The sequence below is a fragment of the Aythya fuligula genome, chromosome 3 (genome assembly GCF_009819795.1).
Source record: "Aythya fuligula isolate bAytFul2 chromosome 3, bAytFul2.pri, whole genome shotgun sequence".
In the NCBI taxonomy this organism is placed as follows: Eukaryota; Metazoa; Chordata; class Aves; order Anseriformes; family Anatidae; genus Aythya; species Aythya fuligula.
In genome coordinates this window covers 69,855,276-70,063,581 of record NC_045561.1, presented here as the reverse complement: position 1 = coordinate 70,063,581, position 208,306 = coordinate 69,855,276, and the positions used below count along the sequence as shown (strand labels likewise).

At 41.5% G+C, this 208,306-nt stretch overlaps 4 protein-coding genes across 5 annotated transcripts; 3 read left to right on the top strand and 1 right to left on the bottom strand.

Moving 5' to 3' along the window:
• Window positions 1–15,475: 15,475 nt before the first annotated feature.
• Window positions 15,476–119,044, top strand: PDSS2 (decaprenyl diphosphate synthase subunit 2). The gene is made up of 8 exons (XM_032185262.1): window positions 15,476–15,778; window positions 58,493–58,624; window positions 80,239–80,437; window positions 94,714–94,788; window positions 103,721–103,894; window positions 105,584–105,715; window positions 110,078–110,113; window positions 118,811–119,044. Exons 1-8 carry the CDS (start codon window positions 15,555–15,557, stop codon window positions 118,967–118,969), a joined length of 1,131 nt encoding a protein of 376 aa, XP_032041153.1. The 5' UTR covers window positions 15,476–15,554; the 3' UTR covers window positions 118,970–119,044.
• Window positions 119,045–128,180: 9,136 nt separating this feature from the next.
• On the top strand, window positions 128,181–145,783 carry BEND3 (BEN domain containing 3). Of its 2 annotated transcripts, XM_032185289.1 has the most exons (4): window positions 128,181–128,232; window positions 136,401–136,445; window positions 136,913–137,136; window positions 142,214–145,783. In XM_032185289.1, exons 2-4 carry the CDS (start codon window positions 136,412–136,414, stop codon window positions 144,452–144,454), a joined length of 2,499 nt encoding a protein of 832 aa, XP_032041180.1. In that variant the 5' UTR covers window positions 128,181–128,232; window positions 136,401–136,411; the 3' UTR covers window positions 144,455–145,783. The 2 variants fall into 2 exon arrangements, with proteins under 2 accessions (XP_032041180.1, XP_032041181.1); XM_032185290.1 differs by lacking the exon at window positions 136,913–137,136.
• Window positions 145,784–151,257: 5,474 nt separating this feature from the next.
• On the bottom strand, window positions 151,258–154,790 carry MTRES1 (mitochondrial transcription rescue factor 1). The gene is made up of 4 exons (XM_032185773.1): window positions 154,747–154,790; window positions 153,572–154,010; window positions 152,714–152,786; window positions 151,258–151,611 (listed from the first exon to the last, which is right to left on the bottom strand). Exons 2-4 carry the CDS (start codon window positions 154,000–154,002, stop codon window positions 151,435–151,437), a joined length of 681 nt encoding a protein of 226 aa, XP_032041664.1. The 5' UTR covers window positions 154,003–154,010; window positions 154,747–154,790; the 3' UTR covers window positions 151,258–151,434.
• A 5,646-nt stretch (window positions 154,791–160,436) lies between these two features.
• Window positions 160,437–168,377, top strand: CD24 (CD24 molecule). Its single transcript, XM_032184458.1, has 3 exons — window positions 160,437–160,503; window positions 164,095–164,258; window positions 166,334–168,377. The coding sequence occupies exons 1-3, from the start codon at window positions 160,437–160,439 to the stop codon at window positions 166,514–166,516; spliced, it is 414 nt and encodes a 137-aa protein (XP_032040349.1). The 3' UTR covers window positions 166,517–168,377.
• The last annotated feature ends 39,929 nt before the right edge of the window (window positions 168,378–208,306 follow it).

Here is a 208,306-nt window from a genome sequence, read left to right as displayed (position 1 = left end):
ACAGTGAGAAGACCAAAATGAATGTCCTTAGGATCAAATCCATCATTCATTTTCCTAAACACTGACAGTTGCAAACTGATCACCTCTCACACCCCTTGCTGCCGATTCTGAACTCTGATCCTCGCTTCTGAATCACCAAAACCAGGGGCTTCCAGATTTTTCTTCCGATCACACACTCCAAAGGCTTTTGAGTGGAGATGTGAATTTATGCCTCCTGACAATAGGCTCACTTTTCTCAGCTACTTTTGGCAGGCTCCTCAAGAACAGCCCACAGTCCCCCAGTACCTCATCAACCCCTGGCCGAGAGCCACGGTCTCTGAGCACATCCTGTTTTTCTTGGTGTCTACTATAGGCTTTGGATGGATACAAAAGTTCTGCCTCTCTGGGTCCAAACAATAATATCTCTTCATCCGACAGCAGATTACATCTGCAACTGCCACGACTCCTAATTTTCTAGAGCTGTTATTACCTTTGCATGTTGCGTATTGGTTGTATTGCAAGTTCTGGGGAAGTTGTTCCTCCAGTGACAGCATATGGAGGGCCATCAGCTGTCAAGACAGACGTTCGTGCATTTCAAACGCTCAGACATTATCTGACACACACCGTAGGTACTGAAATAAGTTCTGGAAACTGTCTAATTATTCCACTTGCTAATGAGGAGAGAAAGACAAACAAAAAGGAACGCTTTCAGGTTTTAATGGTAGCTCGTGAACTTCTAGGAGGAAGCAGAATATCAGTCTAGGGAAGCCATAAATTTGTCAGTCATACAATGGCATTGATCTGAACATCTCTGAAAAGTTATGAGAAAATAAATCTGGTATTTACATTACAGAGACCCTAGCATTAAATACATTTGCTGAACTGTGACAGCACATATTTCTCCTGTGAAAACCTGTATTTTTGATAAAGAAACCTGGTTCGGCACCGCTCAATATGGATTCTGGAAAACAGCTCTTAAAGAGGTGAATAAGGGTGGCTGGTTGGATCAGTTCCACAGCTCACATTTGATCTGCCAGGCAGAGATACAGGGCTACATGGTATCAGTAAGCAGTTATCAGCCAAAGAAGAAATCCCAGCCTTGTGGAAATCAGTACAAGTTTTGCCCCTGAACTTGATGAGACCAGGCTCCTGGTGACATTTTCAAGGGGATTTTAAATCAAGTCTGTTGCGTCGTGTGGATTGTAAAGCAAGAATTCAATTTTCTTAAAAAAATATGCAAGGTTTCCAAATACATTTTCGTTCTAATTCAAAGCATAACTGAGATTGTTCAATCTGAGGGGAAAAAAAAAAAAAAAAAAAAGGTGACTAAGTAAATAATCCTCTTTGTAACTCCTCTTGGAGGGGACTGGGAACTTCACATCAGGCTTCCCACGCTGAGTGCTAATCCCAGTGCAATAATTTCTCACTGTCCTGCTGAAGGCTTTGGGGACTATTTTGCTTGGATCGTCAGATACCTTCGAAGTTGGGTAACAATAAAAAAGCCTTGGGATCTGCCTTTTGGTGGTCAGTAAGTCACCTGCAAGGCTGAGGTTCAGGCCTCTGCTGCATCTGAGTCCCAGCAAGAACCCCAGGTTTTTCTTCTGTCACTGGAGTGAGTGTTTTACACACACGGTGGTTTGCCAGGCTTGGTGGTTTTGTCCTATTGAGGCTTTGCCTTTCCAGCTCTAAATTTGCACTTAAAATTTTGCAGGCACAGTAATTTGGACTCCTGGAAAACGAACGCTGTTCATAAAACGACAGGTGCAAACGAGTTGCCTAAAATAACTCGCCCCAGGTTCAACTTATATCGCATTATTTATGTTCCTATGTATTAGTACTTACACACTTTCAAGGGCACCCTTTGAAAAGGGCTTTTTGGAGAAGACATTTGGCCTACCGAGATGTTTCGTCCCACTACTACCTACCAGGGAAGACGACTCAAACCAGCAGGCCTGACTTTCTGGCCAGTGCCCAGCAAGCGGGGCGGTGGCTGGAGGTGGAAAGCCTGTGGGAGCCCATGGCATCACCCAGGGCCAGCCCCACAGCCGTACTGCCACTTGGGGTGTTGTTGTCACCTCATCTGGGTGCTGTCCTCTGGCCAGGCACAGCCCAAACTGTGCTCATCTCACCTGTGCCTGAGGTGAAGCCCTAAGGAAGAGCAATTGAAATCAATGGGCTCGGTTTGCTGAAGTGTTCATTAAACAAAGGCATTTGCCCTGCCTGGCCAGAGAAAAGTATTACTGGGCTGACTTTTTTCATGTGATCTGGAGTGGAAACTTTCTTCTGACTTTTTGTATGGCACACAAAGGTGGTAGATTGCTTATGCCACCAGAAATTGCATATAAATATACTAAATAATTAAAATATCTGCTCTGTCTCTTCTCTTCTCTTCTCTTCTCTTCTCTTCTCTTCTCTTTTCTCTTCTCTTCTCTTCTCTTCTCTTCTCTTCTCTTCTCTTCTCTTCTCTTCTCTTCTCTTCTCTTCTCTTCTCTTCTCTTCTCTTCTCTTCTCTTCTCTTCTCTTCTCTTCTCTTCTCTTCTCTTCTCTTCTCTTCTCTTCTCTTCTCTTCTCTTCTCTTCTCTTCTCTTTGTCGTGGTTCCGCTCGAGTGGGCAGCCGAGCTCCACCACAGCCGCTCTCTCACTCCCCCTCCTCAAAGAGGAATGGGGAGAAAATATGTGAAAAGGGCTCAAGGATTGAGATAAGGACGAGAAAATCACGCAATAATTATTGTAACGGGCAAAACAGACTCGGCATAAGGAGATAGTAAGATTTATTGCCTACAACTAACAAGCGAGAGAAGTGAGAAAACAAAGGAAAAAAAAAACAAAAGCACCTTCCCCCCCCATCCACCCTTTTCCACCTCCTCCCCCCGAGCGGCGCAGGGGAACGGGGAATGGGGGTTTTGGTCAGTCTACGGCACTTCTTCTCTGCCGCTCCTTCTCGGTCACTCTCGTCCCCTGTGCTGTGGGGTCCCACCCACGGGATGCAGTCCTTGATGAACTGATCCGGCGTGGGCTTCCCAAAGGCAGCAGCTCTTCCAGAACTGCTCCAGATATGGGTCCGTACCACGGGGTCCATCCCTCAGGAGAAAACTGCTCCAACCTGGCTCCCCTACGGGCAGCAGCTCCTGCCAGATCACCTGCTCCTGCGTGGTTTCCTCTCCACGGGCTACAGGTCCGGCCCGGAATCTGCTCCGGCAGGGGTCTTCCACAGGCGGCAGCCTCCGTCGGTGCAGGGCCACCTGCTCCACCGTGGTCTCCTCCACGGGCTGCAGCGTGGAACCCTGCTCCACCGTGGTACTCCATGGGCTGCAGGGGGACATCCTGCTTCACCATGGTCCTCACCACAGGCCGCAGGGGACTTCTGCTCCGGCGCCTGGAGCACCTCTCCCCCTCCTTCTACACTGACCTTGGTGCAAGGCTGTTCCTCACTCCCTTCACTCTCCCGGCTGCTGTGTGGCGCAGCGTTTTTTCCCTGTCTTAAATATGCTCTCACAGAGGCGCAAAACAACATCGCTTATTGGCTCGGATCTGGAAAACAATGGGGCCCTTCCCAAACATGGGGCAGCTTCTAGATCTTTCTCACAGAAACCACCCCTATGGCTCCCTGCTACCAAAACCTTGCCACGTAAACCCACTACACTCTTCTCTTCTCTTCTCTTCTCTTCTCTTCTCTTCTCTTCTCTTCTCTTCTCTTCTCTTCTCTTCTCTTCTCTTCTCTTCTCTTCTCTTCTCTTCTCTTCTCTTCTCTTCTCTTCTCTTCTCTTCTCTTCTCTTCTCTTCTCTTCTCTTCTCTTCTCTTCTCTTCTCTTCTCTTCTCTTCTCTTCTCTTCTCTTCTCTTCTCTTCTCTTCTCTTTTTCAGTACAGCCAGCCATTTTCATGCAGATGGAAAACACCCTTTAGAACTTCTCCCTGGCTCCAGCACCATCAGAGCCCGCTCCCACCTCAGTGATGTTATTTCACCCATACCTTTCAGAAGGGCGCATTCCATTCATTCCTGAGCTGGGACGAGTGCCCACAGCATTACTCACACACAGTAGTGTCTGTAGATCCCTGTCTGCTAGGGATACTCATCTCAATCCAGAGTTTCCTTAGATGATTAAAGGCTGTTCTGCAAAATGTCGATCCGTAGCCTCTCCGAAGCCGACATGGTACAGCGGTTGAAATGGGAGTAGTGGCGGCTTTCCAAATGTGAGGGTCTGGAAATGTTTGGAGGTATTTTAATATTGATGAATATTTCAGAATTTTTCTCTTGCTCCAGGGTATCAGTGTCAAATCTGTGCAGATTAATGGCAAGATAGAGCCCTAATCCTGCTAATGTCTTTTAAAGTTCTGGCAAATGCAGAAAAACTATATTTAACTTACTGCTATTAATGATCCCTCTTCTTGCCTGAAACTTTGTGTAATTCAATGAATGGAAAGAAATTATTGATAAACAGAAGGAAATTAAATACTTCTGAGTCTTCTGTGAAAATGCCTTTCTTTCATCTTTGTTTAATTTCTAGTGTCTCCTACAGCAAAAGTAAGCAAGGGGACATCTTTTCCTTCCTCAGCATCAGAGAACACCCACATCATTAAAAATCAGTTGAGATTAAACCTTTAAAAAGCTTTAAAATGTAAAATCAAATTAGAAAAACATGCCCTGGACACCAGTATTGAGTTTGGGGAAAACTTGTTATCATGTCTGCTGCTACGCCCTATCTATCCTCTATGGTTATTCAGTAATTTCTGCTGTGATGGTTCCGTATTTAATATAATGCCAAGGATAGGGTACAGGCACACATCATACCAGACTTAAGCTTGGTGATGACAAACTAGGCATTTGCGACCTCTGGACTTCATTGCTCTTAAGGACTGTCCCTCTAAATGAAACTTGTGAGTCTTTGGAGAAGTTTGAATTGGTTCAATACCAAATCTGGTCTGCTTGCCCTGGAACACAGGTTGATAAGAGCCTATACCAAGCTCTGCTTTCCCTAGGGCTTGTCATTTCCTTGTGGCTGAAACACAGGAAGGTTACCTCCATTGCGTCCAGGTCTGGGGTACCTGAGAGACTTCCCTGCTCTCTGTGCCTCCCTTCCATGTTCCTCACACACCTTGAAACCAGGGAACTGTCAAACTCGGAAGCAAAACTGCTGAGAGGTGGAGACGTGGGCTCCCTGCAGCTGGTCCATAGCTGTAAGAGCTCCCCCTGAGGTGAACAGAATACTTAAAGGCAAGGCAAACTCCTTTCTTCACCTGTCATTTCTTGACAACAGCCAATTCCGCCCCTTCTCATTCTTTTACTTCTCCACGCAGAAGAAGGCAGGAGAGAGTTTTCTTGATTTCACTTTAATAAACGGGTAAGTCTCCCAGACACTACAGTGATAGGAGGAGGTGGGGAGAGGTTGTGTGGGATTGGGATACAGCGGAAAGTTCTCCCCTTTTTTAACTTCATTTTGTTTTAATAGAACAATTGTGCTCGTACGCTCCTGAAAATGTTATTACAGTAATCTACATCAAATTCTTCCTAAAAGGAATTCCTCCTCTCTTTGTCTTTCTGTGAAGAATAAAAGAATTTTTTACAATAAAAAATAGTGGTTTATACATTTTCTCATAATCCTGTATTTCCCCTGTGAGCTTTGTTGCATGATATAGTATGTCAGTTTAAGTAACATCTGTCAAGGGATGGAAAACAATTACAGGTTCTTTTCATTCATAAAAGTCATTCTGGAGTTTCTTCATCCTTAATTTTCTTGTCATGCTTTCAAAAACATTACCTCATTTTGTCCAAATTACCCCCTGCATTGCATATACACGATATATAACAGGAGGTTATTCATTTCTTTCCTGGACCCAAAGGAACACGTCAAGGTATCTATAGTGACACGTACTAAATGATTTAGACCTGGGTAAAGTTGGGCTTTGACATGTCATTATTTGACAATTACTCTTCTACTGCAATGCTTGCTTTCCTGCCAGCAGCTCACCAGAATCCTACATGACAAGTGATTCGATCTCTTGATCTTCTCAGTTATATTTACATGAATTTTACACGTCCTAATATATAACGGCAATGCACTCACGTCGCTGTGGCGAAAAGTCTGTCAAAAACCCAAACACATCTTGAGAGTACATAACAAATATATTCAGGACTGGGATGTGCCGCATCTCTTCAGCGTAGGAAGATGTTTGTATCAGAGAAGAGCTGAGATGGGAAGGCACCTCTGGAGACCATGTAGCCCAACCTCCCTGCTCGAAGGAGAGCGGCTTGCTCACGGCTGTGTCCAGTCCCATTTTGATTAACTCCACGGATGGACACCACACTGTGGAATTACTGCATTTCAATTTCAATGCTGCTTGTCCTTTCACTGAGAAGTGTGGCTCCGTCTTCTTTTCTCCCTCTTTTACACACACTGATGAGATCCGCCTTGAGCCTCCTCTTCTCCAGCCTGAGCAGCCCCATCTCTCCCAGCCTTTCCTCCTCCATCAGGTGCTCCAGCCTGCTATCATCTCCACGGGGCTTTGCTGGGCTTGTTCCACATCCCTCTCATCCTGGGGAGCTCAGGCCCGGGACACAGCACGATGGACACATCCCACCAGAGCTGAGCAGAGAGGATCACCTCCCGCGACCTGCTGGCAGTGCTCTTCCCAAGGCAGCCCAGACCTTTGCTGCGAGGGCGCGCTGCTGGCTCGCGTTCAGCTGGTCGGATGCCAGGATCCCCGGGGCCTTCTCTGCAAAGCTGCTTTCTGCTCGGTCCCCCGCCCGTATCGCTGTAAGGTTATTCCTCTCCAGGTGCATGACTTTGCATTGCTTTGTTGAACTTGGTTGGATCCTTGTCAGCCCGATTCTCCTGCAATTTATTCAATTTGCTTTGATTTATCATCTTTTAAGCAATTAGTATAACTATTATCTGGAAAGATTTTGTTTTCCCGAACTGTGTTGCTTTTTCTAATTAAATCATGCATATAACATTAATGATAATAATCTATGCCTACGACTGCCATAACCAAAAATGGATTTTGCACACAGTCCTGAGAATCCTTCTCAGCACAGGTAGGATTTTTCCCTTAGAACAGGCCAATATATGTTATGTATCCATCTCCAACCGAGACTCTTGAAGTCACACGTGGTCATCAATTTCTTTTCACGATGCTACTACTTAAAGCAGAATTGATGCTATGCTTTTTCAGATCATTGGAGGATGCCAATGGGAGGTGGTTAGAAGCAAATCCCATCCTACCCAGCTCACAGGGGAAAGGCTTGGTATAGGATTTCAGCTTTGGGTATCTCCTAGGAATTGAGGGCTAGGAATCCCATGAAAATCTTAATCGGCACAGCCAGTTGGCTTCCAGAGCCAAGGCTCTGGCTCGCTTCCTCTCACCTCTCAGGACACCGTGAGGAATTGCCTCTTGTGTACCACACGTGTGCCACAGCTAGCGCTTCTTAAGCCCCAGTGTGAGGAGCCATACGTGCAGGTTTATTGGCTTTATCTGACCTGACACCAACTGACACCAAGCTGTCCAAGGTCAGCTTCAAAACGCAGTCACATGTAAGATTATTTGGGGCCTTCTTGCCTCTTAACTAGTATTACAGCTACAGCTTAGTATTAGGGCTGTTTCACAGGTGAGAAATCATAGGGAGAGCGGCAAAGTGGCAAAGCACATGTTGGTGAAGTCTCATGGTCTGAACTGGAACCCAGTTCTTATGTCTTGCAGGACAGTCCTGTCGCCATCAGAACATGCAATCTAACCTTTTTTGGGGAAAAAATAAAAACATAACAAAACAAAATAAAAAAAGTGAGCCTCCCTTTGCACCACCTTGATTTTGAGCTCACTCATGAAACACCAATGACTTCTGAAGGAACACGGGGATGACGCCATTGACAGATTTTGCATCAGTTAGTGGCAAATAAAGTTATTTGAAATAAGTGCCAAAGCCTAATTTATCAGACTTTTTCACAGATTCCACAAAAGCAAGGAAATTTGAAGTTGAAAGGCTTTCTCCAGGCAGCGCATGCCAGGCATTTGTGCATGAATTGCAGGAGGGGAAATGATATGTTTCTTTTAGAGCTGTTGTTGCCATCATGGAAAGCGAACAAGCATCTGTGCCTCGGAAATCAGTGGAAGGAAGGTGTTCCGTGAAAGAGAGCATGTGGGAAAGCGGCTTGAAATGGTGAGAGTGTATGAAAGTAGCAGGAGTTCTGAATGCCACTGGGGAGAGGAACTGGAAGAAGGCTGACACATAGAAAGGTGGCGAGAAAGCAAAAAGAAATGCAAAGAGGAGCACACTGAAGGGGGGAGAGAGAGAGAAATTTGGCTAGAGAATTGGTCTGAGCAAATTCCAAAAGGGAGAGAGGAACAGAGAAAGAAGGAAAAATTATAGGGCAGATGGAAAGTTTCCCTATTGGATGACTGGGCAGGTGAATGTGTAAGTTAACGTTTTGGTGTGCTTTACTATGGAAACAGATATAAATCTGAAAATCAGATGTCCAGGAAGGATCCCTGATGCAGCTATGTTCTGTACATTTATCCTACACAAAGTCTGTAAGATGATTGTCCTCTGTAGCATTTGCCACTGATCCCGAAAAAAAATAAATGAGAAAGTTCATATTTGGCAATATTTGATTCAAGAGGGCTGCTTACCTTAAATCTCTGCGAATAGGGGCTGCACCATCAGCCCCAAGGTTCTTAATTTCGCTCCGAGGCTGACTATTTCCTGCGTGACAACGCTGTGGAGCTGAATCCGGAATACCAATTTAATACTTGAGTGCCCAGAGTCAGGCAGACACTCTGCATAAAAGTCTTCTCTTGTGAGCTCTGAGTGCCTGCAGCTCTCCGCGGGAGGTGCTGGGTGCTAAGCACCTCCGAAATCCAGGTCACTGTCACTCGGGAGCTCAGGAAGGAACCGAGATGCCAAAGTTGGAGACTAAACTTACAAGTGAGTGATGTCGTTGCAGAAGGGCTGCCACACTTTGGGTCAGTTGAATTTTGGGAGTAAATGGGTAAATGTTTTTAATATGTATGGCTGCGTAGCTTGCAAACCCTTTAGAGGTCGTAAGAGAATAAAAGAAAGAGGGAACAAGAGAAGAAAAGCAAGAATTAATAAACAGAAAGGGATGGGGATGTTGTTCAAGCCTTATTTTAGACTAGCTTGGGCACGCCTCATTGGCTCTGAATGCAAACAGTTAGTTAGGAGCTTAAAATAAACCTAATGAGGTGGGGGGGTCCACAAAACGCATAATGTAACTGTGGGACACATGTCCACAGGCTGGTCTGGGGAACAAAAGTCCAAACAGCTTCAAAGAAGAGCTTAGACGAACCAGACTTGGAAGCTTTGGGAAATGCATCCATTTTGGTTTATTAAACATGAGGGTCTTGACGGAGCATCTGGCTATCAAGTCTCTAAAACACAGATAGGTGGGATCTGGGTGGACGTGCCACAGGAAACACTTCTCTGTACTTGCCTGATTTCTCATTCTCCTCCACTAAGCATCTCACACCGGCTCTTACCAGAGGCACGACACTCTCGTATTGCATTTTGCATTAACAGCTTATGGTTTCCCTTCTATAGCTTCCATTTGCGTTGGCCTAGATGAATTGTTCTTCCTGCTGTACAGCAGCAATAACTATGATTGCCATGTTGTTAACATTTAAATCATGTTAGAGCATGCATTGAAGTGGCAGGCAGGCATTTTAATTACGCGGGTTAAAGGAGAGCAGATGCAGTGAATCAAGTGCTAGGTAAAAATAAATGCACGTCCCCTTGTACTGTGATGGTCACTATTCCTTGTCAAATTCAAAAGCAGAGGAAAGCATATTGAAAAACACCTATATTGATCAGTAGACCCAAGGGAAACATATAGGTAGTATGATATAGTCTGGATGAATACCTTTGTTTATCTTGTTTTAATTTCCCCAAAGTCATCTAGTTAGTGCTATTTAAAATCCATTGCTTCGTTCAGGCACGGAATTGCAAGGACAGATTTCAATGGCTTCGTTTAACTTGGCTTACCTAAATAAAATTTTTTAAACCATTTTATTTATCCTCTAGGTTGGCTTTCAGCTATCTGGACCCGGCTTCCAGAAAAAAAAATTACAACCTATATGTTAGTAAGGCAGTGGATAGGCACAGGGTGAGAGGAGCCCCTTAGTACATGCCCACTTCCTTGAGCGTTCTGGGCTTTAAAATTCATCAGCAAGCAGAAAGCTAGAGCCAAACCTCTGGTGCTGAGCCCTCACGCTGTGCCGCACTGCTCAGCAAGTAGGTAGTGGGTTTTTCAGGAGCTGGATCTTTCAGGCACACTTCAAAGGGGCGTCATAAATAGAAAGGTACAGAAACCGAAGGCACCGGTGACTTCTGCAAAGTTTACTTCAGAGGAAATGTCCAGCCAGCTGTGGTGGATAATATATAGCTCCCTGCGCAAGCAAAAAATAGACAAAGACAGAAAAAGGTGTACTGATCTTCTCCCCTCAAACTGAGCATTACCAGCAGGAAGAAAGAACATCTAATATTCCATCTATGCTTTGATTATGCATGTGAATAGCAAGCTGCAAAATATACATAACACTTCATAAATTACACATATTTAGTCCCTGTGAAATAAGCATTTTAACAGAGAAATGCTTCAATTTATTTATTTAAATCCATAGAAAATTTGCATATCGTATATGTTTGCCAGTTTCCTGCTCTACTCTGGCTTTAATCATCGGGTTGTATCACACTACCCACTAATTGTGGAATGGTTTAGGGAGTTTTCCAACCTATTTTTCATCTCAAAGACAAACTCCTGCTTTTTCTGCTGGACCCTCCCAAATCGCACCATCTCCTGTGATTTTAAAGGATGCTGGGATGGAAATCACTGAAAAAAAATAAAAAAATCCACCTGAAATGTACAGATTTGCGGGGATTGGAGTTGAAAAGTGGGTGTGTGAGTAGGTCTTTGTTCAGTATGGCTGTCATCTACTCTCTGCTGCATTTCACTTTCACCCAGACCATGAACTCCTCAGGCAAGGGACCATCTCCTTTGTTGTAGTTTTAAAATGAGTCTGATTGGAGTTTTCCACCGCTACCAGCGTGCAACTAAATATAAATCCTAAATAGTTAATAGGTTGTCGAGTTGCAGAGGCGGGGCTAATCAGCTGAGGCTTCATGGGGTGGTTAATGATGGATTAGGAATGGGGGAACTGATAAAGCTGAATACTTAAAGACTAATATTGTGCAGGGTGATGGATGCTTTGTCAGCTTCGACTGCATACAACCAGAATTAACATTGTGCTTATCTCACTCCTGCTTCTTCAGTAGATTACTCAGCTCCAAAACACTGCTGTTTTAAGAGTCTCTGTCCAAATTCCCCTGAGCAGAGAGCACTGCCAGGCAGAGGAGACGACCTAAGAGGCTGTCTGACGATTGAGGTTGGGTTGGGAGGTAGAAAACCGGTGACTCTCTGAAGGAGGGGTGTTATCAGCCACACACCTCCCTGCTCCCGTTCCCACTCAGCTTGCTGAAACGGAGGGGATTTCAATTGATTTTGTTTTCTTCGCAGCACGAGCTGGTGAGCCGGTGAGAATGGATCTGCGTGTGGTGAGTGTGCAGCACCAGAGGGGCACGTCCCATCCTCTGTGCAGTGCTGCCCAGAGCCACCGGCAGCTTCGGCTCCTGATGCGTGGTGTGTGCTGACTGCCTCCCCAGCCACTGTGGTTTGTGTGCAGGGTGAAAATGGTAACGTGCACCTACCCACACAAGGCGTCCCCATCTCTCACAGCTGTATTTGTTTACTTGCTAAGCGAAATCAAAATAATTATGCATTAATTATCATTTATTAGCCAGCAACAAATCTTTTCCTGATATTAGTGTCTCAGTAGGTATATTTAGGCTTAAAAATTAGTACCTCTTAGTGCCAAATTCTATCCGAGGCATCTGACTCCTACTGACACTGAATTATTCTGTGTTTTTTTCTTTTTTTTTTTTTTAGTGTCTAACTACAGGATCAATAAGCATTCATCCTTCTCTGTAGTCTCTAGGCTGGTAGGAAGATAGGCAGCCTTGTAGACAAGGCACAGACAACGAGGTCAAGAGAAGGGAATTCGTTTCTCAGCTTGCCTTAGGGGTTTTGTGAAGCCTTGGACAAATCACACAACCTCTAAGTTTAAACCTCCTGACTTCCAAAATGGAAATGATCATAACTGTCTACCTCCCCAGGGCGTTAGGAAGTAAATCAATTCTCTGTGTGTGAGGTGTTGGTTGTTGGCGGGGGGACTACTTGGGTGATTTGGAAGGAACAGACATATTTCTGTTAGCTTTCATTTTTGGAAATAGTCCTGGAGTGCATCCTGAGCTTCAATGTATTAAAAAATTAAACAACATCTAGGACAAGATCTGGTTACATAGTGTGTAGTTAGTATAATGTATTAACATGTCTAGTCTCATTCTCCTATGGACATTGTTTATTTTGCATAAGGCCGGCGTAACTATGAAAGACTGAAAGGTCAACTCTTCCTCAAGCAAATGAAAGTGCTTTGCAAAAGTTTTGCTTTAGATGGCAGTCAGGAAAGCGTTTTCACATTTCATTTGTTAGAACAGATATCAAGAGCTGGCATTAGCGCTGGCTTTGATGTGTTCTCTGGTATGTTAGTCCAGAGAATGCTGCTGTAAACAGAAGTGTCTCTTCACCTTCCATCTTTGTTCTTCAACTTTGATACTGGCCCCCTGCAGTGGCTTCTTTCTCCTCCTGGGGAGGCTTAACAAAGTCAATTGAGAGAGAAAAAAGAACCCTCAGTTTTCTTCTCTACTTAAGACTCAAAAAGAAATAGATACATCTATTGTACAGTCACTATTGAAACAGTGTGGGTTTTTCTCTTGAATCCTCGGGGGAAATGAACCAAGGAGATGGGAAAAAATAAAAATAAAATAAAATAAAATAAAATAAAATAAAATAAAATAAAATAAAATAAAATAAAATAAAATAAAATAAAATAAAATAAAATAAAATGCATGCTGTTTTGTCCACAACTTAAAATACAGTAGGTACATCGTACTTTTGCTTCTGACTTTTTTTTCTTTGAGGGGGAGAGAGAGAAAAACCAAGGAACTCTAAATTATAGTCAGTACAAGCAGCAATGCCTCTGGGTAAGACTGTCCATCATTACCCATCATAAGACCCTGGCTTTAGATGCTTGTAACTGTTAAATTTTAACTAATTTGTAATGAGTTTTTTTCCATGATTGGTGTGTCAGCCTAAAGTTGATTTTTAAAATAGTTCAGTCAGTTTGCAAAAGGTGGTTAGTGAAAAATACGCTATTTTGCTCATGTTAAAAATACTGTTGGGCTGCATAACAGAAACTTTTGTTTTCTTGTTTCCCATCTAATCTTGCATTCTGAAACTGAAATTTGGCACAGGATTTGCCAAGGGTTTAAAGACTAGGGAATTTCTCAGACTTTACATTAAAAAAATGTAGATACCCACCAGAACGGTCTTTCCACATTCTGTTGTCTGAAAAGTCCAACAGTAATGGATATCTGTGGTAGGCTTACCTAGGCTTTCCTGCCATGGCTTTCCTTAGCAATAGGGGCTTTTGGAGGTCACCACAAGAACTGAGAGGGTTCTGCTGGTGCTCCCACCTGTAAATGAAGAGTCTATGATTAGGATGCAGATCGTGCAGGCAAGAGGATGATTGGAACTTAATGAGAAAAAGATGAGGAGGCTGTGACAAGAATGAGAAAACACCAGCTAGCAGGGATGGTGTGTGGGACTGGAGCAAAGAAGTTAGGAGGCAGAAACTATGAACCTTGACCGGGAGTCAAAAATGGACTGTCCAAGCATGACTGTTACTTTGTTAACAGGAGGGAAAGGGATCAAAGCATTGGGCTGACAGTGAGAGGTCCTTGAATATTACAGAATAATCCTTTCAAAGAGTTTCAGTAAATAAATAAATAAAGCTGTGCAACTCTCTGACAAAATGCATGCTTTATTTCTCTAGCTGTTGCTGAGCTTAAAGAATGCCAACCTACTGCTGCTGTTTGTGAGTCCTGAGTAAGCTGTAGTGGCAGTGACTACATTACGGGTACCAAGCTTCTTGCCCTACTTCTAAACCATTTGGACTTGGGGGAATTCTGCATTAAGGGGGCAGAGATGTTCAATTTCTTAGAATAACATAATGAGCAGCGATTTTGAAAAGCTGAAGTCTCACACATTAGGAGACGGTAGGTTTACTGCCCATGGAACCATAATTCTCCTTACTCTGCCTATATGTATTATTTTAAGTAGACTTTAATTGCATAATCATGTTAGTTTTTCACAGAACACTTCCCACATTAAGTGCAAGAATGGCTGTGGCTCAGGAAATGAATCAAGGAACATGTCACCATTACAGGTTGAGGTGCCTCGGTAGCTCCTCTTAAGTGCGTCCCTCTGGCAATTTTCATTAGTTTAGTCTTTCTGCGCAGAAACATGCCATTGCATCCTGTCATTTTTAGACTGTTTATATGCTGACACTCACTATTTAGCAACAGCTTGTTCTGTGACAGGAGCTAACTAAGCTGACTCAATGGCATCTCCTTCAAAGCTAAGCCTTGTTCTCTCAGGGAAGGGTAGCACGGAGAGCAAAGTTCGCACCAGAACCGTAATTTGTAAGATTTTGAAAGATTTTGAAAGAATTTGAAAGATTTGTATAATCTTTCCTGTCATTGCAGGTTCTCTTTATTCTATTTTTTTTCCCTCTAATTTGGGAGAGGCTGCTTGATACAGATGTGCCCAGCTGTTGTCCACTCCACAGCCAAATCCGCTTCCTAGGAGAGTAATTTTTAAAGTTTTGGAATCCATTTTGAGTGTTGTCTGTAACCTAACCTGTGTTTATAAAGGTAAGAAATGTAACAGCTCCACTTCTCACGTGAATGTGGTCAATGGGACTTTTCTTATCAGAACTCATCTCATTTTTTGCCACAAAGCTCAGACATCACAGGTTAGCGGTTGGTTGATGCAAAGGTTAAGACAGGATTGTGCGAGACACCCAACTCAAGTTTCTGAAGGTGGCCAGTGAATTTTCCTTCTGTACCGGGTACAGAAAATACATTTTCTGCGTTCACAAAGGGTTTGGACATTCTCTGCCTTCACATAAGGTTTGGGCACATGTGGCTGCAGAGAGGGGTCAGTGATGGCTGTGGGAATAACAGGATATGAAATGACACACAGCAGACCACGCTGTGGAACTGCAGGACCCAGATATCTTTGACTGGGCCGTTAGTTGTTGCTTTCAGCATCAAAATTCGGCTGAAGGTGCCTCTTCACGAAACCCTCGGCGGCGTGACGGAGCAACAAGGGGAAAAGCCCCCGAACCCATCTCCCACACGGAGCGGGCTTCTGGTGGGGACCGGCGCTCGCTTCCCCCGTGCGCACCGCACACACAAGGGGAAGAGGAAGAGAAAAGAGAAAGAAAACGAGAAAGGGAAGGAAGGGGAAAGAAGGGGAAGGAAGGGAAGAAGGGGAAGGCGGGCTGAGGCAGCGCCGCCCTCGCTTTCCGGCGCTGTGCGACGCTCAAAATGGCCGCCCCCAGGGCGCCCCCAGCCCGCCGCCATCGGGCGCCGCGGGGCTGAGGCGGGATGTGGGGGGCCCTGCTGCGCCTGGGGGGGCGGCGGGGGCTGGCGGGGGCCGCCCCGCCGCCGGCCGCCCCCTGGAGCCAGGTGGTGTCGGAGGCCGAGAAGATCGTGGGCTACCCGACGTCCTTCATGAGCCTGCGCTGCCTGCTGAGCGACGAGCTCAGCAACATCGCCATGCAGGTCCGCAAGCTGGTGGGCACCAAGCACCCGCTGCTCGACACCGCCCGGTGAGCCACCGGGGAGAGGGGAGGGGAGGGGGGGGGATAAAAGGGGCTGTGCTGCCCCGGCGGGCTCCAACAAGGGGTCTGGGGTCAGGGAGTGGGGATGAAAAGGGTCTGGGGGCGACACAGGGAGTCCTGGCACCGCCGGTTCCCTGCTGCAACAGGTCTGTGGTTGGCCCCCCGGCCCCCGGGGTGTGAGGGCGGCTGCAGGCTGAGCCCCCTGAGGAGCAGAGAAACCCCTCGGGGGTGCAAAAAGCAGCGCTGCCCCTTCACCCTCTACTCCCCCGTACCCCCATCTCTCTCTATATATACTAGTTTTCCCATTTATATCGTGAGGAAGCCAGTGAAAAGCCGGAGAACCTCGTCAACTTCAAAGCTCGGAGTGACGCCGCGCTGCACCGTGGGGTTTGTCCCTAAAAGCATTCGCCTGTTTTGGGCCATCCCCTGGGAGCTGTGAGGTTTTTGTTCGTGCCTGAGGTGGTTCAGGGTGCCGAGCTGCTTGTCTACCCTTCAGTTTTTAAGGCAAGCTGGTGGCGGATTTATGTGCCTGCCCGTAAGCAGAAGTTGGATGGTTAGGCAGTGTTGTCCTTGTGCAAAGCACTAACCAACTGGCAGCACTTTTTAACAATAAAGCACCAGAAACTTAATGATTTTTTTCAAAAGTCTGATTTTGCCAAATGCACTGGGTTGTGTTTTCTTGTCTTTTTTTTATTGTGTGCCTAGAACCGTGCTTGTTAAAACTGAAAACAGTAAGTAGGACCCAGGCTTCACATGCAAAGTGTTTTTGAACAGGTGTAAAACAAAGCTTAGCATTTGTTCAGAACAAATGTTGTGCTTTTTATTTTTTCTTTTTCTTAAAGAATAAGAAAATACAGCCGTGTAGTGGTCCTTGGCAATACTATAGTTACGGTGTAACGATACCAAAAATCAGATTTATTTTTCAAGCTCTGCCTCTGTGAATCTGCTTTTCTTGAGTTGAATTAAGTACAGGGGACAAATACAGTTTTCTAAACAAAAATTCTTTTATTTGGGGGGTTTGGTGTAGATATTGCTCGAAGCAGACTTCTCTAGGAGAAACAAATCAACTTGTTAATGGAAGTGTAAAACACCCGACTTCAGAAAATGCTGCTGGAGGGGGTGTTCTCTGGATTTTTTGGAATCGCTTCTAGCTACAGATTGCAGCGTTATGATAAGCGTGGAAAAGTTTTCTTCTCTTTTGTAAGAGGGAGGAACAACAAGTGCTTTTTTTCTGCCTTCTTACAGCTCTTTTTCTGCCTTTGGTGGCATTTTTTAGGGTGGGTTGATGGAATACAGTTAGCAGGAGGATCCAAACGCAATATATTTAGGTTCTTAAGTTCCCATTACAATCACAGGAGTATCAGAGAGTCCCCGAGTGTTAAAGCTGGACTTTGGCGCTAGCCTGAAAGTCTGCTCAAGGCACAGTAGTTACTAGTTTATTTGTGAATTAAGCTAAAAAACGTTATTTTAGGGTATGGATGGATATTTCAGGAAAGAGCTGTGATGCTTCGTTGTGCTTTTTTGGAGTGATGCTCACAGGCTGCATTGGGCTTAACACTTACCAAGCCTGTGGCTTGTGGAACGCCATCAGGATTATAATTATGCACAGGGCCAGCTGGATCAACTCCATTCATTTTTTGTGTGTGTGTGGGGAAATTCATATATATTTCAGTGCACGCTAGTAACCTGATGCATTACGCTGGAAACAGTATTCAGTATTTACTTAAAAACAGCTGAATGTTGTGTATTGTTATATTTACTTCACTGATACTTCCAAAGGCTCTGCTGTACATGCATTTCCAGCGGTCTTGACCTCTATATCACAAGAAGAGCCAATTTCCTGCAGTAAAATTTTACTGCGCTTGTAGCGACGTTCAAGTTGTACGTTACCTCGTTTTATGGCCTGGTTTCGCAATAATGTGAATTTTGACTGTGTTCTTTCTTAATACATCCCTGAAATGTGGCTGTTGTTTGCTCGACTATAAGTATAATCCATGTCAGTTATGGGTCTGAGATCTATTTTCTGCCTTAGCACAGTTACTTAAGAAACAGGCTTTTATTTTTTTACCCGTGTTTATAAACCAATATAGGTTTCTTATTATGTGTTCTAGGCAGACGTTTAAAAGTATGGGTATCTAAAACGTGTTTTTGGTGACTTCTGAAAAGCTTTTGAGTGATGGATACGTTGCTCAACTCTAATCTTTCACACTGTGAGTGTTGTATACATCTATTAAGTACTCCAACGCTTGAAGAGATTTTTCTCTGTGTGTGAAAACTGCTGTAAAACTGATTGATTGCACGTGTTGTTTCTCAAGTTGCTACTCATTTATTTTGGAAGCTATATTATAAGTAGTGACAATCAAATTAGGATTACTTGCTGTCATTTCTGAGCCATGTTCATTTTCTTTGACCATGAGCTTTTTGTCCTCGGTGCTCCTTCCTTTGTTTCTGTCCTCCCTTCCTGTCCAAATGCTTCGTTACTCCTTGAAGTCTTCCTTACCCCGTTATGGGTTTCTTAAGCATTAGTAGAAAAACCTTGGATTTGTGGGGCATAGGTCCAGAAGTGAGACAGCACAGGGCATCTCTGCTACCACATTGAGAGCCTGTAGTGTTTGAGGAGTGCTAATGAGCATTTTTTTTTAACCTTTTTGCTGTGTTTTGGGCCAGCAGGCTGTTGCAGCGCGTAGCCAGTGCCGAGAGCCTTAAAGAAGTCAGCTTAAAGATAAGTCGGTGAGAGGCACGGCGTGTGGAGGAGCAGCTGTTGGGGCAGGATACATTTCTCGGGTGATCCCATCCCTTTCTTCCCCTGGTTTGGATGCGGCAGCTCGTGGGTTGAAGCGCCTGCCATGAATCAGGAGGGCAGCAGGTGTTCCTCGGGGATGGTGCGCGACCCCGAGAGCTCCGACCCAGCCTGCGCCTGGCCAGCAGCTCTAAATCTGCGAGCTATTGCTGAGTCTGCAGTTGCTGGGGGTAGAGGAGGGTAACTGACCCCAGCAGCGAGGGATTTGGGAATTCGGAAAACCACGTGGTAAGGTCAGCCGGGGGTTGTCTTCCCCTTCGGCTTTTGGTTTCTTAAGTCAGCCCTATGAAGAGAACGTCCCCGGTGCTGGCTTTGCCAGACTTCTTAGAGAGAGGGTGAAATGTGAAGGGGGAAAAATTCATTTCAGAAAGGCTAACGTTTGGTGGTTAACAGGTCATTGGGAGTTGGGGTGTCTGGATTATATTCACAGCTGTGCTCCTGGCACTCTGACCAGGGCAAGTCACTTAATTTTTCATGCTTGCGTGTACTTATCTGTGAAATGCATAACACAGCATCTGCTTTCGGGGGGTGCTACGCTTAATTTATTACAGCCCTCATCGATCACCATGATCTTTCAGTGGAAAACGGTGTATAAACAATATTAACAAAGAACGCTTTAAACAAATGCTACCATTAAAATATTCTCCTCTAATGGACGCTGTGGAAGCAGAATTGCTTTCTGACTACTGCTGGATCTTTCTTTGTAGTCCTGTGAATCACCAAACTGTTTGTCAGAGCTTTCATTTTTCTTTCCCTATAATGAAGTGTTTTCAGCAGCTACTCAGAACTAATGTATAATTTTTTTATTTATTTTTTTTTTTACTTTTTAGGTTTTGTTGTACTAAAGGAGTTTGTTTTTTTTTTTTTTTCAATGAATAAACATGTGACCTTCTTTTCAGATGGGAAGGAAATAAATCTCCACTCCTCTCTCTTCTCTCTGGCTGACGTACATCGTTTTTAATATAGGAAAGAATCTGTAATTGGCACAGCAATCTACTTTTCCCAAATACATAGTGCAAATAACATTTTCTTGATTATTTAATATCCCTCGAGAAGGGTATAGCTTGCTGCAGATTGTAAACAGTAAATGTTATGGCCAGTGCATCGCTTTTACAATACCAGTAAATGAAATGGAGCACTTCATGCACGTAAAATTGTTACGGGGTGCCGTTTAGCACTAGCCGTTGTGTCATTAGCATGTGGGAGGAATGGTTGTATTTCAGCTCTGTCAGAACTGTTTGTTGGTGAGGAATCCGTATGTAAATGTGGTTACAGTTTTCCTGGATTATTTCAGAAATAATAATAAAAATCGATGGAGTGGGTTTTGTTCTGTCGCAGCCTGCCCCGTGTAGATTTTTGGTCATTGTAAGCACTGAGCCTAATGTGCAATCCAGAGCAGTTTGCAGGGTAGGTGATTTGGGGTTACATTGTCTGATAATGTTGGATTCCTGGTAGTTGAAATGGCTTAGTTTGGTAACACCTATCTAAGTCACAAGATGTGGTGTGTGTTCTTTTCCTCCTGCGGGGATGACGGAGTGACAGCAGTGCTGGGGCTTTGTCCCAACCATGTATGGGTGGAATTGTGGCTAGTTTGTATTTCACCGTGATCTTAAAAGTATCATTTTTTACTGTTGTATGTGCTGTGATTGACTATGAGGAGCTTTTTAGCAACTTCTCTCAAATGTTAGTTTATTTTCATTTTCTGGGCTAGAGAAATGAATCTTCTGAAGCTTAGGGCTTCTGCCTGTAGCCTTCAAAGGCCAAAACTTGCTACAATCTTCTAGGTTTTACTGAAGTACTGAATCTCTAAAGGTCCTTGGGGAGTGACATCCCTCTCCTTCTGTTGCAGGGTAAGAGGTTAAAATGAGTTCTCTAAACAAGTGCTCTATAAGTTTGGTACTAATTGTCGGATTAGTGTAATACTGGTGGTGGTAACAAGGTTAACCTGACCCTGGGAAGACTTTTTTGAAGGGTACTACGTAGCTGATGGAAGCAGGGATGCTGGCAGGAGAGCTCCAGCTGATGCACTGAAGTGAAATTCTTGCTTTGGCTTGCCCCATCAAGAAGCTTCTCTCCTTCAGGAAAGGCCAGCCTTTCCTGGCTAAGTTGATGCTCGTGAATATGTTTCGGTCTGTTTTGGTGGACTTTAACTTCAAAGAAACTTGGTCGTGTCACATGTCTTAGAAATGTCGGTACTCCCTAGTCCTTTCTGTTACCGTACTCGCACTCAAAGAAAATTCTTAAACAGCGAAAATCATTTTATTTTGTGTTTTGGCTGAATTAACTCTCTAAGAGCTATCGTGGCAAACTTAACTTTGGCAGGTGAGAAGACATGGAGAAAATTGAACCAGTTATGGGTTCCTATATATACGGAAGCTACCTTCTATGATTCCTTCTGATTTTTGTTGTAGCTGTGGATTTCAGTATGGGGTTTTAGTTACTCATTTAATATTATCTTGTACAATTAAAGGGAAAAGGGAATGCATTTTTATCTGTCGTGCTCATCCCTTATACTGTAATAAGGTCAAGTGGGATGGATAGACATGTGTTGTTTGCTCTTTCTTCTGAGTCCTGTTGTTTCTCTTCAGCATATTTCACCAGTGTATATTTCATACTAGTTTGTTCCACCAGCAGCATTGCGTTCATATACAAATGGTCGTGCCCAGGAGTTATTTCTGTTCTTTCGAAGAGCTGTCGGTAGACTCGGGAAGGTAAGAGTTGCATCCAAATTTGTACACTCGTGCTTGAGGTTCACAGTTAAGGGGCCTTAACTTCTGTGGGGTTCTGTTTTAATATTTTTGATGGGTTTGGCAGTGAGAGACTCGTTCTTGAGGGTAAGGCACTTTATCCAATCGTGTATGTGTGTATATACACACTTGATAAACATCTGATACCCAAGACTTACAAAATTTAACATACATACAACAGTATTCTGAACAAGATCAAGGTGACAGTCTTAAGTTGTAGAGGCCTTCCTGGCTTCCACCTCTGTAGTGGGCAAGCTGTAGTATATATTACCAGAAATGTTAGAAAAAGCTGAACTGATGCTAGGTTTCATTACAGCTACTTTTCAGCTGAAATGGTGCTGAATTGAGTTCTTGTCACTTCCTGGTAGGAGTTGTGTGGAAGAGCATGTTTAAGGATGCAGAGGATGTTTAACTGCACCATACAATACCCAGTTTTGCTGAATATTTTGCTACCACAAGCAAAACATGATTGAGAGCAAGCCTACAGCATGGGTGTGTAAAAACTGGGCTGCAAATTAAAATTCTTTTACGTTCTGAATAATATTTTTTTTTACAGAGGTCTTCATTTAAATATTGAATCCAGGTTTCTGTGCTTATGAGGCACGTGTTATTTCACCATGCAGGTTGGTTTTGGTAAACAAAACATAATCGGTAGGTGATGTTGCTGCTTGGGATGCTCTGATAGAGTTATTTACAAGGAAAGCTAATAACCTGTCCCGATACTGGTAACTTCTAATTTTTTATAGGGAATATGTGTTTCTACAGGAGTGCTATCAGCCTTGTGAATGCTGAATAATAAGTGTAATGTGCTAGTGAATGGATGTGATGTTGGTGTTTGTTCTGTGCAGGGAAAGAGTATGGAGTAGTGGGAATAGTTTCAAGGTAATTCTCTCTAAGCCAGAAGACCACTACCAAATATTCCTCTGTGTAAAGCACAAATGAGAAGTGATGTCAGAGAGTAAGCAAAATTCATATTTAAGTCACTGGAAGCAATTTTCTCTTAATGATTTTTTTTTTTTGAAGGCTTACCTTGACTTTCTTGTCTTTCAGGGTAAAGCTACTTGTCTTGATTCTTCTACTCTTTCTGAAATCTATGTGTGCATTTATTTTTTGATGCTGCCTCCCAATTTGACTTTTCTCCTCGTTTTCAAGGTCTATACAGTATTGGAAGCCCTGTTCACAAATTGTGGTGATTGTTTTCAGACGTCTGCTGAGAACCATGCACGACACTGTCTCCTCTACGGTGCTTTGTGTTTTCTTGAATAGATTTATAAAGTTCACAAAGCACAAATATAAGCTAGGGAGCTAGATGTTTCCGTGCTTAGGCTATTGCTTTCTCCTGGGGGTGGAAGACCATTGTCTTAAATTATTAATATCTTTGCTTTACCCCACTTCTGACTCTCTTAGTTTCCCTCAGGGTAGGCAGACTGTCTACAGCACTTGCCCTAAAGGAAATACTGCTGGAGACAAACCTGACAGGCTCTAAAGGAACACCATGAATTTAAAAATTGGATCTGCTTAAGAAATTGTTTAAAATCCGTAGCATATGTTTTACTGTCCTTGAATTGTCCCTGCTAATTCTTTGGCATTGACAATCACTTCAGCTTAATTTTTTTTTCCTCCCCTCTTGCTGTGTGAAAGATTCATCTAGGGAAAGGAAAACTAATCATATATGGAAACTGGTGTGTGGCTCATAATACAGGAACTTCTGTTAAAAACACACTGCGACCTGGCTAGATTTTACTTACAATGATGCATAGGACTTAGAAATGTGACTCAAAACCTGACTGAACTGAGGAGCTCTAGGACCTGTTCAGGTGGATTTTCTTGTGGAAAAATAAAAAAGGTCCAGAGGTAATCTTATGTTTCTTAAAAGAATTAGTGTGTAGTAAGCATTGAGTTCTTTTTCTTCCCTTTTTGTCTGTCCCGGCCAAGGAAGGAAATAGTACCTGGGATCTAGGTACCTGCTAATAGTAGTACCTGCTATTAAGCATACTGAAAATTCACTCATTATATAGAATTTGCAAACTTATAAAAGAAAAACAAATCTCCCCAACAACTTTTGTTATGTTTTCCAAGGTCTCTGCACTCATGCTGCAAACTTGATGGAAGGACAGCTATTTTTTTCAGTAACCCTCTGTTGAGGACACACCACAAAATTTTGATCAAGGCATTAATACATCTATATTCTGTCATGGGTTTTTTTGAGTTGTCTTATGTTACATTTAAAAAAAAAAAAGTCTGTTTCCATCATAAAGCAGGTCTGTGTCTCTAGCAGCATGTGCTTGTGTAGAGCCATCCTACAAATGCCTAGTCCTGATTAAGGCAATTTGAGGCTAATGGTTGATGCCTACACGCTTTGCGTCTGGCTGTCATCTGAATGATTAGGCAGCAGAAGCACCCTAATAAGTTAATTTGGTAAGACTGCTTTTAATCAAACTTAGCAGAAAGTTTGCGTTCCTAAAAGCTAAATCAGATCTAATACTTGTTAGGTCAAATACACAAGGCAAAGCTTTGTGGTCACGGGTGAAAAGTCATCTGCATTTCACACACTTGAAAAAATGATTGTGCTAGAGGATGTTTGTCAGTGATTTTTTTTGTCCAAAGATGCATTGTGTTCCTTTTTTTATTAGTGTTGAGCTCTGAGGCTGAACGTGACATAGCTATCATGTTTTCATATTATGAAAATTCATAGATTTTTGTAGACAAAGTAAAAGTACCTATGATATATCAGTGTAGCTTGCATGCGTATTATACAAGGGGAAGATTTTGTCCCAGTTACCTTCCTGTCTCTGATTCCCAGCTGCTTTTGATTTAATGTGGCTTGTGAAGATGAAGACACACTGTGTGCATATTTTAAGAGAACTTCAGTAATGTTAATGCTCCATTATGAAGTTCATATTTGGATCGTGCTTTTAGGAGTAGACTTCTGATTGTGAATCTCTCTGGTATTACGTACTCCAGTAATTAAAAATGAATTTACAGGAGAAAGCACATCTTCCCCGAGCCTCTGCCTTGTGGAGGTGAAGCTGAAATGTAAAAGAAGAGATCATCATCTCTTGAGGACAACAAACTCATCATCTGTTCTTGACTCCTGGATGCTGGAGCCAGAAATACCATGGAGAGCGTGTACTCCATGTTCCATCGTCCACAGAAAGATTTTGCCACTTTCTGAGTATTTTTGTAAGTTTGGATAGTACGGGGCATTGTTGACAGGCTCTGCAAGAAATCACATTTCATCTATCAGCTGGAGTAATGATGTGCAAAGCCTGTTTTCAGAAATAAGGCTCAGAGGACCCAAGGAAGCTGGAAATGCAGACTCAGAAGGTAGTTGTGGGGGAAGCCCTTCTTCCAGTGTGTTTATTCAAGGAATGGAACACATTAAAGAAGTTTCTACAATTAGAATTTACAGTATATTTTATGTGTCTTTTGTCCATAATATAACTTCATAAACCAGAAACGAATCATCTTGCCAGTAGGAAAGTAGGAAATGAATCCATGTAATGAGTATAATGTGTCATAGCAACCAAGTTTTAAAATAGTCAAATTCCAAAATAATGTTATAAAAATGACATCAGAGGAAAAAAGAGCATTCTGCGTTATGTTATAGCAACAGAAACATAGGCTTAGTTTTTGTTTGTGGATCCCTTGGGATCATATTGCTGCCTGTGGACTTTTAGAGGAAGCTTATGTCCTAACCAAACTTGCATCCCAACCAGAAGTTGGGGGTTCCTCACAACTAGAATTGGTTCCTTCTCCATCCCTCTGCTGCTGCTATTGCCAGGTGACTGACTTGCCAGAAATACCAGGTTTGGGTTCATACATTGTCTCTGGGTGGTACCACTGGTTCGTACTGCCTTGGCATGCTTGGAGGTATTAAATATTGAAGGTTTTTTCATATTCTCATATGGTGAAGCTCTGTAAACAGGTCTCATTTACCAAACAGTTTGGGAAGCATGTGCTCCCTGGTATGTCTTAAGAAATTTGCCGTTTAAGCCTTCATGGTACTGATTTTTCTCTGGCCATGATAAAAGGAGTGCTAGATAAGGAACCACGTTACCGTGTTATTGAGAGGAAGAAGCATTGTGCTGAGATTGTGAAGAAAAGAAATTGTGTGAACTAACAAAACTTAAATGTCTACCAACTGCTGTCACTAGGCTTCACGAAACATTCCTAAATCTGTTTTTCAAAGGAACTTGAAAACAAAGATCTCTGTTATATAAAACTTCATGCTTTAAAGATTTGTTCTTCGTGTGTTGAATATGGAAACAAACACGTGTTGTTCTTATGAATGTAATTATTAGGAAAGCAAGAAAATGCATTGAAAAAGGTGAGGACGCTAATAATTGAAACCTACATGGAATGAATGCTGACGTGCTGTAGGCTGTAATGCAAATGTGTGAAACTTGTGAATAGTGTTGCTAATTACTGGAAGGGTGTAGTTGTATTCTTCCCTCCCCTGTGAATGTCGAATGGCTCTTTCATGAGAGATCTTGGTTATTTTAATTAATTACTTGGGGGTTTAAATCTTTAAGTTACAGGTGAGCTCAGCTCTTCCCTGTGGAGCTTTTACTATGTTAGCAGTGGAGAAGGGTAATATTTGCTGTGTGATTCTCTAATGGGCTGTTGTATCCTGCTCCGTTGAACAAGACTGCTGCTTTCCTTTGGATTTCTGGTCTGTGTCCAGCATTTCGGGGAACAGCTTGGATGGTCAGAAGGTATCACCAGAAACACATCTTCCTTTTAGCTGTAGAAGAGAAGATCAAGACCTACTGATATCTGTTGCTTCGGGAAGTTGTTGAGGATTGCAGAAAGTTGATGTAAAACTAAATGAGGTACTGATAACCAAACATGTGAAATCTTAGTAGAAGATAGACAAAATAGAGAAACAGATTTATTTGGTGTTAATTTCATATCCTTATTTCAGAAAGTATTCCCCTGGCTTTTAAAAACATTTCTATGTGTATAACTATATGCAATCATAAAATGGTAACCTTATCAGTTACTTATGGGCTGTGGGGACTGAACCACTGCTTATTTTCCTAGCCTGGAGTATGATTACTTGTTGAAGATGTGACAAATTTAGGTCATATTTGGCATGCATTTAAATTTAGCCTGGGACTGATACATAAAGAGGTAACAAACCTAAATTGTTTTCCCTTGTGTGGCTATTGCAGCCAGGCTGCAATTTATTTCGTACTGTGTTAAGTTACAATAAAAGAGACGTTCGTAAAATAAAGTAGGGTAAAGAGTTCAGTCATGGAACATTTTTTTGGTTAGCTTTCATCATTGCACCTTTAATTGTGTTAATTACTTCAAGGAACCGTCTGAGAGGCTACTTGAAGAGCAGAATCAAAGAGGAGGGGAAATAGCCTTCAGCAAACCTTTTTATGAGAACATTCTTACAATAACTTGCAGGATAGGCATCGCTACAGCAGCCGCTTTTAAAATCCTTCTGCTTCACACCTCTTTTTAAAGATCATAATATTTTTGGTTTCTTAATAATTGGAGAATAAGCATACTCCAATGCCTGCAGCTAGTGGTAGAGAGCAAAGTGCCTGCCCTGTAATTGCAACTTTCTCATCTATTTTCATTTTTGGTGTGTGCTGAGGAGAAGATTCTGAGCTGGATGAAGGTAGGTGTGCCAGTCACTGCTGTGAGGTGGAGGTCTTCCTGAGGAGACGAAACAAAAAGCGCTCTGTGCTGGGCCTGTGGCTTCCCAGCACGCAAGAGCTGGACTGTAAACAGAAAAGCTTGTGGAAAATACAAGTGTGGGGAGAATGGTAGCATCACGGAATGGTTTGGGTTGGAAGGGGCCTTAAAGATCACCTGGCTTCAACCCCCTGCCATGGCAGGGACACCTCCCCCCAGCCCAGGCTGCCCACAGCCCCATCCAGCCTGGCCTTGAGCACCTCCAGGATGGGGCACCCACAGCTCCTCTGGGCAGCCTGTGCCAGGGCCTCACCGCCCTCTGAGTGAAGGATTTCTTCCAAATATCCAATCTAAATCTACCCTCTGTTAGTTTAAAACCATTCCCCTTGTCCTATCCTACACTCCCTGACACAGAGTCCCTCTCCAGCTGCCCTGTAGGCCCCCTTTAGGCACTGGAAGGCCGCTATAAGGCTGCTGTAAGGCCTTCCAGTTTTTTCCTTTTTTTTTTTTTCCCTTTAAGTTATGAAGTCTTCCATTCAAACAATGCTTGCAGCTAATTTGGAAAATGCTTATTTTTTTTACTGCAAATGATGTAAGACTGATTTGGTCGTTACAAATGTATTGTAACTAAGTTATTACAACTGAGATGCAGCACTAATTTGATGTGTCAAATAGCTAAAACAGTACTTACAGAAAACGTTGAAATTCATGATGCCAAGTAAATGGAAACTGCTTATTGGTATCATATATTAAAAAAAAAAATAATAATAAATCTTTGGTTATTTCATGTGTAAAGAAGGCTACCCAAAACCTGATTTATTTTTTTCTTTGTGCACAAATAGTTTTAACACATTTTTTTAGACTGAGGTGGAAAGTAATCTCCAGATAACAATATTCTATGCTATTTTAAGTGTGTGTGCCCCACTGATGGTTTTTAAAGCACAAAATAATGATGACATACCGTGCAGAGGTCTCGCTTGCCTGAGGCTAGTGGTCTGCATGCAGTAGGTGCAGACGGCTGTTTGCTGATGAAAGTGTTGAAAAGGAGCTGGGTTTCATTGCTTCTTTTTTTTTTTTGGTGACAGTTGTCTTTTTTTTTTTTTATTTGCTTTTAATTATACTGCATTCAATTAACAGCTAAAATCTTTTAAACGATAAGAAAAGGATAAGGACTTCCAGGAAAGAAGTTTGAAGGTTAATTTTGGCAAAAATAAGCTTCAGCTGGTTGCCTGATAATGACAAGAAGAAGGCCAGGCAGTTGGGATGAAATGCAGCAAGCCAGAGGCAAGGTAGCTTTTCAGGTAAAGGACGAGGGCCCTGACAGACTTGCTAGCAAGTGAGGAAGAGGAGAGTGACCAGTAAATTACTAGAGAAATACCTAATGAGAGAGGGAGAAGGCGAAGAAATCCGGTCTCAAGAAGCAAAAGTAATAGGGGCACATCACAGAAGTGAGATTAAAGAGGAGGCAGGTGGGGGGGGTGTGCTGAGGGCTGATCACGGGGAGGCTGTCAGACACGGATGAAACAATTCCAGTCTGCATCCAGAGCATGCCAGTGGTTTCAGGATGTTTTCGGCTTCTAAAAGCGAGCTACCGTGTATGCCCTTTTCATCACTTTGAACCAAAAACAATGGGAAGATGTATTTCAGCAGGCTAACAGCTCCCCTTACAGACACCAGTTCGTGAACTTTATTTGTCTTGCGTGTTTATATTGTTCATATGCGGTCTGACAGCCTTTTTTTTGCCTGGCTGTACGCTTGCCAAGTAGAATAGGAAATATTTAGCATTTTTCATAACAATCTTTGGTATGATAAGCAGGGGATTGTAAAGGGACTTTACTTAATTGAAGAGGTATGTGAGTAATATACTAGAAGAGCTATAGGGAAGGAGAACTTTTATTAATTAAATTTTTGACATAATGCAGAAGTGATGGTGATCTCTGAGTGTGCAAGTGGCAAAGCATTGGTTTGTTCAAATGTATTTGGACACCGAAGAATAGGAAGTGCTTTCCTGTTCTGGTGGGACTTACAAATATTAGGTATAGGGGCTTTGAGTTATGTAGTGAAGCAACTTCAGCTTTAGTTTCATAATTTGCTGAAGGATTTAGTAGTGCATCTGAAATCCTGTATTGGCTGTTGTAGCAGCCTTGTAATTTGAATCTGTGCACCAGTCCTGGGTAAAGGTGTTACAGCTCTGTGAAGCTTCTCCTTTGTTCACGTACATCGGACCCCGGAGTGTTTATTCCTATTGCCTTAGTCATTGCCCTCTTGCTTCTCAATCTTTTGGTTTGAAAGGCCTCTATAGGAAAAAATAATAATAACAAAATCTGTAGGAAAACTGAAGAGGGGGAAAAAATCCCTAAGAAATGGGAATTCCTTTTTCCTAGAGGACAAGTAAAAGCTGTAATGAAATTGATGACTATTGTGGAAAATGAGGTTTGCTTATATCCGAGTAGTAAACAGTCACCGAGTTCAGAAGTAAACCAAATCTTTTTTCCCTTTTCCCAATTTGGCGTAATGAGCATTTGTTCTATATAGGATTAGTACCTATTATATATTTAGTTTCGCTATATTATTGCTATTTGAATTTTTATTGCATGTTTTGGGAAGAAAGTTTGTTGGAGTGGAGGAAAAAAAAAAGCAAACCCCAAACCCTTATACTTGCAAGAAAACAAGTAATATTTTGTGAGTTTCTTTAAATACTTGAATTTTTAACCGTTCAGAGAAAACTGCTTGCAGATAAACAGGTTTTATTAGTGTAACTGAAAACCATCTTTCTGGATTTACTAAACAGTTTAGTTCTTAAAGCATGCAAGAAATCTTTTTGTTTTGGTTGGCCGCTAAGCGATGCAGTCAGGAGAACTTGAAGTGGCTTAAGGCAATCGCGTTGAATGGGAGAAGTGCTTGAAAGGAATCAAAATTGGCTGGAGAGGTCTTGGACTGTGGTTTCACAAGCAGCTGGGCTGGTCTGAGGGCTCTCGCTGCTGGAAGGAGCTAGCACGCTCTTCTCTGGCCTGCGCTGGCCTACCTCCCCCGTGCGTTGGCTTGGGTGCTTGTCTGGCCTTTCTGTAAACTGCTTTAATTTGTTAATTCAGGGAAAAAGAAAACAGTAGGATTTTTTTTTTGTAATTTTGGGTTTGTTTTCTGTTGGGCTGATCTGGTTCAGTGATGGAAGCAGCATAACTGTCTTGCAGTGCGTGATGTTTAGGTTCCTTAGGGAGGCTTTGCTGTTGTGGAAAAGTTGAGCTTCCCTTTCTGTGTCTTGAATCTTTACGGGTGCTCTTGTCAGGGGTGTTGGAAGTAGCAGACGAGCTTCTAAACTCGGTGGCATCTCATGTTCCTCTGGTTCTATACCAGCCTCTCCTTTAGTTGAGATGAAAACAAGCTATAACAGTTCTTTTCTCTCCTAGATTCCAAAATTTGGATGAATGGCCTTGAGTATTGTAGGTGTCCTTTGCTGCTGCTACAGCTTGGTTTCGTTAACTAGTTCAGTTCTACGGACTGGCAACGAAGAGTAGCGTCACGCCAAGAACGCAGGCAGGTGCCTAGCTTTTCTCCATTCACCCCTTCGCTTCAGGATGAAGTTAACAGGGGAGCACAGCTGCTGGCATCCCTCGTGCACATCTGGCAGGAGCAATCCTTCATGATAATCCTTTCATGATAATTTCATTTTAATACAGAGCTCAGCGTAGGAAAGGATGTTTATCTTTCACAGGCTTCTGAGGTGAATAGGTGTCAAATGTGCCTTGAATACTTTAACAACTGGTTTTGCCTGGGCCACAGAAAGAGATCTGTTTCCCAGTTAATGATAGCCAACGTCATGCCCAGTCACTCACCCGTGTTTTCTGAAATTTATTTTGCAGTAACTTACTGCATTTCAGTGCTATTTTTTTTTAAATACCTTGTCTGAAGAAATCTCAGATAAGCTGTGCTGAGAATGGCTACCCTCCCAGACAGGGGAAGTGGGATGCTTAAAATCTTCCAGCTGTTTGTCAGCTCCTTAGCTCTGCTCTGAAACTGCTGTACCATCTGTCTAGCTAAAAAAGGTGCAACGAGCAAGGAGAAAAGCACGTTTCCAATTCAGATGAGTCTACTGCATCCTGTGAGATAATCAAGTCACAGATGATTATGGGAACAGCGAATTTTAAATTTTACAGCAATAGCTTCATAAAAGACATAGAAAGATGAAGTTTAGATGAATTCAGCTTCTGGGAATCTCAAAGGAGCAATGTCGTAACATCCTAAGTTTAAAGTAATATTTTTGTCCACTGTGTGAATTTATTGTTCCTCAACTTTGCTGGTAGGTAAAAGATATTTTTCATGTGTAAAATATCATTCTATCAAAGTTAACAATACTACCTACCCTTTATTTCGTATTAGGTAGTACTAATGCCTTGAATTTGGTGAATAAAGATTTGTGAAACCTCTGAAGAGATATGAAATGTGTGGCAGGAAGATGGAGTAAATTTTATAGATTTGAAATAATAAATTATCTCATGTTCACCGAATTGCCTTTTAATCTTCTTGGAGTTTAAAAGGCCTCCGACAAGAAAAGGGTGAAAGAAATATCTTATCTGCTGTTGCCATCTGCAGGACATCGTGGGAACAGACAGGGAGTAAAGGGGAACAGAAATTTGGACGGCAGTTTGCAGTATCTGGTAAGAAAACAGTGTTACCTCCAACAAAAAACAGAAGAAACAGGACTTCTGTCACGCTGAGCTTCATAACAAGATGTATATTAATTTTCAGCTTCTGTGCAGCATCAGATTTGTTAGGTAGGGAACATAACACCTCATGAGGTTTCTGCAGACATCTTTCTTCAGACTTCTTGAAAGAAATACCAATTACTTAAAATCAGACTTCCACCATGAGCTGTATTTGGGATGACTGGCCCTTTGGCTCTGCTTCCTTCTTGAAAGCTGTCTTCTCCTGTCAGAAGTAATGAATCCTAAATATTTTCTTTATATTCCTCCTATCATCGTTCCTGTAATGGCAAATCTTGGAAATAATGATGGAAATCTGCAGCTGCCCTGCTAGGTCTGTTTATTGTTCTACTAGAGATGAATAAGCCAAGGATAGAGAAGAATAAGCCAAGCCTGCACGTCTTCAGGAGCTCCAGCTGGTTTAGGGTGTCGTTGTGTGCCATCTCAGCAGCACTGGCTACAAGTGGGATTCTGACTTCTCGCAGACCAGCAAGACAAGGTATGGGGCCTTAACCTACAGAGGTGGGGCTCAGGATGCATGAAAAGCTGTGTGAAGTTCACGGGGGAAGCTGTGGCTGCTTGCTCTTCTTTCTGGCTTACCAAAGCCCTTTTGGGGTGAAAATTGTATGTGGTAGAACGTTTTCTGGAACTGGCCTGTTGCTGGAGAAGTAGCAGCCTTTGGGACTAAGGGCCTCTTCAGCCCGTGTTGGGCAGTTTTCTGCCAGGTGTCTGCATACGGTGAGTTAACGATGAGGGTCACTGCAGCATCTTGACTTGGGATCTGTATTTCAGCCCGTCTGTTGACATCTTTAGCAGGAGCTGATTTTTTTTATGTCAATGTCTATCCGAGATCGTTGCTGTGGACAGTTTTTATAATGTGCATCAGAAAACAAATGTTTTAAAAAGCACAATCTGTGGCATCCTGCACTGTGTTACTGAAGTTTGATGGATGTCTTTTTTGAGGAGCTATGCAGAAGGGAGGTGAACGATGCATGCTAACAGTGTGTCAGGTTTATAGACGTCCCTGTTTCAGCTATGTGTGAATATCTAAAATTCCCTAGTCATTTTATTTGAAGGAGTCCTTGGACCAATGTAGGAAAGTGGATGTGTGAAGAAAAGATTTCAGTGAGATCAGAGATCCATCGAGGACTTTGCTGCTGCAGAAGTGGAGATTAGATGTATAATGATGGCAAGTCAGGGCTGATCCTGTACTTTCATCTTGTTAAATCCTGAATCAAAAGATTCTTTTAATCCCAGAAGAGTGGATTTTTCCCAGATGCATACACTTCCGCAGAAGGGGCATCAACACTTGCATCAGAAGGTGGATTCGTGAAGCAGCGTCAGTACTGAAGAGTATCTTTACTCATGCTGCTGTTCTGGTGATCTTCTGAAAGCAAGAAGGAAACACTAATTCCTCCATGTCATAGGACCAGGAATAGGAAGAGGCAAAGCCCCTACTTGTAACAACTTGATTCCTAAGTAAGAAGTTGCTTGTTTAAAAAAAAAAAAAATCACCACCAAAATAAATTTAAAAAAGTAATAAAACTATTTGTACATGTGACTGAAAGACTGTGCCTCTCTGGCCAGGTTAACTTAGCATTATGTTCCAGAACATAAGAAGTTTGCAATTTCTGAATCAGTTCTTCTCTCAGACTTGACAAAAAACCAGTTTTGAAGCAAATTGTTGCTCCTACAAGCCCTCAGAGGAAAGAAAACAAATAGCAAACCTTAGTTCCAATTTTAAGTGTGCAGCGTTTGTCAAGGTGCACATTAAACAAGTAGGCTCCAGGCCTCGAGTTCTGGGAATTGGCTTTACTGTGTCCTTTTGTTGATTAAAAAATAAAATAAAATATGAAAGTGAACCTCAGATGTAGATCAGACATCAAAAAGCAAGGGTGTATGGAAATGATACTGATGGTAAATGAACAAATTAGGGGAAGTTGTTATTGGGCATCGGTCTGCAGATATGAAAGGCAAGTATCTGCACATAAGAGAGCATCTAGAAGGAGGTGCTTCAATACAGAAGCATCAAGTTGATTTCTTTTGACAGTATTTTAATCTGTAGGGTGCTGTTTTCCATTGTTATTTGATTGCATCTTGGGTTAGAATATTATAGGTGTCTAGAAAGCCTTCAGGGATAAAGAAAAGTCTCAAATAATTTGTAGTATGTAACGTCAGCCCTTCATTTAAAGAAAGTCTGTTAGTATCTTTTTTAAAGTCTTAAATCAGTACTTACTTGCTGTTGCTTATAAGTAGGAATCATAAGCAGTTTGAGATCAGCGGAGCTGTTTGGGCAGAACAGAAGATGTTTCATTATTTAAGAGTGGATGTTAACAGAAGTGCTGTGTGCTCTTGTTTAACTGAACTTCCATGGATATAAGCTTCCTCTCAATAATTGATTTCCAAGGAGCTGTGGCTAAGAGTAATTCCACTAGGTAAGTTCTTGTAGTGAAAATGTGTGTATTTCTGGCCCAAGGTCTTCCAAATTTAGGATTTGAATGATTTTCTTCAAAAAGAATTTGCCTATGAATGCACGTGCGGAAAAGCAAAGGTTGCCATTGGCTTGAAAGAGTAAAAGCAGACGCCAGAGTTGATCCTCGATTAGAAGAGATTTCCCCTTGGTTTTAAGTGCCATGGTCAGTCTTTCCCAGTGTGCAGGAGGGTAACGATGGGGTCCCATTAACAATGGGAATTTTGTGGTTAAATCCTCACGCATCCTGCCGAATGGCTGTCGCATCATGGCAGTTGGTAAGGTAGGAACCTACTGGGCAAACCAAAGAGCAAAACCGAAACCACTTCTCAGGACAGTATTTTTCCAGCTGTTAGGAACTTCTCTATTAATTAGCAGGGCTCCACATTTATGTTGAACTATTTGTGTGAATGTTTTTCTGTGCCCCTTTATAGAGGAGAACTTCAGAAGGTCGCTGTCCAGGTCATTTGGACCAATAATTAGTTTTGCCATTTGGCTGTACGTTTGTAATAATTCATTCTGCACTGTGCTTGGGTTGCAGTGAATAAAGAAACAATTAAAAAGCCATGCAGTAGGGTGCTTGTGTCCTTGCAGCTTGAGTAGTCAACATTTTGATATTTCTGTTCAAGAGGAAGAGCACAGAGGGAGATGGATAATTCTCTTTAACCCTTGTAAGATAACAAACAATTATTTTTCCTTTCATGGTAATGAAGGAGCCTGCCTGGACCATGGAAGCTCTGGATTCAGAGTTTTGGCTTCACCTCCTAGCTTCTTGGAGGCTTTTCTTTCCTCTTTGTCTTTTCTTCTTAAAGAACTAGCCAGCCGAGGCTTTTATTTTGGTTATGTTAACTTGATTGATGGCTGCAGGAATCCTGCTGGTAGTGAAAGTCCTGGAAGTGAACGTGTTTCCCTAACACAGGGCCGCTCTCCTGCCTCCTGAGCTCACACGAAGCTGAGGGAAGCCCCAGCAGACCCGAAGTGGAAGATTGCTGGGTCACCAAGTCAAGAAGAGCCCTGGAGCCAGAGGGAACGGGGAGTTTTCATTGTGTGGATTTCCAATTAAAATGTAAATTAAGGCACTCCCACTGCCTGTACCTTAGAGCTGTGACCTGATGGCAGGATGACTTCCGCAGTGTTGGGAAAAGAGGACTTCCATCTGAAGTCAAGTGCCTTCTGGAGAGGAGGAATTGACTCCCTTGGGAGACCTTTTACTCTCCCCTTAACACTTTTATTTTTGTTTTTATTGAATTTGTCCACCACTCAGCAATTACATATTGTTCTAAAGGTTTGTGAACAGCCTTCCAACAGGCAAAAGGAAAAAGGGAAGAGCTTCAACCAAGAACAGAGGAGATTTTCCTGATTGTGGACTACTGTGCTCATCTTGGGAACGCTGAAGATGTGTGGATCCATAGAGATTAAAACGTTTATAAAATAAATATTTGGATCTTGTAAAGTTGAAGGATGCTTTTTTGGGGAAAAAGTAATTGTAAGTAACTGGAACTTTCCAAGCTTTCATGAAATTAATTTTGGTGTTCATTTGAATGTGAGTTGGAAGAATATCTCACTTGAAGTGATAATCTACACTAACAAAAGTGGTGTCATGTTTGTATCCCACTTATAAAAAAAAATAAAATGAATAAAATAAAAAAGAGTTGAAAGTCTGACATGAGAGGAGGTAGGTAGATATTAAACACAGACTTGTGGTGGCCCTTAGAAGAAAAATTCTATCAATTCCTTTCAAGGTTTTATGGAGCATTTAGCAGGACAGTAGTGACTTTTTTTTGGTCCAAAACAACGTGCTAAATTTTCAGGATCTGTCTTTTGTGTTTCTAGCAGTTGCATGCTGTAACGGTACAGCTGTATCTCAACACATGATCTTTAGAAGATGCTTGCTTACAATGGGTATGCAGTCAGATTGCTGCTTGTAAAATAACCTGTGAACACTGAATAATGTGCATTCACCTAGCCCAGAGCAAATGCAAAATAATGCAATGTATCTTGACCTTTTCTCATGGCAGGTTAACCCGAGTCTAATTATCTGGGATTTGCCTCAGGCTAGGAGTGGACAGGAATCACAGCTTGGCTGATTTAGTAACTTTTGACTCTTCATCGCTTGCTTTTGTGTTTACATCCTGGGCCAGGAGTGAGAGGGTAAGGAATTGGGGGTAGGACAAAGAGAGACAAACCGAAAATGCTTGTAGCAGCAGTTCTAGGAGCCTGCTGGAAGCCAGCTGAAGTTCAGGTCCCTGCCTGGTGAGTGTGTTGCGATGGATGTTTCGGTGGCTTACACTCCAAATAGTGTTAGGACCAACCCTCAAATTAAAAATGGATTGGTGGAGCTGTTACTCTTATAGTTTTTTTTCCCTTTTTGATATTGTACATAAAATGAAGCTGAGTTTTAAATGTGCATTGTTGAAACTGATACAAATGTCTGCAGAAAAATTCTTAATTTTTAATTTTTGGGGTCTTGCAGTAATAGGGGAGCTGCATTGTAAGTAGCACGTTTATATCGTTAAACTTGTCATTTCTAGTAACAATTATGGAGGTGATTTAATATCATAATTGTATTTTCATCTGTCTCTCCAAATGTAGCCTTCGAATTGGAACCACAGAATGGCTTGGGTTGGAAGGGACCTTAAAGATCATCTAGTTCCAACCCCCTGCCACGGGCAGGGAATTAGGGACAGCCACTCATCTCCTGTGTGCTGGTAAATCCATCGGTTTTCTGCCTTGCTGTGAACGTACCCTGATATTAATGGGGTAAGCTATTGGCCACGTATGTGCTGAGCTGTTGCATTGCCAGCACAGCTCTCGGAACTTCCCCTTTCAAAATGCCAGTAGGAGAATTTATTTTTATTTTATTCTCTTGAATGGCAAGTGCTTCCATTGCTGCGTGCTCTACAGAAAGACCTTGGTCGTTGCAGCTTGAAATAACAGTTGAAAAATTTATAGCTTTTACCATCAAGTCACTCCTGAAGTTTGTACAAATTTGTGAAGTTCAGGTTTGTGCCAGTATAACAAAAAAAGAAAAAGCAAATAAAACCACAGAAATGTCACTACCTCATTGCAATTAATGTGTAAGTTCATGAAGCTGAGAAGTGTACAGCTACATTCTAAATTTGTGAGGTGCCATCATAGAGCTCAGCCTGAAATTGTATTTCACAAGATAAAAAAAAAAATAAATAAATCACTGTGTTAAGCTTTAAAAACCCACGCTTAGAAATAAGCGGAGTGTGTGATGGTGTGTGCCAGGTATTCTCAGTGTGTTTATGCCTTTATTTTGAGTGTAGCTGAGAATCTCAAACACTTCAGTCTAGTTTTTGTAGCTAGGCATAAACACACCAAAGAAGCAGCTTCCAAATGGGGATGGATTTATGCCATAGCTCTTACCGTAGCCATAGCAAAACAGAAAGCAAGGTAGGGAAGTCTTGACTGATGAACTGGGCTTCAGAACTACATTAGCAGGCTTCCCATGAACTATTTGAAAGTCTCGTGTTTTCCTGGTCATAGGAGACATTTCATGGCATGATGTGGACAATTTCATGCTACGCTTGCCATCCATGCAGCAGCTACGCCGTCCCCTGGTGAATCGTTGCGAAAATTCAGAAAAACATTCTAGCTTTATTTTGAAGAAACAGTGGTCTTTTTTTTTTTTTTTTTTCTGGTTAAGATCATGGCTTTCATCCATGTTATCCTGTTTCTTGACTTTGCTTTGAAAAAATAGTTTTGGTCTGGAAAATGACCAGTTTTACCCTGTAGAAAAATATTTCTGTAAAACTAGTAAGAAGGATGAAGTCTGAATTACGGTATGCTTGCAGTTTTGTTGCATTTTTTTCCTTTTAACTCAAAAACCAGTTTTGGTTTTCATCTGAAGCAGTTTACTTGAAACTGTTTTCAGAGTTTCTTTGGCCTTGTATAGGGTCAATATTTGAAGAAAAAACTATCATTTTTGAGCCGAATTCTTCTGCTTTTGATATTGGGAGAAATGTATCTCATACTTTGCAACTGGTGTACCAATGAACTGTAGGTCTACAAATACACAATATTTTGCTGTTGATCCAGGGAAAAGAAGTATCAGCCTGTTGGTCTCTTAAATTAAAAAGTAACCTATCCACAACCCCCACCCCAATACTTCTGTGAAAGACTTGTATCTTTAGGTTGAATAACAGAGTAAATATTCTTCTTAGGCCAAAAAGTTAATGCTAGGCGATGTGCAGGTTTTGATGATGGTGGATTTTGGTTTTGTTTTTGATAGGAACCTACGTTGGCTGGCACAGCTATAGAGCAAGAAGCTCTTCTGGAACAGCTCCCCACGTAGAGCCTCAAAGAGTAGAAGTGACTTGACTGCAGAACAATGCTGGCCTTTTCTGAACGGTGTAATTCCTTAAAATTGCTTTACGAAATGATGTTTGCCCATAGTTACACTGACAGGAACAATTTAAAGACCCATAACAGTGGTCCCCAAGCGGTATCTCGTGAACATCTTGTGTGTGTGACTGCGTGGCTCTAGGAAAGAAAGAGTCAGAACTGGTGCTGCCACTGCTGTGTTGACATGGAGAGCAAGTCCCTGTGATAACACTGCAGGCCAGCTTGCTGAGCATTTTCCCTGCGTTAGCAAATGGTTTGTATCACTGTGCCCTAGCTATTGGTGATACGCTTCACTCTTAAATGTGCTTTGTTTTCTTGTACGGGAGAAAACAGTTGTCATCTTTTCAGCTGATGCCTGATGATGCTCTGACGGTGAACAGATCTCTACCCTTAACTGAGTTTATCCTCACTGCATATGCTCACGTATAGGAAGATGAATGGTGGAGTCTGTGAAATGTGTTCTGGCTTCTTCTCGAGGAAGGAAGCACCGCAAGCTATTGAGCATTGGCTGCACCCTCTGGTAATGGATGTTTTAGTCTCCCCCAGAAAGAAATCCATTTACCCGACTCGAGCAATTCAATAGATCACCTCATCCCACGTGTCACTCCTGGAGCTTAAGGACACGTTTAACTGCAGCCCAGTCTCTAAAATTTTAATTACTTTGCACAAAAATGGGATTGCTGATTGCTGACCTGCAGTACCAGGCAACATGAGCCAACCTTGTTGGATACTTCAACACCCTCAGTTTAGATGAGGACGCACGTCTAGAGGCATTCAGAAGGATTAAATGGCTATGAAATCATGCAAGAGCTCAGTGCTGATAGTGCTTATATCTCTCTATAACTTTATAAGTGATTATTCAGCTTGTCTGCGGGGTATGACAGGAGTGAGTGAACCCAGGACTGTCATGGCTCCAATTCTTCTCCTTTAGCACAAGGAAATAATCGCTGTTACTCCCCTGCGTTGGGCACTCCAGTGGAGTGATGATGTGGGTCTTGGAGAGAAGTGTGAAAATAGAAACCAAGGATTGTTAGCCCAAGTGCTCTTGCTGAGACTCTTCTGGGACTTCAAGTCCAGAAGAGATTTAGGCAAATTTTTGTTGGTCCTAGACAACACTGAAAATCTTCTAAGATAGATGCTTCAACTAAAAGAATATTAGTAACCATCTTTCATTAACCTTAACAGCCTGTGAGGAAATTTTGCCTCTAAATCAGCTGAAGTTACAATAACTGAAAAAGGAAAAGTTTTTCTCTAGCTGGGTTTTACCCTGAAGTGTAACACATGACAGACTGAATGCTCCCATGTGAAATTTTGTTGGTTTTGTGTGACAGAAAAGAAGTAGTGACGGACCTCAGTCATTTACGCCCAGTGTTATTAAAAGAGAAGGATGTGATTTTAAGAGTTAATTAACATTTTTCCTTCACTTCTTGCCACATGCAATGCTTTTCCCTTCCATATATGCTTGAAAGAAGCACATGGACCATAAAATTTCACTGGATTAATGCAGGTTGGTGCAACCTGGTGCCACCTTCTCCTACATGAGGGAAGAGATGTCTTCTTCAGTGCTGCTCCAGCAGCCAACCTCATGGGCTTTTGGAGGACAGTGGTGATGGAAAACAGTTATAACTTCTAGAAGAGTGTGTGGGGAAAAGCCACACCTCGGTTAAACGCTGATTTGCATTCCTGGGAACAGGATCTCCTTGGTGTTGATGGCAATACTACTCTGGATTACACAGCAGCCATACACATCTCATAACCTCTTTTCAGTCATGCCGTATTATGTATGTGCTGTTGCATTGGATATGCTTCTTTTTTTTTTTTTAAAAAAAAAAAAAAAAAATTTTATTAGATGTAGATTGTAGATTGCTTTGAGAAGCCATGGCATGCTATTAGGTAAAAGAATAAAAAGCAAAAGACGTTTGTTCCTTTCCTTTTAGCTTGCAACCTACTAGTAGGATGATAGTACATCAGAAGCACCATGTCCACACTATTCGAGATGAGAGCTTATTTTTGGTAAATGATACTTTTTGTTTAGTTGAATCAGTCCTGCAAAGAAGTACAGGATGCAGATATTCCTTCTGCAAAAATGGAAGAAAATACAAGGTTAACAAGGGAATATTTGTTTCTGTTTGTTCATCTTATCAGTTACATTGAAAGCTTCCCTAAAAAGAGAAGATAATTCTGGGAGATTGACAGAAGAACTTCAGTTACACAAACCTTTTTTTTTTTTTTTTTTCTTTACATGAAATGGATGGAAGATCATGATTAAAAGGGAGAATTGTCTCAAGACAAGTTCTTCTTGCATTAGTACATTGTATGTTTACTACAGTGGTTTTAATAACACAATATAGTGCAGGGGTCAAACTCTTCTGTATATGTTCATAGCTGGTATTATATTGGAATATAATGAACATAATCCTGTAGGCATAGAAGTACTCCAGTTACTATATGATGAAAAAATGAAAGGCTCTGTGCTGGGTTATGGATTGTTGGCTTGAAGTAATTTAAGTCATCAGAATCTGACATTTTAATAACTTTGGATATACTTTGAATTATAAGTTATGTATCTTAGTTGTCATTTATACGGCTAACTTGAATTCCTCTGCTTGACTCACTGTCTAAAATGCTCTTCACCACACTTCAATTTAGCTCTGAAGGAGAATTCCTAAGTCCTAGGTTTTTTCTTTTTTTTTTTTTTTTTTTTTTTTTTGTAGATTTTGAAGATGTTTGGTGAATTTGAAGTGGCACTGTTGACTAACAAAAAAAATAATTCAGTGTTGTGTGGTTAGGTGTTACCTTATGTAAATGTTGCTATACCATTTTGGTATTTTATAGGAAGTATTCATTGACGTTTTGTATCTTACTCTGCCTGTAAGCATAATAGGTTGGATGAGATGAGAACACCAGTGCTACAAAATCACTGTCACATCTTATTAAGAAATGGCGAATTTAAGTTAAAAACACTAGGATATTGGGATTATCTTCATACATAGCATTTAAAAGAAAGAGGGTTTATCCTAATAGATGACTGCACACTGGAACCCTTATCAAGGACAGTATATTCTACTACATTTTAGTAGTAAAGTCAGTAGATGAAACAAGCCAAGAATTAAAACGTCTGTCCTCACTTTTATAGCCTGGAAGGCGCATTTCCATTAAATCATGACATTGTCACTCAAGTCTCTAGATGGCATTAACAGTGCTCTCGGATAAACAGTCACCAGTCAGAAGACTGAGTACACTGTTTTTGTTCTTTTATCGGAATAGGCTCTGCGGAGTCAATTCTAAAAAGGTCAATAAGGGGAGCTAATTAAACTTCACTTGTGGAGGATTTGCACCAGGATTGACATTTTCTATATACAGTCTATTAACATTTACAAGTTCTTATTTTTAGATTTCTGACTTATCTATAACTTTCAGGTGCACCCTTGACAGTTGAATTATCATTTTCAATCATTAAATCTAGAGGACGAGGATCTGATTACTTGACTACAGACTTCGGTTTGATCTCAAGTTCTGCTTCGTGAACAGAACTAGTAGTTACTGGTGTCTTTCAACTCAGCATTGCGTCCTTCCAGACCTTGCCGTAGGGAAGGAGTAAGATTGCCTGCAGGATTTGCTTTTCCAAGCAGTCGTTTCAGTACGTGAAGATGGAGGAGTTCTCATGAATGGATCCTACTGTACATATTTACAGTGGTTGAGGATGTGGAATACTTCTTATTACGGATACGGACATCACGCGTTGTCTTTTTGCTCTGTGTAACTTGTTGAAACCTTATGGTCTTGCCTATACAGGCTGTCCGAAATTTGGAGTTTCTGCTGAGGGTGCGTGGCAGGACAGTGCCTGGCCTGCTGACACAGCGAAGCTCCTCTACGTTTGCTTTTGAAGTGAGCACGTGTGTGAAGAACATATTTTGCTAAAATTTTGAGAAGTTATGATAGTAAGCACAAAAGCTGGAAGGAAGTTTCACAGCATCACAGTGTGGCTGAGGTGGGCAGGGACCTCTGGAGGCCTTTGCCTAACGCAGCCGAGAGTCCTGTTAGCAGGTTGCTGGTTTTATAGTGTTAGTGGTCTAAAATTAAAGTTGTACTTCAATACTTTTTAATATTGTGCTGGCTGAACTGAAAGCTTATCTCTCAGATTGGACAGAAGAGTTGGGCTAAGCCTCACTAAATATTAATGGCCTTTTTTATATCCCTGGCTATTGGAGGTTTATCTGAAAGGCTATCCACATTAAAGATTATCCAGGTTATAAACTACAGTATGTGTGCACTTGGTGTTTTGTTTGTTTGTTCATTTTGTTTTATTTTTCTTTGGAGAGATTGAGTAATATTTGTAGTGGATCCATACTTTCATCTCTACATAGAGACCTCTTCTGAGGTTTGGCTATTAAGGAGAAGCTTAGATGGGCAGGAATGCGTATACAGACCATTTTTCAGCATTATGTCTTGCCTCTGGGTTAGACTGTGTTACGTCTGGAGATTTTTGTATGATTTCTACTTTATTTTTTCCAATAGAGCAAGTGTTTTCAGTTTCCTGATCGCAAGCAGGGTTGCATGCCTCTGCTCAAAGTTGTGATGAGAAGGAAGACTTTTGTGATTATTTATTATTATTATTGGGGAGTGAGTAGCCAGAATAGAGGGGGATGGAAAAAAAAAAAAAAGAAACAGATACTGCTTTTTTTTTTTTTTTTCTTTTTCAGGGAGAACCCAATTTCTTTATTTTCTGCCTTTTCTTTATTTCAGATCGCTGACATTTCACCACAAAACACTAATCGTGTTTCATTTTAGAAACCTCAAGATCCGCTGTGGCTGACCTCGTGGGCAGAACGGAGACATTTGAGCACAAACACAGAGGCACCAAAAAGTTCTAGCATTCTACCCGACTGCTTCGTAGTCTGGTGAAGAGAGAAAACGAAATCTCTGAAATTTGTTTGGAATGGCATCTAACAATGCTAAAACAGTATTTGCCAACTGGCAAGAGCAAAGTTGATAGGTAAAGAAAAATTGTTGAAAACACTGCATTATAATCGTAGTGGTACCGTTTTTTTTTTTTAAAAGCAGCTCTAATATATAATTCCAATGACATGCTTTTAAGATATCTGTACATTTTTCATTTACATTTTGACATTTAAATTTACATCATTTCATGATCCTGTAATTTTACAGCTCATCTTACAGAGGCTTTTTTTCAATGGCAAATGGAAATCACAGATGAAGTGCACTTAACTCGAGTAAGGAAGGAAAAATGTTTAGTGGGATAGGGAAAAAAATGTAGCATACAAACATATTCCTTGGCTGCAAACTTGTATGTGCAAATCAGGCTCACTTATGAGAACGACCTTTTCCTTTTTTTCTTGTGCTAACAAATCCCAAGGAAAGTGCATATGGTTCCTCCAAGTATTAAAATGTATCCCGCTTTTGGCATGGTAGAGAACGCGTTTTGTTATACTCGAGAACTTGCCAGCACGCTACTGTAAAAATATAACTGGACTATTGGTTTTTTGGTGAAAGTTTAGCAAGTTTGCCAAAGTCCTTTGGCTGTGATCCAAAGTTATGATCCAAACTTAAGCTCCATCCTTCAAACGTAGGATAATATAGGAGGAGGAAAAGTAGTTCCTTATGCTGTGTCTCTGTCATGCTCTCTCTGTTAATTTTTATTAAATATCTAGTTTTATTTTCGTGAGGTATCTTGAAGGCATTTTCTGCTGAAACGTTTGTCTTAAAGTTTTATTTTAGAAGACCAATGCTTACATAGCTATACGTTAGAAGTAATAAAAGCACTGCTACATGCAGTGTAGTGGTAAGGAAACATAATTTGAATGCGTGGTTTTGTTTGAACCAAAGGCAGCAGAATAGAAGAATTCTGCTGAAACACAGCAGGCTAGTGCTGATTTTGAATTTAAAACCTTGAGCATGCAATCGTAAGGTTTTTTTTTTTTGTTTGTTTTGTTTTTTTCTCCCTGGACTGAAATTGTTCAGAGAGCTTTTCATTCATGATACCAAACTCAAGCTGGCTGTTTAACTATACTGAGGATCTGCTTTCTTCTGATACTCACTCATATTTACTTACAGAAAAATTTGTAGTTGCAGGTCATAAGCAGAATGTAGTTTAGCATAATTGTGGTGGTTAATCAATGTTATGTTATGCCACATCAAGAAATGTATATATACATGTTTGTTGTTTTTTTTTTGTCACCCCCCCCCCCCCCCACTGTCTCATGTCAACTAAGTGAGGTCAGGCTTAGTTGGTGTTGAGCTAAAGTAACAGCTGGAAAACAACTAGTGTGGTGAAAACCAGTGTTAACAGGTAGGTAGGGCCTTATTTTCTGCAAGTCAGCACTCTAATAATGTTAACAAAGCATAATTTGTGAAAAACTGTTCCATAGAAACTGCTATACATGGGCTGAAAGTTTAAGAAAGATCCTGAAATCTGGGATTTGATCTTCATGTAACTCTTTCTACAGATGAGATGTAGCGCTGCCAGTTCCGTGCAAGAGTTGTGGCAGGTTTTCTGGAGCATTTGTAACCCCTATAAGATAAAATAATGGAATACTGGAAATAAATGTAGCCTTGTCATAATTGTTTGATTTTTATTTTTCTGCAATGTCAGTACACTTGTGTGGACAAGAAGTCTGGGAATAGTCAACTTTTTTCAGTGAGTTATATCTTTACATGGATCTCTTTCACCATTGTAGTAGCTTACTTTTAATATAACTAAAGAATATTGGAAGTAAATTTAGAATAACTTTCAGAAGCATTTAGTATCTTTTGTTGGTAAGGTGTTGTTGGTTTGGGTAATGTCACATGGCGTGTATGAAAGATATATCTTGTGGCTCTTCCTTCTGAGCCAATTAGATTTTTTTTTTCCTAAGATAAGAATTCAGATATTTTTATCACAGTTGGATTGGAGTATTAAGCAGAAACATTCTTTCAGATCTTTAAAGAAGAAGAGGGTATTCTTCAAAATAAGCAGCTCTTCCTTATAGCAATTTGAGTCCACACTTTTTATGCAAGACAAATTCTATCACTTGCTGAAGATAAGCTCCTGCTGAAAATCCCAATTCTGTTCTGCATTGATGTCAATGGGAACTTTGTGCTGTTTAGAGCTACATAGCAAAATGTGTGTCAGGTTTTAAGAAAATTCCAGGTATGATTAGGTAAACTACATATTTTTTTATAAATCATGTAAAAATGTCAGTTACCTTCCTGCAAATCACAGCCAGAAATTTGTCTTCGTTCTCACTCCACCTTTTGCCTCAGCAAAGGTTTAAGATCAGGGCCGTGTCCCATTGTCAGAGCCGAGCCTTTCTTTTTTATTTGCTTCTGTATCTCTTGGAGGCAGGATCAAATCAGCGACTTCAAATTTCGTTCTCTGTGACTTGTAATTATAGGGTAATTTTGCTTCTGGCAGCTTCACCTTTAGCTCTGTAGAGCTAAAGTTTTCCCTAGGTGATGGACCTTGGAAAAATCTTGATTTTCAGGTTGCCTGAAGAAGATTCTTCTATTTCACCTTTCCTCTTAGGATATTTGTCTTGAAAGTTTTTCCAAGGCTGCCTGACTCTGTGGTGAATAGGTTTTCCTTGTACTGCAGGCACCTGAAGTGGTAAATAGGCTTCTTTAAAGCGAAGTGACAAGTCTGGCATGTCATTCATTTTTTCATTTTTCTTTTCATTCTTGATTCTACTCCAAGAATAATTATTTAGTGAGGTGCCCTCGTTTTTGGCAGTTGTGGAGTGGTTCTTTTTCCACTCTGTTAGCAGTGCTGCTTTCTGCATGTTTGCCATGCAGTCGAGGTCACTCCAGCAGAGAGAAATGAGGTTCCTGCTTCGCATTCCTGTCTTGTTCCTTCTTGCCAGCTTTTCTCTCATGGACTCCAGTAATTCCTCCAGACTCTGGCACCAGGCAGTCCAGGAAAATTTGAGGTGCTCAGTCCCACTGATGCCTTTCCTGAATAACTACAGAACTTCAGTGCAGAAGCTCCGTCTCTTCTTTATTTGTGTTGGTATACTGCTTTGAAATTGTGGTCCATCTTCTCGTGTCATGTCTTACGTAAATAAAACAACCAGTGTGAAGGCCAGGTTGTCTTGTCTCTTCCACGAGAAGCCTGGAATCCTTTTGAGTGACACAAAACACATTTTTGCCCTTCACTCCCTTTGCTGCTCCCAATTTGATGTTTTTGTACACTCAGCAAACTGAAGGTTTAAGCCCTTCACAAAATGATTGTTCTGGTTTGCTACCCCATTTAAAAGGGCTTTGTGAAATTGTTTGTGAAATTGAAATCTTATTAATTTGGAGTGCTCTGTAGCTTTAGTTGCATTTTCATATTCTACTTAAATGTATTTTTTCCTCTGCAAGAAGAGATGGCATTTAGAACCATAGACTTAGACTTAGAACCACCTCCCACCAGCCCAGGTTTCCCACAGCCCCATCCAGCCTGGCCTTGAGCACCTCCAGGGATGGGGCATCCACAGCTTCTCTGGGCAGCCTGTGCCAGTCCCTCACCACTCTCTGAGTGAAGAATTTCTTCCAAATATCTAAATCTTAGCTCTTTTAGTTTAAAGCCATTCCCCTTGTCCTATCACTGCACTCCTTGACAAAGAGTCCCTCCCCAGCTTTCCTGTAGGCCTCTACAATTAACAAATAAATTCTTTTAACTAAATGGCATGGTCCTCTTTTTTAATCTGTGCCCATTGCTTCGTGTCCTTTCACTTCTCAAAGCTACGAGCTTGTCTTTTTTTATTCCTTCCCACCACTTAGGCACATTGATTTTCCCCTAAGCCTTCTTGAAGCTAAGCAACCCCAGCTCTCTGTGCCAAATGTATTCACACCTTCAGTAGTTCTATACTTTTTAAAATTGTGTTATTGGTTGTTCTATGAATTCAAGGGGTTGGAGTTCTATAGGGATTTTTTTTGACTCTCAAGCTTATTAGTGATAACTGCTGGTAGCAGATGAGACGAGAGTGGATCTGGAAATTTTAAATCAGAGTAAAGACGAGACAACTCTTCAGGTACTGCATTGAGGTCCTTGAGATGCTACTGCTTAATAAAACAAAACAAAAACCATTAGACTTCACAAATTCTATTTATTTACTTAACTGTTTTACGGGAATTTCCCATGCAAATGCTGATTGAAATTTCTGATTAATTTCAGTGGGAGTTGGATCAAAGTTATTTTTTTTTTTTTTAGTAATGTGTTGATAAAGTAATTTGTAATCTGGTTACAATACAGGTAATATCCATTCTTATCCATTTCAGATCAAAATAAGTTGGGCTCCTGAAATGGTCAGTAAACCTAATGGGGTTCTGCATCTGCCTTTCTTCCTTTTTTCCTTTTATTTATTTATATATATTTTTTGAGTTATGGCATGAGCCATACTACCCAGCTAAAACACAGGAGGAATGCAATGGCAAGGATCTGTGAGCATGCAGTGCTGGTAGCTCCTGCTTCAGGCTTCTCCAGAGAGGTACCAAATCAAATGCAATGCCAAATCGAATTCTCTCGATAGTTGCAGCCATCTATAAAACAAGAACACTTGTATATTGCATACCAGAGCTACAACTGAAAGATTAAAATGTAAAGTTGTTTTTTTTTTTTATTTCACAAATACAAAATCATCTGCAAGAGCAACCTCCTATTGTGACATAATGAAGGTGAGTTTACAGTTTGCTGTGTTTTCTCTGAACAATTCCAAGTGTAATAAAAACAAGAACATAATTCTAAAGCACACTTTAATACCAGTGGGTGTAAATACCGTCACGCTGTTATTTCCTGTTCAAATTCATTATTTTAATCCCTGTCAGATTCATATTTGTGGTAGTAATGTACCCTGCATGGCAAGTGCTGAGAAAACATTTATAAAAAGCATTGCCAAAGAAGTCTGACTGTATAGACTACAGTGACTTTACTGTTGTGGATCTTCCTGTGTTTATGGAAAAAAGAGCACTAGTTAAGCATGTCTGACTTGTAGATTTTGTTGCTCAAATACCCAAGCTACTTAATAACTCTAATGCATTAGATAGAGCAGTACAGCACTTCTATTGATATGCTGGCAAAGAAGCAAACATGACCGGTCTTTACCATCTGTTTATAATGCTATATAAAGAAGACCTTACTGGTTGCCACGGAAACCAGCATTTCCAAAACCACAAGTGTTTGCTTAAATTCTCAAGCCTTCTAAAGTCTTGTCTTTTTCTGAAGGAGAAAGAATAGAAAATCTCTCTAAAGTTTTCCAGTGTGTTTTTTTTTCCTAACATTTCCTTCACTGTAAAATGCTTTCAGCATTTTTGCACTGTATCTTGTTTCATTACTTCATAAATGTAAAGCATGCGTTTGTAACTTAATGAGCTTATTTGATGCTTTGCTATGATCCAGGAAAAGGAGGCAGATATTTGTTGTGCTTATCTTTGTAAAGGGAGGTTTTCCTATTCAGGCAAACTAGCCTGATGGTGATGTTGACATACTGGAGTGAAACCTATGGCATTTGGGTTGAGTCAAATTGAAAAAAAATCTTGACTAGGTTAAAGACAACAGCAACAACAAAAACATATTAATCAGTTATCGCAATCATCCACCTCAGTCTCACTGACAAGTGACTCTCTGGTATCAGGAACCTAGAGAAAAACATAAAATTAAGATAATACTGGTAAGAGGTATGGTCCAGACTTGTCTGTATTCTTCACTGTTGGCTTAAAATTGATTTTTAGTTAAAATAAGCCATTGAGAAGCCCTTGATGAGTGTTATTTGGAAATAATACACATTTGTTATAGTATCTGTGTTTATGGACAAAAGTATTTATATTTACTTATATTTATAAAAATAGTGTTTATATTTACTCTTACTTGTAACTGTGTGTGCATATTGCTGCCTTGCATTCTGTCATAATTATCCACAGTGTTTTAAGTCATTTGTGCTGCTGTTTTTGTCATACACCCACCCACCCAGTTCACGAAAGGCTTCTGCTGTGTGTGACCATTTAACTTCAGTAGGTTGTGACAAACGTGAACTCCTTAGAATTTGTACTGCAGTTGGGTTATTGGTGCTGGTTGGTTTTCAACCACTTAAAACAACTTTTTTTTTTTCTCTTTGTATTTAAAAGGAAGATCTGTATTTACAGGATTCTTGCTGTGGTTGGATTAAGCTACTTGGATTAGGTGAAAAAAACGCATTGAAGCAGAGAACTTGAGCCTCACATAAAGAGCTGTCAGTGTTTGTAGGGAATACCTATTTGCAACCACCTGAATATGCTGAAGATGAGTTAAGCTGTTATTTAGAAATACTGTTGAGCACAAAAGGTTAATAGAGCTTTTTGAATCATTCTATAATGACAAGGCATATCCTAACATTTTTGCCTTTTTATATTTCAATACATTTGTAAAACATACTGTAAGCATTTTCATCATGAGGTAATGGCCAGGAGTTGACCTATTTCATTGTCGCGTTTCCCTAGTAGAGTTTATTTAATGCAAAATACACTTTTCTGACAGGCTTTACAATTACAATATTGCTGAAATGACACTGGACCTGTAGAGGTGTCTGAATTCATTAGCCTTGTGAAGCTAATCACATCTCTGTCACTCACAGCACTCTTCTAAAATATTTGTCATTCCTTTCACTGAGCAGAATATTCTTGCATCTGCGAGCCTCTTTTCAAAGCAGTAACCTTGTGCTTGTGTAGACCTGTTGATATTGGTTGACGGCGGTGTGCTAGACCTCCCACAAAGTTTAAATAAAGTAAATATTGATGGAGAAATCAGACACACAAAAATTAGGCTTCTGTCTAAGTATTTGTGGTTAGAAAAATAAGGGCGCCAGATCTGCAAGCTACTGCTGGTCAGAGTAATTGCACTCAGACACTGACTGCATTTGTAGGTATTAGCTTGCCTGTTATCCACGTCACATTCCAAGATCAAGTCAAACACCGACTAGGAAAAGCAGCAGAGATTGGCAGTAGGTTTAAAAATATGCATTCTTCTGTGGCGTCTTCAGTGTCATCCTTAAGGTAGTCCTTCTGCCCTGCCTCTAACACTCCTAATATCTGATGGGGTAAGGATAGTATTATCAAAGAGCTGAATAAAACTCTTCTCTGAATAACCATGTCTTTGAGATAATGTATGATTATAGCTGCCTATTCATTTTATAGTGGTTATTTTTTTTTTCAGTGTCTTTCATGGAACTGTTCCAGTTAGAAAAGACCTCTAAGGTCCCTCTAAGATCATCCAGTCCAACCTTTAACCCAGTATTAAAGTCCACCTCTAAGATGATTGTAAAGTACAGTAAGGTCTCCCCTGAACCTCCTCTTCCCCAAGCTAAACAACCCCAGCTCCCTCAGCTGTTCCTCATAAGACTTGTTCTATAGGAGGCTGTTTACAGACCTTAAATGACCATGCAACCTAAAGCCAGCTCTGTTGAAACTTCAGTTAATTTGTTGTCGAGTGTTTTCACTCATGTAAAATAAATAAATAACAAGCTGGTTGTCCTCTTCTTACCCAGTGAACCTCTTTCCTTCTGCTTCTCAGCTGCTCATAAATTTTGCAGAAAACTGGGAGTCCAGAGCAGCTTTTTTGTTTTTGCCCCTTTTTAAAAAGTTAATTAACAACTCCTCCCATTGATCTTAGGGGATAATCTATTGTAAAAATACCTTGAAAATTAAAAAAAGTATGCAAGTATATATGATTCGTATAACCACCACCTGGTTATACGAATGACCACCTGGTTATATGAAGCCTGGTTAGTGTAGTTGCAGGGGATGGTAGGCTGATCCTGATGTCTAAGTGAGGTTCTTCAGGCTCCAGGGAGAAAATTTCTTTTAAGATTTCAAAGGCTGTGTTAGGTTCTAGGAGCCATAAATGGTGATGTGCAGTACGCTGCCAAGTGGCCAGGGCCAAGTGTTTGCTTTGCACTTGCCCCCAAACCTGTAGTTTTTAAAACTTGATCTTTATGATGGTAGTTGATTTTTGTGAGGTTTTACCCGATCTGAATCTCCACAAATTTATTTAGTCTTTCTGATTCTCTTAGTTTTTTTTTAGAAGGATCTATCTTCTGTGATCATTGCTACGTTTAAAAGGTTGTTGGAATTTCCTTTTTGAGAGAACTGTGGTATTTGGGATATGTATCGAAGCTAGGAGAAAGAGCTATATGAAGCAAATCCGGAAAGGGATTGGTCTCCTGATCTTGAAGGGTACTCTGATTTTTTTCTAGAAGTCCTTCATAATTAATGTCTCCAGATTTTCTCTCGAGATGAATTAGTTCAGGAAAGATGCGGTTCACCCCAAGTTCTGTGCTTTTTCCTACTAGCTGTTTCCTACTCTCAGGGAGTCTCTCAGGTCAGGAGGGACTTTGGGAGCTTTTCTCCAGGCCGCGCAGGCCCAGGGCTACGCCGTTCCTCACAGGGCCCCAGCCCCTGCCTGGCTTGCCCTGTGCTGAATTCGTTCCAGCTTGTCACTGTTTCTCCTGTACTGGCTGCAGAATTACAGGCACGGCCTAATGAGGGCTGAACAAAGGCGAATAATCGCCTCCCTTCACCTGGTGGCTACGTTTCTGTTGGTGCAGCCCTGGGCACGCTGCTGGCTCGTGACGGTCTGCTGGGACCTTCTCAGCAGAGCTGCCTCACGTTCAGTCAGCAATGCACGGGGCTGGAGTCCGTCCCAGCTGCAGGACTGCATTCATCCTTGTTAAATTTAAGAAGGGTAATTAGGTCTGTAAGGTTCTTAACATCTAGATTTTGAATTCACGTTCATGTATACTTCTGCAACCTTCTCCCTTCTGTTTTTGCTTTGTGAAGAACGTCATTAATATTTTTAAAACACAACGTGTCTGGATTTTGGGGTAGATCCTAACATCTGAGACACTTAAATACCTAAATTTCCTAAAAGTCATACCTTAAATATATATATTGAGTGATCTTTAGTCTCTTTCCATGGCTGATACCTGAAGAGATGTTCAGTTGTCCAAGCCCAGGAGCAAGCTTCTGAAGCTCGTGTGTCTTCATCTGCAGCCTCCAGTGGGTCAGCTGTGCTCAAAGCAAGTAGCATGACAAGGCTGATCCCCTTCTAGCCTTAGATGTTGCAATAAATGAGTATTTTTAATGTCTGAAGATCGTTGTGCAGAGGGGTGTTTAATCCATACGTGAAACTTCAGTAGCTGGTGACAATAAGTCACGATAGACTGCTGTTAACATACACGGAGTATATAATGTTCTGAATAATGTATGCGTGTTTGTGTGTGATCTTATGGTCATAGTGAATCATATGACTCAGATAAGTGCATCTATAACACAGGGGTTTAACATCTGTTTAAAAAATGAGTATGTCAAGAGAGTTTTCTCTTACTTACTTCTGACAAGTCATTAATAAAGCAAATCGGATAAAAGCCCCGAGGCCAGTAGAACTTGTGCATTCTAATAAGGCAGCCAGCAGTCTCACCAAACAGCTCTGTGGCTTACCTCTAGCACTAGATACAGCATCAGCAGTTATAATTAATTTTGAAAAAATGTTTTTTTCAAATCTACTTGCACCTGTAACCATGAGTACATCCCCATAACCTCTCCACGTTGAACAAAATAGGTGTTACTTTCCTTAGATGCTACAGATTTAAAACTGTGTTTATAGTGTCACACCTGGGATTGTCAGGTAGGATTGAGATGTTTCTTTTTCAGAGCAGTATTTATTTCAGCCTAAAACTACCCTGCGTTTTCAAAAGCATTATCCTAGGCTTATGAATCAGCAGCATCGTTTATTTTGGTTGCGTTACAGACTTTTCCCAGGTGCTTTTTATTAGGACCGCGTGAACAGGTGATGCTTTCTTCAACAGAAGAATTTTGCTTTTGTTCAACGTTGGAAGTGGGGGAGGCTCAGCACCTGGTATCTTTCCCTGTTTTTCACTACGCAGAGCTTGCGTGTGACCCAAACCAAACTGATTGATTCTGTCCGTGGGGCACTACCAAGAAAATGTCTGGAGAGGAAGGGCAAGGTGAGAGCACAGCACTTTGCTCACTTCAGCCTCAAGCCAAGCCAGTCAGTAGTTGGAGTACCTAGGCAATGGGAGAGGGACATCCTGGTGGCCTGCTGGGACAGCTGACAGTAGGGCTACAAACCGAGCATCCCGTGCCTTTGTTGGTAACGGGCAGAAATTTGGGAAACAGCAAAAACACATGACTAAGCATTTAACAACCTTCCTTTTGACCCCCCATAAAATTCCTTATGTCTGTTTTGATTGATTTTTTTTTTTTTTTTTTTTAATAGCCCTAGTGGTTAAATTGGAGCTAGCTCTACTCCACATAGATATGCTTTCTTCTGCTACACCCACCTTCACAGTCAGTTGACTTTCTAGTTGCTGTGTTGTTGGGTTTTTCGCTTCCCATCTTTCACCTGTGTCCATCTCTTCTTTACAGTAATTGTTGTATTTGCCATGTTTCTTCTCTATTGCTTGAATCCTGAGTTTAATGAAAAAATAAGAACATTAGCTGTTCTTACTAGAACTGCTATTAGTGCAAAAAATTTTAAATCCTCACAGTATTTGATTGCTCAAAAATAGGAACGGTGCATGCAATAAACGCTCTATTTGTTTATTTATTGATAGAAGTGTGAATTACTACTGGAGTTAAACTTGACAATTATTTGAGGCTGATATTTTAATGGCAAAGTCTACTGAAATGGCTGCACATGTGGAAAAATACACAAAGCATTAAGTGAAATGCTCATGTTTGCTTGATTTATTCTCTGCGGCAGACGGACCCTGGTAGTAGGAGGTGTAATTTGCAGCACATTAGCTATTAGCCAGTGTCATTGCTTGAGTGGGTGGTGTGAGCCTCTTGTGTCTGCACAGTGGTACACTGCGCATGTTTCGGGGCTAGGCTCTTCTCCCCTGTGCTGTGAGATTAATTTTTTGGGAGCGGTGTTCTGTATTTAAAGCTGTGAATCTGTCAGTTTTCAGATGGGTTATTCTGTCACACGGGTACCATCTAGAGTAAATGCTTTCCCCTCTCCTCCCCCTGAAATGCTTCATGTTTAGCAAAACCAGGTAGTCACAGTGTTGGACTTACCTGCCTTTTTTTGGCATCTGGTCCCCTGAGGATGAAGTATGGTATTTGCAAGGTACCCAGCCTGTAAGAAAATTACCCTTGTGTTTCTTCGAGGGTACCCTGTGCGTGTACTTGCGGTGTTCAGCAGAGGTTTTCCAGGAGAGTCTCAGCTTGATGCATCTTTTTTTTTGTGTGCACAATTTCACTCGGGTTGCTTTTAGTTCACTTTTTTTCCCTAGAGGCACCTGTCTCCTGCCACATACCCATCAAGACTAATTGCACCATCTGGAAGACTTTTGCGTAGCTGCTACTTGTGCAGAACATCTCTTGGGAGCTTAATTCTGAATGTGAATGTGACCCCTGGAGCCATGTCAAGTAGCTGCAGTAGTTTCCAGCCTCTAAAGGATGATCACTGTAGGCTTTATTTGTTTCAAGTCTAACGCGGTTTGCTTTAGTATGGGTATGTTACATGGCAGGAACACAACTTCAGTCCCGTTTTGAAGGGAATTAGACTTTGAATATGGGTTTGGATATATATCCAAACCATATAGGTTTGGATATAGGCTATATGACTAGGTGTATAAATGACAGACGCATTGCACCTTATTATTATACCATTTACTTTTTCTGTTCTGTTCTTCCCCACCACATCTGCACTTCTCGTTAGTGATGTCCTGCTACTAACGCGAGGTGTCCTGACAAACGGGGCTGCAGCTCTGAAACAACCGGGTTCCTTATTGCTATGAATCTCTTCACGTGTTTTCAGCACAGGTAACTTTCTGCTCTTCCTTACCGAGGCTTGGTTCAGGTGAAAGCACTGCAGTGCTTCGTTTCCACCAGTGGCTATTTGGGCAGCGGCTTATTTAAAGGTCAGCACTTAAAAATCTTGCGGGGGACAGCTTTCTTCCCTACTTTCTGTAATAACACGTCTGTTGGAAAGCTGTAGAGCACTGAGCATGAATAAATGAAGCATTCCGGCTTTATAAAAGTATCAGCATAATTTGTTTTATATATATACACGTATATATTTTAAAAGTGCCACTCACTTCTCATGCAATCCTGCACTTAGTAAGTAAGGCACTCCAGTTTTACCAGGGGATGTATGTAGACTTTCTCTTTTTCCTAAAGCCATTTTTCTTTGAAAAATGATAGAATTGTAAAAAAAAAAAAATAAATAAATAAATAAAAAATTGAGGAAATATGAGGACTCTATTTGTATTCAGTTGCATCATCCGTGTAACTTGTTTGCCTGTGAGTAATGTGGTCAGCTGGAGTTCAGGCTGGAGAAGTACTTACACCACCACAAACTATCCCGAATTCTGACTACAGGATATACATGTGTATACATTACATTATGTGTATTTTCTGTTTTTTTCTTTTCTTGCATAGTTTAATGTTTGTTGTGGCTCCAATTTTGGAAATGTGCAGAATTTTAGATGTTTGACTGTCTTGGGTGTGTTCTGTTAACTACCTATTGGAATACGGTAAGAAAAGCAAATCGCCCGTGTGCTTGGCAAGAGTTAAGGTACGTAAGGTGTGAATTCCCAGGATGCTAAAGGCATCCAGGATGCTAAACCCCTCGCTGCACGGACCCGGTGAGCAGGGCAGAGCTGCACACTGCAGCACCGTGCTGCCTGTTCTCGGGAGCCGCGCTGAGCCGCGTGAGCTCTCCTGGCTTTGAATGGTTGGGAAGCTCTGCGTGAGTGGTGTACAAAAACGAAATCATTGTCTGCTCCGGGAAGTTGTACAGCATCTGCCTTTCACCAGCTGTTCTGCTGCTGCAGTCACGTTTTTTTTTTTTTTTTTTTTTTTAAATGATCTTTGGGGAGGGAAGGACCGGAGCCGATGACTTTGCGACGTGGCTGCTCCTCAGGAGGTGTTGTGGAGTCTCTCATGCTAAACGCTAAAGCCCCTGCTGAATTTTGTCTGGCACTGAACTATTGATTACCCATGTTCTCCCAGTTTTCTGAAACATTATGATTAGTTTATTTCATGATAGCAAGCAAGGCAGTGGGTTAATTGCTATTTTCATTTCACTGCTCTGTTAAGAGGCTAATGTGTAATTTATTGCAGATTAAGACCGGTGGCTAGCGCGTGCTTCTGGCTAAGTTTCAGCTTTGCCCATAAATGTTTGCTGTCCGGTTGGTTCCTAAGACTTAGCTGAACCAAACTCTGGCCACCTTAAGCCATAAACACCTGCTTTCTCTGTTGGAAATGTGGCTGAAGTCGACGCCTTCCCTCACACCATCCTGGTGCGTGTTGCAGTGAGCATGGTGGCACGGAGCTGGCCGGGCTCCTTCAGCCAGCTGTAAGGTGTGGGCAGGTTAGAAGGACACAGAACGAAAAGCCATGCCCTGGCTTGGCTAGCTAGACCCAACCAGGGCTAGAAATGTTGTGGGTTGTGGTAGGAAGGCATACTGTCCTCCTCTTTCATTGATCATTTCATTGATCATCCTTTGTAGGATGTGGCTGCATGGAGAATGCCTTCGTGAGCCCGACGCTTCTCCAAGGGAGTGGTGCTGGTCTGGAGCTAAGACAACACCAAGCTGTGCAGCACTGCCCAGCACGGGTGGACCCTCTTGTTCTCCTCTGAGAGCTTCTGCAGGCACCTGGGTTGCTTTGGTCCTTTCCCCAGGGCTGTGGGAGTAGTTGTGAAGGCTCGACAGAAGAACTCGACCGGTTATTTGTAGTAGTATTTAAATAGTATTTAAATTATGACTTTAAAAAAATGTTTTTATGTCTGCATAAATGAAATAGAAGATAATCTTGCATTGCAAAGTGGTATAAACATAATGGAAAAAAAAATCCAAATGAAACTGTAGGTTGCATCCACTGTTTTTCCATGTTACTCAAATGTACTTCCAAGGTAGACCACCGATCCTTTCAGGTAGTTGACTTAAAGACAGGTTTGTTTTGATCTCCTTCGGTGATTAGGGTTAAAATAATATTCTGGAACAAAATGGGTTGAAGTGCTTCGTAATCTGCGATGTAGTTCTCATTTGCTTAGCAAACGTTTAAATATTGGAGGTAAGAGCTCTTATTAGAAATGAGTTTGCAGATTTAATAGCATCTGGAATATATTATCCTCTCTTGTAGCTATTTAGCCTTATTGATGATCGTAGGAAGTAGAAAGCAACTTCGACAAGGACAGGAAGAATACAATTTGAGACGCTGCTGTCAAAAGGAAAGCCAAGCTTACTTTAAAATAAACTAACTTCTGAGCTGGTGCATCTAAGTGGTCACTTAGAATCGCTTTCAGCAGATGTTTTTGCGGGCAGAGAGAACAGGCTTCCTTCTGACCCCAAATCTGAAGGTGCATCATTTGAAACAGCTCCTTTGTTTAAAACAGCCTCTCTCTGGTTCATTTATCTTTTGCAATTTTAGCTTTTATTTCACTGTTTTCATCAGTTTCTGCAAAGTCTATTCCTGAAGTACTTAGACATGTTGTATGTATTGTGTCGTCTGGTCATAACCACTCTGATCTAAACACTTTTATTTCAACAGGTTATAGACTTTGGTTGTACTTTTCCAATTTTCCCTTTCTTCTCTTGAAGTGTGAGACTTCTTTTGGTTTTCCTGTACTTCAAAAAACAAACTGAAGGCTCTTATGTTTCTGATACAATATATCATTGAATTATTTTGAAATGCTCCTTTCATGACAGGACATGAAATGCAGGACATACGCTGCTGCTTGGAAATAAACAAGATTTAATCCTGATTGCTTACATTGCTCTTCAATATTAGTATTCCATTGTAAGTTATAGGTGAAGGATGACAAAAGATCATGATTAATAATTGCAGCGTATTTTCATGCAAATGTGAATCTTATAGACTTGATGAAATTGATAGCAGCCGGAGGTCTGACTCTTTCTTTTCCACTTCGGTATAACCAGTGAAAATAGGTTGTAAAAAATGTGCTTTTTTTCTTTCCCTTTTTTGCAGGGGTTTTGTGTACGACAGCCGAAACAACTTACAGATGCGAGGTTTGGTCGTATTGCTCATTTCCAAAGCTGCTGGACCCAGCACAGCAGAACTCTCTTTCCAGCACAACATGGTCAGTGGGATTTATTCCAGGTAAGCAGTAAATTTCCTTAGCAAGATACACAAAGATGCATTCGATAGGCAACATCATGGTGACACCAGAGCATCTCAGTGGCCTGCTCAGTTGTTAAGGAAAATCAGTACTTAGCTAATTACAAATCTTTGTTCCTATGGGTTATCATAAACTTGATTGTTTTTGTTTTGAGTTACTCAGGAGTTATTTATGTATACCTACATACTGGAATTTTCAGAGTCAGATTGCCAGTCTTGTGGACTACCAGTTTGTTTCCCTGAGAAAATAATTTTCACTGTCACCACTTTGAAGGATATTTTCCCCCGAAAGGGCAGTGTAGAATAAAATTTTTTTACCTACCACATGTCACAGCTGAATTACTGAGCCTGCCATTAAGGTTCCTCAGGCTCTTGCTGAGATAATCTAGTTTCATCAAGTTCCTAAATATTTTTTATGTATTTAAAGTCAATTACTTAATCCTAGTAACAGCAGTAATCAGAAATAGTGGTTGCTCTCATTTGTGTGTTTGACAGTTGTCTCCTCCACTGAAAAATAAGTGAATTTAATGAGTTCTGGTTGAAAAATTGTGTAATTTCAATTTGTGAAGGCCTTGTGACAAATTGTGCATGCTGCTAGGTTGAGGGAACAGGCTGTCACACTTGCAGTTAACCGTGTTTCTGACCACTGTAGTGTGTTAAATGAGGATGCACAAACTTAGTGACACGTTTGTAGCCTGATTTGTTTTAGAAATGCAGGGATAGCGTCTTAAAATTGACAAGACCAAAACAAATAAAGGCCTTAAAAATATGTATGTAGTATCGTAAAGCAACAGAATAGAGAAGGAAAATATATATGAATATAAAGGACAGAAATGACAATAAGCGAGAAAAAAAAAGACAAAGATATAAGAGGCTCGTTAAGGAGGGGCTGTGTTGTCCCCTTAGCCGTTTAATTCCATTCTTGTTTGGTTTTGTCCTTAATGTCCCCTCAGGGTTGTAACACTTTCATATTTATATGCAAATGATGCTGTAAGAGAGCGTAATTCTAGTTAGTTAATTATGGTACAGGAGGTATTGTAGTTGATTTTGTAAATGATTAAAAAAGTTTACCTTAAGTATGTCTCATAAAAGGAGAGAAAAAGCATTATGTTTTGATAACCAAGTTTCTGAGTATGATGATTCTCACCGTGGAGGTAACTTGTGAGCGGTTAAAGCTGCCACTGGGAAGGTGACTGGTGGAAGTGTTCATTAAGGAGCAAATAAGACCTTGAATTAATAATGAGCCAGTTGGTGTAAATGGACATCACTGGAGCTGTGCCAGTCCAACCAGCTGAAAATCTAGCCTAATAATCTAAGTTTGAGCAAGTCAATAGTCATTATAATATCTAGTTTAGAGTTACCAAGGTACTCCAGAAACGAAGCGGTTCTGAATATGCCCACACAGGTTCACTTAAGGTTCATTACTGTCTGTGAAAGTGATGACTGTGGAGTCATTAATTTAAATGAATTTTCAATGGCACTTTAGATCTGTAGTGTGATGTAAATACGGGCAAACTGATGCATGCTAGCAAAGTGCCAGCGCTTTGTTTCATTTCGTGCCGTGGTGAGCCAGGTCTTGCCTTCTGCTGAAGTCACCGTGGGCCTTGCTTTTGACTTGGATCTCTTCTCTTTTTATAATGAGCTTGTGACTGGGTACTTCTCCAAATGCACTCTTAAATATCTGTCTTGTTTCTGATTATGATTTCTCTCTGGTTTTAGTTTTTCTTTTCCTTTTTTTTTTTTTTTTTTTCTAGCTTTAGCTAAGAGAACCGACAGCTTGTAAAAACAATGATCTTAAAGGGCCTTTGCAGTTGTTTTGTATATTACAAATAATGTTTTACAAACTGCTTGCTCCTGAATAAGAACCAAAGGACTTTCTTTTCCCTTAGTATGTTCTTGTTTCCTATCGTGGTTCCAGTCTAATTACACATGATGCATGTATTAAACCTGTTTAGCAAAGTCTACCCCTCAGTGATACCCAGTGAAGAAATGTGCTTAATCCTTTATTGTTTATGCACTTCTCCAGCATCGGGAGTAGTTTTTGGAAATATACTCTTACAGATTTTCAGCAGCTGTAAACTATACAGCTCTTTTTTTTTTGTTGCCATGCCATATAATTACTTCATCTTTAAATATAATATTTTGCTGGAAATATTATTTCTGGCGCTGTAACGAGCATCTTCATTGCCTGATACTTATGTGCTGTGAATGTTATATTGTGGACTATTAGCTGGGATATGGCTCACTTGATTTTAAAGTACTTAGTAGTGATTAATTAATTGCATTCCTGAAACCTAAGCAGGAACTAAGTTGTTCCAGTGATTGCACCAGCCCAGTCTTTCTTTTCCCTCTGTTTGTGTTGGAATGGGCTCTTGTGCTCTCCTGAAATCTTCCATCCCATGGTGGACAGCCAGGTTACATCAGTCCTTTATATGTGGTACTACACTAAATGTACAGCCTGTGAACAGCAAGATGCAGTAGTACCACAGTTACTTAACACAGAAAACCACACACACAAAAGGACTTTTTATCTTGGGATGAGACATTCTGCATAACCTTTTTTCCCTATTTGATATCTTGAATCACAATATAAATGAGCAATACCATAACCATAATCAAAACATAAGGAATTGACTTGGGAATAAATAAAATTTTCTTTATCTTATTCTCCAAAACTCTAAATATGTCACTTTACAGGACTGTTGACCTAAATCTATAAAAATAGATTAGCTGGCTGCGTAGCTGGCACCTGTTTTTTCTTACTGGTACACAATGGAACAAAACTGATGCCTGCGACCAGAGAGCGAGCTTTTTCTAGAACAACGAGGATTGCAATTTGGGTAGTCACAGGAGCAGAGCTACTATAGTGATGCGATGCTGCCCGTGGCCAGCACTGCCTCCAGGTTTCCTTGGCACTTCCCAGCTTGCAGATGTGGTCTGCCCACATTAAGCTGGGGGGGAATTGCGGTTCATTTTGCAGAAGGATATCATAGTAACTGCTGGTTACCTTATGAATCACGCTGAAGATAAGGAGGGAAGCGTTATAGATGTCTGCTTGGCTTGCTTTCCTCGGTACTGCCACCTCCCTGTCAGGATGCCAGCAGCCTGATTTTATTCCTATTGGCGGGGAAAGGAACACGACATTACTTCCAGCTCTGCACCAGTGCTCCCAAAAGAGGATGCGAAAGGGAAGTAGCATCATGATAAACAGCCCTATTTCAGCTGCTGGACAGATTTCCTGAAATCCAAACTTTCTGCTGGTCTCTTACCGTTTAGGTGAGTATTTCCTTGGCTACAGAGCCATGGCAAATGCAGTGAAGCTGTGCTCGCTGCAGGGCATGCAAGCAGTGTCATGTAAGGGTCGGGGTCATTGCCTGAACTCAACGTGTAGTTTATCATGCTAATAGTATCAGAGAACACCTCAGACATAATGCTGGAGCCTAGAGCTGTGAAGGAGCTTTGAGACCCATTTCCGAACTTGTGATTCTGCTAGAGCTGAACACTGCTCTCTGTTGCCTTCTTTCAGAGCAAATCTTACTTGGATGGTCAAAGATGCAGCTTGCTGGGCTTCTCTGTGCTGCTGGAGGTTTTTAATTAACCAGGATCATACGGTTTCTGAACACTTAACAGCTTTACGCTTCATAGCTGAGCTAGATTCTTACAACCGAAGATACCAAGATGGGCTTGTTCTCTCTCACTAAATACCCAAAGGGGTATCTTATGCTGCTCACGTCTGGCACTGCCAGACACGATTGGCTGGGGACTGAGGAATCTCCTTGGCTTTATATTGAGTAGCAGATTCCTCACGTAGCCTCTGTATTGCAGCTAGAAGTGCAAGCGATGCCAAGGAACGAACTTACGCCATTTCTTCAGGCCTCAATTTCCTTGGCTCTAATACAGCAAGTTATTTTCTTCTCTCTTTTCTTCTCTGTTTTGCAGCTTTTTCTTTTCTTCTTCCATGAGTGCCAGTTTCAGAAGCACCCTCCAGCACTGACACCCATTGCCTCATGGCTTCAGCTCTGCTGATTCCTTGGGACACAACAATGATTTTGGAACCAGCACTGATGCTTCCAACAAAAGAGCCCATTTGAAGTGGGAGTCAGCAGCAGATACTAATCCTTTTTATGGTGACTGGGTCCTTTGCTCATCAGGTTCCAGTAACAATCCTTACTAAGTGCCCTAGGTACCTTTTTATGGACACGTGTGCTCATGCACATACACCTTTGTCATTGTGGATATATCCAAGTCTTGTTGTCTCCTCCTCTAAAGGAACATTGATTTGAAACTTAAAGGTCTCTGAGAATGACCAGGTCTTGTCCAGAGTGTTCATTCATCCAGTGGTTGCTTTTCCCCTGGAAGTTTCTCTGGTTGCAGGAAGGTCAGGAGACCTACTGCTTTGTCCCTTTGCAGTTCCATGTAGCTTACTCCCAGCTTTTATTTGCTAGATATGGAAACAAAAACTTAGTAACTTCGGGTGGGCTATCCCTGTGTATTCACAGGGACACTGGGAATCTCTTCTGTTTCTCATAGATGACAGCTCACCATCTGCAGCTCTGTCCTTTCTCCAAAACCTGTGCCAGGGCACGCATAAGAGGTGATGCTGTGCTTGTTAGAGCGGTCTTTAATTGCTGCCTGCATGAAAGGCAATCAGGCTGCCTCCGGGGAACTGAAGCTGTGCGAATGGTGCTGCTTGGGCTCTTGCAGACTATAAAGGTAAATAAGGACTAGTGCAGCCCAAGGTGTAGAGGTTATGTGCTTATTACAGTATGTGTTTGAGATCTGTGTGCTGCACAGATTTACCCAGATGGACATTGGGTTCTTGACTTCTCAATCTGTCCTGGGCTGCTGAACTGGGATTTTTATGGCTGAGGGGAAACCAAAATGACAATAACCTGGTTTGAATAATGAGTGTAACAGCACATGAGGTATGAGCACACCTTCTATGAAGATTGAGGAGAATATAAAGAGTGTTCCACTTAGAGTGATAAACAGAACAAATGCTTCACATGGATGTGTTCCCTGGGCCCTGCCTTCCCTGAGAGCCCCAGTTATTGGCAGGCAGCCTCTGTCCTGCCCTTGTGAGTGCAGATGAGCAGCTGAGGGCTGCTGCTGCTGCTCTTGACTCGGGCTGTTAGGCTCCAGTTGAAGTAGATGACTACGAGAGCAAAGGGCTACCTGCTGCTTTAGGAAGAGGTAACAGTTACTCTGGCAAAAGGAGGATAACATAAATCAATATCCTATTAAGCAATAGCCCTATACAAAGAAACCAGATGGCCTTCCTTTCAAAGGAGGGAAGGGGAATGCAAGTCCATTACAAAGCCTCTTGGTTAATAAGCTGTGGCCAGCATTAGCAAATTTGGTGAAGGTGAGATGAGTTGTATTGTTACAATATAAGTGATGCTGAGAGGTTTCCTTGACCTGTTCACTAATAAATTGTAAAGAAGCCTTCTTTTTACCTTGCACAGATGAGCTTTTAGTTTCCTATTAGAACCAATTTATCTGTGAACAAATTCTGTTTAAGTTTTATTGTCAAAGACAAAACTTGGATGAAATAAAATCAAAGAACCTCCATACAAATGATGAGTTTGGTACCTACAAAAATACAAAGCGCGTAAGAGTGTGACTTCTCACCTCATCTTCATCCCTTGCCCTTCTCTCAGTTTTTCTGTACTCTGAACTCAGGTATATTAACTTGGAAGATTGGATTTGAGTGTTTCTTACCTCCGTCTTTGGAAGTAATAAATGATGCCTAACTGTGGATTTCTGTCACAAGAAGAGTGCATCCAGAATTTCAAGTTTGTTTGCTTTTTTTTTTTTTCATTGCTATTTGTCTGAGTCTATCAGTAATGGAAAACAAGATTAGATTTACCCTGGTGCAGTCCAGAGGGAGTGGCTGGGAACCAGAGTTTGGGAGACGTCAGGCTGCGTTACACCTGTCCCGATCAGCGGTGTAAATCACGATAGAACGAGATCAAACAAAACAAAAAGCGAGAAATGAGAAAGATGCAGTAAGAGCAATAGCCCAAGTAGGAACTCAAAATCCTAAAAGAGCAGGGCTTTTTGTCTTTTGTATGGTGTAAGTGTGCAACCTGGGAGTTTTAGTGCAGAAGAGCTGTTGCGCTTTAAATTCACACTGCCTTATTGCACGCAAGCCCTGGGTCTCAGCTGCAGATATTGCAGAGATTAATCTTATTAATGGAATTGCTAATTGGTGTTTGACTTCTAATTATAGTAACAATAGGCCATAACAATCAATCCTCACCTTTACTGGGGCACATTAGGTCTCTTCATCATAAAAATGATTTCCTTGGGGACTTCCTGGTCTTATTCCTATCTTCTGGAGGGCTGGCTTTCAGTGGAGATGCACTATCTGAGCTACCATGTGCTTTTGGAGCTTAGCTAATTAAACGGTAGAGAAAATGCAGGGTCCTAAAATATTCAATATCTAAGTATAATAAGCAGTATGATGCTTTTGACAAAATGGCTTGTTTGGAAGATAAAGGGGAAAAGTATCTGAAAATATAAGCACTGATTCATCCCTACCCGTGGCAGGGCGGTTAGAAGTAGATGATCTGTGAGGTCCCTTCCAACCCAAGCTGTTTTATGATTCCGTTCTGTGCTGTCTTTTATAATCTAGGAAATGTACAATTTTGTTCCCGAGCCTTGGTGGCTTTCCCTTAGCTTTTAGTAAGAGGAAATCTAAGCGATTATTTTAAATTATTCTGCTTAGTTTTAAGCTTTGCAGGATAAACCCTGTGAGATTCTTCATCTCGTTTACAAGACGAGTCTCAGGAGATGAAAAGCACATACAACTTGATTACATATTCCTATTGATCATCTTCCACCCACAACAATAAGAATCAACTCCAGATACAAATTTAACAATATTACTAATTCATTACAATCAGTTCTTTTCTTCATTAACTTTTTATTGTTGTCAGCGTACACAGCATGTGCAAATACAGCAATTAAGTGGTGAATAAGAAAGGGTCCTCTGCACAGTGTAGAATAAATCAGAAGGCACTGGAGTAAAGCTATTCATCAAAGATTTTGGAAGATGTGGACTCCAATCTTCTTCAAAATAAGTCACCGGGTAAGGGAGCAAGATAAACTCAGTGTGTATATTACAAATGTTTTTTGCTTTTTAATGAAGGAAGTAGTTTTCAGTATCTTAATTCACAGTAGAGAAAGCTTGCTTTGGAGAAACCATCCTGCTACCTGCTATCTGTCCAGCCCATCCTTTATCTGGAGGACTCCTCCTACTGCTTGTGAAGCGAGTACTGGACTGCAAGGGTTCGCAGCACAGCACACAGCACTAGAGCAGCAACTTTTCAAAGAAAGCCCTGGTGGTCTGTTGGAAAGAAGAGCTAACACAGCCTTCCCTTGCAACACAACTCTGTTCTGGAGTTTAAATATGGAGTTCTCAGTTTAAATATGAGTGAGCCTGACTACTACTGACTGATACTCTTCCCACCCCTGAAGGTATCTTTTGCTACCTCATAAGATTGTGTAAAGACAGTACAGTATCTGTTCCCTTCCACTTGAAATAAAGGGATGTGCTAGAGCCTGATCATGTTATGTGTTAAGTGGATGAATCTTTTCGATCCCTTCACTGGCATCTGGTCTTCAGCTTGTAGTAGATTTTCATGTAGGATTTGTCAGCTCTGAGATGCTTCTAGATAAAAGCATATTAATGTGGATTTTTTTTCTTTTGTAGGGGAAAATATGTCTGAATGTTCTACCTTTTGACTAGAAATTCACAAACCCTTTAAAATATTTTTTCATTTTCTGAGGACTTTTAAAATAGAGGGTTATGTGCACTGTATGTTACTTTATCGAACAACTGCTAAGACCGGTGTTGACAGGATATTGCGTTGCTCGACAGAGAAGATTGGCTGTTTGTACTGTGTTCCAACATAAAAGCAGGTGTGTGAGTATATACAGGTAGTAGGAACATAAGGAAAAACATAAGAAAAGAAAGAGAAGTTCCCAGTCATTGTAGGGCTATAGCCCAGGTTGTTTAGGGTTGTAAGAGATTTTCTTTGGCATGACAAAAAAGGGGCAAGAGCAAAGTGTCTAACTATGTTTTGGTGGAGTTTTTTTTTTTAATTTTTGAAGATGGAGAGGAAGAATTTTCAGCTGAATCCTGGTAGAATGTCAAACCAGAAGTTCCTTAATTCAGAAACTGAATTATCCTCAAGGGGTGACAATGAGTAGGGAGATAAAACTCATCAGGTTGACTCTCTTCTAAGTAGATGTTGACTGTGAAATAAGTCATGCTTATTTCAGTGCATTATTTCAAGCATCCTGACATCTTCATTTGGTAGATCTTCATCTTCACAAGCCAAGTGGTTTATATTTGATGCAGTAGTATAAGAGAAATTACCAAGGAACAATAGCAAGGATTAACTTGATGAAAATGACTAATTAATAAAAATGAGTCATCGTTGCAGAAACATGTCAAACGGATACGAGGTGATATTTCAGTAGATTGGAATGGAAAAAAGCCCTTGTTACGTTGCACCTTCTTTATTAGAATAAGAGGAAAGTTAAATTGTTACTTAATAAAGGGTTCTGGGAATGGGTGGATTGCAAGGCTAGCAAATCCAGATTTGAAGATAATGGTTGCATTCTGAGTTTAAGTTACTAGAAATATAAGGGATGACAGTGATTAGTGATTTGAGAACAGAAATAAGGAGTTAGAAAATCAGGGATAAAGATTTCAAGACTGCATTTTAACCGTGTTGTATTTGAGAAGGCGGTTAGGCAGTCAAAAGAGAAATCAGAAAGATGGATGATGTTTTTTCCTAAGGCTTGCAGCACTTGAGAAATTCTGATCAGCACTGACAGCATGATTACGGAGCGGATTCGGTGCACATGAGATTCTGGGGGAGTGTGATTGCCAAACTCTTGAAGTCTTATTAAAGTATCTGCAATTGGAGTTTTTTGATTTAATTTTTTCCGAAGACTTGGCCAAACTTTGGTAAATTTTTGTGGAAATAGAAGATGTAGCCAAAGAAATTATGCTTCTAGTATTTCCAGAAAGGGAGGAAACATAGTAAAGTTTCAGATATTGTACAGTATTTCTGATTTCTTTCTCATAATTACTGTGTTTCACCAAAACAGTGTTCCGTGGAAAGCTTACTTCAGACTTTTATAGCTGAAATTTCATTCTGGCTTTTGATATCCGTGCACCAAAACCAGTTCAAAAAGTTCAACTAAATTCATGTGCAGTTCCAGTCAGCAAATTGAATTTTATCAGAAATGTAGTAGTGGTTGCAACCAATAACTGGCCCTGTTTAGTGGACACAGGTAGGAAATCAAGTTTGGTTTTGTCTCTTCTGTGTCTCCCCACCATGACTTAGGGCTTAATGTTTCTTGAATTGGCTGCTGTCATTTTACCCTTTATTAAAATGTATAGATTGAATCATTTGGGGATGAAAGGACTAAAGGATGAATGCATGAGATTTTCAAATATAAAATAGAAGTGATGTAAATAAGGTAAAAAAGAGATGGATGTGGTACCAATGGTATCATAGTAAGTAGTTTTGTTTGCCGAAAAGACACAATTTCATAATTTTACATGCTGCTTCATTTGCATAAAACATATACTACTACTACTGACAAAACTTCGCAGACATCAGTAGCCCCAAATGCTTGTTACTGTGCTGATACGGTCCCAGCAGCAGCAGCAGTCGTTGCTTTGCTCCAAAAGGTTTGTCATCATTTCCCTGCTGGTGATTCTGTCAGCGCACCTGGTGCAAGAGGCAAAGCCTCCGAGAAGTCTGCTGCCTCCCTTCAGCTCTCCGTCTCATTCCTTGCACGTCGCAGGCAATACCCATCTGCTGCGTACTTCTGTCCTGTGAAAAGCAAAAACATTCCTTTAGTAAACCGCTTAAATCTATGGGATTGCTGTCCCTATGCAATTCTGCATATTGAAAGTTCAGGGAGGGAGAGGAGAGCAGGTGCGGGAAGCACAGCTTTTAATTGCTGAGAAATACAAATGCTCGGAATAGGACAGGTTTCCTTGATTGTTCCAGGTATCCGTGTGTATGTTTTCATTTTTTTCTCCCCCGTGGGAGTTGGATATTTGTTGGTATTTCAGAATATACATTATGTTTTTATATAAGCATCATAAAAATTGTAACTACCTGGTATACTCCATTCCGGTAAGCCACATATATATATATTTTTTTTTCCTGAATGCCTTTTTCTTGTGCAGTTAGACATACGAACCATCTATTCTCTTAACAGGACCGCTCATTTATCAGGTATTCTTCATGCATAAAAAAGGTTCGCTTCTTTTCCCTTGCATAAAAAGGTTCAGTGTACTTCAAGTGTCATTAGTAGCAGAGCTTTCATGTCAAGGTTAGTGCACCTTAACTTTCAGCTACATTGAATGCAATTACAGACAAACTCTTCAGCGAGATTTCAGAGGAACACTCGAAGTGATAAGTCACGCTGACTTCTGCTGGGGGTACCTGCACAGCTGACAGTACGTGGTAATTCGGGGTGTTTCTGTTAGGTTGCTTCAAACTGCCTGCCGTACTCATTGAGAATAAAATCATAGCTATGCTTCGAAGTCTTGGGGGCTGAGAAACAACTAATATATGGTAAGAGAAAATATGGTCATAAAATTATAATACATCAGGGTGTGTCAGGGCACACTGCTGGCTCCTGTTGTTACTAACCTAGTTCTTCCACTTACCTGCCACTAAGAGCTATTTCCCTTTGTTTGTATCCTTGCGATTGATTTAGTGTATTTACATACTTCAGTTAAATAGAATACAGAACAGACAAAAATGACTTTTAAACAAAGACGTGAAATTTGTTACGGAGTAGATGTTGTGTGAGGCGTACCTGGAGGGTCCTCGTGGAGGGACTGTAGAGCAAATCTGAGTTACTCCTGGCTGGGTGGTGCGCAGTCGTTCCACAGGCAGTCTGGCCGACACACACTGCTGTTTTAAGGGAAGAAGTCTTTATCATAAAGTTCCCAAAACAAAATTCCTGATTTTCTTCATCACCCTGTTCCTTTTGACTTCTGCTTTGGTGTTAGCACCATCATACAACGCACGAATGAATTCTTTACTTTGTGCCTCACTTTTTGAGTTTTTTTTCATCAACAAATTTGTTTCAGGTCCATGTCTTACTGTCTTTCTTGCATCACATATCCTAACATCTGATTTTTTCCAAGGTCACCCTACTGCAACTGTTCCTGAAGCTTTTGCTCACCTCCTGTCTTACATTTTTTTGGCCTCCTGTTTACAATACCTGCGACTCACGTCAGTATGTCAGAAGGAAAACCTTTAGCTCCCCTTTAAATTCTTTTGGCTTGATCTTCTTCCACCCTATCAAGTTCAGACGTCGTATTTTTACCTGCAGAGTTTTTCAGCATTTTGTATGGCTGTTTTAAGGGCACAGTGGGAGCTGCTTCAAGACTAGCTGGAGCTGTGCGGAGGTTTCGTGATGTGCTACCTTCTGCTTCAGAAACATCATCACCTCTTCTGTGCCTGGTGGGTTTTGTAAAATAACTGCTTCGTATTAGAGGTGTGTTTTTGTCAAATGAGTAAAAATAATAATAAAATATTAAAATAAAAGATCACTGGGGAATGTGCAGTGATATCCAGTGCATTTGCACAGCATGCATAGGCTGGGACTTGTGAACAGACAGGGACGTTCCCTCTGCAGTCAGTGGGCAAGTTGTCCTTCTGGTGGTGAAATTTAGTTGTTGGCTTCACTAAAGTCATGGTCTAGAGCGATCTCGGCAGCAGAAGCTAGCTTCCCCTTGGCAATGAAGAATTGGATTAATTGGCAGCAGAGGAGAAGTCCTCGCTGTAAAAGTTGAGGGTTGGAATACGAAATAGGGCATCGGTTCCCTGAGCCCAGAGAATGTCAGAGCTGGCTGGCTTTTGTGCTCGGGTGCCCTGGCTGTCTGAAGAGGTAATCTGCCTGCTGGCACGGGGGATGGCTGGCAGGCAGGCGCAGGATTGGAAGGCAGACGTGGGCAAGAAGGAGAGGAAAGTTTTAAAACAGTTTTAGATGGATTTTTCTCTTTTTAAAAAAATATTTATTTATTTATTTATTTATTTGGAAAACCCTATTAGATATTTAAAATCTTTCAAAAAATTGCAAAACACAGATGGTATTTGTTGGGTAAAATTACTAAGAAATACTTAGGTGGGATTCCCAAACTGGAAATAATTCTGTTACTGGTTCTCTGGGTTCTCTCGCCAGGGACCAGAGCATTCACTCAAGATGCAGCAAGTCCAGGTGTGGCTTCCTTGAATTTGAAAGGATCCAAATCCTTAGTCCTCCTCTGAGTTTTTGGTAGCATCCTCTACGCAGAGGGACAGACAGTGCCGTGGTGGGGAATGGCCAAGGAAGCAATGCTTCACTCCCAGTAACCTCCCAGAACAGGAACTGGTGTCCCACCTTGCTCTGCTGGCATCTCCTGGAGATGGTGATGCTCTGTGTGCTTCAGAAGAGGAGCCTGGACAGAAAATCCCATTCTCTTCAGGGTCTCTTTGTCATTTGGTATGTGTGCAGTGCATCCTACATGTCTCATGGCTGCTTTCTTTTTATTATTATTATCTTTTTTATTTCTGGATGTTGGACGTCACTCAGAGTTTGGGAAACATCCGCGTGTTTTTTATCAATAAGACTCCTCCTTTTTTGTGCTGGCAGATACTCACGCTTGCCCCAATACATCTTTTCACCCACATACTTCCTCTAAACACGGAAAGGTAGGAACATTTCTCCAGCAGTCATTCTTAGCTGCAAATCAACATATGCAGCTGGGTGGAAAGATGCTTTAAATCGTGCCTTGTAAGTTTAATCCCAGAAAAGGCACTGAAGTTATTTCAGGCAACTGTGCTTTTAACCTACTGTGAGAGATGGGTTGCCTTTTGGGCACTTAAATATTTCCATGCTGTTAAAGCAGCAAATTGAAACACAGGTGAGAAAGTTCAAAGCCAAGGCCGAAAGTTCAGTTTCAGCTTTTAGCTTTATGGCTTTTGTCACTTTGTGTCACGACGTAACCGTTGTTTTCGCTTAGTTTTATTAAGTAATACAGAGCTTGCTCATTTAAAAATAGTCCGTCTTCGTGTCAAATCTCCATTTACAGTGAATTTCACTCTTTTTTAGGATCCTGTTAGAGAATAGCCAAGAGAATAATACATTCCAGGGACCTTTGATCCACCATTACTGTAAAATAAAAATAAAACTTTTTTTTTTCTTCCCTCTGACCATAATGATTTTAACCTTGTGTATTAATTTGAATGGGCTTGTGGGGGTAGAGTCTTAAATGAGACACAAATGAAGGAAAAATTGCTAATGTTGCCACTGTATATCTAATGAGCACTGTGTAATAAACCATAACCTCTTCAACATTTCTGAGGAAAATGGTGTGATTATTTTGGATGGCTGGCCCTTTGTGTATGGCTCATTACCATCTGGCATAATGTGTATTGATATAGCCTGTAATTGTCAACTCTTATTTGACATGCTGCCTTTAATAAATGTGACTTGCATGGCTAGAACCCCCTAATGGTTATATGGAAAACTGTAATTAAAGAAAACATGTATACTTAGGTAAAACACACACCCTGATATACATAAAATGATGTCGTGGATGGGCTTTGTTTTTCTTTATCTCTCGTCTTTGTGGGAATACTTGCGTGCATTCCTAGGTTAGTACGATACCAACCACATCTCGTTACCAGTGTGGATGTCTCAACGTGTAAGATGGACATGAATTCTGGATGAAGGTGGTTTCCTTTTGCAGAGCATGCTTTAAAAGGACTTTTGAAATGCTTATGCTCTGCGTGTGGTAGGATAGAATTAAACTGTGGTAGCAGCACAGGCTCCCAGCCTGCGGGTGGCTTCAGATGCCCTCACGCTGTGAATGCGAGGAAGCTCCAACAGGCAAAGTAGTGCTGGTTTTGCTGTCTGGACTGAATAAGGGGGCTGAAATAAATGCATTCAGAAATCCCAATGCTGAAAATATCTACACCTTCTTAAGAGAAAGTGGGCTGCTCGCCAACAGTGTGTTTTCAGATACCAGGACCAACACTAAGTGGTGCCAAACCAAAGTTGTCTTTTATTTTCGGAAGTTTCCTTCCCTTGGCTTTACAGTTCATAAACACGTGAATAACTGAGACATCATTTTGATAGTTTATCTTGCGATACAAAAAAAGACCATAGGATTTCCCCAACTTTAATCAGCTCCAATACTTGCCGTTAAGTGACATTGCATGAGGTGTTGTCTTCAATTTTGCCAACATTGGAGAGCCCATCGTTACTCCTTTCAACAGATTTTTGGAAAGTGCCTTCACCTTATTCTTCCCTGACTTTACTTAGGTTTAAGCTACTGGATCATGTTTTATTTTTGCCTGGTAATCTGGCTATTTTCTTCTCTTTGTTTCTGTAGTCTGGGTACTTGAACCTTCTTTAAATAGCTGCGACCAGGCCAATCTACAGATTCAATATCAGCCTTCTCTTTATGTCAAACGATCAAGTTTCTTACTCTGAATGTGAGTCTTCTTACAAGAACTCTGATTGTTAATGTGCCTAACACCTTTCTTGGCTTTCCCAAATTCCACCTGAATGAAGTGCAGTTTCCCAGTAGTGATTTGACTGGCATTGGAAACCAAGGGTTGACAGAAACACTACTTTTGCTAGTATTTTTCTATTAATTTATTAATATTAGCCTTTTCTGACTAGAGTGGTGTCCTGGGATCTGGTTAGATCCAGCTGACTATCTAGGATGATTTTATTTTCCAGCCCCTTCCCACACTTTCCAAACCTTGAGCGTGTTATTCCAAAACAATCCCTGAGTCCTACAAGTGTATAGTCTGCTTTCTGTCATTCTTTTTATTTTTACAATGCATATTTTCACTTGAGAAAAGCATATTGAACCAGCTCGGCTGTCTCTGTGTTGAGGGTGATTCATTCTCCTTGCTGTTTATCAGCGATGTCATTCGTTTCCTTTTTGCCTTCCCTCCGGAGTGCAATTTCTCTGGACCTACTGACTATAAAATCGTAACCACTGCTGTTTATGAGCGTTATTATTCACTGCTGCTCTAGGAGATATTTATATCTGGCTGTGTAAATATGTTGACTAGGAATATAGTAGACTTCCTAAACTCCCGTGCCTTTGTGTTATGTTTCTGCCCAACCCTACTTAATGGAGCAATGCAGTTCTTAAAATTACTTTTATCTTTGAGGGGGGTTTTAGTATATCCTTTTTAAATTGCCTTTGCTTAGCTTCCTGTACATCTTTACATCTTCTCATTCCTCTATCAATTTCCTTCCTTGCCTCGTTTCCCTGATTTGCATTTGTTGCATCCATTTTTCAGTTTGTTTGAGCTAGAGAGGGAAGGGAATTATGGCTGGTTTGGCTGTGTCTAAGCCATGATTTTTTGGCTTTTTATTTTGTTTTTAATCAGCTTAGCTTTTCATAGACTGGGGAATTGTGGTCTTTTCGTTATATAGCAAAATATTCTTGAATTGTTTCCAAAAGCTCTTTGTGTTTTTCTGTTTAATTTGTCTAACAGATTCAGCTTGTTTTATCTTTGAAAATATCACTTACTTATATTAGATGTCTGAATGATCCTATTTATAAAGAATGTTTTTATACTGCTAAGGCTTTGATTTTATTATTTTCATATAAGAAATGAACTGAGATCGTGTTCACTCGTATCTAAATTTTTAGTTCTGATACGAGCTCTTTGTAGCAAATTAAAGTTTTAATAAAGAATTCAAGTTGAATGCAATGTTTCTTGTGCTAGGAAATTTGCATTTAAAAAAATTCAAGATATTAACATTACACTATATTGCTGGTATAAACGAATGATTATCAGTAAATTCTCATGCAATATCTGCATCATTATTTACCATGGGAGAGAAGTAGCTGTTCAAGGAAGTAAACATCTTAGCTCTTGATACGACTTAATAATTGCACTTGTTATGATCTCCATAACTCTTGGATGTACAGTAGACACCAATGAGAATTTGAACTTGTCTTTTATTTATTAGAAGTTTAAGTCCTGATAATTGCCTTGTAAAAAGACAATAGTGCATTTGACAGCTTTAATTCATTTTGGAAGCATGAATCTTCCCACATTGATTTTAAACTGGGAATTATAGGATGTGATTTTAACACTGCCAAATTGTAATAAATTTGACAATTTGCTTATAAATGAGTAGTTCTGATTTTTATTACCCGACTTCTTAGCATCGTTGCTTGAGTAATCCAAGAAATTCTTTTCTCCAGATCTAGAGTCTACTTTTTCTTGACTAGCTGTGCAGAAAGGGTTGCTAAGAAAATTAATTGATATCTCCCTTCTTACTGTTTTCTAGTACATGTCAAATCTCTAATAACTGGAATAGGATGAGAAGTTATTTAGATTTCTCATATCTTTGGCTATGGGGCTTTGAAAACATAGCTAGACTCACCACCACACCTCACATCTGGTTTGAGCAGTGCTCATGTTCTTTTAATACCTGTCCCTTGCAGAGCGTCCTTTGCATCCTTCTCATTCTAAAAGTCCGTGCGTGACAAAAATTGTCGTCGTGGTGGGTGTTGGGACTCTCACCTTGTCAGCCCCGCCTGCCTGCTCCTGATCTGTTCAGCCAGTTGCACTGTCATTGATTTTCTCTAGTTTCTAGATCTCATGGTGCTTAGGTGTTTCCTCCTGTGCTGGCTTCCTCCTGATGTTCTCTTCCTTGCTGGTCCTTGCTGGATGCCCTCGTGCATCCCAGCCTCCAAGTCCTAGAAGGCGTCAGGTTGTCATATTGATTCTGGTGGGATTCTTCTCTGGCTTTTAATTATTTTATTTTAATTTTTGAAACTGAATGTGCTTTGCTGGACACCGACACCAAGTATAGAAGTAAGACAGAAAGAGCCTTCAGACTCTAAAATCCACCAGTTTTGGGCTTCATTTTGCTGGCAGGTGATAATGCCAATGCAAGCTGCTTGTAATTCATCACAGGCAGCTAGCTCCAAGGCTGGGTGGCTCCGAGCTATGTTTCTGTGAAAGCAGTGGTGGCCAGGGCCCATTGCTGGCAGTAGGTTGGAAACTGATGCAAAATGGTCAAGTTTCCCATTGCTTTTCATAGTACAAAAGAAGATTTGGTTGTCCTACGGTGGACCCAAGTTAATCATCAGCGAATTAACAGACTGCCACATATCTTCCTAATTCTTGCACCAAAAAAAGGAACAGGAGCCTGACTCAGGTGTCCCTCTCCTCCCCTGCTCCCCACACACAATGCCTAGGGAAACTGGCGTGCTGAATTCAAGAAGGAGATGGAAGACGTAAAATAGGCAGCAAGTTGGAAAACGAATCAATCACAGGAGTGCGATTGAACAGCACACTCAATAAACTTCATAGAACTGATGGCTTTCGCCTTCATTTATCCCTCAGGTGGAAGTTGACTCCTCCAGTAGCTTAGTGACCGAGATAGGAGGAATCACAGAAGTCTTAGTATCTGACCTTGTTGAAGGATAAAAGTAGGTAGATATTTTCTGCTGGATGATAGATACGTGAGTCATGGTCGCGCAAAGAATATTTGGTGCTGTGCTTGAGTCTTGTATTTCATCCTGAACTTTTTTCCTGCTAGGGAAACCACAGCACCTGCCGTACATGTCGACTAATTCAAACACCTTTCCCCATGCCTTTTAAACTGCTTTTAAGGAGACTGCACACAGAAGATGAGAATGAGACTTTACATCACCGTGACGCTGCTCATTACTCATTATACATTGCTCATTTAATCATGGATTTTAACCGTGGTGTTGACTTTGACAGGTGAATGGACAACAAGAACTGTAAAAATTCCTACCCTTTGTTTTCCTACGTAAATAGGTGTGTTATGTTGGTGCAGGCTAAAGACCAAGGCATACAGAATCAATTTAAATTTTGCGTGCACATTTTCTTGCCCGTACAAACCTTGTTCTTTCTGTTCATTGGCCACAAAAATTTAAGTCAACTACCATTTCGAAAGTACATTGTCAATGTTAAGATCATAATTTTAATTCTTCCTTTAATGCTTTTTAGTATGTAATTTTCCCCAAAAGAACTATTTTAGTTTCCAGATTCGTAGGTTTATATATAGACCATTATAGTTGTCATTAAAATGTACTAGTATCTATCCCAGTTTATTATATTTATTTTAAAAAATCATAATTAAAGGCTGTTCATCCACATGCATCTTACATGTATTGAAGGGAAGCTGTTGGGTAGACCATTGCAGGCAAAATATTCAAATCTTGGGTGTATAGTGTTAGTCACTTTCATTGAAAGTTTCAGTTGTAAGAGTTCTTAAAGAATTTTTAATCTATCCATTGAATTGACTTCATTCAAAGCAGTTGTTTTCATTGCTGAGAACTTCAGCACAAATATTGCAGAGTATTTAAGCTGAAATACTCTTCTGCTCCCAGCAGTACAACTGAGCTGCCTGATGGTTCTGTTTTATCACAGGTTTTGCAAAACACTATTTTCTTTTTAGAGTAGGAGATGAAATTTAGGTACCTTAAAGGAGGCTGTAGCGAGGTGGGGGTTGGTCTGTTCTCCCACGTGCCTGGTGACAGGACGAGGGGGAATGGGCTAAAGTTGCACCAGGGGAGTTTTAGGTTGGATATTAGGAAGAACTTCTTTACCGAAAGGGTTGTTAGACATTGGAACAGGCTGCCCAGGGAAGTGGTGGAGTCACCATCCCTGGAAGTCTTCAAAAGACGTTTAGATGTAGAGCTTAGGGATATGGTTTAGTGGGGACTGCTAGCGTTAGGTCAGAGGTTGGACTGGATGATCTTGAGGTCTCTTCCAACCTAGAAATTCTGTGATTCTGTGAAATGATGGATGGAAGTCACTCATGAGAACTGCTAAAGACACTGTACTGGCTAATGTTTCCTAGCTGCAAGTGTTTAAAGATAACGCAGACAACAAAAACGATATTCAGGATGGGAGGAAGGAACTTTGCAGAATGAATTATTACAAGTTGCATAGGAAATTTGCTGTAAAAATCTATTTTGTTTCTACAAAATTTTCTTTCAATATTTTGCCAGTCCCCCTTGCCACTTCGTTTAGTTTTGTGTAGGCTCCAAATTTTGTGTTGAAGTTTGCAAGAGATACTCATCTTTGTAATAATAGCGACTGCAGCAATAATCCTGAGATGAGGCAGACTCTCAGGAGTACAGATAGGAAATTTTAATGCAAACCAAAATCATTAAATGCAGTTTTTGAAATAGAAGCGTATTTATGAAATTTCTGCATTTTTTTTCTGGTGAGAGGCAATAATCTATGGAATTAAAATTTGTATTTTCCTCATATTTTCCTGCAAACTGGTGTTTCACAGTCCCGGAGTCAGCCTAGTTCCAAATGACCTCACTAAAGGGGTGTTTGTTTAACATAAACAAAAAAAATAATTTACTCTTAACATCAGTGTTTCCTTTGTATTTTCCAGGCTTACATTTCCAATTTGGAGGTGCTTATAAGCTAATGGGTACTTTCTAGCGACTGTTTTACAGAAATTTTTGTTAGTTAGGTGTGTACTAAGCTTGCATGAACAAGGAGTCAAGCTGAAAAATGAGGCAATGTTGGTGCTGCTCCCTTTTACACACCATAGGCGAAAAAAAGTCTGTGATTAGAGATTTTCATGAAATAAAGAGTGAAAAAAGAGCCAAGAACAGATCTGAGTGTCTATCCAGGCCTCTATACCAACCCTTTTGGGATGACACTGCTGCACGTGGGTTGATTTTTGGAAGGGGAGAAAGAGGAGACTGAGGAAATACCCTGCCTGGGATCTCTGCGGTGGCTTCGGTTCCTCTGTTTCCAGTTAGCTCTAGAGAGAGGGTGGAAGAGCAGTGTGTAGGATCGGAATTAGACACAGGTTATTTGCTCTCGTTAGCAGAAATAATGTGAGTATCGTTTGGAGAACAAATGGATTATAAAAAATGAAACGAAAACATGCAGATCCCGAGCATTCGCAACGCATGGCACCGCTGCATTCGTGTAACCTTTTCACTAGAAGCAGTGCTGAAGTCAAAGAGAGGATTTAGATTTCCTTCATTAAAAGCTTATTACATGAAGAAAGGGGACAGTGGCTGTTCTGCTCCCGTCCTCGGGGGTCACAGAGGCGGGCCCGATCTCCTGGGGATGGATATTAATGTCTGCTTTCGGCTGGGGGAAATGAGCCGTCGCCGGAGCTGGCTGCAGCTTTACGTGCTCGTCACCAGGGATCCCCAGATGTCCTGGGAGCCGCGGCAGCGGGGCGCTCATTGCTATTCAGAGCAGGTAGCTGGGCTCAGCCCGCCCGGAGCAAGCCTGTTTCATGTTGATCAGCCATCCATCTGATAAACCCAATTGATAGGGACATTTCCTCCCAGGGCTGCCCTGACGGCGACAGCAGGAGCATGGGGATGTCTTGTTAGTGTTTTCCTCCCCAGCTCGAGATTGTGTTAACCCTTTGGTAGATCTGTGCCAGGGATGGCTATGGTGAACCAAAACTGGTGAGCTGTAAGGGCAGCTTCTAAAGCAACGTTGGGTTTTCAGTCATTACTTGGTACACCGGTACTAGGCCATTTTGGAATAAGCACAGTGAGCACAGCATGCCCGTGCACTACTGGATTGCCACTCAACTCGAACTTTAAGGCCTTGCTCGTACGTGAGGCCTCCGGGACATGAAGGGATCTGCTGGGATCAGGGGAAACGTGAGTGTGCTGAAGGCTTCGTGAGAGCAGGGCCTGCAGGCATCGAGCAGGGCGCTGTGGTGCTCTGCTCCCTCGCTGTCCGCTCGGGTGCTCCATCAGGCCCTCACCCCTCCGGCCTGTGGGAGCAGAGCAGCGATGGCTGGGCCGCCCAGGGCGGTCCCTGTCTGGGGTACAGGGCTGAACTCACCCTTTTCCAAATGATTTGCAAAGCTACCCACATCAAATCAAATCTACCCTTGTGCTGGACGATCACCATTGTGTCTTCTGGCTGAAACAACTAGTGAAATGCCACTACCACACTGTTTTAAAATGCGCAGCTGTTTCTCCTCTGTCCCTGCACCCTCCCCCCTTGATATTATTGAACTGCAAGGTATCCTGTTATTAGTTTAGCTCTAATTTGAGCAGTCATTTACTGCAGCATTCTTATGGTGTTCTCATCAGCTTGCTGGTGAATCCCCTGCTGATACATCCTTTGTTTGTTCCCATCGGTGCTTTCTGCCTGGCATTTTCTTCGTGTCAGTGTCCCTCAAGCTTCTAAAAGACAAAACAAAAAGGAAAACACTGTGAGGACCATATTGATTGCTTAGCTTTATTTTGCCAAAGAATTCAAACAAAAGGCAGCTTTCTTCCAAAGGGAACCAGGGGTGCCAGCAGCTTACCTGGAAATGCTTAGTGGCATGACAATCTTCTTCCCAGTGCTTAACGCATCCAAATTGCAGCTTCTGGAAGTAAATAGAAGAGCTACACAATAATTCATAAATTATCCGCTTAGCATATAGCATGTCCTGTGCCTTTGTTTATTATTATTGTTATTATTATTATTTTTAACCTAAGAGTCTGTATTCTATTCGTAACTTCAAAAATAATTGTACGTTTTCTTTGCTTTCAGTCAAAGAAGTCTGGCAGAGATTACGGAGCTGATCCACACTGCCTTCCTGGTGCATCGTGGCATAGTAAATATCGGCGAGCTCAAGTCCTGCGATGGCCCGCTGAAGGATATGCAGTTTGGGAATAAAATGGCTGTTTTGAGTGGAGATTTTCTTCTAGCAAATGCTTGCACAAGTCTTGCTCAGTTGCAGAATACCAAGGTAAAAAAAATAAAATAACATCTTTTACTGCCAAAGCAAGTAACTATTAGTAAATCTTCCAAAACAGAGGTCCTTTAAACATCAGCTTAGTTATGGTGTGTATGTGTATATGGAGCATCCTTCAAAAATCAGCGTGACTGTGTTACAGCTGTAGATGGATTGATGGGATGCTGCTGTTGTGAACGTTGACCGCTGTCCTGGAGGATTACTGTGCCGGGGACTTCAGTGCATGTCCTGAAGCAGTGTAGCCATAGATAGTGCTGGCTGAGCGCTTAGCTGGGTGAATTTAAGCTACGTGCTGTGGCATCCTTACGACAGGTTGGAGTACAACCCCTCTGGCAGACTGCCAGCTGAAAACACATTTGGTTTATTTTGTTCTACCTTGTGTTTTGTGAAAGGCTTGGCTATATCGTAGAGAATTTCTGAGGGAAAAGGTGTCTTTTCTTTGTCTGTACATCACTCTGGTGACTTTTTACCTGTAATAAAATAATTTTGCTAGGCGTTTGGGCATCTGTGAGTGTGGGATTGCCCAATTAACACGGATGTACCAGCTTCCAAAGGGCAGCTGTAACCCAGCTGCTCTGCAAAACTTAACAGGCAACGTTTTCCATGATGAACAAAACGTGTTTGTGTATGATCTTAGAAAGTGAGACATCAAATTCTTCATTTGTGTTTGCCTGATTTGTTCTTAAAACCTGCCATAGTGGGGAGAGATTCCTGGGCATCCCAGTGCAGGCTAGTGTAGCACCAGCATACCTGTGTAGGGCTGGAGAGCTTTGTGCACCAAGAACAGTTCTTTGCAGGGGTGCCTTCACACATTTGGAAATTGATGGCCATATCTTAATGTAAAATAAACATTTATCATGTGCATTATTGTCAATAATCAACATAGTTTTTTAATCCTGAGCTTAATGAGTTTTTAGATTCTCCTGCTAAAGCCCCTCATGATGGTAGCTGAGTATTTCTATGCTGCTTTCTGTCATCAGTGTGACAGTTGCTCTCAAAAGTGGTGTCATTTTTTGTAGCACAGAGCTGAGATTCAGAAGAAATGGAAAATTAGGTGTCAATCTGCTGGAATATTTGGTTAAGACAGGAGAACTGGTAGTAGGTATTAAAAAAGAAAAAAAAAAAGTTTTAAGGAGTGCAAAATTTGAGTTGTGCCATAGTCAAAATGGGTTGTAATTGATTTTAATAATTATTGATCTGTATCCTTTTTTTTTTTTTGGTACATAATAAAGACTCTCAAGACAAGGCAAAGGATTTAACCCTACATATGTTTTGTTTTGTCTTGTCTCCACTGAAGAGAAAAGTTTGTATAAAATGTAGCACTTATTACTTTGCATTTAGTACATCATTAAGTATTGCAGCAGCAATGTATAATCCCTTTGCCAGGAAACAAGCCCACAGTGAAATGAAACACAAGTGCAAAGAAACATTTTTTTTTTTAAGCAATCGTTATACTGCATGTTGGGAAATTCTGCCAAAACATTTTAGCACTTTTTTTTCATTTTTCTGACATCTAAATACTTTCATAGCTTCTACATACGATAAGTGGGATGCCATTATGGGAACTGATTGACTTGGTGAATTATTCTTTTTCAGATGTCTAACCCTACTAGCAAAGTTAGAAAAATTGAAGTACAAGCTATAGAAATCTCTTGACAGGTGCAATGATTTAAACATACTGTATTTATTCTTTTGTAAATGATGAATTTTCAAATCTGGCATCTGTTTTTCAGCAGTGTGAAATAACTGTGACTTTTTTCCTTCATAATGTTTTGTTTTCTTTGATGTAAAAAAGTAAAAATCACAGTACTGCTTTTTTGCTGGCACTTATTTGGTAGCTCAACAAATCGGCTAATGAAATGAGCAGTGTTGCACTGTGCATGGTACTGACCACAGCAGACGATAACCTCTAGATAGGCATGCGTTGTATAGATTAGAATTTAAAGTTGCTTTTTTTTTTTTTTTTAACATTAACTGAAACCATTGCTAGCAAGATAATTTTATTGTGCTGCTAAACTCTTGTCTAAGCTTGTGTATGATGCATTTATCTCTGTGCTTCTCTCGGGGCTGACAATTAGATGTGAAATTCTGTAGTCGTAATGAAATGCAGAGCTATTTTATAATTGCCAAGGGTAAAATTAGCAAAGTCAATTATTTTCCCTTAGGCTTTTCCCTGTAGATATTAAAAGGCTGCAAGGTAATTGCCTTAGGTAACACTTTGATTTTTAAATAACATTAAATATAGGAATTGTTGTTGTTAATTCGTAGTAATTTTCCTCTTCTTGCTAGTGCTGTGGAGTATAACTGTAATGATGTTAGCAACATCCAAGGCTCAGGGTTTGTGTTGGTTTTTGTTGTTGTTGTTTAAATGATGCTCTTAGTTCTCATTCATGCGAAGCAAAAGAAATTTTTTGGGGGGGGAGGGTTGATTTTTTGGGAGGTTGGTTTTTTTTTTGGTTAGTTTGTTTTGAATGTGTGTGGCGTAAGGACTCAGGATTTCTTGAAATGTCAATGAGGAAGCCAGAAACAGGACAGCCTCCTGTGAGATGAATGCTGTTGTTGTGCTCTTGTTAAGTCACATGAAATTTGTTGTTTGAACACACATGATAATTTGGAAGAAAGCCTTCTCATTTTCTACTTTGTGAAATTATGAGACTTTAATTATGATTACAAAGTTGGTATTGACTGAGGCTTAAAACGAACTACTGAAGGGCAGATGCAGCTGTATACTGTATTTTTGTGAGTATGGCTAAGTTCTCCCGTTTAATTCAGATGATAAAATCTGTTTTAAATTAACAGTAATTCCTTCAGAAACTTTTACAACTGGAAAGTCTTACATTAATCAGTTCACATGTATCTCCAATTCTTTTGTACGTTTGTGTTAACTTCTCAATCACCTCAATCACCTTATTTAAACTTTCTCTTTTCTTCTCTACTTTGTATTTTTGATGTTGGCTTTTCTTGGCCTGCTAATTACGATGGTAAATTACATTATTACTTGAAGATAAGACGGATATAACCTGATTTCAAAGCTTCATCCTGTAGTAGATAGGATGTTGCTAATACATGGATTTTAGGACAGAACTGAGCCCAATGAGGACCTGAGTTGGAGCCAAGGATGTGGGGTTGAAACTGCTAGCAAGATTTTGTTGCACGAAGGTGCTTCTTGGACTCTGATAGCAAGAAGTATTAGTTCTGTCTCTGATTTCTGCTTATGTTATCTTCACTTCTTGTAACAATTTTATGGCGTTCAAATGTGAATGCAGCAAAAGTAGCAAGCATTAATTTGTCATTTTCGTCATCTGTCAACCAGATATGTGATATGGACATTTTAACACAAGTGATGTGTGATTACTGACCAGGATATTATCAAATAATGTGCTTTTTCAGTGTATATTACAGATGAGTTGGAAGAAACTTGTTGCAGTGTTAAAGCTGGAGCTTCCTAGACCATCTGTATCATTGGTTTCATCTGTATCATACGAAACTAAAGAGTATTAACGGTGTAATTGTGACCAGTTTTGGTGCTCCTACTGTCTGAAGGCAATGGTACATAAAACTTGAGAAGGATAAAATGATGCATTTTAGTGCCATGTGTTGACCACAGACCCTGTTAAATGCATTGCTTGCTTTCAACTCCATAAACCGATAGCGAGGTGTGTCTCTTAGTAGTAAAAATAAAATACAATGAAATTAAAAACAATTTATCCAAAAGAGAAAGTAAACCCCAAAGAGGAGTTGGGTAAAAACAAGCCTATCTCAAAACACATCGGAATACTGCCAGTAGTGTTCTCCGTAGTTCCTCCTGAAATTTTTGGAATGCTGCTCTTCTTCCTGCCATAATTCAATGAGCTCTTGTTGGAATGATTGAACTGCACTGAGGCACTTCGAGTCTGCAGCCTGAAAGCTTGGAATTGAATTCAAGAATCTTGTCTGTCAGTGCAGAGCTCCGCCAGAAGACCGCATTATAAAGCATTGTTTTATTAAGCATTATTTGTTTATAAATAAACAGTAGCACAGATGTAGTACTTATAGAGTGGATGCATTTCCTTATGTTAAGTTTTTGTGTTCCTAAAGGCATAAATGTGTTGTTTACAAAATAGGCCTCGTGTTAGCATAAATGTTAGCAAGTTATTCATGGAAATCTTCCTATTGCAGCAGTCTGAACGTACTCTTTGCCTCAGAAGAGATCTGCTTGTCTTGAACTGTGGCTTCTGCTTATGTAGCATCAGTTGTGGTCCTGTGGAGTTATTCCCAGAGCAATGAAAGTTTCAACGTTTCATTCTTCATTAATTTCTCTACTGGAAAGTGTTGTCCGTAAATTTTTGCTGAGTATGTTTATGTGATATTTTAAAATAATAAAACCCACAAATATCCATAATCTGAATTTCCCTTCTGAAATTCAGCAGCTGTATTGATCAGAGCAGAATGGAGAAAATCGAGGAGAAGGGGTGAGAACCAAAAGTAGTGCATTTGCCCCCAGTTAGCGTTAATACAGAAGACTGAAGTTTGTGATAAGAAGTCACTTATATATATTTTTAACTTTTCTTGTCTGCTCCCTTTATCTACTTCCTTTTTCTTCCCAATACAACATGCCACTGGAGATGGGTACCTTCAGAATTACCAGCTCACAAAGCAGCTAGGTGACACCAAAGCATGGATTTGGTAAGAAATGGAGATCAGATTGCATTAAGAGACCCAGGTTGTAAAGTCTGATAAAAAAGATGAGTTCTTGAGAGGAAGAAAAAGGAAAACAAGCTTCAAAATTTGAGAATAGGGTAAAGAGCTTTCCTGAAGTAAGGTATTGTGTCTGTCTTATTGTACCTTCTTCTGAGGCACTGTTTGATGGCAACATACTTGGTTCGATAGGGAGTAAGCCAGCTTCTCTATTACTGAGTGTTTTTATTCAATGTAGTATTTTGGAGATCCAAAGAGGCTTGTCTCAAAGGCAGACACTACAGAAAATTACAGATTTACAACCCTAAGAAAGCAGTTCTGTGTCTTAGAATATCTCAATATTAGCATCCAGCTTAGCATGCGTTTCATTGGAGAATGCAAAGACGTTTTCAGTACCAAGAAATGCATTGTTATGATAAGTCAACTACAAAACTGTTAGTTGCCTTAACATTCGTAGAGTGCACCAAAATCTACCAATTTTCCTCCATTTCTGAGAGGCAAATTTGGAGTTTAAGTTGAAGTAAAACAAAAATAGATTGTCATACAAACTTTGTGTCCATCCACTGGGCATATATTCTTTCTTTCTGCCCAATATACCCGAAGACTAGTTTTTTAATAATATTTCCATAGGAAAGTTTTGTTGACAGTGGTGTGAAGTTCTTTTGGTAGTGAAAAGGCACTCTTTATAGTAGCTGATGAAAGTATTTCAGCACTTATGGAAAAAAAAAAAGTATGTTAACAGACAAAAGATCAATATTGATTAGAATTGGTACTCGGTAGTCTACTTTATCCCATGCTACTGCCTCAAAACTTTTGTCTAGGATTTCTACTATCATTAGATGTAACAGCTCTCGTGATGATGATGATAAAATTGTAGAGTGATGCTAGTGAATCTCCTAATTAGTTCTTTGTGCAGTCCCCGTGGCCCCGTTGTGTGCCCGTTTCAGTGAAACAGTTCCTTAGCAAGTGCATCATTTGCCTTTGTTTTCAAGAAGTAAATTTATAGCTCCTAAAATAACCTGTGAGCAAATGAAGCATACCATTTTCTGAATCTTTTACATTCCTTTTTGTTTCATTTTTGCTATCTGGAGCTGGTAATATAACTAAATACTTGTAGAATTTCATTACCTTAATGGCTGTATTTATATGTTTGAAAAGTAATCTTTTGGAGAAGTTAGAGGATTACGTGACACAGCTTATTAATTTATTAATTTTTAGAATTTCATTTAAATGAGAATTAATCTGTAATTGCAGTAATAGGTTAGAAACCGTCTCCTTTTTAATGATCTGTAAAAGAGTTCTGTTGTGTTGCAGCGAACGCTGGCTTGGGGATTACAACTGCATGGCTTGGTTTTGGTTCCTAATCAGTGCATTCCACACACCGGTCTGTTTTTTTTTTTAATTTTTATTTTTTTTTTTAACCTTAGTAATGTTTTGCACCTGAACTGATTTTTAAAGCTAATATATATGTTAAACTTTCCCGGAGCTAGATTCCGTTGGAGTTAGTATTGGTCCAATAAAATACACCTGAATTGAAAGTTTATTTTTCTGTAGTTTTTGGCCACAGCACTGCTGGAAAACGTTATGTTTGGACTTCAGTCTGTTTTCTGTCCTCCCACTTCTGCGTGAAAATGTATATTTAAAAAAAGAGAGAGAGAGAGATTTCTACTGCTTTCCTTATTGTCAGGTATGACTTATAACCAGTGTCTTGCAGCAGAATGACCGCCGTATGGCTGAGATTGAGACCAGTATCAAAGTACGTAGTCAGTAGATACCACTGTGAATCATCAAGTCTAAGATTGAAGCTCTTTCCTAAAAATACACTGCAAGGGTTCCCTCCTCCCAGGTGCAGAATCTGGCACTTGCTCTTGTTAAACTTCATGTGGTTGGTGATTGCCCAGCCTTCTAGTTTGTCAAAATCTCTCTGCAAGGCCTCTCTGCCCTCAAGGGATTCAACAGCTCCCCCTAATTTAGTATCATCTGCAAACTTACTTAGTATGCATTCAAGTCTTGTATCCAAATCGTTTATAAAAATGTAGAAGAGAACTGGCACCAAAATAGTATTATCACTGTTCAGGTTTCTCAAAGCATGGGTGTTCACTACAGCTCTTTTTTTTCCTCAGCAATGAATGATCATTGTGGGGGAGTTCATTGCTAAAAAGCTTCAGCTCTTGTACAAATAAAGAAATGAAAGTAGATTTTCATAACATTGCGGAAGGTGGTATCCTCAGTGAGTGATATTTGCATACCAACTTCATTCGTTTTGTACCTCCAGCAGAGGAAGATCACAACTTCTGTTTTCTTGGCTTTATTTAAAGACTGTTTCTTAAACATAATAGGAGAGTACGTGGTAGGATACAAAGCAATCAAATCTGTTTGTAGTGAAAACTGTCTTGCCAATCTTACCTCAAATGGCCTTTTTTGAGTGAGGACTTAATACTTACTGACACTCGTCCTTGGTTGGATGGGATCTTAGGACATCTTTGGTTCTAGCGGTGAACTTTCATGGTTTTTTTTTGACAATATAGTTAGTAAATGCTTATGCAGAACTGAAACTGACAGTATGTAGTAGTCTTTCCACCTGAAGTGCAACTTCTGTAAATAATACGCTCTTAGGAAGTGAAAATATTTTTTTGTGATGATTCAGTTGCAGTTAAAAACTGTTTGCCATGCAGATAATAATCTAAAATTTGGATGCCCTTTCTTAGTCTCCCAAGAACTTAGCTACCCATAGAAGAAAAATATCTTCCTGTGGCATACACTAAAATTAACCCTTCCCTAAGAGAGTATTTGGCATCTGCTTTGTAGAGTTGATTTTCTGTTTTTAAAGAGAAAAGTCTTACTGTTACCATTGTTGTATGTATGCAAGTGCCACTGTGGTCCTCCTCAGACAGCTGCTGCCACCACAGGGTGGTTGAGGTTGGAAGGGACCCTCTGGAGGTCATCCAGAACAAACCCCCTGTTCAGGCAGAGTTACCTAGAGCATGCTGCCCAGAACCACGTCCAGGTGGGTTTTGGATGTCTCCAGATGGAGACTTCACAGCCCCTTTGGGCAACCTCTTCCAGCGTTTGACTGCCCTCACAGTAAAATGTTTCCACGTGTCCAGATGGAATTTCACGTGTTTTAGGTTGTGCCCATTGCCTCATCCTGTCAGTGGGCACTGCTGAGAAGAATTTGGCTCCCTCTTCGTGGTTCCCTTCCAGCAGGTGTTTTTATACAGCGTACTACTAGGAAAGATTAAAATGTGTGTCCTTTAAGTGGTGTGATAGCTTATGTATCCTCCCCTCTTTTTGCACTGCAATAAAATTAGTCTAAAACAAATTTTCCTAGGGTCAAATTTTCAGTTATAGTGTCTTTACATCTGTAGTGGCTTCATTGCAATAACGTAGTAATGTACATAACATGATTGCAATTTTGTAGATGAATTGTATTTTTACATGAAATGCCCCTGTTGGCTAGCAATATGGATTGACTGGGACTGCTGGTTAATAATAGCATTTTGAAATTCAGCACCATTTCATTTTGGGTCTAGATTGCTGCTCCTGCTACATCAGAACAGGCTGTTGATTTGCTAGTTTAACAAACATCTGCAGCTTGCTTTAGTTGATCCCATCTGTCAGATGCTAAACGATATTACTTCTGATTCACGTTTATTCAGACACAGTCTATGCAAAATAGTTGATGCCACTTGCAGCTAATCATTTCTGTCAACTCAAAGCCGATCGGATTTTTTTTTTTTCTTTACTCAGTTTAATCCACAATTCATTTGTGAACACAGCCCAGTTTAATGGTTGTCTGCACCAGCATGACTGGAAAGCATTTTACAGCCATGCTCTCTTGCATCATTTATTGATGAGGAGGGTTTTATAGCTACAGCGCCCTGTAGTCACAGTACCTTCTTTGTTCACTGTTTCATACGTAAGACATGCAATGAAATAGTTACCCCCTCCAAAAAGGTCAAGTTGAAGAAATCACACGCTCTCTAACATGCATCACTCATCAATAGCTGGCTGAGTGTTTCAGTGCAAAGACCTGCTGCGTTGGATTTGCAAAGATATTAATATACTGTCTAAGAAACCATGTGGAGGTAGGGAAGGGATAACAATATTTCTTCTGTTGGATTTGTTATCATTAAGGAAAATGACTGAATTACGCACTAAAAGTCTTTGTAGTAGTGTGAACCTCTTCCAAGGACTCTAAATCCTTGAGAAAGGCTAGCCTTAAGCCAGTGCATATAAAAATACTAACACTGTTCAAATTGATATTCAAAATCATCAAATTAATGATTTTTTTTTGGTTGGTTGGTTGGTTTGCTGTTTTTTTGTTATGGCCAGGGAAGTACCTTTTTATCAAGTTGTGGGCTCGGGGAATGTTTACGTTGTTTACATTACTTGTGTTTGGCTGCCTTCATCATTTCATAGAGTGAAAAAAACTACAAATTTGTTTTCCAAGAGCATTTAAAGCTTGCTAGAAAGTAAATCACCATGAGGAGTTCTGTTCTTTGCATTAACTAAGAGAGGGACAGATTTAGAAAACAAAAATCGCTCCCCCCCCAAAAAAAAAAAAAAAAAAAGCAAATAACAAAAAACAAAAACAAACAAAAACCACACAAAAACACCTCAGGATTGTTTTAAATATTAAATCCAATAGACTACAGTAACATAAAATAAAGATTCTGCTAGCTGGCACACTTATTTATGTGTATGACTAACAATATTTCAGGAGATTACCAGGAAAGAAAATTAAATTCCAGTATTCTTGGCATTCCTTAGTTTTTGTTCTCTTTTATAGATACTATTAAACAATCAAAATCCAATTTCAGCTGTTTACTGAGTTTCATTTGTAGCTTCTTAGAGTTACAATGTGTCTATGACAAGTTCAGGATTTGATTTTAAGAACTTTTAATTGAATTTTTCTGTGTGGAATATTTCTAAAAACTAACAGTTTGGAGAGGAAAAAACACTGTCAAATGTAAGGTGAAGGAACTTTTATGTTTATATTTAAAGTTTCTTAACTATCTAATTTTCTTATTTACTAGTATGGTGAAATCTTGCTACGTTTTCAGGTCTGTGCACCAGCAGCAAGAGATAGGGTATGTCACAGCAGATGTCTGAGGCAAGAAATCATTTCAAGATCAGCAGTGCAGAGACAGACTAAGAAAGAAGAGAATTACTTGTGGCTCATCTTGAAAGGAATTTAGCAAAGCCAAGGAAGTTTGTTAAATAGAAAGCAGGAATAATGAGGAGCAAAGACACATCTATTGTTGTGCTCTTCCTATTGCGTTTCCTGTCTCCCCACAAAAGCTTAATCCTTTCCCTGACATTCCCCTTGAAAATATCCACTTGAGTCTCAAGAGACACCATACTACTTCTCCTAAGTAGAGTGGTCTGTGTAATCGATTCCAGTTCAGCTGCTGAATTTTAAAAAGAATAAAAACAAAAACAAAGCACACATTGAATGGAACTCTAATTCATTTTCTAAACTAGAATGAAAAATATATTTTCAGTGTTATGTTGCAGTGAACTTAAAAATAATTGTAATTAAAAAATTTCGAAGAGAACTGCCTGAATTTCTCAGTGATGCCTTTCCTACATCCAGTGTGTTCAGAACTCCAGTGAAGGATGATTGTGGCCCAGGATGCCTTTTTTTTTTTTTTTTTATTATGCTTGAAGGATTTTGAGTCTCATCTTCTAACTTCTGAAGAAAGTGTTCTTGTCCTACCAAAATGTCTTATATTCTTTGATTTCCCTGCAGTCATACTAGTTTTTTTAATTTCACTTGAATTACAATACATGGCTGTTTTTTATAGACGGAGCTGGATTTCCCTGGTTGGTAAACTGCAAGCAAGAGCCAGGCTGCTTCACATGTGGCAATGAATGCTTTGCGTTTTTCTAGGCTATTTTGTATACAGAATAATTTGAGAATTGTGAATCCTGAACTACTTTATAGGTTTGAACTTGAGTGACCAATCTAAAAGGTTTATTCTTAGTTCAGGAAAGGGAGGGAGAAAATTCAATGTGTAGCTGTTCGACTGTCCCAAGTATTTTTCTGAACCACTAAGAAAATAACAACCACTTTATATTTTTTCAATTAACATTTCAAAATTCCGAGATTGAGAAACTGGACTCAAGGTAGGTTTAAAGAACTTTGAAAGGCTACAGCTGCCCATTTTTGATAAATCACCATGCCAGAAAAGGGCAAAATAAGTTTTACTGAACCTATGCTCATCAAACCTGCAGAGCTCTTCTGTCATGGAAACATAGTGCAGATTTTGAGCCTATTTCGTATTTGCATCAGCCAAAGAGGTTAAAACATGAGCTCTACCTTGCTGTGTAATCAGGCATCACTTGCTTGTGTCCAGAATTTACCTAATGTCATATACTTCATCTGTCTAGATAGTAGGGTATATATCAACTTTAGCAGTACGTCTCTTTTCCCTGGGAATTGGTGGCCTTCCCCCCTTTTGAAAACAAGGGAGATCACATCTCTGCAAAATGGGTTGAAGTAATACCCCCTTAGAAGAAAAAAGCCCTGACAGAAGATGTGTTTAAAGGGTGTGGAATGATCTGCATGGGCTTCGCCTTGCCGCCAGCAAGGCCCAGGCCAACCCCTGGGCTGCTCCTAGGCCTCCTGGCACTTCTGGTGCCAGGGGAAGATGCTGATGCAGAGTGGAAAACAAAAAAATAGAGTGGAAATCTGTTTTCTGTCAATACAAAGCTACTCCTGGTCGTCCCTAGTACCTAAAAGGGACCAAAATCAAAAATATGTAGAGGAGTGAAAAATTGTGGGGTGAGAGATTGAGTAGGCTGCCTCTGGTCTCCTGAGATCCTGCTGCTTTGAAGCACTAGCTTTGGCAGTTCCTTCTTCTCTTTCCCAGTCTTTGAACTTGTTCAGAATGGAGCTCAACCTTCAAATGAGATCAGAGGGAAAGCAGTTTGGAGCATGTAATTTTCATCTGTCTTTACTGATCTTCAAACTTGCTTCTCAGAAATGTCAGTGAGTGGAGCAGAGCACTGGTCAGACAAAGGCATGATGAGAAGAGAAATGTCCTGGACATGTCTGTTTTCTTCTCTTCCGTTGTCATGCTGCTTGGCTTTGGGAAAAATCAATTCCCCGTTGCTTGTTTTCCCTTACAGAAAACAGGAGGAAATAAATTTTACAGTGGATGTTGATTGCTTTCAAATTTTGTGATGAAAAGCGTTGCAGAAGAGCTAGTCAGTGTATCATTGACTGCATGGTTACTGCTGAAATGGTAATAATCTTTCTTCCTCTGTGTCAGTTTGGGACACAGAGGAAAAATACCTGGTTTCCTCATTTTTCATAGCTGTCCTCAGCACCCAGGACCCCAGGCCACTGATGTCATGTAGCAGATGCTAGATCAGATAATACATCAAATTAAGGGGTGATGAAGTACCAGAGCCTCATGCAAGCATCCCACAGTGCTCGTGAAACTGGAATTTCAGTCCTGTTAATGATCTGTATGGCCTTGCATTTACCTTAGAAAAATAATTTTGGAGAGAGAGAGAGAAAGAAAGATTTGGAAAGAAGAGAGGTAATGCTAATATTAAATTTACGCTAACATTTAGTGCTCAATACGTTGCTGAAGGCCTAATGGTGTTTATTATATGGATTCTTCAAAGTAGTGGATGTGTAATTCTCTGAAGATGTTTTATAAACTATGAGAGGAAAAGGTACAATTGTTCACAAATGTTTTCACTGAGATTGTTTTAAAGTCAGTTAAGATTGCCTTTGAGAGTAGGGTTGCACTAAAAAGAGAGAGGAGAGATGGAAAAAAGAAACCCCAAAACAGGGTCCTGCTCAGTCTAGAGTTTCAGGAGAGAGAGGAAAAGGTCTAGTTATCCAGAGCCAGATGCATTGTTAAAAGTTCATACTATCACTTTGACATTTAGAGTAGGACTCAGTGTCTTTGTAAATTCCTCTTCGTATTACCAGTGTAGGTCTCTGAGCTCAGACTGTTTCACAAACCATAACATTTTTTAGTGAGTGATTGATCTGTATTATGTGTCCTAGCCATCAGAAGAATCTTGGGATGTTGCTTGTATAAACTGTAATACAATCTGATCCTGGGCATTTAGTTACAGACTTTCATAGACCTATTGGCGATACTCAATCCTCCTGGATTTGGGAATAGGGCTTATCTGATACCTTTAAAAAAAAAAAAGAAAGAAAGAAAGGAAAAGAAAAAAACAACCCTAATTTTCTCTGTTACCCACTTAAATAACTCAACACATCTGGTAACACTGTAGGATCATTGTCCTTTCAGTTCCTCTGCAGATCATATTGCTACAATATTTCTTAGGTATCTAGTTTCCTAAAGGGCAATGTGATTTTTTTTAGGCTGTTTTTATAGGTCTTGCAAATTAACCCATATGCATTGCAAGAAAAAACATGACTTTTAATCAGCAGAATTTCTAAAGTTAGCGCTTGCTCTGTGTGTATGAATATGTATATGAACTAGTGTTCGAAAAAAAACACAACACAACACAGTCTTTCTGGTAGTACTCAAAACTAGCATACAAATGTGCTTTTATTATCAAATAAAGTCTGCCTAAATGTTAAAACATCTTTCTGTTAGGGGTTTTATCATTTGGCTTCTTGTTTTCAGTTACAAGAATGATAAAAATTGAAATTAAATCTTTTAATTCAATAAGAACTGGGCTGAATTTAGGAAACAAAAAGGGGAATCAGATATAGAATCATATGCATGGGAAATCAAGCATTCAAGAAATTAAAACTTTGCGAGCAACTACAGGGGTAGCCTTAAGGTGTGCTTATTTGAAATGCCTGCATTTAATTTTACAGTAAATCTGTGTATTTTGTTCCAATTAAGACAGTTCATGTGCATGACTCTAAATTGTACAGTAGTTCCAGGGAGACCAGGGAATGCTTGTTTTACATTCTGGATCAAGTTCAGATTTTTAGGCTTCACTTGAATAAAATAAAAAGTCTGAACCCTGAAGATAATACAGATTGATAAATCTGATTTAAACATTCCCGTGTTGCAGGCTTCCAGTGTATGTGGTACAGCTGAGCCTCGGGCCATGTACTAAATACATCCACAGAGCATTCCCAGGACACCCGAATACCAAATGATCACATTTGAAAGGTTACCTTTCTATGGATTCTGACTTTTCTGTATTAGCCATGAAGATTAGAATTTTAACAGCTCCCAATGAGAGGTATTGTGAAGTATTTGCTTGGCAGGGGAAAAAAACAAAACAAAAGAAAGCCCAGATGAGGTACTGTCTCTTATTCATGAGCTGGGATTTATTAGTTCTGTGAATGTCCTTGTGAGAATACACTCCATAGTTCACACGTAATATAAATTAAAATTTTGTTTTTAACCTTAAAAGTTTGATAGAAGAATTACTGTAGCAGAGGTTTTAGTAGGGGGACAGGATCACACTTGTGCAGAATATATCCTCATAAATCCTACAGTCCTTCATATCTAGCTTTCTGCAAGGCAAGTTGTGAACTATTTATCTCTCTGGAAATCTGGCAATAGCTTTGTTTAATAATTATCAAATTTACTAATAAAGATGTAAGTTGTCTTCTTCATTTCCTTTTACAGGTTGTGGAACTCATATCAAGTGCTATTGGTGACTTAGTTCAAGGTATATACTATGAAAACTCAAAATCATCTGAGGTAAGAATTTCAGTAGTTTTACATACCCAGCAAGTTTGGTTATATTAATGTGTGATTGTAGAAAATGTGGTGATTTTCTCATCCCTTTTAAGAGGAAGAGAATTAACTGTAGTCCTCGTGAGTTGTAGCAGTAATGCTATTATGACACCTGTGAACTCTGGACATTTCTAGAAATGCTCAAAGAGAGACTAGTTTGTTTCCATGAGAGCTTAATAAAATAGTGTCAGGTGTCGTTACCAGAAGCTGTAAATATGTCTTACTGTGGGTTTTCTAAACACTTGCAGAGACTTCTAGTCAGGGTTCGGTTAGAGGAATGTATTATGATGTCAACATCATTAATATGTGAACGTTAAATCTCTCATTTCCAAGCTATAATTGCCCAAAGATTTGTACAAAATGCTTCATCCCATGTTTACGTGAGGTCTGTTCTTCTTTAGTCTTTACCTTTTGATAGCTTAAACATCAATTTTGCTCTGAGGATGTAGGAACATACTGCACTCTTCTCCACTGAAAATCATGTGCGTGTACTACAGAGTCCGGGTGGGCAAAGACAGTGGCTGTCAATGTTTCACAACGAAGAATTATGTATTTCTTCAAGAGCAATTAATGGATGTACTGTGTTATTGATTTAATTTTTGGTGTGGCAAAAGCTGTAATAGATATTGATCAAATTGTATGCAGGTATTTTTTAGTAGAATGTTTAAGGAAATCTTTAGAGTTACTTTTTGAAGTAATATTGCTTGGGCAGGATGTTGAAGCAAAACTGAGTTTCATTTTTTATGACTGTATCTTAATGTGTCCAAAAAAATGACAATTTAGAGTTCTCATAACCTCTGCAGGTCTTAAAATAGCAAGTTCTCACAGTGTAGCAATGATCAGCAGTGTATGTGAATATGTATCTTAAAATACACTGAGGTGGGTTTTATTTCTAGTGATGCTTCCTCATGTGCCTAGTTTGCCTCAGAGACCTGTATCTTAATGTTCAGTATGTGAGATGGCTTGGAGAGTGCAAAAGTTATGAATACACTTGTATTTGCTGTGTATGTAGCTTGCAGCTCTGTTTTACTATTGCCGTGTTGCAGTATGAATCATAGAATCATAGAATATCCTGAGTTGGAAGGGACTCACAAGGATCATCAAGTCCAACTCCTGGCTAGACCAACAGGTCTAAAAATTCAAAAACACCTCCAAAAATTCAGGCCATGTGACTAAGAGCACAGTCCAAACGCTTCTTAAACTACAGCAGGCTTGGTGCCATGTCTACGTCCCTGGGGACTGCTCCAGTGTGCGACAACCTTCTCAGCGAAGAACCTCTTCCTGATGTCCAGCCTGAACCTCCCCTGCCACAGTTTGACACCATTCCCTCAGGTCCTGTCACCGGTCACTAAAGAGAAGAGATCAGTGCCTGCCCCTCCACTCCCCCTCGTGAGGGAGCTGTAGACCATGATGAGGTCTCCCCTCAGCCTCCTCTTCTCCAGGCTGGACAGGCCAAGTGATCTCAGCCGCTCCTCATACGTCTTACATGCATATGTCTTACACATATGCAGCAAGATAAATTAAGAACTCAGTCGAAGCTCTCATCACATGCGTTAGAGCCACAGTAGATATCTGCATTGATGGCTGTACACCTGCCAGAGCCACAGTGGGCAAGAAGAGCATCAGGCCGTGGATGTACCACCAGCTTAGCCACGTCTGGGCCATGAAGAGTGTTACTGAAAACAAAGGCATATTACTTCAGCCAACCTTGCTTCAGTGTATCCATCTTCTTTTGGTTGGAATCAGTTAGGTAGGGAGCAGTCACGTTGGTCAGCTGAGCTCTTTCCTCTGAAGAGGTGAAGACTTGTAGCAGGAGAGCAGTGATGGCACTTTTGGGAGATAGATGGGGCCGTGGGCTGACCAAGCAAGCGGGCTACAGGCAGGGGATACTCTTGAGCACTTTGCAGTGCTCCTGCACCTCCCGTGTTTAATCCAAGAATATAAGCGGAATGTCAGTCTTTGGTGGTGCTCACAGGACTGTGCTTGTGGCTAAATGGTAAAATATCTTTGAAATTTTTGCAAAGGATGTTTAAAATTGTATTTTCTGTATTCAAACAGGCTTCTAAATGCAGCTGAACTCCAGATACATCTGATTTAGGAAATAGCAACTGCTTGTCTCTGGGTAGAAGTAAAACTCTAGTAGTTCACCTGAGCACTGAGACCGTATTTTATTTTAACAACGGGCTCTGTATAAATGAGAAATGGTGGAGACTCTTTTGGGCTCTTGCCATTGCTGAAGGTTTTAGTCTTCTTTTTCTTCATTTGGCAAAGTGCTGAGCTGACGGTCCTGACAGGGAATAATTATATCATCTTAGAGTAGCTAGAAAATAATTATTTTCTATTGCATTACTGAACCACTCTGTGTGTAGATTGTAGGGAAAGTGTGAGATACGTTAAGCACAGCTGCGTGATGTTTTCCCTACCCTGGCCCACTTACAAATACAAAAGGCTTATTTTGTTTCAGTGACTTTTTCCGTCTAACAAAAGATGAAAGTACAGTACACCCTTCCTAAGAGGAGCCCAGTTAATTCAAAACACAATTAGTGTGATGGCATAGTAGGTACTGAAAATTACATTGACAGTGTCTGAGGTTTAGTCTTTATAATAGGTTATGTGTGGCCTGATGAGACCCAGAACAAACAACTGTGGTGTCTATTTCATTTTATTTTGATCTTGTCCTTTGAGAAATGTAGTTCCATGTTGCATATTAGGCGTATCCCTGCTGCTTTCCCCACACTGTTTTGCTGAGGCAGCGTCCCTTTCATGTGCTGAATATCTCTTTAGCAAAGATTGCAAAATGGACTAAGTCGGCTATTAGTCTTATTTGTATCTTCTGTGCCTCTTCCTTCCATCACTAACTGCAATTTGACCAAAACCAAAATCTGAACTACGTTTCCTGGAGGTAAGACAAATGCTTTAATTTACTCTGCAACTAAGTCTCAAATGTCAAGCTTGCTTTCCTTTTAGCAGCAGGGCATAGGGATGTTATAATGGCATTTTCTTTGCTGGGAATTCTTAAATTTAGAAAAGCAGAAGGATATCTTCTCACCTTTTTTTTTTTTCCCCTTTTTTTTAGGCAGGAAAGTTGTGCTTCATATGTTAAATATTCCTTTAATACAGTTGTTATCAAGGTTCTGAGTAGCATAAAATAGTATAATTTCTTAATTTCTTGTTTAGCACTGGGTTGTTTGAGGTTTGCTGGATGTGTACCTAGATGATTTTATCTTTTACATTAGACAAAAATAACTCAGCAAAATTCACCTTTCTTTTCTTTTATTCTTTCTTCTATTTTCTTTTATTATTTTATTTCTTTTATTTCACATTTCTTTTACGAGACCCTAAGTTCATGTTTACCCGATAGCTTATTTTCAGTTTGATTCATTTCGATGACTCTGTAAGAAAACTGAAAGGATCCTTTGACCTGACAGGCCTGACCTTATTTACTCCTGAAGATGTGTGACGGGTATAATCATTTGACAGCTCTCATTACCACTTCTCTCCCCGTAAAACTACACGCAGTCCTACAGCCATCTCCTTGTAGTGTGTTCAGTTCGGTCATTCTTCATCGTGTCTGCATAATGAGTCATTAGATCTGTGGAAAGTGGGGGAGAATAAAGATGAAATATTTAGCTTTTCGTCTGTATTTGCCGTGAGAATCCAAGCTATAAAGTGTCGGCTTGGGTTGCGAAGAGAGCCTGAAGGTTAGGGCCACCACTCGTGTTCAAAGTAGCAAAGAGCTGTTGTGGTTTAAGACACTGCATTAGTGGCTTAAGCTAATATTCTGGCATGTAACCTGGAGCAGAAAGGGGCGACGTGATAAATCTTTGCAGCTTTGTGAGCCAAGTTCCACCTCAGAACCCAAAATTCTGTGAGTAAAGGACAATTCTGGTTCCCATCTGCCTCTCCTACGTCTAGGTCTGATTTGGAAATAAAAATATATGCCTTTAGTGAGTGCAAAGCTGTCTTATCTGGCCCTCAGTTGTGATCACAATATCTATTTTAACAGAAAAAAAACATTGCCACTGTGTCTCTGTTTCCTACTTTTAGAAGACTGAAGGCTTCTAAAATGTTTGCTAGCTCACCTTCTCTCTTAATATCCCAGATCACTTAACAAATACCAATGAAGAGCACTTTGAAGTCTCTATCCCTTCACATAAAGGGGAAGAGCAGTATGTGGAAGCTCAAAGCAGCAGGATGGAGAGCAGAACTTGTGTGTTGGCTCTTGGTTGTCACCTGGCAGACCATTCTCGCCGTCTCGAAGCATTACGGGTTTTCACGGCAATCGGCAGCGTTCCTTTTTTTCTCACCTCCAGAGCATTCTGGCTGATGCTAGATGTGCGTTACCAAAACTCATTTTTAGTATCAGAATGAGACTGTTATGTAATGCTATTTCTAACGTGTTGTTCAGATGGCTGGAGGAGCTGCTAGGTATTTTGGAAATTTTCAGTGTAATTGTTTGAAAATTGGGTATAATTCATATGTAGATCAAGTAGTCATTGTACCAAATAGAGAATTAACAGGTATTTGTTTTCAACTAATAGAATTTTAAATTGAAAATAAATTTACTTTCCTGCAAAGCCATTCTTTGATGTTTGGTCACCAGTCCTGCTCTGAGGAATAATGTTTTGGGATGCTGCATATGTTCATCAGCTGGGCTGCTAGGAGTCTGGCTTAACAAATCCATTACTTGTTATAAATTTTACCATAGAAGGTTAATCAATTTAATTTTGAGTAATGTAAATGACCTGGTAGCAGGGCAGCAGTCAGAGCTCTTCTTTAAAAAAGATCTCTTTTGCAAGACAAAAGGGAATGATAAAATACAGAATCTGAGTAAAGAGTACCTGCAAAGAGTAGGTAAATGTGTTGGGGAAGAGGGTGGGTAGAAATCATAGCTAGAAACAAGGCCAATGCTATTTGTTTGCTGCTTTTGTTCTTTAAGTGCTAAGCTTTTCCAGAGTGATTTAAAACTAACAGATGTGGATATTTTAATTTATTATGATTTTTCATTTTTTTCTTTTTACTTGACAGTAAAAGGATTAGGTAGTCAGTGGCGTGCTTTATTGACCAATTTGCAGTCTCCCTTCTTCCTCCAAAACCACTGAAAAGATGTATTAACAGACCAATAAAACACGTCCTGTGATGTTCAGCAAGCAGGAATACATCTGTTTAAAGCTTACAAGAAACACATGCAAGATGTTTTGCAGAGCCTTGCTATAGAGAGACTCGTATCTGTATTGGGTTTATTTATGTAAAATGGCAATTCTTGAACTATCTAATTTAAAACCTTTAAATGCTAGAACTATTTCAGAGTATTTCTCTGTATTTATGTAGATTCTTTGCCCACGGAAAATTGAACTGAAGTTTGATATGTAAGTGGTTCAGACATTTTCATCATTTCGTGCAACAGCAGATGGCTAAGACAGAGCTGCCATCGTATTAAAATAAAGCTTCCCTTCATACAAACTATATCTGAAGTGAAAAGTCCTTTGACTTCTACTCCTTCCTGTTTTTGCAAATGATTTTGTGTGCTTCTTAGATAGAGTTTTCATTCATGTTTTCCTGAATTAAGTTTTCAGCTGAACTGTGTGTAAGCATCTTCTCTGGTGTAACAAATCAAACTGAGTTATTGTAAATGCCACTCCTGCACTGGGGATGCTTTAACTACTGCTGTAACTACTAAAAGCTGCCCTTCCTGATGGCTATGATAACGTATTTTGCCCCGTGATTTCATTTTCTGAGAGTTCTTGCTGTTTCCTGTTGCTTGGGATGATTGTTTCAGACCGGATTTAAATTATAGTAATAGCTTAACAGAAAAACCTCAACTAGCCAATTTCTTTCTCACAAAGCAGTAACTGACCTTGACATTAATAAAAGTGGGAGCACCCTCAGCTGTTCCTAATTTCCCATTCGCAGTTACTGCTTTGGAAAATTCATTTTTAAAACACTGATTCTTGAAGTTTTCAAATTGTGAGTGATTTGTCAAAACGTGTACGCAAGAAAAGCAAAGCTGCTATTAGACCCTTGAGGACCATTTCAGCTGAGCATAACTCACACGGAAGCAGTGATTGACCAAGGTGGGTTCAAGTATTTTCACCATGCTCCCATGCCAGCATTCCCCAAACTGTATCTGGACCTGGAATCGGTTGCTCTCTTTGGGAGATGCTGAGGAATTTGTCTCTTCACCCAGCTTCTGCTACCCAAGCAGGAGAGTTGGTTGGGATCTAGACCCATTTCTTGGGGGCAGAACTTTTTAATGGGGTCAGTCTGTAGGCATTAGTTAATCAAATATCTGAGCACTGTCAGCTACAGCCAGAATTGATTTTGGTGAGTTTAAATGTTTAAAAGGTTTTTACTTGGAGTGAAAGACTCACTAGGAATCTTTTGGGCTAGCTGATATCTAATGTCATCTTTATCCTTGGAAATATCCCCTGCTGACTATAATAATAATAATAATAATAATAATAATAATAATAATAATAATAATAATAATAATAATAATACTATCAACAACAACAATAATAATAATAATGAGTAAAAAATTGTGTAAAAATAATAAGCATCACCAGTACGTCAGTTTTCTCAGAATCTAGAACTAGTTTCTTTTTTCCCTTAAAGTTTTAAAATAATGTTTAGCTATTTCTTTACCTAACTTGTAAGAATACAGTGTCCTTTTCTGAACAGTGGTATAACAGGAGAGTTATCTTTGGGAAAAAATGGCATTTGGTTTGTTGGAAATTTTTGCTAAAGACAGGTTGTGTCTGCTCCTGCCCTCTCAACAAGCAGAAGCTTTAGAGTTATGTGGTCATAAGACTTTCTGTGATTAAAATCAGCTATATTTTGGTGTGCAAGCTCATATGCTAAAGCAGATCCATATGGACACAATTCATTTTTAGACCTCGTTTCTTTCTGTACCCACGGATTCACAATACCTATGTTTTTAAGACTAATACTGTATCTTTCAACTTAATACATTATGTCAGGATACCTTTCTAGAGCATTTTTGTCTTGGTTGGATTTAAAGCAAGTAATTATAAAAATCACTGCCAATTTCTAGTATCATCCAGCAAATTTTAGTAAATTCTGTTTTTTTTTTAAGAGCAGATTGGTTGTTAAGGAAAAGATTATGTTGCGTCTTCCAAGAGCTCCTGATTTTAAATTTAAAATAAATTGATCTATATCTGAGTGGAAAAAAAAAAAAAAAAAAAAAAGCAGCTCAATACATAGGAAACTACTTGAATTAAATGCTCATTTTGACATTTTGCCAGTCATGGGAATTTGCACATGCTCTGGGCTGAGTTAAGATATTAAAACAAAAATACTACAGTAAAACGAAACACGAGGAAAGTTCGGGCTCGACTTTGTAAGTTATCACATGCATAATAGCAAACATGTGGTTTCTCTGCTCTTCCCGTTCCTTGTAGAAGTGAATAGTGTGTCTGAAAGCAACGGGGTTTTGATACAGCCCTGTGTTACTTGGCACTGCAGAATCCTCCTACTTTTTTCCATTAGTCTCAGATTATCCTCTCCCGCGTAACGCAGCACTTCTGGGTGATAGCCATAAGGGAGGAAAATTAGACCTGTGCGGATGGATTCTCTTTCATTGGTTACCAATTTCACGACAGATAATACCTTGTGAGAAAATTATAGGGTCACACAGAATTACTACTTACTCATTTCGAAGTAATTTAATTGACATCACGTTGAAGGAACAGACTTGTTATATTGGAAGATTTTAAATCACTCTTTAAGAAAATGTTTTGGCTAAGTGTATGCTATAAATCCGACTGAACTGAGAAATTACAATTTTTTTAAGATATATATGCTTGAAAATTTTCTGTAGTTTCTCATTACGGATTTTAGTTTTTTCTAAACAAACCAGTCTGGAATTTTTTTCTCTCTTTTTTTTTCCACCTCCTTTCTTTAGAGAATACCTACAGGTGTGACAGTAACGTGGGTATGTGGGAAAGATTTCAAGTCATGTCTAGCTTTAAAGACCCTTTAGTAAAATAGTAAAATGTTGGTCCAATTGGATTAGGGTTTGGGGGAAGAAACCTGGGTTCATGTTAACTAACACATGCTTCCATTTTGTGGAAAGCAATTCAAATTATTTTTTTGGATACAGAGGGTTTTAAGAAGTGTTAAACATCTTTGACATAACAGTCAAGGTGATAAAAGTTCACTGGAGGCATCGCTGAGATCTCTGTCAGTCCCTTGGGAAAATTAATACCTGATATTGCTAAAGCAGGGCTATATTTATTTATTTTTAATACTTTCAGTCTTTCCTCATCCTTAATATGGGAGGGAAGAGATATGAATCCTCTGTCACTGCCATTCATCTTTCCAATTAAATTATTTAAGCATTTTTTATTCCTTTTGCAATTCATCTTTTTTCTTAACTGCAAGGAAGAAATTACAGGGACTTCTCAAATGGCATCCCCTGTTTGTTTGGGGTTGCTGGTTCTTGTTTACTGGCAAGGGGCCGAAATGCAGATCTACTTTGCTTTTTTCTTTTCTTTTTTTTCTTTCTTTTCCTTCTTTTTTTTTTTTTTCCACCCATTACCTCCAGAGCAATCTAATCGACTGTTAATGTTCGAGGTATTGATGCAGTCATTAAGAAAAGGATTTATGTGGAATATATTGACAGCCCCACATATTCTGTGGGTTGTTCTTTTTGAGCTGAAAAATAAGAATTTGTTTGCTGGCACGTTTATTTTTTCATTTTATTTTTTTTTTCTCTCCCCATCCCCCAAATGAGTGCCCTTCTCGTTGGCACCTTGACACCCAGAGTTTTGTTACTCCCCGTGTGTGGCGTTACCCTGTGCCACGCTGTTGACTTCCACAAGCTGACACAGTTGCAGTTTTGGTGTTTTCATTTTCACCTTCTTTTCATTTGCAGGAGAACTGTCTTACAGATGACATCGGGATATCTACGTGGAAGGAGCAGGTTTTCCTGTCACATAGTGCCTTGCTGGCAAAGAGCTGCCAGGCTGCAATGGAGCTAGCAAAGCACAGCGCTGAGATTCAGGACATGGCGTTTCAGTATGGAAAGCACATGTCTATGAGTCATAAGGTACACCTTTCTCTTTCATTCTGGGATCTTAAAAATGGAAAGACTGGGAAGATGTGTTGCTCCTGAGCTCTGTTCTGTAATAGCACTATGCTGGAGACCTTTGCCAGTAGGTCAGTGGTGTGGAAAGTTGTGGCTGCTGCCTGGTATGAAAATGATTGCAGAAACTGCTGGTAGGAACAGTGCTTATGAACTGGCACAGTCACACTTCTAGCCATGTGGCTTGTTTCATTCAAGACTCTGTGAAAATCCCCCTGTTAAAGTCTGGGGGAAAGTCCCAGCAGGAGCTGCAGAAGGATGCAGGTGTTGGGTTTCAGCTGCCACCATGCAGGGGTTTGTACCTGTGGCTGAAGTATCTGCATGTGTTCCCTTCTGACTAAACTGCTGTGGAGGTAACTTTGAGAGGGGGTAGGAGGTGGACAAGGAGGGAGGCAACCAGATGAGGACAGGAACAGCCTAAACCTAGGGAGGAGGAGGCTGAGGGGAGGCCTCATGGCGGCCTGCAGCTCCCTCACGAGGGGAGCGGAGGGGCAGGCGCTGAGCTCTGCTCTCTGGGGACAGCGACAGGACCCGAGGGGACGGCATGGAGCTGGGACAGGGGAGGGTCAGGCTGGGGGTTAGGGAAAGGGTCTGCACCCAGAGGGGGGTCGGGCACTGGGACAGGCTCCCCAGGGCAGTGGCCATGCACAGGCCTTGCACAGAGGTGTATCTGTGTTGGCATTTCAGCTCAGGTCGGGAGTGCCCCACTTAGTGCACTTTTGTTAGAGTATCTCAGTGTCCGTAAGCTGGGTTTTCTTCACTGGAGACTGGACTGAAAGTTGTTCTCCAGCAGTTGGAAGTCTTTCAGTCCACAGCTGGAGCTAGTCTAAAGCAAAACGCAGTGTGGAAACTCAGGTCCTCAGCACTCGTGTTTTGCCCTACAGATCCACTCCTCCTGTATTGCACTACTTGCAAATACAGATGTAGGCTGAGATGGGCAAGCAGACCTCCCATCCACTTCTGCTCAGTTGATTTAGACAGTTTCTAGTTCCTCCAGGAAAAGGAAGTGGTTTTCTAAAGCATAACTTTGCTGCCGCAGAAATACCACTATGTGCTATTATGAGGTACAACTCTATGAATAAACTGCTTGTAGTGCAGACTGTAGCTGTAACATTTTGCGTACGCTTTAATATTAATACTTTCACTATTGACTAATATAGTTGTATATAAAGGATTATATGATTTTCATAGAAAGCTACTAGCTATGCAACGTTTCCTTTGTCAGAAAGCAGATCATACTGCATCAACTTCCTCAGGTACTGAAAAGTAGAGTGCGTTACCTTCACAGATGAAAAATCGATCTTCCTTCCAGCAAAGACTAGATCATTCTTCCCTTTATGTTTTTTCCACTTCCTGCCACTCAACAGTTCCCTACCTGGCTGTCCCACCGCTTGCCCAGCTCTGCAAGCTCTCCTTCACATATTTCTTTGGAGGTACTCTACATACTTATCTTCCCCACAGCTTTCTGCCACTGCAGTGCTTCTCTCTCTTCCTCTCCCTCCCCCAAACTTGAAGTGCAACTAAAATACAAGTGTCAAAGCAGAAAATGGCAAGTAGGTATAGAATCAGGATATGGACTTTGAATCGGTGCTGGCGGGAGGTAAATGTGCAGGCTGTTTCTGGAAACACAAGAAAGATGTTCTTCTCTTTCAGCTACACTCGGACCTTCAGCCATTTGTTAAAGAAAGTTCTAGTGACATCATGGCCTTCAGTTTGAATTGTGCTCCTGCAGTCTTTCATCAGGAATTCCTTGGAAGGGATGCGTGGATTAAACAAATCAGAGAGGTAAATTGTTTAGCATTTCATAGTTCTGCCATTTGTATCTCTCTTCCTTGCCTCAATCTGCAGAGAAACCTAGAAACTGATAACAGACAAGACACAAAGGTTAATTCTGCTCTCTAACACCACTCTCTCATGCTTTTGTGAGGGTAAAATCAAAGGAGCTGATAAATGAGCTCCGTTAAACTTATGTGTGTCAGTGTAACAAGCACGTTCATTTGCATAGAGCATATGTCTGTTGCTCACTACTTCTGCAAAGTCCCATGTCTTAGCTTAAAGCTACTTTCACTGTCAGTGTGATGCAAAGAACTTTGTCCTACGGTGGCCATAAGGTAGGTACACGTTTCCTTCTGCCGTACTTTTTTCTCTAATACTTAAAAGAGGAAGGGCATAGGCATGTATCTGTTTTACATAACCATGTAGCACTGTGGGTTCAGATCTATGAATAGCTTCCTGGGTGTTGAAATACAACTTGATAACTCTACAAGATGGCAGGGAGAGAAAGGGGGGGGGAATGCCAAAAAATGGCCAAAATTAAGCATGCTGTCGTGTTCCTGCATCAATGAGACATGTTTTGCCTGTCTAAACATCTGTGATGCATACTGTGGAAATTCCTGCTGTTGTTATACAGATTCTTCAGTAGAAAGTTTGCTGTCTTTGCACAGAACTAGCTTATTATCAAACATATTCTTTCAAGATGTGCTTGCTGATGATGGCTCCTTCCCTTCCTGGTTTGAAAGCAGAGCTCTGCATCACAGGGTGTGAAGTTTGAGCTTCTGCTAGTTCTGCCTTTATGATGGCCAGGTTGCAGCCTGCCTTCACATACCACAAGCAAGAGGTGCAGTGAAATTTTGGGACTTACGTGCAGCATCCACAGCCTTGCAGGGGTGCAGTGTGTGTGTGTATGAGTCACGAACCAAAATGAACTTTTTGTCATTTTGAAATTAGGGGAATTAAGGGTTGATAGTTTATAGCGTATGAAGAGAAATTTTGGAATTCTACCGTCTCAACACAAGGCTCATGTGTGAGTTGAATGTAAATGGATTTGGATGATTGCAGTTGGAGAATAATGGTATTACCACAGCACACTTCATAAAAGCTTTGAAACCATTTCCCATCTGCAGGATCTAGAGGAGGTTGCAGGATTCCAGGAGTGCCGTCTGTCTGCTCGCTAATTCTCATACCAAAAATGGGCATTGTAGAAACAATGAAGCAGTTCTTGCTGAAGGAAAAAAAAAAAATAAAAGAAATGACATGCTCTACACAGAAGTATCTGCTAACTGCTACTTTAGCTAAATACAAAGTGGGACGTCTAGTCCAGGAGCCTTTCTTGGCTTTAATGATTTAGAAGGGAAAATTACTTTTCATTAACTACAAGCTCTTTGAGATATCATCCGCAGTCATATTCACTATGTGACATTCAAGACAGGCCAAGCACTCAAACCAGAGGCTTTGTCGTGTTGGCAGATAACGCCGTGCTCATAAGCCACCCTCTTCTGCAGTGTCATTTGTGTGGTATAAATAGGCGAAGCGTGCACAATATACTCTGGCCCTGTCAGACAGAATTTTTTTCTAGTAGCTGAGTTGTGACTAGGCATATGGAAATCACGTTATAAACCTGTTAAGTAATCTGGCTTTCTCCTTTGAACTGCTTGTCCGTATGAGCATTCATGTGATGGGTTCGAGGTAGCACCTTCTCATGGCAGCTTCCTCCTCCAGCAGGAAGGTCGTAGAGTTCAGGAAAGAGGACAGAGAGCTGTATTGTACCTGGTAGCCTCTGCAGTCTATACTGCTCAGAAAGCTTGTCTCCAGGACTCAGTGCCTTCATAAACGTCTTCATCAAGGATGCCTGAACTGCTGTGGAGTGCCCAGGACTTGTGTGGTTGTTTCACCACAGTTCCCTTACCCGAGGTCCAGACACAGGCGCTGCTGCCACGGTAGCTTTTGAACACAGGCAGCTGTATGCACCTTCCTGCTGCTGAGCTGGAGACCTTTTAGAAGCCCCCTTGTCACTTGATTTGGAAAGAGCAGAACACGCCAGATATCCAGGTGTGGAAGGCTGCATCAACACCGAATATTTGCGTTTTGAGAAGATTAGCTTCTGATTTGGGTGGAATTCAGAGACTGCCTTAAAAGGGATCTAGGATGTATGCAGAGGGAAGCCTTGTCATAGGAGGGGAAAGAAAAGTGTGGGCATGCATATATGTGTGCACATACACAAAGATACCTGCATGAATGAATGATCATCCATAAAGACCAGAATCTCTCCTGTTCTCACTGAGCTCACCACCAAAATCCTTCCCCTTTTTGCATTTAAACTCGAAAGCCTAATGAACTGTTTGGTCAGGTATCTATTTTAAAAGGAATGTAGGTTGGAGTAATGTCCTGAAATGAATATTAAAAAAAAAAAAAAAAGTAATGATCCAATCTTAAATGGTTCCTAGGAAATACTGCTGTAGACAAAGAAATGCTCATCTTCAGATAAACTAATAAAATAGTCACTGAATGCACTCCCACTGAACTTTTGGATAGCCTCGTAATCTTAAAATTTAGTAGATAACCCAGGGCTACGTGAAGGAAGATATCCTAGAGGTCAGAAGACAGAAGAGTTGGCAACTTATAGCCACATAGGGATATCTCTCACTAGACAAGTACAAAAATTCTCCACCTTCAATAGGCATCCAACATCTAAGCAATGAGGTATAAAAGATCAAAGTTTGAGTGAAGAAATTCAGCAGAATCCCTCAGATATAGGGATTGTCTTAGCCCACAGCATTTGAATATGAAAAAGGGAATAAGTCAGAAGCTAGAACTGTCTCATCCAGGCCTCTATAATCCTTGAACCTTTCCACATATTTTTCTGAGCCTTTTCAGAAGAAGCAGGACTGGAAGAAAAAACATTTACGAAGTGGTTTGTCAAGCATTCCTGAAGGACAGGTTGTAAGAACATGTGTTACAGGGGCCATCTCATCTGAGAAAGAAAAAATCCTGGAAAGCATTAGTCCTAAAAACCTGCTCCAAAAGCATTGTCTTAAACCATCTGCTTATTTGATGCATTTTGAGTCATGGGGGGATGGGAATACACAAACAAGGAAGTGGTTATTGGCAGTGGTTTTACTAGTCCTGAATGGTATCAGGCTGTTCTCTTAATGCACACTCCAGAAAAGCTGAATTCTTAATAAGGAGAATCATAAGAAGAGCAGTAAAGAGTTTTTGTGGGCCAGTCGCCTTTCTCCTCCAGTGAAATCCCTTCTGTTTCCCACTGTTTTCCTTCCTGTTCTGGTTGCTTGGTTTCTTATCAGTTCTTCTTCTCTATTTTGTTTTTCCTCCCTACAAAAATTAATTCGTTTTCCAAATCTGTGCCATCTTGGCAACATCTCCTCAAAGCTGTGCTTGCCACACAGTGTTCCTCTCCAGCGCAGGCCTCAGCTCTTCTCCTTCGGCCAGTTGGCCAGCTCTTCTTGGCTGTTCTCCTAGGTCCTCAGAAAGGACCGCTACCTCTCCAGGTCCTCATCTGCATCCTTCCAAGAGAAGTGAGGTTTGTGGGCTTCTTTCATGGGGGCTAGAGGGAAAGAAAGTCATGATTTATTTCTCAATGCGCCTGAGAAGAGAAAAACTGAAGTTGAACAAGGTGATAATGATACAGCTGGATCTGACCAAAGGGAAGGGCTTCAGTTTGGCCAAGCAGGAACACTCTGGCTCCAACATTAAGAATCACTAAGTGAGAAAGGCAGAGACATCCTCTTTTCCATATCACTCAGTGACAAAACTAAGGAATTTGGACTAGGTGCCTTTCTGCATCTGGGCAAGAAGGACTTGAAATGTATTCGTGCTCCTTTCTGAGTGTATTAGGAGATAAATACAATTGTAAACCAAAAGCAGAATTAGTATATCTAACATCAGTCTAATAGTGCTGACACGGTCCTGACATACTCTGAGAGGATCAACTTTAGACTTGTTATTAACTGTGTGCAAATTGCTATGAATATAGAAGTGTTCTCTTTTAAGAAGTTCAATCTTGTTATTGATGATACAAATTATAGTTTATTTCAGAAATTCATGGGAGAGATTAATTAGTGCAAGCAGCAAGATTTCTTAAGACCATAACATTTTGGATTCAAAAAATGTTTAACAACAACATGTCATAAAAAATTACAGTGAGCGTTTGCAGCTCTCATCTGAAACAGAACTATGTTGGACAAGCTGATAACACCTTTGCTTGAATTTTGTTTTTTTTTATTTCTGCATCAGATTCCTAGAGAAAGTCAGTTATGTTTTAAGTAGTAGGTCTTTGATAGCATCCTTTATTCTCATAGCTCTAGTTTGCAATAGGTAATAACATATATATGTATTCTCTTTCTCTTTAAGGCACAAGGAAAAGGAAATATAATGGACTACAAAAAGGTCAGTGAATTGCATTTAATTCTACTTTTTTATTTTTAATGTTTCCTGTAAAATTTTCAAGATTATTTTTGACAGTCAAGAGAAACTTCCTTATTCAAGTCAAGTTACAATTTGTGTATGTGGAGGGAGTGAGAATGGCTTCTGCTATTTCTTGATTTAAGAAGCAAGTAATAGTCAGCTACCCTGTAAGTATCAAACACAGTCATTTAATAATATTTATTCCATTCCCCAAATTTAGTTTTGAAACTAGGTTTGTCGTGGCTTTTGCTGTCTTTTTCTGCAGTCATTTGCAAGTTAGTTTCCATCAGTGATTTCTACTTATTGATAGTGTGTGTTACTTTATCTCACCCTAAAATTATGCAATATATTAAAAATACACACACCTACACACATTTTATAATAATTTGTGTTTCTGTCAGTGCCCACTGCAGCTTTTAGCTCAGTCACCACTGTATTTGCTCCTGGGATGGCCCTATAGTAAAGGCAGGCCTGAACTAACTAGCTTGTCAGCTGAAAAAAGTACTAGGGGCACCATAAAGCCCCTATTAGAGAAGTGCAGGAGGTGGCTGAGAAGGTTCCCCTGGTTCAGTGCTAGAGAACAACTTACCCATGGTGGAAGCAGAAGATGAGGTTGTGTCCCCAAGTCCCTCGCTGAGCATGAGGCTGAGTTGTTTGAAGTCTTAAGTAGATCGTGAGGGTCCAGTTATTTATCTCCAGCATCAATGAGAAATAATAGACAAACTATTGTGCACAGAGGATTGAGAATTGCTTCTTGAAGTGGAGCCGAAAGAACATTACAAACTGTGCTGCTGAAGTAGAAAGCTAACACACACACAAGTCAGAATTCTATTGTAATTATTCTGTATTTTGAAAATTTGGATTATCATCTTTCGTTCCTGTTTGAACATGAAAAGGATCTCAGCATTAGTTTGCTATTTAAAAACATTGTCCTTTTGGTTTGTTTTTTTTTTTTTTTTTCTTTTTTGACAACAGAAAAACTTATAAAACTGTCACTTTCTAAATGACCATTGAGAGCCCCAAATTTCTTTTTCCTCAAATTTGTCTGAGTATATGAGATACTTCTGTGAATGTTCAGGCTAGGCTCCTTGCTTTTGTAAATCTAGAATGGATTTGTGCCTTTTAATTGTTACAGTTGTGACATGCTCAATGTCATTTCCGTAGCTTAAAAAAAGGGGGAGGGAGGGGGGTGGAACTACTTCTAAAATTGCTGTACTGAATTATTTATGTCATTGTATTCTGCATTTTGACTTGAACGATTTCGTATTTTGGATTGTTCAGATGAAATTAAAAAACCTACAGTGTGACTAGGCTACTTGGACACTTCAATAAAAGGAAAGGGAGGGAAAAAAAAAAACCTTCCTCAAGTTTTTTATTTCATGTAAATGACTTCAGCCAGGAAGCACATGATTTCAGTACTCAGGGTGATGATCTTTTACATAAGCCACAGATATTAGGAGTTTAGTAATGATAGTGAAAAATTCTCCATCCTTTTTTGAGCTCAATCAGTAATCAACTTTGTTTTTTTGGTAGAAGTCTGTTTCAAAACTGCGGTGTCACATCCCTCTCTTCTAGGTTTCTTCATTTAAAGTCAAAGTGGTCATTAGTTGCGTCCATGCTCAATGAGCCCAGTAACCTGTGGCTCACCCCAGCATAGCAGCTCGGCCAGTGCATGCACACGGCCAATTAGAAGGCGTACTGTGCAGGACAAATGAGTATTTCTTTTCTGCCCTTTGCTGTGATGTCTTTATACCACCAGTGTCAGTGTTTTGCACATTTGCTCTGTCTTTTCAAGCATCGAGGACCGCTCTCATCTTCCTATTTAGTTGCTAGAACTACTTGAACATACCTAATCAAATTTGGGGGCTTGCTTCTCTTTGAGTCTTTGAAACATCTCTTTAATTGTGTGAAACCAAAGGCCAAAAAAAATAGTTGCAAAGCTTCTGAAAAACTATATTATTTCTGTTCTCTTTATTTTTATTATGAACTTATTATTCAGCATGCCGCTTGCATAAGAGCAAAATGCTGTTCCTTTATTAGAATTCATAAATATATGTATATAAAAACTGCCAGTGGTTTGTCTGCTTAAGAATATTTCACCTTATTCACCGCAGCTTTCAATTAAAATAATGAATGAAGGTAAAAATTAGAAATGGAGATTTACCCAAAGTGACTGCTTGAAAGGCAAAGGTCTTATTTTATTTCCATTTTGAGACTGCTCAGGAACTTTGGAAATGTGTGTTTGATGCACGTTATATTAAAATGGCATCCCTGAGTTTTTCCAGAGGCAAAAATAAAATCTAGATGGTGCTAGTAAATTTAGTGAGGGCACTGAGATAAATATAGATGTGAAATACTTTTCATTAATTTAATTGGACCCGAGACTGTCATGTCAATAAGGTCAGTATATTCTGCAAAATTGCTAGTACTTTTTTTTCCCCAGCATATCAATCTTTTTATCAGAAGGACTTTGATATCACAAAGGCACTTATTTTCTCACGTCAGTATCTGAATGTTGCACTCTGATTTTTTTGCTACCCCATCACAGCACATCCAGACAAATTATTGATCCATCATTGTGTTGTTTGAAAGTCTCTTACAGAGATGAAGAAGTAGGTGCAGATCTGTTTTAGTGGTGTTTCTCAGATAACAAAAGGGAAAGTACCAACATATGGCAGAGACAGAGCTCATGAATGTCACTGAAAGCAGCAGCGACTTGCCTGTCATCCAAATTTGTATGTCATATTTTAGCAAAAATCTCAGACTTAAAAACAAAAAGCTTTTATACATTTTACAATTTCTTTGCCATGCCAGATAAGCTGTGTAACCCTGCAACAACAAATGGAGATCCTGAATGAATTACTTACTATTTTATAATATTGATTAAAAGCCCTCCACTGAAATCAAGGCCTTAATGGTGGCCTGAAGGCATTGTACAGACTTGTTAAGTGACAGTAACACAGGCACAACCAGTGCCAGGAATGAATAATTCTTATTTTCTGGCCAAGGCTCTAGAATAATTACAAGGTAAGGATGAGGTATGCAAAGTCCTCTGTTTTGCAGCCAGTTAGATTCACTGCAGGAAGAATTTCTTGTTTTTCTTAATGCAGAAGTCATAAAAGATAAATGAAGTCAAGTGAAAGGGGACATAGCAAAACTATTTTTTAATGTATCCCTGCTCACTTGCTTTGCTGTGAAGTCCTTTCACCCAGACTGGCATGGGAAGTAGGGTACATCAGCAGTGCTGTAGCATGCTTTGTTGGTTTGTCCATGGAGCACCAGGCACGATGCTAACACGGAGCAGGTTTTGTGCTGTACTGGCAGTAGGTGAGTCAAGGAGCAGTAGATCCAGCCATCCGTACGCTGCATGGCACGAAGGACTTGGCTCCACATACGGCAGGAAAGAGCTAGAGAAGAAAAATGGGAAAAAAATTAGGCCTTGGCTAAACTGTAGAGAAAGGTAAGAGTTAGCCAAATCCCTGAGGTGTACAGCCACTACCAAAAATCATTTGCATTATTTTTTTTTGTATTAGTGGGAATTTTCTAGGGCTTCTTTGGGGTAAGAACACAACCCAACTTTTGTTTCATTAAAGCAAACAACTATTATGTTTTTTAGCATAAATAACAAATCAATTGCTTGTGTGTGCTAAGATGACAATTAATAGTGGCTACTTGTGTTACTGAGATGGGAGAAAGTCATGCTTTTTGGTTCATCATATACCTAGCGTTTAGATTTGAAAGCTAATAGGCCTTGTCAAGTTCATTGTGAAAGGCCTGGAAAGGCATAAGGAGGAGGAGTCCTTTCTAAAAAGTTGAAAGGTCTGTGCAGCTCAGGATGCCTTGTAATTTTTTGGCAAAATGCATTACCAGGACTGCGTAACAGCTGGGGTGGCAGCGCTCCCTGTAAGTAGGCCATCTCTCCTGTACTGTTGGGGGTGGCTCGTTCCAGATTTGCTCTCTTTTTCTAGAAGGGGATTTTTTTAGTTTGAAGTAAAAAGGTAATTCAGCTGTTTGTCAGTTGAGTGAGGAAAATAAATCATATTCTATTAATAGAAGTTTCTGTAGGCTGGTGTGCCCATAAAAGATGCATTTCTTTACCTTTTATGTTCAAAAAAAAAAAATCTAAGAAAATATTGGATAAATGCATTTACTGCCCCAATTTCAAGTGGCATATTATTCTGCATATAACCAACAAAGATTAAAAAAAGAAAGTATTATATGACACTCTGAAGTGATGCACTTAAATGATTGCCAAGCCCACACTGAGAAGGAAGAGCATAAACCCGTGTCCAGCCACAAGAACTGCAAGTGAATGCTGAGACATTCCAAGGTACTGCAGAAACAAAGGAAAAATCTGAAAAGGTTCATCTGCCAACTATAAAATGCGCCAGTGCTGTTTCAAGGTAACATTTCAGCAGTCTATTCCAGGGGTTTTTTTTGAGCACGGTGTTCCCACAAAGGAGAAAAATTTAGAAAAACAAGTGCAGAGCACTGTAAACACTTAACACAAGTCAATCACTCAGAGACAGACCAATTTAAATTCTATATTATAGGGGTTTTCTTTATTTTGGTGGGTACTGTACATTTCAGAAATTTAGAATAGTTTAGCTCACTTCAAGATCAGAGGGAACACGTGATGTTTTTCAGTATACAGGAAATTAAGCTGTTTAGGGTCATTCTTGTGAGGCAAAAAATACATTTTTCTGAAGTTGCCTGCTGATACCTTGTCACTGAAATAATTAATGCAAAGTTTGATCATTAAAAAAAGAGAATGTTCTTATTCTCCCTTTGCACAGAAAATCTAGTACAGCCAAAATATTTACCATGTATTCACAGAGTCTTCCTTCAACTCCCCACCTACCCTCGAATTTGATGTTCTCTGTACGTAGAACTGTCTAAAAGGAATCTTATTTTTACTTTTGCTGGGAAATAAGGTAAAAATATATCAACAGAGGAGATTTAAAGTTGTTCCTTTGTGCTTGAATACCTGCTGTTTTTTTTGTCTTCATTGATTCTTCAGTCTCCAAAATCCAGAAGTCCCTAGGCTGCCCCTTAGTCCTCTTGCCATCTTCTCCAACAGGAGAGCCCAGAAGAGTTGGTCTGGCAGGCAAATGCTCAATTTCTGTGCTAAATTTCTCTTTCTCTTCTTGAAACAAGAGGACTGCAAGACATAGTACGTTGAACTCTGCTTTATTCACAGAATGATGCAGTAACTGAGGTTGGCAGGGGCCTCTGGGGGATGTCTGCTCCCACCTCCTGCTCAAATCACAGCCAGTGTGGATGGATCAGCTCAGGGCCTTCTCCGCTTGAGTTTTGGGTACCTGCAAGGACAGACCTGTTGTGGTGATTTCCTTCCTGGTGGAAAAGAATTTCTTTGGGTCTAATCAGCATTTCCCACGCTGCTGCCTGTGCCCGTTGCCTCCCATCCCTTCTGTGTGCCCTGTTCTGAGTCCCCTGCACTTGCCCGTGAGGTGGTTGGGGCAGCAGGACCACCCAACTGCTGGTCTGCTTCTCCGGGTCAGTCCTGGCCCAGCAAACCTCGCAGGGCTGAGTGGAAATTCCCCTACTCCAGCTGGTCGGTGCTCATGGTTGTCGCTGGCAGGATAGGAAATGGGGGCTGAGACCAAAGTGCTGGTGTTAAACTCCCCTTTCCAGTGGGTCAGGGGATGGCAAGAGGCAATCTTCAAGGAACAGTCGGTGTCATCTTACCTTTTATTTGCAGGACGTGCCTAGAGATGTGTGCAGAGGGAGATAATGGGAAGCAACCTTAAAGGTGGAAGGGGTCAGAAATCATCCTTTTCCCCTCCTCTTAACCTGCTGATAGACAATGGCTGAAGCAGGAGCTGATACAGAAGGGAAGGGAAGGGAAGGAGGAAGCTGGAGACGTGGAGCCCAGCCTCTCAGCACTTTGTCTTCCTGTGCGTGCTCAGAGCATTCAGAACGAGGGACCCTCGGTGCTCCCCTCCTGTTCTCCTTTGCTCTTTCTCTAACTCGCGATTAGAGCCATCCCTCCTTCCAGCCACAGACTCGGGAACGGAAGAAATGAAAATAAATTCACGGCAGGTCAAGTGGATGAGGCTGGGCGAGTGCAGACAGCAGAGCAGACTGTGTGGCTCTTAACCTGCTGCTTCCAGTGCCCAGCCGGGTATCTTTTTTCCCAGCCTGTGGCGATTTTGTTGTCGTGTTGCTTTTCCTTAGATTCGTAGAACAACCTTCAGACATAAAACTTTAGGGTTTTCAGCTTCAGTGTGTTAAGCCTGGTCAACATCTGAATAGATGAGGAAAAAAGGTGCCTTGGGAGGGAGCATTGTTTCCCTCTTGAGTCTTAACTTGGCTGCACTACTATAAGGCCACTCTTAAAGCTGAATTTAAGCAACAAGATCCCTTCTATGAGCTTTCATGTTCTGGGCACCTTCAGAAGGAAGTCAGGCTTCATTGCCATGGTCTGAATAAAAGCTAAAAAGCTAAGATGCGCTGTTCTAGCATATCTAGCAGTTCAACTGGAGAAAAATGTCTAAGCGACCTGTATTTCGACTTGCATTCTGTTTTAATTATTGCTTGCTGCTCTGAAGGAGGTTGTGTTTTGGTGATGGATGAAGTTGTTCCTACAAGTGGAAATCTGCTTGCACAAAATGATGCCGTGTAGGTGGAGACCAGAAGAGCAGATTCCTCTATTTAGAAGAAAACAGTGAGGGAGCGTAATTGAAGTTTATAAAGTAACAAATTGAAGGAGTTTGTTTCCTTTTCTGTCTGTTTCCCTCAAAAATCAGCTGCTTCTATCTGAGTGAAATTAAGAAATAATACATCTAAACTGGGTACATGGATTTATTTATTTATTTTTTTTGGAAATACTTAATTTGTGAAGTTCATTACATGAAATCACTGAAGCCCAAAGCCAGAGAGAGTGGAAGCGTAGCTGCAGCACAACTGGTGGTGCAGCTGAAGGCTTAAATTGGTTGTTTTGCATACAGAAGGGCCACTGAAACCTGGCTTCCTGTGGAGTTACATCCTGAATTTCCTTAATGACCGCCTCACTACAAGCAGCCGAGTTTGTACTCCTCTAATTTTTTTTGTCTTCCTTTTTACAACCCCGGCTGAGATAGAGGTAACGTGCAGTCAGCTCAATCCGCACGGGTTTGCCTCAGCGCGTGCTTGCTTGGGTTGAGCAGCTGATTCTGCAAGCAGAGTGTGAAATGGGAAGTTTTTGGGGACTATGAGGTAGGCAGGGAAGGGACCAGCTTCCAGAGAAGGGAAGATGATTGTAGGTCATTAACAATATGTCTTCATACGAGTGTTAGCAGCCACACCAAACATTTTTAATGAGTTTACAGCAGAGTTTACATCACGATGTGTGGCTTCTCCCATCTCAAAAACTGTGACTGAAGGAAGGGGGAGAAACACCTTTTCTTGCCATTCACATACCTCCTCTTCCCCTGTTGCTGCAGAGCCGCGGTGTGTGGCAGATTCCCATTCTCTGGGATCGTGTTGAATTAACAGAGTCGTGCCTCTGGGTTTGTTCTTCTCCGAAGCACAGCACAGGAAGATCCTGACTGAAAGGGGGAACAAACATTTGATGGTCTGGGACCTGAACACTTAAGTGCTGTAATATGCTTTCAACTCATTTCATCCCTAAATACAGATAATGAGTCCACCTCTGTGCTGAGATAGGAAACATCATTCATTGCATAGAAGAGCAAGTATCTGTACAATGAATGGCTTTTACGGTTTGGGTGAGTCTTAGGTATTTTTGACATGACTTAAACTAGAGTGTTAAGGTTATCCTGATGTATTTGCAAGTGAATTGGGGCACTGTGCTAGACATTGGAGGAAAACATAATTTATAAAACCCCGTATAATTAGTTACTGTAGGTACCTGTGTTCAAGAACCCCCCCTTTTTTTTTTTTTAATTTTTATAAAAAAGCTGATGCCATGATGAAACTGAACTACAAAAGCCACCTGGGACGCAGCTTGTGAAACGGTCTCGTGCTTTAGGGAGAAGCATTCGTAGTATTTTGTAGGAAATTTAACCTGTCATTTACCCCAGCATTTTAGGTGCCAAACCCTTCCAGCAGCTTGTGGTGAACGTGTTCCTCCAGGGAAGCGTTTACTTTCTCAGCTGGCGTTATCACCGCACCTTTCTCCAATCCCCTGCCCTTAGTGGGAAGATTGGGTTCGCGTGGCTGTAGCCGCGTACAATGAACTTTAACAGATCCCATTTTACCGACAGAATTCGCTTTTGTCCACTGTCACCAGTGCAGCCGCGTGGTGTATAAATAGAAATCCGTAGCACAAAAGGCAGGAGCTCAGTGCGCGTCTCCAAAAGCAGGGAATGCAGCGGGTGTTGGGAAAAAAAATCCAGCTTTTGACTGCAGAAAACAAGAGAGTGAGTGGCTGGGGTGCCGGTACTGCACGGGAGCTCTCGAAAAGCCCAGATAGCCACATTTATTTTTATTTTTTGGCTTTGTTGTGCTGTGTGCCGGTTGGAGAGCTAGCGCTGTGCAGGTGTGATGTGTTTTAAATCACCTGCGGCTCTGCCGGAGCTGGGAGCCAAAGCAGAGCAGCCGCACACCCCAGAGGGGTTTGGGAGCCCTCCCAACAGCCCCAACCCCTTGGAAGGGTGGCAGGAGCAGCGCCGGTGCTGCCAAAGCCCATCCCGCCCCGCCTGTGTCTCCCTACAGCTGCAAGAAGCCATCAAGGCTGGCAAAGGTGTGACTTCTGCCATCGACCTGTGCCGTCGCCACGGAAACCGAGCGCTGGCGGCCCTCGAGAGCTTCCCTCCCTCGGAGGCCCGGGCGGCCTTGGCCAACATCGTCTATGCCGTCACCAGGTTCTCCTGATGCCGCCGCCGCTGCTGGGGGCACCCAGCCCCGGCCTCCGCACCGAACGACATTTGGGGGTTGCGGGAGGGGAGAGAGAAAGAAAAAAGAAAAAAAAAAAAAGGGATGGAAGTGAAAGAAAAAAAAAAAAAAAGGTCAACTTTTTTTTTGTTTTTTTTTTTCGCTCATCGTGCCAGAAGCGCACTGGAGGCAGCAATAATTAATGAGGCCCGTTCGCGTGACCTCGGCAAATGGACAGGAAATCAGTGCCTATTGATTGGGCACCGGCGGGGACGGCGCCAGGGCGGAGGCCGGCGGTTTTCCTGCCCGGGGAGGCCGGGGTGGAGGCGGGGAGGGAGGAGGCAGGTGCCGCCGGGAGCCGGCGTGCCCCCGGTTTGTCACCACGAAGGGGAATTATCGGGGGGAAGATCCTTTATCTGCCTGCGTGCGGCCGGCCGTGTCTCCCCACGCTGTTTTTTATGTATTCGTGTGTAAAATGACCCCGTGCTTAACGCTGTCCCCGTTGGAGAAACTGGCTGAGAAAATGTGTCCAGCATGGTAAGTAGGAGCTTTAAAATATTTAATCAAATATTAATTTGGCTCTGTCAAGGGAAGCGACCGCCTGGTTTTTAGACCGTGCATACAAAATGCGCTGCGCTGGGTCAAAGAGCTGAGGTCTTCCCACCCTTCTAGGGGAAGGGATATCCTTCCCTGGCATCAAGGAGTTTGTTGCAGCACAATCTTACACAAAGCAGTTTCCTGGATTTGCCACACTTTCGTTGATTTAAGCCAAATAAATGCTAATTCCTAGGGCTAAGTGTCAGCTTTTGGCAGAAAGGGGCGAGGGATGTTCAGTCTTTCACCACTCTGAATAAAATGGAGAAAACGCTGGAGAAGCTCTGAACCTCGGTGTGTTCGATTCTCGAGTCCAGCTGCAGAAAGCTTATAAGGTGTATCAGGAGCCTGCAACGCGAGACTGTCTCTGTTTTGTTCATCGGAGATGATTTTTGTGGTTTGCATGCATGCAATCCGAGAACGGCGTTGACAAGAAGGCTGAGTTTACATAAATGATCTAGATTGAGACTCAGCTACCTTTCTTCCTTCTGTGGTGTAATTACAGCCCGATCTGGAGACAGCTAGCACAGCAAACAGATTTCATTACATCGCTCACTCAAACACTAAGTGGAGTTATTTCTGTTGAATTCTCTCCTCCCTCCTTCTCCCCCTGCACTCCTCCCCCCTCTGTCACACAGCTTATTTATCACAGGCCGGCGCGTTGCATTCCACCGAATGCACAATAGAAATACAAACTGTAGCCTCTAAAGATGTTCTGAGCACCCCTCCTGCATGATGTACATAATGTTCTGTGTAAATGATGTCTATATTATACTGTAGCATTACATGTATAATAAGGGCACTCGAGGCAGTCATTGTATGGCAGCAGTGTCCAAAACTCAGGACTTGCTTTATTTTGGAGAATGTCTTCAGCACCAGACCCCTTCTTGCTTGCATTTTCTTCTTCTTGCCTCTCTTCTCACCTCTGCCTGGTGCCGCAGCAGGAAGGTGGAGGCGGCAGAGAAGCACCCAGGCGATGGTAGTCGCGGGCATCTGCCTGAGCAAAACTTCAGGGAACTTCGCAGGTGAAAATGTAAGTGGTTAGCTTACATCGTCAGTGGGCTTGCAAGGAAATATTTAAATCCAACCCCAGTCATATTTCAGGCAGCTTTTTTGGATCTGATTTTCACTCATTAAGGATAGAATGAGCCATACGTTATCTTTATCTCATACCTACACTAAATGCTTCATCATGATTTACGGCTGCAAGGGGCTCGGGTCTGGCTGGAGATATTCTGAGCCATCTCTCCTCAGTTATGTGACAGGAATATCAAACATATGCAAAAAACTCTGTACACCTGGTTTATTTTTTTCATGAAAGTACACTTTTTTTATTTGTACTTTTTACTAATAAAGACAAATGAGCAAAAATAATGACAGCTTGTTTTGTATTTATATCATCAGAAAGTTCTGATTGCACTTAAACTATTCCTTAACATTAACTTAAAAAGAAACCAAACTGAGTTGTACCATACCAATACTATTAAGCGATTGTATAGTCAAGAAATTTATCTGTAATCACTGAGAAATTTTAGTTGCATTGTTACCTCCAGGTAAAATACAAGCGTGGTATTGTCAAACCGGGGTCTGGGGTCTGACTGAAGAAAGAATTTGCTTGTTTCAGTCATCTCAGCGGCAGAAGCTGTGTTCTCGTCAGCTGTCCTGGGAAAGTAGAAGAGGATGGAGAGCAGGAGCCTGTCTCAGGTGCTCTGTACCAGCACCGATGAAGATGCCCTTTCTTAGGAAACCCAGGCTCCTTGTTTAAGACCTGGCTTTTCTGTTCCAAATGCTGACCTGCCAGAGCACCTCATCTGAAGCACACCCATTTTAATACAGACACTGTGTAATATATGATAAAATTATCATCCACATGCTTGGATTGCCAAAAACCAACAACCAATAACCTATTTGATTGTCTTACGCCTTTTTTGTTCTCTAATCACCAGGAGCTGTCAGAGTGTACGTTGATTAAAGGCTTTGGGGAGCGGGGTGGTTGTTTTTTAGCAGAATTATGGACGAAAGCCATTTCTTTTCCATGCCCCTGCATTTCAGAAGGCCTTTGGCACAGGAAATTGCACCGAATTTTCATGTCTGCTTTTCCTCACTGCCACCAGTAGGCCAAGCCAAAACGCAGGCAGCTCACCCAGAAGTACCCGTCAGCTGCTCCTCTGAACTTCATCCGAGGTATTGTGTTGCTGGACCGTCACGGGCATGCGAGGTCCCAGGCCATGAAACCAAGCTGAATTCATCTGCGCAGAGCAGAGCACAGCTGCAGGCTGGGAAGGCTGGCTCATAGGTGTCTCGGGGAAAGCTGCTCAGCTGCCAGCCTAGTTTTTCCAGCTCCACGGGAGCATAGAAATTTTGGCTGCAAGGGGCTGCAAAAGGTCAGCTAGTCAAATCTATTCAGAGCGAGTTTGCTGCCAACACCAAGTCCAGCCTTGGAAACTTTCAGGGATTTTGCTCCCACAGGTCCCCCACGCAGCCTGTCCTAGCTTTTTTTTTATTCTTCATAGTCTTCAAAGTCCTTTTACCTGTATATTGCCTTAATGATAAAGTACTAAAGCTTTTCAGTCTCAAAGCAGCTCAAAGGAAAGAATATTTCCACTTCCCAAAGCCACGCATTTTGGTGGCCGCTGCATTAAATCCTCGTTTTCCTTCCTTTCAAAAACCAATCTCTAGAAACGCATTAATTAAGTACGCAATTAGCATTCGCACGCTTCTCTTTTAGGGTAAGCCCGCTTTCCTACAGCCCGTGCCCCCTGCCCACCCCTCCGTGCACAGCGCATGGCCAGCCAGAGGCGTGCTCTGGCTCCCCCGTGTGTGGGAGCCGGCTCCTCTGCAGCGTTTTTGTAAAACCCACTCGGGAGCTATGTTGTCCTATCTGTGATTATACAGGACAAGCACAATGCTGCAGCAAAAAATAAAAATAAAAATAAAAATCTTGCTTCAAAACGTTTTCCTGTAGCCTGTCTCGCTACGTCTCCCTCCCTTCACCCTTCCCCCAAACAGCAAGGGCTGGAAATTCTCTGCTTTATATTGAAACATTGGGCAAATTGGTTAGCTTTAAAATTGTACACAAAAATGAGTATTTTACTTGCACCAAAACCGGTATTTTTTTTTTTTTTTAATGCTTTTGACCTTTACACCAAATGACTCGCATCAACTGCAGTGGTCATATTTTAGCAGTTATTAAAGGTCAGATTATAAAAAGGAAGTGTTATCTGGAAGCAACCAGTAAAATCTGAAGCAACTGCCAACAGATTAATTTTTTTTTTCCCCTCCCCGAGAACGTAAACCCTCGTTTTAAAAAGCTTCACTCTCTGCAGATGAGTGCGATGTGACCGGCTTCTCCGAAGCAGGGCATGATGAGGAAATAAAGCATTTTTCCCTCTTGGCTACTTTGGATGAAAGCTCTCCAACTCGCACATTGTGTCTGAACACTTCTTCATTCATAGCATGCGCCCACTGAAAACTGTTTTCTGTTCGCAGCATTGGAGCTGTACTATTTATAACCTCGTTGAACAATGCTAACTAGAGGCAGTAAAAGGTGTGTGTTTCATATGCAAATCACTGGCAATAATTTTGTACAATTACACTTAGTTGCTTGCATCATTATTTTCGGCACCAACATAATAATAAAATAAAAATAAAAAAGCAAAAAACCCACGGGTTTAGCAGGAGAACAGTAAAGGAAAAATGTCTGCGTTAGTAAGACTTATTCTTAATAAAACAATTTTCTTGCTTTTGTCAACCCATGGAAGTTAATTTGTTAAAATTTCATCTCAATTTGCAGTAACTATGAATATCCCTATCTCTGCTCAGGTGCTGGAAATGGCTTTTAGATGTACTTATGCTAAGATAAGCTATCTTTGCAGGAAAATAAATGAGGTTTAAATGTCTAGTGTTTCTTAAAGGCTGGTGCTGCTAAAAGTCACGTTAGCAATGACTGGAAATATTTCTTACATAATTTTTTAATGAAAAGCAATCGCTTTTGATCTCGTTTCATTGTAGTAATAGCCATTAAGCACGTGGCATGTTTTTCAGTTCTTGTAAATGCAGGTCCCCACACCTACAATTTTTAGGAAAAAAAAAAAAAAAAAAAAGCAGTTCAGATTAAATTTTCCGATTTAAAAGGCAAATGTCTTTATTGTTGTATAAAATGCACTCACTTCGTAAATACACGACTGTTCTCCAAGGCAGTGCGGTAATTTGGGTTAACACATCTAGTAGCCAGGAACCAGAAATGCACATTAATGCAAATTCAGAAGAAAACGTTCCTGTCCACCTGAAGAGCGAGGTTCAGGAGTAGCTCTCCGGTAGTAGTGAGGGTAAAGAAGGAAAAGAGAAGAGAGACAAAGAGGATTCCTTCCACAGAGATTTCTACAACCTGACCACTGCTACTTCCATTTAAAAAGAGAAGTCTTTAATAACGGGGGGGGGAAAAATAGCAAATCAGCCAGCTGATTCCTAAAGAAACCCAGTTTTCTGCACTGCTTAGCAAGTTATAATTATTTTTTAAATATTGTCGCAAATATTTGAATTTAGCTATCTCAGTGAAGCAGGAGACTATGCAACAGGGCTAACACGTTTCTCTAAGCAATGGGCAGGATGTGGATCTGAGGGCTAAGTTCACAAGAACGTATGGTTCACACTTGCTTGGGAGATGTGGCCATCTCTGAGAGAATTTATTTGATGCGAACATCTTTGAGAGAAAGGTTTTCTCAGGCTGCACTGAGCTGTTTTGCAATGAACACAGAGTTTAGAAGAGCAGACCTTCGTGGGATAAATGTTTGATCCTTCGGGGTTGGTCATGGCGTAGATAACACAATGACTGTGCATTCAGTCAGCGTTACTTCTTTTTAAACGCAGAGCTGTGAGATAGCATGCAATGGCACACAGCTCTTGGCTGAACTAACCTAAAGAGAACTCTGATTTCATTGCCAAGAGATTAAAAGAGGCTTATGTTTCCAAGAGTGAAATTGCTCAGACTTGTCAGTTTTTTAACAGCTATGGATGCAGCTGATGTATAAGTAAACTGCTGCAGCACAGGAGGAGATTTTAGATTGCTCACTGGGTCAGCTACTCCATTCTTGTAGCTCCGTTACATTCCTGTCCTACTCCATCTTCCATTGCAGCTTTGATATGATTTTTATTTTAAGCTTTTATCTCAAATTCTCTTTCCTCTGGTGCTCAACTGTTACATGTTTGCCATCTTGCCAGTGTGCTCTTCAGGCTAGAAAGTCTTTTTTTTTTTTTTTTTCCCTTATAATGAGTGTTCATTCCATCAAAACTTTTTTTTTTTTTCTGTCAGCTAATCTCCATGCGTAAGGTTTCCAGCCCACATGTGCTTTGAAACGAACTGGCTTATTTTTCAAATCCAGAGATGCTGCGTGGATCCTCTATTTTTGATACCCTTGGTTCAGCAAGCGATGCAATTACGATGTTTCTTGCCTGTCTTTGTAAAGTCTTTACTAAACAGCAGTTTTGAAAAGTTTCCCACAGCAGTTACCATTGTGCCTAAGAACAAGGCGCAGTGTCGTTATTAAATAAATAAATAGATAGATAAAAATCTCATGTCACAACTTTGTTTCTGAGAAGAAAACCCCCGCAATGTGATTACCTGGCACTCCAAACCAGCGTTTCCCAAGCAGTGCAGCGTGTTGCTGGCACGGCCCTCCAGCGCTGCTTCGGGAAGGTTGAAACCACAAAACGAAGCTCAGGTGCCCGGTGCTGCTCTCCTCTGCCCGGGTTCCAGCAGCGTGTGGGTGCTGCCCGCAGCGCGTTACCTGCTCGCTGTTGCTGCCCGTGGGCCAGCGAAGGCTCTGAATTTGACTGCGCAATGCGCCCAGACACGTCCTTTCGGCCTGACAGGTAGTGAAAAGGACTGAGGTATGTGACATTGATCCAGTGATACGCACTGTTGGCACATTTGCCATTAAATATTTAATGTTTTTATAACTTCGAGTTGCAAACCTTGCGGGAGGGGGCTCCCCCTGCACCTGCTGCACGCAGCGGGGGGGCTGGCAATGCAGGGAGCACCACGAGTCAGGCAGAGAGACGCCTGGTTGCCGGTGGGGGCTCGTCCCGCTGCGCAAGGGACTTGTTTTCCCATGAGGGGCTTGGTGTGAGGTGCGTACGATGGCTTGTGGAGCGCTGGCTCTGCACACAGGAGGGCTGCTTCTCTTCCTCTCTCCTCGCCGACTCCACGGCTCTGGGGTCTGGCTGCAGGCTGGCTTGGTTTCAAGGTGTGTGGCAGAGAAAAGTGACAGACGGCATCCTGGTGCCGTAGCATTACGTACAGACTGCCAAAACTGGGGTTGGAAGTGCTTTCAACATCGCATGCCGCATCCCTGCCTACTCAGTGCTGCAGGCACTGCTTTCACATTGGTGGTGGTGTTGATGGCTGAAGTCTCACTGCAGTTTGGTGGGGCGAGAACTGTCCCATTGTTTGCACTCAGAGCAGTGGTGATTTCCTCCCAGCAAGTCCTCCTGTTGGAGCTGCTCGCCTTGGTGACCTGGAAGTTTCCAGAGATTGCTGCAATGTCACGGAGTGGCTTTTGAGCCAAAGGCACGAAGGGAGGAAAATGAACATTTGAGTGAACGAGCTGTGCAGCACGAGTTCAAATGGCGAAGAAAATGGGAGTTGTCTGGCTGGGAAGACAATCTAAGCTCGCTACCTGCATTGCCTGGAGACAACTTGGCTCGCTCCCTTTTCAGTGAATGCTGTTATCGCAACAATATGCTCGTGTTTCTTTATGCTTAGCTGAGGCCCTTCAGGTCTCCTCCTGGGCTTGGGTCCCTAGTAGCTGCAATGCCTGGGGCCAGCACTATAGAGCAGAAATGAGGCGGAGTTCAAACTGGCACGTATTTTCTCAAGGGCTCTGAAATTGAGTTTGGGATTCGGTCGGCATGCTCTGGCCTTATGGTTGCCTTTGCTTAATCCCACTAAGTAAAGGATTTGAGTAAAATCCAACTGGGATGCAGCGCTACTTAGCAGCTGGGCCAGGTGTTAGAACATTATACCCTTTAAGTAAACCTTCGGTTAGCTTTACGATAAAGGCAGAGGGCAAATCGTACCGTAAACTTCGTAGTGCTAACAGACTCGGAAAAGTTCCTGGGAAGTGCTCTGTATCTCTAAAGAATTGCTCATCTTGGTACCAAAATGTATCCTTCATCCAAGCGATCCATCAGAGTAGTTTTAAAGCTGGTAGTTCCCGCTTGTAAGGGCTCCTTCAAAGCAGTTGTCTATTAATAACAATAATAAAAAGAGCAGCCAAAGTTAAGATCAACGAACTATTGTCTGGTGGGATTATTCACGGAGAATGACACTGCGAATATGCCAAGAGCCCGAAATTCCAAATTTAGAAGAAGAACTGCATAAATGGGAGAATGAGGTTTGAGAGAGCCGTTTCTGACGGAAACACCTAAAACCTGAAACGTTTTTTAAAGAGCCACTCCTTGTATTGCTCAGTCTGAAGGAAATTGGAAATACCTAGTGCTGAACAGTGGCAGCAGATTTATCTTTTTTTTTTTTTTTTTTTTTTTCCCGGGAAGTTATTTCTCAGTTGCTTGACTTGCGTGTTTTATATGTGCCCTTACTAGAAGAATAAAAAAAATAAAAAGTTGGTTTGTTAGAGTGAAATGTGGTGTCACAAGTAACAAAAGCTTTATCTGTGAAGCTTATAGCAAAGGTGTTTTGCCTACGCGTTTGCTTGCCTTGTGAACCCATTGAGTGGTTTTTACACTGGAATCCTTCGCCCTTCACAGCAGGACCCACCCTCGGCTATTTATTGTTAGTAAAGTAACACCTTTAGCCTGGGCTGTGGAGAAGGTGAGGCGATTACAAGGCAAGCTGCGTGATTTTACCAAAAAACACAAAAAATGAGGTATTTTAATGGTTGTGCGTGGAGCTCTGTCACGAGGAGCTGTCAGCGCCGACACGTCACGGACCCACGTCCTTACACGCGAAGCGCACAACAGGGCTTCACAGAAACGCGCGGGTTTTCATTTATTTACTTATTCTGAACCGTGCATTTTTATTATTTTATCTTTTTAAACCGGGAGCGCGTGGAAAACACACGGTTGGGGCGGTCCCGTCACGCCGTGAGGCGGCGGCGGCGGCAGCGCGGGCTAACGGCCGCCCAACGGCCGCGCGGGGGCCACGTGCTCGCGCGTGGGCGAGCCCCCCCCCCCCCCCCCCCCACGGGGGCGCGCACGCGGGGTCTCCCTGCGCGTCCCCGCCTGAGGGGAGCCGTGGGGGGGGTGTGGGGGGGGTGCTGGGGAAGGTGTGCGGGGAGGGGGGGGGGGGGGGGGTGATATCGTCGCGCCCCTCCCCCTCGGCCCCTGCCCCGGGGCGGCGGGTGGCGCTGGCCGCGGCGGCTCGGGGCCCGGTGTCCTTGTGCGGAAATGACACACGGTCCCGTCACGTCACGCGAGAGCGCAGCGCGCGGACCCTCGCACACACAAAGGGGGAGCCGGGCGGGGGGCTGGGGTGCGCGTGTGGGGGTGGGCGTGGGGGCGTGCGTGGGGGTGAGTGAGGGTGAGCGGGTGAGGGGGGGGGGCGAGTGTGTGAGGGGGGCGTGGGGGGGGGGGGAGCCGGGGAGCGAGGCGGGCGCTCCAGCAGCGGGACCTGCTCCAGCCGCCCCCACGCCACGCCGCGCCGCGCTGAGGTAAGTCCCGCACGGCCCCGGGGGGAGGATGAGCGGGAGGCAGCGGGAGCGCGCACAGCCCCCCCACACCCCGCACCGCACCGCACGGCCGCGCGCGCGCACCCCCTCCCCTTCCACCCCCCCCCCCCCCTCTCGCGGTGCGGGCCCTTTGTTCGCCGCCCGCACCGTTGCCATAGCGCCGCGAGGCCGCGGGGCGCCTCCATCTGCGGGGGGGGGTGGGGGGGAGATACAAAGAGACAGCGCGGGGCGGCCGCGGCGGCGCCCCCTCCCGCCCCCCCCCCCCACCGCACCGGCCGCATGGACGCGCCCGCCCCGCGCGGGGCGCTCGGACCGGAAGCGCCGCCACCCGCGGAGCGCGGCTCCGACCGCGGAAGCGGCCCCGGCCGCCGCGTGCGGGGCGGCCCCGGCCGCAGCCCCCGCCTCGGGGCGGGGCCGCGCCTCACCGCGCCTCGCGCGCGACCACGTGGCAGCCGCGGCTCGGCCGTTAAACGGCCCCCGGCAAACGGCCCCCCTCAGGGACACCCCCCTCACAAAGCAACGCCCCGCCGTTAAGCACCCCCTCCTCAAATATCCCCTCATTAGAGATCCCTCATTAAATATCCCCTCGTTAAACGCCTCCCCCCCCAAATACCCCGTCATTAAGCACCCCCTCACTAAACGCCCCCTCACCAATCACCCCCTCATAAATAACCCCCTCACAAATCGCCCCCTCACAAAACAACCCCCTTATAAATCAATCACCCCCTCACAAAACAACGCTCTCCCCTCATTAAACATCCCCTCGTTAACTCCCCCCTCCTCCTTTAAACACCTCTCTGGCATCAGACAGCCACGCAGTGTGATTATTTATTTTATCTATCTATCTATCTATCTATCTATCTATCTATCTATCTATCTATCTATCTATCTATCTATTTTACCAGGTGTTTTCATGGCTTGGGTCAAGCCAGTGCATAAAAACGGCTTACTAACTTTATTATCATTTTAAGAAGGGGGGTTGAAGTGTTTGGGGGTTGGATGGAGCGGTATGCTGAAGTAAAACACAAGGATAAGAGGTGCTGAGGAAAACGGGCTGCTGCACGCAGATCTAAAAGAGAATCTTTAACCAAACCGTGTGTTAATGCTGGAAATAACCTGGGTTAGCGCCACGCCGACCACTGAGGTTGGCATTACAGAAAGTATAGGGGAGACGAGGGGAACATACCATCTGCAGGCACCGCGTGGGAAAACTGTGCGCTGCTTCTGTTATTATCATTTTAAACTGCATCTGAACACACGGTTTAAAATGAAACACAAAAAATGCCCTAGCCTGCGAGCATGCCCTGTAACAGCACAACGTTGCCCTGTTGGCAAAGTGCTGTCGTTGCAGATTGGCTTCAGTGGAGACCCGAGGCTTCCCGTCCTCCTCCACTGGGCAGCAAAGGAGGTTCTCAAACTATGTTAAGTATAGGGATTTTATTGTCTGTAAGGGTAAAGCTTCCAGCAGCAGCTGCTGCTTCTTGTATAGATATTTTTAAATGGCTTTAAAACTTGTTGTGGGTGCATTTTTAGTTGGAATATGATTGTAATGCTGGAATATTGTTTTCTAAGGTACTTAGTGTTTCTCCTGTAAGCATAGGATATCAAGAACAAATTTTACTGAAAATACTCATTTTGGGATCACTATCAGCACCCTTACTATCGCAAAATTGACAGAACAGAAACCATCTGCTCTAAGTATTCTTTATATTCTCTGTGTGCATTTTGCCCTTTGATCAGGTAACTGAAGCAGCATTCTTATTTCATACTTTCTTTAAGATGAGTGGACTACTTGAAATCAAATGGTATATGTTTTTTAGTTGACTCAGTTTCAGGTGTCAGAGTTGCATCTTCAACCTGCTGTATGTTCAAGTGACTTCCCATGCTTTTTCAAAATTCCTTTTCAGAAAAAAGTCATAAATTATAAGGAGACCTGACTGAATGCATACAAAGCACAGTCAGACGTTCAGAGTGAACAATACAGATTTCTTTCTTCTTTTTTTTTTTTTTTTTTTTTTTCTAATCTGTTAGTTGCAGTAGCTTTAGGTGTAACCTAACATCAGTAAGTGAACATCAGCAAGTGTTTCAGGTAGTAGTGTGCTGACAGGGACCTTTTTGTAGTTACTTATTCCGAACTTCTTCAGGAAAATGAGGGTGCTGGTGAGGTTTTCAGCAACAGGAGGATATTCAGAAAGAAAATAAAAACATGAATGAAAATACCAGAAAGCCCAGAAAAAAAAAAATAAAAAGAAAAGTTTTGTTGTGTTTGAGAAGGCCTTGTCAATATTCTGCAAGATTTCCAGTCAAGTCACTGACCCTCTGAGCAGGAAGCAGACATTGCCTCTAATAAGTACACTTGAGGGCTCAGTTTTTGGAGTTGCATTCATGTGTGATTCTGTTAGATTGAATTTGGATGGCATTGTTTTTCTAGAAATTGAAGGAATCAAACGTACCCAAAGAATAATCGTAATGCTGACGTTACCGAACCCAGTGCTGCGGGTAGGAAGTAGGAGCTCTGACTAACTGGGCTCCCAGGCCAGCCCCAGAATTTTTGGTTGTTCAGGTTTGGTCCCACGATGCAGCAGAAGGTAGAAAGGCAGTTTGGACGGCTGGGACTGGAAGGGCTGGAGGTGCTTGGTCTTGTTATTTCAGAGAGGTGGGCTGGGGTCGTTCTTCTGAGACGTTGTGAGGGACAGTGCTCCAGCCTCTTTGTAGCCACCCGTTACTAGAAAGCTGTGATGAGTCCCCCTCGAGCCTCCTGCAGGGTGGATAAAACTAAAACTCCCTCAGCCTCTCCTCGTGGGGCAGGGTGTTCAGCCCTTTGATCAGCTTTGTGGCCTGCCTTTGGCTGCTCTCCAGTCTGTCTGCGTCTTTGTTTTGGGGTTGTGAGGTTTTGAACTGTTTTCCCCAACACGTGCTTCACGTGAAGTGCGGGCAGAAACCCAGAGACAGGGAGCGGGACCTCAGGCTCTTTGCTGTCTCATGAGTAATCGCTGTCCCTTGCAGAAGATGAGCATGCACACAGCAGTGCTGGGTGGCTTTAGGTAAACCACAACGTAATTACGGAGCGTTGTTATCTGGTGATAAAGTTGTGTTAGAGGGAGGCATGTGTACGAGAAGGAGCTACTTTTATTTTCTTTCTTTTCTGTTAAATAACAAAGCAAATTACCAGCATTTCAGCGTACTGATCTTGTAAATGTAGCCTGTGTTATCTCCTTAGACTATCAGCCTTTTTGGCATTCGCATCCTTTATTTAACTTTACCAGGCTACCTGCCTGTTACGAGGAGTGCTCTGCCTTTCACTGCATGCCGAAAGCAAAGAAATTGAGCAGTGTATTCCACATAGGCTTTAAACACATTCCTAATGTTGCCAGCAAACACTGTGTCAGATCTTTTGGCCAAAGTGTAAACAACAATTCACATCTTCAGATGCAAACAAAACTCAAGTAGAACACTTCTCACGAACGCCTGTGAGTTTTATGTGTGAAGCAATGTACCACCGTGAGGCAATAAAAGGAATGAACGTCCCACAATACACAATGTCTAAAAAAAACTGTTATGTTGTTAATTGTCGTTAATAATAACATATAATGAAGAAAGAGAGACGTTCCTTCCAACCCACACGGGATACTAAAATAGTCAGTGGGATCAAGAAGCAGCATCTACATATTTACCATGCACTTATGAACCAAACAGTGTTTTGCAAGCATTTAAAATTAGAAATAGAAAACTTCTATAAAACCGATAACAGAAATTCTTACTACATTAGAGTACATATTAGCTAAGATAATTAAGATTCATTTTAATTTTGTTATGAAATCAAAATTGCATACTGCATCTGTGCACTTTTATCCTTTCCTACGTGTTTTTTACACTACGTTTTTTTCCCCAGTTGTCAAAAATTACTACATTAGATGTGGGTGTTTGTAAAGTAACGAGTTGCCTTTTAGTTGCAAACAGTAGAACAATATTTTTTCTGTACTTGTTTCATTCTGGTTTTGTTTTTTAAGTCAGAGCTTAAAAGTGATCAATCAGGCTTTCTCCAGGAATGACTGCAAGGGCAGAGAACTGCCTTGATCTTGTATTATCAGTGAGATCTCGGAGAACTGCCTTGATCTTGTACTATCAGCGAGATCTTTTCCCTTTGCATTTTGTTCACAAGGCAAGTAGGAAAAACATATTCCATGGCCAACTAATTAGTAATTGTTAAGTATAAATAAGAGGAGGAGAATGTCCGTCATGGGATTATAGGCTTAGGATTCAATTTGCTTTTATATCAATTATCAATATCTAACTGAACTAAGTTACTATCAGTAACTAAGTAAGCTTTTTTGCTACTTTTTAAGTAGTGTTATACATTGTGCATTGTAGCATGCTAGGTGACCGGAGTCTGAAATGCATTTGGAGCCTGAGTTGCAGTTTGCTCCCTTATTCATAAATCTTTTCTACCTAAGTGTTTTAAATCCTTAAGGCTTCTATGCATATTTCAGGAGGCACATTTTTGACACACGGGTCGCATTTTTTGCTCTACTTGCAACAGCAGCAGCAAGGTAGTAGTTAGCACTAAATGCATGGGGGAGCCTAACCATTCCCAAACCTCTTTTTTATAAGGCATTATGCCAAGCTCTGGAACATGCAGCATGGAGCTGTGTGTTGTATGACCGCCCTCTGCGAGAGTCCTGAAGTACCAAGCGCATTCTGAAGGTGGCTGCTGGGTCTCAGGCAGTAGGCCTGGCACAGAGTAGCTCCTCGGGCAGCAGTCTCGGCAGAAACTTGGTATCTAGAAGCTGTAAACACCTTCAGGTTCAGCTGGTGGATCAGTGGGATTTCTGGATCTTGCTGCAAGTCTCAAGATCACAAATCAAATGCCTGGACTGGGGTCTAGAGTTAGACTAATGCGTGTTTAACTTACCTGAAGTAGCTTGAACACGGAACAGGAGGGCACAGTGCTATCTATCAGATCAGTCCCCTGCAAATAAGCTCATCATACGTTAGGTTAAGAAGAATGGCACTGTTTATACAGTATTCACTTCTGTTAGGCCCCCGTTTCACAGGACTCGAAACTGTGCTGCCACGCCGGCAGTGTCCCAGCAAGAGCGTGCTGCTTGGAGCCAGCCCTGACTGCTCGCCTGCCCCGTTTCTTCTCTGAATTAGGAGACAAGTGACCAGGCAGAAAAAGAAGTGAATTATTTGCTGTCAGTTTATCGAGCTGAAACAGCTCGGTGGAGGTGGGGTGAGCAGCCATGCCTGGCAGGGGGAGCAGATGGGACCGCGTGGCAGGAAACTACGGGGGCAGCTGACTCCTGACTCTCAACACAAGTTGCTGCATGTGTGCTTCATTTTCTCATAACACCTAAGTTCTTACAAATACCCCAGAAGACAGGAAAACAGACAGGAGAGAAGTTACTAGGGATCCCAAAAAGGAAAAGGTTGGAGTTCATGCTTTGTTTGACGCCCAAGAGCTGAAATATGAAGTCCAAAATTACCAGGATTCATCCAATCTGACACTTTTTTTACTATCTGCTTTTAATTTCATTCTGGCAGTTTTCAATTTAAAAAAAAAAATAGCGTCAAGTGATAGCACCACGTTTCCAGTACATGGAACAAAACGTTCTGACTTCATATTATTTGACCTGAGTTGGGGATAGCCCAGCCTGCCCGGCGTTGTGTCCTTTAGAAAGTTAACAGTTAACCAGGGTACGCGCTTTGCTTCAGTTTTCACTTTTTTTTGCAGTTTTAAACAGTGATTGTCCAGAGCCTCATTTATCTTCTTGCTCCAGTTTGCTTCTGTTTTCTTAGAAGTGTTCTCCTAAAGCATCCTTCCTTTTTGGATAGCAGCAGTAGTAATAGTTACAAGAAAAAGGTAATTCCATCTATCCTCTCCTAAATATCTGGTGTTGTTCCCCCCACCCCCACTTTTATGTTCTGTTCCTCTGGCTCTGTGTTTACCAGTACACCGGTGATCTGCTCTGATAGAGCTGTCCAGGACTTGCCTGGAAAACCTGAGCGTTTGGATTTCTCTCGCAGAGCACTCGGCAGTAGCAGCAGCCGCTTTGCTTGCTTTCACCTTAGGCCCTCGTCAAAAGATTGCGTGTCACAGTTCTGGAGCGCTCCCGCATTGCGGGTCTGTACCGCGGCGCTGGGAGCTAAGCCTGGTGCCGTGGAAGGAAGGTCTGGAAATTGGATGTCAGTGTGTCTCGGAGATCAGGGCAAAATATTAGTACTGTTAGTGTAATGTGCTTTTCTTGAAGTCCAACATAGCTTTTTGATGGTGCTGTACAAAATACAATGGATTTTTCACACAGGACTGCAGTGGCTGCATCTAGTTCCATAAATACTACTGAGCTAGTAAGACTGGGTAGTAGTCCTCACCCGTTCTTAGCAGGTGGTTCAGCAGTTGGTGTGGGCCATTTCTGCGTCACGCTGTTACGCCTCTACAGAGCTTGTAGAAATTTAAGCAAGGCGATTTTGGTACTGTTAAGCTGGCGTAATTCAGGTGTGGCTCAGTCCGTGAATGCAAGTCCCAAAAGAGGGGATTGTGGTGGGGAGGAGGAGGTATCTGAGGGGTTTGTGGTAGCTCCATGTACAGCTGAGGGATACTTTTTCTGGTGGTGAGATGAAAACAACCTCAGGTTATCCTCTTAAGGATGGTCTTTACAAGGCTGTATGTAAGGGCCATGTTGAAGATGAGTGTGTCAGAGGATACTTGGGCTTCTGGAGTGGCCCAAGATGAGCAGGCTGTAACTCCATGCATCTTTTGTTTGGATGTGTGCTACTTGTTGTGGTGCAATCGTACAAAACTTTACCCTGAATGTGACCTCATGCTTATCATAACAGCCATCAGTGGGTGACAAAGTAAAAATAAATTCACAACTACTCGATATTCAAATGTTTGCATTTTTTAACAATATTGTAAGGTTATTAAAAAAAAAGAAATAAAAAAAGTATTTGACCCTATTTGAAAATAAGGTAAAGATTTTTTTTCCTAAAACACACCCTCTTCCCCCTCCTCTCTCCAATCTCTGTTTTAGATTTCATTGTAATTCCCACTCATAGGCTCTTTGTACACTTTTGATGGGTTGTTTGCTTTTATTCAGTGGCTTCAAGTAGAAACAAGCCTCTCTTCCTAGCAATATTGACAAATTTCAGGCCTTGGTTAAAGGACAGACACAACCAGTTGAAATAAAACTGTACGAAGAAGGAATCTGACTGTGGAAATTGTAAAGTAATAATAATCCGGCCAAGTAAACATAAGGCTGGGCGCAGAAAAGCGTGAGTGGTGTGTGACAGTTTTCCAGTCACCAGTGTCCCAGTTGGGAGTGTCGGGTTGCAGCGGCGTGCGTACCTCCCGAGGGCCAGGGAGCTCTCATGAGGTTGTTTGCTTTGCAGATCTCCAGAAGACTTAGAATATCGTTTGGGAACATGTCCACAGACTGATGTTTATCCCGAGTAATTATCCAAATTAGTTTTCAAGGAAACAGAAATACAACTGAGTCTTGCATAGGAGAAGTAATGCTAAAATCGTGCTAGGATAATGCAGATGATTTGCTTTTCCTTACAAAAAAAAGACATTCTTATGTTATTTAGAGGCTGTTGGCTTGCAGTAAGAAAAAAGGTAGTTACTGCAGATCTACAGATTGCTCAGTTCCAATTAATGCAATCTGTATCAAAAGATCAAAGACTTTAAAGTGAAAATTTATTCCGGAATATGTATATTCCACTTTATGATGAGTTTTACTTTTGCAATGACATTGGGTCACCCACAATGGCCGTGTGAAAACATGTGACTGTAATAAGAAGTGGTAGCTTAGTACAGGATGGAGAATTAAAAAACAGATAACTTTCATTTGTATACTGCCAAGATACTTTGTAAAGACGGTTAAAACAACTTTCTCAATACCAGAAAATCACACATTGTTTTAAATAACTTCCTGGCTGTCGTATATTGTGTGCAGAAGAGTGCACACGTTGACAGGTCTATGGCTGGCCATGAAATTTATTGAACATCGCTAGTGACTGCAAAAGGCCGTGTCCATGGGCTGGTAACACCCAGTGGCTGTGGAATAAAAGTAATTACCAAAATAGCTGTAGGTGTGTCCCGATTCCAAGGATGCTGATATTTCGTTTTGTATTTTTGTTTTGTTTTTTAGTGAGATAGAAGATGAATTCAGCTGAAATCACTGATGATGACGAAGGTAAAATACTATACCACCGTGTAACTTATGATCAGGCAAAAATAATTGTTGAATGGAAACCTTGTAACCTGATAACGAATGCACTTGGATCAGGACGAGTTAATTTAATGGTTTTTGAAAAGCTATCTAAAATACACCATTATCTTTTTTACTCATTATATTTTCCGCTCTACATCCTTCCTCCCCCTCCAGAATATCTTCCTACTGTAACTTTATTTGTTTATACTTTAGACTCTTCTTCGGGGAAGAAACTGTCATTTACTGGATGACTGTTTGGTTCCTAGCATAATGAAAGCTTGACTTTGGGGTGGCCTCAGCATACACTTATTGTGCAAGTCATAAAAAAAATAATGATGTTCTTCAAAACACATTTTCATAAAAAGAAACAAAACACAAAAGATTGTATTAAGGCTGTCATGGTTTTCTGGAGAGAGTGCTTTATCTTTCTAAACCTTCTCTTTTTCCAGTAAAAATTCCTAAAAAAAATATTGTGAAAGTAGAAACAGAAAATGAAGATGAAGCTCTAGACTGCTCGGTAACATCCAGATCTTCTGAGAAACACTCACTGGATGGCGCAGTTACTTGCCTACAGGATTCCAACAAACGGAAACAGACCTCACTTGGTTGTGATGGTTCAGGGAGCCAGCAAGATGTCTTACCCAGTGTGAAGAAAAGACGCTTTACACAAGAGGTGACTTCTCTATACATGACTGTGTGATTTTTCTGTTCATATTTTGTAGGCTAAATTCATTGCTGTTATTAGCAAAATGCAAGTCGTTTAACTAGATTTGCATTAACAATGAGTTTGAGTCAAATATGGCTGATCTTGACCCAGTTCACAAACAATACTTGTCTGGGCATTTCTTTAACGTGGGAGCAATCGTATCTATGAAACACATTTACAGGTTAATTCATTCATTTGAAGTATATTTTTGTTGTTTTTCAGAGAACGTAGGAGCAGCTAGGGATTTGGATTAACTGAGTATGACTGAGTACAGTCCCTCTCATGTCACACAGTCCTTCAGCTGGATCCTCAGTGGTAGCATCAGGGCTGTAACTCTCTTCCTTCCGTGACACAGATGTCAGTGAGACAAGCATAAATTTACATATTACTTGAACAATAAAGTGCAGGGATGCAGAAGACTTCAGCACACCGAGAATGGAATGTATTACAACTTCTTCAGCATCCCAGTTGTGACAATCCAGACGTTTGTCCAGCCGGTGAAGGAGATTCCAAATCTCTTCAGTTATCCCCTTCTAGTGTTTCACCTCCCTAGCGATTGGGGATGTTTTCATTAATCTTTGTTGAAACTGAGCAGGTTTCTCTTTGTCCTTGTTCTTTCCGGTAGGGAGAGCAGTGACCATCTGTTCCTAAAAAAAAGTCTTCTGCACGTGGGAAAACTGGTGTGATGCCGTCCACCCTTGGCCCTTCCTTTTCTAGACTAAATTTCTGTCTCTTCAGCTCTTCTTCAGGAGTCACCTTATATTGTTGTTGTTCTCTTTGAGATTCCCAGAAGGGTAGTGGTCAGTGTTGGATAGTCAAATCTCTCCTAACACCCTCTGGAACAGTATAATGACCTCCTGTTTTTCACACTCAGCACTTTATTAAAATAACCTAGATTCAAATTCATCCTCTTTTGAATAACTTCAAGCCCCGGGTTATATTTAGTTTATGACCTACTCTAATGCACATATCCTTTTCTGCTGTTCTGCCACTTAGCCAGTTACTCTGTGTTGTGTTTGTGCATTTCATTTCTCCTTTATAGCCATAGCTCTTCATATTTGTTTTTCTTGACTGTCATCTCTGTAACTTCTTGGGGCTCTGTTTTTATTCCTGAGTGCCTGTGGTAGGTAGGTTTTAATCTTATAACATTGTTTCTTTCTTTTTTCCTTTCTCTTTTACTTTTTGCAATTATTTTACTTACGATAGAAATCTTTAAAGAGCTGCATAATGGTCTCTGAACTCTGCTTTCTTTGTATTTCATTGTTTGCCTTTCATACATTTAAAAAAAATTGTTTGAAATGAATTATAACCTTGGATTTATTATATCACAAAGTGACCCAGTAACAATGATGAAAAATCATTCTTGAGTGACCTCAGTGAATCAGCATGTTTATTTAGTTAAACTACCAACCAGAAATAGTCCTAACAACGTTTTTAAAGTGCACTGCTTTTCTAGTACCAATATTTTGTTTCAGTTGATGACTTCATTAACTATTTCTGTTTAAACAGATAACAAGATATTCTGGAGAATATTGTGCTTGTAGTGTATTCTTACTACATATCACATAGGCATCTGTGTAGGATATAATTAGAGCTGTACTTTTTATATTACATAATTATTCTTTTGGGTTGGTGATTATAATACCAAATGACTTCCTATGAGAAGACATTAAACTTTTTTTTTTAATTATTCTGATTGTCATTTCAAAATCAGAAAATATTTTTCCCCAAATTCGTTAAAAATAATTTTTAAAAATCCCATGTGGGAGAATATAAATAAAAAAAAAATAATTGCAGAATACATTTCCAAGTTCTTATGTATTTGATAGATTTTAAAAATATTTTTCTTGCTCAGATATATTTATTCTTCTTCATTTGTATGCTAGAGTATTATGTTCTCTGTTTTTACAGATACTGGGACTTTGTGTATAAAGTGTGATAAAGCTCATAAATTACCTGGACTTTAACAGTGAGGAGAGCAATAGCTAAACAACTTTTAAAACTTGGCTTAGGACTCCAAGAGATAATGTGAGAGATTATTTCATAATGAATTATATTGGTCAGTGTTTACCAAAATGCTGCATTGTGGACATTTTCAAAGAAAGTATTTAAAACAAAAATTTGCTATGCAAATGTAATATATAAAACAGCACTATATTATCTATATTGAATCTTATAAAAAAATCTCAGTGTTTTTTGACAGTACATTAAAACTGATCATCTTAAATGGAAGTAGTATTATCTGAAATGCAGTAATGACACTGCAGGCACTAAAGATTGGTGTCTTCAAAAATTACAGGCAGTAAATTTAAAATATTAAATACTAGGGTAGTTGGAGAGCTGAAGAAAAGCCCCATATATATGCTGCAAATAGTGCTGTTCCCAGATAGAAACTGTATAAAGGCACAGTAATTGAAAGCAAAAGGGAAAGACGATGAGACTGCTTCTGAAATAGAGAATGCTTACACGTAGGCCCAAATGTGTTGTCATCTGTTAGCCGAACGTTGGCTGCGTGCTTCTGAAATGCAGATACCCAAATCCTTCCCTCAGCCAGATCCAAACATTGTGAGCTGCCGTAGTGCAAGGGCAGGAGTTCTGCAGCCGTCGCAGCAGAGGTTGGCCGTGGTTCTTGGCACGAATGCTGCTTTTGCCCCAGAGCACCACATCCAGATCCGAGAACGCAGCCTTTTTCAGAATATTCACTGTCAAAGTGCCATAAGATACTGCAGTCAACAAATGTGTGCTGGCTAATACACATTCTGATAGCGCTATATCCTGGCTCTGTGTGTGGGGTGTGCAGTAATCGAAGGTACCCTCACATTGCCTAGATTTATTGTATAATTAAATAAGAAAAAAAAAAAAAAAGTCAGCAGGAGTTCTGAAGAGAGCTAACAGGCCGTTGGTGACCTTGGCGAGCTATTTAGTAAAGAAGGATCTGAATGAATCATGCTCTGTCTGTGAGTGAATATTTGGAATATTCTCTGTAAACAGGAATGCTAGCAGAAAAAGCTAGCTGCTTGGGTAACAGAGTTCACTTGGTATCAAAGAACTATATTCTCCAGAATTGGAATTCTGTTTTGTTCTTTTCATCCAAAATGGTGAAAGAAGTTTGTTAGCTCAGCCCAGGTGTCTGACTAGGCAGCAGAACAGCCCACGGGTCCCTGTTGTCTGAGGAGATTGTCATGACCTGCTTTCAGGTGATGCCTGCTTGGGAGAGCTGACTTACCATCTGGAAATGCCTCTGTTTCTCCACTGACGAGCACAGGGCATCTGTGCCGACTGCATGGCCAGAGCAGGAGCCGACAATTAGCTGGGAGCAATTAGGATCGCAGTCAGCCTCTTGTGTTTTGGTATAAGCCGCAGCGAGCTGATTTCAGCGAGGTTTATCATACCTCTTGCTGGGGTAAAAGCCACACTTCAGGTGCTGGCGGTGGTGTACCCCAGCTTTGGCTTCTTGCTGTCCCCATAACAAATGTGATCTACAGCCTTCTAAACGGGACCTGAAAGTCAGGTGTCCTAAGCACCATCGCTGCTAAGGACTGTGTGCACCGAGAAGTACATTGCCTTTATGTTACGCTTTCATTCGCCATCTGGCCATCCACACAGCTCTGAGTGCACACACAAATTTTCATGTGCAGGGCTGTACGACGTGAACGAGAGCAGAATTTGGGAAACGCAACTCCAGTTTCATTGGGTTTGCTGGTTCCTAATCTTGGAGTGAAAAACAGCTTGTTCTGTTTGAGCATGCACTGCTTTAAGAATTGAAAAGTAATTAGATTCAGTTTGTCACTGGAGTAAGCAGATGCCAAGTATGAGGACACATAGGGACCGGGCTAATTTTGTGGGTGTCACGGCTCTGTTTTTCAGAAGGGAACATTAATTCGAGTTCCTCATTGTAGGATGTAGGGGGTCTTTGCTAGCATTTCAAATTGTTCATGGCTCTCAGCTCAGACCTCGAGTCTGCGTTCCATTTGTTTTAATACTTGAATGCAAATTCTGTATTTTTAAAATCTAATTAGTGCTCTGTGGAACAAGCCAAGCCAAAATGTTTTAGTACAGTCTTTTCTAAAATCTGTGAATGTTTTCTCATGTTTGGATTCTGTATGGTGAATTTTGATTATGTTGTATCTACTTAACTTCATAAGAATTATTTGCAATATCCATGTGTTTGAAAAAAAATAATAATCCCTGAGCCCTGCATATTTACTGCGAGTTGATGAAAATGCTTGCTTTAGATTTCAAACAATGAGGTAGAGTTAGAAATGATCGAGAACATGAACTTCTTAAGAGCTGACTCCTGTTTTTATATAAACTATTTTGAAAATTGTGAAGCCATGAATCTAAACTTCTCTGCCTTTCAGAAGTAATGAAGTCTTAATTAAGCTTCCCTTTTTAAAAAGTCAGTATCAAGATAATCCTTTTTTTAAAAATATATTATTTCAATAAAATATTTTTAAAATTACATTCTTAGAGTTGTACACCATTATAAATATAAAGACAAACAACAACAACAAAAAAAACACAGTATAAACTTTTCACATCAGAAAGAAGAGAATAATAATAATTTTGGTGTCTTTGTGGTGTAGCCTTTATGTTGTTTTCAAAAGCTAACCTAAAGAGAGTGCTAGAAACATTAAATGTAGGTGGTAGAGGCAGTGGCAAGGTCACAGGACGAGGAGTCAGAAAATCTAGATTCTATTCTTGGCTCTCCTGCTGACTTGTTGCCGCCCAAGTCCTCTACAGCTCAAGGTGGAGCATAATGATACTTAATTTGGGAGAGTATTTAGAGCTCTGTGGGTAAAGAGCTAAGGATTATAATTTAATTTATATCTTATGGTGAAAACCATGAGACAAGAGAAAATGAAAAAGACAAACAAATAAGACTTCACCTTATTTTTGTTGATGTATTTTTCTAGTGAGTTTATTAATTTGATGTGTGTAACACACAAATAATTTTAATGTAACAATGCCTGCTTAATGGGCACATGTCTATAGGTAATATTTTTAAGGCAGTCTTACTAATACAATATTTATCTGTTCAAAGGGCTGCAATTCAAACATGAAGAACAGAGACACTGGCTCGCCCACTCAGGTAAATACAGAGCAGCCAAGCAAGAACAAGAATCCTAACATAACGTGGCTCTGTGAAGAAGAACCCTTCAGCGACATAACCACTTCGTCTTACAAGAAACCTCTCTATGGCATCTCACACAAAATTACAGAGAAGAAGAACCCAGCAGGAGCGGAGCAGTTTGCCTCCTACGACCTGTATGAGAAACTCAATCCCAGCAGTCCCTCGCATCTTCGGACTCTGAATGACCAGCGCAAGAGGGACTCTGCTGCAGCCATCGCCGCTGTAGAGTCTGACCCAAATATATATTCTTTGATCCAGAAAATGTTCTACACGCTGAACACCCTCAATTCCAACATGACTCAGCTTCACAGTAAAGTTGACCTGCTGTCTCTGGAGGTGAGCAGAATTAAAAAGCAAGTCAGTCCGGTGGAGTCCGTTGCAGATTTCAAGCCTCCCCCCGAGTACACGCTGACTTCTGCAGAGCTCAAACAGATCATGGATCAAAGCACGTCAGGGGGAGACCTGGCTTGCCGGTTACTAGTGCAGCTCTTCCCAGAGCTCTTCAGCGACGACGAGTTCAACAGAAACTGCAGCGCGTGTGGCTTTCTTAACAAAAGGAAACTTGAATCTCTTCATCTGCAGCTTATCCGTAACTATGTGGAAGTTTGTTATCCTTCTGTGAAGAATACAGCTGTGTGGCAGGTGGAGTGTTTGCCTCAAGTCAATGACTTTTTCAATAGGTTTTGGGCTCAAAGGGAAATGGAAAACAGTCAGCAGAGTGTGCAATCGTCTAGTTTTTATGATACTGAGCAGGTAGAATCCTCTCATTTTATTGACGATAAAGAGCAGGAAGAAGCTTTGTCCTTGGACAGGAGTAGCATCATTGCCTCAGATTACATTCTGGATGCTCAGGATCTCAATGAATTTTTAGATGAAGCTTCCTCTCCGGGGGAATTTTCTGTTTTTTTGTTACATAGGTTGTTCCCAGAACTCTTTGACCACAGAAAATTAGCCGAAAGGTACAGCTGCTATGGAGACTCTGGGAAGCAACTGCTGGATCCTCATCGGCTTCAAATAATCCGTAGGTACACTGAAATTTACTTTCCAGACGTGCAAGAAGAAGAAGCCTGGTTGCAGCAGTGCGTTCAGCGAATAAACGAGGAGCTGGAAAATACGTATATGGATGGAAGCGAATGTGATCAGTTGAGAGATGACTGTTACGATTCTTCTAGTTTACCAGACGATGTTTCAATCATAAAAGTGGAAGATAGTTTTGAATACGAAAAGCCTGGTAGACGCTCAAAAAAAATTTGGCTTGTGCCCATTGACTTTGAGAAACTTGACTTTCCCCCTCCTGATTTCGATGTCCCTGTCCCAGATTATCTGTTGAACAAAGAACAGATTAAAAACATATATGAAAGTAGTCTTTCCATAGGCAATTTTGCCTCTCGATTGCTTGTTCTCTTATTTCCCGAACTGTTTACTCACGAAAACTTACGGAAGCAATACAACTGTAGTGGGTCTTTAGGCAAGAAACAGCTCGATCCCACTCGAATTAAATTAATTCGACATTACGTGCAGATACTGTACCCGAGGGCGAAGAATGACAGAGTGTGGACGTTGGAATTTGTTGGGAAGCTTGACGAGAGGTGTCGGCGACGAGACACGGAGCAAAGGCGCTCGTACCAGCAGCAGCGGAAGGTCCACGTGCCGGGGCCCGAGAGGAGGGAATTTCTCAGCTATGCAATAAACCCCGAAAGGTTTCGAGAAGAGTTCGAAGGGCCGCCGCTGCCACCCGAGAGAAGCAGCAAGGATTTTTGCAAGATACCACTCGATGAACTTGTTATTCCTAACCCAGACTTCCCTGTGCCTTCTCTGTATTTGCTGTCTGATAAGGAGGTGAGAGAGATAGTGCAGCAGAGCCTTTCCGTTGGAAACTTCGCTGCCAGGCTCCTTGTAAGACTCTTTCCCGAACTCTTTACTCCCGAGAATCTCAGACTGCAATACAACCATTCAGGTGCTTGTAACAAAAAACAGCTGGATCCTATCAGACTGAGACTGATCCGTCATTACGTGGAAGCGGTTTACCCCGTGGAGAAAATGGAGGAAGTGTGGCATTATGAATGTATACCGAGCATTGATGAGCGATGCCGGCGTCCTAACAGAAAAAAGTGTGATATACTGAAAAAAGCAAAGAAAGCAAAGAAGTGACAGGCTCTTGAAATTCCTAAGACTGTGACCACTAAATTATTGTCAGGAGGATGCTTTGTTTTAGCCTGAGGGGGCCTGTCAGGGGCTGGGGTTGCTCAGCGTCTAGGACAGTTAGGCACTAAGTCTGTTGCATTTTGACATGCGTGTTGCATCCGTGTGGGCACTGCAGCAGTGGGAAGTGGCTTACTACACTTGTACATGGGCAAATATCACCAGTCATCGGTGACACAGCTCTTAATGACTCGTTAAGAGCTTTCACTGGTGCCAGTACATGTATTGAAACTGTATTATTCCACTCCCCATTTCTGCATCTTCCTTTTTTATCACTTTCTAATAATAAAGATTTTTTTTTTTAAAAAATCACTGTGCTCTTCAGGGGCAGTTTTTCATTTTACCCTTATAAAGAGTCATGCTAGTTCTTTTGGAGTTTGAACTTTAATTTAAATTGACAAGTCTAATTGTTTCTGAAAGTGCCATATTCATTGAAAATCATTGGAATGTCTGACTTGGCTTCTGCAGCAATTGCAGCTTTACGTTTGTTTTGTTCTTGACAATACTGAGATGCTGAAAGTAGTAACACTGTGTCAAGGAATGGATCGGAGTGATGTGATTCCCATTTTTGCCTGTTACCCATGTTTTGTTTCTAAACATTCTGAGAGTTGAACTAGTGAAGAATTAAGATGTGAGCATGGACACAATGTGAATGTTTCTTTACGTTTCTTTATGTTGACACCACAAGCTTGACCCTGCCCCTGTGAGTTTGATTTTTTGCTCAGTGTCAGTGCTGGCATGCCTAAGGATGGCTTGTGTGAGCAGAGCCAGCAGCACAGACCCAGCCTGTCCCCATGGAATGTATTGCCATTGCCTGCTTGCCACTCTTTGCAAAATGCCAATGACAACAACAACATAATAAGCAACAAGAACTTAGAAAAAGTTTAGACCTTACTCTCTGTCACAATCATGATTCCAAAGGCTTCCAGTGTTAATAATGAATCGAATATATAAAAATTGCTAAGATCACGTGCAAAGATTGGTTCTGTGATGGAATTGAATGCTACAGGGTCCCCACGTGTGAGCTGTGGTAACGTAACTCATTGTTTGCATCAGTGCAGCACCATCTGGATTTTTCAGGTGTGGGGATACTGAGCTCCCTCACTTCACCAAATTGATTTGGTGTAATTAGTAGCTATTTGGAGACATAATTGTGTATGTATAACTTAGGTTCATACAGTCAAGTTTGCATCATTAATAAGCTCAAGTGTAACAGAGACCACCCAGAACCCAGTGTGACTCTGCTGTATGATTTGTCACTGGAGAGCACTGCTTCAAAACCAGTTTTCCTTTTTTTTTTTTTTTTTTTTCTTTTTTCTTTTTCCCTAAAAACTGAAATAAATGAAATAGACGTGCATTTTTAAGTCAGTAGGGACGGTGATTGCTTACTGACCATCACTGGAACACCTTGGAGCAATTGTTGGCGTTCTCTGTGGTTCTTTTTTGTTGTTTACTTAGGTGGGTCATAGTATCAAATTTTAAGTCTGTTCCAGTGTAATTTTCTATTTTAGCATTTGTAAGAAAGTACAAAATAATTGATATTTTTACTTCGGATTTTTAGAATTTATCGTTCTTAGAGTCATATTGATCCTTCCCTTTAAAAAGCAAGACAAAACATTTTTTCCTAATGGCAAATATTAGTAAAAATATATCATGTTAAACCAGGAATAAATCATGATAGATAGTAGCATTTGCTCGTTTTCCCCATGTGCTAGCAACATTCTCAAAGAATGTATGAAGAAAGTCATGAATGTACTAAATAATACACTGATACTGTTTATATCCATTTAAATGTTTCCTGTTGGTTTAAATAATAGCAGACCATGCACAAAATGGATATCAGAGCAAATATGGCTATAATAAAATGAAAACATTTTACCAAAGATAAAGAACTGATACCACAACGTCTGCATCTTTCATTTTAGTGCATAAATTTAGCAAATTGAATGTATCAGAAACCAAGACTTTCTCCTGTACTTGTATGCTACCTAGCACCTCTGTGAATTTTTTTTACATGCACTTTTATGGGAGACATAAACTGACAGAAAATAATCAACAGCCTCTTAATTTTGCGTTGTTAATGCCTGACCAGAAGGTAAGAAATATGAAGTGCAGGTTTCCTTTGTAACTTTCTTATCTTAACGTCATGCATGTTTTACCACTAAGTGATGCTGAAGCTCCCAAAAGAAGTCGGTAGATGTTAAACTTTTGTACAACTGACAGATGTCACTAGCTAGCATGCAAATTTGAGACATACTGGCTTTTACTCTAGGTGTGGCTATTTTAGAATAATTTGAATCACCCTCTCCTGATAAGGCACAATCACTCCATTTATCTCATAGACTAATTAGTGAAAAAAAAGCGATTTTCACCTTTTGAAATGGCATTTTCAAAAGTGGGTACGGAAAGATCCTCACTGTTTATTCTCTTAACTTCTGTCTCATTGCTGTGTACATTCCTCCCGTCTCGCTGTTCACCACCTTCCATGGTTTGTTTGATTGTATGCTTTATGACTGATATCAAGAAAATACAGACATATGGGTTGTGACGCAGCTCACTAAAGCTCACCCTTGCAGTGCATCTGAAGTACAGCCACTTCATCCAGTTGGTCTGTCCTGTAAATAAATTAAAGTTATATTATTTTCATACAAGAGGAATGTTGTCTGGTGATTGACACGAGCAGGATTTTTTCTCTGTAAAGTCTGTTATGAAGATCTGAGATAAACTTGGCTAGTCAGACTGACTACGTACATGAAAACACCCTGCTTTGCTGCAGCCATTTTTTTCTGTCTTTTGGAGTTGTTTTGTTTAAAAGAGCAAAGTTGTCATTTGGGAATAGTAGGAATATTGCTAGATATTTAAATGTCTGGAAGAACACGCATTAAACTCCCTATAGATGGACGTTACTTTTTGCCTCTTGGGTCAGAAGATCCTGCTAAGGTGAATATTGCCTCTGTCTACCTCTAGTTTAAAGGTATCACCTTTGGATGAGCCTCCAACAGCTCGCCTCTAACAACTCTCTGAAAGAAAAAGTGAAATACCTCCCAGGTGTCTATTTTTGTCTTTCCCATCCCACACAAATTTAAACCTTGTTTGGAAGCTGTAGAAGATGTAAAACAAAACGTCGAAAGGGAGATCAGGTACACGGTAATTTATTGCCCATTAATTGTGTTCAGCTGTTAATGAGCTTTCAAATGAGGAAGAGCTCTACTTGAAGTCAGCCACTTCATTACGCTTAATGCATCAATTGCTGTCATTGCCAGAATTTCTTCATTTCTTCTGTTTAACTTTGTTTTGGGGGTGGTGGTGGTGGATGTTTTTAGCCATTGGCACTAACGCAGGAATGCAGGTATGTTTTCTACCTCATTAACATTCTGAAAAAAAATAATAAATTAAATGTGCTTGAAGTTGTTTAAATGAATAGCTTTAGTGCCCTCTCTTAATTCTGTCTCAGGATGGTCTTTGGCAAGAAGGGCTGAGAGGAACCCCCCATCTGTATATCTTACCTAATTGCTTGTCCCAGTAAATGTCAAGATACACTCTTAATGTTTACAGCACTTTTCAAACTTTCATCCTTATCTTCTCCATTATAGAAGTCATTCGCATAAACTTCCCACCAGTCTTAATTTCTTACAGGCATTTCTTACAGGCTGCACAATTCTCGTGGTTATCTTGCAGCTGTGAGGGGTGGTCTCCTGCAGCAGCAGGCTGTCCCACCTACCAAAATCAACATCCCATCATAGTCTGAACATTGTCCTTGTACCTGGGACGTGGACAGGCCACCGCTTACTCCATTTCCTGCTCTGTTTCATGATGTGGCCATGGTCCCCACTGAGCACTTTGCTTTCATTAACGGCAATCTGAAAGGACTTTAATTCTTCTGGGACGGGAAGAGCTGTAACAGAAGTGAGATAAAGCTGCTTTGGAGAATGATGTGTTCTGTCTCCCTCCCACCTCCTCACCCAGAAAGATAAACAAACGCGGGGTTGTGGTGGTTGATTTTGATTGATTGTTTTTATAACCAGGTTTTCCTTAAAAACAAACCAGCATAACCCCTCGGTTAAGAAACAGGCAAACTCATCATGTGTCCAGTCACACTGAAATTTGTGTTAATAGACGTAAACAGAACAAATGGTGATTGCCAAAGACTGGAGGAAGATCAGCTAATTAATATTTCTCCCCCCACACACAAATGTCAGCTAATCATTCCCAATTTCCTTCCCAAATTTCATTATGGTGAAACAACAGTTTGTCTTTGTTTCCAGAGGCATTTTGTAGCATCATGTGTTAGTGCTTTGGAGACGAAGCTCGCTTCCCTGCAAGGCAAACCCTGCCTTAGGAGTTAGCTGCAGTGATACACCCCTGAAAGTGTACGACGGAAGGAGGCGTGTTGGTAAGGTCTGCAAATGTTTCTTGTGGGATGATGATCCCAAGGCGCATCAGCAGCAGGACTGAGACACTCCATGGGATCACATCCTACCCTTGAGATTTGTTCCCTTGTATAAAATCTAGGAGTCTGTCTGATATCATGCAACGCTGTTCCTTGTTTTTCCTCCTTCTTCCTTGTTCCAGGAATTTAAAAATCCAAGGTCTCCTGGAAGTACTTGGCCACGTGTGCATTGAATGCTCTAGCATTGGAAATGATTCTCTTTTTTTAGCTTCAGCAGTGCTCAGGCGTGTGTTGCATTGTAGAGTGATCGTCACGCTGAACATGAATTATTTCACAGGAGCCGAATGTGTGATTTACCTCTGAGCCTCCCTTGTCTAAAAACACCCCGAAGGGCCAGCAGGGTGGCTGTGGTGTGCCTCCTCCTTCCTCTCCCAGAACTCAAGCTGGATCTGCCCCCCTGGTGCTCAGGTCGGTCATTAACCAAGCCTTGCCTTCCTTTAGCTCACAGGCTAAATGCCTGAAGGTTGTAGGAACGAGGGCAACCTGCTCAGCAGTACCAGCCCCCAGAAACAATCTGATCAATGGGGACCCTTATCCAGGACAGGTCAGTGTAGCCGAGCGGAACAACAACTCACCTTCCTGCTCTCATAGCTCTGTGCTGAGATCACCCTGCCTGTGAGCGAAGCTTTCTTTCCTGAAGCATGCTGCTACAGTTCTCCCTTCAGCTACCTCAGTCCTGAAGCCAAAGAGGGCACTCTCACCATCACAAGACCCGTTAGGAAGCCTTCCTTTCTTTCTGCGTTGCTGATACTACAAGTGGCTCAGCACTCAAAATGAGGAAAGCCCCACCTTTGTCACTGAAGACCCGGTTTTGGTGGCAGTCATCACTAGGACACATCTTTACTTCCTACTAGGCTTGGCCAGAAGTTCAGATTTAAGGTTTTGCCCTAATGTTTTCATTATGCCCTGCTCACCTCTGGGTGCTTGTAATGCTGACTGTGACTGCTTCCTTTCACTTCTGCAGCTTGAGGATCACCAAAACCCTCAAGGAAAGCTTTCCAGGATCGTGTCCTCCTAAGAACCAAGCTTTTAAAAGGTCGCTGTGGCTTTGAAACATTAACCAGGCATCTGGCTGCCTCTTTAAACACCTACACACGCATAAAAAGCTCACCACAACAGCACGGGTTTGTAGTTCCGTCTGAAGGAAACTAGAAATGTGTTTTAATAATGCAATCCGCAGCCACCACATCTGAGGCTATGGGCAGGCACAACCTGCTCGCGCACGGTCCCAGCCCTGCAGCTGGTGGTTGAACCCGACAGGTCCCGTGTGCTCCTGGCAAGGTGAGCACCGTTGCTTCCTCTCCATGTCACTGATGTTTTATGCAGCAGCAATCCAGTTGTTTACTCGTGTACCTGATATTCCAGTGCACTATGTTTGATTTTTTTTGTCTGCACACTTAAATTTCAGGAATATCCACCAAAAAGTGGCCCAGTGTATGCTGCTCCTCCTGTTCCAAGCTATCTCCTTCCCTCTGGGTTCTTCAGGTGACGCTGGGAGCAGATTGTGGACTGGAGAAGTGGCTGCCTGCTCCCACAGGCCAGCTCCCTCTACACACACGCCTGCGTGTGGAAGTTAAGCACATATAAACAGAATAAAATTCTGCACCACCACTCGTCAAATAAACTGTTTCTGTTGGAAGAAGCATATGTTCAGCCTTACAAGTGTGGGCGATTACTCGAGATGCCTGCCATAAGAGACAGTATTTTCCTGTAGTAATACAGACGGAAGCTTTTAATCACAGTATTACCTTTTTTTGCTTGGATCTCTGCAGCCACTTAAATAATAAATACTTTAGGTCCATGGCTGAAATAAGTATGTGACAGAACCTGAGATTCCCTTTTCCTCTGCATGGTTACTTGAATGGTGAAAACGAGCACCCCGCATGTCTCCTCACTGAGCTGCCTTCTCCATAAGAGAGTATCTACCTTGATTAATGCTGGCACTGTCACGTTTCCTGCTTAAAAACATGCAGCTGCAATAAATAATTTTTGTATTCTTGGTACAGAAGCAAGGGGAGTTGGTATTGTTAACCAGGATCAAACCAATAATTAAGAAAGGAAGTAATTTTACATATTTTTTTAATCCAAAATATTTAATGGCTCTAGAGACATGGCTAAGAGAGCAGCTCTGCTTGTTGTGGTACCAGCTTTAATATAACCTGATTAATAAAACTAGACAGCAATTAAACAGTGATCAAATTAGCCTTTATTGATTCATTATTTATAATATCTGCAAGGAAACTGCCTGGAAATAAAAGGGCTGGGTGTTTTATTCCCCAATATAATGAAACACGACTAACAGTGAAAAGTGACAGGTTTTTATTGCAGCAATATTGATGCACACAGCGTAAGGAGATAACATTCTAAAGCAAGCCCTTAAAAAAGGGCACTGTCATTTTGTTTAACCAAAATTCGTATTTAACAACAAATGATATGGTTTTCTGCAAAAAAAGCCCACGCTGCCACATGCAACTCCCTGTTACTTAAGTACATCCTGTTTGGGCACCTTTAAGTTTTTCCAACGCCTCAAAATTACTTTGTATTTTTCACTTTCAGTCTTGTCAGATACTTTTTTTAAGACTACTCGCATAACTACAGCGGTTCCTGTTTCCTTATCTTCCCCTACTAAGAGATCCAGCGTGTCACCAATTTTCACCTGGAAACAGAAAGAGAACATGAGTGATCATAAAACACTCCCTTTGCGTGCAATTTTAATTGTGTTCCTTTCTTTCCACGTAACAGTCTTATTCTTACAGGTGAGGAGGAAGGCAGGCTATCTAGACCCACTGTAGCTCCTTCTAGGAAAGCCCTAGCAATTAGCAATTAAGCGTCTCCTCATGATGTTCTCTGCCAAAAGGTTTGCCTTTCCTGTTTTACAGCTGACACCCAACTGTGAAAAAGGTGTAAGGTAGCATTTTTTTATTCATTTTTACTGAATGATGTTCCCTGCCAATCTTTTTGTATCAACATAGACTCAAAACAGCAAAATGCAAAATTCTCCCTCTTTCAAAACATCTTAAACTGATGTAAAGAACAGAGTGCTGGTGGTCCTTTCACTGTGGTCTTTTCAAATTCCACAAAAGCAGTGTGCCTCTCAAAAACTAGCCCTAACTTTAGGGGATCAGGAATTAAAAACTTATCTTCTTGTTGCCTTTCGACCACAATAACTGCCACCTAGGTCACCCTCACATAAAAGGTGTACAGAGGTATCTTTGTCACCATTTGAGTGAGCTCTGGTGTGAAAGAGCATGACCAGCTGGGCCTGCAACCCTTTCACCTCTTCTATACATGTTGCGTGCTCTGTTACAGGTAAAATAACCTTTCCTCAGCTTCAAAAGCTTTCCTCAGTTTCAATTCCTTTCTATCATCAAACTTTTTCTTTAATCCTATGCCTGCTCCACTAATATCTCACATTACTCATTCCTACTCCATCAACCTCATAAGCATCATCGCTTCCTTCAGCAGCTTGCAAAGTTCTGTCATTGCTGCCACCGGCTTTCTCTTTACTTTCAGCCCTAATTTTTACTTTTTAATACCACGACTCTCCTGTCTGCCTTAAGGAACAGAGTTTTAACCCCGGAATCACAGTCACAAACACACACACAAAGCTGGAAGTGCTGTTAGCAATGCCATTCACATTCCCAGAGCAATTTAGTGGTTACCTCTTCTGACCCAAGTAAAAGGAGTGAGAAGAAGAGGTCACGCCTTAGTTATTTGCTTGTACTGCATTAAAATAATTAAATTTGAAAAAGTCTTACAGTTCTACTTTTCTTCCATAGTTTTTCTCCATTCAGCCTGAGTTCATTATTGTAGAATGCATCTTCTACTTTACTGAAGAAAAATAAGGTTTTATTGCATTTACAGTAACGCAGAAGAACAAATGCAATCATTTCTTTGCAGATACACAAGAAAACCATTCACATGCAAGGCTAATTTCCACAACTCTAATTTGCGCATAAAGGACAGATTTATTTTGGGACAGAACAGACTTGAGCTGGAGGTAAAGAAGTCTTTCACAGATATTAAACACAATAGTAGACTATAGGTGCTCTGTGCCACATGTGCAAGCAACCAAAAGCTGTTTACAAAGACCTGCCTGCTGAATATCCAACAAATAACGTCCCCTGTCCTACACCAGCCAGTGTCATCATTTTAAGTGATCAAATTATAATAATATTCAGCTACTAACAACACTGCAATATAAGGCTATATAAGCCTTATAAGGCTAATGTAAGTAGGTTGCATCAGATCATATTTTGTGATATTATTTTTAGAGTGTACATATACCTGGCTGACTTGGTACACTAGGTTTATACTTACCCTCATCTATTCTGGCACCCGTTAAAAAGCATATCATTTTGTTCCCTCTCTCTCAAACCAGATCTTTTTGTATTACTTAGCATACCATTTTGTGTTTTCTTCATTATAAGTAAGTGATAAGTGATAGAAAATGCCTGAAACAAACAAGAACACCTCATACATCCAAAAACTGTTTTTAGGTAGTCAAAACAGCTACGCTGACAAAATGCTGAGTTATCCCAGCAAAAAAGGGCATCAAAACTCAGCGTTTAGATACATGACATCTTTCTCATTAGCAGATCTTCTTCCATACTTACTTTCTTGCAATGTCTAGGCCAGCTTTCATGATCACATCGTATCGAAGGGACTGCACTACTTTTTCAAGGTCTTTATAATCTTTTACTACATTGGGGTCATTTTCAAATGCATCCTCCAAATCGCTTTCTTCTTCACCTTCCTCTTCCTCCTCTTCCTCTTCTTGTACAGTTTGTCTATTCCTTTTGGAGCTTTTGCTGCTTTTGTTACGCAGAGACGGTACTGAGATATACTCCGGGGAAAGTCTTAATGCACATCGTTTTACTGGGGAAAAGCTGAAATACCTTCTGTAGGCTGCTGTGCTTGCTTGGCAGCTGCAGAATATGCTTCTTCTCCACGAGGGAAACAGTTTGTTAGAGGGGAATCTCTCCCACAGTCCAAACCAGACGTTCAGCTTTCTGAGAGCAGTGATGGGGAGCCTGAAGCCAGTCATAGCATACCCTAAAATAAAACAAACACCCTTAGCAAAAACAAGCAGCGCCTGGGGAGAGGAGCCCTAGAGGGAGCCTCTCTGAGGGGTATAGCAGGCAGGAACACACACAGCACCCCACGTTCCCAGCAGCTGGGCTGTGAGATGGTTTTTAATGAGTTTTATGTGTGTGTGTGTGCAGCCTGACACCTGTTTGCTTCACGAGACCGGGGTCTCCCTTCCCTCTCCACAAGTGAATCCTGAAGGAGTTCCTTGCCGTGTGCCTTCAGCTATGGGAGGGAAAAGGCCTCGAGTATCGGCCAGGACCACAACCCCACGCCTTTTATTTATTTATTTATTTTTATATATGTTATTATGAAGTATCTGGGATGAAGCTGGAAATTTAGGCGGGCGCAGCGCTCGCGGAAGACCCACCCCTCTCCTCAGCGCGGGGCCAGCTGCCCGGCGGGGCTGTGTGACCACTCCAACACTTATTAGTCCTTATTTACATTTGTTTTATTTTTATTTTTACTTTATTTTATCCAAATCCCCTCCCAGCCGCTCCCAGGGGCTGCCGAGCCGCCCCACAACACGGCGGCCGCCTCCCCCCGCCTCCCCGGCCGGCTCCAAGGGGCCCCCGCGGGCGCCAAGGGCCGCGGCCCCGCTGCCGGCTCCCTCCAGCCCGCGGCCCCCCTGCGGCCCCATCCCCGGCCCCGGGGCCCCGGCTCCCTCCCGGAGCCCTCCCCGGGGGGCCCCGGGCTCGGTTACCTGGGTCCCCGCCGAGCCTCAGGCCCGGGCCCGCCGCCGTTCCCCCGCCGCCGCCGGCAGGCCGCAGGCCCAGGCTCAGCCCATGGCCGGCGCCCCCTGGCGCACCGCCTCGGCGAGGCTGTGGGGCCGAGCAATTAACACGGGGGTTGTAATTGATCGCTTAGTTTTACACCAGCATGTTCTGTCATAAAACACTCGAACGAGGATTTTTTTATGTCAGGGATGTGTTGTCGTGGAGCAATCCCTCTGCAAAGCTGTCTCCCCTCCTTGGAAACCTCGCTGGAGAGGACACTGCTAACATCTTTATGTCCTGTTGTATTTTAAATATCCCATTTTTTTTGGAATAAGCATAAATATCCCAGTTCTTTAAATATGCCCAGTTCAGTGAGATTCTGACCAATCTCAGTTGGGAACATAGCTGCTTGCTTTTTCATACTCTTCATTGATACGTCTTAAAATATATACACATCCTTATCAGGGAAAAAACAAAAACAAGACAAACAAAACAAACAGAAAAACTACTTTTCCATACAACCCACTCTTTTCAGAGCTCTTAGAGTGTGATTTACCTCCCATAGGATTAAAGTCACGCTCTAACTTTGCTAAGAGTGAAGATATCTTTGTTAATTAAAATTAACCTTTCTAGGCTAATCTGGCATTACACATTTTTATTGCATCCTCGTACCGAAAGGCAATGTAAAGAACTTGTTTAAAGTGTTTCTGTCTTTTGTATTTCTCAGACGCCGTGATATAATGGTCCCTTTAACAAACAGAAAGCAATCAATTCACTGTTCAGTAGCCTCTCCTGCAGGCCTTCGAGTTTGCAGAAGGTTAATTGCATTGCCCTCAGACAGGTCCCTCTGCAGTCAGACAGAAAATGTAACTTGGTTGTCATGAGCAGGCATCATGCCTCTGATTTATCTCCTCATTGCACAACTCCAAACACAGACATCACCTCTGTCACACTTGCTTCATTTCCCAGGCCAGCTACATGGTCCAGCTCTAGCTGTTCTAGTTAGAAGGTACACCACGTTCATATTTTCTCTCTGGCCTTACCAGGGGGTTTGTCAGGATTTATTCAGCCCTGGGTCGCAGAGGAACATGTCACACGGGTCTCCTTGCCATCTGCTTCTCTCCATGCCACAGAGTATGAGGAGACATCAAAGCCCTCATTCAAGATTTGTACTCCAGCCACGTGCCGTCTTGGCAACACCCAGCCTGGTGTGTTTTTTTTTTTTAAAAGTGAATTTTTAATGACCACGAAGACAAAAATGAAGGTAATATTCACTATTCATACTTTCATTATATCAAACTGCAATTGTAACCAAAATGTTAGCACTGGGTAAAGCCCGTAGTGTAATTTATGTCATTTTCCACGTTACCATTAGATGGCAGTGAATAGCTCCCTGTAAAAGGCTCACGAGCTCAAAAGTTTTTTTCAAAAACATGCTAGTCATACACATATCTGAAAAATATGTTATTTAAACTGACTTGAAGTGATTTTAAGATATATATATATATATAAATATCACATGACACCTCAGCAACATACAATTAAAAATTTCGGCTTTGGTAAGAAACTGATCGTTCAGCTTAGGCAGATTAATAGTAATCTATGTAACCTTTTGAAGATCAAGTGAGAAATTAGCCAGACCAAGATGTATTACCTTTCCATGGTTTTCTCATACAATTGCTTCATTTTTTTGATGGAGTTCCTCTCTTCTTTATCGTTTTTGTTTTGTACACTGCAATATACACTCTATGACATTCAGTCATCTTGTTTTGATAGCTCAGAGAGAAAATTCTTAGTAACATTTGACCTGTGTATTGGAATCGGTAGCCAAGAACTCCTTCTCCACTGCCTGGGGATTTTTGTTACCTTTATTTTTCTGCAAGATCAGGCAAGTGACAGCAGTAGATCTGCTGATACTCATTGCATCTTGAAATAACATCAAGATCACTGTATAGCTGTTCCAGCCCTGTTAGCAGCCATGAACTCCACTGCTATAACTCTCCACACAGTGCCCATCTCACCAGATTACTTGTCACTGCGGATTTATCTTCAGCAATACTTTGCTGGAACCACACTCAACCTTTAAAGGACGCTGCTTATCTCAAGGTGCAGCGAGGAGGTGACTGGACAGTTCTGTGCATGGCCTAGAAAAACAGTGTCCCCGTTTGAGCACTGCCTTTAACTTTGCCCATATTCATTTAAATAATGAACTAATAATAATAATCGCCCTGACCACTAACTCACCTCTTCCTGTACTACATACCTTCTGTAACTGCTTAGATGCTTTCTTTTCTTAGTCCATAGTCTGGAGACAATTTCTCTAGCTTGTTGCTTGCATCCAATCCATGTCCACACAATCTTACCGTCTCTTTCTCTAAAGTACATCTCTGAAAACTAATCTGGCATGCAGCAGAAATTCTTACTGACCCTTTGTGTTACCACTTAAGCTCTTCCAGTAACAATGGTATTACAAATTTCTGTCACTTTTTCCTGCAGCCACTTTGGCATCCTGCACACAGAATCCCTTTCTGGAGGTGAACGAGGTCTCACAGACCCTTTTTCCTTGCAGCTTACCTGTTCATTGAAAACTCAACTTATACATCATAGACGGATTTTACATTTCTTTAAGTGGTGGAGATATAGCCACTTGCTAAAGTAGCATTCCTTTTTTTATTCGTCCTTTTCACTAATTTGGCTTTTGTCAGCCAACCAATTGTCTCTCTTACAATATAACACCACACTGAGCTATAATCAGAAAGAAAATAGAGGTGGGCAGCACAGACTAAAGAAGCTGATAGAGGCCACCCTAATAAATCTGACCATAGTGACCCACCTGAACCAGAAATTAATAGTCTCCTTGACAGTGAAAATCAGTGTTACACCAGTGGTTAAGTATATGAGAGGAAAACTTCCATCAGCCAGCCTGGTATTCATTCCAGCTACCCAGAGGTTAAAGGCTCCATAGTTCCACTGCTAATTAAATCTCCCCAGTTTGGTGAGAGTTTTGCAATAAAATTTGTGGTTTTTTTTTTTCTTTTCCTTTTTTTTTTTTTTTTTATTTTTTATTTTCTCTCACTTCCTTGTTTGCTAATTATATAAAAAACAATGTCTTTGGTTTTGAAGTACAAGTTAATGTTCTATTTTTTAACACCAGCTTTCAGACTTTCATTCATTCTGCAGCGAACATGTTCAGGTCCTGCTGGCTTTTGTTGCTGCTCTAGGATTTGCCTAGCTCCCACTAACAGCAGGTGGCAAATGTAATAAAAAGAAAAAGTAATCAATTAAGCATTTGTTATTCGAAACTTACTTATTAGCCTTAACAACTACATATTCCATGAGCAAATGTTAATTAGTTTGAATTATTTGTTTACCTCTGTTTCCCCTGTATTCTCCCCAGAATAATGGCTTTACTACTTAGAATATAATGTTCTCTTCTCTAATTAATAGCAACTAATTTGAGATATATGCATGTATGAGTCTAACATAATTAATTTCCAATGAGGGATTTTAGATTGTTCCTCCATCTGTGTACAATTGAAGATTTGTTATTCTCTATTACTTTTTCTTTTTCTTTCTTTCTTTCTTTCTTTCTTTCTTTCTTTCTTTCTTTCTTTCTTTCTTTCTTTCTTTCTTTCTTTCTTTCTTTCTTTTTATTATCTTTTGTGTTGGGTTTCCTTTTAAAAGCAGAAAAAAGGATGTTCAAAGTACTTCAGCTTCCATTGTGACTCAGAGACAACATTATTTTGATTAGCATTTGTAAACATTATTGCATCAGGAAATAGAAATGTATCTGTAGGCTGCAATACACTTTTGATATATAAAAAAGCAAATAATATCAATAAAGGTGCAATAGGGATGGATAATCATATCATTTGGAGTCAAGGACATCTTGTCCTTTCACAGTGTCCAGGTCCAGAGGTATAAAAGATTGTGTAAATCACACAGTAGGAACTTTTGAATCCCCAACTGGTCCCTTTTTCTAAGATGAAATGGGAGGAGTAGCTTCTAGATCTTGTTCATCTATGCATTTTTGAATCATATTTGTGTGTGTGCATTAATAAATAAAATAAATAATAATAAATAAATAAATAAACAAAGGGTTCCAACTTTCTCTGCACCCGATGGACTTGAGAGTGCAAAGGAAAGCAACAAAAATGCATGAGGTTTAGAAATTCTGTTAAAAAAAGGTTGAAGGAACTGGACCTGTTCCTCAAAATAAGGAAAAAACTCCATGACAAATGTCTGAACTAACCATCTAGTCAGTTTTGAGAGTGATGTAGGCACCTCCAGGATGTGATTCATCTGTTTCAGATGTCTATGTCGGAATGAGATAAATTACATCGCTTCTCTTCACCATCAAAAGTTTCCAGGGAGATCCACTTGATGTAGATGGTTGCTCTAAGGTGAGCCTTCTTTCCTTCCAAAGCGAGGTGGTTGATAGGTTTTCAATTGCTAAAACAGTTTGTTATAAATTTGACTGTCATTACTATCTGTGAGCTTTACTACAGTGACATAACAGATTGCTACTTTAAATTTTCAACAAAGACATCTATTAAGAGACACTTTCTGTACAGGTGGTTTAACGAAGAAACAGGGGACCTATGGACTGTGGAATACCCTTCACTGAAGTTGTCTGAGAATAATGTTTAAACTTGCCTCAGATCAGAAGATGGAGAAATTGTCTTTTGATCCTTTTTACGTCTTCATGTCTATAGATTTCTAATCTGACATTAAGCCTCATGAGCTAAAGGAAAGCCCTGGTTTGGTTTTGTCCCATTATCTAGTAACGTGAGACCAAATAATTCCTGAGCATGATTCAGGGGTTGGCCCAGGTCGGGGACAGCTGCCTTCCAACAGGCAATTTAGATTCAGCCACCCGTTTCTGGAGGCTAGGAGAGTTTAAGAGTATGGTTGTGGCTAGACATGCGAGTTGGCCTGAAGGCCAAAGAACAGGCTCTGTTACTTCTAATCTGTTTGTATTGATGTCACCCAAGAGCTTATTTGACTTCGAGAGAAAGGTGTGCTTTTGGACAGATCTGAAGCCACACTGTGCCATACAAGCCGACACCGTTCCTTGAAGTTGACTGGGAAATCAAACAACCCATTGCTATATTCACAGGAATATCCCAGCCAAAACCAGGACAGACAGCAATTCTTATCCTCAGCATTTCTTGTTGAGAGTATTCCCAGAATCACAATGTCAATTCTGGTCAAACTTTCAGTCTTACGATTCTGGGTCTGGAAATCATTGTTTAGCTTACCTCCATAACTACTTATCTCTAGTTAAGCAGCCTGATGTTTTTTTGCCTCAGATTGACATACGACAGAAACCATGCTGGAATCCTGGTATAGTGATGGTCTGAATCATGGCAACAAGGCTCATGTCTGAAGATGTGTGTAGCGGAGTCCAATCATCATTTAATACCAAGTGAAGATTTACAATTCCACCAACCCTGCCTTCCATTAAAAGCTCTACTAACCAAAAAATGAATATAAAGTCTCCACTAGAAGAAGGAACATAATCCTCAAAATATTTTCCGAGTGCTTAACCAAGATTTGTGCCAAACTATATTGTCCAGATGTCTAAAATGAGTTTCAGCCAGCCACCTCCCATCAGTATTTCAGTCTCGTTCTGCAATGCCAGTGAAGGTGCATTTGTAAGAAAGGTCCAGCTGTAATGAAGGATGCTTCAAAAAAGCTGGTGAGTTTTGATTTTGTGGCTGGAGCCTTGATGCTCCCTCAAGGTGAGTCCTTCCCACTAACAAGTAGCAAAAGAAGAGCCAGCCTAGCTTATGAAAAGACAGTGTTTCTATAGATTAGAGAATATGGACCTGTGAGTTTCTCAAGGCACAACCCTTATGGCAAAAATGGACATCAAAGAAACTTATCACCAGAGGATGTCAGCATAGATCAGCATATGTAGGCTAGACAGTACAGGCTGGATTTCCCTCTTCAAAGATCTCCTTTGTAAAAAGATCAGAACCTAAAACATAAATGCATAACATGCTCACAGTCGGGGATTAACTAAAATAGCTCATAATATAGCTGAGTGAGTACTGAGAGCTGCAGTGCACCCTGGAATGAGCTTAAAATGGTTGAAGACCCTGGGATGTGCCACAGTGTGTAGAAAGTTTCAGTCTATACACAGCCAAGGAAAGTGAAGAGCTGGTTGGCAGCTCAAGATCCAGCAATTCTCATTGGCAATTGATGCTCCTAAAATATTTAAGCTTAAATGAATTGAGACTGGTAGATAAAGCCAAGAGTAAATTAATGGTTAAGTCAAAATCAGTTCTCATGATTTCCACTCAGTGCTCTGACTGCACCTATTTAACTAAAGCTTGTCCAAATTTAACTACATTGCTTTCTAGTACTTTTACATCAGTGTTAAGTATTTTTACTTTACTAGTCTCAGAGACTACTTCTGTGCTCGCTTTTATAGATGACTTTTTTTTTTTTTTTTTTTTTTTTTTTTTTCTGCCTGTCATTTCAGCCAATCCTGTTTGCTAATGTATTATACAAAACAGCATGAGTTTTGCTTCTGTTCACTAGATTGTGAATTGTCTTTTGCAAAGTTAAATCTACTTAAAACTCACCATTGGGATATACAAATTAATTTATATTTAATCCAAAGGATTGAAGTAGCTTTAGCCCTTCTCTTTGTTAAGCTTTCTCATCGTATGTTATGTATTTAACTGGTAGAGATGCTGAGTGCTGTTCCAACCTAGAAAAACAAAGGAAGCAGAACAATGAGAGATTTAACAATGGCATTGAACAACATATGTCAGCATCATGAAAACACACAGCTATCAAAGGATGTGTGATTGTTCTGAGAGAGTGTATTTTCTTTTCTGAGGGAAAAAATAATAATAAAAAAAAAAAAATTCAGAAGTGTCTATTGGCCACCAGATAGCAGTGCTTCACTTTTGCAGTTCTAAACTCAATTACAGTACTTCTTGCCTCTGTAGAAATATCCATATGTTGGGTCCTAGTGTCTTGATCAGGTATATCTCTAACAGAATTCATTAGAGGCTTCAGATGAAAAAAGCAAAGATTTTGGAAATAGGTGTGATTAGGTGAATGCTAGATCATTTTAGGATTTGTGGGTTCAGGAGAAATCATGGATATTGCAGCTTTACTGAATGGGAGGAGTTGGTTGTAGAAATATAATGGGATGTAGACATTATCATTCCCAATAACAAAAGTTTGGACTTTTATCATTGCACTTAAATAAAAAATCTTGCACTTAAATATTGTAGTGCTTCTTCCTTGCTGCTAATATATTCCCTTATTTGCATTAGTATTTCAGGAATAATTCAGAAAGGTGTGGTTTTTGGCCTCATAATGTAACCTTTATGTAGTTACATTATTTTAGTAACTTATCACTTCTTCCAAATATTTTAAAGCATCTACATTTTTCTTTATTTAAAAGAAAGGAACAGACTTTATAATATTTTTTAGCAAGAAGACACCCCCATTTTTAGTGTAATTTGTTAAAATGGCAGAAGTGTGATATACTGTATAATAATTAGCAGTAATATAATGTTGTATAGATTCACGTTACCTTACAAGAACCTTGCACTGGCCTCACTTTTTGCAGACATAGTTCCAGACCGCAGGCAAGGTGCGCTGGGAAGAGAGAATGGGAAAGGCGTCTGGGTGTTATTCCATCATTCCCATCCGTCCCAGCTTTGATTTTAAGGTGTCTCAGCTGCTGCTGTAACCTGAACAGCCAGCTATGGTCCCAAGGGGATCATGCAACACTGCCTTTCATCCCATACCAGGTGGGAGAGGTTATAATGGAAACTGTCTTAGTCCACTTTACACAAGAATATTCTTCATTGTGGAGAAGAATATCGGAGAGCCCTGGCAGGGTTGCTTTCCTTTGGCAGCTCCTCCAGTGGCAGAACAGGGATCTGGTGATAGAATAGTCTAAGCCCTCACTTATTGCTGTGGTTCACGTGACTTCTCCCACAGGGAATTTCACCTTTTGTGGTGGTATCCATGTCCGCAGGGTGAAAAGGTGACTTTCTCTCTCCCATTTGTGGTTTCATGTTAACTGTGACAACTAAAGCAACCTGTTTGCAAGGAAAAGTGGTAACAAGATGTTCTCAGCATTGTCATCCTTCTTTTAATTTAAGTTGATCACAGTTCCTTTTTTTTTTTTTTTTTTTTTTTTTTTTTTTCCTATTATCTCTCTACAATCACAAAAACCCAACTTCCCCAATAACCAGCTTGAAGCAGACAGCCAGGAAATATTCAAAACCAGAAAATCCTCAGTTTGATGACTCTTCTCGGAGTTCCCCTATGTATAGACTATGCCTCTAGCAGTTAGGAACTTGACTCTGACTGTGTTCAGGGATTTAAAACACAAGCAAGCACCAAAACCATGGAAACACTACTCCAGGTGTGCTTCGGGCTTTGTGTAACTCTCCAAAGATCTTCCATCTTGGTACAGATTAAGGATTGCATATGGGGTAATACAGCTTGCAAAACGCCACCATTCCTAGAAAATCAAGTGGCTATAGCTTTGTTAGGTGTTCTAAAACAATTAGGGTGGGACTGGCTTTAGGATTATAAATTTTTGCCTAGCACAAGCCCCGGCATCTGGTCCTGCAGCACAACCATCTGTGTTTCCAGTGCCTCAAGACCAAGTTCTAGCAACGCCTGAGGACGCTCACGGAAAGCAGTCCTGGCGCTGGGGACAGAAAATGAGTCAGGCGTGTATTGCTTAACACATGTATCTCTTCACAGTTTGTTCTGGGATAAACACAAACACTTTTTAAAACCTATTGATTAGTTTGAACTAAAGACAACCGGACATCTTCTTTTAAATGGAAGTAACCACTTCCAGAATGAAGCCGTCACACCAGTGTCTTTTTGTAGCTTACAAAGCGGATTCAGACCATTTTGATGATTTATCTGTACACCAAGACACCTGCCTGATCGTTTGGCGAGGCAGAGTATCTTGGGTGAGCTGAGGGAGGATTTACAACACAGCCACGACACCGCCCGCGCCTCCTCAGCCCTGCTGCTACCATCTGGAAACACGGCTTTCTTCACCTGTCCCCCTATCATTTGATGATATTTTAATAAAAATGTGATGTTTTCACAAACATAAGAGTTGATCTCGGAGTATTTTGCCACCCCGCGCCTCACACCCTCCACCACGCAGCCGGGGGCAGCCCTCAGGAGCCCGTGGGGGAGGCAGCGGCGGTCGGCGGGGGGCGCGGGCAGGCCGTGCCCAGCCATGCCGGGCCGGGAGGCGCTGAGGGCGGGTCTGAGGTGTGTGGAGGAGGGGGAAGGCGGTGGCAGGGCGTCACGGCGGCCATAAAAAGGCCGGGCGCGGCTGAGCGGCGCAGCCGGGTCGCTCGCAGCCACCAGAGGTGGGAGAAAGCGGTGTGGGGACGGCAGCGGGACAGCAGTGACGGGCATGGGGACGGCGCTGGCGGCGCGGCTCGGCTTGGGGCTCCTGCTCCTGGCGCTCATCCTACCCACGCAGGTGAGCCCCGGCGGTGGGACGGGGGCGAGCGAGCCCTCCCGAGCCATCCCCAGCCCTCCCGAGCCCTCCTCAGCCCCCCGGTGCCCCGCAGCCGCTGTGTCCCCTCAGGCTCGGGGGGCTCCTGAGGGAGCGGCCGCCGCCATCTCGCTGCCCTGGGTGGGGGACAGGGCTCGGGGGGCGGCGGTGGGGCTGTGAGGTGCCTCCAAAGCTGGGTTAATTTCAGGAAGAAATGAGCTGGGGGTGCAGCGAGACCCTGCTCCGAGCCCTATCTGGGGTTTGGGGGAGGTCCTGGTGTTTAGGGCATGGTAGGAGTGGGGGGCTTGCTGAGGGGGAGCGGCATCGCTGCTCCCAGGCACTGAGCTCTACAGACCTCCTGTGGGGAAGGGTCGGTGAGACAGCAGTAGGGAAACATCAAACAAAGAGCTTTCTGGAGGCTCTTTTAAATATTTTTAACCCCTTTCTTTATAAAGGAGAACGTCTTGCCTTTTCCATTGTCCTCTGTAGAGCAGGATCGTACTTTGTCGGAGGTCCCTTATATCACGATATCGTGGCACCCCTCTCTTTTGTAGGCATGCATGTGCCACTAGGCTTTGTCTTCAAAACAAAGATAACAAAAATGATATAACTCAAGTGTGCTGGATATTGTGTGAAGGCTGAAAAAAAAAAATCCGGAGTAGGTTGGGACTCGCATCCTGCAAGCTGATTAGGAGGTTTCTCTGCAATTCAGTATTTATCGCTTTGGCTGCTTTCAACAGAAACTTCCACACCGTGATTTTTATTTTTTATTTATTTATTTTTAAGTCCTGCAGTCCTGAATGGCTTCCAGCATGTTCCTGGTTGCCCAAAATCCTAACTACCAGAAGCTGTACATGGGCACAATATTTTTCTGTGACGTTCTTTTGTTCAGTAGAAAATGCTCCAAGGGTATGGCCATGCAAGATTCAAATAAATTTAGCATTGATTTAATGGCTTCAGCACTGAGCTATTATATATATATATATATATATATTTCTGTTAAGGGTAATTAACGCTTTTGATAGCACTGGTAATACAACAATAAAGACCTTTTATGGAGGGTATTTATTAAAGTAGGTGTTCTTTTAGGAAACATTTTTACTTTAGCTGACTCTACCATTGTGTACCAGAAAGCTCTGGTACAATGCAAGTTTCCTGCCACAGAACTGAAGCCAAGTTTGCCAAACTATACTTCTTCAGGAGCAGATGCATTATTCTTGCCCTTGCTTTTCATCCTTGTGTATCACACATCCTTCCCTAGAAGAGAACACATTAATGTAGCTTTGAAAATTTTCCTGTACATGTGTAGGATGTAGCTTTTTGATGAAATTAAAAAGTGCAAAATTTTTATGTTTTACTCCTATAATTTGGGGAGGAGTGGAAGGAGACTTTTTTTACCTTGCTTTCTGTCAGAATCTTCATTTATTAGTGTTATACAGACTTTCCACTGCATTTCTTATGTCTGCTCTAGCATGCCAGTAGGTTGTGATTTAATCAGTATAATTCCATTGTTTTAAGTTCTGTGGTTCAGTGCTACCATAGCAAGATAAGAGATGTGAGGCTGAAAAGAGAAGTCCATTTACACAAGCCTTTCTGTTGCTTGAAAGGGATACCCAACGCAGTTACAGAAATAAAATCAATAGGTTCTCCACTGTTTGCTCATATTTCTATTTGTGGCTCAATCTGCTAAGACAATGGATTCATGCAGTTATCTGGAAGTCTTTTATTAAAAGAATTGCTCTACATTTCATAGATTTTTGAGTTTTTTTTTTTTTTTTTTGAAACCTACTTCTCTACTCTGTTTTGTTGCAGGGTTTTGGTAAAACTATAGCTCCGTAACAGAAAGCATTTAGGAAAATGTTAGATTTATTTCTTTTGAATTCCAGAAACAGGACTTATTAAACAACTCTGTCCTTCTCTGTACAACAAGAGGCATGAACAACTGTATTATATGAGTACTGTGTGTTGCTACGTGTTGTTAATTACTACTAATTTGTCTTCTGATTTAAAAAAAAAAACAAAAAAACACTTCTATTTAACTTTTTCTACCCACATTCTAGATCTACTGCAATCCCAATGGAACAAGTCCAACACCTTCAAACAATTCTTCAGCAGCTTCCACTTTGTCAGCTGTCGTAAATTCACTGAACAGTACCACCCCTCACGGACATGGAAATTGCCTTCACTCTGCCACAAGCCTCCTTTTCATTCTCTCAGTTTCCCTTCTGTATTTTTGCTGTTAAGAGACTCTGGCAGGGAAATGGCTACCACTCCCCACCCAGTTTCCTGAACCATCTGAGATGGCTAGATCTTCGACCCAGCATGAAAATGAATCAGTCCAAACTCTGCATCAAACCGGCTTGGTTCCACTCCATACTGTAATTAGTACCTGTCTGACCTAGAGAATCACCTGCTGCTCTCACTTTCCAGAGCTGACCCAATATGAAAAGGATGTGACCAACTTCAGCCAGGAGGTAAAATGAGCTCTCTCACCAGATGAGTTTGAATTCGAAGTACAAGATGGAAGCAAAAAGACAGTATTGACAACTCCTCCCAATTTAAAGCTGAGAAGAAATGCAGTGTCCTTGTTGTTGTCCAGGTTGGATGATAACACCTCACCAAGGCAGAAGGCTAGAGACTTTATCTACCACTTAGAATGACAACTTGAAGAGATTTTTATCTTCCTTTTAAGTTCATTAAAGTCAGTAGCTCATAGAAATGCTAGAAAACACAGAAAAGCTCAAATGGTTCTGTTCCTTTCACAGCCTGCATGGTTAAAATCAATGGGTAGTAAGAATGTATGCGAAAGACAAAGTAACAGTGAGAAGGGTCTCTTCTAGTTTTAATTTGTATGAAGTTGCTATGAGACTAAAACAGAACTCCAAATTTTGTAATAATCCTTATTTTTATTTCTGAGTTCTAACCAAATGGCTAGTCAGGCAGGGCTAGTTTTGAAACGTTGAAAATCAACAGTCAAGGGTTTTCCTAAGAGTTGAATTATTTACCATGGGGATTTGGTTTTGACATTTTATTTAAATTGTTCATATATTAAACCCTATGTGCCAGAGTAATGAGGTGTGGAAACATTGGGAAAAGTACCAGGAGCTTTTTGTAAATGAAGTTCAGACAAAAAAAAAAAAGTCAAGGGATAACAATCTCCTCTTTCCCCTATTTCTCCTCCCAGTTCTACAAGTTGTACAAGTCCTTTTTTGCTCCTGGAACTTTCCTTAATTATGAAGGATTTATAGAACCTCTTGAGTAATGTTTTAGTGCTGCTTTTTTTTTTTTTTGGGCACAAAGTGAATAACTTACTGTTTGTTTTGAAGAGTTTTCATTGTGATGGTTTACTTTAAACATGGGCTAATATTTGTGGTGGGGAGAAGGAATGGGGAGAGGAGAGAAAAACGCCAAAAAAAAATAAGACATTACATGATTAGGTGTTTGGAATCTGAAGACTGGAGTCTTAATTTAATCAATTTAAAAATGACCTTTGTAAATACTTTTTAAACAACTTTCTGAATCAAAACTGCTACACTTGCACAGATTGTTTCTGTATCATTCAACCCTTTAGATAATAGCATCTGGTAGTTGATCAAAGCAAGCTCTGTTAAGGAAGTTCATCTACCTTAACACCTGATGAAGAAAAAAGTTGATAAAACAGGAGCGCATATGATCATATCACTCTGTATATAGATATCTATCTCGGTATAAGATCATGTCAAATGAAAGTGGCTCCCAATTTTTTTTTTTAAATCCACATCTTCCAGTTACATTACCACCAATCCAGGTTATCAGATACTAGTAGCAAACTAACACAAATTCCTGTCAGTGAGTATACATGGCATTTCCTTCTGCTTATCATTTGTATTGAGTAAACTGTTAATGATTGTATTTTTGTGTTTGTGTAATTATGCTTTGATTTACTAGCTACTGATTTTCAGTGGGGGGGAGGAGGGGGAACCTGTAAATAAAGCAGTGGACAGGCAATGCATTCCAGGTGCACTTCCAGACACTCCTGCAAGATCTTGTAACTTGCCTGCGTTAAGTGAATGAGCTGTTAAGCAAGGCAGTGTATGTGATTAAAAACCTCAAGGTCTAGAAACACTGACGTGTATTAGTTTTATTTCTCTCTCGAAGGTTTAGTGACATTACGGGCCTGGATTCTACTCTGAAATCAGTGAGTGAGATTTTGTTAATATTGCTAACGAGTAGCTTTTCTGTATTTATTACTCTTCCCGTTCAAAGTAGCATGCTTTCATTTTAGGCAAACGGTGCTTAAACAGAGTTTTCCTTTGTTTCTTCTTGGGGCAGTGAGTTATTTCCCTTATAACAGCTAAAGCTGTTTTTCAGCTTGTGGTTATCGAGCCTGTGAATTAACTGCTTGAGGTTTCTGACTCCCACATGCTACATTAATATAATAGGAGTATTCTAATAATACAAGTTTCACCATGCTTGATGAAGGACAGAGGCTAGAAGAAGCAGTAGTATGTGCAATAGAGCAAAAAATAAACTGAATCAGAACTCAAAACACAGGTATTTACAGTTCAGGACATTCCAGAGTTGTGTTTTTTTTTCCAGTTATGCTCCTTTCTAATAACCCTGTGTTCTGCATGATCATCTTTACTCCCTACATATGGAGCAAGGCACTTAAAAATGCCCAGCTACTTAGGCAGGCTGCACAACACTGCATTTTTTTCGGTGGGAGAGAGGCCCCCAGAGAGGCCTCCTGAGGCTCAGGAGGGAAGGCAGAGCGGCAGCCCTTTGATGGTGTTCCTTTACTTTTCCAGTAGGCTGAACAAACCCAAGAAGCAGAAGGGGTTTATCAAAGCTCGCTGTTTGAGCCTATCTTGGAATCTGCGGGGACTATGGGAGCGCATTGTTCCCTTATTTAGCTTCCCTCTCAGTGCTTCTAGAAGGAAGCATGAAGATAAAATGCCATACCAACAGCTACCTGGCTGTCTATCTTTTTGGTAAAACAACCTTGAAAACACAAACATTCAGAGACTGAGAACAAAGGCTGCGATGATAGGCCTTCGTTCTATGAAGTATCAGCAAAATGAATGAAACAGAGGAATATGCCTGGAGTTCAGCATTTGCTAAGTATTTAAATGGACTGGGATGGTTGGTTTAATTGGTGGTGTTTTTTTCTTTTGATTAAAAAAAAGAAATAGGGACAGATTGCTTTTTAATAGCATTTAGGCATATTTAAACTCTCGAGTTTTCGCCAGACCAGACGACCGATTTAGGAAAAATGCTCGGGTCACCTTTGTTCCCTTCCATCACAGAACAATGGAATCACTGACGAAGAAATCCACGTGGAGAAAGAGAGCTTGATGGATTTATTTAACAGAAGGGGAAGGCGGGAGGCCAGGGAGGAGAACATAGCCTCCCTACTTCATGACTCTCCCATTTTTTTTAAATGACACCTCTAATAAGTGGAACCAGCTCTTACCTATGCCTCTCACTTTCACAAATCTGCCCAGCTGGAACGTGTCTGGATAATGTATATTGCAATGACTGAAACGATTCTTCTGTTTGATGCATGGCACTGCTTTCCTTGTAAATGTGCTAGCCACATATGTCCTGAATAAAGTATAGCATTATTGTTTGAACGAAATAACCCACAGCGAGCACTTAAGGTTTGTGTGCAGCCTACTGTTCATTCCTCCACAAAATTACATTCCTTACTTTTTTTTTTTTTTTCAAATCAGTTTTCATCTGTTTCAGAAAAACGCAGGGGCTTTGAGCATCTTTCATTCAGTGAAAATCTCCAGGTGGTGAAGTATCCCAGGCCACATAATTTAATTCACAACAACCCAAGAGCTTCTGCTAGTGGCCTCCTTGTTTGCAAGATGCTTTTAGCCGAAGCCCTTGGATGCTTGGGATTTGCTCATGCGATGCAAATGCTCTGGAGGTAGGAGCACTGTGTAATTTCATTAGCACGAAGTGCTTTCTCCGGAGAGCAGCTCTGAGGCAGCCTCTCGGGCTGTGGGAGGGCTCCTGGGACCCAACACTTGCAGGGCCTGGCCCTTGTCATGCATCTGCCCAAGTCAGCGTTTCCCTGCACTCGGGTTACACCAGGCTCCACGGCACAGCTCTCAGTGACACCTTCTACCTGCGAGTGAGGCCGTATATAAGCACGCGGGTATCGGAGGTGTTGCAGAGCGATTTGCACTTGGTGTGCATTCAGGCTCCGCAGGGATGTGACTCGCCCTGCATGACTGAAATGACTTAGGTGGCAGACGTGCTCGTTCAGCCACTGTGTTGTAACAGATCCAGCTGGAAACATTTCTTGTTTTTGCATTACAGATAACTTTGAAATGGGATCTGTCGGCTCTGCCTCGCAGCGGCACAAAGCCCTTCATTATATCGCACACGCTGCATTCTGCACGCCATACGGGCCTGCCGTGCCCTGGCGGGTGGAGAAGCTGGGGACTTGAAACCCATCGTGTTATCTGCAGCAGCTCTGAGAGCACGAGGCTGTCTGCAAGACGTGCTCTGAGACGGGCTGCTTCCACCATGACGCGGTAGCCTTGGGAAAGATACTTGATCCTTGCGTTGGTTATCAGCCTTCGCTTTTCCAAGCCAAGCCCTCAGCTTCCTGCTCATGAATGCATAATTGCTCCGGCTTAGTCTTCATCAAAACGTCTGTAATGAGTGACCTGGAGCTGAAGAAAAACATAGTTAATTTAATCCAGCCCGACCACAACCCTGATCTAACAAAATTGCGTCTAGGAAGGGCCATTCAAATCTCTTTTGAATCCAGCAGCACTCCCTCCAATGTATGTGCTATAAATACATGAATAAAACATTTTCAAGCTTTTCAGAAGCGATCCGAGACCCTTTCATGCTTTCAGCTTAGCGGGAGCTGTGCTTTAACGACTAATGGGGATACAATATAAAAATTGAGCACGCAGCAGAATTAAATCGTGGTAGCTTGGTTTTGCTGCATAAACTGAATGATCGCATTCCACCAAAATCTCTCTTGAATGACCTGGTGTGAAAAGTATTCTTTATGTGGCACAAATTATTAAAGGAAGCAACGCCTCTTTAAAGCAATTGTTCTGTTTCCCTCTTTTCAACAGCTGCCGCTGAAAACACAGCTTGGGCATTTTTCAGATTGCTTACGGTGCACAATTTGGACTTACAGGCTGCAGTCATAATACTGAAATGTGTAAGCTGCCCATGACAAAACCTGCATGGTTTTTTTCTACTGAATTACATAGAACACAGATTTTGGTTTTGTTGGATGAGATACGGCTTTGAGGCTGGGGAGGTACGTCTACCAGAGCACAATAACAAACACTGATTGATCAGACCTGTAGGATTCAAAACTGATCGAGTGTTCAGAGCCATAATAGCAAGGATTAAAAAAACAATTTTAAGTTGGATGTAAACTCATGTGTTGGGGACCTTCAATGGTTAGGAGTCAGGGAGAATTCCCCCTGCAAGCAGACGACCTGCTAGCTGTTTAGGGCTTTCTCCCTTGAGAAGATGGCTTGGGGTATGTTAATAGCACAAAAGCAGTCTCGATGGAGCCTTGGCTCTAACGTGGCAGTTCCAGGTTTAAATGCTTAGCTACAAACAAGTTTTAAACAAGTAAGAAGAGGCTTTGGCAGGACTGTGAGGGTAATGCAAAGACAAGATGGCATTAATGCCTTAAGACATGAAGATGATGTTTGCTGTCGCGTATCTACTATACCTACTATCTACAAATCTTCCTGGTGTTTTCTAAAATTTGCTGGCAGCTAGTGTCTTTTCATAAGCTTACAGCGATATCATCCAATTCCATTTTTAGGCTAATCTCGCTACTCTTATTTTGCTCCTTCCTGTTTCAGGAAACTAATAGAAAACTACGTGCAGCATGGCAGAGTTTTTCAACTTGATATTATTCTTTGCCTCCATTCTGAACTTCTTAGGCTCCCATAAGGTGTGCACTCTTGTAAAGTACTAGCAGAAAATGAGCCACCATGAAATATTGCCAGGTTTATTATTATTTTTTCCTGCCAGTCTGTGCTTTTACTGAAATTAAATTATCAAAACAGCACTCGGTTGTTTCTAGGACACAATGCAAACTCCACATTAACTTAGCCCTGGTAATGTGTCATTGATCTAAGCCCTCTGCCACAGTTTCGCAGTACGCAAGGGGACATTGCCAGCATGGTGGAGAAACTGGTAAACGTAAACTCCTGTGACCTGAGCTGTCCGTCAGGCTTGATCCCAAAGCATGTGATCCTATATGCTAGGGATTTGCGGATATCACTAGCTAGCTGATATGGGTCTGGGATTTGATTGACTATTTCAACGTGTTTCCATTTAACATGTTTGTTCTCACTCAGCGATGCAGCCTGGTACTGTTCAGCTTCTACTTTGCTTGTGTTTTTCTCCGGTCTTATGTCGTGCACTCCTCCAAGCAGAGGCAGTCACTGCCGAGTGTCTGCAAAACCCCTACCAGCCATTAGCTGTTCGTCAGAAGGTTTTACATTGCTTTCCGTAACAGCCGTAATTAAAGCCCCTGTCTTCAAAGGTAATTTGGTGTCTGACTTCTAGTTCCTGTTGAAGTTAGTATCCTTGTGGGTTGCAGCCTGACTGCTTTCCATGTAAATTAGTAACGATACTGAAAGCTTTTATGGATCTTCTGGGGTCTCTGCTCTCTTTTCAGGGAAATGACAGTTGAGTTCCTTTCTTTTTTTTGTTTTTCTTGCTTCCTCTGTTGCAGGAGATGCTCTTGTTTGGAAAGACCTTTCCATCAAGGAAACACCTTTCCATCATGGTGGTTATTCTCACCTGTGCTACAGGAGGGTGGAAGGTTTTTTTGAGTTCAGCTTTGCCTGTTCTCCATCGCTTGCCAGCATTCCTGCCACGGGGAGAGGCCCCCACAATGGGGGCAGTGCCCTGCAGGCAGCCAGGCTCTTCAGGTAGTTAAGACCAGGGATGCCTTGGGGGCTTGCTCAGGCCCCAGGTTTGGGCTTGACCCAGTGCTGAAGAGCTGAACTGCAGGTTTGTGCTGATTTTGGAAAAAATGGGAGCTGAAAGAGAGGCTTGAGTGAGAGGCTGATGAACTGGGACTCTGGCAAGCTGCATTTTCTTCGGCTGGACCCTTCAAATTTGAATTCCAAGGACACTGAAATATGGTATTTACTCTTATCGTTTAGTATTGCCACACTAAAACTATGAGATGAGGTAAAAAAAAAAGCTGAAAAGCTTGCAGGTTCATGGCGAGACTTCGCTGGGAGCAAGGGACCATGATGTTGCCTGCCCACCCAGGATCTCCTCCCTGTCCCCTCCACCTCTCTCAGGGTAATCACCTCCTCACTGCGGGGCAGGGGGGGATGATCATTGTCTCTGGGGCAGGGGGGGATGATCATTGTCTCTGGGGCAGGGGGGGATGATCACTGCCTCTGCTGTTAAAAACAGGTTGCCTTAAATGCAAGTCTGGAGGTACTTGGTGCAACAGCATCCAGTTGTTTGCCTAGAGGGCTGGGGTGGGAAGGAGAACTGGGGAAGGTAGAGAGGGGGAAAACAAAAGGGGCTGGAATTAGGGTAACAAGGAGAAAACAGAGTAATGACAGGGTTGAAGGAGGCAGTGGCAGTGCAGAGTCACAAGCCTTGGGGCTGTGGGGGCAATGAGGCCCTCTGCCCTCCCACCTGCAGCAGGCAAGGCTCCACTGCCCTGCAGCCCCCTCGGGGCGAGAGGGAGCTGCCGGCTGCAGATTAGGATCAGGGCAAGCCCCAGGCTGGGACCAGAGCAGCAGGTTTCTCCCCAGGGTGGAAGCTGAAGCTGGAGCCCGCGGTGGTGGCACGCACTTGTGAACTCCTCAGCTCAAGAGCATCCAGAGCAGGTTGGGAGAAACGATTATTACCCTTCATTTGACTCCAGTGGGACTGTATTCACAACACAGTGCTCAGCATGGGATCCCACCAGCACAAGAGTAGACAGAAAGGCCAGAAGAAAGCCACAGAGGTGGTGTCAGACTTGGGACATGTACTGTAAGAGGAGAGCTGTAGAGAACTGTGTTTAATCAGTCTAGGAAAAGGAGGACAAACTGGGATTTCATTGAGTCTTTCACTATCTTGAAAAGGAGGGTGGGTTGGGAGAAGGCAGAGGTGGGCTGGGATCTGCTGTGGAAAAGGGCAACATCATGAAGAGACTGAAAAAAAGAGAAATATCTGAAAAACGTTTATAGCAAATCCTTCACCAGAAGTCTTAACAAGCCTCAAGGATGTAGTTTTGTGTTCAGTTTTGGACACTGTGCTTAAGAGGTACAAGCCATTAGAGTTTAGAGTTGAGCAGCAGAAACCATGAGAGGTGTGGATGGAGAAAAATGGGAAGAGTAGAGCTTATTCAGTTGTGAGGGAGAAGTGGGAAGCATAATGCAACTTGCAGGCGAGAGGCAGCAGCTAGGACGTGGGGAATTGCCCATCCTTTGTGTCTGCTGTCAAGAGAAAAATCACCCACTTCAGCTGCCTCGGGGAGGACGTCAGCTCACAGGCAAGGCAGAAATAACCTCTGGAGAAAGTGGTGGAGAGAGTGAGTGCGGAGGTAGGTTGTTGAGGGGCTATGGATGTTTCTGGAAACAGGTTCAATAAACGTCATTTGGGAGTAGTTAGATCTAGCTGATCATGCCTTTGGGCAAGGGGAGGACTGGTTGGCCTCTCATTGCCCTTTTTTTTTCTCTAATTCTGTAATAATAGCATTGTTACCATCCCTCCATTCCCGTAAATGGGAATTTTCTTCTGAGAAAAATAACCCTTTAAACAAAATAATCCAAATGAATAATATTGAGTTGCTCTATCTTCCCACGTTTGAGAGCACTGCCTTCCTAAATCAGTTGCTTGGGTATTGAACATTCAGATGGTTCCTCTGAGATTTAATAAAGGCTATTTGCAGGTGGATAATACAAGCTTAAATGTCATGCCTGAGTTAGACTTCATCTTTCTGTGTGTGTGTGTTTAGTGCCTAAAGTAGACACAACATCTTTTGTTTCAACTGTGTTAATGTAAAAAATATAGCCACAGATACCTCCAGGCTCATGCATTTACTATGTCATTTTTATCCCTTTTGGTGACCAGTTGTCAGTAATCAGGGGAGGTTTGGAAGCGTCTTTCCCCAACACCTGCTAGCAAAACTTGTGGATATATGTCTCCAGCTCCTACCCATGCCTCCAGTTAGCAAATCTTCATAACTTGATCATCCTTTCAGGTGCTTGGGGTAGAGCTCTGTAGGGTATGTTTGAAAAAGGGTTATCACAGCTTCACCGCAGCCCTAACCATGGCAGGTGGGAGGTGTGAAGACTCTTGCACAAGTAGACATCGGTCTTCAGAAGCAGGAGGAGAAACTTCAGCTTGCACAGCACTCCTTGGAGCTGGAGACCTGCAAAGCATGTGTCAAAGAGGCTCGTGTCTCCATAGCAGGTGTCAGTGGGTGCTCTCTTTACCTCGGGTCTGCAGAGAAATGTGTGCAGTGGGTGACAAAAGGCGCCAAAGCAGACAAGGACTTGGGGGATATGCAGAATGGTTTCAGTAAATGGCGTAGCTCCACAGAGCTGGTATAAGGACAAAGGGAAAGAAAGAAAGACGGGCGTCTTGCATGGGTAAAAGTGACAGTGACATAATTTTAATGGTGGTGCAGGGTGGGGTTGAGGAATTGTTATCAAATTACTGTTCTTTTGCTTCTGAAGTTAACTTTATTGTCCTCTAATGAACATCCCCATGAGCACTGATGCTGAGGGAATTCCTATAGACGAGTCTTGTGATTTCTGGTATCTAACAGATACCATCCTTGCAAGCTGAGCCTTTAGAAAGACTCGCTGTCTTTTTATATGAGACAAGAGTATGTGATTCCTGTTTTCTCAATCAGGGTTTTTAGATTATGTTTTCCCTTTTCCCAACTTTTTGTTTTCATGGGGTGAGTAGGAACTTACTTTTGTTTTAGACTTCAAGCACCCTGCCAAATCTGGTTGAGATGGCCAGTGGGTTCCAACGCCTGAATTGAAGAAATGTGGAGATGTGTATGCACCACACAACCCCACAAGCTGGAAGTCAGTTAGCCTGGCTGAAAATTAAGAGAGTTTTAAACGACAAAAAATCTGCCATACATTTGATTGCATGGGGGAGGGTGTAGGGAAGAAGAAAACAAGTTCAAATAAGGTGTTTGTAGATGCTCTCCTTGAAATATGCTTCTGTATATGGCAACACTTAACATGGTGATAAATCATTGTCATATGGCCTGAATTTACTGTGCTTGAAATTGAAAGAGGAGTTACTGAAATTTTTGTAAATGCACAGGAGACCTGGGGCTCATAATATAGTATGAAAGGTTTGTTTGTTTCGTTGAATTTGCATCTTTCAACCTTTCATTTTCTGTGGAAGGAGATATAATATGAACAACTTTTTTAACAGCAAAGATTCTCTAAAGGTTACAATAGTCTCTGTAGTAGTCTATTCAGTATGTTCAGAATGCAAAGCAGTTCCACATCAGAGTCTTTATGGGAGCTTTTTCATTACAGGAGGACATGCAAAGCACTCAACAATTTTTATTTTTATTTTTTAATTTTAGATAAGGGTGAATCAAAAAATGTATGGATCTTTATATTTGTATTTTTAAAAGACTTTTAAATACTTTTCCTATCAAACACAAGTAGGAAAATAGCTGTATTTCTAGGTATTTGGGGACTCTTTTGAATCAGTGAGCAAAGAAATGCTTAATGCTTTGAAACTATCTATTATTGGCGCTATCAATTATTTTAGCATCTTTTCAAAAGCAAAACAGGATCCTCACCAGACCAGCTTTGTGTCCCGTTTTTCTTGTTCTGACAGATTGTCTATCTGTGCTGTAACGAGAAGATGGTCAGACTAGCTTAATGCTTAGCACATGATACTTTCTTCAAAATGCTTTGTGAGTATCAGCAAGCATATCAACAACCTGTGTTTCTCCAGTGAATACTTGTGTGGCTGAACACAAGCAACAGATCCCCACTCTTTGTATAATCTTGTGGGAGTCATTATATACAGGTGTTAATTTTAAAACCTTTCGGATATTAATTAGGGAAAAATTAGACCTTTTTGAGAAACTAAGCTAAGACCCATTGGATTTCTTGTGATTAGTAGAGTTGTCTGCTGAAGGCTCAGTACTACTGAGGTCTGGTTTTCTAATTTTAGCTGGGATATTTGTTGGAAGCCAAGGACTGCAGTATTGAATTCTGAATGAAGCAGTTGTTTTGTTATTGGCAATGTATAGGGACTGAGTAAAGCTTTTGGGACTCTACTAGTTCTTTTTGGTTTTACTTACTTTTTCCTACCGCTTTCAGGATGCATCAAGAGAGGTAAAAATCTGTGTTGAGCCCTGGCTAGAAAGACAGAGAATACAGTATGAAAACTCTGTATCTTGATGGTTTGTTAGAAAACTGTGTAGGGAGGGGATGTTTATTTTCTAAAGAGCTCTCACTTATCAGAGATGTAAGGCTGTGATGCCAGGCAAGGTGACAGAGAAGAAATGGAACAGTTGATTGTTCAGTTCTTGATATCAGAAACAGATAGATGCTAACTTAATAAGACTTGAATCATGATGTGTGTTGTGGTTAGAAAAATGGAAACCTCTTCATCTCAGAGGAAGAAATAACTTGGAAAAGTTGAGGAATCTGTACCTGGGAGATTTCTAAGGAGGGGTAATACAAGGGTAATACCCTTGTACATGTTCTTATTGCTGAATGCTCAACATTTGTATGTAAGAAAAATGCAATGAGGAAAATCAAATGGGATATGAAGTTTTCTGATTATATGTTATTTGGTTTACATGACCTTTCCTATTTTCTTCTCATTTCCCATTAGAAATTATTTCCTTTTGCTATTTCAACCATTTTCTTCCCCACTGTTCTATTTTTAGTGTTAATTAAATTTTTCTTGTGATATCCAGTGCATGAATCTGTGTCTGGTTTTGACTATTTTAGCATCAGCTATAATGTCCCCCTCCCCAGTCTTAAACTGTGCATATTTCTGAGAGGCTTTTTTATGATCTAGAAATTTGTACTGTGTCTTAAAGATCTGTTCCCTTCATTTCTGCCTCACTAGCAGGATTTTTTTTCCTCAGAAGAAATTATTATTTTTTAAACAACTATGTAGAACCAATTCCTTTTACTGCTTTCTGTAAAAAAATCTGTTATTTTCCTTTGCTTTAAAATCATAAATTGATAATACAGATGGTAAGAATAGTCCGAACTTGTTGAATCATTACAAAAGCTCTGTAATTGCATTTATTATTAATGCTTTTCATTAGTAAGTTCCTTGAGTTTACATTGGTCCTTTCATCCAAAAGGATTGTGGTACTGTGTAATAAAGCATCCATTACATCTTAAAACACCCCTGGAAGACAAATGAATCCTCACTGAGGGAGGAACTGGGGCAAGGACTTGTTACCAGACAGGAGCAGTGAGCCAGTGGCAGAGAGAAGAATAATTCTCCTGAGGCCTCACTTCTCCCCTTGTGTTTCAGCCACCTGAATTTGTCAGGAAACTTTGAACAAGCTGTCTCTGCACCTCACAAAGTCACAAGCATTATTTTCTTACAGTACAGCTTATTAACAAGAAGGGTTTCTTGCATATTATTGGCACCACCTGAGATTTTTGCTTTTCTCAGATTAAAGGAGGAGAAAATGATTGAGCTAAACAAGAAAAGACTGGGAAAAGAGCAAACTGAAAACTGCCTACAAAGAATGCTCAGGCTGCCAGACTGAGGGTGTGGAATGAGCTGACCATCAGTCACGTTATACAGACTATAAAAGAAATGAACAAAATAGAGTTTGTCACATAACAAAATAGTGTGTGGCACAAAGGTGATTGGCATCCTGCAAAACTATTTATGTTCCTCAGTCTGCATTTGCCCCTCCTGTTAAGCCTAGAAGCAACCTAAACTAGTTGATCTTTACTCCTACACCAAATGCAAAGATTTCCTTCCCAAAAGTAGAGCCAGTGAACAGGACGGAATACCATTTACATTGCAGTTCAAGAGCAACAGGAACAAAGAATTATCTGAGGTGACCTCAAAGCTCGACACTTCTTTTGTCCGGGACATTAATTACAGAGCCAAGGACTCCCTTTCCCATGACTTCTGAACTAGCACATGGCTGGAGATGGGGCTGCTAAAAAACACACTAGGAATCAGAGCAGGCTTCCTCCCTCTCTCATGCTTTTCCAGAGGTTAAGCCTCCGACTGCCTTTCCTTCCCCAGCAAATACAGGTGCCTCCCTACACGGGCTGGTGTAGGGTGCGTGTTTGGTGCATGAGGGCATGTCCAGGAGAGGGGAAGCAGCCTCCCTCCACCCAGAAGAGAAGGAGACCACGGGAGAACAAGAAAACAGGGAATTTCTTTTCTCAGATACTGAACAATGGGGACTGGGGTCACAGAGGCTTGTCCTTAACACGGTGTGGTGGTGTGACACTTTTGCTCAGCTCTCTGCAGCTTTACATCTGGCAGTGGTACTTGGACACGTACCTGAACTTCCTTCCGAGTTCAAGCCCATGGTGCAGCTCTCCTTTGGCAGCACTCTCTGTCCCCAGTGAATGGAGAAACACGCCCTGTGGTGCTAGCATCAAATGGCACTCACCTGTGACTGGATAAAAGAGACAGAAATATATTCAAGAATGAATTTTGTCAGCTACCCTGGATGAGATTTATTTTTTTTTCTTTTAATAACAGAAGAAAGATGTTCAGAAGATCTTGTTTGGTGTTTTTTACCCACTTTGGCACTGGAAATCTGAGTAGCTTCCAGTTAATCACTAATTTGCTGGAACTAGAGCAAAAATCAACATCCACCATTCCACCACTCCGGGGAAGGCAAATGCCTGAGCTGTTTGTAACAAATGGTTTCTGCTAATGGCATGATCCTTATTCTGGCTAATAAACAGAAACTTGCATTGATCTATGGGAGTAAGAGAGAAGGACAAGCTACATATTAGGTACTGCACCTCACAGATGGATGGATGGATTGAACTTCTGCCCATGGCCCTCCCTTGCGATGTAGGGGGAGTTTGGAGAGTGGGGGGACTTTATACCCATGAAATGACAGGAGCATTTCTCAAGGACTTGGGAGAAATGTGCTATAGGATTTGGACTATCTTTTACTGAACTTAACAATTTCTTTCACTTTCCAGACTTGCCGGTGTTAGACTGCAGCTGCACAACTTACCTGGTTCTGTTACTTGCTCACCTCCCTGTTTCCTGTCTGTCTGAGAGCCCACAGAGATCACACACAAGATCCAGGGGGGAAGAAAAGGCCATCAAATTGCACCAATCCACTTAAGCCTGATCTTTTTTTTTTTCTCAAAGAAAATTATTTGACTTTAATTCTTGTGATAGAGTTACTTCTAATCAAAGCCTGCACCTCATCTTGTTTCCCTATCATTTTAAAACACAAACAACTCACTACAAGTGGAAAAATATTTTTGCAATAAATTGGCAGCTTATGAGACAGAAAATAATATATCTGAGCATCAATCTTGACTCAAAATTATAAATAATTTTCTCTTTGAATCTAGCTTCATCCTTCTTAGGTAAAATAATCCAGCATACCATTCATTCCCTTTTAAGGGTCATTTGGATACAAGCAAGCACAGAGCTATTGATGACTCAGTAGATGAATAAGTTCAGGAGACTTGAAATGAAACACTTTCATTATACTGACAGTAATTTCATATGATTGTATGAACTGGCTAAAATGTGATGAGGAATTTGGAGAGTAACACAAGAGTCTACCTGGCAGAAGAATAACATGAGATCTGTCTAAGAGGAAAAAAAAATGCAGCATCAACCTAGAGTTTGTCCAGATTTCAAAAGTAAATTATACTCAAAAAATGCAAAAGACCAAGAGGTAGAAAGAAAATTGAGTTTCTTTCCTTGTTCCTGAGAGTGTACATCATGCAGATGTGAAATTTTCTGATTTTTTTTCACACTTTTGACTCTAATCATATTAGTTTCCGAGGCAAATAATGTAATTTTCAGAAGAGTCTATGGTTTTTGTGGCTGATGAAACAGATACCTAAAGTGGTGGGAATCATCATGCAACAGAGGGACTGTGAGGTATTCTCAGACTGAAAAGTTCCCAGCCAATAAGAGACTAAATTATATGAGGTAGATTGACCGTAGGGAAAACTGAGTCCTGACAGTAAATGTCAGGAAAGATATATTAATGTACAGTAATGGAGTTAGCAGATAGCTTTTCTTTCTTCTATAGCAACTTCAATAATCACTAGCACGAAATGTCTATTAAGTGTATTTTTAAAAGACATAAACCAAGCTAGACTATTCCTTCAATAATCACTAGCATAAAATGTCTATTAAATGCATTTTTAAAAGTCATAAGCCAAGCTAGACAATTCCTTATATAAATGCTTGAATTAAATTTAAAGACTAATTGGATGTATGTAGGAAAATAAATTGGTACAAAAAGTTCTCAGACACTTTGTAATCATAAAATATGTTTTAATACAGTGATTTCTTTTGGCCTTTTAGGAGAATTAGGTGAAATGTTCTGTGTATCCTTAGTTTATTTTGCTGCCATTTTGTAAGGAAAACAAGGAGCACCGGCATCATGTTTCCAGCCACTCTTTCTTGAATGACCAGCATGGGTGACATGAAGGCACCTGCAACCTGAACCCCTCTCCTGTGAAGGGTTAGAGCAGCCCTGGATGAAGGGCAGCCATCCCATGCCGTGGCAAGTTCTTGAGGTTTTTGAAGTCTCACTGTATCTTTTGTGGGAACAAAATACAAAGCAGCCCCTTTCGAATGCCTTTGTGAAAGAGAGCTGCGTTGAAATGCCTGGTTTGAGATCAAAGACCTCAGGCAACCAACTGGGGATTTTAATTCTGGTCACAGGCAAAGCTCTGTTGAAATGTTCCTCTGAGATGTTCCAGCTTTGATGTAGCTGGATATTTACCTAAATACCACTTTGACAATGTCCTGACCATGTCTATGGTTTTGGTGCCTTTGTGCTAACTGGAGAGGAACTTAAGCAGGGAGAGCTGATAGATGAGGAGTTATGAAAGGCCTGGAAAGGGAACATGAAAACTTGATCAGGTGTTAGCTCTCTGCGGGAACCAGCCTGCTTAAATTGAGACTTAGGTGCCTAAAGCCCAAGGCTCAGACAATAATCTGGCCTGTCTGCTTCCTGCACTGCAAGGCACCTCCACACTCTGCTTGAAAATTTCCTTGGTCCCCTATTCATGCCTGAAAACACCTGTTGGACAAGAGACAGGTATCTCCTGCTCCCCTGAGCCACCAGGGCTGGGGCAGGCAGGCACCTGAGCTGTGTGACAGCTCCGGGGTGGCCTGGAGGCCTGGACGTGGCCGGGGCTGTGACTGCCTCTATCTGAGGGCTTGGTGTGGTGCTGGGACAGGACACACTGGTCCTGAGGGAGCACCAGGCCTGGCTGTGGTGCTCAAGTCCTCATGCTGGATTTGTGTGCAGCCATCCTCAGAAGGAAGGGATAAGGCCTTCCCCCAAATCCTCTAAGACCAGGGGGTCAGAGAGCTGTCTTCATCATACAAAGTCTAAATCCAGCCTTTCTTGGGCCAAGCAGAGCTTAGAAATCGTGTTTTTTGCCCATGGGAAATCTCCCTGCCCTTCTCCAGAGATCGTTCTGGGAATCCCTGCAGCCAGGGCAGGTGGGCTGACCCCTGTCCTCCTGAGGGACGTAAAGCACCTGGAGTTTTTGCGAGGCAGCATGCAAAATGAGTGCTGAAGTCAGGTCTGTATTACAGCTCCATTCCCATATCCTCCAGCATCAGTGGTGGTAAGATCAGGCCTTTAATATACTTTGCAAATGTGTTGCTGGGTATGACACCTCATCCTGCTGCAGGTGGTGGGTGTGGAAAGCAGGGATTTTTTTAGAAGTTATCTGCATCTGTGTAGATTATATTATTTTTATATTAGACAGGTAAGTGGAATGAAGAATATACAGTCTTGTGGGCACTTAAGTGCTGGCTGGGAGAATTTTCTCATTCTCGTCTAGAGCAATTACAATACCTGCTCAGTACTAGTGAAAAATTAAATGTCAAAGTTGGGAAAGTCTGGGAAGTCATGGCTTTGTTCTCCCAGGTGCAGTAACTTAGATGAAAAAGCATCTCCCTGTGAATCACATTTGCAGGCACCAGTAATAACAGAAAACCAGGAACCCAGAAATAAGCTTCTGTAGGATAATGCATCACACACACACACTAATGGAGCATCTGGATGTGAATGCCACTGTCTGTGGTGCATCCTCCCCCACAGAGACTTAAATGCTTCGCTTTCATCACATGGACAGACAGGTACAAAAGTTCAATTACTCTTGGAGATTCATGTAGTAAACTGGGAAATTAGAAACTGCCCTTCAGAAAGAATTACACACAGAGACGGAATTTGTGGCTCCTGCATGTCCTCATAAAATCTTTCAGTTTTGTTCTACAGTTTGTCTTAGAAAGACGGCGCAGTGCCAAAGCTGCCAGCACGCATTTATGGTAACTCAGCTTCAACTCTACCCCTCACACTCTGCACTGCATCTTGGACCGAGTGGCTGATTTCTGTATCCCACTCCTCACCCATAGAATAAATGATATATCTTTTTTTCCTCCTAGAATATAAGTTCTTCTGCTTCAATACTATTTCTTCTGATGAGTATGGAGGAGGCAATCCTGTTTAATGCCTCTGAGTTTCTACAGTACGCAATTATCAATGTTAATGTCTTCAGATTGAGTGAGTGATTGGATCTAGCAGACTGCTTTGTTGTTTATGTGTTGTGCAATTATCAGCATTCATCACAAACAGGTATGTCTAATTTTTCCAGCTCTCAGCAAGCTGACTACAAAGACAGCATTATGAGCTGGGTTAAACTTACTGGAGCTGGTGAGTGAAATGGCTGCCCTTCTGTTATGAGTAAATGCAACAGGCATGGAGCTAGGCAGATAAAAAAAGGGAGGGGGAAAAAGGGCTTGTTCGATACATGAGCTGGGATTTGAACTGCTCACAGAAGAGTTGAAAACAGGGAGCTTTGCTGGGCTTTCCCAGGGTATTGTTTAACCGTGTGCACAGAGCTCTCCTCGATGAGCAAACAGAAGGTGAAAGAGGTACTGGAAACAGCAAACTGGAGTTACACTGGAAATATGCTCTAAGGAGATGTATACAAAAGAGAATGCACGTAAGCAGCATTGCTAGAAACTGATTTAGAGCAAGGAGCAAAGAAGCACCCACTGTGCCTGGAGACACTGGGTTTTGGCCAGCCTGTGTGAACACACAGGCCTGCATCAAAGGCTCTGTCCTCAACTCAAGTGCAGTGTATATATGTATATATATATATATATATATATACACATATATATATATATATATTTCATTAAGAAAAATATTTCTGGTGCTCAAGGACACTGCTGTATGCCTTGTCTGTGGTGTGGCTGGGAGGCTGGAGCTGCACTGACAGTCTGCTCATCAAACCAAGCAAGTTTATTACCAATGAAAAACAATAAGGAAACAATGCTGTAAAAAAAGAAAACCCTTCACACCTAGAGATTTATCTGATATTTAGAAGAGAGAGTAATATTTATTCAGTAGGATACTTGGCCTCTGCTTCTCCTTTTCCTGCATTTTTCTGCTCTGCTTTGGCACAAATGTTACAGCTTGCCCAAGAAACATGATGGGCTTACGAGCACAAAATCACAGCCTGCGTCTTTAGGCAAATCACCTGGCCCCATGGCAGCCTGTTGCCATCTGGCAGCCACCAGTGTACAAAACAAGGCATGGTTACAGTGTGGTGGGAGGCCCTGAAGATGCAGGGGGGAGTCTGTGCATGCCCCCGTTGTGTCAGGAGCTGAGGACCAGGTGCATGGCCAAGGGACCAAGCTGGCAGTGGCTGGAAACCCAACAAAGCTGCTTTGTTTGCAAGGGTGCAAAGGGGGCAGCTCAGTGTCACAGGAGGGCTGCCAGGTGACAGGCACAGCCTCTGTGATGCCCAGCCCCACACAAGTGCAGGAAGGAGAGGAAAAAAAGAATTGCAAAGCTTTGCTGAAAGGAAATTGCAGGGGAAACACGTGCAAACACCACTGCTGCTCTGGAAACCCAAGGCAATGTTTCCCTTTGTCTCGATAGTAACAGAAAGTGTTAATTCCTTGTTCATAGGCTGCGAGCAGTGTGGGTAGGCGGGAGGTAAACCCCTGCTGTGAGTGGGTTTGTAGAGGTCAGCGTGCCCAGAGAAGCTGCGAGGTGTGGCAGAAGGGCAGCTAGAGGAGATGGGATGCTCCTGTTGTGAAGGCAGAGCTGGCTCCTGTGTCACTGCAGAGGATCTTTGCACATGGCTAAGGTCAGCCAGCTAGAGCATTATCTGGGAATATATGGACAGATGTGTTTTGCTGCACAATTATTTACCTGAAAAGTGTGTAAGCACTGCACATGGAGTAGACACCAGTCTTGATGTTTGCACACACCAAAGAAGAAACTTCTTGTTCACACGCTGCCTAAATTTGATATAAGAAAAGTAACACCACGACTAGGTCTGAACTGCAGGAAACAACATAAAATTTTCAAATCGCCACTGGTGATGCAGGGGAGCCATCCAAAAGCACTACTGAGGAAGAATTTCAAAGTTTCCTTGGCTGCAAACAGAATAAATAAATGGAGTGGGGTCTGAAGAATTATTTGTTGTTGGATTTGGTTAAATCCCCACTAACATGTTGTTAAATCACTGCAGACATTTTAAAAATTGTATTTTTGGCCCAGAGCAGGTTATACAGAGAAGAATGTCCCAGTCCATTCTCTACAAGTGTTACCAAGCAAGTGTTTAATGTGCCTGCACAAGCAAAAGGAGAAGTAGGAGGCTGATGGGCAGTGCAAGGGGGCAAAGAAATGTCTAACAGGGGGGCAGATTAAAAAAAGAAGGAAAGGTACAGCAATACTTCTTTCTATGCATAATGTTTTAAGTCTTTTGATGATGTTTTGTGGGTGCTTGCTTTGGTTCTTACTTTTCAGTCTATTACCATACAAGCAGGTTGTGTAAGGTTTTCAGGTCTCTCCAACACAGGCTCTGCTTACAAAGATGACTGAATATTTTACCCCGTGCCTCTGAATATTTTGCTGCTCTGCGTGCACTTTGCTCTGTGGATAGTAGTTAAAATTCTAGTGGGCTGCCCTCCTATTAAAATACCTTTAATGTTTTATTGGGATACCTCCCACTTGAAAATGGCTTAGCACATAAAGGTGCTCTGCTCATTTAAGGAAAAAATAAACTGCATTTCTGATGCAGAGGCAAGATCATTTCAGCAGCTTTCCTGTAGATTGCTCTTTATGCAAATGGTGCCTTGGGAACCAGCAGATGAAAGTACTTCAGGGTGGGATGGTGATGCAGATGTTTCACCTACCTGCCTGGAAGAGCTCTGCTGCAAAGACGGAGAGGAACTCTGTGGGGAAATTAGCTCCCCTGCACGCTGCTGGTTTATCTCATTCTGTTGGAAATTTTGGTGTCTACCCTCAAAACTAATAACTCATATGAAGTAAGGAAGGAGCAGCCAGTGTGTCTGTTTCTGAACATTTTGGTTTAAGAACATAAATTCATAAGCTTGAGTTGCTGTATCAGTAGAGAGAGAAAAAGGAAATAAGACTGAAAAGGCTGATGTGGACTAAAATGCAAGAAAGAGAGCAGGTGAAATCTGAATATCAGGAAAATGTAAGTCTACATATGTTAGTTATTTTAAATGGCCAGTTCAGGGTTTTCTGCTCCCAGAGGAACACATGGGGTAGTTAACATTGAAAAGAGCATTTCCCAAGCCAGTTTAAACAAAAAGAAAGCTGCACTTTAGTGAAGAGAGGGCAGACCAATTCATCCAGGCTGGGAGCAGAGGGGAGGAGAGAGTTCAGCTCCAAAGCTGCTGCGTAAACCTTTTTACGAGAATCGGCCTCGGCTGGGTTTGCTCAGCCCTCATTTTAACACGCTCGTTGACTGTCTGCACAAATCTTTCTCTGAGCTTTCTTGTTTGTTGTTGTGGTTGCTGTTGTTGCTTTTAATTAAAGCATATGAATAGTGCATATCCATATTTTGGGGGTGAAGCAGAGCCAGCTCCAGCTCCGCTCCCTGCAGAGCAAAGGCCTCATTCAGCACCAGGTTCCAGGCCCCAATCCGCCGCTGTCTGTTTACGCTCCATGGAGATGCCCACAAGGGGTTGACTGAGCAAACTTTGTTTTTCGTGCCAGCACTTCAGACTGGCAAAGGAGGGATTAGCACCTGGGGGGTCTGCGGATAGCTCTAACGCATGGGTGTGTGTATGAAAAACTTGTTGTAGATAGCAGTAACCATGGCATGAGTTTTCTGTTTGCCATCCTCACAGAGCATTTCCTTGGCCACTGAACCAGCCTCCAAACAGCTCCCTGTTATTCTGGTTATCCGTGTACCCACAGTGTGGCATGAAGCTAAGGGAGGCACTGTCAAACACCCGCTACCCAAGACACAATAGGTACTGCAAAGAACTAATGGGACTTTTCTGTAAAGAAAATCCCCGTACTTCCCCATAGCAGTGGCTAAAACCTTTCAATCACCATCTCTGCAAGGAGTAAGATGACGACTACATCGCATCAGAATGTATTATCCCAAATGGCGTCTGTAAACCAGACCCCTACCACTGCTGTTTTGGAAAGGCTATGTAATAAATATCTTTCCAGCTATATAATTAAAATACTACTGCTGCCTCTCGCAGGAGCTTAGTTAACAGCCTGCTGCAAACATGGAGTAAACTTGTAATTCCAGTGCTACAGTACAGACCTGCTACGTACACCTAATTTAATCAAAATGTCTGGAAAACAGTCAACATCTGAGGGACAAAATGCCTTTTTCTGTTGTGCAACAGCTCTTACTGGAATCTCTTCAACTCCCACTGAAAGAGAGCAGACGTTCGCCTCTTCCATTTCTCCTCCCTCTCATCCGTCCAGAGGAGGAGAGTCCATTTCCTCCACTGATTTAATTAAGGACTGAAAATGCAATTGGAAAAGGAAGAGTGGAACTGAAGATTTATTTTGATATGCAGAAATCTGGGGGGTTGTTTTTTTTTCTTTTTTTCTTTTTTTCTTTTTTTTTTTTTTCTGCTGTTGTTGTTTTGTTTAGTTTTTCCTCATGTCTGGCTGAGAATGGCTCTCTGAGGGGTAGTGGCTACTTGGAGCAAGATTTGTCAGATGTATACTGTCCACCTTCCAGACTTGAGAACTGATAAGGCAGAGAGGGAATATGATGGCCTGAGTGCTGGTAAGGGGATAGAAGTAATTGTGCCTAGAATGAAAAGACCATCAGTTCCAGAAGCAAAGAGGCTTCCATATTTTCTGCACTGCTCAGAAAAGTCAGGGGAAAAAAGTAAGAGGGAAGGGAATACTGATCATACTCAAAATTTAATCCCACTGCCAGTACCCATCTTCCACTCAAATTAAAATTTCAGGGCAGAAAAATTAGCGGGGAGACAAAAAATATGGAAATATGGCATACTTTATTAGTTACACGAGGAATAAAGAGTGGTCAAATCTGACCTGCAGAGGAAAGTTAAAGGAGGAAAGTTAAAGGAGGAAAGTATTAGCAAATCACCAAGGGAAATGTCTTCAAACTAAAATGTTGAGGCCTTGCTGCAAGGTATTGTACAAAGAATTAAAAACAGGTTAATGTGCTCAATATGGATGTCTCAGGCTGGAATACTTAGTATGGTAACACTCCAGAAGTCAAATAAGGTGATCGTGTCATTCCTCCCCAGCTTTAGCATTTCAAAGAGATCCATTTTTTTCACAATTAAGAACTGAAGGTGCTGAAAAGAGGGTTGGAAGCTTGTTGTAATCATGTGGGGATGAAAATTTAAATACATGAGTTGCAAGGAGGAAGGAGAGATGCAGGTGCCTGGGGCAGGTGGACACACCGGTCAGTCTGCTGTTTTGGGGGAAAACCTAGCTGCAGTGGGACTTATGAACGACATCACAAATGCTGTCAAAAACACTGCAGTCCTAGTTCAACCTACTGCCAACTGTTTTGAAGGGGCTTGCAGGTAGGAGGAAACGAACCCTAGGCATGAATGCAAAAGTGTGGCCAGCAGGCATCCCATTTCACCTAGACATGCTAGTGACTTCTCCAAACCAGAGGGGGTGACAAGCTGAAGTGAGGCAGTGCACTCACTCACGGCCACCCTGCTAGCTGCTGGAGTACCAAACATCACCTGCAGCACAGCTCAGGATCAGGACTGGCAATTTACTACCCATCAACTTAAAAAGTAAACTAAATGAAGCTGCTTTTGGTATGAATGGCCAAGAAGCACATTCTGAAAGGCAGGAACAGAAAAAAAAATAATTGAGAGGTCGTTTGTTTTGCTTTGTTTTTGGATTTTTTTTTTTCTTTGCTAAAATTACACAAGAAAGCAATTAGAAGAGCTAATTTCTTTTTGATCTGCTTCTTACAACTATCTCTGCTTGCGCTGGCAATGCTTTTTTTTTTTTTTTTTTTTTTTTTATCATTACATGAAAACCCAGCCTTAACAAGAGTTCGCACAGAAGATGGTTACAGAAATGACTCCAAAGGTGGCAGTATCCTTTAGGTTGCAGGGAGAGAGGTAATGCCGACACCTCCCTTGCAACGGGCTCATATGTCAGCGATCAGGGAAGCCTGGGACAGTGTTTCTTATTAGGTTTCTGTAATATGATGCACACCCAGATAAGTAAGCCACTCATTTTTGTGTCTTGAGAGAAAGGAAGGGGAGAAGTCTGGGCAAGTCTGGTGGGGTTTCTCTCCTCTCCTTTTCTCAGGCTAGAGGCTAGCAAAAGAAGCCTGTGGTGGCTACAGGGAGGCTGTGACACAAGCCCTAAAGCAGTCAAAGGTACTTCTGTAGGCCCTAGTTCTGCCATGTGTACTACCTCAGAGTAAATCTCTGAGAGGATCTGTTTGTTTATAAAATTCAGCCTTCTACACGTATTGAAAGGGAAGATCAGAAGATTAGGCATGCTGCTGGAGGCAAGGGTGGAGTCCAGATGGAGATGTATTGAGATTCTGATGGTAAGGGAAGAGCAGCTGCATAGACGGCTCAAAATGTGCCCAGCAAGAATATCTAGAGCATGAACTGTTTAATAACGAGGGGGGTGGCCATCCATGAGAGGAAAATTTTATCTAGTGGAGTAGATTGAACTTGAAATACAAGCACACAAAAAAAAAAAGAAAAAAAGAAAAAGAAAAGGTGATGGTGGAGGAGGGAAGATATGATGCACGTGCAGAAGGCATGGAATTTCCATCGAAGGTCCAAAGTCATGTAGTTTGTGAAGAGAAGAAGACTAATCACTAAGGTTTTCAGACCTAACTGAGCATCTAAAATAATCATAAAATAATCCTCACATAGAAGATGGAGAGCTTTTCTGAGGTGAAGCAGTGTCTGTTGAACAAAGAGAAGGTGCATTGAGCCAGTTGAAAAGTTCTGAACTGAGACTTACTAAAAATCAAGCTAAGACTTGCAAAGGATATTAAAAATAAACCATGAAGGATCCTGTGGCCATACAAGTTGAGGAGACAAAAGAAGTTCAGCTTTCACCTTAAAATAAATTAAAAATCATTAACACATTTCTAATAAAATTAGGAATGTGTTAATGAAACTTACAATGTGAAATTAGGAAGTACTGGTAGTGTGAAGGAAAATGAGAATATTATGAAGAAAGAAATAGATAACCTTAAAAAAAATGAAGAAATATATATAGATACGTGATGAAGTTTAACAGAATGAGGTCAAATTCATGAATGGTGACTGCTAATAGCAGTTTATGCTACCAGAGAGGGCTGTACAAGATGAAAGAAAGATAAAGAGGCCTGTGTAATATAACCATGACAGAAAGAGAAAGGCTAGCCCAAAGTTGTCAGGGAGAGTATTTTCTCCTTCATGTAGAAAATATGAATCCTGTAGTACTTGTACTTGCAAAGTACTTGTGAAACCTCTTTTGCATAGTTTCTGAAATTCAAGCTGCTCAGAAGCATGAATTCAAGTGGAGCGGTTGCCAAAAAGGGCAAAGAGAACACCTAGAGAGTCTGTAACATGAAAGGAGAACACAGGATCCCAGGGAAATAGCAGTGGGGATGACTATTGGTGCACACTGTGCACTGCAAACTTCTACGGTACACTATGCACTACAAAATTTGGTGGAAAAGAGACCCAGGGCAAGGCTGAAACAGGAATCAGAGAAGTAAACTAATTATAAGTAAATTTGAATATTTATAATCAGTAAGGCATTGCTGTTTATAAACAATGTTTTTAATCCTTTTGCAGTGCACAGACTAAGGATAGGATGTTAAGTTTCTAACTGTCTGAGGAGGGAGGTTTTATGAAGGCTTTCTAACAGGAGCAGAGGGGACAGAAATTGTAATGAGTTCTGTGATGGAGCTTAAATGTCTTACAGAAAGGTATTACATGATGTCATTCCCTGCATGAACAGGGAATTGCATTTAATAGCCCTTATAGTCTTCCAGTTCTAGGAAATGGATACAAAACAGGTAGAGAGAAACAAAATTCAGAGGTTGAAGTACAACAGGGAATTGTTCAGGAACTGATAATCCTGACAGTTTCTCAAAGTGAGGGTCCTGACTAAAGTACAGAAAAAAAATGCATGAAAGGAGAAAAATATTTGCTAAATGAGGAATATGTGCTTGGGAACCAGTAATGAGTGGGATGAAAGGATTTTCCTAGTACCTGTTTTTCACTTTTTATTGCTACTTGACTACAAAAAGGCTTTCAGCTTCATAACTAGACCATATTTTGGTAGCTTGTTATCTCCAGAGAACAAATGTTGCATCTTATAACAGTCTCTGCGGGACGTAGGCTAATGCCCTCAGATGGAAATTCTCCCGAATTCCAAACAGCTTCAGATTTGAAGTTTACTTATTAGGCCATTATTTTATTCACAGCAGAGTGCGAGAAATGACTGTTCTTCACTTGTATACAGGTATTCATCTGCAAACAGAATTTGTAACTTGCTCTATTTGTCCCAGAGAAATTAGCAATAGCGTGTGATTTTGGGTGACCAGTTACATACAGCCTCATGGACAATGGTGTTAGCACATCAGCAGTCAATGTGAGCACTCAGCAGCCTCTGTGAGCAAGGGTGGCTTGGCAAAGAAGGAAGATTTCTGGGTATTTACAAGGAGCTGCCCCCAAAATCAAAGCCAGCGGGGTAATAAAATCTAAGATAGCATTTGAAATTTTGAAGGTGAAAGATGAATAGGGGTGGCATTGGAAAGAACAGTCAAAATTTTGGTAAGTGGAGCGTGACAATCATCATGGGCTTCTTTACCTGGGCTGCTTCGTTGGCTCCAATGTTCATGGTTGCCCTGAAAGTGGAAAAGGGATGCTATTGAGAAGTACTCAGTGTGTGCTTGTGTGTTTACAGCTGTGGGGAGAAGTTTGTTGAAAGGGAAGAAGAAAGAAATTGCTCATTTGTCTGGATTAGAAAGGAAAAAGTCCTCCAGTTTCTGAGATGCAAGGGTGAGGATCCAAGTGAAAGTTTTGGTGCATAGAAAAGGGAGTTGTAACCTGGAGAAACTGGGAGAGGTAGCATGTGTGATGAAGTATGTGACATGACATGCAGGTTTCAGGCATGGGTGCTGGGCAATGCACGCTGACCAGGAGATGTGGTGACAAGGAGGGGCTGTTGGAGCTCCAGAGGTCTGTGTTTTGCCACTTGCTGAGTATCATCCCTGTGCTATGCACAGCAAGGCTCTTGAGGTAATCTGTCACCTCTGCTGCTTCTAATTCTCTGTCAAGAGAAGTCAGCAAGCACTCTGGCTTTTGCTTTTGTATATAAAAGGCCCAGCTGCTACTGCAGTTATGGGATTGCTTTTATTTTGGTTCTTCTCTGAAAACTGTCCCACAGATTTGATGACCTCTCTTCCAACTGTAGGCTCTTATCCTTTCATAACAGAAACGTCTCCTGCTTTATCACAGTCCCACTGCCTCCCTCGGGTGGTGTTTTGGTGCTGGCCAGAAGTGCTCCTGCAGTGCTTGAAAACATCTCGAAGGACTGCAAGGCTTGCTCACTCACCAATAACAGTTCTATAAGTGTAATTTCTTCCTTGAAACACAAAGTCTTCAGTGCGTTCATAACACTGATGTCAAATCCAGACTGACGATGCCTTCTCAGTTCATCTCAGCCTGCCCCTCTCTGTTATCCCAGGAAACCAGAGGATGAGGGAGAGGTGGGATAATTTGGGTGAAGCAAAACAAGCATAGTGCAAAAACTTTGTATATTGACAAAATATTTACTTGTCTTCTGCTGCAATGTTCCTGCTCCTCAGGTTCACATTCTGCCTACCTGAATTAGGTGAAATAAGGGTTAAAATCTTCTTCTGCTCTTCAACCGATGTTTGGGGCATCCCAGGAATGCTGGACCTCAACTTACACATGTAGCACACCTGGCCACAACTCAGGCAAGGTCTGTTTAAAGCTTCTAGATGATATGTGATAGACCCGAGCACTGTGGTGTGGTACATGGTATGTTTCTGTCCTTGAGATGGAGGCAGTGTGGAAATGAAGGCAACTACCCCTTCCCATAGTATGCCCTGGTGTTCCTCCAGTGCTAACGTGAGGTATTTCTGTTTAGAAAATGCAACCTTGCAACTGGAACAAGATTTTAGTTTAGAAAAAAGTTACTTTCCAAGCTGCCCATATAGGTACCACTCTCCATGTGACTGTAGGTGTTGTGCGTGCACTGCAGCAGCTCCCCAGTGCTCCCAGGAGACCCCACACCCACCATCCTGGCTGGTTTTGTGATGTGGTGAGTGAAGGCTGGAGACTGCCGAGAGCTCACTGAACATGCTGGAGCTCTCGCCTCCCTCAGCTGGCAGCTGCCAATGTATTCCCACAATAAAATGCCTAATTAGAAAGCTTTTGCCTGAGGAGTGAGCGCATGTAGAGCTAAATTTACTTCCTGACTTCAGTAAGTTTCACTTTCTTCCCTAATTATTTATTATTTTCTCTTTTCAAGCAGGTGCTAGCTACTCTTCCTTTTCATATGTCTAAACTGCGTCTCATCAGCATGGATGAGCAGGCTGCCTGCAAGGCGCAGCCCAGTGCTCTGCTGCCTTTTCAACGTGGTAATTGGACTGGTGAAAATTTGTGGGAGTGCAGGGGAGGTTTTCTGTACCTGCTTTTGTATGACATAGTACATTCTTCTTAGATTAAACATTTACTGGAGGAAAATTGGGTTACTGTTGTATGGAGCCGTACTTTTGCTTTGCCAAGGACTGCAGTCTGGTCAGGTGCCACCTCTTGTGTTCAAGCCCTGTGCTCAAGCCCCTGGATTCCTGTGACCCACCCACTGATTTTTCAGTGCTTCAGGGATGTAATTTCGTTTTTGCTGTTAGCTTTACTGCAGCGTTAAAGTGCAGGGAATCCTATGGCACTCATCTATTTAGGCAAAATATAGAAAAATCAAGAAGAAAGCTTCTTTTCCCTGAAACCCAACAGTCCAATGAGTGCCATATAATATAATGGTATTTCAAAAAGCCTTTGATGGAAAGGAGAAGCTAGCTGAATGGCTCTACACTTGCAATCTGTATTTCAGATCACAGGAAAAAGAAATTTGGGGAAAAAAATAGGGCTGTGCTGCATATTTAATTTATTTCTTTTGATAGAAAATTTGCAGGTACCAGCTTTTCACGCAGGCAATGGCAACATTATTGATATGCACTGGAGGACTGAAACTTTATTTATGCTATTTCTTGTTTTCCTAAAGCCCATTATTTATAAGGATCCACTGCAACATATTTTAGGCAATTAGCTCATAAATAATCAGAACTGTACATTTAAATGTTACCAAGCATATGCATACAGACAGAAACTGGAGGTGATTGACTGCTGTCCCTTCCCAAACAATGGAGCTGCTTCATATAATAAAGAAGAAAAATTAAATCTGCTGTCTAGCAAAATGTTTTTTTGTTAGAATTGCAAGTGAGAAAATTAGAGATCTAGACATCGCCTCATTTATGAACATACAGACGTTTCTGGCAGTTTAGTAAGTGATGCAATGTTTATTCTTTCAATAAACTGTTTTAAATTGGTTGTTAAGCCGTAGTTGTAATTCACATGAACTGCAGGGGAATTCAGAAAACTAGAGCAAAATTCATATAAAATTTGAGTGAGTGCAATGGGAGATTTTAGTTCAGTTTTGCTCAGAGAAGGTGGAAATCTGGGTTTACAGCAATCAGTAGGATGGTCTGAAACAAATGACTTTCTTAATCCTTTTTTTTTTCTTGCTGAAACCTTTGTCTCGTTTTCCTGGGAGATGTTTGTTGCCTTGAGTAGCTGTTATTTAACAATCTTTAATTTAGTTTTCTTCTGAATTTGGACTGTAATGTCAAAATGAGTCTCCCTGTCTTACCAAACATGTCCCCATCCTTAAGAGACTGTACCTTCTGTTCTCACATGTTGCTTTGATTGTGCAAACTTCAGGGCTCAAAAACTCGAGTTTGTCTTTTGGTAACTCACAGTTTCCTAAAGCAGTTTCAGGCAGTCCATGCAGGTGTATATGAAGTGCATATGAAGATATTTCCTCTGAAAACAAACAAGCAAACAAGCCAAACCAAAACAAAAGGGCTCTCCTCCCTTATAACACCAGGAAAAGAAAATGGCTGTGCCCTCCTTCAAACTAGGCAAGCCAGAGTACTTCAGTCTCTCTCCCCAGGCAGAAGGACTATATGCTGTCATGCTGCCTCCAAAAACACCCTACCAGTAGGAATAATATGTACACAAAGAGAGTAAGGGTGTTTGCTTATAAACAAGACCCAGTTTTTGTATTTCATAATATTGACAGGCTTCCTCTTTGCAAATTTTTAATTAACTTAGAAAAGCATGATAAAGCCTTCTTAATGATTTTCTGTGGTGTCCAATACCAGGACTGGAGGCAATGGACACAAACTGGAACACAGGAGGCTCCCTCTGAGCATCAGGCAGCACTTCTTCATGGTGATGGAGCACAGGTGATGGAGCACAAGCACAGCTTGCCCACAGAGGCTGTGGGACCTTCATCTTGGAGATCTTCAAAAGGCCCCTGGACGTGGTCCTGGGTAAACAGCTCTGGGTGTCGCTGCTTGAGCAGGGGTTGGAGCAGGTGGCTTCCAGAGGCCCCTTCCACTCTCAACCATTCCATGTTTCTGTTTTTTATTGCTGCTCCAAGCTCTGTGCTGTAAACTTTTTATATGCCAAATTAGCCAAATTACACTCCCCAAAACCAGAGCAATGCCAGTGGCGGAAGCAAACTCAAAAGTTTTCTTTGTCTTACCGTAAAGACCTGAATGGTACTTTTCCATAATTTTGCCACAGTGCAGGAGGTTAGCTGTGGCAAAACTGCACTTCCAGACCCCAGGCTACACCACATTTTCAGTACCAGGGCTTTTAGCTGTGCCTATGGCTCTGCATGGCATGCAGCTCGCAGGTGTGCTTCACGCCCTGCTTGCACGTTGCACAACACAGGCAGGAGGAATGACAGGGCAGCTTCCAGCTCGGTGCAATGCTCAGCTTCCAGCTGTCTGCAGCTCTGGCTGCTGGAACCTGCAAATTCTGTGTCCCTCCAGGCTGCTCCTAGACCTGTGAGTTGGAGCTGGGCAGGAGCTGCGGCTTTGGGGTCTGGAGGCCATCAGGGCTGAGAAGCAGAGAATGCAAGGAGGGCTCCAGGTGCTGGTCAGGCTCATGAGTTTGAGGGTGTGTGGTGGAGATGAGCAGGGGGGTGGAAAGGTGTGTGTTGGCTTGGGTAAACCAGGGTAGAGACTGCAAGGGACAGGGAACAGGCAAAGTTGTGCTTCATGGGGCAGAAACCATATCCCCCTGGTCTGCACAGTGTGTGGCGAATACATCTCCACTTTATTTCTGATGTCTTTCTCAGGGTATAATGTTCTTCTTATTGCTGGTAGTGGCTGGGAAATTGCGGTTGTGTTATCATTGGCAGGAGAAGCAGATACTCAGCACTCCTCTGGACTGACCCTGAGGAGTGAGACACCAAACTGGGGAGTCTGAAAGTGGGACACCTGAACAGCAGCCAGCCACCCTAGTCACTTATTTATACACTGGATGAAGCTCTCACTTCACATGTTTCGCTGTGGCACGGGCAGCCAGCAAGTTTCAGCCATTAAGTGACTTAAACAGCAGCCACCAGCAAGCCCAAACCTTTCAGAGGTGATGAATTCAGCAGGACTTCTGCTCTTTCACCAGGATTATTAGGCCTCAGAGCCAGGCACTGCCAGGTGTGTGGTGTTACTTTGGTCCTGCTCTGCGCTGTACCACGGGCCAACCATGGAGAAGACATGTGGTGACCCCTGCTTTGGCTTCCCCAGCTACAAAGCGATGTACCAGCTCCTTTAGGATAGAGGAGCTGAGCTTTTTGATGTTGCTACTTGAGGTTTTTTGTGGGCTTGGCCAGCTGTAAGTGTTCAACCCTTCTTCGAGGCCCTGGTGAGTTCCCACCTGGAGCACAAGAGCCAGGATTTCCTCAGCAAGCTCTCCTGCCGATGAGGAAGGATCCTCTCAATGGATCCTGCCTTTTTCAGGCAGGAAAGACAATAGGTTTGCCTGGAAGCGCCTGGATGTTTGTCAGGTACTCTAAGTTCATTAAATAAAACGGAATGGTGCTTTTAGCAGCATTATTAGCAAGATGAAGATAATTTAAGAGTGTAGGAGAGTGCTTCATTTCCTACCTTTAGCAATAAACTGAAAATAAAATGTAAATGTCAAGTGGCAATGTGGCAGTGTGCTTAGCAACCAGATTCTCAAATGTTATGAAAATGCCAGCAGCAGTAAGTCAGTAAGCTGCGTGCTCGTGCGTTCGTGTGCGTGTAAATAATCTGCCTTCCCTTCCTAGGACCCAAGCATTGGCAAAGGTTATTTTGTTCCTTTCCACTTCTCCATCTGAGCGATAATTAGCTTAATGAGATTAAAAGATAGTGGAGAGCCAACATAACTTTGATAGAAAGGCAGACCTGGAATCTCCAGATACCGTAACATGCCGTGATATTATCCTGGCAATCAAAGTGGTATTAGCATGGATAGCAATGTAACAGACTTCCAGGCTCTTACCGGTGCCGAAGTTGGTATGAAGAGTGGATGTCTGATAAGCATGACATTACAAAAGTTCCCTCAGGTATCGAGATGAAGGTCAGATATGTTTATGGGGATTAAGAAAAAAAGGAGTATGTAAAAGCACAGCCTCCCACCTTAGGATGTTTACGAGCCCTTCGTTTCCATTGTGAGACAAAGGGAAGGCATTCTTAGGATTTGGAAAAACTTCTTTCAGCCATCACCAAATAAGGAAATTACCCCACACACTGTTCAGGCCATAGTGCTAAGTATTACCATGGGCTTACTGACCACCATTTCCTTGTTTAAATGTTTTTCTGAACATACTGCATTACATTTCTTTCATTTCTCAAATATTTGTTGAGCATTACCAGTTCTTGCACATAAGCTCTTGTGTTTTTCTTCCTTTTGCTGTTAAATCATCCCCTTCAGGGCATCACACATAGTTTTGCTGTTTTTCACTGAACTACCTGTCTTTTATCAATACCTTTTAGGCAATAAGTTACCAGGTCTTACCATGCTATCTGAAGAGTGATCTCATGAGAGCAGTAACTAGTGCTCCTAGCTCTGGAGCAGCTGCATTTTATGAAGCAAAGAGATGTTTTTCCCTTCCAGCTGATTCCAGCAGCCCACAAGCACTGAAGGGCTGAGCTACTCTGCAAGAAATCCCTTCCCATGGCACCAGGGGTGTGTAAGCTTTACCCGTGAACATGAGGCTGGACTTGGCGCTAGGAAACTGAGAACAGCCATGGGCACCACCAGCAGCAAAAATCCATGAGTTTTTCCCAGAGACCATGGAAACTTTGGGAAAAGATGTCATGTGTGTAATGCAGATGGAGTGCTTGCTACTACTGCACGGCTTCCCACTGTGACCAGTCACTGGTTTGAGCGTTTATAGCCTGAAAGATGCGTCCTGGATAAATGAAGTGCCTTATTTAGCTCTCTGTTACTGTTGGATTTGTTAATTTTTTCTCAGTATACTCTTTCTCCTCCCGTATTGATCTGTTTCATGTGTGTTAGGAAGGATTTCTTCACTCAGCAGCTACAGCCCTGGTGTCCTGTTTTCCTCTCTGCCATAGATATCAGCCTGTGTGCTGCTTGGCTCTTCCCATTTTGGTCCCTCTGCCTGAAGAGAAAGGCTAGGGGTCCGAGTTGAGCTTTGTGTTCTTTGTCATCCCTTTAAATACCAAAACACATGAAAGGCAAAGCTCTCACTGACTTCACTGGGGACAAAATTTTGTGTAATTTTAGGACTGGGATATTTTTTTAAATAGAAAATATATGATTGGATATAGTGTGTCTATACCTCCAGATGGATGCAAACAAAGCTTTCTGTCTTAAAAGTACAATTATCATCAGTTAACCTAACAGGGAGGCTGAGACCATGAATCTCTTTCTAAAGCTTCCTTGAATCCAATGCTCAAGAGCTGTATGGTTTGGTAATGACTAGATCTGGGGAGGAGCTGGATTTTGTTCTCGTGTGAGAAATGCCACTGGTGAACAAACCTTCTCTTTCTTACAAAGTTGATTAGAATTTAAATATATATATATATACATGTATTCCTTTTCTGTGGGAAAAAAATAAAAAACATCTGAAAGCAATCAACAGAAAAAAAATAATGAAGTCCTGATTTTGATGTTTGTCTTTAAAAATTTGAATCTTTGAATCTTAAAGGCTTGGAAAAGTTTTACAAGTCTTTTTGCAACAGCAAACGGAAGAGTTGTGTTCTAAAGAGGTAAAAAAGAGCATATGCTAGAAAAATTGAGCAGATGCTACTTCTGAAGACAGCATTTATATTCCAACATTCTCTTGAAACAAATCTGCCTTCCTCTTTAAAAGCAATTTCCAGAGGAAAAACTCTTGCAAAGTAAGTGGCTGATGTCAGGGAGCTCACTTTTTCCACCTTTGTTTTGTTTGCTTAGCTCCTCTGGCGCACAAAATCCTCCAGAAATATCATGTACGTTCACCGCTACATAACATATGTGGACTTGCTTTTCTCAGTTACTGCCACAAACCCACAGATATGGATTTTGTAGGCTGAAAACCACTAACAGACCTGGCCCCAGGCTGTGTCACTGAGGCATGAGCAGCGACAGACACTTTGTCATGGTCCTCCCTGGAGAAGCAGCGTGTTGGCTTGTTTGCTAGAAACCAGAGAGGGGCTGGTTTATAATGAATGTTGCTACTAAAAATACCAGCCTATTAGAGAAAAAAAAAAAAAAAAAAAAAAGTAGATTTGGGGTCGAATTAGCTTCTTCCACTGAGTTAAAGAAATAAAAATAGCTGGCTTCCCTCCTTCAATGTCTTTGCTGTTCCATATCAAAGCACCAACAGTAGAGGACTTTGGTGAAGTTCTGATTTTTTGTATTGTGACTTCCATTTAAACTTCTCATATCAATATAATGACCCAAATGTACATGTAGGTCACTTTAAGTTGCAATGATCTGAAAACAGTGTATGGGGCTGCCTGGTAGGATGAATATCCAAACAAAAAGAGATCCATTGGTAGTGGTTGAAAGCTCCTCTCAAGTCTGACTTTGGCTTTGTAACTGTAAATCATCACCAGCATGCTTTTAGGGGCTGGTATGTGTAAGGGTTGGTAACTACTCCAGCATATACTTATGTGTAATGCTATGGTGCTCTGCTGCTATATGCTAATTGAATTTTTGGCCCCGTTGATACTGATCCAAACCTGATCTGAGCTACAATGCTGTTATCCCATGATCTTCACAAAGTTGCATACGGCACCCCACAGAGTTTTATTATAGTTTGATTTTGTGCAATTGCTTTGCTAAATACCAGCAGGGCATAGATCGTGGCACAGTCTCCAATTTGCTGGAAGAACTTGAATCCAAAGAGGAAAAGTGAGCTAAACGGGGAGCTTGCAAATGTTACCCAGACATCAAAGTTGGGAATAAGTCAAAGCATCAAAAAATCTGGACAGCTCATATGAGAGAAATTCCTGGAGGCCTGAACAGTGCTGCTTTCTGCAACAATTCAAATTACTTTTGCTGGCGTGTTTGCTGCTTAACGCCACTTGCACTCAATTAATAGTGCCTATGTGCATAATTTAAGCAAAACTGCAGTAGGCAAGAACATAATAATGAGTCTGCTTGCTTTCTCCACTCCCAGCAAAGAAATAACACAAGCCATCCATTTCTCCTTGATGATTTGAAAGCCCAAATAGCACATTTCTACACTATGTGCATGTTTGTGTGCACTAAATTATAAAATTTGTAGTAGGTGGATGTTTATGAAATTATATTTTAAAGATTCCTGACTAACTGCCTTTATTTTTATTTTTATTTTCCCCCAAATTTCTGTAACTTTGATTATTTCCTTTTTGAATATAGGAAGACTTGTTTAGGGATTAGATTCAGCATTGCAGCCTTGCAGCCTGGGGAATTTTTCTTAATGTGCTTGCTGGCTCATATTTCAGAGCTCTGATTTTTATTTATTTATTTATTTATTTATTTTTGGGTGGGGGGGTTAGGGGATGGAGGAGGAAAGGCGGGGGAGAGATTTGAAACAAATGCAACTGCCACCAGACTTCTGAGTGTCAATAAATGAGTTCAATGCAGTTGTTTTCTGTCATTAATTTCAATCAGGAATATTTTTACCAAGACGTCTTTTCTCGGCTCTCTAAATTGCAATTATTCTCCTGACTGAGAATACATGTTGCCTACTGAAATTCTCCTGTATGGTTTTATGTAGACTTAATGTATTGATCTCATCTCGCTCCAGGCTAGAAGCAGAACTTCTCACATGTTCTCACATTTGAAAATTAGTTCTGCCAGATTCCTGTGATTAATTTTTCAAGAGAATTTAACTTTCAGAAATAAGGGAACTATCAGAGGGGTTGTCTTAATGAAGCTGTTTCCATTTTGCTCCTCAATGACTGATAGGTTTTATCTTACACAGTTAAACTATAACTCTGTGATGAAAAGGAACTCCAGAGAGAAATAATCTCTGAAGTTATGCTGAGTACCAGCATTAGCTCTCTTCTCTAGAAGGCTGACTATGTGAATATGCACATAAACTATTTTTTCAGGGGTTATTTTTTTGGTCTTATCGCAATGTTTTGCACAGAACACTTTAACTGTCATTTAATCGGATTGATATACTTGCTGAGGAAGATTAATAGATTCACAAAGTTCCTAAGAGGATTACTAATCACAAATCTGGGAGAGCGGCAGTGGTTAGTTTCTAAAACCCCAATTTAACAATCTAATGAGACTGCAAGCATAGTTCTGAAGAGTTTTCTCTTCTGTGTGCGTGTGGGAGGAGAGAAAGAAAATATTTTCTGCCAAAATCTCTGTGATGCTGCTGCTCACTGTGTACAGGGTACATGGGCTGCATCTAGGATGCTAAGTACAGTGTCTGACCCTATGGTCTTTTTAATGGGATGCGTGCAGTGAACTCGAGACCAATGATGGGCAGTTCACAGTGAGAGCTGGTAGCATGTTACAGAATGTTTTCTAATCTTTTTGATCAACTCTGGAAGAAAAGAAAAAAAAAAAAAAAAAGAATCCATTAGCATTATGAAATAAAAGAGCTGTACAACTCAATTACAAAAAATGCCACTCACTTCTGCTGGTTCTTTGATTGCTCTGACACATCCAGCAAGGTTGGAGCCCAGCATCAGTGGGCTTTTCTGTCAGCACCCACCTCAACAGCAGGCAGGCTCATAGGGAAGGAAAGAGAAGAGAGGGAATTTTTCGGATTACAGCTGGAGGCAGTCTAAAGCTGATGACTTAAAAAGACATGGAATCTGCTACAGAAAATGAAATATTTATCAAGCTCCAAAAAGCTTTTGCATTCACATACTCTGATCTTCCAGCTAGTATCAGCCCTGGGGCTTCCTTAATTCCAATTTGAAGTCAAGCACGTTTTTAGGGGGAACTACTTGTTTATTACTATTATTATTATTATTTAAGAATTGAGGGGTAGAGAAGCCACCAGAAAATCTAACAGCTTATTCTATTATCTCACAGCATATACAATTAAAGATTTGCGCCTTACTATTTTTATTTTCTATTTGTCTACCTGTAGGCTCCTGCCTCCTGTTATACGGAATGGCTCTATATCTCTAGTCTTTTTCTGTATGGCTGGTATTTATAGATAAATATACATTATATAGATATGTAGCAAGCTGGGATTTGATCAAGGTACAGAACTCCTGATATTGGTGTTCAAATGATATTTTCTATTCCTTCAGTAGTTCCTAGGACTCTCCTCTAAATACTGTCTTGTCTGTTAACCTCTATTAACCTCTTTCCCCAACTGTGGCTACTAGAACAAGTTGGGGTTCTCTCATAGCACTCAAATCCCATAAAAGTAGAGGCAAAACAGAAATCTCTTTTGCCGCCCTCTTCTCCTCCACTGTTCAGCATGAGATCTCTTTCAGATGGTTGCATAGGAGACCTGGTTCTGCTCATGGTCCATGGTGATGCCCAATTTCTCACCAAAGATGCTCTTTCCTGGAAGAGAGACTCTTGGCCTGTGAGTTTGGCCGGCAGCCTTTGTTTCCAGATGTTTGATTGCATTTTGTTTGCTCCTTTGTGCTCAGTTTTGTCAGTATCTTCAGTGTTGAGCCCTGAGAGCCTCTCCTCCCAACTGTTCCCATTCTTTGTTCTTCACGTTACTTGCATGCTTGGACCCATATCAGTTTTTATACCTCCATTTCACTCATCAAAATATTGCAGACTGAATACCTGTGAGAACCTGTTAGAAACCCACCTGTTCAGTTATGATTTCTTGCTTACACAACCTGTGATTCTAATTTTGAATCTGGTGTTGATTCTTTCTTTCTTTCTTTCTTTCTTTCTTTCTTTCTTTCTTTCTTTCTTTCTTTCTTTCTTTCTTTCTTTCTTTCTTTCTTTCTTTTTTCTTTCTTTCTTTCTTTCTTTCTTTCTTTCTTTCTTTCTTTCACCATGTTTAACACCCCATATTCATACCTAAATTTATTGTATCAGTGCTGTTACTTTAACAACCAAACCTGCAATGTCACAAAAAGATCATTACATTCATTGGGCAAAATTGATTTTCTGTAAATCCATGGTAACTAACATTAGTTATTCCATCTACTTTTTAACTGTACTAATTGTCTCTCCTCTTAGCTATTCAATTATATTGACTAGGATTGTTGCCCAGCTAATGATCTGGTATTTATTTATCTTAACTTCTTTTAAAAAGGCTTGGCACGATATTAGGTCTCTTCCCAACCTTTGGATTTTCTCTAATAGTCAATAAGTTTTTGAAAAATGACACAGTCTGATCTGTACAACTCCTTTACTAACACTTTTTGGCGCAACTTTTAATGATTAATTTTTTTTTTTAAATGTTTTTATGTTGTTTAGATTTAACTACTCATCATCCCTCTCAATTACAGGTCAAATAAAAGGCTTTTTAGCAGCCTCTGATTTAAGTATACCATCTGGCTTTTTTTTATTTTTTATTTTTTTTCTAATTGAAACTTAGCAGGGAACTTTTGAACAATAACTTCCAATAAAAATATGAAGATATATTCTAAAGCCAAGTTCAAAAACAGAGCTGTAATCAAATGAAGTTATTTAATTAGAAGACATAAACAGAATATTTGGATAATCCCACAGAGGGACCATGAATCTCCAGAAGTCCTGTACTGCCAAAGTCGTCTGGTTGAAATCTGCTCATATGTCCTTGAAGAAGCTTAAATGTGGCCTGAAGTATATTACAGAGATCTCTTCACTGGGTTAGTGGAAATATTAAACACCCAACTTACTTGATGACTGATGTGGTTCAAGGTGGAGAGACCCCTTTCCTGAGAGGTATGAGACGGAGAGATGTATCAGAATATGAGAGGGAGAGATGTATCAGAAGAAGGGAAGGGGCAAGGGGCTGCACTTTGGTTTTAAAAGCTGAGGATGGGCATGGGAGGTGGTTAGGAAATGCTCCAACCTCATGGCTCACTGCCCACCGAGAAGCAGGTGACGTGGACAACCAAGGCTTGCAAAAAAAGGGGACTGACAGTGTGGTGAGCACAGAGAAGCCCTCAGGGTGCCTTGCAGCCTGCAACTCTTGGGATCAGCAGGGTGGGAACTGCCGCTATTGCCACACAGCGCTGATTGTAAATGAGTATATCTAGAGATTAAATCATCTGGCAAATGGGGGCAGATGTCTCCCTAGATAGGGAACCCACTGGCACAGCTTTAGTGAGTCATTCTCCATCTCCATCCTTGGTATGGAGAATAGCCCTGTGGATACTCTCCTCCAGGGCAGGGGTTTCTTTTCTGAGCTCTCCAGCTCTGCATGCGCAGGGTGGATTTATGCACTGTGGTACCTGCAGGAGCAGAGGTGCCTGCCTGGATCATTGTGCCTGCTCGGCACCCTGTTTTGGCAGCCCCACAGTGGTGCCAGGAGATGGATTGCTGATATGGTCTGATGCTGAAGACGTCCTTGGGCTTTTTCATTTATGCCTTTCAAGTGTGGGGAGGCTTCTTAAGAGGAAATGTGAGGCCCATCATAAGCATCTCCCCTCTGAAGAAATCTTAACAGCTTATATACTTTGCTCCTTTACTGTTGGGATTCACTTTACCGGTAATGCTCCATTTCTGAAAGCTGAGCAGCTGTACAGCTACTTACAGTAAACAAAATCAGCTGGTTAGAAGCCTGCAGGTGATGCCTGTGGAGGGCAGGATGCCCCGGGAAGGAGCACTCCCACCACCACGGCCAGGTTTCCTGCTACCACCACCAGCCACCATGGCCCCAGGGTCACTGCATGTCTCCTTCCCAAGCTCTCTGATGAGCTTCTCTCCTCCAAATGACCTGCAGGTCGGGAATATAGCATAGAGGGATGAATTAGTGGTGAGGCAGAGAGACAGAGCATCTTCTATGTCTCTCTCTCGTCTGTATGGCATTTCCTCTGCTTCCTCACCTAGATCAGGCAATAAAGGAGAGAACTTACTAACAGCTTTGTTTTCCAGTACAGTTTTGTGTTTTCTACCTAGTCACACCACAGTAGTGTAACAGAACCTCTGTGGCCTAAGGTAAAGTTGCTTTTGTAATAAAAATAGTTTTACAGAGACATTCAGAAATCAGGGAATTAGACTCCTGTCAATCAGCCCTTTCCTCCTCTTCCCGTTTCAGTAAAGCAGAACTTATTCTCGACTTCCTGGAAGTGTGTAGCTCAGTTTGTCAGTAAATGTTTTGACTTTTATCGGTGTTTATATTATAGGACTCTACCCTGAAATGCTCTTGGTGAAGTGGGGGCTTCAGCCCTAGTCGCATTGATGGCAGCACCTTCTCTCTTCTGCTCTATCAAGAACCATTTCGGGGAAGAAGTTGGGGGATTTGTTTCACTGGTCAAAAGCTAATCTATGATCTGCAAGAGTTCAGAATAAATATTGCTCTGCAGTTTTACAAATCTGGAATAGTGTCTCTTTAGGACCATTTGCATCCCCAAAAAGACAAAAAGAAGGTGTTCAAATCATGTGTGCCATAGTCCCAAACACCCTCATGAGAACAAGCTGATTCTTTTTTTTTTTTTTCTTTTTTTTTTTTTTTCTTTTCAGGAAAAAAGTATTTATCTGTGTTTATTTTTACAATTAGATTGAAACCCTGATTTGTAAGACATCTCAATGGCGCAGTTATAAAATCCCTGCGAGCAAATACAAGCCACCCTTTGTCCAAGCACACTGTTAAAATGACAGCAGGGTAGCGTGAACACCTTTTTAAAGGCAGCAAGTTGGTGTGAATTTCCTATATTGTGTGAAGACCTTCTCTCTCCAGCTGTGGCAATGAAAGGAGAAAGCAGGGCAGAGGGGGCCCCATTAAAAAAATAAGCAAGAGTCCCATTAAAAGTATTTTCTCACTGTCTGTATAACTTATTTAAATGAAAACGACATTTCTTTTTATTTTGATGTAACAGATTCACTCAAACCCTCGGGTACATTGCTCCCAATTTACTAAAACTTGTGTGTGTGCCTAATGTAGTCTTTCAAGGATAACTTTTTCAAAATGTGGAAGACAGCTTAGTTGCCATCAAAGCAGTAAAATCCAGCTTTTCAATTTTCCTGTTAAGGTTTTATTAAGCCATTAAGTGTGCCGGTGCCAGCAGGGCATCCTTGCAAACTTAAAGAACAAAGGCAGTTATTTTGTAATATGCACATTCCAGGACATTTAAATTATTGACCAGGTATGTAAATAATTGATAGCTCACAAACGTATCAATGTAAGAGCCCTGGAAAGCGTCGCATACATTTGCCAGGGAGAGGGTGAGGTCAGGCCTTCTGTAGAGAATAATGATTCATTCTTTCTTTCCTGACTTGAATGCCATTATCCTGCTCAGCTGCACGAACACATTTAGGCTCAAACCAAGGAACAAACTCTTGACATGTGTGCTAGGTACAAGGAACATTGTATAAAGGTGCAATTTAGCAAGAAACACGTGGGTCTGTTTTCATTTCTGCCCTGGCTCCGAGCTCAAATGGCCTTGGTGTTGGCACTTTTAAATTCAGTTGCAATCACCAAGCTTCGAGGCTGATGATTTGCCTTCCCTGGCTCTTGCCACAGGCTGTCTGACCATTTTTTCATATACCACGTTCAGCCCAATGCCCAAGACTTAAAAAGGGGGCATGGAAACATGAGAGGTGAGCATGGTGAGAGGTGACCTGAGCTTGGGGTGCCCCAGCAAAGAGGGTGAGAGGAGTGAAGAAAGGCCATTGGGAAGTCCAGAAGAAGGAACATCAAATGAGGCTAGAAACCCTTCTTTAGGAGGAAGATATTGTGTGTCTTTCATCACCAAATGAGAAAAAAAGAACATTTTAAGGGTAAGGAATGGTATGGGAAGATGAAGTGTAAAGAAAGAGCCTGAGACCCTTCATGCTACTGATTCATCAGTAAGTTGGGGCCCAGTTTGACATCCTCCAACCCCTCTACCCCCTGGGCTTTTTGCCAGTCAGATAGTTCTCATTCTGTACTTGAT

Excerpts from the sequence above, each read along its gene's own strand:
- PDSS2 (XM_032185262.1), top strand. The coding sequence starts at position 15,555 with ATGTGGGGGGCCCTGCTGCGCCTGGGGGGGCGGCGGGGGCTGGCGGGG. Across the intron at positions 94,789-103,720 it reads AAAACTCAAAATCATCTGAG|GAGAACTGTCTTACAGATGA; the intron begins GTAAGAATTTCA and ends TTTCATTTGCAG. Across the intron at positions 103,895-105,583 it reads ACATGTCTATGAGTCATAAG|CTACACTCGGACCTTCAGCC; the intron begins GTACACCTTTCT and ends CTTCTCTTTCAG.
- BEND3 (XM_032185289.1), top strand. The coding sequence starts at position 136,412 with ATGAATTCAGCTGAAATCACTGATGATGACGAAG. Across the intron at positions 136,446-136,912 it reads AATCACTGATGATGACGAAG|TAAAAATTCCTAAAAAAAAT; the intron begins GTAAAATACTAT and ends CTCTTTTTCCAG. Across the intron at positions 137,137-142,213 it reads AAAGACGCTTTACACAAGAG|GGCTGCAATTCAAACATGAA; the intron begins GTGACTTCTCTA and ends ATCTGTTCAAAG.
- MTRES1 (XM_032185773.1), bottom strand. The coding sequence starts at position 154,002 with ATGACTGGCTTCAGGCTCCCCATCACTGCTCTCAGAAAGCTGAACGTC. Across the intron at positions 152,787-153,571 it reads GGCCTAGACATTGCAAGAAA|TAAAGTAGAAGATGCATTCT; the intron begins GTAAGTATGGAA and ends ATTTTTCTTCAG. Across the intron at positions 151,612-152,713 it reads TATGGAAGAAAAGTAGAACT|GTGAAAATTGGTGACACGCT; the intron begins GTAAGACTTTTT and ends TTCTGTTTCCAG.
- CD24 (XM_032184458.1), top strand. The coding sequence starts at position 160,437 with ATGAAGGATGCTTCAAAAAAGCTGGTGAGTTTTGATTTTGTGGCTGGA. Across the intron at positions 160,504-164,094 it reads AGCCTTGATGCTCCCTCAAG|GCCGGGCGCGGCTGAGCGGC; the intron begins GTGAGTCCTTCC and ends GGCCATAAAAAG. Across the intron at positions 164,259-166,333 it reads CGCTCATCCTACCCACGCAG|ATCTACTGCAATCCCAATGG; the intron begins GTGAGCCCCGGC and ends CCCACATTCTAG.